General features: G+C 38.9%; 2 protein-coding genes and 1 long non-coding RNA gene across 39 annotated transcripts; 1 reads left to right on the top strand and 2 right to left on the bottom strand.

Moving 5' to 3' along the window:
• Window positions 1–102,806: 102,806 nt before the first annotated feature.
• Window positions 102,807–200,214, bottom strand: ZC3H13 (zinc finger CCCH-type containing 13). 34 transcript variants are annotated; one of them, XM_063595938.1, is made up of 21 exons: window positions 199,812–200,188; window positions 199,321–199,382; window positions 193,103–193,225; window positions 192,668–192,777; window positions 189,878–189,989; window positions 168,480–168,588; window positions 159,437–159,576; window positions 158,358–158,515; window positions 151,094–151,291; window positions 136,771–137,081; window positions 133,281–133,745; window positions 128,159–128,350; window positions 124,524–124,607; window positions 123,624–124,179; window positions 118,707–118,810; window positions 117,096–118,316; window positions 115,851–116,375; window positions 113,622–113,774; window positions 112,184–112,384; window positions 107,826–107,989; window positions 102,807–105,639 (listed from the first exon to the last, which is right to left on the bottom strand). In XM_063595938.1, the coding sequence occupies exons 3-21, from the start codon at window positions 193,217–193,219 to the stop codon at window positions 105,469–105,471; spliced, it is 5,091 nt and encodes a 1,696-aa protein (XP_063452008.1). In that variant the 5' UTR covers window positions 193,220–193,225; window positions 199,321–199,382; window positions 199,812–200,188; the 3' UTR covers window positions 102,807–105,468. The 34 variants fall into 34 exon arrangements, with proteins under 34 accessions (XP_063452008.1, XP_063452009.1, XP_034792570.1 ...); XM_063595939.1 differs by having other exon boundaries at window positions 200,109–200,184; XM_034936679.3 differs by having other exon boundaries at window positions 199,325–199,382; window positions 199,812–200,181.
• A 28-nt stretch (window positions 200,215–200,242) lies between these two features.
• Window positions 200,243–248,946, top strand: LOC129393618 (uncharacterized). Of its 3 annotated transcripts, none has more exons than XR_008620611.2 (4): window positions 200,243–200,376; window positions 242,196–242,345; window positions 244,454–244,743; window positions 245,742–248,946. It is a non-coding gene; the product is annotated as an uncharacterized LOC129393618 (long non-coding RNA). The 3 variants fall into 3 exon arrangements; XR_008620612.2 differs by having other exon boundaries at window positions 244,097–244,743; XR_008620610.2 differs by having other exon boundaries at window positions 243,623–244,743.
• Window positions 200,393–254,193, bottom strand: CPB2 (carboxypeptidase B2). Of its 2 annotated transcripts, XM_063595952.1 has the most exons (11): window positions 252,283–254,193; window positions 235,085–235,160; window positions 231,566–231,690; window positions 229,781–229,889; window positions 226,144–226,245; window positions 221,228–221,332; window positions 214,660–214,770; window positions 212,011–212,104; window positions 205,559–205,761; window positions 203,141–203,228; window positions 200,393–201,178 (listed from the first exon to the last, which is right to left on the bottom strand). In XM_063595952.1, exons 1-11 carry the CDS (start codon window positions 252,354–252,356, stop codon window positions 200,994–200,996), a joined length of 1,272 nt encoding a protein of 423 aa, XP_063452022.1. In that variant the 5' UTR covers window positions 252,357–254,193; the 3' UTR covers window positions 200,393–200,993. The 2 variants fall into 2 exon arrangements, with proteins under 2 accessions (XP_063452022.1, XP_054952706.1); XM_055096731.2 differs by lacking the exon at window positions 214,660–214,770.
• Window positions 254,194–271,029: the final 16,836 nt, after the last annotated feature.

The raw sequence follows: 271,029 nt of genomic DNA, 5'->3' as shown, positions 1-271,029 counted from the left end.
TCTGATTCCAGATAAGGACTTGGCAGCAGCAAAAATGTGTATCTTTCAATCTTGCGTTCTGATTTTCTGCAATTTGGATTACAGCCCCTTGATAAATCTTACTCTCCACTCTTTATCAAAGAAAAGAATCCCTGACAAATGCATTTGGAGTTGAGGGGTAGAGGGAAGCACATACATATATATTACTATATATATATATATATATATATATATATATATTCTTTTTTTCAAAATACTGTGATTACTGAAGTCTGAAAGTATTAAAGGATAAAAATGCAGAGTATGCTTCAAAAAATAATGAAATCCCTGATGCATGAATGCACACACACAGAAAAACCTACACTGAGAGGAAAGAGGCTTGTAAATCAGCAAAATAATTATAGATGCCGAGAACCTTTGCTTGTCATTCATTTGCATATTGGTGGGCAGCAAATTGCTAATTAACCACTAGATTGTTGGAGACATTAAAATAGAGATTAAGGATGCACATACCACATCATTTACTTGCTTCTGCAAATGCTAGCAGCACATTTCTGTGCTGGCACAGGCAGAGGGCATTCCAGTCCTCAGACTGCAAACCTGTCCTTGCTCCCCAGAACAGGGCTGGTGGGTGGGCGGGAGGCCGCTGGTTCTTGAAGAAAGATTCCTAAACAGTACTTGAAGGGTTTTGGGTTTTTCGGGACTAGCTCTGATGGTTTAATCTTTGCAGCTGAAGCAGGGGAGTTCAGTGTATTGTGTTTTCCCTCTTCCCTGGTTTCTCTCTTGAGAAGTCAGGCCAGATCCAGTGCTGCCTGGAGCAGGATCAGCCCCCACTGTGAATTGTACCCTGTGAGTGTGAGCCCCCTCCCGCATGGCTCTTGTTCTGCTCTGGCTACAATGCTTGGGTTGTAATGTATGCAAAACATATGCACACGTGGAACACCTAGTTCTGTGACCTGGTCAGGCAGTTAAACTAACAACAGAATAACATACGGGATAAAAATAATGCACAAGTTTATTGATGCCAGGACAGAGCCCAGGCTGTTCATTTTAACTTGCATTTAAAACCAAACCAATGTTTTAAGAGACAAGCTGAACACCAATTAAACATGGAAACTTTGCACTTTTAAAATAACGACACTGGCACCAAACTAGAAGATGACAACATTTGAACTGATTAGAACCTCATCAATGTGATATTTTTATAGGACATGAGTCCCTGGAGCCACTTGTTACATGGCATATAATAAAGGTTGCTGGCCCACAAAACCAGAATCTGCTTTCTAAAGTTTGAATTGTCCAGAAAATAAGCTTACAGCAGTTCATTGGGAAAACATTTAATGTCCTTTCATTGGCTTACTTGTTTTAAAAACTAAAAGTGTGCAGATACTCTTATAGATTCCTTAAAGATATATTCGTAATTTAGAAAGGTTCAAATTATTTTTACATCTTTGGCTCTAGTGGAACGATTGTGTTGATTTTTTGTTCTGTTTTGTTTCATTTTTCTTTACTTTTTAAAGATGTATTGTTTCCGTCATCCTGCTAGAAGTAAGTTCCATGAGAATGGGGATTTCTGCTGGTTTTTTTTTTTTTTTTGAAAAGGTATTTTTAAAATAAAATGATTGTACACAAAATGAGGATGCCATCAAATAGGTCAAAGATCTATAACTTTGTGTTGATAATCTCATGCTTGTGCTTAAGATATAAAAATCAATGCTCCTTTAATTTTATCTTGATTTTTAAGAAATTAAAGACCTAATGTTTTTAGAGTAGTTTTAGGTTCACAGCAAAATTGAGAGAAAAGTACAGAAATATCTCATTTTGCCCCTACCCCCACACCTGCACCACCTCCCCTATTATCAACACCCCCACTATAGGGGTGCATTTGTTACAATTAATGAACCCACATTGACACATCACCATCATCCAGAGTTCATAGTTTATACTAGGGTTCACTCTTGGTGTTGTACATTCTACGGGTTTGAACAAATGTCAAATGACCCAAATCCATTGTTAGAGTAACATACAGAGTATTTTTACTGCTCTAAATATCCTCTGTGCTCTGCTTATTCATCTCATCCCACCAACCTCCCCCAGCTCTTGGCAACCACTGATTTTTATGCTGTCTATGCCATAGTTTTGCCTTTTTCAAAATGTCACGTAATTGGAGCCATATAGTATGTAGTCTTTTTGAATTGGCTTCTTTCACTTAGTAACATGCATTTAATATCCATGTCTATTCATGACTTGATAGCTCATATGTTTTTAACACTGAATAGTATCCCATTGGGTGACCACAGTTTATTTATCTGTTCATCTATGGAAGGATATCTTGGTTACTTTCAAGTTAATTTTTGTGAATTGTGTAAGATCTGTGTCTAGATTCCTTTTTAAAATCTGCATACAGATGGTCCAGTTTCAGCACCATTTGTTGAAAAATTGTTAGATTTACAACTATGTCTTCTTGGGTGCTAATGTAAATAGTATTGTGTTTTTAATTTCAAATTCTACTTGGTCATTGTTTACTTACAGGAAATCAATTGACTTTTTTGTGTTAACCTTGTATTCTACACCTTTGCTATGATCATTTATTAGTTTGAAGTATTTTTGTTGATTCTTCTGAATTTTCTACATAATCATGTCATCTGTAAACAAAGGTAGTTTTATTTCTTTTTTCTCAATCTGTATATCTTTTATTTCCTTTTCTTGTCTTATTGCATTAGCTAGAACTTCCAGTGCAATATTGAAAAGAAATGGTGAGAGAGGACATCCTTGCCTTGTTCCTGATCTTAGTGGGAAAGCTTCTATTTTCTCACCATTAAATATGATGTTGGCTGTAGGTTTATTGTAGTTATTATTTATCAAGTTGAAGAAATTCCCTTCTACTCCTACTTTACTGAGAGTTTTTATTATGAATGGGTGTTGGATTTTGTCAAATGCTTTTTCTACATCTTTTAATATGATCAGGTGATTTTATTTCCTTAGCCTGTTGATGTAATTAATTACATTAATTGACTTTTAAATGTTGAACCAGCCTTGTGTACCTGGAGCAAACCCATTAGTATATAGCTTTTTTCCTTTACTATAACCTCAGCCAGTTATCTCAACCTCACCAAGGCTCAATTCCCACAACTATGACATGGGAATAATAGACAATTATTTCTATTATAATAGAAATAAACTTTTTATAAGTGCAATATACTTAGAAGGGTAAATGTTCCTGATATTACCCAGAGACCAGGACTGGGAAGGTGAAGCCTGAAGGGCTGCAGAGTGCCGATCCATATCAGCCATGAGACTAGCAGCACACACCTGCTACTACAGATTCTTTCCCTGGCTTCAGACTTGAGACCTAGCTCTAACTCTATACCCAAAAACTGGCTTCTGTCACTCTATTTTACAATATGAAGTATATCAATCTGTTCCTAGAGACAATCTTAAAAATAATCATTCGATGGGCAATGTTTGGAACTTACCCTAATAATAAATGTTGATGATTAATGTCCCAAAATAGGGTGACACAAACCAGCCTTGAGGTGGAGATTTGGAGCTATGTTCACTTCTTATTACCTAGTTGGCTCCTTTGCAAGAGACAAACCAATCCCCTCATGTTACCCATGAAGCCTAGAACATCCCCTTCTTTTTTATGGCAACCAAATTTACATATTATCTGTACTAGAAAGTGTCTGGGATTAAAAATCAGACAAATCTGGATTCAAACCCTGAATTGTTAGTTACTGTTATTTTGGGCAAATTACTTAACCTCATTTATGCTTAGTTTTGTTGTCTGTAAAATAAGCTATTAGTTTCATTAAAGCATAGTTTAAAAGATTAAATAAGTAACTAGAGATAAAATGACCAGCCAAATGCCTAGTTTTTGTGATAAATGTAGCAATGAGAAGCTATCATCATCATCATCATCATTACCTTCTTCTTATCAAAAACATATTTGTGTAAATAACACAAAGTACCAGTGAGGTTGTGGAACACCAAAACTCTCATATATCGTTAGAAGCCACTTTGGAAAACCATTAGGTATCATCTACTAACACTAAACATGTATATATTCTATGACCCAGAAATTCTACTCCCCATACACAAACAACAGAGATGTGAGCATGTCCTCACCAAAAGATATGCACTAGGATTTTCATAGCAACATATTCATAAGAGCTAAAAACTGGAAATAACCTGAATGTCTATCAGCAATAACATGAATACATTACATTATTTTCCCTCTGTTAAATACTACATAGAAATGAAAAAGAATGAACTATTGTTACCTGCAACAATGCAATAACACAAATGGATCTCACAGATATAAGTTTCAGGTAGAAAAGCCAGATGCAAAAGAATATGTATGTGTGATTCCATTTATGGGAAGTTCAAGGACAAAGTGATCTATAGTGTGAGAAATCAGGAGACTGGTAACCTAGGCAAGGAGGGATAGCTGAAGGGCAGGTGAAGTGGGCTTGTAGAAAGATGGCACAATTCTGTCTTGATCTGTGTTCTAGTTTCATTAATGTTATGGATTGAATTGTTTCTCCCCAAAAATTCTTGCTGAAGCCCTAACCCCCAGCACCTCAGAATGTGACTTTATATGAAAATAAAGTCTTTACAGAGATCATCAAATTGAGATGAGGTCATTAGGGTGGGACAAAATCCAATATGACTGGTGTCTTTATAAAAAGGAAAAATGTGGGCAGAGGCATATAAGGGCATATAAGAGAGCACGGCCTGTGAACATGAAGGCACAGATTGGGGCAACACATCCACAAGCCAAAGAAGGCCAGCGATGACCAGCAAACGACTATCAGGTGGGAGAGAGGCATGAAAAGGACCCTTGCAACCCTCAGAAGAAACTAACCTTCCTGACAGCTTGATCTTGGACTTCTGGCCTCCAGAACCGTGAAACAATAAATTTCTGTTACCCAAGCCCCACAGTTTGTGGCACTTTGTTATGGAAGCCTTAGCAAACTGATACAATGAGTATGTCCATTTCATGGAAATTCATCAGGCTGTGAACGTATGATCAGTGCACTTTTCTGTACATAAGATCTACGCCCTCAATAACACTAAAATAACCTGTGAATGAGCAAATAATTGAATTTTGAAATAGTGAAGTACTTCATAAAGATTTTTAAAAATCTATTGAAGTAATCACAAAGGGAAATACTTGATTACATAAAATATTAAACTCTGTATGTCAAAATAATGTCTAACAAACAAAATGGAAAAGTAAACAAAATATTGAGGATATAGCTGCAGCTAGTATGAGAAATGATTTACATTTCTAATGAAGAACTCTTGTACATGCATTTTAAAGAACTAAAATCATATAGAAAAAATAGACAAAGAATATAAACAGAGTACACAGAAGAAGTAATAAAAAGATGAGTAAGTAGGGAGTGATGAGGTCAACAAGATGGTAAAATAGGGGGTCCCCACCCTCCATCCCCCACCAACTGAACCACCGTCCACAGAAAAAAATAGCTTTAGGAGAGCTCCAGAATCCAGCTGTACACATTAAATATGTACAGATTTTTGTATCTCAATCATACCTTAGTAAAGTGGTCTTAAAAATAAAAATTAATATGAAAATAAAAAAGTTCACCCGAACAAGAAATCAAAGAAATGAAAATTAAAACAAAATAACATTCTTTTACCTTTTAAATCAGCACTTTATATTTTTACTATTACTAAATATTATGTAACAACATATTTGAATAATAAAAGTATTAAAATGATATAATTATTTAAAATATTGTATTATATATAATATATATGTAACATATATTGTATTATATATAATATATATGTAACATATATTATATTATATATCCAAGGGCGGGTCTATAGCGGTTATCTTATGATCATGCTACCATTGTATTAAGTGTATGTTGGAGGAGCATATATATATATGTCCAGTGCTGATGAATCTGCTACGAGGCTGACATTCTCTTCTGCTAGTGGCAAGAATAATAAAAACAAACATTTAAATACTTGCCATATGTCAAGAACTATACTAAATACTTGGCCTATGTATTCAGGTACATATGTAGTCAAATATCTTATTTTTTTCTTTACCGCAAAGCCATAAGTAATGTTTGTCTCATTTCCAGACGAGGAAGCTATGGCTCAGAAAAATTAAATAACTTGCCCAGGGTCACACAACTAGTAATTTGTAAAGGTAGGATTTGAGCCCAGACCTCTCTGATGAGAGATACTGAGATTTATTACCTCTGAGAATATAAGCTTACTGCACCTTTTCCTTGAAAACAATTTGACAGTATACACCAACAGCCTAAAATGGTTCCTAATTTTTTTTTTTTTTTTGAGACAGTCTCACTCTGGTACCCAGGCTGGAGTGCAGTGGTGTGATCTTGGTTCACCACAGCCTCTGCCTCCTGGGTTCAAGTGATTCTCCTGCCTCAGCCTCCTGAGTAGCTGAGACTATAGGTGTGTGCCACTACGGCCGGCTAAGTTTCGGCCGTAAGGATTTCACCATGTTGGTCAGGCTGGTCTAAAACTCCTGACCTCAAGTGATCCGCCCACCTCAGCCTCCCAAAGTGCTGGGATTACAGACTTGAGCCACTGTGCCTGGCTGGTTCATAAACTTTGACCTACTAACTAAATTTCTAGAAATCTGTTCTCATGATATAATCAGAAATTTCAACAAAGATTTAAGTACAAGGATGTTCACTGTTGTATCATGTATACTACTGGGAAAAAAAAAAACAGAAAGAGACTATATGTCCACAATAGAAGTGGACTTAAAGTATTTAAGGTGTATCTATCCATAATACAGAAAAAATTATAGCTATAAAAATGTTTCTGTAAAAAATGTAGAAAGATATATGCATAACACTATTCACTGAAACACTATTTATAATGATAAAAGACTAGGAACCTCCAGAATATCCCTCCATAGGGGACTGGTTGAATAACTATATACAACTCCACAATGATGACCATTAGCCGTAGAGAAACAGTTATCTCCAAATACTACTATGGAATTAATTCAGGTTACACTGGTAGATAAAGAAAGAAATATGAAGAACAGCATGCATAATGTGCAAATGTTTATCTTCGAATGAGGAATACATGTTTATTTGAATAGCTACTTATGTTTTTTAAAAAGAAGAATAAATAAAAAGCTGAAAACAAAGTTAATATACAGGAGGGAAAGGAAGAGGGCAGAGGATGCAGAAATGAAGCCAGACTTCTCTGAATATACCTTGTTCTATAGTTTGACATTGAAACCTTGAAATTATTTTATAAAATTACAAAACAAGAAATTCTTCAAAATTGCTTTAGACAAAAGCTTGTCAAAAGCAAAATAAATCAACTATTTTTCAAGTTGGTGGCATATGCACATAGAGAGAACAATTTTAATTGAATTTAGACATAGTAATTTGACTAGAAGTCCTTAGTAAGATACCATCAAAGGACAAAAACAAATGTGAACATTTTAACTACTTTTAGTAATTTTATTGTTGGTAGTAGTGTTTGGGTAGTTTAAAAATATATCTTCACCTTCAAAAGGTAAAACCAAATTCCCCTTCCCTTGAAACTGGGCCAGAAATAGGGACTTCCTTCTAATAAAAAGTCTGAAAATGATGTTTGACTTCTGAGCCTAGATTGTCAAAGGAATTGCGGTCTCCCTGTTGTTCTCCTGGATGGCTTGCTCTGGGACCAGCCCTCGTGCCATGAGGACATTCCATTAACCCTTTGGAGAGGCCTGTTTGGAAAGGAACTAATATCTCCCTACCAACAGCCAGTACCAACTTGCCAGCCATGTAATGAGACACCTTGGAAACAGACCCCAAAGTCTTGGTCAAGCCTTAAATAACTGTAGTCCTGGCCAAATCTTTTAGTGCAACTTTATGAGAGCTGCCCAGCTGAGCTGCTCTCAAATTTCTAACGTACAGAAACTGTGACAGAATAAATGTTTAGTGCTTTAAACCACTAAGTTTTAGGGTAACTTTTCTCCAAGCATAATTTGTCAAGCATCAATAGATAACTAATACAGAGTTTGCACCCGGAATAGAGTTTCCATCACTAAACCCTAAGATTTAGTAGTGGCTTTGGAATTGGGTAGTGGATAGGAGTTGGGAATATTAACGAAAACATAAAGGATCTTGAAAAGGCTTTTAGTGGAAGCCCAAGGTTGAGAAGAGTTTATTTTGGAGAGGTTTGTGTGTTTGTTTAATCTGAGCAAGCTACAATAAGAATCACAGGAAATCTGCAGCCTTGCAGGGACATGGAAACTATAATTCTCAGCATACTAACACAGGAACAAAAAACCAAACACCACGTGTTCTCACTCATAAGTGGGAGTCGAGCAATGAGAACACGTGGACACAGGGAGGGGAACATCACACACCAGGGCCTGTCGAGTGGTGGGGGGCAAGGGGAGGGAGAGCATTAGGACAAATACCTAATATATGTGTGGCTTAAAATCTAGATGACGGGTTGATAGGTGCAGCAAACCACCATGGCACATGTATACCTGTGTAACAAACCTGCACATTCTGCACATGTATCCCAGAACTTAAAGTAAAATTAAAAAAAAATTTTAAAGGAAAATAAAGACCTCAAAAAAAAAATAATCACAGGAGATCCATGAAGTTTTTAAGAGAAGTAAATGGGCAGAAATATCAGGAACTTGGACTGAAAGCTTGCAGAATCCATATGAAATCGAAAGAGGCCTTTGGACCCTCAAGCTTCTACCAGCAAGAAGCAAGATCAAGATCAGAAAACTATTCAGCAGAGAACATAGGCTACCTTTCATGGAAAAGAATGAATGACCTAATGGGTAGAACCAAGGGCTCAGGTATGGGAGCTGGGAGCTATTGGAAACTCATTGTCAGGTCTTGTGTTCTAATCAAGGAACTTCCAACATTTGCCCTGATGGATTTCAGAATTGCTATGGGTCAGGGACTCCTGCAGCCTCTGTCTCCTGGGTTCAAGTGATTCTCCTGCCACCTGTGTCTCCTGGTTTCTCCTGTTTTGAAAGGGGTAGGTCTATAGCAGTTATCCTGTGTTTGTCCTACCATTGTATTAAGTGTATGTTGGAGAGCAGGTGGCAGGCAACTTTCCTCTTTAGATCACAGGTCCTCAGATTGTGAGAAACTGTACTCAAGGAGCTGAACTCAAGGAACCCCAGCTAAGGAGTCTCTGTCACTCCTGGATCTGACTTAGGTAACAAGATCCTGGACTGTGAGCTGATGCTGTAAAGGAATAAGACTTTTGGGATCTTTGGAAGTGGTGTGTGTATATTGCATGTGGGAGAAATGTAAGAAAGTTGCAGCCAGAGGGTAGGAAGAAATAGATCTGCAAATTCTTTAACATTCCCCTTTCAACAGGAAGAGATGAATTCCTTCCCTTTGAAAGTAAGCCAGAAATAATGACTCACTTATAACAACAGAATGTGATAGACCCAAAAATGTGTATTTCTGAAGCTAGACAATCAAAGGCATTGCCATTTACATCTTGCTCCCTAGAATCACTCACTCTGGAGGAAGCCAGACATCATGCTATAAGGACCCTTTTGCAGCTGTGTAAGAGACCATGTGAAGGGCAGCCGAGGTCTTCTGTCAATGCCAGCATCAACTCAGCATCAACTCGCCAGCCATGTGAGTATGCCCTGGTGGGAGCAGATCTCCCAGCACCAGTCAAGCTTTCAGATGACTGCAGCTCTGGCCAATAATTTATCTGCAGTCTTATGAGAGACCTTGCTCCAGAGTCATGTAACCATGCTGCTTATGACTTGCAGATCTATGGAAACTGTAATATAATTAGTGTTTGTCCTTGTGGCAAGCCACCAAGTTTTGGAGTAATTTGATGTGTGTGTATTGTTGATGAAGCAAATGAGAAATTATGTTGGTGTCTTTGAAAGAAAGAAGTTACAGGTATAAGATGCATGAAGTGAAAAATACATATATTGTAGTCCTGAATTTGAATTGCAATGATTGCAGTGGTGTATTTTATGTGGAGTAGGTGGAGCAGAGGTAAAGGAGATGGAGGAGAAGGAGAAGAGAAAGAGGGAGAGAAAGGGGAAGGAAAAGGGGAAGGAGGAGAAGAAGAAGGTATGTTACTTAGTTCTGTCTACTGAAAAGACCTTTAAAAATGAGTACTGTAGGTCCAGGTGTGGTGGCTCACACCTGTAACCCCAGCTCACACCTGTAATCTGGGAGGCTGAGGTGGGGTGGATCCTTGAGCTCAGGAGTTTGAGACCAGCCTAGGCAGCATGACGAAACCCCATCTCTACCAAAAATAAAGAAAATTAGTCGGGCATGGTAGTGTACGCCTGTAGTCCCAGGTACTCAGGAGGCTGAGTTGGGAGGATTGCTTGAGCCTGGGAGGTGGAGGTTGCAGTGAGTGGAGACCATGTCATTGCACACTGCACTCATACCTGGGTGACAGAGTGAGAACCTGTCTCAAAAAAAAAAAAAAGAACACAGATTGTGGTTTCCACATAAACTTTCCCAACAACAAACAAACTAGTTATCTTTGAAGAAGTGGCTAGTTCTAGGTCTGAAGCCGAAAATGTATTAGATGAGCCTGGAGCATCCCATCACCACAGAAAGTAAGGAAGCAATTTAAAAAGACAAGGAAAAAAATACTAGGGTCTTGTTAAAGACTCAGAAGTGATCATGAAGAGGTTCTTACTTGCTGAAGATGGGACAATTGGAGCATCGTTAAAATGACAGCTGCAATGGATTAAAACACATCAAACATGTTTAAGTCCTTGCATTCATAATGATACTTAAAACCTAGCTTGCTTTGGATTATGTCTGGCACTTAATTCATTCATGTTTTGATAACTGGCAAACAAAGGGAATAAATTGAGCATTTATCCTGCCTTTCTTGTATGAACTGCACCTTAGTATAATCAAATGGTCAGTGAGAAGTTTTTTCTTGCAGAAGTATTCCAGTTAATAAAGGAAGAAATAATGGTCAGATGAGAATATTACCTTTTTGAGATTCCTAATGAAATAATGGTTCTGGGCAGTGACTCTCAATGGCTGCTGACCACACAAAGACAGACAACCAGGTACCGTGTCTCTCCCGGGAAGCTTATCATCCCACTTATGAAGTATGCTTGCCAAAGTATCAAACGTGAATCTGATCAAACCTCTGCATTTAGCTACCATTTTTTAGCAAGTATAGGGGACAGAGGAACATTAGCAATGACAGCATGAAAATCCAGCTAGCAAAATCCAGATTCTAGGGAACCCTACAGGAAAACTGACCCACGTCTTTCACAAATAAGGAACACATTGCAAAGAGAGAGAGATGGGGAGGGGAGAGAAAGAGAAAGAAATCATGTTTACATGATCTTTATAATGTGCAAAAAAGTCCAACACATATGAAGTTAGGAAAATTTGGATATAAAATTGTTTTTATAAAAAGAAGTATGCTGTAGAGTATGAAAGAAAAAAATACAAAAATAGTAACAGTCATTGTCTTCAGGTAGCAGGGTTGTTGGCAATTTTTAAAAAATTATTTTTAAAATCTGTTTTAAGAACAAATATTATTTTTATAATCACTGTATTATACCCCTTTTAGAATAAGGAGAAATAGATAACTCAGTTTTAAAAATCAGTAAAAATCATATAGTTTTAAAACACTTTTTTTTCACATGATGGCTGTATGCTTTCATCCATTGAGATTCTATTTTCTACAAGAAAATTGACTAATCCCATTGGATTGTAATGTGTTGATGGGTCCCGTCTCCCTGGTAACAGGCATGTATTTTACCAGGGGTCTTGTGGGAAAGACTGAATCCGAGGGAATGAATCAGGGCTCACCTTCCGGCTCTGAGATGGGAATGAGAAGTTCAGTTAGCCCTCGTAGAACTGTTCAGGATGGTCAGTAGCTGAACTATGAAGTCTGATTTTTGGTAGATAACAAGCAAAGGAGGCAAACAGCCTCCACACAGCCCGGTTGGGTACAGATGGTCCACGAGCAACAAGTTTATTCTGCAACGTTGCCAAGGCAACAGCAGCTGCTTCTGGCAACAAGGAGGGTGGTGGGAGGGGGAAACTGTGGGAATAAAGAGGCAGATGATTCTGTAAATTTTTCCTAGGGAAATGGGAAATAATATGATAAAACAGCAAACACTTTCTGGGTGAGCCTACTCCCCAGCACTTGATATGTCAACAATGAAAGGCAAATGGTGTTTTTCATATTATAATCCTCCTAGAACCCAATGGGAGCCTAGTAGCTCTTGTCATGTTGTCATTTTCCCTTCCGCGTCTCCAAACAGTGGTGGACAGGCTTTCTCACAGTTTTACCCCCTTGAGTGCTAACACACATTGATGTTTTTCTGTGACAGTTGCCGCGGCATCTATTCACATGGTTGAAAGATGCTTATTATGCTTTTACTTTGCCCGGACTTGAGAGGGAAGAAGAGAGGAAAGAAATAGCATTGGTCCTCCTCCTCCTTCTCCTCCTCCTCCTTCTCTCTTCCCCTTAGCTCTTGCCTACAGATCTTTCTACCTGCAAAGGAAGAGGATGAAGGCAGAAGAATGCGGCAGCAAGGAGGGAGCGAGAGATTATGAGAGGGTGCTAAAGAAATTTCATCGAAAGGAGAGAGTGGCCAACAGGATCCCCTCCAGAAGGCAGCCCTGAGACGGCCACTGGGAACCTGTGAAGAGCTGGGTCAGGGGCTCTCTAGGCAGGGCAGAGGCCAGTTCTACCTGTAACAGGCCCTAGAGAAGGATCCAAGCTGGGCATGAAGAGAGAGACATGGGAACAATCAGTGCGGAGAGGCTGAGCATCTAAATATTCCTACACTGGAGAAACAGAGTCCTAACACAGACATGTCGGTTGCTTGCAGCTTTTCACAATTAAAAGAATACTCTAATGAGTGTCCTTGTATATACATTTGCTTTCTTGTCTGTAATTTTTTAAGACAAATTTCTTAGAGTAGAATTGCTATGTACATACACATTTTTGAAGCTATATATTTTCAAAGTGTATTCCAGGACTATTGTTCTGAGTCTCCCTCAGAACCTCATCTAATGTGTTCAGAACCTGAAAGAGTCTTTGGGTGGTTTTCACTCACTCACAAGTAAGAGCATTTAGAGTCCTGCTGGTGCCCAGTTGGGACTGAATATGTTTTCAAATGCCAAACCACTTTACAACAAGGCAGGATGGCATAGAGAACAAAACCTGAGCTTGGGAATCAGGCAGGTCAGGGGAAACTGGATCTGAACCCCGGGTTCAGAGCTGTTCATAGTCACACATATGAGGCTAGAGGCAGGGAGCCCACCCTCTGGGTCCTTTGCTTCCTCTTCTATACACAGGGGAGCTGAGGCCACCCTCCTGGTGCTGGGGAGTGACTTCGGTGTGGTACCTGGGATATTGCTAGGATTATCATTCTCACTGGAGCATGGGAAGGAATGGAATTCACCTGTGCTTGCTTCCTGGACTTACAAGTAAGATTAGGTGAGGTAGAAACCCTGACCAGGAAGCTCTGTTACAAATTGGCACTGGGCCTGCATTAGGGATCTCCAGAGAAACAGAACCAACAAATAGATAGATGGATAGAGAAGGGTTTGGGGGAGAAAGAGAGAGTGTGTTAAGGAATTGGCTCATGCAATTGTGGAGGCTGGCAAGTGCAAAATCTGCAGAGGAGGCTGGCAGGCTGGAGACCTAGGGAACAGCCAATTAGGTGGTTCAAGTCCGAAGGCTGTCTGCAGGCCGAATTCCCTCTTCTTCAAGGGAGATTAGTCTTTTTCTACTAGGGCCTTCAACTGACTGGATGAGACCCATCCATATTAAAGAGGGTAATCTGCTTTACTCAAAGTCTACTGATGTTAATCTCATAAAGAAAAATACTTTCACAGAAACATCTAGACTGGTGTTTGACCAAATATCTGGGTAGTGGCCAGGTTGACACTTAAAAATAACCATCAAGGGGCCCCATAGAGCACTGTCTAAACATCAGCAATTCTCATCCCATAAACCCTCTGTGAAGTCAGTAACCATGACCCTAATAAGTCACTCACACAATGAATAGGGTCCTATTGATGTCGTTAATGGCATAGAGTAGCTGGGACCAGACCTTAGATTTTCTTTATTTGTGCTTCCTTAGGAGGAAATAAAACAAAGGACAACAAAAGTTTGATACCAAGAATAATGTCAAAAAGGCAACTTGTTCCACAGATTTGGCAATTAATAGATATTTATGCCAATATCTTACATATTAAATTAAAAAGGAAAATATCTAAAGAGAGCACCGCACTCGGGACCAGAGTCTCCCCCTCCACCCTGCCATTAGGCCAGCCGTAGTGAAGTAGATCATCAGACCTACACTGAATACAGTCGCGGGAAGATTTGCTTCAGTCATCTACATAAAAGTGCGTGAGTTTTTATTGTACTTGAATCTGGAGAAGGATTGAAAGCCAAGACCTTGCTGGGGTGATTTAATTTTTTCAGAAGGGTGATGCTCTATAAACTCAAGATATGGCTTCCTTTTAAAATAGACACAAAGAAAACAGAACTGAGCCATGTATCTCTGAGGATGACACCTTGCTCTTTTCTCTCTTTCTTTCTCTGGAGCAAAATTTCACCAGGTTCTGACAGCCCATCTCAGTTATTCCCCCAGTTTATGGCTGCTTGCCCGTCTTTTTTTTGTTTGGTACACATGAGAGGTGCAGAGCACTTTCTGTAACCTGCTGTCAGAAAAGCAGCATGTCCTGGTTGGAAGTCCAAGGGCAAAGATGATACCCAGGATTTTAAAAGTGCCTCTCGTGGGTCTAGGGAAAGAGGTTCTCTTAGATTCTGTTGCTAAAAGTGTAAATGAGAACAATATTCCTGGAATACACTTTGAAAATATATAGCAAGTGCTTCAAAAATGTGTATGTACCTAGCAATTCTACTCTAAGAAATTTATCCTAAAAAAAATGATGGACAAGAAAGCAAAATGTATATACAAGGATATTCATTAGGGTATTCTTTTAATTGTGAAAAGCTGCAAGCAACCTAAATGTCCAACAATATTCAGGATTGAATAAATGAATTACAATTCATCTTGAGAATAGAATATTATATAAACATTAAAAATGATAAAATGATGATATAAAAGTGTGTGTCTGTTTGCAGGCAGAATTCCTGCAGATAGGACTATAATGAATATATGTATATATACGTTAAATCAAGTTTAGCCTAAAGCTGCCTCTTTACATATTTTAAATTCAGCCTAAAGGTTTTTCTCTACATAGTGAACTATAACCTATATGGGGTTGTAAACAGACTGCAACTTACTTTTGTGTCGATCACCAAGTTTTGGCCAATCAATAAAGGGGGCCAACTGTTCAAACCATGTTCAAATAAGGCAAACATCAAGCTGTAACCAATCCGGCTGTTTCTGTACCTCACTTCAATTTTCTGTCCATCGCTTTTCTTTTTCTGTCCATAAATCTTCTACCATGGGGCTGCACTGGAGTCTCCCTGAGCTCACTCTGGCTCAGGAGGCTGCCCAATTCATGAATTGTTCTGTGCTCAATTAAACTCTGTTAAATTTAATTTGACTACGGTTTTTCTGTTAACATTTATATGCAAAGATATTTATGACATATTAAAAAGGAAATTAGGTCATAAAATATTATATATAAAAATAATTCCATTAAAACCCACACACAAGTTTTGATTGATATACACCAAAATATTTAGAGTGACTTTCTCTGGCTAGTAGAATTTTGTTTTATCTTTTTACTTATCTGTATTTTAAATTTTTCTCCATTAAATTTATGCTTACTTGTATGTTTAAAAAAAATAGGGGAAAATGCTTTTCTTTTCTTTTTTTTTGAGACAGAGTCTCGCTCAGTTGCCCAGGCTGGAGTGCAGTGGCATGATCTTGGCTCACTGCAACCTCTGCCTCCTGGGTTCAAGCAATTCTCCTGCCTCAGCCTCCTCAGTAGCTGGGACTACAGGTGTGTGCCACCACACCCAGATAATTTTTGTATTTTTAGTAGAGACAGGGTTTCACCATGTTGGTCAGGCTGGTCTCGAACTCCTGACCTCATGATCCACCCGCCTCGGCCTCCCAAAGTGAAAGTGCTTTTCTTAGGTATTAATTGCTTGCTGTCCTATGACCTCCTTCTCTGGTTAGAAGGGCAGACCATAGGTTTCCTTGAGGCCCATGAGGGCATCCAGGGAGGAAAATTGTTCTCAGCATTATCTGTTATTTTTCACCCTCCACTGGCATTTTAGCATCAATGTTGATGGTAACCTCTTAGATTGGATTTCCTTCTATTTTGTAAAAAAGAAAATGCTCACAGACACCAATACCAGACAGTTCCTTGTAAAGAGTCTGGATCATGTACTATAGTGAGTGAAGGCAGCCGGTTAATTCTAGGAGAGGCCCTGCTACCATGTTGTCATAAAAACAGCATCTCTTTGAGATTTGCTAACCTAAATTCATCAAGAAGGTTCTGGGGCTAATGACAAAAAAACAGAAGTCAGTAATATAAACAAAGGTAGTACTGAGAAACCGTGTGTGGGTATGTGTATGTGCATGCGTGCGCACGGGGGCGTGTGTGTGTGTGTGTTTCAGTGAAGACAGTTGATTTCTTTTCCTCCTCTTTGCAGACCCTGAGACCTGATATTTTTAGTGTATGTAATGGCAGGGCTTGAAATGATGCTATTTCTTGATAATGCTGGGACATTTCACCTTGAGTGCTCATAGAATAGATAACCTAGAAAACAGCCAGCACTTTTCAGATTGGACACTACAGAAATGTCAGCATACAATCGTGTTACCCTGTTCCTTTCTTGGACTGCTGACTTGTAATCAGAGATTTAGTCTCCTGACTGCACAAATGCTAAGAGCACTTGAAGTAGTCTCAGACTTTTAGAACCTGAAACACAAAGCAGAGGGCCAAAAGTCACTGTTTCTTAAAGAGGCAGCAAAGAGTGTGTCCAGGTGGGGGCAGGAGGGGGTTGAGGTGGGAAAGCAACACATTGGCTGTACACCTGCAGTGTCAGATCAAGCTTCAGGACCTGATGATCAGCATTCTCATGGGCCCCTTCCTTCTCCTGTCCTCACACAACAATGGAGATGGCAGGTTTCTTCTCTCGCCACATCTCTATCACCTTGGGGCACCTGCTAGCTTTCCCAAGCAGCTCTCTCAGGGCATTTACCTTATCCTGCCTTAAGCTGTAGTGATATATAAATACTTTTAAGACTTACTAGATTGAAAGTTCCCTGAGGGCACCAACAATTTCTAAATTGGCTTGGCATGAATGATGTACAGCACCTAGCAGATATCTGGTTAAACAGATAATCATTGCATGAATGAATGAACAGCAGGCGCTCAAAATCCACTCACTTCAATCAACAGAGAGAACAAGAAGTTGGACCTCTCTAAGAGAAACAAAAGCTAACTTTTCAAGCTCCTAATGGTTCAGTGGTAGTGTGTGATTCTCCTTTGTTAAGGAAGGCATTGCCTCTGACATCACAGCTTTGATGCTTTCTTACTCTTCCCCTCACAGCAGAAAAGATGGACTTAGCAATGGAATCAAAAAAGCTCAGTATTCAAGGACCGGATCTCCATCTGGGATCCTGCCTAATCATTTTCTCTTTGCACACCACTGCTAACAAGCTGCCTCGTGGTGGAGCAGGCTTAGTTTTTCCACTCACATACCCTTAAATAGATTCATAAAATCAGTTAATAGGTATTTATTATTCAATGATTATAGGCTCAACACCGAGAGGTGAAATACTAGTATTTATAGAATTTGGGACTGACATGAAAGTAAAGTAGTTTGTCACAGGCTATAAGGAATGGTATAGATCATTTAATTTACCCCTTTCTGCAGAAAAGACTACACCAACCATTCCAAGGCCTCAACACCAAACTCTCCTCCTCCCTCTGCTTCTCCTCTTTCTCTACCTCCTTTTCTCCCTCAGTTCTTCTTGATCCTTTTCTCCTTTTCTTTCTTCTTCTCCTTCTCCTCCTCCCCTCCTCCCCCTCATTTTCTCCCCCTCCCTTTCTCCTTCAGTCGTCAGCCACAACCTTTGCCAACGGCCCTGTGTACAGGGTACTATGCTAAGTGTGTAAAATGAATACAGAGAACTGTTAGATTAATTTATGTGTGACCTTGGAACTGTTTTACACTGTGGACTGAAATAGAGACTGTGTCTTCCATTTCTAAACGACACTCTAGTACCTTGTTGCTACTCTGAAGGTCATGCTAACAACAGTAATAGAACGCACCACAATTTACTGGCCCCAAGCCCCTTTTCCTCTCCCAGGGCCAAAAGGAACACGGCCAAAGGCCAGCTCTGGGTGTTTCTATTAAAAGTGGCCACGGCATTCCTGGTAGAGGCTCCTGGGAGAGGGACTACTCCTCTAACTAGATAGTGCCTCCTCCTTGCATTCCTTCAAGAAGGGTGAGCTCTGCAAGTTCTCACATGCCTCTGCTGTTCCTCTCTACTCACCGTTGCCCCATAGTTCTTTCTTCAGTGAAGGAGCTCCATCCTCCCTGCTTCAGATTTAAATGCAGCCTCCTACATTGTCCAAAATCACTGGGCCAAACCCTCTAGGAGACATAAAGAAGAAAAAACATGCTTCAAGGAATGAGTTATACATGGCAATGGATTCATACACTTTATGTAGCTCCTAGTTGCCTTCCATTACGTTAATTCTTCCCACTCAATAACCTAATTCCCTTCCCCACCCACCACACACATTTTCTTTTTTTCCTAGTGAAGAAGCTGATTGATGCTGAAGTCAGAATTCACCCAATTTTGCCATGATCTAAGTATTCAAGGCGATTGGCCTGAAGCTGCCAGGGACTATCTTAGGCCCACGTGAAAACAACCACCAGTTTCAGTAGACTCTATCAGGACTCCAAGGAGGCTGGCGGTGATGTGCTAGTTATGTATTTAGGAGTTTTCTTGTGGCTGCACATCCTGGACAAATGCCAAGGTCAGGAAATCTATAATGGGTGATCCTAATATTTCCTCTTTGATCTGTCTCTGTAGCAGGACCAGCAGCAGACAAAACCTCTCAGACACCAAGTTGTAGAAGGAAGGGCTTTATTCAGCTGGGAGCATCAGCAAGCTACTGCCTTAAAATCCGAGCTCCCCTAGTGAGCAATTCCTGTCCCTTTTAAGGGCTCACAACTCTAAGGCTTTCACATGAAAGGGTCGTGATTGATTTGAGCAAGCAAGAGGTACTTGACAGGGGCTGCATGCACTGGTGGTCAGAGAGAAACAGAACAGGGCAGGGAGTTGCATGATGTTCTTCTATACAATGTCTGGAATCTATGAATAGCATCGGTTTCTAAGTTATGAGTTGATTTTCAACTACTGGGTTTAGGCCAGGCAGGCCCAGGCCTGGTTTTGGGCCTGGCGCCAGGCTGCCTGTCTTTGATTTCACTTCTTTGTTTTTTTTCTTAAAACAGGTACTGAGTATAAAACAATATAAAACAATATGAGAGGGTCTCTCTCTTCCCTCATCTCAACCTGCCTTTGCCCTGCCCCGGGGAGGTGTTGCCTCAGCCTGTTGGTATTACTCTCTCACAGTGTGTCCTGATTGCATGCTTATTTATTATTCATTTATTAGAGTTATTGGATGTGCTCATGGCTATTACCCTCGGGTGCATTTACAGGTAGGACAGGAGAAAGCCACAGCAGCTGCATCTCCATGTTTATCAAGATGTATGCACCTACTATGAAACACTGTCTTTGTTTAATGAAGCTTTGATGGCATACTTCTCAAACTTGGGTTTTCCTTTTAGGGGCTACCTAAAATGTGTATTTGAGCCCTCTCTATCCAGTAGGTTAGAAACAGGCATTACTATTCAGGAGACTGGGCTAAGTAAGAGCCAAGAGCCACGGCTGTTGGGGAGAAGGCCTCGTGAGCTAAAAGCCCCACACTGAAAAGTAATATCTGGTTCCTGATTGGGCCAACATTTGTGTTTCCTTTAGTTTCTGGTCTTTCTCTCTGAAGCTTGTTCTTTCTCTAAGTTATGAAAAAACATGCGCGCGTGCGCGCGCGCACGCACACACACACACACACACACACACACACAGCTGCAATATTGCAGTCCTATCCACAACACAAAGAAAGCATTAAACAGTTTTCCGGGGTGAAGGGAATGCGTCTTGTGTCATCTCAGCAGATCCTCCTTCGTGGACACTTTTGGAGGACAGAATGCTCCTAATTTTCTGCATTACTTGTACCCTGATGCAAAACTAAGGCTATGAGTATATTCATGCCAACTGCCCCTGAGGACTGTCTTCTCCTCTACATAAAAGGTGACAAAAGATTTGTAGTTTTAACTAGGTTACCCCTGTAAGAAATTTTTTGTTTACTTTGAAAAGATTTGTAGAGAGCCAATAATGTTGCAGAATGCTCCTTCCTACTTAGGAAGAGAAATACTGCAGTGAAAGGAATTTGAGAGTCCAGATTTTATGACTCCGGCTAGAAATTTTCAGCGACTATGGAGAAAATAGGGGAACATGAGAGTGCTGTCATTTCTTCTGCCTCATTTTCTCCCACTGCTGCCCTTGTCCTACCAAAACCCACCCATACAATTAGGCCCGACTCTGGCAGCCCTGCCCTCCCTGCAGAGACCATCTGGAGCCCAGATGATCTCCTTGCCTTCTGGCAGCCCACATTAAAGGTTCTGACCCTCTCCACCAGCTGGGATTTGTCAGAATGACACTTGGTACTCTACCTCCTTCTGGTTGAGTGTGGGAACTGAGTGGCAGTTAACTCTGACCCTTCCTGGAGGGTAACACGTGGATGTTCCATCTGCTTACCTTCTCAAAGCTTGAATAGAGTGTGTCCCAAAGTACTCAGAAGCAGCCAGAGCCTCCCCTCCTTCAGTCACACCCTGACCATCTGATATAGCCCATATGGGGCTTTGCTAGATGAGCAGGGGGACCTGGAAACAGCACCCCACAGGCTCTCAGCCTGGCCTAGCTGGGTTCTGGAGGCTGTTTGGAATTCATCATTTGCCGAACTTGCCCCTTCACCCCAGAAAACTGTTAATGCCTCTTTGCTTCTATTGTCCTATTGAATAGGACTTATATTCAGTTCTGAACTTGGGAGTGTCTAGGAAAGTCAGAAGGCAGCAAGGCTTTTACTCCAGGGATCCTGAAAGGCATGAGACCATCCAAGCAGGTACCTGGTCTTTCTGTTGTGGCTGGCTTGTTCTACCTGGGATCATTCTCAACCTTAAAAGCAATGCTAGGCCAGGCTCAGTGGCTCTTGCCTGTAATCCTAACACTTTGGGAGGCCGAGGCAGGAGAATCTCTTGAGGCCAAGAGTTCAAGACCAGCCTGGGCAAAAAATTGAGACTCCATAACTGACAAAAAAAAAAAAGCCCATAAGCCAAGCACGGTGGCACATGCCTATAGTCCCAACTACTTGGAAGGTTGGGGCAGGAAGATTCTTGATCCCAGGAGGTCGAGGTTGTCGTGAACCAAGATCATGCCACTGCATTCCAGCCTGGGCAACAGAGCAAGACATTGCTTTTAAAAAAAAAAAAAGCTAAAGCTGAATCACTGGAGAGGAATGTTCTGAGTAATCTAGGCACTGAAGGATTGTCTATTGTTCCCCCGTTGTCTATTTCTATTGCCACCCTGTTATCCGGCCAGCAAGCAGCTCTTCCATCCACAAGCCATACCTTGGACATATTTTGCCAACCACAACAGGACAGCACTGAACAAAGTTCTCTTCATGGGATGCGCTATCCCAGCTCCATTTTCATCTCAGCATTCCTTGTCTTTTGGGTGTGCCTGCTATAGTTCTTACTCCTGCTGCCTCTGCAAATAGTTTCTGTTGCTTATTTCCTGATGATATACTTTGTCTCTTGGCAATGCTGTTATTCCACCCCAGAAACACAGCCCCTAAACTGTTGCATAGGGTCTTTTTTTCTTCTTCTTCTTCTTCAACTGTTTGAAAAAGATGATAAGAGCATCTGAATCTGCAATACAATAACCAGCAACCACTTACTGGACGAGCTTCCCAGGGGAAAAGCTCTGCTGTTGAAATGCAAATGTCGGATCAAAAGAGGTGAATCCCTTCTGAGAATAAGGGCTGCCCTTGCTACAATGGGCTTTACCAAATATTTCAAATCGCCTTTCTGAGCTAAGCAAGGAGGAATAGTGGTATTTATCATTAGTCTAAAGCAGTGTTCTTAAATTATACGTCGTAATCCATTAGTGGATTCTGAAATCAGCTTAGTAGTTTACAACTGGCATTTAAAAATGGGAACAAATAGAATAGGATTAAAATATGAGTGTACTTCTCGTAATAAAGATACATTTCTTTGTGAAATTTTTGTTTTAGTGTATCCACATACACACAGATATATGAATGTGTGTATTAGAGTAAGACATACTATATATTTATGTTTATTTTTTAACCTTCTTGTTTTTTTTTTTGTTTGTTTGTTTGTTTTTTGAGACAGAACCTGTTCTGTCACCCAGTCTGGAGTGCAGTGGTGCAGTCTCAGCTCACTGCAACCTCCCACTCCTGGGTTCAAGTGATTCTCGTGCCTCAACCTCCTGAGTAGCTGGGAGCAGAGTCGCACACCACAACGCCCAGCTAATTTTTGTATTTTTAGTAGAGACAGGGTTTCACCTTATTGGCCAGGCTGGTCTCAAACTCTTGACTTTAAGTGATCCTCCTGCCTCAGCCTCCCAAAGTGCTGGGATTGCAGGCATGAGCCACCGCACCCAGCCTAACCTTCATGTTTATTGTGAAATAAACATCCAGCAGCATATATACAATTTATCTGTTTTAGAGTCTAAAGAAGCAGGAACCTGAATTCCTACTGCTATGATTGAGAACCAGAACAGAGCTGGTGCCTTAGAAGCCATCTCTGGACTCTCCTTCCCTCCCTTGCCTCCATCCCCTCAGAGGCAGCCATCATCCTAACTTTTATGATAATTCCCTGCTTTTCTTTATGATTTTACCACCCATGTATACATCAGGAAAAAGAGAGTTTTGTTTGGCCTGTCTTTGAGGTCTATGTAACTTGTTCTGAGATTTGCTTCTTCCGCTCATGGTAGTTTGTGAGATCTATCTCTGTTGATGTGTGCAGCTGGAGTTTATTCATTTTCACTGCGGCACAGCGTTCCTTCCCATAATTGCACCACGATGTCTGTGTCACTCCATGGGTGATGGACATGGAGTGTGCTCCAGACTGGGGGTTTACAAACAGTGCTGCTATGAACATTCTCCCTCATTTCCTTGGCCTGCCTTTGAAGGATTTTCTCTGGTTATACATGAGACATGTTGGGTTTGTGGACATACACCATCCACACTTGTAACTCTCTGATTTGTCACTGGGTTGCTTAATTTCCACGTACTTATACAAATACAAAGTTCCTCCTGCTATTGATTTCTAGTTTTATTCTAGTGTGGTCAGAAAAGATACTTGAGATGATTTTTATTTTTTAAAATTTGTTAAGACTTGGTTTGTGGTCTAACCTATTACTATTCTGGAGACTGTTCTATGTGCTATTGAGAAGAACGTGTATTCTGAAGCTATTGGATGGAATGTTCTGTCAACAAGAACAACAGACAACGACTAGTACTTATATCAGAAGAGAGAAATGTTTTGAGTCCTTATTTCGATGTGTCTAACTTCTCTGAGAGATCTAAGGTGGCTACATGTAGCCAAGGTACTATTTCCCTTCATTTAAAACAAAATCCGAGATGGAGGGGAAGCCAGTTATAAATAAAGTTTCGGTGCCACAAAAGAAATAGCACTCGAATATAAAATTTTCTTTTTAATTCTCAGCAAGGCAAGTTACTTCTATAGAAGGGTGTGCCCTTACTGATGGAGCAATGGTGAGTGCACACCTGGACAAGGGAGGGAAAGGGGTTCTTATCCCTGACGCACGTGGCCCTTGCTGCTGTGTCGTTCCCCTATTGGCTAGGGTTAGACCGCACAGGTTAAACTAATTCCAATTGGCTAATTTAAAGAGAGTGACAGGTGTGAGTGGTTTGGCAGGAAAGAAATGGTTATGCAGGGTGGAGAATGAGTCAGGATGGAGAATGAGTCAGGGCGGAGCAGGTAATTGGGAGTGGAGCAGGTAATCGGAATGAGTCAGGGTGGAGCAGGTGATTGGAATGAGTCAGGGTACAGCAGTTAATCAAAAAAGGTTGCTTTATGAGGAAGTCAAGTTTAAAAGTAGAAGGAAAAGAATTGAACATACTGACATATTGATTCTTTGAAAAGAAATTTGAACTCATATCTAACACAGTGAAAGAACATTCATTTATTCATTCATCAAACATTTAATGATCACTTAATTCTAATTTTTTGAGTTCTTATTTCGATGTGTCTAACACAGAGGTTTTCTTCTGGTGTGAGCCATTCTCCTGGCCATGAAAAGAACAGTCATGGGGAAGATGTTTCTTTACCAAGGTATTCTTAAAATGTTCTTAGAGTGTTCTAAAAGCTTTAGCAGTTCATGCAGTAATTAATATATTCAGATGGATTAGTCACTTACCAGCAAAACACTTGATTTCTTTAGCATTGCTAGAGGCAAAAAATCCCCAATGTTTAGCAGACTTAATCAGCAGCCCAGAGTCACAGTTGAGATCATTTATAAGGCCAATGGACAAGATCAAGTGGCAAGGAGCACTGACCACCAAAGACTGAGAAAATGTGTTATCTAATGAAATAAAACGAGTTTCCATTTTACCAAAAGGGGCTCACTTTCAAAAGGCCAGTCCCTATTGAATAAAATGTATATTCAATGAGCTACTCTCACTGACATTCCCACCACTTTCTCTTCAACCCGGCTCCACTCATGGAGCATGCCCTGACTCCCCAGATCTGGTGCCCACAGCCTCTGGGCAGCATGACCTACAGAGCCCCAGGTGAGAGGCCAGAAGAAAGGCGTGCATGGCGCTGCCCTCTCGAGCTCTGTAACCTCTGAGAGTCACCAAGTCATTTTGACATACTGAACCTGTTTCCTCAACTGGAAAAAAGGGGTAATACATTTCCCCTTCTTCCCTCACAGGGTTCTTTAAAGAGAAAACTAAGATAATTACCAAGTGTATCAGTCACGGTTCTCTAGAGAAAATCCAACTATGTATGTTCAACTACACAACTAATATGATATAGATATTCTATTAGATATATACCATATATATTTAAAATATACCTATAAAGTATGTATCACATATAAAATATACATATGATAGACATAAAGAGATTTGATTTAAAGAATGAGGTTCTGGCTGGGCACGGTGGCTCACGCTTGTAATCCCAGCACTTTGGGAGGCCGAGGCAGGTGGATCACGAGGTCAGGAGTTTGAGACCAGCCTGGCCAACATGGGGAAACCCTGTCTCTACTAAAAATACAAAAATTAGCTGGGCGTGGTGGTGAGTGCCTGTAATCCCAGCTCCTCGGGAGGCTGAGGCAGAATTGCTTGAACCCAAGAGGCAGAGGTTACAGTAAGCCAAAGTCGTGCCACTGCACTCCAGCCTGGGCAACAGAGCAAGACTCCATCTCAAAAAACAAACAAACAAAAAGAGCGAGGTTCACATGATCATGGAGGCTGGTAAGTCTAAACTTTGTAAGACAGGCTGGGAACTCAGGCAGGATTTCAATGTTTCAGTCTTGAGGCAGAATTCCTTCCTTAGGAAACCTGTTTTTGCTCTTAAGACCTTCAGCTTATTGGATGAGGCTGGTATGGACTGAAATGTGTCTTCCCAAAATTCATGTGTTAAAGCCCTCACCTCCAAAGTGATTGCATTTGGAGACAGGGCTTTTTTTTTTTTTTTTTTTTTTTTTTTTTTTTTTGGCAGAGTCTCACTCTGTCGCCCAGGCTGGAGTGCAGTGTCACAGTCTCAGCTCACTGCAACCTCTACTTCCTGGGTTCAAGCGATTCTCCTGCCTCAGCCTTCCAAGTAGCCAGGACTACAGGTGTGCGCCACCATGCCTGGCTAATTTTTCTATTTTTAGTAGAGATGGGGTTTCACCATATTGGCCAGGCTGGTCTCGAACTCCTGACCTCACGATCCGCCTGCCTCGGACTCCCAAAGTGCTGGGATTACAGGCTTGAGCCACTGCACCCAGCAGAGACAGGGATTTTAAAGAGGTGAAGAAGGTTAAATGAGGTGACAGGGTGGGGTAGTGGGAAGAAACACCAGAGAACAGGCCATGTGAGGATGCAGGGAGAAAGCAGCCATCTGCAAGCCAAGGAGAGGCCTCAGGAGAAACCAACCCTGCCACCATCTTGATTTTGGACTTCCAGCCTCCAGAACTGTGAGAAAGGCATTTTTGTTGTTTAAGCCACCCAGTCTGTGTTACTTGTTTACGGTAGCCCTAGCAAACCAACACAGGAGTCCACCCGCAAGTTAACCATTATCTCCTTTACTTAAAGTCAACTGATTTTAGATGTCAATCACACCTTCAGAATGCCTTCACAACTTCTAAACTAGTATTTGATGAAACAGCTGGGCACCGCAGCCTAACTCCCCATTAGCAAATGCATGAACACTTCAGCAGCAAAATGTGTCCTCACACTAAGTAAAATAAAGCCTATCATTAGCCTTCCTGACTTTGGGTCAGGTTTGGCACCAAATGAGTTACAAAATAATCATTGGTCTTTGAAGCTTGGGAGATGAGAATTAGAGATGGAAGATCAAAGATTAATTTTACTTACTTCATAGTTGTGACTCTAGTCAGACCTGCCTGCCCAGGTATATTGAAAGAGCAAAGTACTTTTATCCATTTCAAATAGTTATATAATGGCTGCCATTCATAAATATGTAATACTCTGCTACATATTAAATAAACTTTTTCTCAGATATCTTTCAGAACAATCCTGTGAGGTGCATGTTATGATGCCCATTTTATAGAAGAGGAACCTAAGCACAGAGAGGGAAAGTAATTTGCCCTAAATTACACAGCTATAAAGAGGCAGAGCGGGGTAGTGCATATGACCAGCTCACTATGCTGCCTCCTCCCATGAGATGATGTGTACAGAAAGAAAGTCTCACTGTTCAGAAAACATAGTCCACGCTCTGGAGCCTACATCATCACCACGTGTTCTTGGTGTCTCTTCCTAGTGCCCCCACTCTTGTCTGACACTCATAAAGCCCTTTCATTTTGGTTTGTCCTCAGATAGCTGCGGGAAGAGATGCCCTAAAGATCTGGTGTGGACGCTGCCTTCCTCACAGCTCCTCAGTGGCTCCCCATTAATTACTCCACACAGGCAGTAAGCCTCATCATAGCACTCAAAGCCCCTAGGACTTGGCCTTAACTGGTTGGTCGGTTTATCAGCACCATATTTTATTGCTGCTTTCCAACTTTCATGTGTTCCACTAAACTGGAAAAATCTCCTCTCCCAATAGCTGCTGCGGCTTCTCCTCTGAGGTTGCTGAATGAAGCTTTGTGGTGTGGCAGAAGCAGGGAGGATTTCAGAGTCCTACTGGCCCCCTGTTTCACCATCTGTGTTAACTTCAGGGAGTTATTTTCTCATTCTGAGCCGTTTTCCACTTGGAGGAGATGGGCAGAGTTGTACCTACTGCACAGGGTTGGTGTGAGGACTCAGAAGGATACAGAACATAAAGCACCAATTGTCCCGTGTTAATATAAGAAGGTTGAGAAATACTATTCTTACTCCCTGACAGGGAGCCTGTGAGCCAGGCAGGAACAGGCTCATCCGTGTCACGCAGGGTCAGTGTTTAGTGCCTCTGTCTTTGGCCGATGAGTGGACTCACACCTCTGGCACATGGCCTCATTCACTCCCAGAATAGCAGAAGCCACCTGGTGGTTGCTGGCGCTGGTCCTCACGCCTTGAATCAGAGCTCTCCTGGAAAGGTCTTCCTTCAGCTCCTTTCAGTTACATGATTGACATGCTTTTTTCTGGCAGTAAAGCTGGGAATGGAACTCCACAGACTTGAAAAACATTGAACGGTGTCTTGCTGAAATTGCTTTTTTTTTTTTTCATTTTTAATTCAAAGAAAACAAAAGCCCAAACCTTGCAGTGGAAAAGTCATTAAATAATTTACTGCATTTGCCGTTTTAAGTGGTAATTTAATACAACCATCCTTGAAGCCTCCTTTAGGACAAAAATTTTGAGATAGAAACAAAAAAGGGCACAGTAGCTATACTTATATCAGATAAAATAGACTTCAAGCCAAAATCTGTAAAAAGAGACAAGGCCATCCTATAGTAACAAAGAGGTCAATACAGCAAGAGGATATAACAATTGAAAAAAATATCTATATTCAACATTGAAACACCTAAGTATGTAAAGCAAACATTGAACAGATCTAAAGGGGGAGATAGACTGCAATACACTTGTAGTAGTGTACTTTAACACCCCATTTTCAGCAACGGACAGATCATCCAGACAGAAAATCAACAAAGAAGCATCAGAATTAAACTGGACTCTAGACCAAATGGACCTAACAGATATTTACAGAAAATTCCATCCAATAGTTTCAGAATACACATTCTTCTCAACAGCACACAGAACATTCTCCAGGATAGATTATAAGTTAGCCCACAAAACAAATCTTAACAAATTTTCAAAAGTCAAAATCAGAATTATATCAAGTATCTTTTCTGACCACACTGGAATAAAACTAGCAATCAATAACAGGAGGAACTTTGGAGAGTGTATAATTACATGGAAATTAAACAACATGCTCCTAAACAACCAATGGGTCAACAAGGAAATTTAAAAGGAAATTAAAAAATTTATTAAGACAAATGAAAATGGAAACACAACTTACTAAACCTATACAACAAAAGCAGTTCTAGGAGGGCAGTTCACAGCGATAGATGCTTACATCGAAGAAGGAGAAAGATCTCAAACAACCTAATGTTGCTCCTCAAGGAACTAGAAAAACAAGAACAAATTAAACCCAAGATTAGTATAAGGAAAGAAATAATAAAGATCAGAGCAGAAATGAGCAAAGTAGAGACTAAATAAACATTATAAGAGATCAATAAAATGAAGAATTGGTGTTTTGAAAAGATAAAATAGACAAACTGTAAGCTAGACTAACAAAGAAAAAAGAGACGACTCAAATAAAATCAGAGATGAAAAAGGAGACATTACAACTGATACCACAGAAATACAAAGGATCATAAAAGACTAGTATGAACAACTATATGCTAACAAATTGGAAAGCCTGGAAGAAATTAATAAATTCCTGGACACATACAACCTACCAAGATTGAATCATGAAGAAATAGAAAACCTGAACAGACCAATAACGAGTAATAAGGTTGAATCAGTAATATTTAAAAAGTTTCCTATCAAAGAGAAGCCCAGGACCTGGTGCCTCACTAGGGCCCATCCCATAAATGAGAAGTAGCCTTCCTCCAGGAGAAGGCCATGTTTTCTGGAATCGGGAATCTGGGTAGTATGAGAAGCCAGAAGCTCTCACATATTTTCTGGCAAAACGCAGTTGTCTAATGGCTTTGCAATTCACGCAGTTGTCTAATGACTTTGCAATTCCATGGAGATTAATTTACCTTCAGGGGTAAAATATGGAGACATTTAGAGAGAAAACCAAATGCCGATGTTTTAAAGGTAGCCTGAAGCTTTATCAGTGTTGTGTGTGCATAAGATCCTGGTTCAAGGAGATTTGAAAAGACATTTGTGATCTGTGGGATTTGATGATTTTTCATTCTCTCATTGGCTTTTCAAAATGTACAGCAACTTTTTTCTTTGCAGAGCACCAGTGAAGCATGTGGCTGTTGTTATTAATGAAAAACCTAAATGGATTTATTTCTTAGTTTAATGCATTAATTTCATTCTACATTATTATTATTCCATCTGGTATAAAATCCTCAAGAAACCACTTGTGATCTTTTTCAAAAGAATTGCAGTAAATACTTTTAACATGAAATGTACCATCTTAACCATTTTAAAGTATACAGTTCACTGGCATTAAGTACATTAGTATTGTGCTATTTGTTACAATTTTGCCCTTCCTCCTACCCCCACCCTCATCAGTCTGGACTCACATAATGGTCACAGAAGACTCTGTTGACTAATTGATATTTCTACTCGTGCCATTCTAACTCTATTGGAGGATATCACACCTTTGTCCTGTGAGGGTCTCTCCTCCATTTGAACAGTAATACCACCAAACACTTTAATTTCAGCCAACCTCCCACAGCACTATGGTGAATAATATGTTTATCTCTAATTTATAGTCATTCTTCTTTACACGAAGACTACAGAAGAAAAGTTGTAAGAGGGGAAGGAGCCAGTGTTTATTGGATAGCACTGTGCTTGCTCCTTTTATGCTAAGCGATTTACAGATCTCATCTATTTACTGTTTTCAGGTATCCTTTACCATAAGTGGTATTATCTCCTTTTAACAGATGAGAAAATTGTGGCCCAGAGAGATTAGGTAACAAGGTCACACAACTGGGATTGAACTCCATGTTCAAATGAATCCAAAATCCAACATGGTACGTGGGCTAAGAGAAAAAGAACTCAGAAAGACAGGAAGATTCTAGGAGGGAGATGGGAACAGCGAATGAGTGAGGAAGTGAGTAAAAGAAAGAGAATGCTGGTCTCCCTTTCTAAAATCAACATCATTAACTCTGCTCTTAACAGCGCTAACAGGGTCTTTAGCTGACTGGGCTGCTTTCTTAAGAAGAGTCCTCACTGAAAGGGCTTTGGGCCCTCCTCTCCCCTACTGGGAATCTGGTTACAGACATCACAGGTTACTTTGATCACTGGCATTCTTCTGCTCAAAGGATCACTCAGAGCTGCAGGCAGAGTTTCTGACTCTGCCCCAAATTAAAACACCAACTATTTGTCAAGATAGACTTTTCTTAACCAACCACCTCCAAGTATTGGAATGTCTCTGTCTAGTTGAAAATGCCCCCCAGGGAGTTACCATGGCAACCCCTGTCTGCAGAACGGCAGGATCAAATCCTTAAAAGAGACTTCCAAATTGGTGTGGCCACTTGCAGCCAGAGGCCCACACTGGGTTTTGCTGTGGGTATCTATCTGATGACCCTAGTCTAAGGCATGACAATCCAGGAGTCAAACTCAAAGTTACTGAAGACATGTGAAGCATCTCCCCCAGCCTCAGGAGTGGGTTTGCAGGGTCTTTATCAGGCTGTGCTTATTTTCCTCTGTCTTTGCCCCATCTTCCAAATTCAAAGTCAAACACTTAAAAGATTTATCTGTTATAGAAATGGACTGGCATGCAAGCTAGTGAAGAGGTAGCTTGCTCAATGAAGGTAGATAAAAGAAGATAAAAACATTTGAAGATTTGAAAATTGGAATTTGTTTTTGATAAAGAAAGATAATTTTCAAGAGATCTCAATAATTGTGCCTGTGGGTTTTTTTTGTTTTTATTTTAAAAAATGGAATAGAAATGTAAACAGCAAAGAGGTTTGAAATGCATAGTTTGACACAGGCAAGTTTCAAAATTATACACCCTCCAGCAAGTCAGTCTTATGCTAGGTTTTGATAAGTGCTGTGATCCATCTAAAGAGGACAAACAACATACCTTAGCATTTAAAAGATGTACAAGGTCAGTTACATGTGCGTGTAGGGTTTGTAGATGTGTGTAGAAAGATCTGTAAATGTTACAGAAGCATTAGGCTTTCCAATCCTCTTTTTGTAATATCTTGTTGCATTGTTATTTTCCTTGGCTCCAATCATCCAGGAAGATTCCACAAAAGTCCATTCATCTCTTTCTTCCATCCCCTCTGCCTGATCTCTCTGGCCATCATAGTCTGACGCCACAGCAGGAACAATGTAGACCCCAGCTGTAAGGGACTTGGGAGCCCCAGACTCTTGGAAAATTCAGAAGAATGAAATACTTTTGTCATAGGATGGTGTATTAGTTTCCCAGGGTGGCTTAAAAAAACCAAGAATATATTCTTTCATAGTTCTCAAAGCCAGAAGTCCAAAATCCAGATGTCAGCAGGATTGGCTCCTTCCGGAGGTTTGAGGGACATTCCTTCCTGTACATCTCTCCTAGCTTCCGGTGGCGTCTGGCACTCATTGGTGTTCTTTGTCTTGCAGATGGGTCATCCCAATCTCTGCCTCCATCTTCATGCAGTGTTCTCCCTGTGTGTGTCTGTGTCTCTTCTCTTCTTCTTATATGGACTCCAGTCATATGGGATTAGGGTCTCCCCTAATCCAGGATGACCTCATCTTAACTTGATTGGTTACATTTGCAAAGAGCTTATTTCCAAATAAGGCAACATGCACAAGTAGGGGGTGAGGTTAGGATTCCAACGTATCTTTATGTGAGACACAATTCAAACTACAGCAGTTGGATTCCTCCTAAAATGGACCCTGAGACAAACATTTGAATGCAAATAGCTTATTGGTGAGGAGGTCTCAGGAAGCACTGGGAAGTAAGTGGGGAAATGAGAAAGGGAAGAGGAGGAAGCCAACCAGTACTGAGTGGAATAACAAGTATCTGAGCACACAACAAGATACCCAGCACCAGAGCACAGGGGCAGAGTCACAGGAGTCCTGTTGGCAGTAGACAGTCATCATATCTGGGGCTAGTGAGGGCCGTGGACTACCAAGAACATCCACTCCAACTTCAGGTGCTCAAAAGAGAATTCTTTTTTGTTGAGAATAAGGAATTTTTATTGTAAATCACCTCAATTCTTTTTTAAATGTTGGCAGGTAACATTGTTTAATAAATTACAAGTAAGATATTTTACTCCAAAATCATTTTCTTTGAATATTGCCCAGCTATAGAGCATCACAAATAATTTAAAATTAATAATTGCGTTATCTGCAGTTTAAAATAACCTTGTCCCTATGTCATATCTTTCCATCTTCACTGAGTTTGATTTTCAGTCCTATGCCTTCCTCTCCTCAGTCCTTGCCCATCCAGGTAAATTTCTATTCTGTCTTCAAGACCAAATTGTATCTCACCATTGACCATGAGCTCCACTCAGTCATCCATACTACAGATCCTTGTACATAGTAATTACTCTATAAGTGTTTGATGAATGAATGAATAAGTGAATCAATGTGGGATCACTGATTGTTTCAAGCTCTCCATCCCTCACAACTTTAGAGTGGCACTCTAACAACATAACTGTGCAATTCATTATACTTCAAAATGTGTCATAAACTAGGATATACTTTATATTTACATGAATACCTTGAAAATACTTACTAACAATTTGTTCAGGTGTCACTGAAAAGGCCATTACATGACTGATTTTTCTTCCTACAATGCGATTTGCTTTGATATGCCACCGCGTGGCTCTTTCCTCACGGTCTGTCAGTATTCTGTTCACAGCTTCTTCTCTTTGACTCCAGGTCCACTTGCTGCCTTTCCTCCAAAGAGGAAAGCCTGTCACCTGTCATCTCTCAGTAGGCTGGAATCTTGGTGATTCCAGAGCCCAGCGTGCAGCAGCCCTGCTCTGCGTGCTGCAATTCTAATGCTCCCTTATGCAGAAGTGGGGATGATGTGAAGCTCTTTTCCAATATCATAATTCTTGTTTGGATTCTAATCCACACAAGATTAACCTTTTCTGGATTTCTGCAGGAGCTGAAGAACATCTAAAACACGAGCCATTTGTCTTTAAATTATCCAATTTTATGATCATAAATTCACCTATGATTCTATGAAATGCAATGCTACTACCAGAACCAATTCTAGAAGAAACATCATTCTTGGTTTCTCCTTCATTATTATTGCCTATATTATCAACACTGTCAACACCAATAACATTTGTCAAGCACCAAAACAGTGTGAGCTGTTTTCCTTGGGGCTAGAGGAGAAGAGGCAACATCACCTTTTAAACTTGGAGCTTAAAATCTATTGCACTGGCATTTTTTACAGGCATTTTTTGAGCATCCACCCAACTATTTAATAAATAGTGATTGCAGGCCTACTGCCATAAGACTGCAATGGTGAACAAGACCCAGCTCCCCATGAATGTCCATAATGACAGTATTCATCATAGCCAAAAGCTGGAAACAATCCAAGTGGCCATCAGCAAATGAATCATTAAACAAAATGTGGTGTGTGCGGGTGCACACACCCACACACACACACACCAGAATATTACTCAGCTATAAAAAAGGATGATGTCCTGATACACATTACAACATGAATGAAGCTTGAAAACATATGCTAAATGAAGGAAGTCAATCACAAAAGATCACTATCTTAGTCTGTTTTGTGTTGCTATAACATAATACCTGAGACTGGGTAATTCATAAAGAAAAGAGGTTTAGACTGGGCACCTGTAATCCCAGTACTTTGGGTGGATCACTTGAGGCCAAGAGTTCAAGACCAACCTAGCCCACATGGCAAAACCCCATTGCTACTAACAAATACAAAAATTAGCCAGGCGTGGTGGCATGCACCTGTAATCTCAGCTACTCGGGAGGCTGAGGCAGGAGAATCGCTTGAACCCAGGAGGAGGAGGTTGCCGTGAGCTGAGATCATGCCACTGTACTCCAGCCTGGGTGATGGAGTGAGACTCTCTCAAAAAAAAAAAAAAAAAAGAAAGAGAAAAGGTTTCATTTAGCTCATGGTTCTGCAAACTGGGAAGTTCCCAGGCATGGTGCTGGCATCTGCTGAGGGCTTCTGTGCTGTCATAACGTGGTGGAGAAGGTTAAAGGGAAGCAGACACATGCAAAGAGGCACAAAACGGGAGGAGGAATCTCACTTTATAACAATCCACTCTTGCAGGACGAATTCATTCCCAGAGAATAAATCCAGTCTCTTGAGAATGAGAACTAAGTACTGCGAGAATGGCACCAAGCCATTCCTGAGGGATCCACCCCCATGACCCAAACACCTCCCACTAGGACCTACTTCCCAACACTGTCACATTGGGGATCAAATTTCAACATGAGTTTTGGTGGAAACAAACCATATCCAAACCAAAGCAGTCACATATTAAAGATTCCCTTTATATCCAAAATAGGTAAATCTGTAGAGACAGAACACAGGGGCTGGGAGGAGGGCAGTATAGATAATGACTGCTTAATAGGTATGGAATTTCTTCTTGGCGCAATGAAAATGTTTTGGAGCTGGCTAGAGGTGGTGGTTGCACAGCAGTGTGAAGGTACTAAGTGCCACTGAATTGTGTAATTTAAAACTGTTAATTTTATGTTGTGTGAATTTCACCAAAATAAACACAAATTTTTTAAGATCTAATTTTTATTCCTCACAGTGCATTATTTTCAGTTTTATGTCTGGAGTTGTATGGGCATTCAAAGAATCTATAATGTAATGGAGGAGACAGACAACAATCTAGAAATGGAGGCAATAATTTCAATATCATTGAGAGCTTTAAAGCAGAAAAGTACATGAAAACTATTCATGGATAAAAGCTGGACGAGGAATAATAGAGAATTTAGGCACCGTGGTGTTCATGCCTCATGGCCTTGGCCCCTTAATTAACAGAGGGTTTTCTTTGTTTTTGGGGGGGGGGGCGCGGGGTGGGGGTTTAGCAGCCACCAACCAAGTTGATGGAGGAAGAGAGAAATAAAATGATGATGGAGGCACAGATTCTGCCTGCCCTCAATCCCACCTGCTGTCCACTGACATTCTAATGAGGGACAGAGACCTGCCCACAGGCAACTGGAAAATGAGGTAAAATAGTCAATGCTCTGGGAGGAAGGAGACATCAAGCTCCGTGCAAGCCCAGGAGGAAGGGAAGTCATCTCCATCCAAGAGAAGGAATCACTGTCTACTCATGCAGGGCTGATGGTACATGCCAGGGCTCTGTGCCCCAAAGGCTGTTCTGAAAAGAAATTCATCCCATCAGTAAAGGAGGCCAGTTATGCGTGTGGCAAATTATTTTCTAGTTAGATCAGCAGCCTGCTGAGAATTTAGGACATGCTCAAAGTGCCAGCTGATTCTGGTCTCCTTCTTAGTTTTCTCTCCCCAAGAGTTGCCCATCTGACTTCCCATATTCTTTGGGGTTGGGTGTTGAAGGTGGGCAGCATCAAGGACAAGGAAACCCTATTTCTGGGTTTTGCTCTCAGCCGGGACAGGTGCTCAATGCTTCATTTACAGTATCTCTCACAGTCATCCTTTGAAATAGGGATTATGACCATCCCTCTTTTGCAGATGAGGCCTGGAAAAGTTCAGTGATTTGCTCAAATTCCACAGTCAAAAGGTAATGAAATCACGATTGGAACCAAGGCCTGTCTGATAGTCCAGGCTCTGCTCTGTGTACCTCACCCTACAGCCTCCCAGTTTGGCTAAGAATCAACACTATCGGGCATAAACCTTAATTAGGAGAAGTTTCCAGTTGAAAACATGAAAGGAAAAATTAGTGTGAAGCTGGAAATGTTAAGGACCAGTAGTTTAAAACATCATGCACAGCAGACATCGTAATTCCCTGGGTGACTGAGGCTGACTCCATTGAGACCTCGGCTCTCCTTCCTATGATAGGGTCCAACTTGACATTAGGGTCAGGTTGCAGTGGATCAGAAGCCAGGAGCCTGGGGGAGGGGAGGGAGAGTCAATTCAGCCCTCAGCTAGATCATGTCTGACCTTTTAATGTTTTTGTTTTGTTTTTTTGTTCTGTTTTGTTTTGAGACAATGTTTCACTCCCATCACCCAGGCTGGAGTGCGGTGGCCGGATCACGGCTCACTGCAGCCTTGACTTCCTGGGCTCAGGTGATTCTCCTGCCTCAGCCTCCTGAGTAGCTGGGACTACAGGAGCATGCCACCACACCTGGCTAATTTTTTGTATTTTTAGTAGAGACGGGGTTTCACCATGTTGCCCAGGTTAGTCTTGAACTGCTGGGCTAAAGCAATTAGCCTGCCTTGGCCTCCGTGCTGGGATTACAGGCATGAGCCATTGCACCTGGCCTTATTTTTTTCTTCAAAAATTTTTTTAGCATTTTTGAACTTGAACCCAGTGTTAACAATTCAGGAGATTTTACATAAAATACTGATTTCTGCCTCCTTTTGACAAACGACATTGGACCTATGCTCCTAAGCATTCCGCAGGAGTTGGGCAGCAGTGCTTCAGTTGGGTGGGCTCCCTTCCCCGCAGGACCTGCCTAGCTCCCTGTGCATCTGTGACCTTGGTTGCCACCTGAACTCATGCCCTCAGCCCAGAGCCGAGGCCTCAGGGGAGGCGTCTGATGAAGAAGGAGCAAATTGTATGCAGACCTGAGTTCACTCTGCTGTAATGAAAAGGCCAGAATTGACATTTTTAAAATTCAGTATCGTCTAATAATAAAACTCTGTATTTACTGAGAGCTCTGCTTCTGAGAGCACCAGGCTCTGTACAAACATCACTCTGGAATGACAACAGAGGCTTGGGGAAGTGAGAAGGTGACTTGGACTAGGATCTCCATAGTTAAAAGAAACAGGCATAAAGGAAAAGTGGCCTGCTCCAAGCAGGATATAGAGAGGCCAAAGCATCATGACGTGAATTCAAAGAACAAATGTTTGCTGAGCACAGACATGTAACAGGCACTGCAGCAGGCAACGAACAAGACAGTCTCTGCCCTGCAGTGCCTCTGCTTCCCAGGTCTTGCGCTCAGTTCTCTACTCCTTGACCACAAAAGAGATGGGGGAGGAAGGCCGCCTCTGTCCCTTCCCACAGGTCCACACTCCTCTCATGCTCACCCTCTTTATCTCAGGCTCTTGCATCTGTGATCTTTGGTGCACCCTAATCCTCCTGAAACTTGTCCAGCAGCTGGGGCCCTGCTCATCCTCTGGCCTTAGTCCAGACACCACCTGCTCTGTAAAGCAATGATTGTATTGTTTTATATAAATCTTTTTCTCTCTTCCCGCTGGGCTGTTCCCTCCATGGGAGGAGGGAGCATATTTGATAGGGAGGCATCTCTATTTTCCTGGCTGTGTTTCCAGGTGGAAGGGCTTCGGCCAGAACATTCCTGCCAACCCTACCCTGCCCCCAACATTAACTCCTTCTTTGCAGAAGAGTAACTGACGTATCTAGCTGATGAGCTGAAATGCCTGGTACACTGGGCTCTGCCCTTTCTCTCTGTCTCTAATCTGGCTGCCCGTGGAGGAGGCAGCATATGCCCATCAGCCCTCAGCCTCACAGCAAGCTCCCTGGACACACTCAGCCCTTTTGGGGAGGACACTCAAGTGGTCTGGCTCTGCAGTAATGGATTGGACAAGCTTGTGAAGTAACGGGAGGTGGAACATCTAAGCCACATCCTTCAATCCATTTTTACCAGTAATAAAGCTGGTATTTTAATCTTCCTCCTTCAGACTCCTGAATATCTCTCCACTGGTTTCAAACTCAGAGGATGACGACAGGAGTGTGATTTCTTTCTCCCTTAGAACTCTACTAGGGTCTCCTTATCGCTTCTATCCTCATGACTAACTAGTGCGGGGCCTGGTACATAATATAGGCGCTCGCAATCTGTTGGATAATAAATTAGTCCAAGATTCTGGGATGGGAGGCCCCTACTTTCCTTCCGCACTGTAGGAAAAGTGCAAAGCACACCCACTGTCATGCAACACTGGGTACACGGGATTTCCAGGCAGGGGTAGGGCAAGGGTGGGGCAGGAGACGCCTCCCAGGCTGAAGTATGAGGGTCTTCTAGCTTTGATAAGATTATGTATGAAATGGAATTGTTCCAGCCCAGGGCAAAGACCAGTAAGGAACTTTCTGTTGGAAGAATAAAATCTACGTGAATTTGATGAAGTTTAATTCTTTTTTTTTTTTTTTTTTTTTTTTTTTTTTTTTTTTTGAGATGGAATCTCGCTCTCTCGCCCAGGCTGGAGTGCAGTGGCGCCGTCTCGGCTCACTGCAAGCTCCGCCTCCTGGGTTCACGCCATTCTCCTGCCTCAGCCTCCCGAGTAGCTGGGACTACAGGCGCCCGCCACCACGCCCGGCTAATTTTTTGTATTTTTAGTAGAGACGGGGTTTCACCGTGTTAGCCAGGATGGTCTCGATCTCCTGACCTCGTGATCCGCCCGCCTCGGCCTCCCAAAGTGCTGGGATTACACGCCCAGCCGAAGTTTAATTCTTTTGAGGGAAATGGAAATAACGGTTCAAGTTTTTCTTTAAAAAGCACTCATCTGTCTAACTCAAAAGCAGCAAATGTTGAACACAGGATGCAACCAGATTTCAAAAGATAAGTCCCCTCACGTTTGTCTTCCTCCCTCCATCAACAGTCAGAACAAGAGAAGCCCTGGCTGTAAGGAGATGAGAAACTTCATGGGAGATGCCAGTGGCCAGAAGTCAGGTGTAAATTTTAATGTGGCCCAGGCAGAGGAGATCACTGAAGCTGGGAGAGTTTGCATAACCCCCAGGCAATGACAAAAGTAAAAAAAAAAAGTTTGTTTGCTTGTTTGTTTGTTTAAAGCATGAAAATAACAAGGGAACATAATAGAGATCTGAAGACCTCCACCCACAGCACAGAGGAGCAGAATGTGGAATTTTCGCCAGGAAAGTAAACAGAAAATAATGTGAAATTTAAAATGAATTGACAAAATAAGTAGCCCATAATCATCATATATTTCTGTTGTCTTGGTGCTAGAGCGGCATTGACTCCTAGATCTAAATCTTCTGTGGGGCAGGGGCTGCAAAGGTTAGGGAGCAGGAGGTGGCAGGGCTGCTGGATGGAAAAAAGCCCACGCAGACAGGGACCCACTGATGAAACTCAGGTCTCTTCCAGATACGTTCCCACAGCTTTCTGCTCTTTTGGTTGTGGCAACTCCGTGTGGTAAGAGGTGGGGTTGCTGCCAATTCATGCCCAGTTATAAATGTTGGCTTTGCCACTCACCCAGTTGTGATGTTTAGCAAGTCCCTCAGTTTCCCCATTTGTAAAATGAGGATAATTGCATCTATTATCTCAGAAATTGTTATGCAAATTATGTAACCTAAACTAATACTATGTGCCACAACCTAAGAACATTTTATCACCTTGTGGATCCAGAAATTCCATCTTGTCAAAAAAAGATTCCCTCTTGTCAAAGACTTGTAGTTCTCTTAGGAAGGGTAAATTCAGGAAGTCCTAATAATCAACAGTACAGATTGCTTCCTCTCTCTCTCTCTGTCTACCTTGTGTATGTTTTCAGTTTTTATTTCCCGGCTGTCTTAGTCCATTCAGGAAGCAAAACCTTTCAGGGATGGGCCACAGCGTAGCCCTAAAGTGAATTACGATAACGTGATAGTAATGCTTTCATTAATTAGCCGTTCATCTGTTTCAGGCATGAGATAACCCTCTCAACAGTGAGAGAGACGCTGTTATCATTCTCCTTTTGCACATGAGGAAACTGAGGCCCAGAGAGGTTCTGTAGCTCGCTTCAGATCTCATACCTAGTAAGTTCTGTCAAGTCCAGCCCTGCTGGGCGTATGCCCTGCCTTCATCTCCCTGTGCCCTCCTTCCTATCTCCCTCAACTGCATTCCTAGCTGGGACTGGGAGGAGAGCATAAAAGATAAAAAGAGAAGCCAGTGGAAAGACCCAGGAACACTGGGGTGGCCTCCCTGGGTCTCATCCTCTCTGCTTCATGGTCCCCTCTGCATAACAGAGATATGGGCCTCCTAGGACTGTCATGAGAATTAAATGAGGTAATTACAGAATGTGCTTGCCAGGGTGCATGGCATGTATTCAGCATTCAATAGATGTTGGCTGTTATGATCATTATTGGCTTTGTCCTCTCAACCAGAGCATGCCTAGAGGGAGAAAGAGAGAAAGAAGCAACAGGAGGAAGGAGGAGGGGGAATAGGAGGAAAGGGGAGTAGGGGAGGGAGGAGGGAGGAGGCAGAGGAGGGCACTACCCTTGATCATTAGCACCCTGTACTCAGATCTTAGCAGACTCTTGTCTCAGAGATACATGGGGGTGATTGCTTGAATCTGCTAAAAGAAATAACTAGTGCTTGTGGTCACCAGATTAAACAGCTAATCATGGCTCTGCATCTGTGATTATAAAGGAGTGAAAGCTGCTCAGAATGGAGAGCTTGTTAGGTAAGAATTGAATGAGCGTTAGTCACTTCTAGAGGCAAAACTTGCAATGAACATCAGAAGCTGTTGTGTCTTATGCATGAATCAAGCAATGTCTTATGAGGGTTTATTCTTTTTAAGTATCCAAGGCCAAACCTCAAATGTCTTAAAAATGAGGACCCAGGATAAAAAATGAATCTGAAACATAACAGGTTATTATTCGGTTCAAAAGACTGGCCTCTGGCTTCAGCTACTAATTAAAGTGTTTAAAATACTTTTTTCCTCTCTCTTTCTCTCCCTTATGTATATTTTTAGTTTTTGTTTTGCAACTGCCCTAGTCGATTCAGGCTGCTATAATAAAATACCTTAAACTGGGTAATTTATAAACAATGAAATTTACTTCTCATAGTTTCAGAGGCTGGGAAGTTCAAGATCAAGGCGCCAGTGGGTTCAGTGTCTGGTGAGAGCCTATTCCTCGTAGATGGCAACTTCGATGTGTCCTCACATGGTGGAAGGGGCAAAAAGACTTCCTCAAGCCTCTTTTGTAAGGTCACTAATCCCATCCAGAAGGGCTGCACTCTCATGACCTAGTCCACCTCCCAAAAGCCCCATCTCTTACTACAAATACATTGGGGATTAGATTTCAACATATGAATTTGGGAGCTACACCAGTAGCAGATCATAGCACCAGTAACTCTGGGCTCACCTGTAGTCATTTCATTTCTCCCCAGGTCTCATCTGCAGTGTGTCAGAGCTTTGACATCTGAGGAAATGAGCTGCCATATCTTCTGATCACCAGGTTTCTCTTGCTGCTCTGACTAGGGAGCAGAGTGTCTTTCTTCCTCAGCCTTCCCTAGTTGCAAGGTCATGGCAGAGGGGGGCATTGATACTATTGGACATGTCCGCTGTGGTGCCTGCCTGACCAAGCTCCCACTGCTCACACCCATGGTGCACACCTGCCCCTGCTTCCTGGTCTCTGCTCACTGATTCAAAGGAAGGTACCTGTCCCAAGGGCTGTGATCATCTGGCTTACAGAGATGGGCAGGACCCATCCCAATTTTTTTTTTTTCTCAGAAAGTCTAACCAAGAAAGATACAGTGCATGTGCCCACTGGTTGCAGGAATTATAGCCAAAAGGTCATGCAGCAGAGTCAGGGATAAGGAGACCTTATCTAGGTGAAGAGCCCTGCTGGTGGCTCCATAGAAAAAAAAAACAGATGTGAAGTGTGTGGCTGCGTCCAGTCAAGGTGGAACAGCAGAATAAAGTTTCAACCCAGTGGCAGAGTCCTGTGGACCTAGAAAGAAACTAAGGCATGGCTTAGGCAACAATGAATGTATGTGAGCCAAATTTGAGTGACCACAGCCCAGGAAACATTTCGAAGTTACTTTGGGAAGTGCTCCTGAGAACAAAAATGAAGTTCAAGCTTTTAAAGAAAAAAGGCCAAACTAGTGGGGCAATTTCAAGAGTTGTTTTTCAAATATTACAATTGGTGTGATTGTATCTAAAGCAGCCTTGGAGTCAAGGGGTTGGTTGTAACAGTCTAAAAGGGCGCCTGTGGTCAGGGACTGCCCAGCTCAGCAGGAAATAATGAAGGTAACAGCAGGTGTTTTGGCAGTTTCTCAAGCAGGAGCTGTGATCTCCAGGGTCTGGTGTTCTCTACTTAAGATGTGCCTGAGGCTCAAGCCAAAATGGCCTCCTGGCTTCATTTTAGGCCCTTGACTAAACTTTTGCCATCTTCCGCCATCTTCCTCTGTCAGTCCCCAGATCCGGGTGAGTCCCCCAGGGGCTTGGCCTGATTACAGCACCATAGGGGTCCTCGGGGCCAAATAAGATTCTCTTTCTTGCAGCCAAGTGAACCCAATCCTGGTACTGGGTACAGAGAAAAAGGATGCCACTATTCCTGTGGCTAGAATACTCCTCTAGAAATGGGGAGGATTTCGTTCTGATGCCACTCTTCTCTTGTCTGCCCAAATTGCTTCTACAAGACGTCATTGAGTGCAGATCCCTGGCCTCAGAGCAAATCAGCCTGGCGTGGCTCTGGGCATGGAGCAGGCTGATCTGTGGGAGCTTGAGGCCATGGGGCAGACTCAAGTGATCGCCCGTCTGCTTTCGGGTAGGGTGTGCGAGTAGCTGCAACAGTGGAAACAGCCTCTAAAACAAGGGCTTTAGCCCCACTTACAGATAAGTGGCAAATGTTTCTTATTTCTGAACTTGCTTATTGGTGCCAGCATACACATAGCCATTCAACAGGTACTTTCTGAGTCCTCTGATATTCGAGTCACTGGGCTAGGTGGTAAGTGTGATTCAAAGATAAAATATTCAGGCAACTGTTGCTCTAGACTTATAATTTGGAAAACAAAGGGCATGTATTACAGACATCAAGATGAAACGTGTTAATTGTCATAAGAAGTACAAATAAAATGCAATAGGCATTCACAGTGGGGCTCAACTACTTCCTTCTGAAAGCATTAAGGGAAATATGGGGGCTGAGCTGACATTTTGTTTAGCTTCGACCATGGGGTAGGATTTGAAGGCTGGTGCAGGAGGCATGAAGAGGAAGCACTTCATGTTTAGCTGGAGAGTAAAAAGCAAGAGAAGGAAAGAACTTCATCAAGTGGTAGGGGCAGATTGAGGGAAAATCCTAGGTGATGAAAAATACCACAATGTGGAATTTGATCTTTATTTTGAAGACAAATTTTCTCATGGAAGGTTTTTGAGCAGAACAATGGAAGGCAGAGCCAGCCCTTAAAAAAATTACCAAAAATTGTAGGAAGGAGAGAGGCTCCAGAAGAGCATGAGGAATTTTCCATGTCTCACTGAGTTGAGGGGAGGGTTGGCACAATTCCCCACCCTCGGGCGCTTCCATCTCTCTTCCCCGTGCTGGAGTCTAAGCCACCTGACCATGTGCGCTTTCCTTCCATGACAAATGCCTTTTCTCTTCCTGACGGACCCCCGCCTGGCCTCCCTCCACTGTAAAACATTGCGAAATGGATTTAATTCAAATTCTGTGTAATAAAAACATAAAGTAAGGCAAAATAAATGGGAATGTTTTAAGTAACATGCTCTGGCATCTCATAAAAGCCTCTTAAATTGATTACAAAGAGAGCATGGTGTAGACTACAGAAAAAGGAGGGTTTTATGGGAACTCTGGCAGAGCCCCAAAGTGGAGCTGCACTGTGGTTGCTGCAATCATAATTCTTCCTCATATCAGGTTTTGTGCTTGAAATGCAGGGCTCTGCACAACGAGTTTTCCTTCCATAACCAGGGCATATATTTAAAAACAAAACCCCACAGTGGTTAGCAATTCCAGACAGCTCTGACCAGGCGCATATCGGGCATCTAGGCTGCTGAAATCTTGAGGTCTGTTTTCTAACGATTGGGAAAACCAGGAGTGTAAAAGCATTATCCCAGTAGTTGGGGAAGATCTGTTTTTGCACCAGTCTGGCAGCCCTGGTGAGGCTGATTTTGCATGGTGCTTAGCCTTAAGCCTGGTGTTCAGTACAGAGCAAAATGATGGCACTATGCCTGCCACTGGAAAGCTCCTCCAGAGATTGAAAAGATCCCCACTCTGGAATCTTCTCTTGTCTGCCCGATCCTATTCAGCAAGATGCCAGTCCTGTGCAGACCCTTGACATCAGAGCAAATCAGCCTGGCCATGGCTCTGGGCTTGGGGCGGGACTGACAAATGGAGGCATGAGGAGGAACCCTGTGTTCTGCAGTGACATACGGACCACCTGATGGCCACATGATTGCTCTGAGAATGGGGATACTTGGCGAGGCTTCCACTTACAGAAGCAGAAACTGGGTGTCAGACGACCAGAGAAGGTGATGTACTGCAGGTCAAACTGAAGAGGCCGATTGAGGTGTTTTCTATGGATGGTTCAGATTGGCCCTTACCCAATAACTAGAAGAAGAGGAACAACTCCCATGGCTGGACTGTGCCCACACACTCAGCAGATACCAGTACACTTTTCTAAGTGTATCTATCTTCTGGTTTCTATCTTCTTGGGAGATACATCTGGTCCTTATAGCTAAACCAGGGGACATCTTTTCACAAAACTCCCTGTATTTGCAGTATTTTTCCCCCAGAGTGTAAGATTCTTCCAGTAAGTCTAGAACTCCTCTACCTTCTCTGTCTTTCTCTCTCTCTCTTTCTCATTTGCTCTCACTCTCTCTTGCTTCCTTCCTCCTTCCTTCCTTTCTTTCCCCTCCCTCCTCCTTCCCTCCCTCCCTCCCTCCCTCCCTCCCTCCCTTCCTCCCTCCCTTCCTTCCTTCCTTCCTTTTTCTCTTTCTTTCTTCTTTCCACATCACCTGGGAGTCTACTAAGTGCCACTCTGCTAAGGGCAGGGGGGACAAAAATGAACAAGGTCCAGTCCTGGCCTGCCCAGAACTCCCAGTTCCATGTGATGATTCTCAACCAGATGTGCACTTGGTCAAAGTCACCTCCAACACTTAAGAAAAAAAAAAAAGATTCCTGAGCTCTACCCCAGTCCAGTCCTACTACATTGGAATCTTTAGGATTGCAGCCTAAGAACAGGTATTTTGAAAAAGTCTTCCTGTGTGTCTTTGTTATGTAACCATGGAAAGAACTACTAGCCTGTTGGAGAAAAGTAGTTACAATATTATATGATAAGTTCTGGAATAGAGATATGAACACAGAGATGTGTCAGCAAGGAGGGGACTATTAATTCAGTTAGGAGAGGGATGTGGTCAGGGAAAACTTCAGAGGTAATGCTCGAACTGGGTCTCACGGGATGAATAGGAGTTTGCTAAGGGGTTATAAGGGCAGAGAAGGGAGAGTTCTTTAGATGCACACACAAAGAAGAGAAAACTGATTCATTGCAGGAGCTCCATGCAGTGGAATGAGCAAATGGGGAATGCTTTGGGGCATGGCCAGATGGGTGGCTTGGGGCCAACTGATGCTAGTTTTAGAGGTCTTGCCAACTCATTTGTATTTTTCCCCTATAAACCATAGGACAACTTTGAAGAGTTTTAAAGAGGGCATAATTGAATCACATTTACATTTGGAAAGGATAAACTAGGGGCAGTGTGATGAGGCTGAAGTAGGCAAGATCAACTAGGAAATTCTTTTTTTTTTTTTTTTTTTTTTTGAGATGGAGTCTTGCTCTGTCACCCAGCCTGGAGTGCAGTGGCACTATCTCGGCTCACTGCAAGCTCTGCCTCCCGGGTTCTCGCCATTCTCCTGCCTCAGCCTCCCAAGTAGTTGGGGAGGCGCCCGCCACCACACCCAGCTATTTTTTTTTTTTTTTTTTTTTTTTTTTGTATTTTTAGTAGAGACAGGGTTTCACCGTGTTAGCCAGGATGGTCTTGATCTCCAGACCTTGTGATCCACCCGCCTCGGCCTCCCAGAAATTCTTAACATGAATCCAAAAGACAAATTCGGCATCTCATATGACCCAAAACCATAAGGACAAGATGGATTCATCAGAACCTTTACAAATGTGTCCAGGTTCTTCAGTTTTCACTTATTCTCATGAAAATTTAATTAACAGTCAATTTTCTATCTCCCCATTACTCCATCAACTACACACACTTGGTGGGAGAAAAGGGTTTACAAGCCTCAACCAATACAGTCACTGCTCTTCCAGTCCTGGGTCCTCAAGATTGCAGCAAAGATAATGCTGCTGTTCCTGAGCCAGTCAGCCACTTTACTTCCTGCTCAGTATTCACCGAGTGTTTGTTGATCAACTATGGCAGGTAATAGCCAGTCAGCCACTTTACTTCCTGCTCAGTATTCACCGAGTGTTTGTTGATCAACTATGGCAGGTAATAGCCAGTCAGCCACTTTACTTCCTGCTCAGTATTCACCGAGTGTTTGTTGATCAACTATGGCAGGTAATCGCCATAGAAATAATCAATGCCTTCATTTTGTGCAAAAGATGTTTTCAACAAAGTACAAGCTTTCATTTCATGGTTAAATCAAGAACAGCTTGTTACATTTATTGTCTTGTGAACCCATCCCCTATTTTATGTTTTTTTTAACTCAAAATATACAGAATTGATAAAGAAAATGCCAGTGAATGAAAAACTCAGAAGAATTCCCATAGAGCACACAATATTCATAAGAAGTTATTAAACAGCTCAAAGATCACTTTTAAATCAAATGCTTATCTAGATCCAAGAAGTTTGCTTGAGTGTGCTTCAAAAAGCTGTATGACCTAAAATTAAAGCAAATATAAAAAGAACAAGTTAAAAACTTCAAATGAATGAGGTTAAAACCATCTCTAAGAAGAAAATTTTAAATGGAAGAGCAGATTTGTTTATGGGCCAACTACTGAATAAAACAACTAAAAATCTAAGGATTACACATTGTGACTGAATGTTACAAAAGAATTCTTTAGAGATGGCAATAGATACAGTGATGTTTATAATATATGCCAGGTTTGTTAATTGGGGTCTATTATTTTGTACCCAGGTTGCTTATAAAATGGCTTTTTCTATGGTGAAGAACATGAAAAAGCAGCAAAAATGGACTGAAAATTGCCTGGAGACTTAAATTAGGCTCATCAGTCTAAATTGTGATTTTTATATGCCTAAACAATGACGAGATCATCAGAGGTCAAAGCAAGCTGCAAAGCCCTAGAGAAGCTATTAACAATTTAGCATTTTCAGATCATGTGGAAATTTTAATTCCGTTTACCAAAGATACGTGCAGAAATGGTTTTCATGATGATTAAGACCTGTAACTGTAAAATATGTGAAATTTATAGCATCATAAAATGGTTTGTATAAAATGCAAATATCCCAGCTGGGTGGGTTGGCTGTGGAGGTCGCAGTTGGGTTCCTGACTGAGCTCATTACCATTCCAAGTTCAGCATGGGGATTGTTTGTTTTTTATTTTTAAAAAGGGCATGTTATTCTCAAGTAGCTTCTTTGATTATCTTTTGAGCATTGTGATGACCTCTTCAAATGGTGAACAGCTGTGCAAAGCAAACACATAAGCAAAAAGTATGTTAATTCAGGGGGTAAATTAGGGCATTTTCATATATTCTTGTGATTATAAAGTAGTATGTTCAAGTTTTAGTAAATTAATATTACGTTATCAGGTATGCAAGAGGAGTGAGAACCACTAAGGTCACATGTTTATGGACATAAAACATTGAAGGGGGTATAGAAAAATGCAAAATGAGGGAAAGTGGAAACAGAGAAAATGAAAGATAGGGTTAAGGTTGGGATTCAGAGGAAAAGAGAAGGGAAAATAGATGACTTGGAGGTATTGGTTCCAAAAGTGTGACAAGAGACAGCACAGAAACAGGGCCTCCTGAGCAAACATGACTATTATTGCTGTAGGACCTTCTCCTTAGTCCGGCTAAAAACAGGGTCATTGTCACACAACCATGAGAGATTAGGCTTGCAGACACTTTGAAGGGTGAGAAAAATGGAATTTTTTGGGCAAAAGGGGCAAAAAGGGAAACAGGAGGTCTCAGCAAAGCGAAAAGTCCTGCTAGCTAGCTGGCTTCCCACCTCACAGATGGAATCCCAGGTGCTACACTGGAACAGGAGAGGCCAGGCTCCCCCCAGCCCCCTCCGCAAACCTCATAAATTTCAATAGGTACTAGTGAGCACTCCTCCCAGTGTGCAGGCCAGTTGGAGGTTCTCCAGTAACCCCTTTATACTTGGCAGTCTCATTATCCCTTAGCTTCCATTGGCCTCATCCTTTAGTCAATCAACAATTAATACATATTTATAGGCACTTACCAAAAGCTAGATGTCCAGGAGCAAAGAGGGAAAAAATTGGTTAATTATCTGGGAATAACTGCCTGGTCACAGACCCCTTTCTGGGAATAATCCCTCTCTCAGCTCCTGTGGAAGGGGCAGGACTTGGCAGCCTTCCAGTCATGGCTGAGTGGACCAGGGTCCAATTTAATGGTTGCAGGATGACCAATCAGTTTCTCTCTGGAAAATTTGAACTGAAGACACTGAAACTCTGTTGAAAGCAGATGCTGTACCCATCTTATCACAGAGTTGGGGTCATTTGGAAAGGCATTGAGGTAATTCAGTTTGTTACAATGAACAAGTGGGGAGATGTCACTGGCATTCATTGGGGGATGCAAAATATACACCAACACATCAGACAATCAACTCAACAAAGAATTGTCCCACCTGAGCTGCCAATGGCACTTCCATTGGAAAAACACAAAGTCAAAGAAAGATGGTTTTTTTGTTTGTTTTTGTTTTATGGGAGCACAGGCATGAAGAGAAAGTGGGCTCAGAGAAAGGAGACAGAGGGACACAAAGATGAGGGAGACCACACGGCTCTGAAGGGTGGTGAGACGGCTCTGTTCCAGGCACTGTTCCTGTTGTCTGCAGGTCAGCTACTCTTCCTGCTCTCCATTCTGTGGTGGTGTGAGATGTTACTATAACCTTCCAATAAGGCATTAAAAAAAAAAAAAACTTGACCTAATTTGAATTGAATTAGTTTTTTGCAACTAAATGAGTCTAGACTTAGAAAAAAAGATATGCCACAATCCCTTCCCCAAAAAGCTTAGAACTCAGTGGACAGACAGGACAGCATAGGTGACCATCACATAGCCTTACATAGCACCTTCAGTAATGAGGCTGGTGTGTCCCAGTGACAGGATTCATTGTCAGTCTTTGCTTCACTGAAGGTGGCATAATAAGGGTGTCTCTCCCACAATGTATGGTTAAATACTCATGAAAAAATGTCAAATGTTTCCTCACTCCTGCAAAAAAAAAGATAGATAGAATAATATGTATATATACTTGGGTTGTGTGACAGAAAGGAGGAAAAGTAGATTTTAGGGAAGGAGTTGCTTGTTTTGTTGTTTTGGTTTGGTTTTCATTTTGAGAAAGAGGTCCAAGCCCTGTTAGGGCAAGAAGCAGAGGGGAGAAGACCCAGCCAAACCCAAACTCCGAAACGCTGCAGGGTCCTGCTACCCACCACCTCTAACCCCCAACCCCCAAGTTCTTGCACTTGCTGTTTCCTCTGCTTAGCACTCGGATAGGCAACACTGTCTGCATAAAAGCCAATTCTGGAAAAATAAATATGTTTGCATTTCCCCCTTTCCAATGAAAGTAGCAATACTGCGTACCATAAAAACAAAAATTCAAATGTACAACCTAGATGATCTCACTTTATGTCATAAAGGTATGTCAGGGGGAAAATTTGCACTATTTTGCCACACACATATTTAAATCTGACTTTATATCAGAAGAACTAACATGGAAGCAACTTTCAGATCCATCCTCCAGGAACTGGACTGTAGACTCTAAAATAACTCAGTGGGTCCTGTAAATAACGGTATAGTTGCTTGAAATGGTCCCCATTTGTACCTGCTGTGGAACTATTAATAATTCCTCACCACCACCCACCCCAGCAATCTCAAAGGTGTCCCAATCCAGATGATATGGTCACACTGGCCATGAGGCCTGCAAGACTCAGACCAAGGAGACACGCTGAAAACCCAGGGAAGGAAGCGTCTTTGGGCTCCGGAAGCAGCCAGGTATATCTTAATCTGAGTTGTTGTTGTTTTTTGTTTGTTTGTTTGTTTGTTTGTTTGTTTTTTTAGGTGGAGACTCACTCTGTTGCCAAGGCTGCAGTGCGGTGATGTGATCTTGGTTCACTGCAACCTCCACTTCCTGGGTTCAAGAGATTCTCCTGCCTCAGCCTCCCGAGTAGCTGGGATTACAGGCGTATGCCACCACACCCAGCTAATTTTCATAGTTTTAGTAGAGACGGGGTTTCACCATGTTGGCCAGGCTGGTCTCAGACTCCTGATCTCAAGTGATCTGCCCACCTCGGCCTCCCAAAGTGCTGGGATTACTGGTGTGAGCCACCGCACCCAGCTCCATCTGAGTATTAAGAAAGACTTGTTCTGCACTTAGAAAGCCTCTGACTGTGCTGGGGGCTGGAGAAACATCAGAAGTATCCCGCCCTTGAAGAGCTCTAATCTGTAATTCTTGGGACAAAGACCCCTCCTCCTGTGGGCTTAAATTCTAGCAGGAGGAGACGGAGTGAACCACATGCACAATAAATATGTAGTATACAATATGTGAGAAGATGATAAATATCATGAAAAAAGAAAAAATAGAGCAGAGAAAGCAGATTACAAGGGTGGTGAGGTAGGGAGATTCAGGTTGCAGGAGCAGATAAAGTAGTCAGGGTAGGTAAGCCTTTTTGAGATTTTATATCATTCAGCAATTAGCTCATTTGATGGTTGGTCCTATATTGCCAACAGGATGATCATGATTTCCATAGTGCTTCTCAAATTGTAATGGCCATACAAATCTTTTGGGGATGTGGCTAAACTGGAGATTCTGATTTAGTAGGTCTGGGACGGGGTCAGAGAGCCTGCATTTCTAACAAGCTCCCAGGGGATGCTGAGGCTGCAGGCTGTGAGACCACACGTGGGGCCGTGAGCAGCTACAGGGCAGGACTGTGCCTTCTATCTCTGTTGTGTTTTTCTAAGCACCCCGTTCCCTGCGTGGTTGGAACAGGTGCTCCATAAATATGCGTCGACTAAATGAACTGAGAAGAGTGACGTAGCATCGATGTCAAGTAATATTAATGAATAGCAAAACTATGATGATTGACTCTGTTAATGGATTCCTTTTCAGAAGCAGGGCCTCATCACAATTATGTTCGTTTGCACTTCACTATAATATCATTTAAACCATATAGAATTAATTTAGCTTTAAATGGGGATGTCATTAGTGCTCCTGAAAGATTTCTTGTCCTGGAATTTTAAATGAATTCATCATGAATTTAAATGTGTTCTCTCTACAGCCTCAGGGCTGGCCCTGTGCTTAGAAAATGACCCATCTAGTATAATTTGATGAGTGCTGGAATAGGCCATCTGCACAAAAATACTTCCTCCTCTAACTCCAGAAAATCCAACATCCTGTTTCACTTAATAAATCACAAATAATTTGATTGATAATCAGGTCAGTAAATATTTACACAATACCACTTGCCAAGAACCATGGGTTGTAGAAAGATGAATAAGACAGCTCCTGCCTGCGAGGATCTCTCAGCCTGATGTGAAGAAAAGAAATAGCTGTTTAAAGATGTGTGCATGATACAAAGCTATTTGTTAGAAACCCTAAACTTCTATGCAAAGGAATAACTTTCTAGTTCCCTAGGCGTGGCAATCAATCACCAGGAAGTTTCTTGAAGAAGGAGATAGAGGGATGACATAGTCTGCCCCCATGGGGACTTTGGAGTTAGCTATGGGTGCTAATTATGTGCAAATTGGGTACATTCCAGGGAACTATTTTCCTCTCTAAGCCTGTTTCCTCATCTGCAAAAGAGTAATAATAACCTTTGCCTCCCTGTGTTATCTGAGACTTATTGCAATAGCATATTCAAAGCACTTAGGATACTACACTTTGTACAATGCCTGAGTAGACATAAGACAAATGTTGGTTCCTTCCCCCCATCATTTCCTTGAATGGAATAAGCTGTGCGCATCACTCCTTCCTTCATCAAAACTCACCAAGCATTCCCTGAGTCCCAGATATCAGATCCGATGTTAAGGTTAAGATGACAGATAAAAGCGTGGCCCCATCTTCACACCATCTTATGGGGTATCCAGAGAAGTAAAGGCACATGGCACAGGCTGCTCAGTGCCGGGACAAACATCAGGGAAGGATCCTCTGGACAGGTTGGAGCTGAGTGGGAGAGTCAGAGAGGCCTCCTTGGGAGGGGACACTGGAGCTGAGTCTGCAGGATGACCAAGAATTGGCCCAGAGAAGGTAGTGGGGAGATTTTAAGAGCAGGTAACAGCACAGCCAAAGAACCCCAAGCCAGGGAAAGCAAACACAATGTGGGTGGGGGCAGCGGGGGCAGCTGCAGGCAGAGGTCAAAGGGCAGGGACTTTGGTCATCTCTTGGAGACGTTAGGATCTGAGGCTAACAGTGGGAGTTAGAATAGGAAGAAAAAGATGGGCACAGGAGACACCCAAAGAAGAGTAGACAGGATCCTTGAGGAAGGCATCAAAGATGGCTCTGTTTTGCAGCCCTGCACCTGCAGATGAGAGCCTCTAGCAGAAGAGGACCTGGGAGGGCAGCTGGTTTGGGCAGCAGCGATGGCCCCAGCTTCAGACCTTCTTCCCTCCCAGACCAGCCTCTCCTGGTTGCTTAGCTGACTGCGTGAGAACCACTTGAAGTCAGGGCCATTCTCGTGAATGACTGCCCTCCTTTTGAGTCTTCAGTTTCACCCTCTCTATTGCATTCTCCTCTGCCTAAAAGGATGGTCTATAGCATCCTATCTTCAAAAATAAGCCCAAGCTGAACTGGGCATGGTGGTGCACACCTGTAATCCCAGCACTTTTGGAGGCCAAGGCTGGAGAGGATTTGACATCAAGAGTTCAAGACCAGGCTGGGCAACATAGCAAGACCCCATCTCTAAAAAATAAAATAAAATAACCCCAAGCCAAGCCTTCGCAAACCAGCTACCACTTGAGTTACTGTTTTCTTTTTTCTTGTCACTTCACTGCAGGACTTTTTACGAGACAATCTTCATTCCTTGCTTCTACCTTCACCACAGGCTCATTTCATTTTAAGAACAACTTTTTCTGTTTCCCTGTTTATAGGCATGACTCATAACTACAACAGAAATTTGGAAAATACAGAAAAATATAAAGGAGCAAGTAAAAGTCACTCATAAGCCACAGTACAGACATAACCACTGACTACTAATGTGTAGGTTTCCTCTTTAGTCTTTTTCTCTATGGAGCTAGAGAAATAGATGGTAGGTGGATAGATTGACAGACAGACAGATAGACTTTTTGCCAATTTTTTATTTTACAGATTTCTGAATATAGTGTTTTATACCCTGTAGTTTGGTTTAACATAATAATGTAATCCTAGGTGATTCAATACTTATAGTAATGGTAACAGTTAACTGATACTTCATCTTTGATATTCAAGTTGGATACTTGGGCAGTTTTCATTTCCTCATCATTATAAATAGAGCTGGGGTAACTAACCTGATGCCTCCATCTTTGTCTATATGCTATGCCTAGAAATAAAATGTTGAGCCAAAGGATATGAGTTTTTTTGTTTGTTTGTTTGTTTTGTTTTGTTTTGTTTAGACAGGGTCTTCCTCTGTTACCCAGGCTGGAGTGCAGTGGTCCGATCTCAGCTCACTGTAGCCTTGACCTCCTGGACTCAAGCAATCCTCCCACCTCAGCCTCCCAAGTAACTGGGACTACAGGAGTGTGCCAACACACCCACGCCTGGCTACGTTTGTTCTTTTTTTTTTTTTTTTTTGTATAGACGAGGTCTGACTATGTTACCGAGGCTGGTCTCAAACTCCTGGACTTGGTGTCCCAAAGTGCTGGGACTACAGATATGAACCACCATGTTCAGCTGTGGACACGAGTATTTCTGAAGGTCTCAATACATGGGCACATCAGGTATATTCTGTGAGCTATTTGAAGGGACATCTTACCAGCCCAGGTAACCATCCTTCATTCACTTGTTAACTCTTCCATCTAGCTTTTTCCTTTGTGATGGTGACAAAATTGCCACCTTTCCAAGTTCTCTGGTGATTTTCTAATTCTTGAATCCCAAAACCTCTTTTGGTGCCTTCTCCCTCTCTCAATCTCTCTTGCTGTGTCTCTGTAGGACTCCACAGCCTTATCTTCCCCTTGAAGTCCTCTCCTCCCTCAGCACCCATGACTCTCCACTGCTCTGCATCCCCACAATCTCTCTGGTTGCTTCTCTCTGCCCTTGCCTCCTAGGCTACAGCTCCTCATGGGTACCCCTAGCCTCCGCCCCCCCTTTTCTTTTTGAGATGGAGTCTCACTTCCTCGCCCAGGCTTGAGTGCAGTGGCGCAATCTCAGCTCACTGCAACCTCCGCCTCCTGGGTTCAAGCAATTCTCCTGTCTCAGCCTCCCGAGTATTTGGGACTACAGGTGCCTGCCACCACACCCAGGTAATTTTTGTATTTTTAGTAGAGATGGGGTTTCACCTTGTTGGTCAGGCTGGTCTTGAACTCCTGACCTTAGGTGATCTACCCGCCTTGGCCTCCCAACATTTTTTTGCATTAAATACATGAACGGCCCATGAAGAAGCAGATGCTGCCCTCAAAGAAGTCAGGCCCATCATAAATACACATGAGGTCAGTGGAGTCACAGCAGGTACAGCGACCTAAGTCAGGTGGAAAGAATCATTCACAGGAGCTGGCCACGTGGAGGAAGGAGTATGGCTTGATGAGGAGGAGGAGGGAAGAGACACAGCAGACTGAGAAAGGAGATGTGACATTACTCCCTGGTGCCCCAGGGCTGTCCCCATCCCGGCAGTCACCCGGGCAGGACCACCGAGAGGCCACACCCTGGACGACTCCCTCTGGGCTGGGTCGCTTGCTCTGCTTCTTCCCTTCCAATCCCACCGCCACTGCAGGGAACATGGACAGCTTAGCCTGGCCAGGGACAGGAGGCTCAGCCTCGGCAGAGCCACAGCAACTAAGAGAGAGGCCAGGACAGAGGCCTGTGAGGATGGGAAGGGGAGGCAGAGGGGAGCAGTAAGCCACAAGCAGAAATCCCCAGGTCCCGGGCAAGTTGTGTGGCTTGTGGTGGTCTCACCTCCCCGCCCCCCAGTTAGCTCTAGTTCAGGCTCAGGACAAAGTCTCACCGTGCTCTGTTCAGTGTTCAATCAGAAATAAAAATAGTAAAAGCACATCTGCCATTCCTGGCAATTCTGCCACGATCCATGATGAGTCCTATTAAAACATCAGGAGCAGAAACAGCACCATCGATTGAATGCAGAGATGGGGTGAGAGGCCACGTCCTTTTCTCTCCTCCCTTCCTTCCCATTACCTACAGCATTTTTATGCCAGAAGAAACCATTACTTAGAAAACCGTTTCTGTCATCCTTAGAACAGCCAAAAGGCTTCAACATCTTAATGGAAAGAAAATTATCGGTGTGATCATAATCAAAGACCTCAGCTCCCTGGGGGAACGTTAACCCTTCCGTATACAGCCCAGCCTGCAGAGCAGCAGAGGTCTGGAATTCGCGGAGTTAACATTGAGCTTTAGACTCATTGCAAGGACGGAGGAGCTGCCGTCAGTCACTTAACGAGCATCTCAGAGTGGCTTTGTCTGTCTTTAAAAAACTGGCTGTTCATTTTTAGGGAGAAGATTTTATGCTTGGGAGAATTGTGAAGGTCTCAGTGTATCTCTCTTGCAAACGTTAGAGCTGTGTATACATTTTAGTGAGGCATTCATATTTCATTCATTTATGTAAAACTACTCTAGTGCTTACAGCCTGCCAGGCACAGTCCCAGAGGCTGGGGGTGGGCCCGAGTAAGGCAGATAAGGTACCAGTTCCCCTAACTTACATCTATGTGCGGATACAGAGAAAAAAAAAGGAGATAAATAGTAAGATAATTTTAGACTGTAGCGCACAGAAAACAAAACAAGGCTAGCGAGTGATTAAGGGTGGGAGGACTACATTAGACGGGGTAGCCAGGGTCTCTGAGGAGGTGACATTTGGATTGAGGCCTGGGCAGATAAGAAGCCAGCCAGAGTTGTGTAGCATCTTCACCTCTCTGAGCTCCCATCTTCTCATTCTGTAAAGTGAGGGCATTGGGTGCCAGGTCCTCACAGGGTCCCCTGCAGTGCTAGCTTTCCACCTATAGAGGTGAGGAGGTTAGTTAAGCCTCTTCCGACACTGACTTTGAGCCGTAAGTCCCTTGGCAAAGGCCTGCCTCAAGTCCTTCCTGGAAGATACTGGTGAGGTTTTCAGGAGATCCTTGTTTCTGGTGAACAATTCCTAGGTGAGTGATCAGATTCAATGTCTGTGGGAAACAATATGACAACTCCTCAAAAAAAGAAAAAAATAACCATAGAATTACCCTATGCTCTGGCAATTCCGCTTCTGGGTATATGCCCAAGAGAACTGAAAGCAGGGACTACGCCTTGCACCTCAAGGTTCATATCAGCATTTTTCACAACAGCACACAGATGGAAACAATGGAAGTGTCCACCAGCTGGTCATCTATGAATGAAATGTGGTGTGCCTGTCTGCAATAGAATATTAATCACCCTTCAAATGAATGAAACTATGACACGTGCTACAATATGCAAGGACCTTGAAGACATGCTAAGTGAAATTAAGTCTGGGGGTGGGGAGAATGGAGCATTATTGTTCAATGGGTACTGAGTTTCTATCTGGGGCATAGAAGTTTTGGAGATGGATGGTGGTGATGGTTGCACAGCAATGTGAATATGCTGAATACCACTGAGTTTTGCACTTAAAAAATCATTGGAATGGGTGAAAGGACGAGTTTTGTGTTATATGTATTTTATCATTGGAAAAAAAAAAAGCCAGTGGAAGATAGATCAAGCAGAAGCAGTGACAAGCTCACTCTTAGATGTTAACTAAGATGTTAGAGGTTTAAAATAGATTGAGTGGTATGTGGAGACCAAGGATCACGCCAGGTTTCTGAGGCACCTGCCAGCCCTCTAATTCCACATGCCTCGCTGTCACCTCCAGGGCAGACCTAGCAGACACTGTCAGAGGAGGAAAGGGCTGGAACCTCTGAGTTGGGCAGGGCTGGGTGGGAGATAAAACCTGTGCCGAGTCCCTGCTGCTCCAGCATACCAGCCACACAGGCTGGGAAAAGAACCACTTGCCCCTGCTGTCACTTCTAGGGGCTGGTGTGGCTCTCAGGGAGAGGAGGTCAGCCAGGCCACTGAGCCTAGAAAGTATGGTGAGGGTGGCAGGATCCCTGGCTGCAGAAGTGGATCCTCCAAGGTAAGGTAGATGTGCAGATCGATGTGAGGTAGGCGTGGTCCTCTGGGAATGTATTAAAAATGCCAATTCTCAGGTCCCGCCCCAGACCTTCTGATGCAAAACCCCAGGCCAGGAGCCCAATAATGTGTGTTTTAGCAAGTTTTCCAGCAGAAGGTTCTGGTGTTGGCCCTAACATTGGAGAGCCATGGCTCTTAACCAATGCAGAAAAAATGCCTGGGCACTCTTCCAGGCATCTGCCAATGTGTTCAGTGGGCTTGTCCTGAAAGCAGAGCCCCAGCCTGTCTGCAACAGGGAGGCACAATGCAGCTGTCTCAGGGAACACCCATTCCCATGTGGTTCTAGGACCCTGGGCAGCAGGGCCCCTGAGCGGCTGTGAGCTCAAGTCTGGGGCATGGGGCCCCACCCCTCCTGGAGACGGATCCTCTGGGGTGGGCACATTCCGCATGGTCTACCAGGGCCCCTTCCTCGTGAGTGCTGTGGTGCCATCTGTATACATAAAGCCAGTGTTTTCCTCCACTCACTACCCCCCAGTCAGGCTACGGGGATGAGCCTGGTACCCCTGCTGCATAAAGGATCCCTTCACAACATCTAGGCCAGGTCCCATGACTTTCAGGTCACTTTCTGATTATCAAGCTCATTCCATCCCAGTTTGAAGCTTCCCGTGCCAGAGACATTTCGTAGCTCATCTTGTCCTTTCCCAAAAGTGTCAGGACCCACCATGGGAATGGTGGCAGGGCCTGCCTGAGGATGTCTCCTTCATCTCTTTCCTTGGGAGCTGGAAGAAATGACTGGGGAGAGGAGAGGTGGGGCCAAGCTCCTCTCTGCTGGGCCTCAGCTGCAGTTCCCTTCTTGGCAGGCCTCATACCCACTTCCTTGGATGCCCTCAGTGTGTCAGCTCCTATGGCGGCCCTCAGGAAGCACCAGAGACTTTGAGTCCTTGAAGAGCCCTGCAGGCCCTTTCTATGTCTCAGTTCCCAGGTGTGGAAGAGCTTGCTAAGCCCCATGCGGTGCCCTTTTCCACTTCAGCCTCCACCGTCAGAACAGGCCCCAAGTCTCTTGCTGCCAGGGTCCCTTGACACAAGGACAGGTTTCTTTGGTCAAGGTATGAACAAGATGATTTTGCTGCCAGTTTTCCTTCATGGGGTCTTCTGGACCAGGGGAATCCCACATGTCCTTACCACTTCAAACAGAGTGGGAGGACTGGGTGCCCCAGCGCCTCCCTCGCTTTGCCCTGACATCTTTCTCCTGTTGATGCGGGCACAGGATAGAATGTCTGCGGTCTGAGCAGCATCTGAAGAGAGAAAGGACTGCCAGCAGGACTGGCCACTCCGTTTGCAGGGCCCAGCCCAGAATTGTTTAACAGTTATTAAAAATGTCAAGATGGTGACAGAAGAGCAGTAAACCAAGTGTGGGGCCATTCTGTGCGAGTGCACAGCTCACCTGCCTGCGAAGCTGGCCCTGAATCCAGGCTCCCTCCTTCCCAGCCCGCCATGCTATAGGGTTTTTCTGGGGCCTTCCTTCTCCTTGGCCAGAGGGAAGGAAAGCCTCTCTTTCCCACCCTTGACTCGTCTCACTCCACAGGAGCTCTACCACCCAGGGACTGTCCCTCCCCTCACTCCAGTCATCTCCTTGAATGGGCTGAGGATCCCACCAGGCATGGTGACTGGGGGCTGTAGGGCCACTTGAGCAGTCTCTTGAGTGCACTCTCAGGGTGGCTGTGTTTACAATGTGGGTGGACTAACACCTCATACTCTTTAGTGGAACTGCACTCACAAATCTAGGGCAACAAGAAAAGTCTCCTCAATGTCCTTAGCGTCAGAGTGCTGGGACTTCCCAGGCCTAGCCACCATCAATTCATCCAGGGCAGGGCACCTGGGCAGGCAGGGTCAAAGGAGCCCCTCAGTGGGATTCTGAAATTTGAATCCAAGAGAGTTGTCTGCCTCTTTCTCGTGGCTGAAACTGAGGCTATCATGCTTGGTTGCTGGTGGCTGGGTATTACCCACTCCAGGCTGAAGTCGGAAGGAGGCCAGTCTGCAGAAAAAGGGAGAGACAGAGAGAGGGAGAGACAGAGAGAGAGGGTGAGAGAAGGAGAGAGACAGAGACGGGAAGACAGGAGTGGGAGAGAAAGCGGGAGAAGGCAGCTGGTGACCTGCTTCCAGCTGAGCTGCCCTAGTTTTATCCCATCCAGGGTCCTGTACTCCAGTACTTTTGTGATTAGTTCCCCTTTAAGCTTCGGGAAGTTCAGTTTCCATCATTTTCCCTAAAGGTCCAGACTAACACGACTCCACACTGACGAGTGGTGGTTGCCCATCACTCACTAAGAGTCTGACCTGCTTGGCCATGATTTCCTTGTAACTGGAGGAAATAAAAGAAGAGGAACCCAGAAGAAGACAGGGCCTGTGTGGGAAAGAGAGTGGCCTCAAGGTTAGGGGTGCTGGAAACCCTCTAGGGTTCTGTAGGCCATCAGGACTTAAGAAGTTACCATGGCTTACTGATACCTCAAATTATTTCACTTGTAAAATGGAGACACTCTGCTCAGTTTGGTAGTTCTGTGTTTTTAGCTAAACTGCAGTCTGCCTTTGCCAGTCTGGCTCAGATGTCAACCCTCTGTTTGGGCTGATTTGCTTATGCTGGCCAGAGTCACATATACCCTGCCCCACCTTGTCTTCAAAGGATTTAGTGCAGCTTTTGAATTTATTCTTTCAACAGTACCAAGAGCTCTGGTAGCAGGCATGGTGCTGGGCTCCGTAGATATTACGGTGAATAAGAGAGGCGCATTTCCTACCCTTATGGAGCTTACGGCTCGGCAAATGAATCAGACTCTAAGCAACTCATCACACAAACAATATATTAATGAGCACGGTAATAACTGCTGAAAAGGAGTTATTCCAGGGATATGAGGTTCTATAATAGGAATCCTAACCAACTGGATTTTCTTTTTTTGCTTTCTCCAAATTCCAAAGCCCTCCATCTTTTCTGTGAGGTCTCCAGACAGTTACTACTGCTATCATCACCATTATTCCAGAGACATAGACATTCTCATTCACTCTACCAACTGCTATCCCCAGAGGCCCAGTTTGCACCATCTTCAAGCTGTGCTTCCAGTACTAGCCACGTGTATAGATCACATGAAATATAGCTGGTTCAACTGAGGATCTGACGTTTTAATACAATTTAATTTAACATAAATTTTAAAATAGAGGCAGTAGAACATATTTTTCCATTAAACACACTTTATTATTTTGTTAGGGCCACAATTTCACTTTATCTGTTGAATTTAGTGTTGACCTGCACTAGTATGTTTATTGCAGCACTATCCATAGTAGCAAAGACATGAAATCAACCCAGATACCCAACAACAGTGGATTGTATAGAGAAAATGTGGTACATATACACCATGGAATATGATGCAGCCATAAAAAAGGACAAAATTATATCCCTTGCAGCAACATGAATGCAGCTGGAGGCTATTATCCTAAGCAAACTAAGGCAGGAACAGAAAACCAAATACCACATGTTTTCACTTATAAGTTGGAGCTTAAGCATTGGGTATACACAGACACAAAGATGGGAACAATAAACACTGGAGATTCCAAGAGGTGGGACCAGAGGCAGGGAAGGGTTGAAAAACTACCTGTGGGGCACTGTGTTCACTGTTTGGGCTATGGAATCATTAGAAGCCCAAACCTCAGCATCATGTAATATACCCATATAACAAACCCGCACATGAGTATATTAAAAATACTAAAATTAAAAATATAAATTTAGAATACTAATGATAATTCTAACTAATAAAATAAGAAAAATAACAATGAGCATCTTTAATATATTTATTTGCCATTCATGTAACTTCTTTGATGTCTATTAAAATATTTTGTCCATTTCTTAATTGGGTTGTTTAGTTTCTTACTATAGATTGTAACAGTTCTCTGCATATTTGGTCACAAGTAGTTTATCAATGAGGTGTTTGGAAAATATTTTCTTCCAGTCTGTAGTTTATCTTTTCATTATTTTATTTTACTTTTGAGACAGAGTCTGCTCTGTCACCCAAGCTGGAGTGCAGTGGTGTGATCTCGGCTCACTGCAACCTCCACCTCCTTGGAGTGATTCTCGTGCCTCAGCCTCCTGAGTAGCTGGGATTACTGGCATGCGCCAGCATGCCTGGCTAATTTTTGAATTTTTAATAGAGACAGGGTTGCACTATGTTGCCCAGGCTCGTCTCGAACACCTGGCCCTCCAGGTGATCCTCCCACCTCGGCCTCCAAAGTGCTGGGATTACAGGCATGCGCCACTACACCCGGCCTCTTTTCATCATTTTAACATTGTATTTCACAGAGCAGATAATTCTTTTTTTTGTATTAAATTTTTTATTTTTATTAAACGTCTTTATATATTCACTAGTATTTATAACAGTTTTGTGAGGTAGGCATTAATATTCCAGTTTTACAGATGAAGAAACCCAAATCACGTATAGAATATGTGGTAGAACTGAAATTAGAAGACAGGTTATAACCTCTAGTCTAGTGCTGCTTCCACTAAACTTCAGCTGTTTCTAGAGATATCACACATTCATTTGGAAGAGCAATATCATCATCTCAGGGTAAAATAACACAATACAAATTTATATATGAGAGAAATACATGAGCAAATTATAAGAAGATATTGGTATCGCCATCATCATTCTATTAAAATGAAATAGGAGTTAAAAACCAAATTTACCTATTTGAATTTAAGTCACATTCCCTGACTTAATTGACTTGTATTTTGAATGTAAATAAGAAGTACTAGCAATGATAGTGTGAGGAGATGGCTGTAGAAAAGGTAGGAAGAAAAATATAAGTCATATTTGAATGCCTACTTAATATATATTACATAGATGATACATATATTTAAATACATTTTTATTATAGTCATTGTAAGAGGACATAATTTAATCTAACTGGTTTTAAAATCTAGACTGTGGTGCTCACGACTAAATCTGACAATAAATGAAGAACGGGCATGCACCTATGTAATAACCATGGCAAAATTTCACTCCATCTCTCCTCTAAAACTGTTCTTATTCCTTTCATTTCTAGGCAATTGGGATCCAAATTTAGCAATTGCTTCTATGTCTAATTCTTATTTACTACCTGCTTTTTAAATTGTTGTCTGTAAGGCCATCCTAACGGGCATTTTTGATAGGCAATTTTTTTTCTTTTTTTAAGCAAAACTATACTGAGTATATCCTCTATTTAAGTTTCACTGGTAGTTGTAGAGGGTTTATAAAAAGATATGCAAGTGCCCTCAAATGTGTAGCTTTTTTTTTTCTAACTGAGATGGGAGGTTCAATTTTTGTATGTGAAATATATAGGACATAAACATGTATAGCATCATATCATGTATAGCTTATTATATACGAAACAGAAGACGCAAAATAAGTACTTTATAAATTCAAATCAGGTATTGATGGCAGCGGCGGCCTGTCTGGCATGGCCACTATCATGATGCCGGCTGCAGTGGGGGAGGCGCTGCTGGGGCTGTCACTTCACGGAGCCTATGGGGGCCAGAAGCAGGCAGGAGCCCCAACTTCCCGGGCATAGCTGCAGCCGCCCAAGTTGGTGCTGCAGACCCAGGCCTCCCCGTGCTCTTGGGAGCTGGAAGCAGGCAGAAGCCCTGCTCTCCCGGGTGCAGCTGTAGGCTCAGAAATGTCTGCTCCCACTGCCTGGCCTCTCCCTGCTCCCTGTACCCACTCTGATCTTGGAGTGAGGTTAAGGCCAAGCCCAGGTGATGTTGGAGCCCAACTGGGTGTGTACACACTCGGGGCAGCACTGACACCCCAGCCCTCTGCCGCCTTGACCCCCTCACAGAGCAGATAATTCTAATTTTAATAGAGTCTAGCTTATGAAATAAAGACAGGAAAGAAAATTTAGTGTGCAGACCAAGATATGCTGTAATGTAAAGACACACTGGATTTCAAACACTTACTATGAAAAAACTGTAAAATATCTTAATCATTTTTATATGGATTATATGCTGATGTGATAATATTTTTAATATGTTGGATTACATCTGTTTTTAAAATTAATTTCTGTTTCTGCCCCTTTTAATTCCATTTATGGCTCCAGTGGTATTTCAATTATATGTTGGACAGGAGACAAGAAAATCTTTTCAACAATATTTGACGCCGGGGTACTGTGGCTTTGTGCTTGCGGTGTGGTAGGAATGGGGTGGGGGGATCTTCAGCCTCCAAGTTGCTGTAGAAAGGTCAGATGTTTATTTCTCTCCTTCCTCTTCTTCCTGTTCCCCAAACACCATGCTCATAGTCCTTTGTGACGGTGTTGGGCCCTTGCCAGATGGAAGATTTGAAACCACCCATCCTAAAGAGCATCCACTCCCTCCATTGCCAAGTGGCTGCAAGTTCTCTTCCTAGAATAAAGAAAGGGGTTTCTTCGCTGCCACCAAGACTAGCCTGAGGCTGGCCTCCCAGGTCCAGGCATAAGAAGGAGCCTCTCTGTCTCCCTATCCTTCCTACAAAGGGCGTTGGTGACACCACTTGAGATCTCAAATCAGGTTCGGGCTAGGATATCCTGATGGCTGAGGTGATCCCTTTGATACATTAAGCTACTTTAGTCCCATCTTTATCTGAAACCTGCAGACAGATTGTTTCAGTAGATATATCTAGACTTAAGAACCTCATGAAATCCTAGCCTGCTGGGGTGGGAGGTAGCTATTGCTCATGGGCCTGGATTTTGTAATGTGAGCTGGCTCTGAGATAAAAACAAGAGAACCGTAACTGAAGGAAGACACCAGGGTCTGGGAAGATCAGGCTTTGGGAGACTCAAAGCTTAAACAATTTGAAGGATCTGCTTTAAGAAAATAACACACAAGTGTCTTTTATATATATATATATTTTTTTATTTTTATATATAATATAAATAGTATATGTTATATATATATTATCTTGCTCTGTAGCCCAGACTGAAGTGCATTGGCACCACCATAGCTCACCGTAACCTCAAACTCCTGGGCTCAAGTGATCCTCCTGCCTCAGCCTCCCCAGTAGCTAGGACTAGAGGTTCGCATCACCACACCTAGCTAATTTTTTGTTTTTGTAGAGACAAGGCCTCGCTATGTTGCCCAGGCTGATCTTGAACTCCTGGCCTCAAACAATCCACTCTGCTCGGCCTCCCAAAGCACTGGGTTACCATGCTCTGTCTATATTTTTTAATTTTACAAAAATATCTGATCAAATGAACACATTTTTAGCTTGCCTCTGATACTATGGAAGGAGCCTGTGCAAGGGAGGGGCTGATTAGCTTCACCACAGGGCACAGGGCTCCCCAGGCCAGCAGCAGCAGCAGCAGCTGAACTTGTTAGAAATGGCAGTTCTTAGGCCCCACGCTCCAGACCTATTTAATCAGAAACTCTAGAAGCCCAGAAATCTGAGTTTTCACAAGTTTTCCAGGTGGTTTCAATATCACTCAAGTTTGTGAACCAGTGACATAGTGGTTAAATGTGTGGACTCTGGAATAAGGCTACCTGAGCTGGAAGCCTCATTTTGCTTTTTATTATATGGGTGACTTTGGCAAGTTAATCAACTGCTGTAAGCCTCAGTTTCACCATCTGTAGAATGGGGCAATAATAGCATTGATCTTAAAAGGTGGTTATATGGATTAAGTAAGATAATGTGTGTAGTGCTAAGCCTAGTGCCTGCCATATTGTATGTGCTTAATAAATTATATACAAATTGAGTATTCCCTTATCTGAAAAGCTTGGAACCAGAAGTGTTTTGGATTTCAGGTTTTTAAAGATTTTGCAATATTTACAAATATATGATGAGATATCTTGGGGATGGGACCCAAGTCTAAACATGAAATTTGGCCAGCCGTTGTGGCTCAAGCCTGTAATGCCAGCACTTTGGAAGGCCAAGGTGGGCAGATCACTTGAGGTCAGGGGTTTGAGACCAGCTTGGCCAACATGGTGAAACCCCTTCTCTACAAAAAATACAAAAATTAGCTGGGTGTGGTGGTGCACACCTGTAATAATCCCAGCTACTCGGGAGGCTGAGGCAGAAGAATCTCTTGAACCTGGGAGACGGAGGCTGCAGTGAGCTGAGATTGCACCACTGTACTCCAGCCTGGGCAACGAGGCGAGACTACGTCTAAAACAAAAAATAAATAAACATGAAATTCATTTATATTTCATATGCACCTCATACATGTAGCCTAGAGGTAATTTTACATAATATTTAAAATAATTTTGTGCTCAAAAGAGTTTGTATACATTGAGCCATCAGAAAGTAAAGGTGTCACTATCTCAGTCACCCATGTGGACAATCTGGTTGTTTGGCATCACCATCATTCCTGACTCTGAATTTATGTTACCAATAAGCAATCATTTTCTTACACTTATTCACACATAGGTACTTAACAGTGAAAAGAATGACACACCATTAACACGGTGAATGCGTAATGCGTTCAGGGTAACTCAGCCACACAGTAGCATTACCAGAACACCTGTATCAACTGTTACACGACAGCAACAGCAAGTAGCAGGCTTTTGGTCTCCACCTATGATGCTGTATTTTGATTAAAAGGCAACTGCAAACTCTATTTTTTTTTCAGGTGAGAAGAAACATCAGAAGCAGTTGAGGGACCAGAAAGTGGGTCCTCTAGGGTTGACAAGGCATTCTGCTGGATGGCTTCTTTAAATGTCGCCTCCAGAATCATCGGCCTCATTAACAATAATTTTTGTCTTAAAAGTGTCTCTTTGATTTTATAAACTGACACGATTTTCTGTTCTGTTATAAATGCATGCTGCTCTAGTCCTGCAATAAGCTCATTGCACATTTTCACCCTGCTGTCGGTCGGCACTTTTTGTGTAGTACTAACAACTTCATCTTCATCATCACTATTGTCATGATCTCCTTGATTCAGAACCATTTAGGCTATTTCACCAATGGTGAATGAATGAACAACTGGACCCCGATGACAGAGGTTAAAAACTTCTTCAATATTCACTTCCTCCAGCTTACTGATGGATTCTAAAGGAAACTTTTTCGCATGCATAAGGAAGGCAGACATCATTTTTCTCTCACATGACATATGGAATCCTTCAAAGTCACCACCTTATTCATCACCATCACTGAACACAGTCGCAGGTCTGAGACTGTGACTCAGGTACACACCACTGTGTCTTGAGTCACTGTGTTCCAAGCACTGGTAACAGGATATAGGCATCTTTCATGCTAAACTCTTTCTGAAAAACTTCCACACCCATACCTCTGTTCACTGCTGCTAGCATGCTGTTCAAGAAAGGGTTCTTATGTTTACTCTTCATAGATCTAAGGTTACCCTGGTCACATGGCTGAATTAATGAAGTCGGATTTAGTGGAAAGTACATGGCATCAACATTATTTTTGATGAGAATTTTCAGCTGGAGGATGAGCAGAACAGTTGTCAAGGAATAACAAAATCTTGCCATTGTCATCTAATCTAGCTTCCCTGTAGTTGAGCATGAGCCACTGGTACAAAATGTTTGTGAAATTAACCAAAAAAGATGTCCCTGGTGATGCAGGTCTTTTTTATTAGCATTATATTAGACTGGCAAGAAATTCAGTCCATGAAAACAGTGAGGATGCAAGCTTGCCTACCACAGCAAGATGACACTTAATGTGTGCCTGCTGCATTAGCACATCCCAGCTCAGTTATTCTGTCCTTGGCATCTGAATTCCTATAGGGACTGTCTCATCAGCTGTAGTCAGTGTCTTTTGGGGGCTGTAATGCCAAAACAGTGATATTTCATCAGCATTGGAGAGTTGTTCTGGCGTCGAGTTTTCATGAGCAATGACCTTGGCAACCTTGGCAATGAGTTTCTCCGCTGCTTTGTGATCAGTAGATGCTTTAGCACCACGAATCCTTAAAAACTTAATGCTGTATCTTTTCTCAAATTTCTGCAACCAGCCTGTTAAATACTCAAAGTCCCCTTCAACTTTTAGTTTATTGTGATAGATCTTTGCTTGTTTCACAATCGGCGTACCATCATGGTACACGTGTTCACTGCAACACTGATGAATGCGTTCCTTTAATACATGATCAAGATCTCCATTTTCAGCTTTATGCATTATTTCTCTGTTTTAATTAACATCTGTTCATCACTTTCAGCATAGAACTTCGTTTATCCTTCTGTTTCATCATGGTCATTCCAACACCATAATCTTCTCTGTAAGATGTTTTACACTTACACTGCTGTCCAATTTCTCCAACAGCTTGACTTTCTGTGCTATAGATAAACATAGATGCATCCTTTTTTTTTTATCTGCATTCCCCATAAGGATATATGCAGGCCTTTTTAACATTTTCAACAATATCTTTATACCACAGAGCAGAGAATAAGCAAAACAGCACAGTGCGTAATGCACGTAGATCTTTGCCCCATGTAGGGCATCATGGGCTGCATGCTATTGTTGCATCTGGCCTGCACACATGCCATTTTATGACACTTTGTGGGTGTGCTTGCATGGGGAATCTGAGCATGCGTGGAAAAGATACATCCAGACTAAAAGGAGCTGGGGTGTCTTTTTCCCCTTGGGGATGCTGAATAAACTGTGTGTTGTGCGCCTGTGTTTTGACTGTGACCTGTCACATGAGGTCAGGTGTGGACTTTCCCACTTGTGGCATCGTGTTGGTGTTCAAAAAGTTTCAGATTTTGAAGCATTTAGGGTTTCAGATATTCAGATTAGAGCTGCTTATCCTGCATTATTATTCTGCAGAGAGTGTATACGTAGTGTTGGAGGGAGGATGAAAAGGAGGGCAGATGTGGAAGTAAGAGGGGATCTTGGGGCATGATCAAAAAGTGGCTCAAACGTGATCAAGGTCTGCCGTGAAGCCCTCCAAACTCCCTCTTTTTTAGGGTCCTGGGCCAGCCTTCTAAACTGACAACATTAGTACAGCTAATTTAATGAAACTTACACAGTGGGAACTCATGGACCCCCTTGAAAATACAGTGAAAATTAGGGACGCCCCTCTAGAGGCATATATGCATATAACACACACACTAAATGACAGGCCACATCATGGAAGCACTGCAGCCCCAGTCTGGAGCCCCTGGTTAAGAAGTCTGAGGTAGGCCGGTCACGGTGGCTCACGCCTGTAATCCCAGCACTTTGGGAGGCTGAGGCGGGTGGATCACGAGGTCACGAGATCGAGATCATCCTGGCTAACACAATGAAATCCTGTCTGTACTAAAAATACAAAAAATTAGCCAGGCATGGTGGTGGGTGCCTGTAGTCCCAGCTACTAGGGAGGCTGAGGCAGGAGAATGGTGTGAACCCGGGAGGCGGAGCTTGCAGTGAGCCGAGATTGCGCCACTGCACTCCAGCCTGGGCAACAGAGCGAGACTCCATCTCAGAAAAAAAAAAAAAAAAGAAGTCTGAGGTAGTACATGGTGGTCACTTATAATATTGAAGAAGGAAGAATGGGAAAGATAGATGGAGGGAGAGTTGTTTGCTAACTGTTCAACCTGTCGCCTCTTTGGGGTAATGTATCTGATATTAGCAGACGCCCTCTGAACTCAAATGTTGCAATCCAAATAAGTGCCTTTGACTGGGGGAATGTTAGGCATGGTGGCAAGGAATAAGATTTGGGACAGGGGTGTATTTTAGCATCTTTCAAATCACATCCCAAAGCATTTTCCAGCTCTTCTTATCTGTAAGGGAAACTGCAGAAATGTTCATTTTAAAGACATGCAAAATCCCAAAAAGACCATTTAGTGGCTGGAGATTATCTAGTGCTGATAAAAGCATAAATGTGGTTAAATCAGACAAACAGACAAGCCAGGATATGTGTATGACATATTAATTTTCAGCCTGTTTCTGTCACTCTCCCTGAGCTTATGAGGTCTGTGACACATTTGTGTTGTATTTAGCTGTCACCCAGCTGCAATTTCCACCTTTCCTTGGAGTCACACTCTGGGTTGACTGGTTCAGAAAGAAATTCACCGTGACAGCTTTTGTGGCTGTGGGCATTTCAAATCCCTCTGATGATGTTACTTGGTTTGAAATCAGATTGGCAAGTAAACAACACCTTTCCCTGAACAGAAAGAGAGATAATTAGAACATACCGGATGGCAGGTATCCATGAACACAACTTTCAAAGGGCTTTCTCTGATATTCTGAACGTTTATCCCCTCTAAGGGTACCAAGCAAAAGAGGTGGTAGGAGAGTGTGCCCGGGAACAGGGCAGCCCAGCCTGTCTGACCTCCAGCCTGTTGTGCACCAGGGCTGCCCTCAGGCTAGTTCACGGGAGGAAGGGTCAAATGTCAGGTGGTCACTGGTCTAAGCAATGACAAAACAGGGAGAGAGGAGACAAATGAAGATGAGAACCATCACCTCCCTGCCCCTTACACGCACTAGGCAGGCTTCCACGGCCCAATGATAACCTGAAATCGTCACTCCAGCCTCCCTGACCCTGCAGCTGCCACCCTCCCCGACCCTTCATCTTTCCTGACACTGACAGTGAGCCTCAGCCCCACTGCCTTTGCTCATATGTGCACTAAGTGCTCTCAGGTTAGCCCTGCATCTGTTCCTTCAGCACTTTGTGAGCAGAGACCTCCCACTCCAGACCGTGCACACAGCTGGGTGTGGTGGGTCACACCTGTAATCCCAACACTTTGGGAGGCTGGGGCAGGAGGATCCTTTGAGGCCAGGAGTTTGAGACCAACCTGGGCAGCATAGTGAGACTCCATCTCTACCAAAAATTCTTTTTAAAAACTTAGCCGGGCATGGTGGCATGCACCTGTAGTCCTAGGTACTCATGAGTTTGAGGCAGGAAGAATCACTTAAACTTAGGAGTCCGAGGTTACAGTGAGCTATGAACACACCACTGCGCTCCAGTCTAGGCAACAGAGTGAGACCCTGGCTCTAAAAATAAAAGTAAGCAATAAATAATTTTAAAAAGGTAATGGCGAGGCATAGTGGCTGACACCTGTAATCTCAACACTTTGGGAGGCCAAGGCAGGAAGATTGTTTGAGCTCAGGAGTTTGAGCTCAGGGTAACATAGTGAGATCGCATCTGTACAAAAAAATCAAAAAATTAGCCAGTTATGATGGTGAACGCATGTGGTGCCCGTTATTCGGGAGTTAGGTGGGAGGATGGCTTAAGCCCGGGAGGTCGAGGCTGCAGTGAGTCATGATCACACCACTGCACTCCAGCTTGGTCAACAAAGCAAGACACTGTCTCAAAAAGAAAGAAAAATTTTAAAAATGAAAAGGTGTGAACTGGATCCATGTAGATCTATAGTTAATACTGACAGATTATAATGTCGAACCAAAAATAAATAAGTAAATAAAAAATAAAGCAGCAAGGCGCGGTGGCTTACGCCTGTAATCCCAGCACTTTGGGAGGCCAAGATGGGCAGATCACTTGAGGTCAGGAGTTCGAGACCAGTCTGGCCAACATGGAGAAACCCCGTCTCTACTAAAAAAAATACAAAAATTAGCCAGGTATGGCAGTGCACACCTGTAATCCCAGCTACTTGGGAGACTGAGGCAGGAGAATCACTTGAGAATCAGTTGAACCCAGGAGGAGGAGGTTGCAATGAGCAGAGATCGCACCACTACACTCCAGTCTGGGTGACAGAATGAGACTTCATCTCAAAAACAAAAACAAAAACAAAAAAGCAAGTTGCAGATCAAGCACAGAGACAGGAGACCACCCTGTACTTCTTTTCTTAGCCTTTTTTTGAAATGCTGGAGCAGCAGCTAGCTTGCAAAGTCCTAAGACTGTCTCTGATGGAGAGGGACTCCTTCAGCTATCCTCTGCCCGGGCCCCTTTCCCAGGAATAGCACTGACCATTGAGTCTAACACCAGCTTCTAGAAGAAAATGAAAGGGAAGGGGAATCAAGCTGAGGTGCTGGCCAGCCATGCTGGTAAGGTGCCCGGATGGAGCTGCTGCATTGGAGCCACAGGTACCTTCGCTTCCTGACCATAAGCTAAGCCACTCGACTTTCAGAACCTCTGGTTTCATCATCCATAAGGTCTAACTCATAGGACTGTTGAGAGGACCAAATGAGATAGCACATGTGGCAGCGCCTAGCAGATAAAACGTGCCATTGCCCACCACCTCCATTTTCCTCATATTCTCCCAGGCGGTGGGAATGCAGACACTCAACTGCCAGTGGGCAGTTTGCGAGTGGGCCATGGGATGACAGCCAGGGCAGCCCACAGCTCCCCATGCAGACACAAGCCTGAGGGGTCCCTGGCCACCGCCTGGCCCTGCCTGTCTGCCCACTTTCCCCTCCACTTGTTTCGCTGCTCCCTGTTCACCCTCTTTATCCTTCCCCATCTTTCAATGAGGAGGGGAGAAAGGAATGTGTTACTTACTACATACTATGGATTGTGCTCTGTGAGTTTCATTAACTAATTTAGTCTCAGTAAAATCACCATTTTATAGATGATGAAAAGGGTGTGGAGTTTGAGTAACTTGCTCCAAGCCACAGGGATAGCAGAGGTGGGACCAGGCTTTACACTCTGGCAGGCTGACTCCAAATTCTCTGCTGTTAAACTTACTATTCTATCATTCAGTAGTTCTCAGAGTGTGGTCCCGGGACTAACAGTATCAGCATGACCTAGGAAATTTTTAGAAATGCAAATTCCTGGGCCCGGCCCCCAGACTTACAGAAACTGAAGCTTGGGGTGCGGCCCAGCCATCAGTGTGTCCCCAAACCCTCCAGGGGACTCTGAGCACACTGAAGTTTGAGAACCTCTCTCCACTGTGTCTCCCAGCAAACCCGGTGTCCCATTGTTTTCTAAGTTGAAAAACTTAAAAAATGAAATCGGCTACAGCTGATAACATCTTGTTTTTAAGGGTATTGGTTGCAATTTGATGGAAAATATTGATGTGGAGGTAAAGAGTGAGGCTGGCTGGGAAAATACAGGCCTGTCTCCAGGTACTTGTTGAGAGGGGAAAAGAACCATAGGTGCCAGGGAGAAACCTGGGTCTCAAATGGGTCTCTTTCTCATTCCACACCTTTGACCTGCTCACGCAAATATTTTCTTAAACCCTCTCTTAGATTGCTGTCTCCCAGGCAAGGCCTTGATCATTAATAATGCAGTTCAGCACAAAAAGCCTGGAGATGCTCATTTTATTTTATGTTTATTCTGCTTCTTTCATTCCTCTTGACACAAAGGCCCACGCATATATATATATATACATACACTTATTACCCTTGATTCAACCTTATGTTTACAAAATCCATTTCTAAAAGTTTTTGAGCATTGGTGTTTCTCAGAGCTGTCATGTATGGATGCACAGGCTGTGCACTGCACAACTAGGAGGAGCCATTTACAGATGCAACCATGCACCTGGCCCCTGGAGTTGTGTGATGCTGCGGCTCTGCTGCTAGTGCTGTTGCCTCTCACCACCCTGACAGCTGACTTTCACTGGCAGTCTTCTGCCTTCCTTCTTGGCCTCACCTTCTCATCTAAGCCTTGCCTTCTTTTTCTCTTCCAAGCCTCTCCTGCTTCAAATTCTTGCCTCAGGACTGAGGGCTACCTGGCCCCTGCCCCACCCCCTGTCCCCAGGGGCCTCTCAGTCTATACAATGTTGAACTTGCCTGCTCAGGGCTCCACAGGCTCTGGATTTCCAAGATAGAGCAAAGTCTCCTGCGGGCTCTCTGGCTCTTCACCATTCTAAACTCTCCGGGGCAAGTAGGAAAAGTGAGACTGTCCCAGATAAAGCCACCAGGAGGTGATGTCTGGCTGCTACTAAATATTGTTAGTAAATGACGAGTTCCATTTATGTATGTATTTATTTATTTAGAGCCTGGAGTGCAGTGGCATGGTTATGGCTCACTCTACCCTCAACCTCCTGTGTTCAAGCGATCCTCCCACCTCAGCCTCCAAAGTATCTGGGACCACAGGCATGCACCACCATGCCTGGCTAATTTTCTTATTTTTTTGTAGAGCTGGGGTCTCACTATGTTGCCCTGGTTGGTTTTGAACTCCTGGGCTCAAGCCATCCTCTTGTCTTGGCCTCCCGAAGTGTTGGGATTACAGGTGTGGGCCACCACGCCTGGCCAGAGTTCTTATGAGAAGCAAAAGCCTCCATGCGTCTGTATTATAAACATGAATGGACACCTGAGCAGCCCATGAGAAGCATATCTGGTCCTAGACAGTGTGAGGAAATGACAGTCGTGCCTACGGTGCCTTTGCTAATCCCATTCTGTGTGTGTGGTAAGGGGCTGGGCAGGAGAGGGGAGATGATCTTATATGAGAACAGCTGCTGCCTCTTAGAAGTTTGCTTCCTTGGCTTCACCTGGGAGCTCACGGCTCCCTTACGCGTCTGTTTCACATTTATTTCTTGCGTACCTAGGGGTTGTCCGAGTGTTTGCTTTTGGAATTAGAGGAGAGAAAGTAAATAAAATATCAACTCTGGATATTATAGATCCTTTTGATTGGCATTTAAAACCCTTCAGCCACGTGTTCAGGGCTGATTCCCTCCATCCAGGGGCTGAGAAGTGCTGGCCATCCACCATGTTTTAAAAAGCAGGAACCAGCCAGGCACAGTGGCTCATGCCTGTAATCCCAGCACTTTGGGAGGCGAGAGGATCACTTGAGGCCAGGAGTTTGAGACCAGCCTGGGCAACATAACCAGACCGCATCTCTACAAAAAAAATGTTGTTAATTAGCCAGATGTGGTGGTGTGCACCTGTGCACCTGTAATTGCAGCTACCCAGGAGGCTGAGGATGGGGGATCTTTTGAGCGTGGGAGGTGGAGCCTATAGTGAGCCATGAACCATTATTATACCACTGTGTTCCAACCTGGGCAGCAGAGGCCTGTCTCTAAAAATAATAATAATGATAAATAAGTAAAGTAAAGTGAAAATCAGAGACTTGCTTCTGTTATTTTCTCCGAGACAAGTTTACTGGTTCTAAAAGGCATTCTCAAAGAACCACCCTCTGGGGCCCCTCCCTATGTTTCTGTCTCTTCAATATAAATTCTTCCATGGACAGAAAAGCATTTGGCTTTCAGTTTGGCTCTACTGACCAGTTCTGCATCCTTAAGAAAACATTTAGGGTCTCTGAGCCGCTTGGTTTCATCCATTTATTTTCCACCTATAACATGGAAATAATGAAAACAATTGCATTTGCCTTGTGGGGTTGTTTAGAGGAAGCCAGCAGACTTTTTCTGCAAGGGGCCAGATAGTAAATATTCTAAGCTTTGCAGGCCATAACAGTCTTTGTAACAACTACTCAACTATGCCATATTAGGGAAAGCCACCACAGACAATGAATCAAAGAATAGAGTCGGTTGTGTTCCAATAACAAAAACACGCAGCAAGCAGAAATTGGCCCACTGGTGGTAGCTAAATCAAGCAGATGACGCAAGAAATGTGTATGAAAGTAAACTGTAAAGTGCCATCTAAAAGTGAGGGTGATGAGGTAAAGAGGCCACACAACAGGCTCAGTGATACAGACTTGGTACAGACTGGACCTGTTAGCAGAAGCCTTGGTCTTTGTGCATACCCACCTCTCTTGAGAGCCTGGGAGAGGCGCAGTTGGGCCCAGGGCAGCTGGACATGCTGGTCAGCAGGGGGATCTTCTTGCCCAGTGGTTTCCTTGTTCATGGAATAAGCATAAGAATGAACTTGAAGCTCAGGGCAAAAAGTGTCTACATGAAGGCACCAAATGATCTATCTGAGCTTTGGCACCAGCTGTTTACAGCCATGGTTGGGAAAGGCAGTGCCCACATCTGCAGACCTTGGGGGAGGTTGGATCGGTCCATCCTGCTGTGGAAAGAGGAGCTTCTAGTACCAGCCAGCTCAGGGGAGGCAACCAGGGAAGAGTCCCCAGGCCCTTTCCAGACAACACTGCTAATTTCCACAGAAGATGACAGGACAATTTCATTACCCCCAAAGGAGGCAACATGAAGTCATGGAAAGATTAGGAGCTGTGGGGTGAGGTGGGCTCAGATCCCAGCCCCATTCCCAATCACCATACCATAAAGGTACAATCTTCAATGGCAGGTAACCACTGAGTAAAGCAGATTGCTTTTATGATAGGAATAGGCCTAGTCTAATCTGTTGAAGGCCTAAAGAGACCAAAAGGTGGAGAAAGAGAATTTGCTCTCTCTGCTTGACTGTCTTTGAGCTGGGACATCAATCTTCTCCTGCCTTTAGACTTGAACTCAGACTAAGACTTATACCACTGGCTCTCCTGCTTCTCAGGCGTTTGGGCTTGGACTGAAATTTACACCACCGGCTCTCCTGGGCCTTCATCTTGCTGACTGCAGATCCTGGGACTTGCAAGCCTCCAAAGCCATGCAAGCCAATGCCTTACGATAAATCCCTTGGTATAAAGGCTCCATCGCCTGTTGTTTCTGTTTCTCTGGAGAACCCAGACTGATATAAGCAGCTAACATTCCTTGAGCTCTGATTTGCCAGACACTGTGGTAAATGCTTGCCAAGCAATTCTCAGGTAACCCCTACCTCCACCAGATGAGAGAAGCACCATTGTTCTTCCCTCAGAGATGGTAATGACCTTTCCTAAAATCACCAAGGTAGTGAATAGTAGAACTGGAATTCAACACTAAATCTGCCTGACTCCAAAGTACATTATTCCATACCACTCTGGGCTCTCCATTTTACCAAAGCCCAAGGCACTGATCTCCCTTGAAACTGTCAGCCACCTCTACCCAGCTGCTGGCCCACAGTCCCACCTGCCCTTACAGCACTCTGTAATTCATTGACTCACCAAGTGCTGAGCATGGACTAGTGTGCTCCACCACGTGCAGGGCACTGGGTGTGTAGTAATGAGCAGTTGTACATAGCTCCTGCTCTCTCAGAGCCCACAAGAAGGAGTCCTTCCTTCAAGGGAAGAAGATGTTAGTTGCACAGGCAATTGCTGCCCATATGATAAGGGATGGAGTGATGTGTAAGTACAGAGCATAGGAAGCACAGAGCTATCTGGAGGAAGAACAGCTGCAGCGGAAACCTAAAGAATGAGAAGGTGTTTAAGAGGCGAAGAATAGACTCTTTGGAGTCAAGAGGTGTATGAATGTGTTCAAGTGATGGTTTGTAATTCTATTAGCTACAACATGCCCTTCTCTGTGATATATATATGTATTTGTAGTTGATGCTGCTATGTAAAAATATTTTGTTAAGGCTCCTTTTCAGTAGTATAATTGACCTATATACATAATTTTTAAAAACCAGTATAAAATCCCAATTGTAATATAAAGGGGAAACAAAAGGAAAGTAGTTTCAATAAAATAATCTGCATCTCCATATGCAATCGCTCAAGCACAACCACACTAGTGTAGTGAAGTAGACAGAAGTTAGCACCTCTCAGTGGAATTATAGTGAATGTGATGGTCACGTGTTATGTTGGCAACTCAAATACCATGAGCAGCATTGCCAACATTGCTGTGAATTTCATAATGATTAACAACCTTGGTAATCATCCAAATAAAACAAACTATAAATCTTTCTTTGATTTACAGAGTTGTTGCATCCCTGGAAATCTTAGCTTGTGCAAAAAAACCAAAAACCAAAAAGCTTTGTGTTTATATGTCCAATGGGGTTTGCACCCCTGTTTTACAGCCACCTGGGGCCCAGACAGGGACTGTGAGACTCAGATTATTATAACTAATTTTTCACCTATCTAATGTCTGTTGGGACATTCAAAATGATGCAGGTCATGGGATAATTCTTTTGTTGTGCTGGACTTCTTTGCTCTGGCCAATGTGGGACTTCCACGTTCTTCATGCCCAACGCACTCTATGTGGCAGCACCTCCTCCAATCAATGTGGCAAAGAGTCCCTCAGATTTTCCAGAGGGTCTTTTACCTCCAATCAATGTGGCAAAGAGTCCCTCAGATTTTCCAGAGGGTCTTTTAGGAGTGGTAACTGCCCCTCTTAGAGAAACACCAAGCTAAGGAAGCTCTGGAGCAAAGGTATCTAAAAAAGATATAAAATAAAATAAATGAAACCATTGAAATTAACTTTAATAATATAATTTATGTAACCCCATATATCCAAAATTCTTTCATTTCATCCACATAATCAATATAAAACATCATTAAAGATATTTTACATTTGTTGTACTGTCTTTGAAATCCAATGTCTATTTTTTGTGGGGGGAGGGGTCAGGGTCTCACTCTGTTGCCCAGGCTGGAGTGCAGTGGTGCCATCATAGTTCACTGCAGCCTCGACCTCCTGGGCTCAAGAAATCCTCCCACCTCAGCCTCCTGAGTAGCTGGGACTACAGGCACATCCCACACTATACTGGCTAATTTTTTATCTTTTGTAGAAACAGAATGTCGTTATATTGTCCAGGCTGGCCTCAAATTCCTGGCCTCAAACTCCTGGCCTCAAGCAATTCTCCCACCTTGGCCTCCCAAAGTGCTGGAATTACAGGTGTGAGCCATCTCAACTGGCTTCAATATGTGTGACTGTACATGTGTGGCACATCTCAGAGGAACCTGTTTCAGATGCTCAGCAGGTGCTGGAGGCCGTCATATTGGATAGTGCCACTCTAGAAAGTATCTGGTCCCTTTCTTCAGCACAGGGCTTCTTTTTGAACACTCAGTTTCGCAGAACTTTTATACTTAGGAAAATACAGACTCAGGTTTTCTAGACAGGTACTTGGAAACCAACCCCCACAGACTGTGATCCCAAGATGCAGCGGACACACTGTTCACAGCCAGCCACAAAGCAGCGAATGCAGGGCTACATCACACTGCCAGCTCCCTGCTCCTAGTCACAGAGCTGTGCCGAGTCACAATTAACTGCTGATAACCACACACGGCTGAGTGCTGGCTGCAAATTGAAGGCCCCCTTGAAAATGCTGGAAACAGATGTTCTGTAGACTCTGACCTCTCATCATTAATTTTAGAATTTAAATGCCTGTTAATTTCCCCCCTTTTATTGCTGAGCTCCACACAGCGGCATGCTCAATGTCAATGGGAGCATCCGTTGGGGACATTCCATCTATCAAATCTGAAGGTCACTGGAAATCTGGGAGCTCAGAGGAGGAAAGAAGGACCAGGAGCAAGGAGAGGGGGCCCTTGGGCACACAGGGTGAGGCTGAGAAGAGGCTCCTCTGGCTGCAACTGAAGCCTGAGCAGAGGAGATGAGCACCCACCTACCTGCCCTTGTCCAGTGCATAGAGAAAAGAAGGGGTTTGGGGAGGAAACATAGGTGAGTGTGAGAAAAATCAAAAGCAGTGATCTGAGGGAGTCTCACTCACTCCCCACATCTGACATCTTCCTTTTGCCATCTGATGACCTAAAGTGGTTTATCGGGAGCTAGTACCCAGCGAGAGACAACACACAGACTTTGGAGTCAGAAAGACCCGGTTCAAGTTCTGTTCCTCTTACTTTCTAGCTGAGAGACGTTGGGCATGCACATACACTGAGCCTCTGGTGGCTTGGGTCAGGAATGGGGATAAGGTCGCTCATTCAGCTTTATGAGAAGGTCACAGTATGATAGATATAGCGCCTATATCTATCTATAGATAGATAGATATAGCGCCTATATCTATCTATAGATAGATAGATATAGCGCCTATATCTATCTATCGATAGATAGATATAGCGCCTATATCTATCTATCGATAGATAGATATAGCGCCTATATCTATCTATCGATAGATAGATATAGCGCCTATATCTATCTATCGATAGATAGATATAGCTTGGTACACAGCAGGGACTTAATAAATACCCATTCATTCTCCCTTTATCGCCTATTCTCAATGCCATAGTTGATGAGGATGATGGAATTTACAGTGGCTGGTGATGATGACTTTAGGGGTCTCCCAGAACCATACTCCAGGAAATGGAAGATGTTTTGAGCCCAAAACTTTTAGGGGAAGAATCAAAGCAACCTCCTTATTAGACCAGAGACTGACTCCAGCACTCCATCATGGGGCCTAGCCTGCTGGCCGGCTCAGGAACATTTCATGCCGGCCCCTGCTAGGTGGCCCTGAGGGAGATGGGTTCTTGATCATTCAGTCCCCCCAAGCCCCCCAGCCACAAGATCACCCCTTCCCACAATGAAATCACTTCTCATTTCAGGCCTCCAGGGCTTTCTTTTCTTTAAATGGTTTGCTAAAGTGCCCTAGATTGGGGTTGAGATTTCAGCCAATTTTTGTGAAGAAACATGATTACGCTTTGTCAGTACTTCGGAGAAAACAGTTTCCTTCACAAAAGGAGGACCTCTAGGGCTTTTAACTTTACTTCTATAAGAAAGAAAAAAATCTCTCAGGAGCCTATGGAGTCTCAGGCAAAGCTCCAGAGAGCACCTCAACTTTACATTGTCATTTTTACCCTTGGAATTTGACCCACTTCCTGGGGAGGACAATCACTGCATCAGAGAGAACACCGAATCCCAGTCAGCCCTGATAGCTGCTCCCCAGCCCGGGTGGGGAGGGCCTGCCAGTGCTGTTGGCAAGATGACCTGACTGCATGGACCTTGGGTCACCTTTCCTGCCTTCTCCATTATGGATGAGGTCATTTTCCTCTATGGAACTGAAGCCAGAGTAATAGCAGTTGTTAGAACCCATGGCCTCTACCCTTGCCCTGCAACTGTGGTCCTGCTTTTAGTGTTTGCACCCCTGTTTACAGCCATCTTTGGCCCAGACAGGGACATGAGGCCAGCATCTCCAGGATTTGTAGGAAATGATCTGCTTTCCTCCACTGCCAAATACTAAGTCTCCTCAGATTCCTTACTGGCCAGGAGGCTGATAGGCAGACGGATAGGAACCCAGTCTTTTTCCTCTCTGTTTGCTGAGATCTGTTTTAAGATTGACAACCCATTCAAAAATATCTCATCACTGCTCTGTGTCCTGATTAGTACTCTACACACACACGTGCACGTTCACTCCCACACACATGCACACACACACATGCATACATGCATTCCCACACGCATGCACACACATGCATACATGCATTCCCACACGCATGCACACACATGCATACGTGCATTCCCACACGCATGCACACACATGCATACGTGCATTCCCACACGCATGCACACACATGCATACGTGCATTCCCACACGCATGCACACACATGCATACGTGCATTCCCACACGCATGCACACACATGCATACGTGCATTCCCACACTCATGCACACACATGCATACGTGCATTCCCACACACGCACACACATGCATACGTGCATTCCCACACGCATGCACACACATGCATACGTGCATTCCCACACACATGCACACACATGCATACGTGCATTCCCACACACATGCACACAGGCACATGCATATGCACATGTATACATACATATTAAAATCAGTAAAAGTTGAATAAGAGCTATAGTTTAATCATTAGTATTGTACCAATGTCAGTTTCTTGGTTTTGAAAAAGCTGGGTGAAGGGTACATGGAAACCCTTTATACTTTTCTGCAACTTCTCAAATTATTTCAAAATAAAAAGTCTCTCCCAGAAGTTCCCTCAGGTCCTTACAGAAATTAAGCAACTTAGCCTAGGGTCCCGTTCCGACAGCCGGAGTTCCCTCTATGGAGCTGCATGTCCCTTTTGAGCATTTACTAAGAGGCATTTTCCTCCCTGGGCACCAGACAGTGTCCATACTCATTGTGACTTTGGTTCTTGGCTTTGTGCCCTGTTTCTTTACCTATTTGGGGAAGTGTTCATTACAAAATTGTTTTTATAACTGCTTCTCCTTTTTTTGCCATTGACAAGGAAGCATTGGGGGAAACAGGATCCCCAACGCACTTTGCCATAGCTACTTGGTTTCCCTGAGTTTCACACTTTCACACACCAGCTTGTGACAGCAAATTGTCCCCTCCTCACACCATCCTGAGATCACTCAGCTTCTTCCCTTTGCTCTCCCTATGGCTGTAGCCGCTGCCTGGCATGGGGCAAGCACTCAAGAAATGCTTTTTGAAAGATGAGCCCTAAATAGAATCAGGTAGGAATCAGAGATGCTGGGGAAATAACTTAAATCAGACAGTTTCTTCTTCCTTTTGGCCATTCAATGACAATTGTGCCCTGCATGTGATTTGTGAACTTCAGGGGAGAGGTTTGTTTTCTTTGGGGAAGGCTAACTTCAGTATGAGCCCAGGGATTCTGAAGGCAGCCCTCCTGCCACTGGGAAGAGGCTACTCGCAGAATGAAGACAGAGAAAAGCAAGATAACAGATAGCCAGGGCTGGGGTGGGAAGATGGAGAGAGAGAAAGAGAGACAGAGAGAGAGAGAGAGAGAGAGAGAGAGAACTCTGAGGGCACTGCCCGAGCTGCTAGCTCCAGCTGTGCCTGAACTTTCCAAGTCATATAAGCAGAGCTGCCACCTCTTCCTCTAGCAGATGCACCCAGAGCAGCTCCTGCTTCCACGACAGCCTGCGCAGCGCTGCCACTCTACAAGATCCCTCTTCGAACTGATCAGAATGTGTATCGTCACCCAGTGCACCGGCTCTCCACGCTGCATTGCTCATCCTCACACATTGAAACTAAACATGTCGAAAATGTCACAGATGCTCCAACAGCAAAGGAAATTGGCATCTAAAAAATCGAGCGGGGGAAGTGATCATAGAAAGCTTCGTGGATACGCCACATTTTAAAGACTAAGCATCGTCGGGGAAGTGGTGCCAGGCCAAGGGTGGTGTGTGGGGAAGTATACAGAGCTGTGAGAGAGGCAGAGCGAGGCATGTGGGGGATGAGCAGAGGAAGAGCTGGAGGAAAGGCATATTGAGGAGTGTAAGGAGGACGAGAGCCAGGACTTGAGGGCTGATGATGTGAAGTCCTGAGAGCTGCGGGGAGCTGCTGGGGAGTGTTAGACAGGACACAGTGTCATCAGAAAGTGTTATTCTGGCAGCCGGGCGGGGGTTGTTTGGGAAAACTGTAGGCAAGGACATCACCTTGCAATTCTGGCAGCCAGGTGGGGGTTGTTTGGGAAAATTGTAGGCAAGGACCTCACCATGCAATTCTGGGCAAACAGAGATGATGCCTGTGTCAGATGCTGGTAGGGAGAGCTTTCCTAGAGCTCCTCTTTTCTCAATAAAATGGGAGACAAGCTCATCAGCTGAGCGTAAGATGTAGGAGGTGTGGAAGGTTTGAGGAGAGGGGAGGTGGGGTAACTGAACCGTGCCAGACTCCTGAGAAGCCACGAAGGGATGGAATTCAAGTCACAGGTGGGAGGCTGCAAGTAGATGGCTGAAGGGCCTCCTGTCCTGGCACAGAAGGGTGCAGGAGGGCAGGTGCAAAGAGAGGCTGGTGTGTGTAGATGGAGTGGGGGACACTCCGTCTCTGGGGTCTTGGGTCCTGTCCTCACTAGTGTCTTGAGGGTTGCACAATGTCAAGGCACCCCCTTGGCGGGGCAATGCTGATGGCCACAGAGCATGGCCTGCACTGCTTGGTTTTATGCCAGAAGGTTTTCCCAACTTCCAGTATCAGGAAGAGGAGGCTGGAGATTCTGTTCCTGGGCTCCCAGGAGGCCCTGGGTTTTCTTCTGCAGGTTCCTCATCAACCCCAACCCAGAGGTCTGCGTACCAAGAAAGGCCATCTCTACAATAGAAAACAAAACAACAACAATTAAAACCTCGAAGCTTCTATTGCACTCTTTAGGCTTATGAAGGGAAGCAACTAAGGTGATTCTTCACACAGGTAACCTGCTACCTCCACCTCCAGATATAAAGAGGTTGGTTTAACTGCATATTCCACCCCAGCAGGCTCTCAGCTGAGACTTTGGCAGAAGCTTGGGCTGAAGGGCCTCTCCTGACACTGACCTAGAGGTGGAGTCTGGATTCCAGCATCCCTTGCACAGAGTTTCTATTATGTTTTAATATAGTAAATGACAATTTTTTTGCTTCTTTTGTACCCTAAAATGGAATTCAATGGCCTTGCTGATTTGAATCCATCAGCTTGCCTTGCTTTCCAAAGCCCCATTCTCTCCCGTCTCTCCCCATCCCACAGGTAGTGTGTCTCCTCCTTCCCAGCACTCTTCACTTTTGGCTCTTTGTTACTTTACCTTCATTTCCTATCCAGTCTGTTCAGCTTCCTCCTCTCTTCCCAGTTCCCCAACTCCCAACCAAGGCCCCCTGCTCACCCCATTCTCTTCTCTCATTTTTTTACTTGAAAAAGACAGAGGTCCAAGCACACAAGATTTTCATGATGTATTTCGTGAAAATACAATAAAAAATGAAAGGCCAGCTCACCTGTGTCTTAGTCAGCTCGTGCTGCTGCAGGGAAATACCATAGACTGGGTGGCTTGGGCAAATGTTTACTTCTCATGGTTCTGGAAGCTGGAAGTCTGAGATCAGGGTGCCAGCATGGTTGGGTTCTGGTAGTAATGTGAGGCCATGTGAGGCCATTATCTCTTCCTGTCCTTCTTTGGTGCGTGCACTCAGAAAGGCCTCTGTCTCCTCCTCATTTTGTATGGGCATTAATCCCATCACGAGGCTCTGCCCTTGAATGCAACCTAATTACTTCCGAAAGGCCCCATCTCCAAATAGTATCACATTGGAGATTAGAGTTTCAGCATCTGAATTTTGGGGAGACACAAACATTCTGCCCATAGCATCCTAATTCTGGAGATGTTGTCTGGAGGCAGTGGGGTTGGGAGAAGGGCCGGTCCTGGAAAGTGGGTCTGCAGCCCAGACCCACCAACCCACAACTGCCACAGTCAGGGGTAGGGTTTTTGTTTTGATGACATTGACAGTATTCAGAAATGCCCAAAATATCAGTCAGGCCCTGGCATGAGAATTGATAAAGAATCCCATAAAGGATTAGGCAAAAGCTGGAGGTGAGAGAAAATGCCAAAATCACATTTCTCAGCCTTCCGGGAAGTGAAGGAACTGGAGTCTCATTTGGGGGGAAGTGTGAGGCTGAAGGGTGTTGTGTCCACAGGTTCATTCCATTCATGAAAAAGAGATCCCTTGCTGGGGCATCTTAATGTCAGAAGCTTCATTTGACAAGCAAAGAAAACACATACAGGACGTCTCTGTAACCTGTAAATGTGCGTATAAAACACAGGGCAATGGCTGTTTGAAGAGGGATCAGAAAGCCCATTGTGGCTCTTTGGATAACTGAAGAAACAAGTGTGCCAAAGTTTCTTTCACCAAAACCAGGACCATCCCCGCAAATGTGAGGCTCACATATGGGCTGTGGCAAGTATGTGAATTTATTTATGAATGACTGCAGGCATAAGTATATAAAAAAGGCAATTGACACAATCTTTCTGCAACGATGTGCCAAGTCAGTGTTCTGCTTGTTTGAAAGGTTAGTCTCAGTGAGAACTTTAAAAAGGTTATTTGGAGAAACAAAGAAAAATGGGGTGGTGGGAGGGGCTGCCAACATCCATCAGAGATTAAGCAATTTCTCTCCTTTTCTGGCATTGGCCTCAGAAAAGCCAGCGTTGGTCATCAGACTACTTCGTGCAGAATCTGAGGCTATGTTGAGCTGTTAGTGCTGCTAATCGGATCCTAGGATGTGTTTTTTCTTTTCTATGCCGGGTAAACCATACATGCCAGCAACACACTTTGAGATTATTCTTGCTCTGAATTGTAGAAATGCATGCTTAGGGTACATCCAGCAGAGTGCTTTGATTAGAAATTTAGATAACTGGTAAGAAATCACTGGAGGGAGATAGAATCTGGCAAACAAATTTCTTCTGGATGTTGAGTCACTCCTTATGCTAACACGGTATCTTCATTAGTTAATGGGTCTGTTCAAAGAACTGATAAAGCTGGTTAAATATTGATCATTTGATCAGCTTTATTTAAAGAACTCAAGGGACTGGGCTAATTGAAATGTCTTTTCTGAATGTGGAGGACAGCCATGCCAAAAAAAAAAAAAAAAGTGTAGTAAAAACAAGGACCATAAAAAAACAAGGAGGTTTGCCATTTTTCTTCAAATTTAAACTAGATGCTTTTTGAAATTGCTTCTAGTCACAAAATCGTTTTATAAAGTTATTGAAATGTGAGTCACTAATGCTGATTTTTATTTTTCTGTGGCTCCTAAAACTTCAGACTTAATTGTTTTCTCTCTACAGAAAAATAAATACTATTGCAAAACAATCTGTTGTTATAGCTGGATTCATTAGAAAACAGGAGTTCTTTAGAAACATTACCTATCCCAAGCCTTGCAATGATCTTGTTTGATATTTGTATCTTTTCACAGCTGAGGCATGAAAGGGTTAGTTTGCCCCACACATAGCTCTAATCCAAATAAACAAGGATGTAACCCCAGTCTCTCAAGCTTGCCCAGGCAGAGTGTTATTTCTAAAATTATACACTGACCAGAGGCTGGCAACCAAGTCCCTTTTAAAGGAAATAACATTAAGACTAATATCGGACTTTTGAATGTCAATGTTTTATGCCAGACGGTTAGGGGTAGCAAATTTAAAACACCCAAGGAAAGAAAATGTGGGCCAAAGACTATGAATTTAGACAAACTGATCTTCAAGTATAAAGGCCACAGACAAACTGTTATGAACATATTAGAATTTAGGGAATATTGTACCCCCGATCCTTTCCTAAGGAATTGACTTGAGAACATGCTTGGACCAACCAAAATGACTGGTGAGACATACTTGCCTATAAAGCTAATATTAAATGGGAGAATATGGGAGACGGTATAGTAGTAATTGCACACTCTGATAATGTCTCTGCAGCCCAACCATTAAACTGTGGAGAGAGAAGGTGGAGAGTGCCTGTATATGGAAAGAAGAAAAGCTAACTTCATGGCTTTCTTGTATTAACTGTGAGTAAAATAATATTATAGTACTTCAAATTAGATGCTAGAGAACAGGGAAGAGAGGGGAAAGAAAAGATGACTTGCTATGATCAGATTACTCAAAGGAGGGAACTGATAAGATCCAAAAAGAGGGACTGAGAGTGTTACATAAAAGCAGTCATATAGGTTGGGTGCAGTGGCTCACACCTGTAATCTTAGCACTTTGGGAGGCCGAGGCGGGCAGATCACCTGAGGTCAGGAGTTCGAGCCCAGCCTGGCCAACATGATGAAACCCCATTTCTACTAAAACTATAAAAATTAGCTGGGTGTGGTGATGGGCACCTGTAATCTCAGCTACCCCAGAGGCTAAGGCAGGGAGAATTGCTTGAACCTGAGAGGCAGAGGTTGCAGTGAGCCAGGATGGTGCCAGTGCACCAGCCTGGGCAACAGAGCAAGCGAGACTCCATCTCAGAAAAAAAAAAAAGCAGTCATATAAAGGTCAATTTTGGACTAAAACACAAACCCTCCTGTTGTCCCTGCCTGAATCTCATGTTAAAATGTAATCCCTCATGTTGGAGGTGGGGCCTGGTGGGAGGTGGTTGGATGATAGGGAGCAGATTTCTCATGAATGGTTTAGCTCCATCCTCTTGGTGCTGTCCTCGTGATGGTGAATGAGTTCTTGTGAGATCTGGTCGTTTAGACGTGTGTGGCACCGCCCCCTCCCCTTTCTCTTTCTTGCCCTTGTTTCACCACGTGATGCACCTGCTTCCCCTTCACCTTCTGCCACAATTGTAAGCTTCCTGAGGCTTCCCCAGAAGCCAAGCTGATGTCAGCAACAGGCTTCCTGTACACCATGCAGAACCATGAGCCAATTCAAACTCCTTTTTCTAAATAGCCCACTCTCAGGTATTTCTTTATAGCAACACAAGATTGGACTAACATATTCCCTAAACCTGAAAGATGTATCAGAAAGAATAAATAAAACAGGAGGCCACATAATAAAAAAATACGAAGTGAACTATATCAATCATATCAGTGCAACTAAAGAGACTTAGCTATGAAAACAGTTTCAGATTGGCTAACAAAGTCAAAAAGAAAATTATGCTGTATTTAAGAAGATCATCTGAAACAAAGAGATTCACATAGGTTAAGAAATAAAAGGCTGACCACTGGAAAAAAAAATCAAATCATTTTTAGTAATCATATTGTTGGCAGCAGTGAGTGTTGCTATCACGATTCTGAGGTTGTTATGTGAGTTGCTGCAAGGTAAAGGAAATGAGCAGTTACAGTGATGCTGCTGGGAAGCATAATTTTTTTTTTTTTTTTTTTTGAGATGGAGTCTCACTCTGTTGCCCAGGCTACAGTGGAGTGGTGCGATCTCTACTCACTGAAACCTCTGCCTCCCGGGTTCAAGCTATTCTTGTGCCTCAGCCTCCCAAGTAGCTGGGATAACAGACATGCACCACCACACCTGGCTAATTTTTGTATTTTTAGTAGAGTTGGGGTTTCACCATGTTGCCCAGATTGGTCTCGAACTCCTGACCTCAAGTGATTTGCCTGCCTCGGCCTGCCAAAATGCTGGGATTACAGGCATAAGCCACCGCACCTGGCTGGAAGCAGAATTTTTAATGTGAAAGAAGGAAGGTATTGGTGTAAGATAGAAGATTTGAAGTAAAAACCTTATTGCTCTGAATTGCATTATACCAGTTGTATGGGTATTAGTGAAGACTCTCTTCTGACCAAGCCTCTAGTCAGGCTCTGAGTTCTTTCTGACTAGGCCTGACCTTGGGTTTCCCTCTCTGCCCTTGTAGAAACTGGTTTGAGCAAAAATCCTGCTGAGTCTGTGTACAAAAATCCCTCACCCTTGGTATCTGAGCCCCCTCGATACCTAATCATCCTGGCTTGGCTTCAGGAAGAATCCTATGGAGACAGTTGGACCAGAAGCCCCTTTTCCTTTATGTTTGCTCTTCTTTTCCATCCACTGAGCCCCGCTCTGCTCCTTGGTTAAATCCCACTTGTTCGTGTTGGAGTCAGAGTTGAGTCCAATCTGAAGACTGTTGCAGTTGTCCTTCTACCTGTCACCGTGGCCCCCTGGAATGAAGTCTTTATCCATCTTTAGCAAGTGTCAGGAATGAATTTTTTCTTTAGCAGAATTCGTGGTGTATTTTATTTGTCCAGAGAAGTTATTATGTATTTTGTAGTTCAGTTCATTGAATGGGCCCACAAATAAGACTGTGGTCTCTAAATACCATTCTCCACTAAAAGAAACAAGGATCTTTGAGGAAATGGCTAATTCCACGTCTTAGGCAAGAAATGTACAAAATGATTCTGAAACGTCTTCTAATACTAGGAAATAGGGAAGCTGTTTTTTTTTAAAGCTGGATTGTGTCAATATGTTTAGGAGTCCATTTGAAAAGGTTCCTATTGGCCAGAGATGATATAACTGGGGCATCTGTATGAATAATAATGGCAGCAGATTGAAGCAAATCAAAAATGTGTAAATCCGCGAGTTTTTAATTACACAGATTTTAAAAACTCAGCTAACTTCAGGGGTGACTGGTAAGTAGAGGGAAAGGATAAGTGTTTATCTCCCCTTTCCTGTATGAACTGCATCTCACAACAACCAAGCTATCGATGAGGAAAGTTTCTCTTTCTAGGACGCTTCCAGTTTATAAATGGAGAAAAAATGATGGAACCAGATCATTATCATTTTGCAACAGCTAATAAAATAGTGGGCACAGACAACAACAGTTAATGGCTACTGACATCACAAAGAGACTATCAGACATTATAGGCTTCCTTTTGGAATATACAACACCAGCACGAAATATTTCTGCCAAATAATCTAACCTCATTGTATTCAAGTCTCTGCTCCTTACAGAAGCTCTCTCTTTATCTAAATTGGGAGGCAGCTGGGAATTTGGATTGAAGAGGAGAGCTGGGAGGGCGAGAGAGGGGTGAGAGAGGAAACAAGATTAACTTCAGAATTTGAAGGACGATTTCACAAAATAAATGCTTTAAAAATCTGGATTCCTCTTTGTGACATTGGTTTTGCTTTGATGAGAGCATGTTGATGCATGAAGACTTCATGTCATCTTGGTTGAAAGTGCGCTTTAAAGTTCAATAGTCATAGCCGTTTGACCTTGAGCAAATCACGTATTGTTGTGAACCGCTGTTTCTTCATGAGAAAATGAAGGCTGATAATATCTTCCTTACAGGTTTATGAGAAGTTGATGAGATACAGAATGGGAAAGTGCTTGGCACGTAGTCACTCAACCAATAGCTCCTGTGCCCATTCCTCAAGTGGCTGAGGGTGGTATCCCTTGACAATGTTGCCACATTCAATTTGCAGAGCACTTCAGAGTGAAATTGCCATTAGTAAACTTGAATTTTGTTGTGAATATTTGTTCTTCTTTCAGTTAAGCATCTTTGAACATCCTTCCTATGCTTCAGGGGATTCTCCACCTAGTGAATCTGTGCTTCCCCAGATTCAAGGAAGAAACTCACCTTCCCAGCCTCCCTCTGCAGCTGGGGCCATGTGATCAGGCTCCACCAATCAGAGCTGCTACAAAGGACTTTCAATTCAGCAGCCAGAGAAGGAAAAGGCAGCTGCCACAGTCTCCATTCTGCTGAGGGAGGCAGCAGTGCCAGGGCTCCTCGTGGGACCATCTGGGCTCTGTATATAAAGGGTAATATGCAGAACCCATGCCCAGAGGCATAGTGGTGCCCACCACATGGGAGTGATCCTGCAGTGGGGTTTGGGCCCTACTCCTGGTTGCATAAATTCAAGCCTGGTTCTCCAGCCCTCTAATGTCCTTTCATAGTTTTTTTTCAACTTAAACCAGGAAGAATTAGTTTTGCTGACCCTTCTTTATTTCTTTATATATGGCCCCTCTTTATTAGCAAGGATAGGTGTACTGCCGTAAAAACCCCACATCTCAGTGATTTAATTTAACACACCAATCAGGTGGCTCTCCTCTGAGCAGTGATTTGAGATTCAACCCCTTCCAGCTTGTGAAGCCACTGCTCTGGAAAGTCTTGGGGTTTTCTGCTGGATTCTTGGTTGGGTCTAGACAGTTTATGAACAAAGAGAAAAAGTGTGAAGGCTTTCATGGGAGTCAGTAGGTGCTGGACTGGAAAATTGCACCCATCTTTCCACAAGGCAAGTGGGTGAAAGGTGTAGGCTAGCTGTGTGCCCGAGAAGAAGAAGTGGCCAGCCCCATCACTGTGGCCTTGGATAAGTCCATCCAAGCACTACTTTCCTTGTATCAGGAAGTTCTCCCTCATGGTTCACTCCAGTTCATAATAAGGATTAAAATCTGATAATGTGGGCACAAGGGCTTTGTGAAGTGTAAAGTTCTACATTGATATAAGAGATACCACACAAACGTGGATATCACTTGCAGACATGCTACATCTTACAGCAAATGTTGGTCAAAGTCTCTGGATAATCATCACCTGAATTCTATTTTTAAACCCTAAACCATGTCAATTAAAACAAATCCAGGCCTAGGTAAGGGGAGACTTTTTTCAAAAAGAGGAGATTTTTGCTATAAGGGAAGGAACTGTTGCAATAGGAAGAACACTCTGACCATATGACCTGAAGCATCAGAAGTCAAGCAAAGAGGGCTTTTCTTTCACAAGCAAGAGAGGACAGATGTGAGGACTTAGAATGGATGGTGTGATGGGACATAGAATGGATGGTGTGATGGCACAGCTGGTTAGGAAGTATCTTGTCTTGTAATCAGCTGATTCTCAGGAGGGGAAGTCAAGGAGGGGTTGTTCCTTGTTCTTTAAGCTCATGGGTGGGTCAAGATCCAGGAGCTTGTGGGGAGTGGGGAGACTTGATTAAAATTTTATCACATCAAGTCAATGGGTATTTAATCCATATTGGTCAGTGGGGACAAACAGTTCAGCAAATCATTTGTGAGAAAAAAGAGCATTCCATGGTTTGATTTTGACCCCCCAAAGTTCATGTGTTGGAAACTTAATCTTCAATGCAACAGTGTTGAGAGGTGGGACCTGTAAGAAGTGATTAGATCATAACGGCTTAGCCCTCGTAAACGGATTAATGCTGTTATTGAGAGAATAGGTCATTGAAGGAGTGAATTCTTGAAGAAAAAAAAGGGATGACTTTAGTCCTTTTCCTCTTTTGCTCACTCTTATGCTCTTTTGCCCTTCCACCTTCTGCCATGGGATGACACAGCATGAAGATCCTTGCTAGATGTTGGCACCATGCTCCTGGACTTCCCGGCTTCCAGAACTTGGAGTCAAATACATTTCTGTTCATTATAAATTACCCAGTCTGTATTAACTTTGTTATAGCAACATAAAGTGGACTAAGACACAATGGGAATTTGGAGGATCCAGGTCTGGCCTTATCACAGATAAACAAAGTCGTTAAGTCCACATGTCTTATCTAAGTCATATGGGGAAGGCTGGTTCTTTGCAGTAAGCCACTTTTGCAACACAAAAGTGTGAGACTCAGGGAAAGTTCAATATCATTAGCTGAATACTGATAATTATATAATGACTATAAAAATAGGAATGTAAAACAGAATGACATCCCTAGCTAGCCAACTGATACCAGTAGTTAATTTTCATTTACCCAATCTATTTTAATATACCACAGTGCTAAGTATTAGACAGGGTATGCCTCTAAGACAAACTGCATCATGTATAGGACAATAATATCTGAGCTATGAAATAAAGTAATGAATTACATTTCAGTGTTATGAAAAAAACCCTGGGCATTTGGGATTTTCATTCAAATAAAATATTATTTCAGCCTACTTATGGATAAGATTAGGTTGAAGTCTTTTTGATTCAATATAGATGTTTTTAGTTCACAATTTTCAATGTTTAAAACTGTGTGCAACTGAATAAGTCTTAAAGCAGCTCATCTACCATGTAAATTTGTATGTACTTAGATTTCAGAGAGTTCATTATTTAAACTTATATCTTAATGTGTTTTATGAACCTGTTGTTAAAGTCATTAAAGTCAGTTATTACTTATACTCAGCAGGTTCATTTCAATTCGTAGTATTTAAGCTGTTCTCACAGTTAAAATACCAAAAAGGCTTACTCAACATTATGCACCAACAGCAGGAAAAAAACATTTTCATAACTGAAGTAACTTTCAATTTATGCATACAAAACACATTCAAGATCAAGAAAATGCCTCCTACTCATCCTGTATATCATAAACAAAGGAATTTTTTCTTCCCACACAGAGAGATAAAGAGGAAAGAAAGAAATTTCCACACAGTTTTTGGAGTGGGTGTCAGGGAGACAGAAGAACGGTATCCATGGCTCGTAGTTATCAGTCACTCTGAAAACAGGCATCTCTGCCTAACCTGGGCTTAAGTAATGGAAGGAAGCCCAGACTCAGTTTCTCAAAGAGCAGGAAAATCCACTCTTCCTTTTCACCAAGTGAACCATAAAGTTTCCTTGCTTGCATGTACCCTCACCCAAGCAACAGAGTCCCTCCATGTTTTTGTAAATATTTGGTCTGTCTGACATTTCACCAGGAAAGGAAGATGGTAAAGAGACCCTGGGACATATGCTAGGGATCAGCTAGTTACCAGTATCCACGGAATGCCAGTGCAAGCCATAATCAACGGAGGTCTGGGTTATAGTCTCTCCCTGAATGCCACATGATAGGCCACTGCAAAGTAAACAGAACTTCCCTAACTTTAAACACACACATGCAACTCCCCCATCCAACACGATCTTCCTCTGGTTTAATTACATTGCATTTTGGATGAATGTATTTATTTATTTTAGAGACAAGGTCTTGTTCTGTCACTTAGGCTGGAGTGCAGCGGCACCATCATAGCTCATTGTAGCCTCAAATTCCTGGGCTCAAGTGATTCTCCCACCTCAGCCTTCCAAATAGCTGGGACTACAGGCATGCACAACCATGCCCAGCCCGTATATGGAATGTTTTTTAACATAATGGATTTTTGACTGAATGATGATGCTATTGGTGTCTGCTATTTCCCATCCCCTCCAAAGTCTGCTTGTGAAAGATAAGTGCCACAAGTTTAATTTATGCTGCACCCTGAGGAGTCTTGATCGAAAATAAAAGCCGGTATCTATTTAAGAAATGTAACATAAAATTCTTTCCCAAAAGAACTGGCAAAGAGCTTCAGGAGATATGGTAATAATATGTCACATGTAGCCACTAGAAATGTCATGAAGTTATTTTGAAATTATCAGCTACCCTTTTAAACTTCAAAATGACTAAAAGAGCTTCTTGGTTGGATGGTTCATTTTAATAGGAAACCTGTCTATATTTGCCCTTTAGGGAATTCACATTCTTTGTGAACAATCAAATTCAGGGATGAACCCATTTAACATCGTCATTAGCGCAAAACACAGATTAATTAAGCAATCATCCCTCTAACAGTGCTTATCAGTGGTTGATAACAGGTTTGCAAGTTAACTTTCTGAAGGTGAACCTGTGATGGTGAATGTCCCAGGCAGCTGGTTAACCATAGTAAAAATTTTGACAAAGCTGATTGCTGCCTTCAATCGGCCTTGATTTGTAACAGTTATAATAAATTCATAAATATTGTGCTGGAGACAGCAGTGCAGAGGAAAGCAATCGGTGTGTGTCCGTGGAGGATATGAAACAGCAAGAAAGAAGCTAACAGTCGAGCTGCAATCACAGCCGCAGATGTAAAAACTGTATTACAGTTTTAATTTAAAAATAATTTTTTTTGCTTTTAATTATTTTGTTCCTTTTTTTCCCCATCACTACAGATGAAACTTAATTGTCATGGAAAAATGATGCAGAGAACTGAAGTCTAGGCATAAGAAAGTAAAAATTAATGAGGGCTGGGAAATTTTTAATACCTATATTTACATCTTAATATGAAAAAATAGCTATCCTGAAAGAATGAAAGCTTGAAGTGGATTCAGCTAGAACCTGATCAATTTTATTAATTCCATCACAAACTTCCTCTGCCCTTAGTTAAAGGAATAAATCCAAAGGAAGAAATATGCCGTAAATTTTATGACATAGTAGACAAATTTTACTTCAACTTGATTTAGGGAACATTTGAGCGTTCCCCGTTTTCAAGTGAAAAAGCTGTTCACTGGAGCAGCGTAGGAGTGGGGACTAAAAAGATCAATTAGAAATGGCTCCTGAATTCATGTGGATTATCCTGTTCAAATTACTACATGGGAGGCTGTTAGACTAAGGCGGCTCCAGTGCCCTGGGTTGCTAAGTGAGCAAACTGAAACCTAACTCAGAATTTTTTTGTGTGTGTGTGTGAGAGAGTTTTTGTTCTGTTGCCCAGGCTGGAGTGCAATGGCACAATCTCGGCTCACTACAACCTCCCCTTCCTGGGTTCAAGCAATTCTCCTGCCTCAGTCTCTCGAGTAGCTGGGATTACAGGCACCTGCCACCACGCCCGGCTAATTTTGTGTATTTTTAGTAGAGACGGGGTTTAGCCATGTTGGCCAGGCTGGTCTTGAACTCTTGACCTCAGGTGATCCACTCACCTTGGCCTCCCAAAGTGCTGAGATTGCAGGCATAAGCCACCACGCCCAGCCTCTAACTCAGAATTTAAAAGGAAATGAAATATAGGTTCAGCCAATCACAGGCAGCTAACTGGCATTTAGTTACATTGTCTTGAGCTTCCCACTGGGATAGTTCCAATAAGGTAATTGCTCAAACTTAACCAATCAAAACATGTCTTTGTTCAGTGTCTGCACTGGCCCTCTATAAGCTTTCAATGCAACCACCTCAGGTGGTGCCCCAACCACTTCTGGTTTGGAACTGCCTGATTCAGGAATCACCGTTTGCTTAAATAAACTCTAAATTTTAATATGCCAATGCTTATCTTTTACCAATAATATGGAAAATAGGCTGACACCTATACAACCAACTAGAGTCCTAATTTAGGAGATGTGATATCGTAGAGACTGTAATAGTCCAATGTACTGTAGAGGCATGTTATAACAGACAAAAACAAAGTGTGGAGAGAACAGTTAATTTGGAATGGGAAGAGAAAGGTTTCATTGAAAAAGTGCGAAGAATGTATCGGAAGGATAAACACAAACTTACTAGGTGAAGGAGGTATTGGAGGGATGGTCAGCAGGGGTCAGTCAGTATTCAAGGGGGAGGAAGAAACAGCCAACATTTTTAAAGAAACATTTTTAAAGAAACTACTGGTATGCCGGGCAGCGTGCCCTACACTGGACAGGAAGGTGCATAAGATGCAATACCTAAGATACTCAGAGTCTCACAGAAGACAAGCACACGGAGCCGTGAAGGTCTATTGGGTGTAGGAAGCAGATAAGTCATCCTGGGAGGAAGATGTGGTTAGAAGGTCCATTTTGGGGTGAGATTGTGAAGAGTGGTGTGTTTGGACTTTGTTCCATGGAAAACATGAAACATCCAGACTGTTAAGCAGAGGAGTGACAAAGAAAGTCATGGAAACTTAAGGTACAACCCAATCGCCTTAATTTATAAATTGGGAAAGTGACACTCACAGAGGTTGATTGCCTTAAATGTATATAACTTGACAGTGGCAAGGCCACAGCCAGAAACCAGGTTGATCATATCTGTATTTTCGGATAATTTAGAGATATTATTCTGGGTGCAGGGTAGAGGACAGATTAGGAAGAAGGGGGCTGAAGGTGTCCAGGTAGTAAGCAACAGCTAAGAGGCTGCTGAATGGTCCAAATGAAGAAATGATGAGCTCTATCTATCTATCTATCATCTATCTATCATCAATCATCTACCAATAATCTATCCATCTATATCTTCAATATTAACTGATGTTTTTGCATCATTTTGATGCCTTTTATTAGTTTCCAAACTCAATGTACTTTACAATCAGAATTATTATTCATATTCGTTTCATACAATTCTGATGCTTTTTATCACACTTTAGGGATCAGAAATAAGATGTAATTCCCTGCTTCCTGCCTGCATGTGCAAAGGAGGTATCCTGTAAAAATGGAAGGCGTTTTGCCCTAACTCATTTGTCATGCAAGAATGAACTACCGTTGGGTTAAATTAATTGTAGATAGATTGTGGCCATATAGTTAAAGGCAACTGAATGCAATTTATAATGCTTAATAAAAATCTCATTTTGGGAGTGTTTAAAAGAAAATGATGCAAACCTATACTTGAACTGTGGCTGTGGGAATATACAAATTGGAGAAGTGGTAGCACTGGAAGCAGACTGTATTAATTTGCTAGAGCTTCCCTAACAAGATACCACAGACCAGGTGGCTTAAACAACAGAAATTTATTTTCTCACAGTTCTGGAGGCTAGAAGTCCGAGATCAAGGTCTCAGCAGGGTTGGTTTCTTCTGAGGCCTCTCTCCTTGGCTTGCATGTAGCAGCCCTCTTGCTGCTGCTTCTTCATGTGCTCATCCCTCGGTGCACAGCATGCCCCTCATATCTCTTCCTTTTCTTATTAGGACACCAGTCACATTCTTTAGGGTCCACCCTAATGGGCTCATTTTAACTTAGTCACTTCTTCAAAGACTTTGTCTCCAAATACAGTTAACTTCTGAGATAAGGGTTAGGACTTTAACAAATGAATTTTGGGGGCACAATTCAGCCCATACTACTTCTCTACAAAGAACTGGTAAGATGGAAATGACGGCCACAGATATCTTGCATTATATAGTACTTCACAGTTTATACAGCAATTTTCATGTTTATCTCATTTAATTTGAGTAGACTTTTGTTATTTGACTCAGTTTTCTTGGATATAGAATTCTGCTGCCAGTTAAGAGTTTATATAGGATGCACAATGGGAAATGCTCAAGTTATAGTCCAGGAGTCTTCAGGTCCCAGCTATCCTTCAGATTCAGTTTATTTTAAAGCGTTTACATAAACAGACAAACGTTTAAAAAAAAGTGTGATTTAAATGTCATATCCCGGCTGGGTGCAGTGGCTCACGCCTGTAATCCCAGCACTTTGAGAGGCCGAAGCGGACGGATCATCTGAGGTCAGGAGTTTGAGACCAGCCTGGCCAACATGGTGAAACCCCATCTCTACTAAAAATACAAAAATTAGCTGGGCATGGTGGTGGGCACCTGTAGTCCTGGCTACTTGGGAGGCTGAGGTGGGAGAATCACTTGAACCCAGGAGGCAGAGATTGCAGTGAGCCGAGATAGCGTCGCTGCACTCCAGCCTGGGCAACAGAGCAAGATTCCGTCTCAAAAAAAAAAAAAAAAAAAAAAAAAAAGTCATATTCCTTACCTTTTCCGATAAAGGAACAAATCCAGTTAAAAAAAAAAAAAAAAAGAACAAAAAACTAAGCTAAAGAAGGCCTAACTAGGGCTGGAGGATCCAAGACAGCCAATTCACACGACTGGTGGCAGGAGGCCTTGGCCTCTCACTACATGAACTCCTCAGGGTGGCTTGAAATGTTTTCATGACTTAGCATCTGAGCATTCCCCAGAATGAAGTCCAAGAAACAAGCCACCACGTAGACTCTCAAGCCACATACTTTCGCCTTTACCATATTCCACTCATTAGAAGTTGGTCAAGTTCAGTCCACATTCAAGGAGAGGGGCCCATAATTTTATACACACACATATACACTCTGTGTTAGTATCAGGAGAAAATCCTGACCTAGAAATCCTACCCTGCATTAAAATTTGTCTGTGATACATTAGGGTTTGAGAAGCATTGGAGGATTTCCTTAGTCGAAATACTGTCCTATTCCTCTTGCTACTAAACAATGAGACATTTTCCTACCCTATACTCTAAATGATGCTCTCAGCTCCTGACAAGGAAACGAACACACATTTGACATGTCTCTGAGCTATCGTATGTCAGCTTTCTGTTTAAATCCTAGGATTCTCTACCACCTGCTTACTTCATAGATGAGGAAGCCAAAGTACAATAGCTTGCTCAGGGTCATTCTGCCAGTTTGTGGCAGAGTTAGAATCAGAACTTGTTCTGGGTTCTGGACTATTTAGTTTTATGAAGTTGGCATCAACAGGCCTTAACGGGTACCATTATTTCTCCTTACTTATGTTTCTCCTGAAGTTATGGAAAACACTATTGGTTGGTTGGCAAAGCTAACACCTATAACCCAACCCTCATCCTTTCTGGTCATTTCTAGTAAGGGGGCTAGAAAAGTGAAATGCTCAATTTGCCAGCCTCCTTTGCTTTTAGAGGTAGCCATGTGATATATTTATTGTAAAGGAAACATGACTAAAGAGAGAATATGATTCCTACCTACCAGGATAACATCAAATAACCTTTATTTTGTAAATCACATTTATGTGTTTGGTTTATATTGATACCATAATCCCAAGTATTAATCCATTATAGGTGTTCACCTAAGAATGCATCCTGATGGAACTATCCAAGCTGAGGATTAACGTGACCTTTGGATTGAATTTTAGCTTGGAAAGAAATTTAGTAGGAACATGCTGCATAAATCTGTTTTTCTTCTATAAATTGTATAAAAGCAACAAAAAGGCTGTAAAAATCTCCATAAAGTTTATTTCCAGTGAATCTAGGAGATAAGATATAATCTTCAGATGTCAAAATAGACGTAAGGGCTGCCAAAACAGCTGAGATTTAGCAGAAGTAGTGTCAGGAGACAGTGAAAGGAGGAAGTGCAGTAAGAGTTGAGAGGGACCAGGTAGTAGCAAATCTCAGCAAAAAATACCGCTTTTGAATGTGAGGGTTCCCCTTGAAAGGCAAAAGCTATGTCCCTTGTTTGGAACAATCAATTAGGAGCGGAGAAGAGCGAGATTGGCTGTGAAGGTCCTCCTGGACCTGGTTTGGTTCAGGGGAGGAGAGGAGGAAGGGCCACCTACACAAGCAATCACAAGGAGCCCTATTTACATGAGCCAGCATGCTTCTATGACATCAGCAGAAAAGATGAAGCATGTGTGTGACGTCTGGAAGGCTACCATGGCTGATTTCCTGCAAACAATGGTATATTACAAGTCATTCAGTATTAAGAAAAAGGAACTGCCGTAAGACTGATACAAAGATACTATATTAAAAAAACTAGAGAAATTAGCAAAAATTAACAGATAATATTCACCATCTGAAAAATTTTGCAGAACAGATGGATATCATTCTGCAACATTTCACCATGAATAGGCTGGGCATGGTGGCTCACACCTGTAATCCTAACATTTTGGGAGGACGAGTCAAGGATTGCTTGAGGTCAGGAGTTTGAGACCAGCCTGGGCAACATAGGGAGACCTTGTTGGCACAAAAGAGTTAAAATAAAAAATTAGCTGGGTGTGGTGGCATGTGCCTGTGTTCCCAGCTACCTGGAAGGCTGAAGTGGGAAGACTCCTGAACCTGGGAGGTGGAGGTTGTAGTGAATCATGACTATGCCACTGCACTCCAGCCTGGGCAACAGAGACATCATCTCAAGAAAAAAAAAATTCAACATGAATATTAAAATCTAGAGATTCAATTGCCTCCATGAAGAAAGTCCACAAAACAAGAAACAAGAAGGAAGAGATGATGAAATCACAGAAAGAAAAAATATGAGCTTAGGAAAGGGGTTATACAAAAAGAAAAATACACAGTGTGGGAAACCAAATGAGTACAGGTAATAAAATGGAGAAATGCAATGAAATGGAAGTAAAGAAAAAAATTAAACTGTTCTGGTAATGGGAGACAAGGTAATTCAGAACAACTTCACACTAAGAACTGGAGAAGCTGGACAAAACATTTATTTTAAAAATTCCGCTTGAATACTGAAAAGCCAGTAAGATGATGAAAAAACCTTGGGCCAAAATTCAGGACATAGATATGCAGGGGTGAACCTGACATTTGGGGTCAATTTTGCCCAGGTGCCATTTAAAAATCTGGAAAACAGACTGAGGAACCGATCCTAAGTTATGAAGTCCTCTTGGGGAAGGCAGAAAACACTGACACATGGGATCCACCAAGAATGGAGGCTCTTATGAACCCCTGTACTTTGGATCTAGACCTCAAAGTCTGAACCCTGGGAATGACAGTGAGCTACAAGTGCCCATGCATAAACTGCAGCCAAGACGCGAGTCATCTGGGGATTCAGATCATCTTAGTTCCTAAAACAGGATTAAGATGTTTTCAGTCTGACAGTGACCCCAGAAGCAAACAAAACTTGTGTCTGGACAACATCATCTTAGACCTCCACTTTTTTTCTACAAACAACTTTGCAAACACGATTTCTTCATATAGTGAAAGATAACCAGACCTAAGAGTAGGGAAGAAAACATGAAAAAGAGCCAACAGAAACAACACACAATAGAAACAGATTCTGAATTGGCATTAAATATTGGAATTGTCACACATACACACAGAAGTTAATTAACAAGTCTAAAACTTCGATATTTTGAGCAATAATGAGTTATAACCCATGAAATAAAATAGGAATCTATGAGTTTATACTGACATAAATAAGTGAATAAAGGAGAAATAAATGGATAAGGGAATTCCAGTAAGTGTAGAAAAAACAGTGGAATTAGGAAACCGGCATTTGGCAAGCATTACAGCAATACATATGAAATACATAGGGATAACTGATTAACATTAACATCGTTTTCTCTTGATGTTTACATGGTGTCTTTTTTCTATCCTTTTACTTTTAAAGCTCCCTATGTTTTAGGTCAGTCTCATAAGCAACATGTAGTTGTTTTTCTGCGGTTTGATAATCTTTGTCTTTTAATTGGATACTGAATGTTTTCATTTAACATAATTTGTGAATACATTTGGGCTTACATCCACGTGTTTTCTATTTGTCTCACCTGTTCCAAATTGCTTTTTCTCTTCTGCTTGCCTGTTTTGACGTGATTGAATGCCTTTTATCCTTTTATTATTCCTTATTACGTTTGCTTTCAAATGAAATTCCAACTTCATACATAGCCTACATATTCTAAACTTCAATTATCTGAGTACCAGTAATTTCTGTCCTATTTCCACACTGACTACTTAATTTTAGTTATTAACATTTATTCCAAAAAGAAATGTTATATCGCCACAGTAAACTAAAACAATCAGTACCACTTGCCATGCAAAGTAACTAGAACATACAGAACTTGTTTTATACTCTACTGTGGGAAACACTTCCATATTCCACAAGGCTTTGCCAAGATATATACCTACACCACCCCAAATGGTAGCCACTAGCCACATACAGCTATTTAAAAGTAATGACAAAATTTTAAAACTCAGTTTCTCAGTCACACTGGCTATATTTCAAGTGTTTAATACAAGCCACATGAAGCTTGTATTGGCCATTTTTTTTGGGGCAGCATTTACAGAACACTTCCATCATTGTAGAATATTCTGTTGAACAGCACTGTTCTAGACCTTCTCTCTAGCAACCCCCATCCCCTCCACCCAGTGGTGAGCCATAGTAGTATTTTCGTCTTGGAATTCACCAAAGCTCTTTTCCTAGGCCTTTGCATATCCCCATCCCTCTGCCTGAAATACTCCTTCCCCTTTTGCTCTTTGCTAGCTTCTTTTCATTTTTTAGGACTCATCTCATACGTAAGACCTTCTTGATAATCTGAAGTAGTACCCAACTCCCAATCACTACACTTATTTCTCATCTCAGCCATTTGGTTTTTTCTTTAATTGCAATCACTGCAATTTACATTTTATTCATGTCTATTTACTTCCCATCTTTACCTAAGCTACTCCAATTGTACTTCTATCACAGTATAACCAGGTGGTGGCTATCGGCTGTAATCCGAACACTTTGGGAGACTGAGATGGAAGGACTGCCTGAAGCTGGGAGTTTGAGATCATCTGGGCAACATAGTAAGATCCCCCTTTTTTTTTTTTTTTAACTTGAGACAGGGTATCATTCTGTTGCCTAGGCTAGAATGGAGTGGCGCCATCACAGCTCGCTGCAGCCTCAACCTCTTGGGCTCAAGCAATCCTCCTGCCTCAGCCTCCCCGAGTAGCTAAGACTACAGGCACGTGCCACCACACTTGGCTAATTTTTGTATTTTTTGCAGAGACGGTGTCCCACTTTGTTGCCCAGGCTGGTTTTGAACTCTTGGGCTCAAGCAATCCTCCTGCCTTGGCCTACCAAAGTGTTTTTTTAATTTTTCTTTTTAAAATTAGCCAGTTATGATGATGCACACCTGTAGTCCCAGCTACTTGGGAGGCTGAGGTGGGAGGATCCCTTGAGCCCTAGAGTTGGAGGCTGCAGTGAGCTATGATCCTGCCACTGCACTCCAGCCTGGGGGTCAGAGAAAGACCCTGCCTCTGAAAAAAAAAAAAGAAGGGCTGGGCATGGTGGCTCATGCCTGTAATCCCAGCACTTTGGGAGGCCAAGGCGGGAGGATGGCTTTGAAGCCAGGAGTTTGAGACCAGCCCAGGCAAGACCCCATCTCTATAAAAATAATTTTAAAAAGAAAAAAAAATATGAAAGAAACAGCTCAATAAAATTGAGAAAGTATGTTTACAGATGCATGTAGAAAGTTATTTAATAAAAATATTTCACCATTTAAACTTGGATTCCCCAGAGTGTCATTCAAAATACTGAAATGGAAAGATCAACAAAATTAATGAATAAAGAAAGTTTATTGGAGATTATTAAAGAAAAATGATAAAATAAGGCAAGTCCTAGATCAGATTTAAATACAATATTTAGAAAGATGGCTATATAATTTTAGCTAGGAAAATCAGTAAAAGGGAATATCCTTAAAAGTGGGAGGGGTTCATATAACCTTTTAAAATAGCAAGTTGAGGTGTAAAAGCATCATCAACAATAGTATGTACCTTAATCTTTACACAATTGGACAGTGAGGAGCAAAGTGGGAGATTCTACCAATGCCACTTACAGAACAGATTTTCAAGTTAATAAGTCATAAAATCCTAATGTAGTCATGGGCTAGGATGGTGACGACAATCTGCAATTACTGGTCAGAGTGAAGCGAAGTGACAGGTCAGATTTTTCAGCATATCAAGTTACTACTTAGGTATGCTTACAAAACTTTGTTAAATAAAGTTGGGTGTTGTTAGTATACCCTTTACTAAATGGTGAGGATAGCTGCCAAAATAATCAAAAGGCTAATTATGTGTTAACTCTCATTTATTTTGGATTGCAGACATACTCTTGGCCCTTTATCTATCTACACAATTCCTTATTACCAGCAGCTGGAATCCAGTTGTGCAATTATGGCAACTGGACAGACCTGAGCCGTCAGTTATGAGATAGATGACCTTTTAATTGTACTAGCAAACAATTTATAGACTGGAAGATTGTTTTTCGGGAATACCAGTTTAACTGAGACTTTAATTATGGTCCAAGAGCTTTTATGAGAAATTCAATCAAAAATTTTGCTTTAGAAAAATTTTATAGGTATATGTTACTAATACTGAGAATGGTTGAATTAAAAGAAATTGAGACTGAATAGTACATTTCCACTGGAAACATAAAGCTCTGAATGCTGTGACTGAGTGAACAAAGGAATAGTTCTAAATTTTCTTTTGCAACATACATAACAAAAAGATTTCAAACTGAAAGACAACAGGTTTAACTGAATGACAGATTTAACTACATAGTTTTCATTATATAAATAAATAACTTGTGAAATATCCCTGAAGTCAGTGGACAAATGGGGAAACCATTATTTTTGTCATATTCTACAATTCTGAGAACTAGGATTAGAAATTCTAGGACTTTAAATCTTTGTGCTACAGAGAACAATATTATCCACTAAAATCAGGAAGTGGCTTCCTGAAGGGTATTCATTCTCTGAGGTCATACATTTTTTTTTTCTTTATTCAAAACACTTAGTAAAGGAAAAGGACACAAGGAAATTCTGATTAAAGTCTTCTCCTGCTCTGTCTGCAATTATACATGCTTTCAAAGTCATTTGAAAGTAAGACCATTTCCTTTGGCAGGTATCTTGTATAAATTAACTTTACAACATATGTTTCTTGAACAGAAACTTTACACCACTGTCATTATGTTACCTATAGAGACAAAACTACTAACACAAGTAATATGGGCTTACAATTATAACACAAACCTGTGAGAGGGCATGATAAAATTAAATTTTGATTGCCTTCTTTTATATTATCACTACTACTGTCTGCTCACAAATTCTGTGGCCAGAGTCCATTTCAAATCCTTCTAAGAGTCCACTTCATGAGTTAAACATATACATATAGAACAAAGCAGGTATACTGTAATTTTTAAAAGTAAATCTGTTTTACATAGTACAGCTGGAGGCAGTTTAATATAATCAAAAGTTATAGCTCTAAAAAATATGATAGTAGAATATTAAACCTCAGGTTACGTTAGGTTTGTTAACTCTTGATTTGCTTTGAGTAATTTTTTTCTTCAAAAGCCACATTCCAAGAAGATGCCTTAAGTATCAATGAGCTATATTTGAAGTACATCAACTCTGTTTAAAGCTGTCCAACAATAAGGACACAAGCAGTAAAATATCTGAAGCATGAAACATGTAATGTTGATGACTAATGTTCTAGAACATCAGGAATAAGATTAACGAAGAGCAAAGTAAATCTAAAACAAGGAAAGGGAAGATACATTTATTAAAAATAAAAATAGTACACAATCTCTGATAACAAAAAAAGCATTTAGGGTCAAAAGACATCCAACATACATTGTAACAATGCACACATATTAATTTAAAAAAAGACCCATGAAATAATTTTTAAAAAACTTTCAAAAGGAAAAAACTATTTTGGCTTCCTTCTGCTGAGATTCGCCTATAAACATACCACGCCAGCTAGACCAGCATTCCCTTTCACATGGTCTGTACAACACAGTACTGCACAATGTGAGCAATTACTTTGATGAACACATTGTTTTTGAATAAAATTGTTGGTTCTGTATGGATGATCCAGACATAAATTCATGGTTCCATTTCACAAAAATATTCATAGGCTGGAAGAGCAGTGACAACCATTTTCCAAAATCTTCAGTTTTAACAAAAGGCGCAGAATAAACTACTAAATCTAGATGTTTTCACATTATTTTGCATGAGTGTCAAATACTATGTAAAAATTAACGTAAAATCTTAAGTTGGCCAAAACTAGTGTCTCTAAAGATCAAAATTCTTCACTCTTTTAGCACGGCTGATAAATCTTTTCTGCCTTTGTCACTAATGCTTGTCAAACCAAAGAACTTTGCAAAAGAATATGCACTGCTGAAGGAAGACAGTACCAAAAATACCATATTGAACTTCGGTCTTAAGACACACACAGTTCCTGTTGGATACTGGACTGTGAAAGTTTATTATCTTCAGTCTTTTCATGTCCTGGAGCATGGCAAGTAGTCTTCCGCTTAAATAACCGAAGACTCAATCGAAGTAATTCATTGTCTACCATTGGAGCACTCGTGTAAGCTTGTTTTATGGTGCCCTATTTGAAGAAAACAAAAACAAACTTTAAAAAAGATGTACATTATTAGTAGGAAAGATGGGCAGGTTAACCTCTACTCAAAATATCAAAGTTATAAGAGTATTTCATTTTGGATATTAAATTAGCTTTATTGGATTTCAAAGCAAAATTAGAAAATGTGTTTGGGCTCAATGAATCTTTGAAAAGAAACTTTTAGAGGGCACCTAGTTTAACCTCTTGCTTAAAGTAGGAATCCTCTCAACAATTTCTGACAGGTAATCAACCAGTTTTTACTTTATCATTTCCAATGACAAAACAAACAAAAAACACACTGCACATTCTGTTGTTGAATGGCACTATTTCTTCCATGTGATGGAATAAAAGCTCTTCTATGGTGCTACACTGTAATTCAATCTTACCTTTACTTGACAATCCTTCAGTTCTATGAAGGTAAGTGCCATGAGTTCCTTCCTCACATAGTTTTTCCTTCTGTAAGCCAAACATTCTATTCTATACTCCTTACCAATCTTTCAATGTCCCATAAAAAGTGAGCTCGAAAACTGAATAAATCCTTTAGAAGACAGCTAATCATGCAGTATGCTGAAGAACTACTACCTCCCTTATACTAAAATATGTATCTATATTATTGTGACTTAAAGTTACATTAGCATTTTTTGGAAAGTTATTGTCATAGAGAAGGGACCAGGGAATGTTACAAAATACAAAACAAAGAAAAGTGCATACTGAAATCAGGGAGCAAAGGAGAATGACTGTAGTGATTCTGTCAAAAGTAATCTTGAACCAGACTTTTAAGTGAGGAAAACTTGATTATACAGTCAAGACATGTTTTAAAAATCTCCTGTTCCTCGTATTTGTTTCCATTTTAATCTTTGGAGATAAACTCATTCTTCTGTTTTTTAAAAATTGAATCCCCCCTACCCACTACCCTAAATCTGAGTATTTTTCTTTAACGAAGTAATCTTTTCTTTAGCAATGTTATATAGTCAAAGATAATTCTGTTTTCCTAACTGCCTCAAGTAAAAAGCTAGTGAAGTTAACCATTTTATCATTACTCTAAACTTTCTAAGCAAAGAATCACACCAACTCTCTTTTGTCATCCAGGTTGAGTAGTCCTCAACTGAAATGCTTTGGACCAGAAATGTTTCAGATTTGGAAATTTTTTTGGATTCTGGAATATTTGCATTACATTTACTTACCCAGTTGAGCATCCCTATCTAAGAATCCAAAATCTGAAATTCTCCAAAGAGCATTTCCTTTGAGAGTCATGTCGATGCTCAAAAGCTTCGGATTAGGAATACTCAGTCTGTTCTACCTGTACCCACCCACTCACCACCCCAAATAAAAATCCCAGTTTCTTTTTTTTTTTTTTTTTTTTTGAGACGGAGTCTTGCTCTGTCGCCCAGGCTGGAGTGCAGTGGCACGATCTCTGCTCACTGCAAGCTCCGCCTCCTGGGTTTACGCCATTCTCCTGCCTCAGCCTCCCAAGTAGCTGGGACTACAGATGCCCGCCACCATGCCTGGCTAATTTTTTGTATTTTTAGTAGAGACAGGGTTTCATTGTATTAGCCAGGATGGTCTCGATCTCCTGACCTTGTGATTCACCTGCCTTGGCCTCCCAAAGTGCTGGGATTACAGGCATGAGCCACCGCGCCCGGCCAAAAATCCCAGTTTCTTAACTTTAAAGAGTCTAAAATGTTTTCATCTTGGGTTTACCAGATTTCATTAACAGATCTCTTCCAAATCTAATTTCTATTCCTCTTACTTCTCAATCTCTTTATTCCTCTCAAATGCTTATATAGAGTCGCTTTATTTCCCTTTCTTCCAACTTTGTATATTCTCATAAATACTACTCTCATAAATATCCTCATCACTCTAAGAAATTTTTTTCCTTGAGTTTCAATTTAAATAAATTTTTGTAATACGTTTGCTTGTTGAAAGCTTTTCACAAAAAATGTTTAACAGAAATGGAATATTTTAAACTTTATTAAAACAAAATTCATTAATACTGTTGAAGTAAAATAAAGCATATTATACATTTTAATGGCATTCTTCTTTTTACATGTATAAAAGATTAGGAAACCAAACTCATAAAAACATAAGATTGCAATCTCAATTTAAAACAACCAAATGAAAAATAGGCCATTCACACTATTCACTTTGTATTTTTTCCAAGGAAATAACAGTACCTTCTCATTTTTAACAAGCTGCTTTCGAATTGCAGAATCCCGTCTGAAGCACAACGCCTTACAACATGGGCCAAGATTACTAAGAAGACTTGCTCTTTCCTCTTTTCGTAGTAATGCAGCCATATTGAGAGCCCCCAATTCATGTTCAAAGAGATTGTCTGCATCTTTCAAAAAAAAGTAAACATGCATCAAGTTTTACTAAAATAGAAAAGGGTTACCAACTACTTAACTGAATATTCTACAAATTCTATACTTTATTAAAGTTAGCAACATTGGTGAAAATTATTTCACATTAAAGGCAATATATTCTCTGTGAAGCACCTTCAACACGTAGTTATGTTGGTAGTCTCAAACAAGAATAAATATTCTGATAGCCACTTTAAATTTACTTAAAATATAAGAAAAGCAGACTGTATGTAGATCTCAAGGTAGAGCCCAGGGAATTTTTTTTTTAATTTTAAAAAATTTATTTATTTATTTATTTTTTGAGATAAAGTATCTCTCTGTTGCCCAGGCTGGAGTGCAATGGCACGATCTCGGCTCACTGAAACCTCCACCTCCTGGATTCAAGCGATTCTCCTGCCTCAGCTTCCCGAGTAGCTGGGATTACAGGCGTACACCACCACACCTGGCTAATTTTTTTTTTTTGTATTTTTAGTAGAGATGGGGTTTCACCATGTTGGCCAGGCTAGTCTTGAACTCCTGACCTCAAGTGATCTGCCTGCCTCGGCCTCCCAAAGTGCTGGGATTACAGGCATGAGTCACCGACCCCAGCCCCAGGGAATTTATTTAAAGAACGTTTTTAAAGGATGTTTTAAAGAAACGTTCAAGTTAAGAATCATTGAACTCTAATTCAGTATACTGCTTACCATCAACTACTATTTAGAGTTTTAGATTTCAAGACTTTATTATAGCAAGATTCAAATGTTATAACAATATTCAAGTCTGTGACCTCTAAAAAAATTAGTTAAGAAAGTGATTGTTAGATAACCTGCAAACTTTGTCCTAGATTTGGTCACCATAAAAACCTGGGACAGTGTATTAAATTTAAATCACTTAGTTTTAAGTCACAACATGCAAGGTAGGGGAGAAAACACTGAACATACAAAAAAAACCCAGAAGAATTAAGGAAAGATAGAATAAAATATAAAGAGGTTAGGTTAAAAATAGACACAAAGGAAGTCAAAATAACAGAACAGGACCAGTCAGTAATCCAAATAAATAAGAGTCAGTCAAGAGTACGAAAGACAGCAGGTACTGCCTCTATTCATACAACACGCTCAAGCAGGTTACTTTTACAACCCACAAAGAAAAGCAGTAAACGCCTGGGTAAAAATAAAAGACACATTTTACTGAGAACAAAATGGAGCTGCAATACATAGCCGATTTCAATTTTCTGGGCTGCAAAGTGTAAGTATTGAGATTAGATAATTAACAAGAAACCAGTCTTAAATAACACACCTAGTCAATAGATGTGTAACATAAGAAAGGTATAAATATATAGAAAAGCCCGAAACTAGTTCTCAAACACTGGAGTCTATCAGGATCAGCTGAGGAGCTTTTTAAAAAACATTCCCTGGGCTCTATCACCAGATTTGCAGAATGAGAATCACCACAGTTGGACAAGAATACCTTAAGGGAAAAAAGGGGCAGTTTTTTCAGATGATTCAGATATACCAATGTTTGTACCAACCAATGATATAGTCATATATGCACATGATTAAAAACAAAAACGAAAACATTAACTACCATTCCACTACAGATATAATATAAAAGAAATGCATTGAGCCTACACCCTTCCTTGAAAATTGTTCATTACCACACATTTCTGTTTATTGGGATCCTTATTTTTGGCTTTCAAAATAGTAGATTACAAAACACATACCTGCAAACCTCCTCAGGGGGTATATAACATGACTAAATTTCCAGTCTCTTTAAAGTTTTGAACTGAGCAGCACCAAATTACTCAAGAAACAGACTAAATGCATTCTTAAAAGTTTAGCTCAAAAGAACTTAACCAACAGAGAGTAGAATGATGGTTAGTAGAGGCTGGGAAGGGTAGTGGGGGTGGGGAGTTGGGGGGATGGTTAATGGGTACAAAAAAAAAGAATGAATAAGACTTAGTATTTGATAATACAACAGGGTGACTATAACACCCTGTTGTAGAAACTGTTATTGTTAATAACAATTTAATTATACATTTAAAAATAACTAAAAGAGTAATTGGCTTGTAATACAGAGGATAAATGCTTGAGGGGATGAATACTCTATTTTCCATACATGATTATTAACACATTGCATGACTGTATCAAAGTATCTCATGTACCCCACAAATATATACACCCACTAAGTACCCATGAAAATTAAAAATTAAAAATTAAAAATTAAAAAAAATGAACTTAACCTTAGTGCAATTAGAAAACAGACAAAAGCAATTTCAATTTCAGTACACTTACAAATTTTCTGTTTTAAGCTTTAGTTGTTTCTTTTAAAAATTATATATGAAATATGATTATGTTTTCTTTCACGTTGGTACACTTGAATAGACCAAATGGAAAAGAAAAATCAGTATCAATTATTTCATAAATATTTACTGAAAACCTACTATGTATGTCAGGCACTTTTCTGGGCAATAGCAGAAAATATAGATAGATAATTAGACCTTGGATATGGCAGTAAACAAGACAAAGTCTTTATTCAAGATAATACATCAGTTCTCTAATACAACCACCATAGCAGCAAAAATAGAAGAAGTCTGATTGTTAAGCCACATCACCCCACCCTTTACAGTGCATATTTTCACTGTTTAGGTTAAGTCATCAATAAGTAAGGGCCGAACTGTATTTCATGGGTAGCAAAATCAAACCAGATTTTAACTTGAAATGCTACTAGCAAAAGGTCACAGAAACAAATATCTTTAGAGGTGGGTAAGATTTTAGGGGTTTTATTCCATCACTTTACAAATAAAATTGAGGCTCACAGGAGTTATTTGCTTAAGGTCACAGAACCAACCAAACAAGGCAGATACAGTAAGGCAAGAACTAAGTCTTGGGTCATTTTTCGGTTAATACACGTTCACAATTATATGTATTTTGTACATGTATACTCTAGGTTTATTGGGCTATATTAAAATAAAAAATTTACTGCTTATGCTAATAGAGTAAAGGAAGGACATGAATTCATAAAACTCATAAAACAATATTTTTTGATTTTGTATTAGTAAAAAATTTAATACTAACTAAACTTTTACGTCCAGGGACATGACGTAAAATTGTTAATTAATGTTGTTCCCTTCACCTTTTACCTCCTTTTCCTTCTTTTTTTTTTTTTTTTTTTTTTTTTTTTTTTACCATCTACTCATCCCTCCCCATTAATAAAGTATTAGTAAGTTGCAAAATAAACTAAGGTAGGTACTAGATGAGACAGAGACAGTGAAAACCAAAACCAAACAACCCCTACCACCAGAATCCATAAGCTAGATAATCTGGAATAACTGAAAATTGCTGCAGTGAGGTCAAAAATCAGCGTGATAGGATATTTTCAAAGTAGCAGTTAATATTTATTGGGTATTACTATATGCCAGGAACTGTTCTAAGTGTTTTGCCTGTAATAACTCATTTGCTCCTAATTACCATAGGAAGTTGGTGGTATGATTATTCCTGACTTACAGATGATGACACTAACACACAGATTAAGTAATAGCCAGTAAGTGGTGTGCCTACTGAAATCCAGATCATCCGGCCTTACAGACCAAGCTCTTAATCACTTTGTTAAAGACTCAACCTACACACCTGCATTTGGGTAGATGTCTAGGGGAAAGGGCTGCCAAAATACCCAATTTCTTTAGACATGAAAAATATGTAGTCTGTTTTTCCTGGCTCTGCTTCATTTAGCCAAGGGCAAACCACTGAGCACTTTGATATTAGAACTTATTGGTTAATTTGTTTTTTTTTTTTGAGACAGGGTCTTGCTCTGTCACCTAGGTTGGAGTGTGGTGGCTCAATCATGGCTCACTGCAGCCTCAATTTCCTGGGCTCCAGCAATTTTGCTGCCTCAACCTCCCTGAGTAGCTGTGACTACAGACATGCAACACCACGCCTGGCCTGTTAATAAGTAATTTTCATACAAAAAGGTCATTGTACTCTTTTCCCAACTTTTCTGTGGGATAACTCTTCTTCTCAAAATAAATTTTAAAGAGAAACTTTGACCATGAGGGTTAAATAATGACTATAAAATGATTTCTCAAAAAATAGTTTCTACACAGTGTTAAGTGCTACATAAGAACAGATCAGAATCCCCTTCAGATGGCATCTTAAATGGTTAACAGACATTATATAGTTAAAGTAAAATGAAACTACCTTTGGGTTTTTCTAAAAGTCTCTGACATGTTTCTTTGACTTTGGCAAAGAGTTCAGAACCTGCCAACTTTTTAGAAATCCCAACTCTTAGCATAACAGCTCCAGGTGTGAATTTTAAGAGTGCAGCCCCAGGCTCTCGTGGTTCTTTTGGATGCTTTGGCATAAGACCAGACCAATCCACATCTATCACATCTAAGGGATCTGTAAAAAGTTAAAAAGTAAGATTTGTTTTACACCAAGAAATAGCAGTCTTGTTATCTACATAGACATTTACATAAATCAAGGAGAAAACAGAAAAAATGAAAAGTACTTTAAACCAAAAATGTCCTATTCTTAAAATAAAAGCCTTCCCATATAATATTCAGAATCTAAGGACTCTGACAAATAAAAAACCTTTCCACCAAAAGAAAACAGGTAACCCAACCCACCCATACAAATAACTCATTTTAACTCAATGGGAGATCCCCAATGAAAGAACTCTATTGATTTCACTCAGATTGGGTCTGATCTTTTGAAACTTGGTACCAGAATCCTTTTAAGGGTTAAATCTAGGAGTACATGTGTTTGCAGTGTGTGCACACATACATTTTAATTTTTAAAAACAACTATTTCATTATGAAATCCCTTTAAGAGTCAGAGAGTGACAATTATTAACATTGAGAGCAAATAATCCATCCACTGCGAAGGAACAGTTGAAGAAATAATGTTCTACTTAGAAATACCTGATACCAGAAAATAACAAAGATAACAATCATACATACCTTCTACATCAGTAGAAAAAATTGCAAAATATAAGAGCAAATTAAAATAAAAATTTCATATTTTATATAATCAAAGAAAAGATCCTCACTGTGATTTTAAAAAGTTGTTAGTAACAATCAGACACTAATTGGAATGATTCAAGAGGAATATTAAGGGGTGTTGCTTCATGGTATAATCACTGGAATGAGTTCCAGCAACACGCAAAGTACTGTAAGTCAAAATAATTACCAAATTTAGAAAATTGATAGAGGTATATAGTGTTCAAATATAATTTCAACTACTGTAAATTTTTGATAGGTTGTTTAAAAAGTTGGCTTGTGTCACCACAGTTGTGAAGCTTTGTACCATATAACTACCATGTAGAAAGAACATTGCTAGACAATCAGTATTTGTTTAGATTCCAAGTCATATAATATGATTCTTAAATTCTGGAAAATAAACTTTAGAATGTTGCTATTTTAAATGAGGCCCTTTCTAATTCATAGACAATGCCTACTTAAAAAGGAGTAGGCATATAGGCTATAATTTTCATTTTATTGGCCTTTCAACCTTAAGTAAAATGTAAAACGAAAAATTCTAAGTGTCTTAGGTCAATTTTTACAGAGTAGAAGGTAATAATACTTTAATATCATATAACAGATAATTTCCATGTTTAACCACCTCTGCAAATAGTTACCTGGCATCTTCTCCTCATCCTGTTGGTCCTCCCTCTTTTCTGCATCACCTGCCAGAATTTCATCTAGTTCGTCATCACTGATTGGCTCGTATCCTTCTCCAGCACCAGAGCCTAATGAATGTGCATCATCTAACTTGGACTCGTCATCTCCTGCTAAATAGACAAATTAATTTCAGATCAAAGACAACATTAAAGGGAGAGGATGACTAAGTCAAACCAAAAGGTAGAGGGTACACACATTATAACAATGTGAAAAACATCTTTTCATCAGAAAACTGTATCTCTTAATTATTCAAATACTTGATAATATCAAAAGAAAACAAAAATAAAATTTAATTAGTTAAATTAAACTTTAACAGCAAGAATACAATCTGGACAGCAATTATGAGAACAGCTTATAAGATCACAATAAAAATATGACAAATAAAAACTACTACTAACATACTAATGTTGATTGTGTATTATTTTTGATAATTTAAAACTTTAAAACTCAGACAAATCTAACTTCAAAAGATTTTGAAGTTATATTTTCAAATTTTCACAATTTATCTAAATAAAGTAATTTAAAAACTTGCAAACATTTAAAAAATTTACTCGAAGCTTAAATCTTAGTTCATATTATTTAGCTCATTATATAAACTTTACAACAGTGAGGTAAAAATACAAGAAGTGTCTAATTCTCTCTCAACATCTCAATTCCTCCTCCCTATCTCAATGATCTTCTTTCATTGATGAACACAATTTTTAGAAAAATGCTTTAATACAATTAAAAATAACTTTGTTAGTTCCACTAGTGTATGTTCTATTTTTTTATTTTACCAACTTTTTTCAACCACCTATGCTAAACTTTGTCTCTTGGTGAGTTAGTTGTGAACTTAATCCTAAAATTACAGAATACACTTAACGTTTACAATCACTAGCTAACCATACATTTCACTGAATCTACAATACTATGTTTCAAAATGTAACCATATGCTTTATGGGTATGAATTTGCAGCAAATAAAATATAAGAAGTTATGAGATGTTTCTAGTCATTCTAGTGGTTTTCCATTTTATTAAATTCTATAATAATCTCCCCATATCCTCACTAAGTCACTTCTAACGTAACCAATTTTAGTAACTTTGTCATATAAACATACATCTAAACATAAATGCACATAATAGGATTTTCAACTTTTCAAGTTGATCCAACTCATTTTCCTACTTTGAGTAAAAACTTTACATCACATAGCAAGTGATTCACCTATACATTTCTATTCTATATTATCTGTGATCATAACCAGCAAATTATATATTTTAGAGATGAGGGATACTGACTCCAATCATAAGAGAGCTATTATAATGATCAATTCAATTATATTCAATTATATCCCAGGGTTGTACCTCCATCAGAACCATGCTTTATGATTTGATGCTATTTATACTCAAAATTGAGATGAAAATGTAATGTGAAGAGATGAATTTGAAACAGTAAGTGCCTCGAGCAGAGAAGGCTTCATCGAGAAAATAATGTATAAATTGGGACTTGAATTTTGAGTAAGAAAGATGAGATAAAAGAAAAAGGTCTATCAGGAAATGGTATGAGTGGGTACAAAGAAGGGCAGAGAATGGAAAGGCATGAGTCAGCTTGTCTAGTAAATGGGGGCTGAAGGGTAAAGAACAGAAGCATGGAGAGTGAGGTTTCACATAGCTGAGGCTGGCTCTGAGTTGATGCGGACTTAGCATTCCTATTCTAGGACTAGGGAGTACCAGTGGGATTCTAGTCAATCCTACATTAAATACAGTTTTAGGTAGTGTTATTGTTTCATATATTTGTTCTCAACTGCCCTAGAAAATAGGGATTCACTAATAATTATTTGAATCCCTCTCTGAACTAAGAAGTCATTTCAATTTTTGTAATCTTATTTTTTTTAACATCTAAGAAAAGGATGTGATGGTTATTCTTCAACATCTATACACATTGCATCTAAACAATCTTTTATTTCATTTAGGTTTATGTGAACCAAATCTGCCTTAATGGTACTGCTAAGGGGACCACATTAAAAATATATATATATATCTCTCTATCTTACAGGCCTTTTCCTTCTGAAATCTACTTCCTCTATAGAAGAATGGAGAATGGAGTCAATTTGCCCATTAGTGGGTGCCCTTTCAAAAGAAAATAGTTGTTTCCCACGAAATCTGAAAAGAAATAAAGCAGTATCACAGACAACAGAGGTAGCACTCACCTTCCAGACTCTCAGTTCTCTCGGATTTATTTGTATCTTCAAATCCCTGCACAGATCCCAGATCTTTATCCATTCTCTCTTTATCCAAGGCTACAGAGTCTCGGGAAGTGCTTTCTAGATCCCTTTCATGTTCACCTTCCAGTTTTGCTTCACAGCGTTTCACAGACTCTATTTGAGAACTCTCAAAAGTTCTGTCTCTGTCTCTGTCCCTGTCCCTTTCAACAGAATCAGAAATTAGTCTCTCTCTTTCCCTATCCAAGTCTCTCCTTTTGTCTCGTTCTCTCTCTCGTTCTCGTTCTCGCAATCTATCTCGATCCCTGTTGCGTGGCCAATCTTTATCAGCATCTCGGTCCCATTCTCTCTGCCTCGTATCTCTCCTCTCTCTCTCGCGCTCTCTGTCGTGTTCATATCGATCTCGTTCTTGAAGCCTATCTCTGCTATCAAATGACCCAGATCTTGAATGGACCTGTCGATCTGACTCTGGAGAACTTCTTCTTGAACTATGGCTTCTTGAATCCTGGCGATCTAAAATAAATATACCATATACGAAGAGTTATTAGCACACGATAAAATAGAAACAAAATGCTTCATTTCAAGGTCCTTTAAAACATAATTTACCTTTTTCCATATTCTATGTAACTTTCTATGTTCCATATTGTCTCTATATGTTCTATATATTTCTATATTCTACATATACATTTCTCTCTATAAATATCCAAATATATAAATCATTTTAAGAATAATTCCTCTCTCAAAGTTCTAATAAATAAAAAAAAAAAGTTTCCTTGTCTATTTCCACTATAACCATAAAATATCTTCCAAGAAGTACATAAAATGATTAGGCATTAATAGAACTAATCACTCCATTATTTGATCTCCTCCTACTCCCCTATCTTATTTTCTGTGGTCAAAAGAGGCAGCCTTGACTGCATGAAGAATAGCAGGAAGGTTAAAATCATAGGCACCAATAAGGGACTTGAACACATAAACCCTTCCACCAAGACATACTACTAAAATCCTGATATTAAACTGATTAACACTACTGTATGTATTTCTATTATAATGTTGGTATTAATGTGATAACAGGTAACATTTTGATAGGGCAGCTAAACTTTTCTTTAAAAAGTTGCATAAAATTTAAGGCAGCATGTAAAGTAACCAATTTAGCATTACTTTAGAATTAAAATGTGTATAAAATATACTAACCTAGGAAACAGTGACTAGATCACAATTCAATTTTATTACCTGAAGAAGTACTTCGACTGGGTTCTCCACGCTTTAACTGATCAATCCTAGATTTTCTCTCTCCTGTGATTTCCAGGCTTTTTGTTTTTTCTCTATCTCTTGAGCCACTGTGCAGTACTCTCTTTCGACCACTTTGGTCATCTCCACTTCGATGGGCTGAATCATTGGATGGGGAGCGAAGACGACCAGACGTATGACTACGGTTACTCCGATTGCTCCCGAGGCTGCTGCTCCTCTTTTGATCCATAGGCTTGCGATGCTGTGCATCTTCTATAGTCACGTGAGGCGTCTCTACTTTTTCTACTCGTGTTCTATGGCATTTTCTGTGTGAGTCTTCATTGGCAAAAGTATTATTGGTGGTATTGGTGGGGGTGGCAGAGGTGGAAATAGTGATGGCAGATGTGCTGAAAGAGGTGGCGGCAGCAGCAGTAGTGGCAGCAAGAGTTGCAGGCACAGTTGTAGCAGTGGCAGTAGCCACAGGCGGTGGAGGAGGAAGAAGAGAAGATGGAGAAGGGGTACTACCAGGAGTCGTGGCAGTGGCAGTATGCTCTGCTTCTGTCACCTCTGTACGGTCAGGGACATCCTCATCAGACCAGTCACTGAATGCTGTATCTTCTTTTTTCTGGGAGTCCTCTAGAATACCATTCTTACCATTGCACATTTCAACCAATTCCTCTTTAGTTGTTATAGGGGGAGTCCGTGGGCCTCTTTTCTTCTTACTTTGCTGGGCTGCTTCTTCATCAGAAATATCAGAATCACCTTTGGATTTTTTACGTTTTTTTTCAATGCTTTTCTTTTTCTGTCCTTTTTTTGGTGAAAATACTTGACCATCTTCAGATGTTGTCTCTATGTTACCCCTCTCTATTCCAACATCATCCTCTTTCTTTTTCTTAATTGGTTTCTTTTGAATTTTTGCTTTCTTCTTGTTTTCATCATGAGCTCGATCAGATGTCTCTCGATCTTCAGACTGGTGGTGTCCTATAATGTCCTGTGCACGCATTCTTGAGCTTTCCAGGATTTCTGTCTGTTCTCTCTGTTTATCTACAGAAGAAACTTTCTCCTTGAGTTCCTGTTCTTCGTAGCGCCTTGAACTCTCTTTCCTTTCTGGTTTACGATCCTCCTCTTTCCATCTACCCTGTCTGTCTTCTGTGAGGTGCGAGGGACTAAGAGAACGAGATTCTTGAGGTCGTACAACTTGGCTCAAGAGTCTGTGTTTTTCATCTATATAAAAGATAAAAGCAATCACACTCTCACCAGGTTAGTAACCACTGCATGGTACATATAGATTATAATAATTTCTCCTCACACCTGTAATCCCAGGACTTTGGGAGGCCGAGGCAGGTGGATCATGAGATCAAGAGATCAAGATCATTTAAAAACTTTTAAAATGACAATAATTTTAGTAAAAATAAAAATATGGCTTTACTATAAATAGTAGAAAATGACAGTACTCTAACACTTACTTTAGTCACAAAAGGAGATATTTAGAGGCAGCAAAGCAAGACAACTTTTTAAAAATCTTAATTCATCAGTTCCTACTAGTATGAAAGGATGGTTTCATGGTTACAAATGAATATGAATATAGAGAGACAGAAAACAGAGTCTGCTTACTTTTATCATCTCCACTGTTGTAGGCATCACTGTCCGGAGAATGTTCACGCCGGCGCTTCGGGGACTGTCTAGGGCTGGGACTCCCTTCATTTCTATAGCGCTTCCTAAATTGGACAAGCAAACACAATTTATAAAATTCTAGGGGGCAAAAAAAGAGATTTTTTTGTTTTTACTAGTATCTCTTTACTATAACTGGAACATATAATTGTAGGAAAGCAATATTGCCAGAGTGTATCATACAAAGGATATTCAGTGTCTTTAATACAAATTCTTTACTTCATTTGCTAAGAATTGTGAACTTAAAATACACAACATTTCTTCTTCTTCTTCATTATACATGTAGAATAACTCAAGTGAAAATTGCCAGATTTAAATACTGTAAGGTGGTAACATGCAGCACAGAAACCAATATATTAATGTACCCTCTGATATAAACATTCAGCAATTTTGCATTCTTATGATATAAAAATGCCTTATGCTGCAGAGCTGAATGAGAAAACCTAATATTGGCTTTGAAGTAAAAAAGCTATGAGTTCAACTTATAACTACATTAGTTATTATGCAGCCTTAAGTAAGTTCCTTGAAGTCACTGAACCTTAGTTTCTCATCTGAAAATGGTGGGTGGGGCTGGATGGGTGGGAAATGAGAGTCCATTTCATAAAATTGCAGTAAGGAATAAATTAGTTATGTCATAAACCCAGTGCCAGATATGTTGTGGGTACACCATAAAATTAGTTCCTTTCCCCTTCATGGAAATCACTTTCTTGCTGACAAATTAATAAAATAATTCATATGTTCATTATATTTTTTGTTCCTTAGTTGAGCTTTAAATGAGTAGCGTTTTATATCTCTTGGGTACTTAAATTATTCTAGTGTTTTCCCCCATTTTCATTAAAATTTGACTACCTGTTTTTTCACTAACATTGTTTGTTTATAAATACTATGGTCAAAAGTTAAGAAACATATTGTATACATGGACCAATGGAACAGAATAGAAAACCCAGAAATAAAGCCAAATGATCTTCAACAAAAGCATACAAAACATAACTGGGGAAAGGACACCCTATTTACTAAATGGTGGTGGGAAAATTGGCAAGTCACATGTAAAAGAATGAAACCGGATCCATCTCAGCTCAAACAAAAATCAGCTCAAGAAGGATCAAAGACTTAAATCTAAAACCTGAAACCATTAAAATTCTAGAAATTAACACTGGGAAAACTCTTTTGGACACTGGCCTAGGCAAAGACTTCATGACCAAGACTCTAAAAGCAAACGCAACAAAACCAAAAATAAATAAATGGAACCTAATTAAACTAAAAAGCTTCTGCACAGCAAAATAAATAACAAAGACAACCCATAGAATGGGAGAAAATGTTTGCAAACTATGTATCCAACAAAGGACTAGTATCCAGAATCTATAAGAAACTCAAATAAATCAGCAAGAAAAACATAAATAATCCCATCAAAAAGTGGACAAAGGACATGAATAGACATTTCTCAAAAGAAGACAAACAGCCAACAAACGTATGAAAAAATGCTCAAAATCACTAATCATCAGGGAAATACAAATTAAAAACCACAATGAGATGCCACCTTACTCCTACAAAAATGGCCATTAAAAAGTAAAAAAAACAGTAGATGTTAGCATAGACATGGTGAAAAGGGAATGCTTATTCACTGCTGGTGGGAATGTAAATAAGTAAAACCTCTATGAAAAACAGTATGGAGAGTCCTTAAAGAACTAAAAGGAGATGTTTGATCCAGCAATCCCACTACTGGGTATCTACCCAAAGGAAAAGAAGTCATTATATGAAAAAAACACATGCACATATATGTTTATAGCAGCAAAATTCACAACTGTAAAGATATAGAACCAACCTAAGTGCCCATTGGCCAATGGGTGGATAAAGAAAATGTGGTATATATACACCATGAAACCATGGACTACTACTCAGCCATAAAAAGGAAAAAATTAATGTCTTTTGCAGCAACTTGTTCTCACCTGTAAGTGAGAGCTAAGCTATGAGTATGCAAAGGCATACAGAGTGATATAATGGGCTTTGGAGACTCAGAAGGGGGAGGGTGGAAGGGGAGTGAGGGATAAAAACGTACGTGTTTGGTACAATGTGGACTACTCAGGTGACAAATGCACTAAAATCTCTGAATTCATCCAGGTAACCAAAAACCTCTTGTACCCTAAAAGCTATTGAAATAAAAATAAAACAAAAACATACCAGCACATGTATATCATAGACAGCTCCTTTATATAGATGAACAACCATGTGGAGAAGGCCCCAGGTGTAATATGACAACTCACAGGCCCAAGCTTGTGTACTACTTTATCCAAAGCTCCTCTCCCATCAATAACTGGCCTATTTCCCCATTTTTCATATCTAATGACTTGCTATGACAAGAGAATGTGGTGAAAGTGACACTGTGCAAATGTGAAGAGGATTCAGGAGGCCTTGCCGCTTCAGCTTCTGCCCTCTTGTTGTTTCTACCATTACATGCAAAGCAGAGTTTAGACTACTGAAGGCCAGGGGCTCAAGTGGAGGAGAAACAAGATGCCCTAATTGCCAGACACATGAATGAGACAATCCTGGGCCTCCAGGCCCAGCTGCATTGTCAGATGGAATGTTGATAGAGGAGTTACTCCAAGTGAGACCAACAGAGCAACCACTCTATTGAGCCCAGGCAAAACTGCCAATCCACAGAATCATGAGCAAATAAATGGTTGTTGTTTTAAGCTACTAACTTATGTGGTGATGTGTTATATATCAAGAGATAACTGACAGACTGGAATAAAGTGAAAATTTAAAACATGAGAAAAAGTTATTTCAAGGAAATACCTAAATAAACACAATTAGAGTAAAATAAATACAGCAATTAGGCAAACCTTCTACATAAGAGCAGTTAAAAAAAGTGCTGGATAAATTGAACTACTGAGATGACAATACAGTTAATGAAAGATTAAGATATTAATCTCATGTAATTAGTTTCTGTTATAGAGTTATTCAACTTCTAAATTTCTGGGGTCATTGTCAACTCTTAGATTGTCTAACCATGAAAAACCAGAGAAACTTTTGCTATTATAAGCAGATATCAGAAGCATGAAAAAAATACAGGTTGTGTATCCCTTATCCATGAAATGCTTTAGGTTTTGAATATTTGCATTGTACTTACTGGTTGTGCATCCTTCATGTGAAAATCTGAAATGTTCCAATGAGCATTTCCTCTGAGTGCCATGTCAGTGTTTAAAAAGCATCAGATTTTGGAGCATTTCAAATTCTGAATTTTTGGATTTGGGATGCTCAATCTGTACTAATGAAAGCAGAGGACTGAATAAAAGATAAATAACAAATATTTCAGAATTTTAATCTTAGAAAATAAAGAGGTCAGAAAAGTGGCGGGTGGGGAGGGTGGGAATATGTACCTGTGCCTCCATGTGTTAAAAAAGGTATCTCTGAAGTTTATGTTCAGGTAAGATTTTTCAAAATGTAAGGAGAGGGAAGCAGGAAAGTAATCCAAGGAGTGTACTACAGAAAACCATGGCTGTAGATTAAAGAACAGCCAAGACTTAAGGGAAGAAAGTTCTACTTCCGTGCTGTGTTGTTTGGCCCTAACCATAATCCACAATAGTGAGGATGAAAAAAGCCTAAAGCAGGGACCCTGTATTCGCCCTGTGGCAAATGAGCTGGAGGTAAGAGCAAGAAAATTGAAGATATATAAATTATTTTCTCAGTATGTTTTGGCAAGGTAAACCACAGTGTTTATCCCAGTTGGAGGCAAAAAAGCAGTTAACTCTAGTAAGTTTGGTTTTGTGCCCACAGAACTTCAAAATTGACCAATCTGAGTCTAGAATTCTCATGAACACTGTGATCAGCTTAGTCAATAACTGTCTCCTCACCAACTAATGAGAGCCCCAACTCAGAGAGGACTGCTAAGCTGACAGGGACAACTGTGGGGCCATCTTAGCCATCATATGGAGAAAACCTTTCTGAGACTGAAATTAATACAGAGGGAAACTGGAGAGATGGAAACTGCTAATGCTTTGTTTGAGAATCTGGATATAGCCACATCAGAACAAGCAAAAGCTAATCTCCAACTTCCTAGATATTTGAGCAAGTAAGTTCTTTTTTGGTTAAAAGGAGGTGAGGTGGGGGAATGCCCTTAGGTATATGAGATGCCAAGAACACATTTTTTGACCCCAAAGAACTACTCCACAGCACAAGAGAAGACACTTCCTTTTCTCTCATCTTCAAACCATGCAGTGATTACAAGGATTCCCTCAGTTCTAAGACATTGTGAATGCTTCCTGTAAGCCTGGGGGTAGTGACTCCATAATTACAAGCACATAAAAGTCACGAAGGATCATCAGAATGGCACAGGTGATATCCCTTGGTGACTAGTCTAGGGGATGTGATGGGATACAAGTTCACTGATTCCTGTCTTAATTTAAAAATTATTTTTTCTAGACAACTGAAAAAACTTTTTTTTTTTTTTCTGAGACAAGGCCTCCACCCAGGCTGGAGTGCAATGACATAATCTTGGCTCACTGCAACCTCTGCCTCTCAGGTTCAAACAATCCTCCCATCTCAGCCTCCCAAGTAGCTGGGATACAGGCACGTGCCACCATGTCCAGCTAATTTTTGTATTTTCTGTAGAGATGGAGTTTTGCCATGTTGCCCAGGCTGGTCTCAAACTCCTGGCCTGAAGGAATCTGCCTGCCTCGGCCTCCCACAGTGCTGGGTAAAAAAACTTTAAACACCGATACATATACTAAATTTGAAAAACAGGAAAATATACAGAGAAAAAAAATTAACAGGAAATTAAGAGTACATTGAAAAGCATTAAATGAAACTTTGAATTCTTTCCTGAAATGTAAAATGTTATTAATAACTGATAATTATTCTTACTTTGATTTTCTTTCATCATGTCCATCTCTTGGATTCCTATCTTCTCGGATCTCTTCTCGCTTTTCTCTGCGGTCATCTCGTCCTTTGTCTTTGTCTTCCCAATCCCTTTGGCGTTCTCGTTCTTTATCCCTTTCTCTCGCTCTTTCTCGTTCCCGTTCTCGCTCTCGCTCTCTCTCCCGTTCTCGCTCTCTCTCCCTCTCTCTTTCTTCTCTTTCTCGTTCCCGTTCTTTTTCCCTGTCTCGCTCCCTCTCTCTTTCCCGCTCTCGATCGTGGTCTCGGTCTCTATCCCTTTCACGATCTCTCTCTTTTTCTCTTTCTCTCTCCCGTTCCCTAGCACGCTCTCTTTCTAGTTCTCTCTCTTTTTCTCTTTCCCGATCCCGTTCACGTTCCCTCTCTCTCTCCCGCTCCCTGTCTCGTTCTCGTTCCCGATCTCTCTCTCTAGCCCTTTCATCTCTCCTATCATCCACTCTGTCTACTCTTCGTTCCTCTCTTCTTTCATCACGCTCAAGCTCGTCATTCCTTCCCTGATGTCGAATTGGTGAGCTTGGTCTTTGATCTACAATGAAAATCAAGTTTTGTCAGTGATTAATTTGACGGATAACCTATTGGTAAGACAGCATGGTAAATCTTAAATTTTATCTGTGTATAGGGTCACACTGGCAACAAATTACAAACCAAGTAGCATATTTAATTTTAACTTAATATCCAAGTAACAATCGCCCCTAGACCTTAAATTTTTTAAAGATAATTTTTATTTGCCCTCTAACTACCATGTTTCCTGCTCCCCGTCAACCCCCTTCCCCCCTCCCACTGATCAATCTTTGATCTTTCTCTGCATGCTCCCTACCCTACCTCCAGCCCACTGCTCCAACCCCACTTTCTGCCATCTCTACCCTTCACCTCTGATCTTCTCTGTCCCCCCAGCAGGACCTGAGAACACTGGTGGCAAAGGATAGGGGCAGCAGGAGGTGTAGAACATAGGAGCTGAAGGAAAAAAAAAATTTCCCTCGTAAGTCACACCTCTAATTTCAGGCCAAAATATATACACATCAAAGTGCAGCTATTATGTGAGGAAAATATAGTAGAACAAAACATATGTCAGAATTTGTTGCTGCAATATAACATGAACTGTAATATTAAGGGTACTGATGTCTAGCAATCTTGAAATAAATGTAAAAATGTTTCATATTAGTGATATATATTTGTAATTAATAACCAATTACTAATAAATTAGAAGCTTTAATTATATAAATGATTACTCAGATGAAGAGCTGTTTTCTTAAAATGTTAACTGATAACCTCATCACATTTTATATAAATTTTTTCCATGTACACACAAATCACATAAACACAGAATAAATGAATGCATGCTGCCCAAATACCCAGTTGAGCAGAAAATTAGTCTGGGATACAAAAACGTTTAAGAGGATGGCATGAACTTTTTCAAAAAAGAGACAGCCATTTTTGAAAGCAACTACTGCGGTCTGATCTAGGATACTGTGATGTTTCCATTTACATACTATATATCTACTGGTTTTTGATAAAGATCATATTATAATAAGGCCAATAGGTTGGTAAGTGGAACATCTAACATCAACTCATTAAGCAGAATAATTTTAGGATGTTTCTAGGAAGGGTTCAATACAGTATTCTGGATTTCCCTTCCTAATCACTGATTAAAAAGACAAGAATTATCTTATCTTTACTATTTTAGAGGTTATAGACCCAGATACAAACGATCATAGCATTTTAAAGCTGAATCAAAATGAAATCCTACACAGTTGCTTCTCCCCCTTTGTATTTAAAAACAGAGATTATGGTCCAGAGTTGTCTTCCCAATGTCACAGAGATGGTAGATGCATTAGAAGTCAGTTTTCTTAAACCTTTTCACTTTTGCTGAAACCAACTTAAAGTGGTTCTTCTGTACCATACTTTGGATTCCTAGAATGCTATCTACCCATCTTTTGTATTGTCTGAATTCCTAGTTTGGAGGAGTCATACCAACATCATAATCATTACAAGATAACCTGAAACAAATTCAATACCATTAACTTATAGCAAATCATACTTTAAATTTCTAATTACAGCAATATCAGCAAATAGACTATTCAGACATGCTTTTATGGGAGATATATTTTCCCAACCAAAATATCAATGCTACTTTCTTCAAAGGAAAATGGAAAGAATATAAGAACATCACTTTAATATGTCTAAATTATCTTCCCCTATCTTTCCCCCAAAATGTGTTATTCAAAGATGTGCTTCTACTTACATATTTCCTTATTTTAATAAATGACATACCAATTCATTAAAGCTGACAATCTCTGGGTTGTCTAAGCCTCATCATATCCAAGTACAATCAACTTCACTTCTAAAATATTTCTTTGTTCCTTTTCCTGTCCCCATAGCTATAGTTATTAACTCAGACCTTGATCAGGTCTTCTTAGATGCCTATGTCATCAATAGTCTAACTAATTGGTATCCTTGTTTTCAATCTTTCCCAACACCCTTAATATGTTTTTGATGAAAATTATTTCTTCCAACTGTTTAAAAGTAGTTATCTTGTAGGCAGTGAAAGGCAATTAAAATCAAATTTTTAGCCTGACTAGGCTAAACTTAGGTCATTTACTACCTGGCCTATAGTCTTTCATCAGTCCTTTTCCCTGGTTTCTTTTCTACCTTGCCAATTATAGCATACTCTGACTCCAATCTTATAATTCCTTACTACTCCAAAGCACATGTTTCTTTCAGTTCTGGTGTCTGTACATGCTGCACCCTCTCCCTGTAAAGTGCTCCTTCTATAGTTTCCTTTTATTCTTCAGGCCCTAATTCAGATGTCACTTCTTTAGGCAGCTTTCTTGGAATTGCTCAGAATTGTGTTTGCTCCTTTGTCTTCTCACAGAACTTTTATATACAGTAGTAGCATTTTATCACACTTTGTTTTTTTGGGTGGGGAGTTCTTCCCTCTCCCCATTAAATTCTACAAGGACAAGAAATTATTGCACCTCAAGTGCCTAGCAAAGTGCCTGACATGGGTACTCAACAAATATTTGTAAAATATTCATTAGACTCCAAAATATATTTTTATTTCAATCATACATCTGATAATTATTGAAGTAGTTACAGTAAAATTAAAATAGAGAACTGAACTTCTGGTCTGAAGACCTGAGTTTGAATTCCAGCTCTGGAACCTACTTCTCTATAATATTGTAATCTTACTACTCTTAGATCTAATCCCCAAAACTGTGAAAACATGAATTATTTTATCATACCTACACTTACAAGGATATTGTAAAGACTAAGTCAGAATATATGTAAAGCAACTATCAAAGTTCTTGGCACCTAGCAGAAGATCAATACATGTGGTTGAACTAACCATAAGATTGAAACCAAATGTTACTATTGAATTCAGGCATGAGATGAGAAAAATCTGAGCAAGGATATGAAAATAGAAAAAAAGGAAAAAAGAGATTTAAAAAAAAGCATCACCAGTTCTAAAAGTCCCAGGGAAGAAAAAATTTCAGATATCAACACAGAACATAGAAACTCCAGCCCTATCTGTAACTAAGGAAATTCTACACATCTTTTAACCAAAATGCATTAGGCTTACCTTATAAACTCAACCCAATCAATTCTCCTACTTCTGATCCTATCTATGCTCCCAAAAGTAGATGATGCCTTAGAAACTTTATTCTTCTCCCACTACTAACCAATCAAGATATAATATTACCTCTTTGATTCAGCCCATAGTAAAGTATCAATATTCAATTCTCTGGGCCATCAAGTTTCATGCTATATTAATCTCAGCATTATAGTGAACCTTACTTCAGCCAAGGTTAGTAAGACCTTCATAAAATGTTTAATGTTTAAAGGCCCTAATAAGTACAGAAATAAAAGCTTGCCAAAGAAAGTATTTACAACCCTTCTTAAGTGCTTCCTAGTAATCTTAATTCAAAATTCATTTAAGAGATCACCTGATAGATGAACAGAAAAAGTTTTAGCTTAAGACATATAAGAATGTAAAATTAGCTAAAGCAAATACCAAAGCTTCTCAGGATAGAATACAAATAAAATATTTCTCTAAACAATCCCCAGCCCTATCATTCAGTTTTTTTTTACTGCTCCTTTCTGGAAGTCCTTATAAAATTCTATTGATCATAGCAAATGAGTGAGTAGACAGGATACTCAGATGTAAAGGTTTAGGTATTTCTTGAATCAGAATTGCCTGGAATAGAACCCAACCATCTACATTCTTTAAAGGTTTGTAAGCTATTTGGTTAAGATGAGAAACACACAGTAAGGCACCCAAGGTTTTGCACTTTGTTGCCAGTAGGTACTGGTCACTAGCTATTGACATAATCCCTCCTAAACCATGTGAACAAAGATTATATGAGTATATATAATAGTTTCAAATGTGTCATCGAGCACAAGCCTTAAAATATATTTTATATTAAAAAGCAAATTGGTAACTGTTTGAAAAAACAATTCGCCCAATTGATATTGTTCACTATTTAATAAAATTCTGTTTGACAAACCTCTCTCTCTGTTGTCACGACGGTCTCGCTCTCCATGTCTTCTCTCAAAGGAAGAATCCCTTGCTTGATCTCTGTTGTCTCTTTCAGGATATCTATCTCTTTCAGGATAGCTACTTCGAGTTTCCCAGCTGTCATGATAGTTGCTATTACTACTGTGACTATCAATTTGAGAACCTCTTGAGCCTCGACTTCCTAAACAAAGGATAGACACACAAATGTTTACCACATACACTTTATTCAACAAATTTCATCAGTCATAATCTTTCCTCCTAAAAATCACTAATATATATATTTAATATTCCAAAGTGTGGTAATCACTCCTGAAAAGAGTATCAAGCAATGAATCAGAACAACCAAGGTGTCCAATGACTGACCTGAGTAGACAAAGTCCCAGTTTTCCCTACCTATATAAAAGTCATATGATAAAATCATAAAATAAGATTCATTAAAATTAACCTGTCCCCCCAAAAAACCAAAAAATAAAAACTATTTCTTCATATTTAATTCACAGATATATAAAAATAATGAAAGAAAAAAATGGGTACATATTATTGCTTAAATACAGTTTACAGTGAAAATATTCCAACATAGAACACCAAGGTTAATGACAACATTAAATTGTATGTGAAAATTTTCATTAACAGATGTGGGAAACAAATGTTCACAGTGGCTTTGTTGATAACAGCCAAAACCTGCAAAGTACACTAATGTCTTTCAATGGATGAACAGTTAAACAAACTGTGGCACATGCATGCCATGGAATACTATTCGGCAATAAAAATAAATGACTGATATATGCAACAACTTGGATGAACCCCAAGAAAAAATTATGCTGAGTGAAAAAGCCAATCTCAACAGGATACATATAGCATTATTCCATTTACGAGACAATTACAGGACAAAGGACACATAAGAGGTTGCCAGGGGTTGGGGCCAGGGGCCAGGAGAGGGTTGTGGCTATAAAGGGGTAATAAAAAGGAATCTTAGGATGTTATAGATGAGTATCTTGACTATGGAAATGGGCTACACATATGATAAAACTGCAAAAAGCTACATACAGACACACACCCAAGTGCATGTATACTGGTGAAATCTGAATAAACTCTATGGATTGTACCAATGTCAATTGTTTGGTTTTGATACTATGCTATAGATAAGATGTTAGATGTTAACACTGGAGAAGTTGGGGTAAGGATAAACAAAGTTTCCCTGTACATTTATTTGCAATCTCCTGTGAATTCCTAATTACTTCAAAACAAAATGAAATTTAAAAAAAAACTTTTTTTGAGCAGCGAGGGTTAGGAGTAGAGAAACAGTACTGGGGCTGTGATAATTTAGGAATATCTGGCAAAAACAAAGACAGAAACTCTGAGGGCCCTGCCCTCAACCTCATAGAATTACCATGGATAAATCTTTGACAAAGATGAGTTCACTCCAAACTTAGAAGAACATATGATGATTTCCAATTCATCCATGTCCGTACAAAGGACATGAACTCATCATTTTTTATGGCTGCATAGTATTCCATGGTGTATATGTACCACATTTTCTTAATCCAGTCTATCATTGTTGGACATTTGGGTTGGTTCCAAGTCTTTGCTATTGTGAATAGTGCCACAATAAACATACGTGTGCATGTGTCTTTATAGTAGCATGATTTATAGTCCTTTGGGTATATACCAGTAATGGGATGGCTGGGTCAAATGGTATTTCTAGTTCTAGATCCCTGAGGAATCGCCACACTGACTTCCACAAGGGTTGAACTAGTTTACAGTCCCACCAACAGTGTAAAAGTGTTCCTATTTCTCCACATCCTCTCCAGCACCTGTTGTTTCCTGACTTTTTAATGATTGCCATTCTGACTGGTGTGAGATGGCATCTCATTGTGGTTTTGATTTGCATTTCTCTGATGGCCAGTGATGCATCATTCTCAGTAAACTATCACAAGAACAAAAAATCAAACACTGCATATTCTCACTCATAGGTGGGAATTGAACAATGAGAACACATGGACACAGGAAGGGGAACATCACACTCTGGGGACTGTTGTGGGGTAGGGGGAGGGGGGAGGGATAGCATTAGGAGATATACCTAATGCTAAATGACGAGTTAATGGGTGCAGCACACCAGCATGACACATGTATACATATGTAACTAACCTGCACATTGTGCACATGTACCCTAAAACTTAAAGTATAATAATAATAATAAATAAATAAATAAAAAAGAAAAAAAAAGAACATATGACAAACTAACCCACCCAAAGACAGAATCAAAAGGCACTTCCCCAAGATTTAAAAAACAAACAAAAACACAAAGAATACAAATGTAACAGGCTTTTGAGACCTAAAAGAATTACAGCATGACTCTACGGGTATTTTAATAATCAAAATAGCTGTGAAAAATATTTTAATAATTAAAGACCAGGAAGAAAAAATTTAAAACATTTTTAAAGACTACAAAAAGGCTACATATAACATCTAGGAAAGAATGGATTAACCATCAGATTAGACGCAGCTAAGAAAAAATTGGTAAACTAGAAGGTAAGCCTGAGAATATGACCTAGAGGCGAAACAGATAAAGAGATGAAAAATTTGAAAGTTAAGAATGAAAGAAGATACAATGAGGAGATTTAATCTGTCTAAAACTATATGTTGTTTAGAGTTACATTTAAAAAAAAATTAAGCCTGAAAGGATGGAAAAAGATATATCAAACAAATACTAACCAAAAGACAGCTGCCAGCAAAACAATCTTCAAGAAAAATACAGGCTGAATGCCCTTTATCTGAAATGCTTGGGACCACAGGTGTTTTGGATTTTGGAATATTTGCATTATATTGGTTCAGCATCCCTAATCTGAAAAATTGGAAATCCAAAATGCTCCAATAAGCATTTCCTCTGAATGTTATGTCAGCTCTCAAAAAGTCTGGATTTTATCAGTTGCTAGTGGCTATAGAAAAAACAAAAAACAAAAAAAATTACATTAAAAAGTTTTAGATTTTGGAGCATTTCAGATTAGGGATGCTCAACCTGAACCTGGCATAAACAGTCATTCTATAATGAATAAAGAAATAAATAACTCAACTTACGTGTACCTAATAGCAAAGCTTCAAATATTCAAATAAAAAAATGATCAAACTATAAGTAGAAATCAACAAATCTACAAATTCCACAATCATAGTGGAAGACTGAACTCACCTCTCTGTAATGACAGAACAAACAGACTAAGAAAAATTACATGTAGATTTGAAAGTGTAGTTAAACAAACTTTATCTTAGAGAAACATTTTGCATTCAACCATTACAAATGCAACTCCTTTGAAAGCATATGCAGAACACTTATAAAAACAGACCACTGAGCCACAAAATAAGAGTTAACAAATACATATCCCAAAGAACTGACTTTCAACAGAGTATTTTCTGACAACTAAAATGGGGGGAGAGAACTTAATCCTTAACACAATAAAAAGTATCTGCAAAAAATCTACAAACACCATACTTAGTAATAAAATGCCAGCAACAATCCTTTAAAATCTGAAACAAAGCAAAGCCCCTTCTACTTATATTTAACACTGTATTGATAAAGATGCTCAGAAGGTTACTGACAGAAAATTAATAATCAGAAAAGAAGAGCCAAATCAGTGTGTTCCTGGGAACATTTGTTAAGAGAATCTAATTAGATCAAGAAAATACAGCAACATCATTTAAATGTAAGATTAATACACAAATGCCAATTACCATTTCCAGGTACCAACAAAGCATTAGAAAATGCAATGTTTTAAAAGACACCATTTAGTGACATATGTACACAGTTATTCACTAAAGCACTGTTTGAAAGAGATAAAGATTGGAAAACCAAAATACCCAGTAATGCAGCACTTGCTGACTTTATGGTACATTCTACAATAGAGAACAAGTACCAAAAGAAGAAAATAGCTGTTTACCACAAAGAAAGACATGAAAGATATTTTTACTAGTTGAAAATAGTAGGATATAAAACAGTACAAAGTTTTTTCCAGTGTTTTTAAAAATTAGTTTTGTAAAACCAGAGGGGAAAACAAATGGATATATATTTGCTTGTGTAAAATGTTTTTTGGGAAGAATACATACAAAGCTGGCAAAAGAGTGGTCAGGGTACAACGGAGGCTTTTCACTATATATCCTTTTATACATTCAAAATTTTGAACCATGTAAATACATAATTTACATCTTACAAAATGTAAAAGTACTATTTAAAATGGCAATAAAAAATAGAGTATACACAGGAAAAAAATGTAAAAAATATTAATGAGAAATATTATAAATTGATTAAGTTGATGCAATGAAATAAAAATCCAACAGTTTTTTTATGAAATTAAAAACTGTTTTCTAAAATTGATATGAAAAAGTAAAAGGTCAAGAAAAGACAAGGCAGCTCAAAGAAGCTAAAGGACCCTCAACACAAATATGAAGCTGTAATACTGACCAAGGATTGACTAACAGACCAATGGAAAGAATAAAAGTGATCAAAGTTCTGCAGCAGTGTTTGGGGAGAGGGGAGAAAAGCAGGTGGAGGTAAAGAGAGGTCATGATAATTAAGTCTCAGCAGTTTGGAAATAGTTACAATATATTTAAGTCATTTGGGTGATGGCAAATACTTTTTATGAAAAGAAAAATGGCTCAAGATAATGACGTGTGGCAGTTTGACAGGGTCTGAAGCAAGTACAAATACTGAAGAATACACAAATCAGTCATTTCTGATGCCAACAATTCTGAAAACCCACCACTTTAATCCTACTTTAATTTAATGAACATTTTATCATATTTATACCTATTTAACAGAAAGCAACTTCCTCGTGATTCTACCTTTTTGTCTGATAGTGATTTTCTTAGTGTTCCACATTAATCAAGATGATAGGCATGACTGGATATACTTAGTGGGGGTCTAGCTCAAGCTCCATTTATCTTTTGCTATTTTAACTAGTAATTCCAATTAGGAATTTATAAGGAAGACTACAAGTTCAATTAATTAAAAATTACTGTGACAAAATGATAACGAATGTAAGAAACAACATATTAGAAATCTTAGGAGATTTTATACTTTCTATATAAGATATAGTTCATAGACAAGTCAAAAACCTTACCCTTTTCAGGTAACTCAGGAACCCTCCCCCTACTTCGGCCCATTCGGTCATTTCTAATTTCACTTCGAGACTCATTTCTGGACTCATTCCTTATTTCCGTACGAGAACTTTCTTCTCTCAAATGGTTTCGGCCATAACTCCGGGATTCTTCTGGATATGTATCCTCCTTTCGATGAGTATCTCGACCTTCACGGTCCCTGTAGTCATGGGCATCACGAGTGGACCGAGAATCTCTGGGATCACGGCTCTCTTTGGTATCTCTGCTATAATCCCTCATCTCCCTTGAGTCCCGCATGTCTCTGGAGTCTCTCAGTTCCCTTCGGTCTCTAGTATCTCTGGCATCTCTCCGATCCCGACCATCTCGAGGTTCTCTGTCATCTCTGTGGTCTCTAGAAGAGCTCTGATCCTGTTCATATTCTCGTTCTTCTCTTGAGTCCTTTTCTCTGTCTCGTTTGCCCCTAGTATCTGTAATGCAATTTTGGAAATTGACTGTAATTGCTTTTACAAAGTTTCAGGAAACTAGAAAACATATTTAATACAGAACTTTAAAAATTTTATTACAATGACAATTCGTGTTCTTTGCAAAAAATAAATAAGAAGCTAAAATTCCAAAGATAATTAACACCTGATAACAATGTTCTTCATTAGATAAACTCCGAACATGAATTTCCTCTGCCCCAACTTACCTATACTGCCCCAACTTACCCCAACTTACCAGATCCTAAACAACTGAAACAAATAAGTTCATCTCCTATCATTGACGGCTTACTTTTCAGAAACCACTTTTAGATACAAAGACACTTCAGTTACTTTAATCTTTTCTATCAACTATTAAGCTAGGCTAAACTAGACCATATGTGACCTCCTCAAATGTACTTAAGCACTTTAGGGTAGCCTATGGTTAGTAAGCTAGCTGGTTGAGTGATACTATTATTCACTCTCTTTTCCTGCACTGTTTAATGGTATAACATTCATGTGTGCAAGTCTTTAAAGCTTTATCTACTTAGAGCATTTTCTAGCTGGGTGACGTGGCATGTACCTACAGTGCCAGCTACTTGGGAGGCTGAGGTAGGAAGATCACTTGAATCCAGGAGTTTGAGTTCAGCCTGGGCAACATAGTAAGATGAGACTTTTTCTCTTTAAAATGAACGAACAAAAAAGCATTTCATACAAAAAAATAAATACTTGCACTTTTTAAAAGCTGAACCACAGTGATTATCTAAACAAACCATGTCATTTTATAATAAAGAAATAGAGGCCCAAAACTTAGATGGCTTAGTCAACCCCATAATTTGCAAAGATGAGAAACCACTCTTTACATATATTTAGAAAGGGCACAAATTGATTATAACAAATCTGATATGAAGCCAAAGAATTAACAAGAGAACCTCAAAGGATAAATTCTGCCCTTTTTATCAGATTCTTCTGCAAGGTGCTCTTATACTCTGGAATTGCCCTAGTCTAAGGCTATTTTGGCAACTCTAGCAGCCTCATGCCCAAAACATTGTAAGTTTACCTCCTTTTCTCTTTGTCCCTAATGGCTAGGCCCACAGACTTTCTCATGGACCCAAACGTCTTGTAACCACAAGGCCCTTAGACCCTCATCAATAACCTATCTCCCCCACCAATTCCTTTGTCCATATATCCATATCCACAAACCCTGTTTAAGGACAAAGGCAAGAGGCAAAGATCTGACATATCTCCATCCCTTTCTGTGAATATCTTTCACTTCTATTCCTCCCCCAATACCAACTGTGCCTGAAAATGTGTTCACTTAGTGCCAGATCTTTTTCTCATGATGCGCCCATCTGTCTTTACAAATACGTCTAGGTACTGTATTTTCTTCTTTACCTACCTCCCTATCCTTCCACCGAAATTATCCTTATTTCAGAAAATGACATCTAAATAGAGAGGAACAATTGCCTGCTAAATCTCCCGTATGGAAAGTTAAACAGACATCTTCCTTACAAAGAACTTAAAACGCCTATGATTTAAGTCCCTTCTTAACGCAAGCATTCCTATGAGACTCAATTGCTTATTATTTTCCCTTCATTAGTATGTTTAATAATGTTAATGGAGTTTTCATTCAATAAGTAGTCATTAAATATGTACTATATTCCTGGTCAACTCTAGTTGTTAAATATCTTATTAAAATTTATAGAAAGGTACAATATAAGAGAATTTTCCCATCTTACCAATGTTTCATAAACACTGCTGTGCTGACCTAGTTCCAAAATCATACATACAAAAAAAAAATTCTATCAAATAGGTGCTTTCTCCAGTCCCTGCCTATTTTCTTGAATATCATTCTCATCCGCCATTTTCTTGAACAAAAGAACCCGACTGATTATTGCTTGCATTGTTGATAGGAAGAGAATACTAAATCCAACATGTTTCATAGGAGACTGCCGTACTCCACTCACCGAGAGGCGCTTAAAGTGCATATTAAATATAAATGTTGTTCCAAGTAAGCATTTCCTGAGTACTTACTATGTTAAAAAATGAACACAGGAGAAGTTAGAAAACAGACTTATTAAGTTGAATCTACGAAGACCAGAAGCTTAGACAAGAAGTAAAGAAAGAGATGAGAGCTATTAAACAGGCTTTATTGCCAGGTAACAATAAAATCTCAGCTTGAATAGGGAGTAGCAAATCCAAAGTTAACTTAATTTTCAGGGATCTAGAAAGGAAAACTGCTTCGCTTACTTCTTTATTATGACCTAGAAATTTGATGACTCGGTTTGCAATGACCTTCTAACAATTCCCCCCAGCCCTCACTCCTTTATCAAAACACTTCTGATGCATTCAAACTACGCTCTCTGATTTGTTGCTTTTCTTCCCTTCACCTCCTTGTTTTCAAAAGACATTAACTCAGTGATTGAAAAGGATGCTCTAAGAATCAGATGGCCAAAAATTTCTAGAACTTGAGAGTACTTACTCAGCAGAACATCTTTTATTATTATTATTGTTATTATTTTTGAGATGGAGTCTTGCACTGTTGCCGAGGCTGGAGTATGGTGGTGCGATCTTGGCTCACTGCAAGCTCCGCCTCCCGGGTTCAAGCAATTCTCCTGCCTCAGCTTCCCGAGTAGCTAGGACTACAGGTGCATGCCACCATGCCTGGCTAATTTTTTGTATTTTTAGTAGAGACGGGGTCTCACCATATTAGCCAGGATGGTCTCAATCTCCTGACCGCATGATCCTCCCACCTCGGCCTCCCAAAGTGTTGAGATTACAGGCGTGAGCCACTGCACCCGGCCAGAACATCTTAACTAAAGAAAGCACCAGCTTAGCATACCTGTAAATACCAACTTGTATACACCTAATAGCTAACATTCCCATGTTGTTAAGCATCTCCTATTGCCCTCAAAAATTCTAGTCTGTGTGTTACAGAAGACTTAACATAGCAAAGTCTTTCTCCATCTCTTAGTACAACAATAAAGCTGGATGTTCAATTTTTCAATTAAAAAAATCAAAGTACAGTACACACCTTCCCTCCTTTCATGACGTCGATCATGAGACTGTGAAGTTCGTTCATGATCATGTCTCCCTTTCTCTCGCATTGGAGAGCGATGTCTTGGAGGACTCTGCTTTCTCTGGGGAGACGACAAAGAATGTGAAGGATAAGGAGAGGCAGAGCGTCGTAAAGGTGGAGTTAGTGTCCGCTGATAAGATGGTGAAGGAGTTCTTTTTCGACGAGGAGAAGGAGAATGTCTTTGAATAGATGATCCTGATTGTGAGGAAGATGAGTGATGTCTAGAAGATATAGGAGAATGATGCTGTCCTGCTGGGGAAGTAGACCTACAAGGGAAAACAATAACAATAAAACATGTATTCAAGAGCTTCATTTCTAGCCAAAGGAAAATCTTTAAAAACAAAAAAGTGAATATGAAAGTATAGACAATAACTTCAGAATAAATTTTAATTCACAATGCTGTAAAATTCTAAGTAAGTCACTTTTTTAACGACGTGACTTAACTTTAAGTCAACTAGAAGCAACAGTTCAAGAAGAGATATGCAGTGCTTTTCTCCCAGGCTTTGGTGCCAAAGTACACTGCATTTTCCAACATACACCATCTACCCTAACTTAAAGTATGGAATTCACTCTGATAATCTCTGACAGTGTGAACAAATACTTAGAGGGAGAAAACCCACAAACTATGGCAAAACATACTACTGAGATCTAGAGAGAAAGTGGCTTTGAGAATGCCTGTAAATTCACGGCTATGGTAAAAAGCGGAGCTAGCATCAGCTAAGGCAAACAAAAAGTCCACGCTGCATGGGTTGACATTTAGGACTACGAAAGAATCCTAGAATTAAGGAAAGGATAACAAAATATATACTGTCTTTTACTTAAGTAATCTGCCTTCACTGTGGGCAGCACAAACTGAGAGTTAGTTCATAGTTCTTGGTTCAACTAAGGCCTCCCCTATTCCCTTCAAATCATTTTCTTTCACTGCTACCAGAGAAACAACACATAACCTCATGAAACAGATGTGATCATTAAGCACATCTGAATCACTCCTAGAGTCTATTATACCTGGGTCCTGTCCAAACTTTTGTGCAATAACTAAGAAGCAGCAGGAAATAATGTTTAAAATATAATATTCTAGACATGCCCAGATAAATATTCCTCAAAGCAATCATCTCAAGAGCTAAAAGCTTATTCAAAAAAATTCTGATTTTTTAAGTCAAAGTATTTCTGTAATTATCTTCAGTGTCTATGATAAATATTTTTTTAGTATGTGCAGTGATGGCACAAATCATTACTAATTCTAAACCAGTTTCTCAACCCTAGCACTACTGACATTTTGTACTGGGTAACTCTTTGGAGGAGGGGGAGTGTCTTGTACATTATATATAGGATGTTTAACAGCATCCCTGGCCTCAACTCACTAGATGCCAGTAGCATCCCTCCCATTCCAAGTTATGACAATAAAAAATTACTCCAGACATTGCCAAATGTCCTCTACCAGGCAAAATCACCCCCAGTTGAGAACCACTACCTTAAACTATGTTGTTTATAAATGATGCCTTAGTAAACCTTTTATCAAAAAAAGGTTTCAATCTATAAACTATGTTACTAAGTCAGGAATGTGATCTAATATATTAGAAAGAATATGCAGAAAAGAATTTAGGCAAATAAAAATACCTCTGGGTGACAGTAAATAAAAAGTCAGCTAACTAGAACACTACACTCAAACATCAAGTTTTCTGTGACTTGATTAAAGCTTTATACTTTTAATAAAATAGTGATTCCTTTCTAACATAAAAAGATAAGCCATAAGCTACTAAAATTTAATTGACTCTAAATAGAAATTTATTAACTTAACAGCTAATATGAGTGGAAATACTCAACGGGTCTTAGCCAAATTTGGAAAACCATTTATGATCAATGCCCATCTAAATGCATCCTACTGAACAGAAAAATCACTGCAAGAGTAAAAATTAGAGTCAGTATTGTCTGGTTGTTTTCAATTTCAATGTCATTAGGTTCCAGTAAATTTTGGGGGAGATGGGCGGGGGGACAAGGTCTCGCTGTCACCCAGGCTACAGTACAGTGGCATGATCATGGCTCACTGCATTCTTGGCTTTCTGGGCTCAAGTGATCCTCCCACCTCAGCCTCCCGAGCAGCTGGGACTACAGGCACATGCCACCACACTCAGCTACTTTGTTTTATTTTTTATAGAGACGAGGTCTCACTATACCCCGGTTGGTCTTGAACTCCTGGGCTCAAGCCATCATCCTGCCTCAGCCTCCTAAAGTGCTGGGATTATAGGCATGAGCCACCATGCTTGATGGTTCTCGTCAATTTAAAAAACTAAAGAATGAATGGTTCTCCATTGAACTGATATTTTGGTTACTTCTGTGTTTATTTCTGGGGTATACTTAAAATTGTTTCAAGAATGTCTACAATAGCCTTGAGTTATTAGTTCATAAAACTTAAAAAAACAAAACAGTTCACATACACTACCTTTAAAAAACACATTAGGGTCCAATCATGTTTCTATTCAACTTGATGGCTATAGCATGGAAGAAAAAACTTCAAACTTAGGATAATCGGGCTATCACATTAAGGTCAGAACACTAATGGGTTGTCAAATAATGGCTTCAACTTTTTAATCATATTTTCTTTTTACTCAACCTTCACCTACGTCCATTCTGCATATATAAAAGGTATGATTCTAAGCAACGAAACTGTCTTGAAATCTGGTGAAAATTAATAGTACTTTGGCTATAGACTATTACAGAGCTATAGTAAAGTACATTTCCACTTAGAATAGAAGTAACTTCAGATTAATTTGTCTTATGCTTTATAATTGGCTGGTTTCTTATCTGAGGGAAAAAATTAGTGAAACTTGAAATTCAAATAAAGAAAAAAGGAAAGTTTATTTAATGAAGAGAAGCTTAATACCTTAAAACAAAAACCTGTATAATGTAATCAAGAGCACTGTGATTTATTTTATCCAGGGAAAGTTGATCTTTGGTCTGACTAGATTCCAATCAAACACTTTTTAGTGCTGCTATAATTAGGATATGATGTGGTGTGGAATGAGAATATTCAGGGTATATTTCATTTTGGGAAAAAATGTGAAAAGTTAAGAAATTTAAAAATAAAAACTCCTCTCATTCAAGATGCAAGTAATTTCACCTGCAAACTAACAGGTTTACCCCAGACTTACTTAAAAATAGTAACACCAATGTTTCTTTCAAAAAATGGTTTCTATTTCTCAAATATGAAAATATGCTTACATAATGCACTAACATTCATATTTTAACCTTTAAAATCATGTAAAATGTATACATTTTTAAAACACAAAGGTAATATGGGCACTACCAAAATCATCTCTGTTTTCAGTGATAAAATACAACATAATACACATTTTGCAAGTAGAAATATTTAGGTTCTATTATTTTACATATGAAGTTTATATTTATTAAATCATTTTAATTCACTCAACAAATATTAAGTGAGCACATACTAAGCTCCAAGCATTATTTTTGGCAATGAGGATACAGAAATGAAGAGAACAAAACCACTAACATAATAATAGTAATGACATTAATAATAGCAAGTAACATATATTGCTACTATGTGTGTGACACTATTTTAAGTGCTTGTCATATATTAACTCACTTAATCTTTATGACAATCTAATAAGGTAATTGAATGTCATGGTTAATTTTATGTGTCAACTTAATCCATTTATGCCTAGTGTTCCATTATTGGAATGCTAAGCTTGTGGGAGTTATTTATATCCTACTGCTCAAGGTCTCATGGCCAAGGTCTGATTTTTCACAAAAAAATTTGCAACTTCTGACATAACTGGGTTAACTGGGTCATGGAATGGCCCAGATATCTGGCTAAACGTTATTTCTGGGCACGTCTGTGAGGGCTTCCTAAAAGAGTCTGGCATTTGAAATCAGTAAACTGAGTAAAGCAGATGGCCCTGACCAATGTGTGTATCATCTGATCTACTGAGGGCCTGAACAGAACAAAAAGGTGAAGGAAGGTTACATTTTCTGTTTGCCTGACTGCTTGAGCTGAACGTTGATCTGCCCTTGCTTCTCAGGTCTTACACTCTGAATGGAGGCAGCTTTCTACCTCTCACGCTTCTGAATTACACCATCAGCTTTCCTGGGTCTCCAGCTTGCAGCCAGATCACAGGGCTTTATAGCCTCCATAATTGCATGAGCCAATTCCTTAAGTAAATCTCATTCTAGACATATCTTCTACTGGTTCAGTTTCTCTGGAAAACCATCGAGGGAGGACTGGAAACCAGTCTATCTAGTAACAGAGTCTATGGTCCAGGGAGCAAACCAACAATGACAAAGCAAGACAATTTCTGCTAATTAATGTAACAACATTTATACAAAAGGACAACAAAATAGAACTGTTAGGTCCAAAAAAACCACAAAAAGTATGTGCTTTTTACTTTTGGAGTTTAAAAACAATCTACATGTGTGTGGCAGGAATACCGGCTATTTGTCTTTTTCTAGCCCTTGATCACAAAACACAAAAAACTATGTCAGGGTGACTACTCTAGGTTGCTTGGTAAGGAAAGGACCTTTACTAGAGGATATATTTGAGCCAAGTGCTGAAGATCTGAGGCAAGAGCTTTAGGATCAATAAGCACAAAGGAGGTAGGAGGGATCTTGATGTATAAGAATAGAAAGAAGCCAAGTGGAACCACAATTTATGAGAGAACAGAGTCTCATGAGGGAATCAGAAAGCAGGCAGAGCCAGATGCGGGCCACAGGTCATGGTAAAAGTCTGGATTTTATTCTAAGCATGAGAGAAAGCACTGGAGAGTGATAGGTGGTTAAGTGCCATTTAAAATATAACAAGATCTTACTCGTCTAAATAAACCTGTAAGATGAAAAAAGAAAATGCTTCTGTGTGATTTGTTTTACACCTAGTAGCTTGCTATTCTTTTGCAGCAGGCTAAATACTCCCTGGAAAGGGAATCATTTCTAACTGAACAATCTTACAGAACTAGGAGGACACTTGTCTGTGGGAATCTTTTAAAAGATCACTCCTCCATAAATATATAATGGTACTTGTAAAACAGATTTGATTAAAAAAAACCCTCATGTAAGTTCTAGAAAATACGAGAAAATATTCACTAAGGTACTAATAATTTTGTTCAGATTTCATTTTTGCATGCACAAACGCAGTATGGTTGACTCTTGAACAACACAGGGTCCACACTTACGTGTGAGTTTACTTCTGCCTCTGCCAGCCTTGAGTCAGCAAGAACAACGCCTCCTTTTTGCACTTCTAGCCTCCTCAAAGGGACAACCTTTATAATGATCCATTTCCACTTAATGAATAGTAAATATATTTTCTCTTCCTTATGATTTTCTTAACATTTTCTTTTCTCTAGCTTACTTTGTAATAACAATACAGTATATAATACAAATAACATACAAAATATGTGTTAATCAAATGTTTATGTTATCAGTAAAGTTTCCAGTTAACAGTGGGCTATTAGTAGCTAAGTTTGGGGGAAGTCAAAAGTTATACAAGGATTTTCAACTGCACAGGGGTTGACCCCCTACCCCTTCATTGTTCAAGGGTCAACTGTAATTTCCAAAGTTTCAATTTCGGAATAAAAAATGTTAAAGACAACCCTTAAATTAACCCATCCTTTAACGCTATTCAAATCCAGAATAATTTAACAACTAATACTTTTATGAAACGTGGTTCAAGGTAAGAGCCTTACATAGACTTATTCAACAACATGGCTTGAACTAAAAGCTGTACCTACCAATGTGATCAAGGGTTAGAAAAAGACAAATAGCTGGTATTCCTGCTGCACGCATGTGGATTGTTTTTAAGCTCCCAGAGTAAGAGAATCGATATTTAAAATACAATAAAACCCAGAAACAACACACATTGGCATAAGACAACTGGCTCCTTCCGCTTGGTGGAACCAGTTAAAGTTACTACTTTCTGCTGGGGATAGGGTAGGGTGGCAAGAATATGAAGCAGAGGACCAAACCAGGCCAAGAAACAGTAGATAATCCAGTTTTGGAAGAGGAAGGTGCAGAAGTCCCCAATCTGCATTTCCCAGACATAATACCTTCCCAGATCAGGCCACTGGGTGCCAAGCAAGGGAGATTTTTGAAATCCCTGCCAATGGCCTGGAAGTCCCATCTAGTCACAGGAGCCAAAATTCTTCTTACGGTCATTTAACTATCAGTGAAAAAAAAAAAAAAAAAAAAACGCCACCACCTGGCACCAGACCACAGCCAGATTAGGATGGATTTTGACAGTGCAGGTAGAGGCTATTTTATTAATGTCATTATAACACAGCCCTACATTCTTTACAGAATTGACTCTATATTATGCATTTCTGACTGAATCAATTATTGGAATAGGACTAAACTTCCGAACCACCAGCTGCTACTAAAAACCTCTGAAAATACTTGAGAACAGCCTTCCTCAAGTCTCCAATTTTGCAAAGCAAGTTGGACAAAAGCTAAAAGTACAATTATTTAGGGTCATAAACTCTTTCTAGATATGAGTTTCTCTCCTGAATTCAACAAATTTTCCCAACATCACACCTACTAAAGACAGTCCAAGCCTTGGTTAATTTGACTAAATGTGAAAGGCTTCTTTTTTATCCCTTGTGAATGAGTTGTTTTGATGTTTATAACATGATTTCATTCTTAACACAAGCTTTTCATAAGCTTAGTATGCAATATAATCATGTTTGGCTATATTACAAACCCCACATATTTGGAAACACTATTTTACACACATACACCCACACCCCACATTATTCTACTTGTACTAACAAAGCTTTTGGAAATATTTTTGCCCACTGCTGCAATACCAGCTTTAGAACAGGTAATCAAGTAACTGTTGGATGAATAAATGAATTAGCACTTTTACTTCAGCACACCTCCTCCTAGTAAGCTTTCTGAGGCCCCACCAGCAGCAGATGCTGGAGCCATGTTTGTACGGCCTGCAGAACCATGAGCCAATTAAACTTCTTTTCTTTATAAGTTACCTTGTCCCAGGTATTTCTTTATAGCAATACAAGAACAACCTGATCCAACTACTATCAAGTAATAAGCAGATTTCTACACTCAGGTAATTGTGTTGGAATGATTGTGTTTTTAGTTAGCTATGCTCTGAGTACTATTTTTTCATTTGACCACAAAGTCCTACAACCTAGCATTATAATTAAAACATATCACCTGTCAGCAGAATCATACTGAAACCAAAATATCTGGCAGAATGAGCTACATGCAATTGTCAGATAATTTTTCTGATTATTATCCAAGAAGATTTTGTGTTTAAACCCTTGTTCCTAAAATACTACTAATGTATTAGTTTACTTTCCTGATTTAGCATGGGAAACTATAAAGAATATATACTAATATAAGTGAGTACACTGATAAAAGCAAGTATTACAGATCTACCAAAAGATCATTATAAATATTCAATTTAGGATTATCTAGACATAATAGGTTAGGAATATTGACAGAGTATTCCCTTCAAAAATTATCTTTCTGACTAAATACCTAAAATATACTTAATTTCCCTTTGATTTACATCTCTTCTAAACAATTTACAGGAAAAAAATTAGTTTGTTGGGTTCCCACTACAATAGGCCCAGCTTACCTGCTGTTTTGCTTTCCCTGGTCAACCACAGTCCAAATATACTAATGGAAACTTCCAGAAATAAACAATCCATATGTTTTAAATTGCACACAGTTCTAAGTGGCACAGTGAAATCTTTTGTCGTTCCACTCTACCGCAACCTGGACATGAATCATCCCTTTGTCCAGCAACTATACACTGTATGCACTTGCTCACTGATCACTTTGTAGCCATCTCAGTTATCAGATTGACTTGCAGTTTGGCAATAACAGTAATTATGCAGTTCGAGTAACCCTTATTTTACTTAATAATGACCCCAAGTGCAAAGAAGAGTGATGCTGGCAATTTGAATATGTACAAAAAAAAAAAAAAGCCATAAAGTACTTCCTTTGAGTGAAAACATGAAAGTTCTTAAGAAGAAAAACTGTATGCTGAGGTTGCAAAAATCTACAATAAGAAGGAATAGTCTATACATGAAATTATGAATAAAGAAGAAGAAATTCATGCATAGTATATACAAGGTTCAGCACTATCTGCCATTTCTGGCATCTACTGGGGGTCTTGGAATGTATTCCCTGAGGATAAGAGGGGCAGAAATAGTATTTTACTATTCTCTGTAGAGTAGGTCACAGAAAGTTTATTTTAAAAAAATATTATGGGAAATTGCTATATTTTCTGAAAGCACAGTAATAAATCCATAAGGCTTTTTCTCTGCGTAAATGAGTAGTACTCAGGTTTTGATCAACATTGAATAAATAAATCAAAGCTGAGTAAAGTTAAGTTGGAAGACACTGATGACATTCATTTAAGGGCCGAAGTCTCCAAATTATTCAATTAAAAATTAACCACATGATAGAATTTCGTATTAAACTTACAAATACTCTGGGAAGAGTACATTTTTAACAAACTTGATATGCCAATGACAGTTTGGGAGGAAAGTACTCAAATCCTTGACATCAGGTTAGTGTCCTAGGCTTCAAGAATGATTCATGATTCTAACATTTTTTTGGAGAGGGGAAAATCATGAACTTTTCTAGAAGGGTATGGGCGCTCTCCCTCACCAAAACACATACACAGGCAAAGTTATATACATAACTCAAGAAGCTTGTAGACCCCTAAAATCCACCAATGGACTTCGGGTTAGAAGCACCTGATACACAATTATTATCTATTGTGAGTAATGGATAATTCAGTAAGCATTAACTCTTACAATTTATTTTTGAATTTGGACAACTGAGACACAGAGAACAGCTAGAAGGATTTAAAGTCAGAGGATCGTGTAGCATTGTTGCATCTCCTATGCCATGTGTATGCACACCTATGCCATGTAAATGGGTAACTCAATAGAGAGCCATCCTTTAAGAAATGTAAGCAACCGCTTATATCCAGTAAGCCTAGTGGGTCATACTTGAAGGAAAAAAAAAACAAACCCAAAGCCAAAACCCACGTATTTGGAAACACTATTTTACAAACACACACATACACACACACACCCCATCACTATATTACTTCTACCTGTACTAACAAAACTTTTGGAAACACTTTTGCTCATTGCTGCAATACCAGCTTTAGAACAGGTATTTAAGTAACTGTTGGATGAATGAATTAGCAATTTTACTTAAGCACAACACCTACTAGTAAACAAAACACTACTAATACGACCATTATGACATTTAAAGTATTTTTAAAGGGCAATTTTTTCCAAAAGGAATTTAGACATTAACCTTTAATTACATTCCTTATCAATCTGAAGACAGTGACAAAGATACTGTTTAGTTTTAAAATTAATACAGGTACACCTCAGAAACATAGGTTTGGTTCCCACAATAAAGCAAATATCACAGTTAAGTGAGCCACACAAATTTTTTGGTTTCCTAGTACACACACAAGTTATGTTTACACTATACTGCAGTCTTTTAAGTGTACAATAGATTTATATCTAAAAAAGTACAGGCCGGGCGCGGTGGCTCACACCTGTCATCCCAGCACTTTGGGAGGCTGAGATGGGAGGATCACAAGGTAAGGAGATTGACACCATCCTGACTAACACGGTGAAACTCCGTCTCTACTAAAAATACAAAAAAAAAATTAGCCGGGCGTGGTGGTGGGCGCCTGTAGTCCCAGCTACTCGGGAGGCTGAGGCAGGAGAATGGCATGAATCCGGGAGATGGAGCTTGCAATGAGCCAAGATTGTGCCACTGCACTCCAGCCTGGGTGACACAGTGAAACTCCGTCTCAAAAAAAAAAATAAAAGTACATAACTTAATTTTTAAAATACTTTATTGTTAAAGAAATGCTAATACTCATCTAAGCCTTCAGAGAGTTTTAACCATTTTGTGGGTAAGGGTATTATCTTGATGCTGATGGCTGTTGACTGACGAGGATGAAGGCTGCAAAAGGCTGGGGAGGCCGTGGCAATTTCTTAAAAGAAGACAATGATGAAGTTTGTCACACCAATTGACTCTTCCTTTCGCAAAAGATTTATCTGTAGCTTGTGATGCTGTTTGCTAGCATTTTACCCACAGTAGAATTTTCAAAACTGCAGTCGGCTGGGCATGGTGGCTCAAGCCTATAACTACAATGTTTTGGGAGGCCAAGGCAGGATTACTTGAGCCCAGGAGTTCGAGATCAGTCTGGACAACATAGCGAGACCTCATCTCTACAAAAAGATTTTAAAAATTAGCTGAGTGTGGCAACGCAAGCCTGTAAGCCCAGCTACTTGGGAGGGTGAGGTGGGAGGATCACTTCACCACTTGATGGGAGGCGGAGGCTACAATGAGCTGAGATGGCGCCAGTGCACTTAAGCCTGGGTAATAGCGAGACACAGTGAGCTGAGATCACGCCAGTGCACTTAAGCCTGGGTTACAGTGAGAAGAAAAACAAAAAACAGCACACACATACACAAAAAACAAACCTGACTCAATCCTCTCAAACCCTGCTGCTGCTTTGTCAACAAAGTTTATGTGACACTCTGAATTCTTTGGTGTCACTGTCATTTAAAAAAATGTTTCTAGCATCTTCACCAGGAGTAGACTCCATCTCAAGAAACCACTTTCTTTGTTCATCCATATGAAGCAACTCCTTATCCGTTCAAGTCTGATCTGAGATTGCAGCAATTCAGTTACATCTTCAGGATCTACTTTTAATTCTAGTTCTCTTGCTATTTCCACCACATTTGCAGTTACTTCTTTCAATAAAGTCTTGAACTTCTCTAAGTCATCCATGAACGTTGTAATTGACTTCTTTTAACTTCTGTAACTATTAATATTTTGACCTCCTCCTGTGAATGACGAATGTTCTTAATGGCATCTTGAACAGTAAATCCTTTCCATAAAGTTTTCAATTTATTTTGCCCAGATCCATCAGAGGAATCACTATCTATGGCAGTTGTGGCCTTATAAAATGTATTTTTTAAATAAGACTCAAAAGTAAAAATTAGTCTTTGATCCATGGGCTGTAGGGTGCCTTTTGTCTTAGCGGGCATGAAACTATTAATCTCTCCTTACATCTTCATCAGAGCTCCTGCATAAACAGGCACATCATAAACAAACAGTAGTATTTTGAATGGAATCTTTTCTTCTGAGCAATAGGTCTCAATAGTGGGCTTAAAATATTTAGTAAACCATGCTGTAAACAGATGTGATGTCATCCATGCTTGTTTTTCCACTTAAGAGCACAGCCAAAGTACATTTAGCATAATTCTTAAAAATCCTAGGATTTTCAGGATGGTAAATGAGCACTGGCTTCACCTTAAAATCCCCAGCTGCACTGGCCCCTAACGAGAGAGTCAGCCTGTTCTTCGGAGCTTTGAAGCCAAGCATTGACTTCTCCTCTCTGGCTATGGACATCTTGGATGGCATCTTCTTCCAATAAGGCTGTATCAACTACACTGAAAATTTGTTTAGTGTGGCCAACATCAATTATCTTATCTAGATCTTCTGGATAACTTGCCGCTGCTTCTTCATCAGCATGTGCTGCTTCATCTTGCACTTTTGTGCTGCTTCATCTTGCACTTTTGTGCTATGGAGATGGCTTCATTCGTTAAATGTCATGAAGTAACCTCTGCTAACTTCAAACTTTTTTCCTGCAGCTTCCTTACCTCTTTCAGCCTCGAAAGAATTAAAGAGAGTTAGGACCTTGCTCCAGATTAGACTCTGGCTTAAAGGAATGTTGTGGCTGATTTCAACTGTGGCTGCTTTGATCTTTTATCCAGCCCACTCAAACTTTGTCCGCATCAGCAATATGGCTGTTTTGCTTTCTTCTCATTCATGGTGTTCACTGGAGTAGCACTTTAAATTTCCTTCAAGAACTTTTCCTTTGCATTCACAACTTAGCTGACTGGCACAAGAGATCTAGCTTGCCACCTAAGTTTTCAGTATGCCTTCCTCACTAAGCTTAATCACTTCTAGCTTTTGATTTAAAGTAAGAGACTCTTCCTTTCTACTTGAACACTTAGAGGCCACTACACATAGGGTTATTAGTTGGCCTAATTTCAATATTGTTGTGTCTCAAGGAATAGAGAGGCCCAAGGAGATGGTGAGAGACAGGGGACTAGCCAGTCAGTAGGGCAGTCAGAACACACACATTTGCAGATTAAGTTCACTGTTTTATATGGGTGCAGTTCACGACACCCCAGAACAATTACAATGGTAATGCGACAATTACTGATCACAGTCCATCATAACAGATACAATAATGATGAAAAAGCTTGAAATATTTCAAGAATTACAGAGACACAAAGTGAGCACATGTTATTGGAAAAATGGCACTGATAGGCTTGTTTAATGCAGGGATGCCACAAACCTTCCATTTGTAAAAATACACAACATCTGTGAGCTTCAATAAAATTGGTGCGCCTGTAATTTCTTCATTCAGAGTAATGGAGACAAATGAAAATAACGGCCCCACCTAAGAACCTTGGTAATTAACTCTTCCTAAACCAAAATGTCTTTTTCCAATGTCTTGTCACATATGGCTTTAGAACTCCAGTGCGTGCAGATCAGGTATTTATATAATCTTCCAGTATTCCTAGCTCTGTTGTTTCATGTCCTTAGACGAAAAAATAAAAAATAAAAATAAATTTAAAAACCAAGTTCAGATTTGTCTACATACTAAGTAACAGGTGAGTCCTATGCATACCATTTAGGGATAACCAAGGGAGAAAAACTGGAAAATGAAGGATAAGCCTGTGTAATATTCAACTCCTCATAACACAAATGTTTTTACCATTTAAATGATAAACTACCTAGCAACAGGTGTTAAGAACCAACTCTCAGAGACTTCTTAGTCAAAATACCAAAATAAAAGTACAAAGAACCATTAGGGAAAACTAAAGGCTTTACTGATAGAATGTCAATCACCAAAAACATTTACATGTAATTTTCACAAACACACCTGCTGGACTGAGTAAAATATAGAGTATAGTCTAAGAAAACATACTTAAGAACTCTGAAGTCTTCAGTTAACTGTTCTCTTGCATGTCAAGAAGACACAATTAACAGAGTGAAAAAAAAAAGCAACATATGGAATAGGAAAAAATATTTTAAAATCTTATCTCTGTTAAGAGGTTAATATCCAGAATATATAACGAACTCTTAGAACTCAACAGAAAAAAAATCAAATAACTCAATTAAAAAATGGGCAAAGAATTGGAAAGACATTTCTCCAAAGATGATATACAAATGGCCGACAAACACATGAAAGGATGTTCAACATGGCTAATCATCAGAGAAATGCAAATCAAAACCTCAATGGGATAACACCTCACCTCAATGAGATAAACACACCTATTCGAATGGCGACTATAAAACAAACAAACAAACTAAGTGTTGGTGAAGGTACGGAGAAACTGGAACACTTGTGTACTGTTGGTGGGAATGTACAACAGTGCAACTGCATTGGAAAACAGTAGGCAGGTTTCTCAAAAAAATTAAAAATAGAATTATCATATGACCCAGCAATTCTACTTCTGGGTATATATACAAAAGAACTGAAAGCAGGGTCTCAAAAGAGATTATTTACACATTCATGCTCATAGCAGCACTATCAACAATAGCCAGGAGGTGAAAGAACCCAAACATCCATCAAATGGATGAATGGATAAATAAAATGTGGCATATACATACAATCAAATATTATTCAGCCTTAAAAAGGAAGGAAATCCTGTCACATGCCACAGCAAGAAGGAACCCTGAGGACATTCTGCTAAGTGAAATAAGCCTGTCAAAAAAGACAAACACTGTATGATTCCACTTATATAAGGTATCTGAAGCAGTCAAATTCACAGAAACAAAACAGGATGATAGTTACCAGGAGCTGGGAAAAGGTGGAAAGGGGGAGTTATTTTTTGACAGATACAGAGTTTCAGATTTGCAAAATGAAAAAGTTCTGCAGAATTGTTTCACAAGTGTGAAAATACTTAACACTACCAAACTATAAACTTTAAAATGATGAAGATGGTACATTTTATGTTTTTTACCACAATAAAAAATTGAAAAATAAATTGTAAAAGTTAAGGCTTACTGAATTATCCATGACTCATAATAATAATTATTATGGGAATTATTAAAATAAATATACACACTATTGTAAACAAAACTAAAAAACCCAATATGCTAATGCCCAACGGCTTCTGAAAAGTAAATATTCTATATTCTACAGAAGTTAATATTGTTAAAAACATACAATCCTACTTACCTTGGCTTGTCTCTCTTTTCTCTTTGTCGTTCAAAATCTCGTCCTCTGTCCTTTCCATCTCTTGTTTTTTCTTCTATCCTGTCTTTTACTTTATATTTTTCTTTGTATTTTTTCCCCAGAGCGATATCTTCTGGTATAGGAGGGGGTGGACTAGGAGTACGTGGTCCTTTCTTTTTACTTTGGTTGGTTTTTGAATTTCTGAAGGTAACAAAAAGCTATCATTAGAGGTTCAAATATGCCAAAAGGATATTTTTTAAAGCCTTCTTAAAAACAGCAGCGTTCCTTTATATTACTTGCCCTTTATTATTTTGTATACTACTAACCAATATCAAGAAGAAAAAAAACTAACAGAAATGGCTGAAGAATTAATTTACTTGATACTTATTTTGTTAACACTGCTTATTATTATATAACTTTAAAGGGGCACGTTTCTGAGAAAAGATAGAGGTGAAATAGGAAGACCCTTTCAGAAAAGATGTTAATACAATGACTGTTTAAACTGTTTTTTTTAAGACAGAAAAGTAGACAAAGAAAGTAAAAATCACCTATAATTCTACTACTCAGAGAACTATTTTTAACATCTTGAATATTTACATATTTTTGCCATATATCTTACTTTCTCTGTCTATTCATTTAAAACTGGGTATTCACATGCAAAAGAATGAAGCTGGACCTTTACATTGTACCAGATCAAAAATTAACTCAAAATAAAGACCTAAACATAAAAGCAAAAACTATAAAAATCCGAAAAGAAAATATAGAAGAAAAGCTTCATGACACTGGACTTGGCAATGATTTCTTGGCTATGACACCAAAGGCACAGGTAACAACAAAGCAAAAATAGACAAATGAGACTAAATCAAATTTTAAAACTTTTGCATGTCAAAGGACACAATCAACAAAGTGAAAAGGCAACTTATAGAATGGGAGAAAATATGTGCAAATCATATATATATAGTCACAACTATTTTCTCTCATCATTGGAAATGGTAACTCTATGTGTGTGTGTGTGTGTGTGTGTGTGTGTGTGTGTGTGTGTGTGTCACATACATTCATGGGATATCCTATTACAATATTTTGCAAAATTTTAAAATACTGAACATAGACATAGTGTGAGCATCTTTCTGTAACAAAAAGTAGATTTAGGTTGGGCATGGTGTAATCCCATAACTTTGGGAGGCAGAGGAGGGGTAGATCACTTGAGGTCAGGAGTTCGACACCAGCCTGGCCAACATGGTGAAACCCTATCTCTACTAAAAATACAAAAATTAGCCAGGCATGGTGGTGGGCGCCTGTAATCCCAGCTACTCCAGCGGCTGAGGCAGGAGAATCACTTGAACCCGGAAGAAAGAGGTTGCAGTGAGCCAAGATTGCGCCACTGCACTCTAGTCTGGGTGACAGAGTGAGACTCTAACTCAAAATAAAATTTTTTTTAAAAAAAAGCAGATTTAGGTAATCATTTTTATTGACTGTATAGAATTTCCTTGAATAGATGCTCCAAAACTTTCTAAAACAATTTCATAGTTTTTCAGGTGGCTTCCAGGTTTTCATCATTATTCAAAAAACACAATTACATCATCTACAAATGAAATATCAACCACTGTCAGTATATATATATTCATCATAAATTTCTGAATCTTATTTAAGAAATTTTTACCAACTCTGAGGTCACAAAGATGGTCTCCTAAAATTTTGTAATTTTGCCTTTCACATTTGTCTTTAATCTACTTGTAATTGATTTTGGGGTACAGATTTTGTTCTTTAAGTGCCTCTTTTTGGCAATTTAAGTAATTTTAAGTAAATGGTATAACTTTGATCCCATACACATTCAAAACTGGCTGTCTTTGCCTCTTACTTTAACAATAGTTTAATTGAATATAGCATTTTCATGTCAAAATCCTTTTACCTCAGAGCTCTAGTTAAAATATTTTGTAACATTTAACGTTGCAGGTCAGAAGTCCAAAGAAAATCAAATTTTTTACTATTCAGGTAAGCTGGTTTTTCTGTTGGCATGCTTATGAACATTATCCCTTGAAAATTACTCACTGGAAAAAGATTTTCACTAAATTCAGGTATTTTCAAAAAATCTTTTCCAGCACTAAATGGACTGTTTCAATCTGAAACTTCAAACTTTTTACTCAATTTCTTCTATTTTCATTTCATAACTTTTCCTTATGACCCAAGTCTCTGCAGTTCTCTTTATTACACAGTTACTGTATCTCTTGGATCTCTCCTCCATGTTAGATGTCTCTGTCATTTCCATTTTTCCTGCTTTTCCAGGATCTTAAATCTGTCTTTATATTCAGTAATTTTTAAAGTAGTACTCATTTTGCTAATTCTAAATTTGGCAATCTCGTTGTTCTGCTATTTTTTGATTTCTTCTTTTTTTTGGAGACAGTGTCTCGCTCTGTTGCCCAGGCTGGAGTGCAGTGGCACAATCATGGCTCACTGCAGCCTCGACCGCCAGGGCTCCAGTGATCCCCATGCCTCAGCCCTCTGAGTAGCTAGGAGTACAGGTGCATACCACCACACCTGGCTAAATTTCGTATTTTTGTAGAGATAGGGTTTTATCACGTTATCCAGGCTGGTCTCAAACTCTTGGGCTCAAGTGATCTGTCCACCTCAGACCACTGCATCTGTCCTATTCTATGATTTTCCATTTGAACTCTTTTCTCTTTTAAAATATTGTTGTTCAGGCTGGGCGACGTGGCTCATACCTGTAATCCCAGCACTTTGAAAGGCCAAGGTGGGCGGATCGTGAGGCGGTCAGGAGTTCGAGACCAGCCTGACCAACATGGTGAAACCCTGCCTCTACTAAAAATACAAAAATTAGCCAGGTGTGGTGGCGCATGCCTGTAATCCCAGCTACTCAGGAGGCTGAGGCAGAAGAACCGCTTGAACCCAGGAGGCAGATGTTGCAGTGAGCTGACTGCACGCCAGCCTGGGTGACAGAGTGAGACTCTGTCCCAAAAAAAAAAAAAAAAAGTTGTTCAACCTGGCACCAACCAGATCGATAAACTGGCTCATCTGATCTTGTAGCCCCCACCAAGGAACTGACTCAGCACAAGAAGACAGCTTCGACTCCCTCTGATTTCATCTCTGACTTGACCAGTCAGCACTCCCGGCTTACTGGCTTCCCCCAGTCTCCCTGCTGCCCCGCCACCAAGTTGTCCTCTAAAACTCTGATCCCCAAATGCTCAGGGAGATTGATTAATAAAACTCCAGTCTCCTGCAAAAATATAAAATAAAATAAAATAAAAATATAGTTGTTCACAGTTTTTTTCCCATAATCAACTGCTTTTGTCCTCTAAATACAATATCCTCACAAATTGCACTAAACTTATAAATGAATTTATAATTTAAGTTTGTTCCTGTTTACTGTATTAACGTTTCTGTGTAAGCCATCTGCTCAGAGTGTTCAGTCTGGTACTAGGTTTGCAAGTAACCCTTTTCATACATCTGGTGAGTTTTCACTATCTACTAATCTCACTATCTACTGATATTTATAAATGAGGACCTAAGCCTAAAATCCTAGAACTTATTTCCTATCATGCTGAATTCTCAGAATTCTCAAGTCCCAAGAGTTCTTAGCCATATATATATATATATATATATATATATATATATATATATATATATATGAGATACTATCTACCTCAAAATTGCTGGCAATATTTTAAAAGCACTTGACTCATAGCATTGAGAAAATGTAGCTCTCTTAGTCCTCATCCCTATGCCTTATTATCACTCATAGCGTTAACCATGTAAACAAGTAGGAAATTACTAAAATATGACAACTAAATCTAGTTTTCATCCTTGTCTTCTGCCAACAACTATATTAGCCACATATCTCATTGCATATTCATGAGATGACTCAATCTTCTTATGCACCCTAACAGATATGTGATAAATATCTGTATTTCTGGATACTTTTCTACTTTAAAGATAAAAACGGATCAATAATTGGCATCTGTATCAAAATTATCTTTTAAAATTTCATGATTAAACAACAAAGGAATTCTTGACACAAACTATTTTTACATTATCACCTGTGACAGAGACTAGCAGAGGGTTTACCAAACTTTTCTTCTGAGCACAGTGGTAAACCATACTATCTACACTTTCTTGAAATTAAGCATGGCCAAGTGACCAAGACCTGGCCAAAGGAACGTGAGTGGAAATGATGTATACCACCTCCAGGCCCAAATTTCAAAGGGCTCTCATATGCCAGGCAATTGCAAACTATAGAGCTAAATAACTGCAATACTCAATTTCCGTTTTTCTTTGTACATCCCGTTCTTTGGTTTCCTTGAAAACCCAAGAAAGTGGAATCATGGTCAGAAGGATCCTGGGTTACTCAATCTCCATATATAGGACAGCCATCTGTCAATCAGAAACACTCATTTTGACTTTACGTGAGAAATAACCTTCTGTTGTGTTAAACCACCGACATTTTGGGACTTGGCTATAATCACAACCTGGACTATTCTAATATACTTACTAAAGTACAGCATTTCTTCATATTACCATCAAAATTATATGTGGTTAGAAAACACAATTACGTTTCCGACTGAAGAGGCCAAAACTGGTTTTGTGTATTCTGAAATCACCAAGATCTTCAACATTTAAAAAGTCAACTAATTGTTGTTTCAGTGGCACAGAGCCGACTTCAGACTTGTGGCAAAGAGCCCACCTGTTTACTTTTATCAGTTTTTAATCTTTTCTCTCTCTCTTCAAAACTATTGTTTTAGATTAGCTTTTGACATACTTAATATTCTCTGTACAAAGAGCTATAAAGAAAAATTCACCTAATAAAAACTAAGATTAAAAGTGCAGATGGACAGAATAGGTAATATATTTATGATTTTAGATTATACCGTATCTCATATATCAGGACAAATCTTACTATCAGACTATATCTCAAAATAAATGTCAAACAAAGAAAAATGCCAGCTTTCAGGGAAAAGTGTAAGTTTTAATTTGTCAGTAATTATATCTTTCCATTCAATATGATAACCTAGTAAGACCACCAAGAAATTTGTTTACCTGATTATCGCACCTCAGTTGGCTGACACTGGTTAAAATACTCCACTGAGTTTTAACTGAAATTCTAATCCTTACATGTGCTTAGTATGTTCTTAGTTGATAGTATGATCCAGCAATAAAATTAAAAGATGATTACTTGACACACTCTAGGAAATGTAAACTGCATAAATGTTATACTCCAAAAAAAAAAAAAAGAAAAGAAATGCTATACTCAATTAAATGTTTTCTTTGTATTTTTAATATACTGTTTTTCCAGGTCCTTTTGCTTTTATTATTAAATTAACGGTGCATCGTAAAGTCAACAACATAGTAGAATGTAAGAAATATAGTAATTAAACCAGTGTGAATGATTATTCATGACAAATATTTATAATAGGATGAGTTACTAATAAAGAAGCAAAAGAGATTGTATGTAAAAGATGAAACTAACCCTTTGTCTAAATAGTTATCAAAACTTTCTATGAAAAGATTAAGTTTCAAATATTCTATAAACAGAACAGATAAGACAAGGAAGAAAGGGTATTTCTAGTATGCAGTTTATTGGGGAAATGAATAGAATTGAGGGAAAGTTACATAGCTGGTTAGCCAAGAGGATAAGAGCAAGTGAAGTGAAGCGTATCACTCTCTGTTCATTCAACTTCTTCAATATACCTTTGCAATATTTACTCAATTGCATGAACAAAGGATAGGATCAACTCAACTTTACTGAGCGCCTTATTAAAATGCAAAGTTCTATGCCAAGTAGGCAATATGAGGGAGAGGATCAACTCAACTTTACTAAGTGCCTTATCACAATGCAAAGTTCTATGTCAAGTAGGCACTATGAGAAGACAGAACTATGAATAACCAAGATCCCAATCTTCAAGGAGCTTAAATTTAATAAAGATTATAAAACATAAGTCACAGCTGAAATATAATGCAACAGGCAATTATTATCAACATGGAGGTATAAGCAAAATCTGATAGGTACCTAAAGGGAACAGAACTTATGTTCCATAAAGAGAAATGGGAAAACTTAGAATTTGAGCTAGAGATTGAAGAATTGAGATAGAAGGGGGTAGATAGGAGGAAGCTGGACAAAAACTACTGACAAGAAAGAAAAGACCAAAGTGTAAATGTCACTCTAAGGAATCTGAATTTCATTCTACAGAATGAAAAACCACTGAGTTTTTCAATGGTATAATAAATTAATTGGAATTGTCCTTTTAAGATTTCTCTGACAGCATCTACAAAATAAATGGGTTGAGGTAGCTGAATGAAAATGTTCACCTGTGTGGGTGGCGGGTAGAAACTACATAAAGTCAATATAGTTAGTAAGATGATATAATAATCTAGGCAAAAAGTTAAGTAGAGTCTGAAATAGGGTTAGTCTCTAGGAACTAGAAGGAGGGAGATAAATATGAGTTTCATTACAGGTTCAAATAGACAGGGCTTGTTAACTGATTAAATCTTAGGTAGAAGATATTTTTAGTTCATTTTTTATAAGATAAAATTAGGGTATGGACTTTAATTAAAATAAAATATAAATAGTTCAGAGTGACCTTAAATGAAAATGTATCTTCTCCTTATTCTTAGTCCCTGAATATAATCATTTCTATTTTTACTTCTTCAACTGGCTTCTACAGTAATTCTAAGTTATAAAGAATTCAATCTCTTGATAATATATACTGAGAGACAAAAATTTTTTGTGTATAATTTGTAGCAGTTTAAAAATCGGAAACAACATAAATGTTCCATAGAAAAGCAGACCAATTTATAATATAAATACTAAGATGAATGAACTAAGGTTATATGTATCAATATAGATAAACATAAAAAATGTTGAGTGAAAAAGCAATGTACAGAAGGTTATGATATATCCCTATTACAATAGATGAAAGCAATACTATACATTGCAAAATACATATTAGTTAAAGTATAAACACATGCACAAGTATCATAAACACCAGATTTAAGAGAGGAACAGGAAATGTATCTTTTATTTTTATTTCTTAAAAAATAAAAAGCTCTGAAGCATATGTGGATGTTACACAGATGTTTGTTTTATTGTTCTCTATAATTGTCTTTTTAATTGAAACATTTCAAATTTCTTTTTAGAACAAAAAAGCTTACATTAAATATAAAATGTACTAAAAGTACCCTTTTATAACCTACTAATTCTTTTTAGTATCACTTCAGAAAAAGCTATTTTCTCGATACTATTTATCACCCTACTGACCTCTGCTGGTCCAACAGGGGAGAAGATACTGCAGATGTCTTCCTATCTTTCTTGCTAGCTGAAGACGACTTTGGGCTTGATTTTCGCTTCGGAGATTTGCTAGACTTTCTTAGAGAAGGTGACGGGGACAATTTTGATCTAACCACTTCTGGTGAAACCTTTAAAAAAATTCAGTAAGTCAATTCAGAAATTCCTCCACTTATGGTACAACAAGGCTTACAGTATTTTAGAATCACATCAAACTTCAGATTAAAATTAAATATTATTGCTGGGTGCAGTGGTTCACACCTGTAATCCCAGTTTCTCGAGAGGCTGAGGTGAAAGGATTGCTTGAGGTGAGGAGTTTGAGATCAGCCTGGGTAACATAAAAAAAACCCTCTTATACAAAAAAAAAAAAAAAAAAAAAAAAAAAAGCCAGGCATGGAAGGTGCCTATGGTCTCAGCTATTAGGGAGGCTGAGATGGGAGGATCCCTTGAGCCCAGGAGTTCAAGGCTGCAGTGAGTGCCACTGCACTCCAGCCTGGGTAATAGAGAAAGATCTCATCCCTACAAAAAAAGTTTGAAATAAAAATAAAAATAATGAAATTATAATAACCACTATCTGTTGATATTAGTCTGACTCCTGAATCCATGATTTTAAGCAATATAACTGTCCTAACATATACCAGTTTCAATAAAGTAAATTAAAATCATAAAATTTCAAAATCTCCTCAGAAAAATCATAAATTATATTTAAATTAACTGTATCTTCACTTTTTAGAAAAGAAACAAGGCATTCTAGAAATAGCATGGGCCTGAAACAGACATAGGTAGATTCAAACCCCATGTTACATTAGCTGGTGACTCTAGGCAACAAACTCTTAGCTTTGCTCACCTATTCAATAACATAAATATTTGCTACTTATCTAATAGAATAATGTGAAAATTAAATGAATATATATGGAGTAGTACATATACAGTGGGTTGATCAATATATCAGTATACTAATATAATTTAAGATGTAGCAAGAAGCTGAGTTATCTGATCAATACAAATGCTGCTATTAAGTACTAACATATTTATTGCAATAAATAGCATACCTCCTTTTTAATGATAATTTCTTCTCTCTTCTCCATGTTTTCTTGTTCCAGCTTCATTAATTCCCTCTGTATCTTCTGACGCTTCATTTCCAATGACAATTCATGAACATAATCATAATTAATATCTCCATTGTCAGAATCTTTAAAATAAAATTGCATTACTGTTAGAAACTAGCATAATTATCTATGCCAAAAATCATACAGACTTTTTTCAACTAATTTCTTACACAAATCTAAATAGCAGAGTCTTTCATCAGGATCACATACTTCTAAAAGATAAAAGAAATAGACACCATTTCTATAAAGGATTAAAATCACCAAGGTTGATTTCTTCATGAAAAGCCAAATATTTTGGAAGTTTCTGGGTTTTCTGGAAATAATTTTGGGTTGTTTGGAAGTTGGGTTTTTTGTTAGGAGATGGAATTTTAAAAGACAAAATGCACTCAGCTGAAATTTCTAAGCCTTAAAGATACCAAAGCCTTCAATATTTCATGCTGTATACGATGCGACTCATTATCTCCTTGATTTTCCTAAAGATACGCTACTAAAATACATCATACAAAGTGAGGTTATATTACGTGTGCAACATTGCTTCCATAGGCTTTTCAGTTTTAAAATTTGTGAGACAAATGATTAATATCTAAAACTAATTTTAGTACTAATGTGTAAATAAACTAATTTTTAAAGGATTTATGACATTTTCTTTACAAGTGATTTGTACTATTTCCTTAGATCACAACTGTCCGTCTCAACGGATCTGATGCCATATTTCTATTTCCATTTAATATTTTCTGATGAAAAGCTATGAAGATTGGTTAAAAAATCAAGAGTGGTGTGTAGATCTATTTCATTAAAATACGTAGAAGTTGCTGGCACTAGCACCCAAACCCATCACGCTCATTTGCCATAAATGCCCAGGAGCCTAGAGGTGGGAATTTCATTGACCACGATGGACTTGACTGACCACAAACTGAGGTGCCTTCTCAAGATATACTTCTAGCACTTTAGATCATATCTTAACCTTGGGAAAAGAAATAAAATGAAGAACTAAAAAAACAACAAACATAAGAAGTCCTACTTGACTGCTTAAAACCCAAGAAAATGAACATCACTGTTATATATTGCTCAAATGCATTAGAATGACAACTATCCATTCATGCTTGGGGACTGAGAGGGTAACTATATATATTCACTACCTGTGTGACTAAGCTTGATTACTCATCTTATGTTGGAGTACAATGACAATTTCTCAGTAAATATATGAAATAGGCTAAAGCATGTTTTTCAGTCAGAAAGCAATTACTAAATATTTAATTAAGGGCAAGTAGTTTTCACTAGATAAAATGAAGACACTGAATTTAATTAAGTGAATACTAGCTATCTCCAGTTATTATTTTGTACTCTATTGAGATACTTTACATCAGTGAATAATAGGAGTCAATGTTCTGGTTTGATTATGTTCCTAAATTCAATAAAATTCCATAACCAAATACCCAGGTAAAACAACGGAAAGAGTAGTTAATTGAGAAGAATGATTAACAGTGTTTCTGAAGGTACTGTATTATCAGTAAGGCACTGCCAATCTAAAAATTCGCAACTGGAAATATCACCAATACAGAACACATAAAAGAAAGAAGAAGCTGGCTTTCAGTTCTCAATTTTCAACTATCCAACCAAGGGGGAGAGGCCTGAGCAGTTAAAATATATGTCTAAGTCAGCCAGGCGCAGTGGCTCACGCCTGTAAGCTCAGCACTTTGGGAGGCCGAGGAGGGCGGATCATCAGGTCAAGAAATCGAGACCATCCTGGCCAACATGGTGAAACCCCGTCTCTACTAAAAATACAAAAATTAGCTGGGCGAGGTGGCGCGTGCCTAGAGTCCCAGCTACTCAGGAGTCAGAGGCAGGAGAATTGCTTGAACCTGGGAGACGGAGGTTGCAGTAAGCTGACATCGTGCCACTGCACTCCAGCCTGGCAACAGAGCAAGACATCGTCTCAAAAAAAAAAACAAAATAAATAAAAAGTCTAGTCAATGTAGTAAATATAACTAATATAGTTTGCTCAGAAGAAAAGCTCTCAGGTCTTTATTCTGAAGGTGCTTATTTTACGCATATAATAAAAACTCAGATATTTTCCTAACCTGTAAGAGATGGACTACAAGATAGGCACATTGCAACTGACAGTATTTTGACAACAAAAGAAAAAACAGCAAGTACAAAATACAGGATGGAATTCAAAAACAAGAGTCTGAAGCCAGTTAATAAATTTAGAAAATGTCTCTCATGTAGCTTCAGGTTATCACTACAATTTTGCCTTATAAAAATTGATTCACATAAATGATTGTAAGTCATCAGAAAAATATTAAGTATAATTAGAAAGGTATATTTAACAAGGTAGATATTTTTAAGAATATACAACAGAAAAATATATGCAACACATAAGAAAAGGTTAAGATTCTTTCTATATAAAGAATTCTTACTAATTAACAGAACAGGCAAAGGACATTACAAGGCAATTCACAAAGAGAAAGAAATGAAGAAAGTATATACATATTTTTTCATGTATTCAGGAGCCATTTTTTCTAATTATAATATTAATTGTTGGTAAATGTACAAATAAAGGACATACTCATTCTCTGGCGGTAGCAATACAAACTAGTATATCTATCTTGTAAAATTATTTGTCAATATGGGTAAAAGCCTTAAGAACATCAATACATAACTTTAATTTTAATACAGCAACTTTTTAAAAAATTTATTTATTTTACTTTAAGTTCTGGGATACATGTGCTGAATGTGCAGGTTTGTAACATAGGTATACATGTGCCATGGTGGTTTGTACCTATAGGTACAGGTTGATGTACCTATCAACCTGTCATCTAGGTTTTAAGCCCTGCATGCATTAGGTACTTGTCCTAATGCTCTCCCTCCCCTCACCCCCCATCCCCACAACAGGCCCTGGTGTGTGATGTTCCCCTCCCTGTGTTGATCAGCAACTTCCAGTAATTTATTGTATAAAAATAATCATAGAAATATAAAAGGTTTATGTATAAGGATTAAAAACTATAAATACTTGTGAATTGCCTTGTTACATCATGCTAATTATATTTAACCTTTTTCCAATGAGTTAGTATCATTTATGTGTATCAGTTTTTAACCTCAAGCTGTCTGAGACGTTTTCTAAATTCATTAACTGATTTCAGACACTTGTTTTTGAATTCCATTCTATATTTTGTACTTTGCCTTTATGATACATTCTCATTGCTAAAGTCTTAAATAATTCTGAATACACAGAGTAAAATATGAAATTTCCCTTATATTCCTCCTACAGCCATCCTTACTCCAGTGATAACACTGCTAACAGTTTAGTGTCATATGCATGAAAATAATGCTTTACATTTTTCCCTTTAACATTCAACACTGCCCTATAAACAAGATCTTTCCAAGTCATAGAGTTCAACTATCTTCATTTTAACGTCTGCAAAGCATTTCATTAATATGATCATACTTTATCATAGCTTACTTAAAAGAGTTTCCTTCTTAAAGACAGATGAACTGTTTCCAGTATTTTTTGCTGTTAAAAACAAGACTTATATGAACATTTTGATATATACTTTGGTTCAAGTGCAAGTATTTTTCTATGACATTATTTCTCAGACTACATTGCTAGACTGAAAATAAGTATAATTTCTATTTCTAATAACACCAAACTGTACTCCAAAACTCCTTTACCAATGTAAACCCCCACTTGAAAACATTAATGTTCTTCATTTCTGCCAAATGAATGGGTGAATAATCATATCTCTTTATTTTCATCAGTATTTCCCTGCAGTAAGATTGAGCATTTATTGGCCATTTCTATTTCTCCTGTGAGTTACCTATCTGATACATACATATTTTTACTCATTTTTTAACTAGGCCGTCTTTTTCTTATGTATTTGTAGAAACTCATTATATGTCTATACAGTATCTTTACTAATGCTTATACATGTTACACATGTCAAGTATTTTCTTTTACCATTTCATCTGTTTTTAACTTCTGCATTTAGTTACACAGAAACTCTTAGTTTTATGTAATCAAATGTTTGTGGCTTCTGGGTTTTATGCCCTATTTAAGGAGGATGTACTAACCTCCAAGATTACCAAAATATTTTCACACATTCTACTGCAATGATACTTTTGCTTTTTATGTTACTTCATTGGTCCTTAAGAACACATGATGAACAAATACAAGAAGTTTAAGGAACCAAATAAAAACCACAGACTTCGGAGTGGGGCCTGGAAATACAAAGAGTAACCAGATAATCAAAAGTTTTATAGGCGTAGTTAGAATTTGTACTTGCTCCTGAAGGCAATGGGAAATTAGGGAATTTGAAACAGGAAAATAAAATGAACATTCAATTTATTCTTTTAAAAGACTGTTCTGCAACTCATAGAGTGGGAGAAAACACTAACAATATATTTATATATCTGATAAAAATCTCATATCCAGAAAACATAAAGAATTCCTCTAATTAACAAGAAAAAAAAAACAGGTAACACAATAGCAGAACGGCAGACATTTGGAATAGACACTTCACAAAATAGGGTGTACGATGGTCAGTGAACATGTGAAAAAGTTTTCAACTTCATTAGGAGAATGCAAACTAAAACCACAGTAAGATACTACTACAAAATTTTAGAATAGCTACGATGAAAAAGGCAAAAATACCGTATGGTTAACTGGAACAACCATTTTTTATCTGAAATTATCTACTAAAGAGGAACACATTCACACTCCACAGCCCAGCAATTCCACTTCGAACCATAAACTCAAGAGAAATTGGTATGTGTCTGTACATGTTTACCAAAAAATATGTTTAAGAATAGTAATAGCACCTTATTATGCATAATAGCACCAAACTGGGAATTACTTGAATGTTCATCAACAGTAGACTAAATTATGGCATATTCATACAATAAAACACTATATAGCAATAAGAATGATGCAATAACAATTAATGAATGATATGTGAAATAAAGTACAATCTCAGATAATACTGTTAACAAAAGAAGCTAGGCACAAAAAGAGTACATGCTGTCAATTCCATTTATATGGAGCTCAAACACACAAAACTAATCAATGGTGCTAGAAATCAGGACAGTAGTTACCTTTGAGGGGTGAGGGTAGGGAGGAGTGACTAGAAGAAAACACAAGGGGACTATGAGAAACTAGTAATGTCCTACTTACTGATTTGAGTGGTTTTACAAATGTGTTCAGTTTGTGAACATCCAATGGGTTGGACACATGTATTGTGCATTCCTCTGAATGTATAGTATACTTCAGTAGAAAAACTTTGTAAGAAAGATTATTCTTGCTTTAAAGTGGGGGATAAATTAGGAGACAAGACTATAAGCAAGGGATGGGATTAGGAGGTTATTTTGGTAAAATCTATTTATAGGCAATAAATAAATACCTTAAGAACTAGAATATTAGTAGTATATCAAGAGAAACAGATGGTTTTCAATGGTATTGGGTACATAAAAATATCTGGTAATGCCTGGGTGGAGGGAAAGAAGTGTCAGTGATGACTCTCAGGACTGTTGGTATCTGGTAGGAAAAGTGATGCCCTTAAGATACATAACTCAGATGGAGATGCCCAGTTGGTCAATGCTAAATTGAGAGCTCCAGATTTTGGAGTCACTACATGTATGACGTTAATGAAGCACTGGGTGCATGATTTCATCTAGAAGGAAAAATTGAAAGTGAGAAAAGAAGATGGCTAGGAAATAGGAAAACAACCAAGTTTTAAAAGCTGTTCTTACAGACAAGTGATTCTCAGAGAGTGGTCTGAGGATACCTAGGAGGTCCCTGAGACAATTTCAGGAGTTCTACAAAATCAGACTATTTCTATAACACTACATTGTTTGCCTGGTGTACTCATTCTCCCATGAGTAGATAGTGGAGTTTCCCAGAATATGTGATGTGGTTAACAGGTGGAATGTAGAAGCAGGTAAGAAAATCTACCTATCAACTATTAAGCCAGATATTAAAACAATTTGCAAAATGATGCAAAACACTGCCACCTCCTCACAATTATTATTTTTTGCTTTGCAAAATAGTTATTTTTCATAAAAGCATACATTGGATTTTTATATGTCATTGTTAAATGAATGAATACATAAATATTTAAAAGTTTTCTCAGGTTCATAATATGGCAGTTATGGAAACATAAAATACACAAGGATAAAAGTTATTTGGGGGTTCTGAAAAAGCATATAAAAGTGGCCTAAAAACCAGAAAGTTTATAAATATACCAATTTTTTCTGAATCCAGCTAAAATTGTTATTCCAGATAGAATAACAATGCAGAAGGTAAGTCTATGAAACCAGTTTAGTCTCACTATCCAGGGACTGGGGCATTTAACTCAATGCTTCAATATTCCCTCAACAGATACTTTCAAATCACAGAGATACACAATGGTCAAAACCTGTGCGTTTCAATCAAGGAAAAGCATAAGAAATTCTTATTAAAGACATTTACACTCACCTTTTAAAAGAATTTCCTATATAAAAGGCTCTTGAAATAAAATCACTTTAGATTTTTTAAAAGAATATAGTTAAGTGCAAATCCTTGGGAATCAACATTTAAGGGGCACACAGAATACAAGGAGCCTCCGTGTAAGACCGAAGGGCTTGAACAGGAAGATACAAAACTGAAGAGTGATAAATAGAAGCCAAAAGAAGAGTCTTTTTCAAGAAAACAGGAGCTCTTGATGTGTCAAATGCTGCAGAAGGGCCATTTAGGATAGTAACAAGTACATCTCCATTTATTCTGCAATGAGGAGGTCATTAGTGACTTTGAAAAGCAGTTTTAGTGGAGAGTTGGGTCAGAAGACTGAATAATAAGTATCAGGTGAAACAGTATCAAGTAGAAACAGTAAGGCACAGAACTGTTTTAAGAATTTAGTTGTTAAGTGGAGATAAGCAGGATAGTGACTAACAGTAATATAGGGAGGAGAGAAAATGGATGTTAAAGATATAGAAGAGAGTGTATCACAAATGAACAAGATTGCTGAGGCGGGAGGAAATCAGATCTACAATACAAGGGAATTATTCATCAACCTTATACAGCAGGAAGGAGGCCTCTTACACAGAATAAGAGGCAAGTAAAAAAGTTTAGGCACAAATAAAAACTTAGTTTGAAGGTGTGGTAGGAGGAAGTTGAGGGAATTCCTAAAGATTTCCATTGTCTCTGCTTAGTAGATAGCAAAAAAGAGAAATGAAAGCATAGATTTATGGAGAAGGTTTGACATACCTACTAGGAAGAAAAAGAACAGACTTGGGCTTTTCTGAACCTTTTATATTTTCAACAACTACTAATTATTGTAATGACAACTGAAAATATTTTAAAGATAAGAAGTATCAAATACATTTTAAAATGTTTTTTATGCAAAAAAATTAAAATGAAAAGAAAGGATGCTTGGGTGTGTTAAAAGGTAATCCCTTAGTATTTAGGAAAAGTTAGCTCTCCAAACTTGAACAGTTATGGTTTATAATATTTTATTTAAATATACTAATTAGTCAACTAAAATGGGAGAGTATAGCTGCCTTTATTGCTATTTTGTAGAAGCGGTATTAGGTTGGATTATGAAATCCTGAGTAACCATAAACAAGTTTCCTATTTGTTCTTAGAAGCAATTTTTTAACAGCACTGTCCAAAGATGGAACAGGTTTCCTTTAAGTACTGATGTAACAATTACTGGAAAGATGTATTTACAATACTTTACAACTGTTAGTCTATTAAGTCTTCAGAGATAATTCTGAAATATAGTAGTTAATATTGTAGTCTTGTAGCTTCTCAGTTCTCTGTCATAAAGACTCGACTTGGCCACTGTAGCTCAAAAGCAGCCACAGACAATATGTAACCAAGTGGATGGACATGGCTGTGTTCCAATAAAACTTTTTTTTGCAAAAACCAGTGACTGGCCCACACACTCTGGTTTTCTAATCCCTGGTCTAAGTTTTCAGCTTCTCACTGAAAAAGTTGCTTAAATTTTTAAGATCTTTAGTTTTGTCATCTGTAAGTAGAGTAACAAAGCTATTGAAATAATAAGACAATTATATAAATTACATTAAATTGTCCACCCCCACTCAATGCATTTAACAAATACAAGTTCTCTTTCTCTGTGTTTGGTAATATGACATTACAGTGCCCATCTTTCAGAACATCAAAGAGGTGGGGAAAACATTCAAGGGGTGGAAAATAAATGCTTATTTGTTAAGATGATGACTCAAAAATGATTTTGCTCCCACCTCAGCTTCCCAAGTAGCTGGGATCACAGGCATGCACCACCATGTCAGGCTAATTTCTTCGTTTTTTTGTAGAGATGGGGTCTTACTTTGTTGCCCACACTGGTCTCAAACTCCTGGGCTAAAGTGGTACTCCAGCCTTAGCCTCCCAAAGTGCTGAGATAACAGGCAGGAGGATTGCTTGACTTCAAGAGGCTAAGCTGCAGTGAGCCATGATTGTACCACTGTCCTCCAGCCTGGGTGACACAGTGAGAGCATGTCTCAAGAAAAAAAATTTTTTTGCTAATTTTTTATTAATAAATCCAGGTCTCTATCTTAATCTGATTTTGATTTCTTCTGAAAGATAAAAGTCAAACATTTCTTGGAAATAACTTTCCCAAGTCCTTAAGATTTAAAAATCTCATTTATAATATTTTATGTAAAACAAATATAGATTTCATTTTAAGCTTAGCGTTAGGAATTTTTAAATTTACATATGCAATACAATCCTGAAGGGCTGTAATGCTGCACAATAAAGTTCTAGAGGGAAAACTAGGAAGGGAAAATAAAAATATGCAACGCAAACCACTTTCTCTGCCTTTGTACAGCTACTATATGCCAGTTTTTGCCTTATAATTCAGTAAGATAGAAATATGTCAATAAGATGATTCTGAAACGAGAGGGATCACAGTCGAAAGGTGTTCTGAAGCCCACGAAAACTCTAGAAAGTAAATAATCAAGAATTCGCCCTTTAAACCAAGATTCTGAAACTCACCATCTCTATTAGTTTCCCATTCTACATTTTCTTCTTCACTTTCTGGAGTTCTTTCCTTAGTGATTTTTATGTCTTCCTTTTCCCTATGTCTCCCTCTTGAAGATTCTTTCTAAAAAAGTACATACATACATTCAGATTACTACATTTTTAAAAATTATGAGGTAGTTTATTGTAATAAGAGAACATTTTAATTTCATTCATCTCTGTTTCATCAAAGAATCAGTTTTGTAAATAGTCACTTATCCACTAAGTAGAGAAAGTGACAAATTCTAGTTTAGCACCACAATGAAAAGACTACACTCCATTTTACTAAAGAACAAAAACTACTAAACAACAAAAACTAAAAGAGATGTAGACTATACTACATCTATTTTACTAAAGAACAAAAACTTTAAATATTAAAGAGTAGCTAAGATGTAAAAATATACAATGCAAATCTAATACTTTAACAAACTTGTGACATTCAGCTACACAGTAAGTTTCCATGTGAAAACCACTGGGGAAAAGACAGTTTAAAATGAATAAAATACAATGGAAGGATTTGTAAGTGATTATATTTTAAAATGTCAAAAAAGGGCTAAACCATTCACCACAGACTTCTAAAAATAACTGATCTAGGACTTGTCATATATTCAAGTAATTGTCATTTTCCTAGACACCCAAGGATAAATCCAAACTCATTTAATAGTATTATAAAGGTTTACAAAAAGATATTTTACCCATTTTGATGAAACCAAATGGTACCTAAAATAGTAAATTAGTCCTCACTACTGCTGCTAAAAAACAGGTTTTACATTTTATTCCAGGTATAAAAGCAGCTTACACACAAAAAAGGACAAAATTAATTCAGATTATAAAAGTCAATTAAATGTCCTATTACATAAGAACTCCAAATCATATTTTACTAGGTGGTAAGAAAATAAAAGTAACCAGTGTTATATAATTGTTATCTTCCACCACAGCAGAAGTCTTACTTTTACTAACATTGTAAATACTATGAAAGACACTTACACACAAGGATATTAAGTGCTCAAATTTCTTTCTGAGCATTACTAATCATAAAATTTGGCTGCTTAAAACACAAATTAATTTCTCTTTGTAGTTTTCTTCTTAAAGAACTCTAGTATATATAACTGCCCCTAAATTCTACACATTTAGGCATGAAGTCATACTGTAAATATTACTGACAAAATTTGGATTTGATTGCTGGTAAGACAACAGAGGCTGACGAAAATAATTTGTAAGTTATATGAGAATAAAACCTGCCATGAAAAAAATGGTGAAGAGTCAAGAAAACAGAAACGGGCCTCCACTTGAACAGAAGACAAAAGGAAGAAATATAATTTACTTTTACTCTTAAAACATATTATGTGGAACATCAATGAAGAACTATCCTACATCCCAAACAATTTTTGAATATTCTGTGGATTAAACCCACTATAAATATACATTACTGAATAACTATACCAAAAATATTTAATAGGAGGTTATCTCCAAATTATTAAATAACATATTCTGTGCTTTCTGTCCACTTAAAAGCATGTAAAATCCAATTGCAAGTCTAGTTAAAAAGGGTGTCAGAGCAGTAGTGCTGGTGCTGCAAAATCAATCTATAAATTTGTAACATTTTTTATCAGATTTAGAGCCAGAAATGTTGTATCAATAAATGTCATTAATAATGATGTCTGTAAATATTTCATATTTACCCTAAATATTAAAATTATAATTTTTGAATTGTCCATGTTTTCCAATATGACTCTGATGCTACTCCCAGAGATCATATATAACTTCTATTATTAGGTACTAGAGACTGAATGCAGGCTTAAATAGGTGATGGAATTTCAAGTTCTTACCTCAAATCATAATATAGGAAATTCTTTTGGTAACATTTATTAAGAAGGTCTAGCTAATTTAAAAAATACCTTATTTCCTAATTTTCCCCACTTCAACAATGTGTAACTTGTTTAGGTATGTTATGCCTTTTATCAAACAAAGTTATTCCCCCTTTTCTCTTATATTCAAATAAACAGGGTATGGTATTACTCGTCCAATGTAGTGTAGCACGGTCTACTATTCCACCTTGCTGTATTTCTTGAACAGAATGGCTTCTCATCTTCTCTTAAATCCAAACATATTAATTAAAAGTATAACCTACTGATTACTATGTGTTGTAAATTAGTCATCCTGGAACATCTAAGTCTTGAAATACTTGAAGAACCACAGTATTTTAGCCAAAACCCTTGGGATCAGATATTTTAAGAGTTTAGAATTTTTTTTTTTTTTTTTGCATTTCAAAGCATATTAAGTAGTACTACTGTTCCAGTGGAGTCTGGAACAGTAGCCTGTGACCAAACATACTAACATTTTTGCAGCAAAACACAGAAATTCACCACTTGTATAAAAACTGTAATTAAATTTATTTCAATTAAGACCAGGTTTTGCTCCCAAATGTCTGTGTCTTAGGAAAAATGTTTGAAGTTTTTTGAATTTCAGAAATGTAATACGTGATTTTAGATGTTTATATTACTTTCATTTCCACTCTCATATGCACATTTATTTCTTGAACATTATATGTGTGGGCAGATTATGTTCATCATTAATTTTAGATAAAAAGCAAGCATTACAAAGAATATGAAATAGGAAGTGTCAAGGCTAAGAGAGTTGAGAACCATTATTAGTAACTAGAGTTTAAAAATGGTTAGGAGGCTGTGTAAGTAATATAATCCAACCTCCTACCCTATGCAGAACAATTTTCCATAATATTTGTATAGCTATGGAAGCCCTCTATTAGAAGACTCCTGGGGGCAAAAATCTTAGCTCTGTGCTGTTGCACCCTTTCTTCCCATTTCCAGACAGTTCTAATTATTAGAAAATTATTTCTTATGCCCATTGCATCTTTCTTAACCTCTCTAGAGGTTCTACCTCCCTACAATTTCTACTGATTGGGAATAGTTCTAACCTCTGGAATTATGCAAAACAAATCTAATACTTCTTTCACGTGCTAGCCCTTTCTTCATCATTCTGTCATCTTCTCTGGGCATATTAATCGGCTAGTGTGCTTCAATGAAACATGATACCCCAAATTAATCTAGTCTTGTCAGAACAGCATAAAGCATACAGCTTCCAACTCCCCTGACTTAGAATTGAAATTATACTTGTATTAATGAAGTCTAACTTGTTTTAGCAGAGAAAAATGGAGCTTCAACTAAGAAACTATAATCTCCTAAACTATACAAATTTGAACTATTATTTCACATAAAATGAAGTCTATATATAGGGTAAACTTCAGGCCTAAGTGACTTAGTAACAGTGAAATCATCAAAGACCAAATATTCACTCTCGTTTTCATTTATCACAGCTCCGCTATGCCTAATGTTGACTTCACATTAAAGCTTATCTCTTACCATAGTAAGAAGCAATCTGGGTCTCCTCAGTGTATCTCTCCCACAAGCACAAATAAGAATTCCTTCCTTCAGAGTGACTAGGCCAACTTCAGTCACATGGCCACCTATGAATGAATAACTATCAAGGTAATAGCCATGGGATAAATGGCTTAGGCCTGCTTCCTGAATCAATTGAATTAGCAAGGAGAATGGGATTATTCTAACTGGATTCGACTAATCAAGGCCCAGCCATGAAAGTGGGATCAATTCCCCAAATCACAATGCTGATACAAAATGAAAAAGTGGTGGAACGGGTTCTGGGGAATCCAAAGTGATCTGCCTGGCACTTCATAGTACACTTCACTTCCTCACGGTACAATGCTACACTTTTGATAACTTCAAAGGCTATAACAAGACAGAATTTCCAACTTAATAAAAATTTCTCCTTTACTATTCACATTTCCAACCCTTCTTCTAAGGTCTTTTTCCATCTTCCTGATGTATATCCTTTTAAATATTCTCTATTTAGTGAAGATCTGTTGGTAGTAAACACTCAATTTTATTTGAAAAGGTCTTTATTTTATTCTCATTTCTGAAAACCAGACTTTGGTACATACTTTGGGTTGATAGGTTTATCTCAGTACTTCGAAAATATTATTTCAGTGCCTTTTAGCTTCCATTGTTTGTTACTGATGTCATCCTGTTGCTTCTTTGCATGGGGATTTGTCTTTCTGTATCTAGAGGTTTCTAGGATTTTCTCTATGTCTCTGATGCTTTGCAGTTTCATTATAATATTCTATCTCTCATGTACTGCACATCTTGTATCTGTAGATTTGTGGTTCATCAATTATGGAAAATTCTCAGCTACTATTTCTTAAAATGTTGCTTCTCCAACATTCTTTTTTTTTTCTTCTGGGTTTCCAATTAGATGCATATTGAATTTTCTAAGTATTTCCCCCATGTTTTTAAACCTTGTCAATACTTTCCATAACTTCTCTTTATGTGATGAATTCTGGAGAAATTCTTCAGCTGGCAACTATTGTCAGGTCAAGTCACCCTATTCTACACCAGTGCAATTAACTTTCTATGCCTAAAATCAACTCCATGTTTATCCCTAACAGTTTCTGAGCTTCCTATATAATCACACCTCTTATATTGGATTTACTTACATCTTTCCACAATTACTTGGAGAAATTTCCTTTGAAGTTAATATACAAAAAATATCTCAGAACATTTAGTCAAAGAATGACTCAATTATTTGTATGTCAATAACATTCTCACCTGCTACTAATATTCACTTATAAACATCTACACAAATCTATCCACTACTAAAGTTATCATTCAAGTAATAATTCCCTATTTATTATATTGACATCAGAGGATTTTAAACATTCAATGTTTTACGCAAAACTTTGTTTTCTTCTCCTATCATCCATCTATCTACCTATCTTATTGATCTTATCTATCTATCCCATCTATCGATCTATCTACTTGAGACAGGGTCTTGTTCTATGATCCAGGCTGAAGAGCAGTGACGCAATCATAGCTCACTGTAGTCTTGACCTCTTGGGCTCAAGTAATCCTCCTGCCTCAGCCTCCCACAGCTGGAACTATTGGTACATACCACTACGCCCAGCTAATTAAAAAATTTTTTTATTTGTAGAGACAGGGTCTCTCTATGTTGCCCAAGCTGGTCTTGAACTCTTGGACTCAACCAATCCTCCTACCTCAGCCTCCCAAAGTACTGGGATTACAGGCGTGATCCATGATACCAGGTCTAACCTCTCATTTTATTTTAAAAGAATAATGCTATTTCAAATCCTATTGCTCTAAAAATAAACTTAGTTTCATAGAACACTAACATTATCAATCAATTCCTGGATTTTCTTTGAGCAGCTCTAGAATTAATGTTAATACCAATTTTTCTTCTCTGTTATTTACTGTCATGTGGTATCCCAAAATTATTAACAAGTGAAGCAACTATTATTAATTTTAAAAAGATTAGGGTTTTTGACCTTAATGTTTTCAAACCTTTATAATTGGACACATCTGATTAAAGCTAAAAAAAAAAACTTTATTAATCTAGTAAAATGGTTCATTGTTGTGCTTTGGCCTGAACATTAGCCCAACAGCCTGCTCAGTCTATATATAGTTTTAGAATATATATACCTAATATTTTTGAAATTTTGAAATTATTCACAGATCTGCAGTTTCAGATCCTTTCAATATTATAGAAACAAAGAGAGTAATTTAGTCCTACACTTAATGAAACTGTAGTTTATTTTGTTTATACTAAAGAAAAATACCCAAATAGGATTATTGGAGAATCTTTTTATGAAGTGCTCATATAAATTAAATTAGCTCATCTCAGAAAAAACAAGTAAGAAATATACAGATAACCAAAATAACATCATCTCTAAAAAGTACAAAAAGAATTAAAATGAAAAAGAAATAGTTAATACTTCTGTATCTATGTACCTAATAATACAGCAGTGAAGAGCAGAAACTATAGGAGATGGAGTAAAAGAGACAGAAACCTACTACTAAGATACTTTAACATAATGTTCTCAAACCAAAATAGATCAAATAGAGAAGAATCTTAAAAATATAGGATGCCCAAAGAATAGATGTTTTATATATATTTATAGAACCTAAAAACCAAGAACTAGAAAATACACCTTTTTTTTAAAGCATGGGTGGAAAATTGAGAAAAAGTGACTGTCTTAGGCTACAAAGAAAATCTCATCAAATTCAAAAATATGAAGAAAAACATGAAAGTTACTTTTTAAAAATCAAAAGAAAACACACATACACACATAAAAAACAAAAGGCCCTTCAACCCGAAAATTTTAACATTCCATTAAACAATTGTTAGATAATGGGTGGAATCCAAATCTAAAGAGGAGAACTTCCCGAAAATAACTGTCATAGTTTGACATATGAGATCCATGAGATTCAGCTAAAGCAGTTATCTGATGAGAACTTACAGCATTAAAGAACATAAATAAAAATGAAAACAAATGTTCAACAAATTCAACAACAACAAAAAAATAAGCAACCAAAGAAGGAATTTAAAGACCCAGAAATAAATGTTAGAAAGCACAAAGAAGGAACTAATATACAAATGTAAAAGCTGATTCTCTGAAAATAAACCACTGGCTAACCTAAACAAGAAAAAAAGGAGAAAGCACAAATTCAAAATCCTAAATGACAAAGTAAAAGTATCTCTAAGAACAAAGCAAAATGAAAAAATAAAACTATGAGGTGTTTTTTTATTTTTTTTTATTTTTTGAGACAGGGTCTAGCTCTGTTACCCAGGCTGCAGTACAGTGCAGAATCTTGGCTCACTGCAACCTCTGCTTCCTGGGCTCAAGCCATCCTCTCACCTCAGCCTCCCGGGTAGCTGGGACTACAGGCACACACCACTACACCCGGCTAATTTCTGTACGTTTTGTAGAGATGGGAGTTTTGCCATGTTGCCCAGGCTGATCTTGAACTTCTGAGCTCAAGCAATCTGCCTGCCTTGGCCTCCCAAAGTGCGGGATTACAGGCATGAGCCACTGTGCCAGGTGAGATACTGTGTCTGGTGAGATTTCTTTACATAACTCTATGCAAACAAGTTTGAAAACTTAGATGAAAAACGGCTAAAATTTCTAGAAAAATACTATTTGCCAAAACTGACTTTAACAGAACCAAAAGTCTACATCATTTTTCAAAGAAAAAATAAAGCCAGTTAAAGAACTCCTTCATAAAATAGTACCACACCCAGTGGGTTTTGCAAGGGAATTTTACCAATCCTTTAAAGAGCAGAAAATCTAAATGCATTTAAAATATCCCAGAGTAAAGAACTGGGAATATTTTGTTATTATCTGTATTATAGATGAAGTAGTATAGTGCTGTTTCAAAGCAGACCTGAATTAGCTGTAAATGTACATTGTAAACTCTAGGGTAACCACCCAAAAAAGTAGAAAGAAGTATAATTGATATGCTAAAAAAGAATGAACAAAGAATCACATAAATGCTCAATTAAAACCACAAATTTTAAACCAAAAAAGGCACAAAACAAGTGAGAACAAAAACAGGAACAAAGAACAATGGCAATGAAGAGAAAACAGTAACGAATGTTGTAGATATTAATTCAACTACATCAACAATCACTTTAAACATCAATGGTCTAAATACACCAATTAAAACATAGATATTCTCGGAGTGGATGAAAAAACAAGACCCAATGGTATGTTGTCTACAAGAAACCCACATACAAACACATATATTAATAGATTAAAAGTAAAGGAATGAAGAAAGGTATACTGCTAACACTAATCAAAAAAGAGTATGAGTAGGTATATTAATTTCAGACAGAGTAGACTCTAGAGCAAGGTAAGTTATCAGAGACAAAGAGGAGCACTGCATAATGATACAGACGTCCAGTCTGCAAAAATACATAACAATTCTTATGTGTATGACCCTACCATCAAAGCATCAAAATACCTGAGGCAAAAACCGATAAAATTGCAAAGAGAAATTCACTCTTATGGTTGAGGATTTCACACCCTTCCATCATAAATGGAAAGATTCAGCAGGAAGTCAGTAAAAACACAGTTGAACTCAACAGCACCATCAACAAAATTGATATAATTGATTATAGATGGCTTTATCTAACAACAGCAAAATACACATTCTTCTCAAGTTCATACAGATCATTCACCAAGACAGATCACATTCTGGGCCATAAAACACACTTAACAAATGTAAAAGAAATCATACAATGTCTGCTTTCAGCCACAATGAAATTAAACTAGAAATCCGTAACAGAAAGATTAGGAAAATCCCTAAATGCTTAGAAATTAAACAACACAATTTTAATAAACATATTGGTCAAAGAAGAAATTGCAAAAAAAAATTTTAAATATTTTAAACTAAATGAAAATAAAAATATAACTTACGACAATTTGTTGGATGCAGTAAACACTGTACCCAAAGAGATATTTATAGCATTGAATGTATATATTAGAAAAGACAACCAAAAATCATTAATTTAAGCTTCCACCTTAGAAAACAACAAAAAGAACAAATTAAACCCAAAGTAAGCAGAAGAAAATAAACTTAAGAATTAGAATGAAAAAAGTCAATGAAATCGAAAACAGAAATTCAATAGAGAAAAATTAGCAAAACCAAATGCTGTTTTCTTTGAAAAGATCAATAAAATTTATCAGCTTCTAGCCAGGCTAATTAAGAAAAAAAGAGAGAAGACATAAATTACCAATAGGAGAAACAAAGGTAGGGATCTCACTACAAATCCCATGAACATTAAAAATATGATAAAGGTATACTATGAACAACTCATGGATACAAACTTGACAACCTACATGAAATGGGCCAATTCTTGAAAAATACAAGGTGCCAAAACTCACACAAGGAGAAATAAGTAATTTAAATAGGTATATATCTATTTTAAAAATTGAATCAATAATTAATAACCTTTCAAAACAGAAAGCAACAGATGGTTTATAGGTAAAGTCTACCAAATATTTCTGGAAGAAATTATACCAATTCTCTATAATCTCTTCAGAGACAGAAGAGATGGACTACTTCTTAACTCATTCTATGAGGTCAGCATTATCCTAATTCTGAAACCAGACAAAGACATTACAAAAAAACTAAAGACCAATATCTCTCATGAATAATAGCAAAAATCCTTATCAAAAATATTAGCAAATCAAAAAGTAACTATATAAAATGATGGATATGGAAATCTGCTTGACTGAGGGAATCATTTCACTATATATATTTGTATCATAACATGTTATGCAAATTAGATATAATTTTAAAAGTCAAACTTAATAAAAAGCTAGCAAATTAAATCCCACAATGTATATACCACAACCAAGAAGAATTTATCCTAGGTATGCAAGGCTGGTTCAACATTCAAAAATCAATTAATGTAACCCACCACATCAAGAGACTAACAAAGAAAACTCACATGATTATATCAATAGCTATAGGAAAAGCATTTGATAAAGTCCAGCACTCAGACATAATAAAAACTCTTGGTAAATTAGAAACAGCGGCGAATTTCCTCAACTTGATAAAGATCATCTACAAAAAACCCTACGGCTAACGTCATACCTAATGGTGAAAAATGAGAAGTTTTCCTGCTAACATGAGAAACAAGGAAAGGATGTTCCCTCTCACTATTCCTTTCCATCATACTGAAATTTCTATCTAATGCAATAAGACAAGAAAAGGAAATAAAAAGAATACAGATTATTAAGAAGAACAAAAGTGTCTGCAAAAGACATGATTGTCTATGTAGAAATTCTGAAAGAACTAACAGAAGAACTTCAGGAATTAGTTCTTTTTTCAAGATCTTCCTATAAAGTTCAAGAACTTCAAGACTTCCTGTAAAGCTATAGCAATCAAGACTGCGGGTGGGCAAAAGAACTGACAAATAGATTAGTTCAGGTTGCAGAATACAAGGCTAATATACATAAAAGTCAATCACTTTCCTATATACAACAGTAAGTGGAATTTAAAATTAAAACAATACCATTTTCATCAGTATAGAAAAAAATGAAATACTTAAGGATAAATCTAGCAAAATATGCATAAGACATGTATGAGGAAAATTACAAAATTGATTAAAGAAATCAAAGAACTAAATAAATGAAGAGTTATTCCATGCTCTTGGACAGAAGACTACATATCTGTCAAGATGTCAGTTCTTCCCAAATTAATATATTAAATGTAATCCCCACCAAAAAACCCCAGCAAGTTACTTTGTAGATACTGACATACTCATTCTATATGGAGACCCAGAATAGCCAACACAATACTGAAGAACGAAGTCATGAGATTGACACTACCTGACTTCAAGACTTCCTATAAAGCTATAGCAATCAAGACAGTGTGGGACGGGCAAAAGAAATGACAAACAGATCAGTGGAAAATAATAAGAGCCCAGAAATAGGCTCCCACAAACATAGTCAACTAATTTTTAACAAAGAAGCAAAACCAATTCAATGAAAAAAGGATAGTCTTTTCAACAAACCATGCTGAAACAACCGGACAACCAAATGCAAAAAAATAAATAAATAAATAAAAAGAATCTAGACATAGACCTCACAGCCTTCACAAAAATTAACTTAAAATGGATCACAGATCTTAATGTAAGACAAAAAAAATAAAACTCCTAGAAAGTAACATAAGAGAATATCTAGATGACCTTGGGTATGGCAATGACATCTTAGACACATCATCAAACTATAATCCATGAAAGAAATAACTAATAACTGGACTTCATTAAAATTAAAAGCTTCTACTCTATTAAAAAAACCATCAAAATAATAAGACAAGCCATAGACTTGGAAAAATAAGCTCAGAAGACATATGCAATAAGGACTGTTACCAAAAACATACAAGGAACTCTTAAAATTGAATAATAAGAAAACAACCTGTTTTTAAAAATAGGCAAAAGACCTGAACAATCTCACCAAAGATATACAGATGGCAAGTAAGTATATGAAAAGACGCTCAAGAGCTTATCTAATAGGGAAATACAAAGTAAAACCACAAAGAGATACCACTACACACCTATCTGAATAGTCAAAATTCAATTCACTGACAACAATAAATGCTGGCAGGATGTGGAGCAATCGAAACTCACTCATTGCTGGTGGAAATACAAAATGATACAGTCACTTTAGAAGATAGTTGGCAGTTTTTTACAAAACTAAACATATTCTTACCATATGATCCATTAATTATACTCCTATTTACCCAAAGAAGTTGAAAACATATGTCCACACAAAAATCTGCACACAGATGTTTATAGCAGCTGTATTCATAATTGGCAAAACTTGGAAGCAACCAACATGTCCTTTGGTAGGTCAATGGACAAATAAACAGAATAGCCGAACTTGACACTGTGGACTATGAGTAATAATAATGTGTCAGTGTAAGGTCACTGATCGCAACAAATGCACCAATGGTGTGAGACACTGATAGTGGTGCAAGTCCTGCATATGCTGGGGGAGGAAGTGTTATGGGAAATCTCTGTATTTACCATTAACTTCTGCTGTGATCCTAAAACTGTATAAAACATAGTGTTTTTCTAAAACCAGAAAAGTGACAAGTAAAATTATCTGTACTTGATATCTTAAGTAAAATATTTTCCCTAAAATACAGAATTTTTAAAACAGAGAAGAAAAAGACCAAAAAAAAAAAAAAAAAAAAAAAAAAACCAGAGAAAATGGGCAAGGGATACAGTAAATTACCTGTAAATACATGAAGATGCCCAACCTCACTCACAAGAGAAACATAATTAAAACTATGATGAAATAACATTTTTTTCTATGAAATTGGCAAAAAGACAAGTTTGAAAACACATACTAACAAAGCAAAGATAAAGTAATTTGGCTCTGTGTGCTGCTGGCAACAATGCAAATGTCATTATGTAGTAAGATTATGTAGGCATTTACCCTTTGACACAGCAATTCCATTTCTAGAGATTTATATTTCCCTAAGACACAGACACAAAAATGCAAAATAACAATTGCATATATTCCCTGTAGCTCTGCTTTTAGTGGCAAGACTGAAATAACCTAAAATCTCCACTAATAGAAGACTGGTTGAATAATGTACCATACAATCATACAATGAAATACTATGTAACTATAAAAAAGCTTAAGATATAGCTTTGCACACTGCTATAGAATGATCTCTGGTACAGTGTTAAGTTAAAAAAGCAAGGTGAAGAAAAATGTATACAGTAATGCTACCTTTTATCTAAGAAAAAGAAAAAAGGTGATTATATATACACTAATTTGTGTGCATATATATGTAAATATTAAATATATATATGTGTGTATTAAAACAGCAGGATTACCCAAAAACTAATAAATGTGGTTACCTATAGGGAAAAGGGTACAGCAATCATGGGACAGAAGTTAAAGACTTTTCTGAATGTAAAACTGTTTTGTAAATTTAGCTTTGAAATCATGTAAACGTTTTATGTAATTAAAAAATGAAAGAAAAAAGAAATCTAAAAACTTCAAAATTACTTGTAATTATCTGATTATTTCAGTTAACCCAACTAAGTATCAATTTGGTGGTTTAACCATATAGAGAAGACCTGTTTCAAGTAACTTAAAATATACGAATTTGACTATATATTCCTAATAGACAGATTTAACAATATTATCTTAATAGGATATATCTTAAGAACTATATAGAAACCTTAAGTTGAGCTCAGTATAACACTATTAGCAATAATATAGTTGCTGTTCTGAAACTATTAAATGTAATGTAAGGTCAAGCAAATGAATAATGTCAACAGGGACCAAAATTTTCAGCAGAAGAGAAAAATCATACAACTAATAAAATCAAAGTTAAGTAAAAGTCCTGCAGTCCAAATCTGAATTATTTGAATTCATGTTTGTTTGTTTTAAAGAGAAGACCTATACGCATTTCCTAGGTATGCCTAATGAAAAGCCCCAAAGACAATGACTAATCTAGCGGTAAAAGCTTTCAAGTACTCTCAGTAAAAGGAACCAAGTTTTTTGAGGAAAATGGCTGATTCCACATATACAGTATGAAATACACAATGTGCTGGGAATACGTGATCTTCAGAGAAACAAAGAAACTATAGAGGACTACTAAAGTGGTGTCAAAACAACATGATATAACTGGACTTCATTCAAGTTGAAAGACATTTTGAAAGACACCACAAAAAAAAATAAAAAGGCAGGCTGCACACTGGGAAAACGTATTTGCAATACATATATCTCACAAAGGATTGGTATACAGAATATTACCAATTGGTAATAGGACAAAGAGCCTAATTTATGAGCAAAAGATGTTAACAAATAAACAATTAGCCAATACAAGATATACATAAGATCAAAAACAGCCAATAAACATATGAAAAGATGTTCAACATCACTAACCATCAAGAAATGAAAATTAAAACTACTATATACCCACTAGAAGGGCTAACATGAAAAAGACCAACAATGCCAAGTGTTGGTAAGAATACAGAGAGAAAATTATTCAGTGTAGGTGGAGATGCAAAATGGAACAACCACTTCAGAAAACTGTTCAGCAGTTTCTTATAAAGTTAAAAATATACATAAGACACAGTTCTACCCCTAGATATTTACCAAAAGAAAACTTTTCCACACAAAAACATATATACACATGTTGATAGCAGCTTTATTCTTAATAGGTGAAAACTAGAAACAACTCAAATGTCCATCCACTGGAGAATGGCTAAACAAATTTTGATATATCCATCTAATAGAACATGAATCAGCAATAAAAGGAATGAACTACTGACATATGCAACAATGTGGTTGAATCTGGAAAGTACTATGCTGAAAGAATCAAGACATGATAATATATATGATTCCATTACAGTGACAGATCAGAGGTTATCAGGAGTGAGTTTGGGAGGCGACTGATGACAAAAAGGCATGAAGATATGTTTTGGGTTGACAGATATGTTCTGTATCTTGATTGTGGTGGTAGTTATACAGGTGGCACATCTGTCAAGACTCAAACTGTATACTTAAAATGGGTGCATTTCAATGTTTGAAAATTATATTTCAATAAAGTAAATTAAAAAAAAGGCTCAGGATCCAATACAAAGATCACCCACAAGCTAAGGAAGGGACATCTGGGCATAAAAATACTAATAGTGGGAATGGATTACAGTTAGAGAAATCAGTAAAAACTCATGGTTAGCTTAATACAGATAACAGATGGTCACTAGAAATATTTATATATACCAGTTAGTATACACGCATATATTTATTTGCTCTGCTAGCTGAGAGGTCCTAAAAGAAACAATACCCCAGTAGCACAAACACAGCTAACGCCCAGGTTTTGGTTACTAATACCATTCTACAATAAAAGAAACCAGGGCACAAGCACATGCTCATTCCCTTGCTGTGTGTGCCAGTGTGCATGTGTCTCAGAATACTAACCCTTGGAATTCAGTTATCAGGCTGTGAGGAAGCCCAAGCTATCCAAGGGAAGAGACCACATAGAGACAAACAGAGGCCTCTAGCTGACAGCCAGCATCGACTGCCAGACAGGTGAGTAAATAAACCTTCAAGTGATTCCAGCCTACGTGCTTCCAGTAGATTAACTGAGGCCCACAGATCAAGAGAAAAGACATCCCTGCTGTGCCCTTTCTGAATCCCTGACAGAATTTGAGCACATAATAAATGGTTGTTTTACATCAAGGAATAGCAACTGGAACAACTCTTAACGCTATCAAAGAATACATCTGCAGATCATACTAGGCTAAAACTTAAAAGTTTTTTCCATATAAAATGAAAATATATAGCTATGTTGGAAAATCACCATAATTATCTCTGTACTACATATTCATTACCAAATTTCCACCAGGTGGTAGATACACTGTACCTCTACTTATACTCTTATCCTTCTAAGCCTTTTCTTTTGAAATAAACAAACAACACTCATTTGATCTATTTACCCCTACAGTGATCAGCTTCCTAAATTTTTACTTTGGTGACTTTCTACTATTTCTATTTTGCATTTAAACTATGTTTTATTATTTCCAAAGAATTTTATACGTACTTCTTCATTTGGTTCTCACCATAACTTGTGATAAACTGGGGCAGGTACATCTATCCTACAAGTTAAAAGACAAAGTCAAGAGACTTACTCAAGATATAGTTAGTAACAATGTTAAGGCCTTCTAACTTAAAAGTCCTCCACTGCAGGAGTCCTGCTAATTCTAACAGCTACAGTATTATCCCTTCCTTTAGAGTCAGTGCCATTTTTTTTTCTCATCTAGACAGAAATATCAAGATGCAGAAAAAGAACAAGGTAAGGCCAAGTGCAATGGCTCACAACTGTAATCCCAACATTTTTGGAGGCTGAGGCAGGAGGATTGTTTGAGCCTGGGAGGTGGAGGCTGCAGTGAATCATGTTTGCATCATTGCATTTTAGCTCGAGAGGGAGAGCAAGACTCCATGTCAAGAAAAAAAAAAAAAAAGAACAAGATAGGGGATGTCGGGGGGCAGTAAGAGAACTGAGGAGGCAACTGTGAAACAAAACTAATAATTGCATGGGCATTCTAGGAGGTACAATTTCCAGAGACAGTAAACTTCATACTAGAAATACATTTTCAATTCAGTAATAAGACACCTGGAATAGGTTTAAAGTTGGATAATCAACTTGAGATCCACCTATAGACTGAGAATTGAAAAAGTAATTTGAGTGTAGTCATCTTAAATAAATTCAGGATAAATATCAAGTCTAAACAAATGATCTGTTTGAAGGTAAGCAATTAGGTTGGGGTGGGGTAGGAAACATAAACAAATGACAGAAATGGTCCTTTGAAAAAACAGTGGACAAGGGAAAGAGAACAACATTGTGAAGTCTCAAAAGAAAAACCTCGAGGTGGAAAAGAAAAAAAACAAAACCTCTAAAAATTACTTTTTAGGAACCAGAAAAAGTTATTAAAATAACAGGTGAAGAAAAAGTATATAACCAGTTGAAATAATTAACATTTAGAAAATTAACATCAGTTAAAATATTATTCCAATTGTCGTTTTTGTTTTGTTTTGTTTTTTTGAGACAGAGTCTTACTCTGTCGCCCAGGCTAGCATGATCTCAGCTCACTGCAACCTCCGCCTCCCAGGCTCAAGTAATTTTCCTGGCTCAGCCTCCCGAGTAGCTGGGATTATAGGCATGAGCCACCACACCTGGCTAATTTTTGCATTTTTAGTAGAGACGGGGTTTTGCCATGTTGGCCAGTCTGGTCTCAAACTCCTGGCCTCAAGTGATCTGCCCATCTCAGCCTCCCAAAGTGCTAGGATTACAGGCGTGAGCCACCACACTCAGCTATCCCAATTGTTTTAATATTGTATATGAGGACGAATAAACAACAACAAAAAACTAAACACTTTAAAAACAAAGATCATGAAAAAGTTCTGGAAATGAATGGTGGTATCAGTTGCATAACAGTGTAAATGTACTTAATGCCAATAAACTGTGCATCAAAAAATTGTTAAAATAGTAAATTTTATGTGTATTTTACCACAATAAAAAAATGAAAATAAAAACAAAGATCAATAAAGAAAAATAAACTTAGACCACTGCTCTTGCCCATTTGCTCTGACGTAAGACTTAGGTAAGCAATACTCATAGGGCACCTCTAACTCCTAAATTAGGTATCTTCCCACAGTGACAAATTATCTAATTCTTTCTTGAATGCAGCCACAAAGCTTCTACTAAGAGATAAGGATGCCCTACAGCACCTGTATGTCTCTGTCATCAATAAATGCTTGAATATTCTTCCTGACTATATTTAGGGGTCTAATTTTGCTTTCAAAGCTAATTTATCTTTTGTGCTCAAATTCCATAAAATAACAAGTCTCCGCAATACAAAATGAAAATACAATTCCATTTTAATCTGAAAACCTCTACTGATTAAATGCAACTATTTCCTACTGACTACCTCATATAAGCCTCTCACTTTTCAGTTCCACCGTATTAAGTCTGATTCACATCACCTAGACCAGCCCTTTCCAACAGAAACATGATGCAAGCACTTAAGTAATTTTACAATTCCTTGTTGTAACATTAAAAAGAAAAAAAGATAAAGGTAAAATTAAAATACTGATAACATTATTTAACCCAGCATATCCAAAATCATTGTCCTCTCAACATATAATCTACATTTTAAAATTTGAGATATTTTACTTTCTTTTCATACTAAGTCTCTGAAATTCACTATGTATTTTATATTTACAGCACACTTCAATTCAGACTACCCACATTTGACAGCACAGACCTTACTTAGATCAGCAGGGGTTCTCAATCATGGCTGCATATCAGAACCACTTTCCATTAATTCAGTAAGTGAACTTACTAGTTCCAGGGTCTGGAGGTAAACTGGTGAGCAAGACAGATCTCAGCATGTCTCTTTTCTCTATTGCTAAACTGTGAGTTTGGCACACAAGACCACTGATAATCTGGTCCTAATCTACTTCAGCCTTCATCTCACGTCCACATGTTATTTTTATAACCTAGGCACACAGCTTCACAAGTTCCTCAAACACATTAGTCCTTTAAAACTCCTTACAGTTCTTGTGTTGGTTTTCTCTTCTTCCCTCCCCTCTGACACCCCGTCGATCCTTCAACACCAGTCCAAGTGTCATTTTCCCTGAAGAGGTCCCTGGTTCTCCAGGTAATTACTTACTCTCTCCATTGTGCATTTTGCTCATATCTTTCTGACACACTATCACATGCTACAGAATTACAAGTTATCCATTTATGAATTTGATAACCACAAGATCGGGGTTATCAACCTCATAATTCAAACACACTGGAGTTGACATCAGTGACAGAGAAGAGGAGGAATTACAGCTAATTTGCTGAAAATCACACCCATTCTATCTTAGCTATGCCTATGTAATCTATTCCACAGTTGCCCTTACCTAACATAGGCCTGATCTTCCTACAGAAATTCATTACATGAAGATCAACAGTCATGTGTTGCAGCAAGAATGCACCATAAAAATGATCAGTATCTGTTACCTGTCAAATATAACACTAAAAATAATTAATACCTTGCTGGTGGCTCATGCCTGTAATCCCAGGACTTTGGGAGGCTGAGGCAGGTGGATCACAAGGTCAGGAGTTCAAGACCAGCCTGCCCAACATAGTGAAACCCCATTTCTACTGAAGATACAAAAAATTAGCCAGGCGTGGTGGCACGCACCTGTAATCTCAGCTACTTGGGAGGCTGAGGCTGGAGAATCGCTTGAACCTAGGAGGCAGAGGTTGCAGTGAGCAGAGATCATGCCATTCCACTCCAGTCTGGGAGACAGGGTGAGACTCTGTCTCAAAAGAATACTAATAAATAATAATTAATATCCTGGTGTCCCAGGTTATTAACAGTTCTGTTTAAGTTTAGATAGTGTATTACCTAAAACCTGATCACTGTTGAAATTTGTAACTCTATCCCTTAGGTATACACGATGCTCAGTGCCTTTGAGGGCTTTCTCATCTAGGGAAAGCAAGAACCAGGCTTTAAATTTCTTAACAAAATGCCAACTTTACTGTACTAACTTTATTTGATGAACATAAAAACCCTTATGATACACAACACACTTACATTCAGTGAACTGTCAACAACCTAAATCTCCAAGGCTGATGTTCATCTTCTATAAGAGCCTAAAGACAATTTATATTAGAAAAAGCTAAGTGCCATTTCAATACCAGTATATACCATTTATTATGCATGTGTCATCATGGAATAGTAAATCATTTACATGTATATTCTTCACAGCAACATGGACAGCCGGCATTTCCATTTTACGGATAAGGAGACAAGAAGAAGAGTTTAACAATTCCTAAAGTAATATGCTCTAAATATGGATTCCAGATGTTTGCTCCTTATACTAATAACAATTCATCTAGTAGTATGCTAGAGTCAGTCTGTACTGACTCATAAGAGCTGATTTAAATTTTTAGGAATTCTGGAAGCCACTGTTAAACACAGCCATGATTGAACAAATAAACTGTATTAAAAACAAAGATAATAAGTACTCAGAACTCACAGTAAATTTTACTTCTGAGGTTATTTACATTTTGTGTGTCTGTTTATAATATACATAACGGGAACACTGTATACAATGTCACTTAGCATCTCTTCCCAACTATGCATCTGTCAGTGATGTCTTTGAAAGCTTGAAACTGACCATGGTGGGAGTATTTACATAAAAGAAGGGGCAAACCCTAGAAAGCATGGCTTTCTTTTTTTCAGAGTAGCGGTACATTTACTGGCAGACCGCTGAGGCATCTGTTATTCTGAATCAATAGGTTATTTCAAAATGTAATACACATGCTTAGCCCCAACCCAGAAATTCTGATTCAGTAGATTAGGGGTGGAATATTGGCATGTGTATTTTGAAAAAGATCTTCCCTCAAAAGGAATGTTGATAAAAACCTCCAGCTGAGAACTATTTAAGATTTTTAAGACTGTATCACTGTATAACATTAGACATTAGAAAACTAAATACTTAAAACTGTATTGTAAGAAATAAGTTTCACAAATTATAATGCTGTCAGGGCTTTTTTTACCACGGGTCAAAAACAGCTGCAGAAAACTTCTACATAATTTAAGTGATCAAGGAAGTTGTTGCTTCCTTGATTCAGTTACAATTCAGTAACTTTCATAAAAAGACTATAATAGAGGACAACTGGATATCCACATACAAAAGAATAAGGCTGAACCTTTACCACATCATAAATAAAAATTAGCTCAAAATGTATCAAAGGCTTAAATATAAGAGCTAAAACCAGAAAATGCTTCAAAGAAAACATAGACGTAAATCTTTGTGACCCTGGACTAAACAATAGTTTCTTAGATGACACCAAAAGCACAAACAAGCAACAATAATAACAAAAAAAACAAAAACAGGTAAGTCAGATTTCATCAAATTAAAAATGTGTATGCTTTAAAGGACACCATCAAGAATGTGATGATAACACACAGAATGGGAGAAAAGATCTGCAAGTTACATATACGATAAGGGACTTGTATCCAAAATAAAGAGAACACTTGTAACTCAATAATAAAAAGACAACTCGATTTTTAAAATGGGAAAAGAATCTCCAAAGAAAATATACAAATAGCCAATAAGTACACAAGAAGATGCTCAACATCATTAGAATCCAAAATGCAAATCAAAACCACAGTTAGATCATCATTTCACACCCACCAGGATGGCTATAATCAAAAAGTTAGATAACAAAAGTGTTGGTGATGATGTGCAGAAACTAGAACTTTCATATGCTGTCAACAATGTGAAATGATACAGCCACTTAATGAAAGTCTAGCAGTTCATTAAAAGGTTAAACACACAGTTACCGTAGAACTTGTCAATTCCACTCCTCAATATAAACCCAATAGAAATAAAAACATATCCATATACAAACTTGTACATAAATGTTCATAGCAGCATTATACACAGGAGTCAAAAAGTAGAAAAAGCCCAAATATCCATCACTGATGAGTGGATAAACAAAATGTGATATTATCAATACAATGTAATATTATCCGACAAAAATAAGGAATAAAATACTGATGCATCCCATACTCTTTCATGAACCTTGAAAAGGTATGCTAAGTGAAAAAAGCTAGTCACAAAAAATCATGTTTTATTATTCCACTTATATGAAATATACAGGCAAATCTCTAGAGAGAGAAAGAGGATTTAGTGGTTGCCTAGGGCTGGTGGCTAGGAGGGCGACTGCTGAAAAGTTTGGCGTTTCTTTACGTAGCAATGAAAATATTCTAAAATTGACTGTGATGATGGTTTCACAACTCTAATAATACTACAAACCACTGAGGCGTACACTTTTAATGAGTGAACTGTATGGTATGTGAAATATGGTATGATAAATTTCTAGAAAAAAATTAGCTCTGGGAAAGATTTCCATTCCTGACAAACACTTTTCTTTTATTCAATGAACTACATTATAAATTTTATTTCTCTTGGCTTCACTGACAACAAATTCACAGCTAAAATTTGTGGTCATATGTGCTTTCTTTTACCTCAACTTTCTAGTTCAGTTTGTTAACCCCATGTGTTTTGCTTTCATTGTTTTCATTTGTAAGTGTTCTACTGCAAGCCACTTCAATCTTTCTTGGAAGCAGATGTGATGGCTGGCTGAATTCTGAAAACTTAAAGATACTCATGATCCTCGTCAAGGATCCCTACACAAAATCCCTACTAAGTTCAGCTTGAGTTCTGCCAACTAATCCCTTTCATCTTAACTACCATAAAGAACTGAACCAATCACAGTTTTCCCAGGGGACTCTTTCCCTCTAAATTACATTATCCATATAGAACATTATAATGCCGTATTACACATTTACCATATATTTAGCACACAATATTTAAAATGAAACTTAAATTAACAAATCACTACTGAAGTTGAACTTTGTTTTGGGAAATTCAATCCTACCCTAACAGGTGAGGATGACTCCTCTGTATTTCGTTTCTGGGGCTCAGTGTCCACGTCTTGGCGCTTGTTCTTCATTCTTTCTCTAAGATCCCCTGTAGGTCTTTCTGGTGACCTTTGAACCAAAACACAGAAACAAAACAAAAAACGAAACAAAACAACAAAAATCTGTATTTATATATTAATAACATTTTATAAGAATGCATTTACAGAAATAACCTCACAAATCTCAATACACTTTTTCTAACTGACCTTGACTCCTAAATTTCTGAAAAATTTCACCTTAAATATTAATATGCAAAACACGAGCAACACTTACAGTTTTTCTCCCAATAACAATCAAAATGTATATGTTAAATTCCATGAAGTGGCAGGTACTGGTGATGTGAATAAGAAATTATATGTGAACTGAGAAAAAGGAACTAATAGCTTGACTTGTTTTCCTATTAATCACATAAATATATTAGTTACATGTGGGAGCAAAATGTAGTAGTAACACAAAGTTTTAAACTACAAAGTTGCAAAATTAATCTAGAGGTAGCAGCATTATCATTTATACATGAAAGATATAAGAAGATATTACAAGAAATAAGTTTCTTGTATACACATGCCTGTGGTTGGATGCAACATCAATAACTGAGAAAATATTTTATGTACCTTAAGAATCAAAGCAAATATAGGAGCTTTAAAATTTATCTTAAATTTTAAATTATTTCAGAATAAAGATAAAGGATTCAAGGCAATTTTACAACAGTGATTTTCATATTCTGCTGTAAATTTTTTAACTAAAGGAAAAATACATATTTATACTCAACAGTGGTAAGGCTTTATTATTTATACTAGAAATTTGACAGTATATGGCTATGCAATTATTTTCACTATCAGTGGGAAAAAACAAAGGAGAGATGGAAAACAGACTGCCTTTAAAGACTATTTCTACAACACCTTTAAAACAGGGCAAAAGAAGTTAAGGAATGCTCTGTTCCTCTTTGACTACCAAAAAGTACTATATATAAAAAAGATATAAACAAATCACACAAATATTCACATCTATTTCAAGCAGTCATTGAGCAATCAAATCAATTCCTTGATTTTATGAATATAAATCATAAGGTTAGTAAAGAAATAATTTGAGTTAATTCACTTTAAAGGATCTCATTAATGTTTACATGCACATGTAATAGATTTATATTAAATGTTTTAACAGTTAAAGCTAAACTTGAAACTGGAATCTCTTACTAAGAACCAGTACTTAAGTGCTCTGAATTATAATTATGATGTACATGTAAATCCTATGTGCCCTGGTTTCCTTTATATAATAAAACACTTTAGTATGAACTTGTTTCTATCCTAAACAGCACCCAACAGAATGAATGTTTTACACACAGCGAATTCTCAATTAATTATGTAAAAGTCTTGTATATAAACATATAAATAAGCATTCTGTAAAATATATTGCTTTTCTTCTCATCTTTGACTCGCATTATGAACTATGTTTTTCCTCCCGACAAAAAAAATGCACAAATACGAAAGAAGTTATCAGATGGAAAATCATACACAAAATAGCAAAATTATAATAAATATTCTTTATTCTAATTCTAGCAATGACATTATTTTTTCCCATTTTAGACAAATTTCTCTGACCATTTTTCTCAAAATGATTTCTTGAATAAAAATTCTGAGTCAGCTAATAAATTTCAAAGATAAATTTTAAAATGTATCAAAAGTATAGTATTAAAGCAAAACATTAAAATTATTGAAATAGTTTCACCAGGTATGTATCTACGTGTATATATACAAGTAAACACACATATACAATAAACACTAATCTTCCCACATTAACGGAAGTGACAAATGACAATCTAAATACAAATAAAACAGTATTCAGAATCACAAATATACTAAAATGTACAATGTTTACATGAAAAAGAAGTTGGCTAATGTTGAGGGTTTGAATTTTAAATTCTCCTAAACAAAATCTACCCATACACTACCCCAAAAAAAATCATTCAACAACAACAAAAAAAAAAATTCCAATTGTTAATGTTCAGTTTTTATAGTGTTGCTATGCTATAGCCAAAACAATCAGTGTAACCGATTTTGGATCTAGGTAAATTATTTGTTTACCAATCAAGTTAAAACTGTTTTTGTGACAAACTTTATGTATATTACATCTTTAAACACCATAAAATAATCATCATGAGGGAACCAAAAGAAAAATAAAAGGTCTTTATTAAGCAAGTTTAATCTAGCCAAGCCTTTATTAAAGGCAAAACGATGTTCGAAATATGGAGCATATTCATCCACATATAAATACATATTTTCATTAACATACTGTGATAAGGGATTTGGCAAATGCATTTTAACCTATAGAATTTGTACAAAATTTGAATTCAGAACATCTTAAACAGCTAAAATTATACCCTATTTGAATTTTACTATTTTAAGAGTTAAAAATAGCCTCACTAAAAAGAAATTCAGACACCATGGAATTCTGCTGTCTTAAGCAGCAATTTAATACATAATTGGGGGGAAAAGTAAGCCATACACATATTACAAAAAGATCTACTGTCAAAACAAATAAATAATGAACAAATAAGTTAATTTGAAAGCAAACATTTTATTAATCTTGAAAATAACAAAAAGATCCTGTCGATCTTCAATTACTGGTAAGACTACCACCAATATAGAAAATCTGACCAAATATATGGTTGTATTTCAGATTTTTATACTAGATAAATTACAAAAGCCATCTTCTAATAGTACATGAACAATTCAAAGTTCTCAGTTTACCTTCTATAATTGCTGCTATAACCTTTACCACGAGGTGAAGGGCCATGTACGAATCTACATGTGTTTCCATAGAGGCAGTTGCCAGTCTTCAGCCAGTTACGGCACTGTGTCTAAGAGACAGATATAACTATGTAAATTTCATATTTATTTCTGGAAAAAAAAATGCTAGCAGGACAAAATTAAAACAAATGCTACCAAAATTCCAGCTAACCTGTGATATATTACTCCCCAAATAATAAAAACTTCAGGAAAAAAATATGGAAAAACCCATAAACCTTATCACCCTTTTCACTTCTTTTTATAAAACACACTTTAAAAAATTTACTGAACAAACATTCCTACAATAAAACAACCTGTTCACCTTTATGATACAAATAAGCATTTCAATAATAGAATTCTAAGAGAACCCCTGTGACTATACTAGTGACAACTCACCTCTGCTGTACTGCCAGTGCTGGGTCCAAGCCTCTCAAATACACTGGGTCTTCGGGATGTGCTATCAGATATAGTCTTGGTATTTTCCACTGTGACCTTCCTTCTAATTTTTGACATTTTGTACTACTTTAACCAAAAAAGAAAGAGGCAAAACTGTAAAATTCTTCAGTTTTAAATAACTGAGCCCACAGCTTACAAGTAGATAAAACTATAGGTAACAGTGTAAAATTACAGGAGATTTTCCTTGGGAGATTAAAAAAAAAAAAAGCATAGGAGAGGTCACATGTAAACAGAGATAGTATCTTCTAAAACATGCCTTACTGGTGAATTTATAACAGCTGTGAGATCTGTTGGCTAGAATTGTACCTCTTCTGCAGAGTGAACGAATATGATCCTACTCACACAGTGAAGTTTTCATAGTACAATCAACCTCAGAAGATACAGTACAAAATGTTTACTTTATAAAAGTTACTTACAAAAATTGCTTCAAAATTTAGTAACTCAAAGTTGTTAACCATCAACTGGTTAACTGAAAAAGAGTTATGCTAAAGAAAATGGAAAAATAAAATTGGGTGAAAATTTTCATAGCAGAAATTATGTTTCATAAGTTTAAGGGACAACAGCAGTTATGTTCCAAAAATCAGGTTGAGAAAAATGAATGATATTTTAGTATTTTCTTTGCCTGACAGAAGTCAAAACAATCTGATCAAGCATATTTATTTTCCAGTAACACAAAAACAAAACAAAACAAAACTCAATGTTGATAGAAACAACTTTCAAAACAGGATAGACTGTAGAACTAGAAAAAGTCAAGGTGTTTCTATAATCTATACTACACTGACATAAAATTCAAAGGTGTCAAAAGTAATTATCAGACTATTTTACCATTATTAGTAATAAGAAAAAAGACAAATTGTAAAAATATTTTTATTTTATTTTATGTTTAAGCTCTGTTAGATTTGATGTAAACATAAAAATATTTTTTAAGGGCCAGGCACAGTGGCTCGTGCCTGTAATCCCAGCACTTTGGGAGGCCGAGGCAGGCGGATCATGAGGTCAGGAGATCGAGACCATCCTGGCTAACATGGCGAAACTCCGTCTCTACTAAAAATACAAAAAAAAAAAAAATTAGCTGGGCATGGTGGCGGGTGCCTGTAGTCCCAGCTACTCTGGAGGCTGAGGCAGGAGAATAGCATGAACCCACGAGGCAGAGCTTGCAGTGAGCCGAGATCACACCACTGCACTCCAGCCTGGGTGACAAAGCGAGACTTCATCTCAAAAAAAAAAAAAAAAAAAAAAAATATATATATATATATATGTAAATAAAACATTCAAAAACTGAAACTATAGTAAAAATCTAATCCAATGACATAATTGGGTAATTCAACTAGATTTGCAAGTATCAGATAATGACAGTATATTATGACATTAGAAAACAATATTAAATTCTAGACCAAGATACAATCCAGAGCATACACTACTGTGGGAAGAGGGTAGAAACTGCCTCATAAGGGGAAGGAAAAAAAACACCATACTATATCCTGCTTTATACAAACTAAATATTAGTTGAAATCTTATCAATCATCAAAAGTTACTAGAATGAACCACAGCAGCTAAAAAAGTTTCATTTAGTCTCTATAAAGATCACAAATCTTTAATGTGGTTTCAAAGTAAAGACATATCACTTTAAAGGAAATTAAATCGTGGTAGTACCTAATTGAAACAGCAATAAAAAATTATAAACAGTGTTTGGTTCAATGAGGTACTTCAGGTCACACTTTTAAAAGAATCCAAAGACTAAGAACAACATTTGATAAATAAAAGATGGTGCATCAAGGAAGGAAAATATGAAATAATATATGGTGATTTTAAATTGGAAAATCTATATTTTTATCAATATAAAATGTAATAATTCTTTTGATATAATAGCAATTAATTTTTAGTGATTTTAAAAACAGAATTACTTCACAGCAATTATAAATTTAAGAACCAGTGGAGAGCATCACATAAACAATAATTTGCTGCAACACAAAATCACTTAAATATTAATTGTTCTCCAAGTAAGGAACTACACACCAATTCTACACACTGGTGTTAGCATTATAAGATAATCTTTGATTTAATTTTTCTTAGACTCATTCTCAGCTGAAATGTGAACATACGGAGGAGAAGCTGGTAAAATTTCCTATGTCTATTTGATTTACTGAGCACGAAAAAACTGAAAGCTAAGAGAAGTGGAGCTGAGAAAGATCTAGAAAATGTAGAGCTTTGAGAAAAACTTTTTTAACAATATATATCCAAGCATGATTCAATAATAAGTAAATGTATCACACAATGTATAAGAAGTTTGAGAAAAACATAAAGTTTCATTATATATTGCTACATTAATATACAAATATAGAGTAATCCTCAACCATTAATTCAATTTTTAAAACATTTCTTAATAAACAAAATTGAATAGGTTCCAAAATTTCCTTATTTGCTAGTTATGTAGAACTTAGAAAACAGGCACACCATCCCACCACACTGCCTCAAGTGGACTAACACTAATTTTTTATTTTTCCCTCCACTGTCACTGGAAATGAGTTAGTTCTGCCCCCAACATCTCTACTACCCCCAACATGCCTCCACTCCCAGCTCAGTCTCCTTCAAAAAATTCAATGGTAATGGTTTCCAGTTAGGACGACAGGCTATTTATTATCGTACTTATTATACTTAAAACATTGGTCATCTATCATCTCCTTTCTTTTTATTTTTTGAGGGTTCCAGGTATTAACTCTACAGTTTCTTTTTCTGGTCTGTCCTCTGTTGCTTGATTCGCACTACTCTCCTCCCTTGACCTATTGCTTTGTTGGTCTGAGAGCTTCTCTCCAATCCTAGACTCCCTAAGACAAACTTTGAAGATTTCAAGGGTTGGACTTGCTATGAAAGACAATCAAGTGAAGACTAATGATCCACCTCCTCACCTCCCTCACCCTACGCCCATATTCTTTCCACAGAGACAAAATTGCTTTTACCAGTGACATCAAGAACTATTCAAGATTCACCTACATAGTAATTATCCCAGGAATTTCACTTGCAGCTACTACTGTACTGAGTCTCCCAATTTAGGGAAGAAATGAAATTAAGTAAAAATGTGGCCAAGCGCAGTGGCTCACGCCTGTAATCCCTGCACTTTGGGAGGCCAAGGCAGGCGGATCACGAGGTCAAGAGATTGAGACCATCCTGGCCAACAGATCGAGACCATCCTGGCCAACATGGTGAAACCCCATCTCTACTAAAAATACAAAAATTAGCTGGGTGTGGCGGGGCACGCCTGTAATCCCAACTACTCGGGAAGCTGAGGCAGGAGAATCGCTTGAACCCGGGAGGTGGAGGTTGCAGTGAGCCGAGATCGCGCCACTGCACTCCAACCTGGCAACAGAGGGAGACTCCGTCTCAAAAAAAAAAAAAAAAAGATGTACTCTCCTTTTTCTCAGACTCCAAGAGTACCATACTTTGTCCTAAACTAATACAGCATCTGAGTATGCGGTCTGGGTTACAGCAAGGTCCTGGACTGAACATTTAAAACAAGAATAATAACAACAATAATACACACACACACATATTCTTAATAAAATGTTCTTTAATGTGATATATATGTGTGTGTGTGTAAAACGTCTGGTGAAAAAAGAAAAAAGTAGAAACTGAAGATTTCTAACTGAAAAAATTCTTCTGATCATCCATGTAAAAACTTCCACAAGTAGTCAACAATAAAATGTTACTTAAATATTACTAATGAGACATTCATGAATTTGAATAAACAAAATGCTTCATGCTTGTAAAGAACACAATATATAACTTTAAAAATCCCATTTATCTAAAAATATACACACTATCTACAATACAGCAGAAAAACATTTCCTTTTTCATATATTAAAACTAAACGTTACCAACTAATGTGACAATTAGAATTTTCAATCCTATTTAAAACTTTGGGCCCGTAAAGGAAAATGAACACCACAACAGTTAAAATGTAGATTTTCGGGGGGGGGAAACTTTTTCAAATTATGTATGAACAGGCTGAACATGACAAGTAAATGCTTCAAAGTATATGAGAAAAATTAGAAACAAGATAAAAATGTAAATACTAAAGTCTTTCCTATCATAGAGAATAGAAATCAAGGTCATACCAATAACTTACTAATTTACTCTTCTATGAAGGTTTTCCTCCATTTTTGTTTTCAAATTATTATTTGGTTTAAGTTGCCATCACACTTCCACCCACATCATCAAGTCTTTCTCAAACACGAGCATTATCAGACAGAGTGGCACTAGTGAAAGCCTATTTCGTTATTTTCCTATTTCTCCTCTCCATTTGCAGAGCAAATGAATATCTGAAGTCTTTATAATCTCTTTTCAATTAAAAAAGAAAATGGAAAAAGAAAAAGAAAATCCGGGACACAAAGTTTGAGTCTATTAATAAAGACACAACAAAAGAGGGTCTTAAATGGGAACTGCTCCCTTGCCCCGGGAAACTTAGAATAACACTGTACTCAGAAGGTTCACATTATAATTATGGCTGAGAAAGGAGAAGCATACAAAAGGGTCTCTTTTTGAATAATGACTCCAGAAGCTCAATTAATAAAATCTTGTCAATAAACACATATGCGTTCTAGTATCTTCACTTCAATCCATAATTAATTATCTTTTTCAGGTCTCATCTACTGGAAGCATAAGTGAAAGCATAACACTTTAATCCGGATGAGTAGCGGCATAATATTAGGGAAATTTCAAACAATTAGGCAATTAAAACTACATGAATGTACTAACTAGTAGGATAAATCCCTATACTCTGAATTTCTAAGATTAAAAAGGTGATACTAAAAATAAGGTATCTTCACATTTATACTTCATATTTTTAGAAAGAAAAATTAACTTTATTTGATGCATAGTTTGAGAGAATTTTTTAAAAAGAACTTTCTAAAACAAACTTTCAGATTGCTTCCGTGAATTTAATGCTAAAACAATTCCAAACTAAATTCCAAACACAACTGACAGAACTAAGCTGACTACATAGGAATTAGCAAAGCAACACTGCAGTACTATGCAGAAAAAACTATTTGTTAAAAAGACTGTGCACAGAAAACATCCCATGCTGGTAGCTACTCTAAAGTGAAGTAAAAAGAACTGCATCATACAAAAATACAAAAAAAAAGAATAAAAGACTCTTTCTATATCAACAGCAGTTAATGCTTCAACTACTACTAACAGCTGGAGAAATAGCTCCACCTCTATATGAGATGGAGTTGGGAGAGATGAGGAGGTGAGGAAGACTACCATCCACTGAAAACCAACTCTCTAAGTAAATTTAAGTTAAACAATGTGTTTCCTCTATGTAAATGCCAATGCATATTATAAATAAACACTGATGACATTACAATTTTAATAATTTGTAAAGATGTTAAGATACCATCCACTTGCTGGATTTTTAGTATGTTAAATTCATATTACAAATATGAAAATCACATAAGCTTGCAAATCTCAAAATATGCAATGTTCATTTAGAATGACCAGTAATCAGGAAGCCAGTAAGAGGCATACATTTGATAAAACTGAATCCTACCAGATGCACAGAGTGAAAGCCTTAGTTTCAGAGTGCAACTATTTTTAAAGCCGCAATTGTTACAAGCTTGCATCAACTTTGCTAGTCTCTAGTTGAAACTGTCATCTGTTACAATCTAAATAGTTCATTAAGAAATTAGAAATTATTTGAAAATCTATAGATTGTATTCACAAAACGCTCCAATATATTGTACTAAAGCCAGTAATTTCAAATGTTACAGAACTAGACCCCGCTAACTGGCACCATATACCCATAGACTGAACTGCATAAGTATTTATTCTCCAACGGTATCGCGGACTTCGAAAACTTGAGGTGTAAAGATATTTTCCAAATTTTTAAAATACTTTAAAAATCCAAAAATCTTAAGAGACTTCATACTCCCATAATTTTCAAAGTAGTTCGAATTACCTGAAAGCCCCATAGTATATAACCAAATACCTTAAGACTACCCTTCACAAACAACATCTTACCAACATAATTCAAGTATTATCAACTCTAAATAATTTTCAAACCACATAAATTGCGTTAGCCTATTACAGAGAGATAATGCCGCCAAACAGACTCTCTTCTTTCTATTCCACTTTCCCCCGTTTCTGACAGTTGCCAAAACTACCTACCTAAGGCATGTGAAGATAAAGTAGCACTCAATTCCCAGGACCTAAATCGTTATCACTGCTGAGGGAAAAACAAAAACAAAAACAAAAAAAACACAAGACCAATCACAAGTAAGATGTTTTTCTCTAACAGATCTGGAATGAGTATAGAGGAAGATTCTAAATTTAAGCCCAAATTGCTGCACCCTTCCATCGCACACAAATACGAACACCATACAAGGGTTCCCGTGCTTACATCAAATGGTAACGAGGGGTACAGCCCATTGTCTGAGTCTACTTATCGCCCTTAGACAAATGCCAGAATCATAATCAGAGTGAGAAATTATGCCTGAGCACAGGGGGCTATTGCAGAGTTAAGGGTGGGATGCTCAAGGAAAGCTCAAAATCCCAGTGACTCAAGCAAAGATGGGGGGGGGTAACCCGGGCCTCCGCATTCCGGGTCCGCCCAATGCCTTCCCCAGATACCCACACCAATTCACAGAACGCTTACTTCCTCCCCAAGCTCCCTTCGCAAGTGCAGTCCGGAGGCACCACCGCCGCCGCCGCCGCTCCGAGGAGCGGGGGAGGCGACTCTGTCCCCGCGCCTGGACCCAGGAGGACGACGACGAGGAGAAAGCGATGCGCGCGCGGCTCCCGGGAACCGGCTCTTGGCTAGCGAGGAGCCCCCGGGATGGCTGAGAAGCAGAACCAACCCGCCCGCCGCCTCTCCAGGGTCAAGCGAAACTGGGTCGCAGGAAGAAAAATAACGAAGAGATTGTAGATTAAGAAAAGGCAACAAAAACACTACCAGGCCGCTAGGAGGACCGCCTCAAAATGCCGCCGGAAGTCAGAGGTTTGCCCTGTTCCTCTGTAGACCCAGGCAGCTTCCGGCCGTCAGATTCGTCGTCAGTGCGCAGACACCGCCCTTCGTGGACACGCCCTCTAGGCGTAACGTTCCATGCGAGCGGTAAGAGTGCGGCGGGACTTGGAAATCGAATCTGTGCTCTGTGAGAGATCCTAGGAAAGGAAACTGGGAGCCCGGGAGAACTAAAATTCCCAATTAAAAGTGAATTTAAGTGAGTTTTCTCTTTTTATTACATAATTCCTTACCATAAACAGCTGTTGTAAATGCGCAAAATGCGGCATTTGTTGACAGTACCTAGAGCCACTCATTCATTCGTTCAACAGTGTTTATTGAGCAGCTGAGCTGGAATGAGAGGCTATGTTTGTCGTTTTTGACACCCCTCCCCTTTCTGGGCCATCGCCTAATTACCGTGGAGCAAACGGAATGCATGGTTGTATTTCTAAAGGCACAAGCAGAAATTTATTGAAAATTTGGAGCAGAAATCTTTAATGTACTTCTGACCACCCTTCCTTTTGTTGAGTAGGATCCAATGATCAGCATGAGATGATCATTGATTAAACTTGCTTGAGATGGCTAGTCAAACGTCGAAAATCAAAGAAAAAGTAGGTAACTAGACTTTTACAATTTTTTTTAAAAGGTAAAAAGACATGAACCCTAGTCTGCCTTAATGGCAAAGTAGCACTTATTAGGTTCTCTGACAAAACCAAGGAATAGGAAAATCTTTTATCAAAACTACGGATAAAACTTAAAAATAATCTGATACAATGATTTGGTCTTGCTGGAATCAGTAAATTAAAATACGGAAGCAGAATGATAAAATCAGGGGCATTAAACATTCCTAATGACATGCCAAGCTATTTTAGAGACAGCGGCAAAAGCTTCTCTACAGGTGGGTTTGATGTAACGCTCCGGCAGCAAGAATCCGTATGTGCCCGTGTCTCGAAGTTCAATTGTAAACGAATATTTGATGCCCAAATCATAGATCCAATCGTCCCCACCTCCAGGAGCTAGGTCTAAAAGAAGAAGAAAGAAATTGTTGAAATACAGACGTTTCAAATTAATTAACAAACTGGGAATTGTTTGATTTAAATGTTTATTTGTTTGTATACCTTTAGATTTTTTTCAGTTTTTAACTAATATAAACAACTTTACAATGAGTACCCTTGTTTATACATAATTGCTTCTTTGTCTCTTTAGAATATTCTTCTCTAGAATAGATTTGCTAGTCTAAGGCTCTGTACTTTTTACAATTATGGCATGTTCCCAAATGGACGTCAAAAGAACTGAATTAATTTATACTTCCACAAGCAGGGTATGAATTTGCCCATTTCCACTTCCCATACCATCAATAGGAATTATGAATTCTGATAATTTTATGGGCGAAAAATAATATCCAACTGTCTTAATTTATGTTTTTTGATTATCAGTGAGTTGCACATTTGTTTGGCATATTTATTGGCTATCTTTATATTTCCTATCAATTGTCCTTCCTCATTTGTCTACTTGGTTCATTTTATCAATTGCTTATAAAAACGACATTAGTGTTATTAGCTTTGTTTGGCATGTAGACCTTTTTTTCTCCTTTCATTCATTTCTCCTTTCACAAGGAATTTTTTCTCCTTACTGAGATTTCAACTTGGTTTATGCAGGGTTTTCATATGAAAATATATGCTGTACCTGGAATTTACTTTGGTGAAAGACATGTTAATAATCCAATTAATTTTTTTCTAGGTAACTTGTTAGGTTTTCCAACTGCATTAATTGAATAATCTGACTTTTTTTGGGGGGGTGCTAAATTGAGTCCAGGTTTATGGCAAAGTCTGACCCAAAATTTTAATTTATAATTTTAGCATCTATCTAATACAGTTTGGGAAGCATCTCATGAAAGCTACAATTGCCAGAAGACTTGTTACAGTTTAATGCATGTTAACTAAAATGTGTACATATTTTAGTGTTCATGATAAATACAGTTTCGACCTTTTTTGAGATGGAGTCTCACTCTGTCACCCAGGCTAGAGTGCAGTTGCGCAATCTCAGCTCATTGCCACCTCCACCTCCCAGGTTCAAGTAATTCTTATGCATTAGCCAACCAAGTAGCTGGCATTACAGGCACCTGCCACCATGCCCAACTAATTTTTGTATTTTTAGTAGAGACAGGGTTTCACCATGTTGGCCAGTCTGGTCTCGAACTCCTGACCTCAAGTGATCCTCCTGCCTCAGCCTCCCAAAGTGCTGGTATTACAGGCGTGAGCCACAGCACCTGGCCTCTTTTTGTTTTTTTCTAATCATTAAAAAAAAAAAATGGAAAAACCTGGATTTGGCCTTCAGGCTGTAGTTTTCTGATGCCTGGTTACAGGTTTATTTTATGCTCCTCTTTTCCCATCTCCCTTCAAACTTCAAAAGGGCAAAATCAGTCTGTCCTCCCACTGTATGTAGATAGGAGTTACTCACTAAATATCTTTCAGCAAAAATTAATCAAAACTTTTTGTTAAGAGTTTGTCACAAGCTTTTGTGTGTGTAATATATATTAAAGACAATCAACTGTAATGTGTTATGAGCTATACTCTTGGGAACAGGCTAACACTAAAAAACACTTGATGCAAATGGCACGCCCTAGATTAGTGTAGTGTACAACCTGCACAACCTTCCATCGTGGCCCTGGGAATCATGCAAAAGTTTTATGAACTTTTCTGCTTCACTCAACTAGTATGATGCCAATTCTGTAATTCCTACTTGATTGTGATAAATATGATTTCTTAAATAGGATTTTGGCTTCTTTTTAGTAACTCATTTATTAATATAGTTTTGTTCAGCATTGTCATAGCTATTATGCTTCTGTTCCTAATTATTACAATTCAGTTGTATTACATGTGACCCTATTTAATTCAGAAAAATTAAATACACAAAGAAAAACAGATCACACAGATTTCTTTAGTAGCTCAAAGTTCTCTAAGATCATAAGAAGAAATACTTACATAAGGTTTCTGAGCCATGGCCATGTGTATACCTGGTATTTTTACTAGTTTTCTCAATAGCACGAACTGCTTCACTGGCTACTAGAGACTGGAAGCAACAGGATATAGAATTTCAGTTAATGTGCAGCTTTGAAACATGACAAGTAGAAGTTTCTAAAAAATAATCATACATTAATTGAATCAAAGTATACAGGTAGAAAATCTAGATTCATCTAAAAGGCAAATAAATAAGGTAAACAAATTAATTTAAAATATGCGCACTTTATGGCAATCACAATTGGGTGGCTTTAAACATAAACTATTTCAATATATTGAAATAATTTATATAAATAAATATATTAATTTGCAGAAAAAAATTATCACATGCCTTTTTGGGAACTCATTTATTATGGAAAATGAAGTATAACTACATCTCAAAGGCTTAGAGGTACTCCATTTCTGAACAAAATTATCACCAAACTTTAAATCCAACCTTTCTAAACACATACAAACACCTAATGCACGCATGACTCACTTCTTATCCTTCTCACAACTTCTATTTTCTTCTTGTGTAAAATGTCTAATGACTTCCATAGAATCATCAAATCAAAAAAGATTATGCCTCTGGTATGGAGCAGGATAATAACTAAGACCCCCATTTGACTTCATTTTGTCTGTTGATATTCATTTTGTCAAATCTATTCTGAAGTTCTCACTTATCTGGAACTTTTCGGAAATTGGAACTAGCATCATGGTATACACTGTCATCTTCTTGAAAAACTCAAGAGATTTATCAGCGGATATTATTTTATGCCATCTCATTGTTCAAAAAATAAGTTTTAATGTAACCCCATTGTCTACATAATGAAATACAAATTTATCTGACAGTCACACCCCTTCAGAAGCCAACCTAATCTACTTTCTGATGCTATCACCCTCCACTTTTGCATCCTCTTATGGTGAACACCAACTTCTTTGCTTGGAAGGTCCTTCCTTCCCTGTCTGCCTATAGAAATCCTCTTTCAATGCCTGTCTAAAATGTAGCTGATCTTTGACATCAACAGCACTTTATTATTTGTAGTTTTTCCCCCCCTTAATAGATTGTAAATTCCTCAAGGACAGTAACTACTTTATCTCCTCACTTATCTCAGCATTTCCCTCTGAATGCATTAGTGAAGCCATCCCTCGATATTCTAGTTAGAAGTGAGTTGTACTGTCTGTGCCACGTATTTAGTAGTTACTCTATGTCGCCTTAGAGTACAGCTATTTGTAACATTTGCTAATGGTTGAGCTCCCTAACCATAACACATTCTCTTAAAGGGCAGGATTTTACCTAATGCTTCTTTAAACATCCATTGACAAGGTATTTTACACGTAATGGCTCTCAACATATATGTGTGCTGGCAGTGATGCAAAAAAAAAAAGCATAATTAGACTAATTCTACTTCCCAAATCATGATAAATTTCCTTTTATTTCTTCAAAGATAATATTTTTAAAAGGTGCTTTCCTTAACAGTTTTCCCTTGAGAAGAAAAAAGCTCAAGTATCAAGTACATTTATGTTCTAAATGGGCTATTTTCAAAAAATGCAAATAATCTTATATTTGTCATCAGCAATTGCTAGCTCCTGTAATGTGACTATATTTTATTCTGTTAAGAGAGCCAGAAAAAAAAAATGAGTCACTAAGAAACAAGCTACTACCTAAAAATTAGTCCCTTCCCAAGAATGGGGCTGTTGATGTAACACTTCCATTGTCTGGAGAGCATCTGGGATGAGGATTTGTCGAAGCCTAGCTACAATCCTTCAAGAATCCTTGCATCTTTTGCCATGAACCCAAACATACAGTATCTTGGACTAAAAAGTGCTAAGGGAGTATCAAATTGTGTGAGTCCTCTTTGAATTTCCTGTATTGTCTGTTATGTTCCAAAAAACAGACTCTTTCCTCAATGCTAAAATTGGAGGTACTTTAATAGGACCAAAACCCTGAGGGTTAAGGAAGTCAGGGCAGGAACAATTCCTGCTGCTAATACCAAAACAATGAGTGCTGTGTTGAGACTTAATCTGTGGTGTGCTGTTGTAGGAAGCTAGTGACCACAAAGCTGTCGCATGATTCCATACTCATCCTTGCTTATACCGCTTCACATGCAGATCAGGTCAAGTGTAGTAGTAGTTCCTTCCTAACCTTCAAGGAATTTGTCTGACATTTTCTTAGGAAGCCCACGTGCTAGAATAAAGTGTGTGTTGTTAGGGTAAGGCACGTTCTTTATATTCCCTTAGAGAACACTGACCCAGGGTGACTCTCAACAGGATCACACCATGATTTAAAACATCTATCATTTGCCTTCTAGAGGACAAAATTTTTCCCAGTTTTTGATTCTTCAACTAAGTATTATTTTATTTCCAAAATGCTAATAAGAAAAATAATTAAGTAGCACTTACCAGTTCCTCATGGTCTTTGCTTTTACTTCGTGTATAGGAATATGGAAACACTATATGCTGGGAGTATGAATGCATGCTGATGTATGCTTTAATGTGGTTGATATTTCTTCTCAAGAAACTAGCCACTGCCTTCACTTCTGGTTCTGACTCAGGATAAAGTCCACAGTAGGTTTCCGAGCATGAGGAACTGGATGCACCTTCCTCTGTAACGAAATTGTTAAGGTGAAATTATGAGGGGATGCACATAGTACTGTAATTTGTGGTTTCCCAGACAACGTATTCTCCTATCTATGTTGCAACATTTTTAGATGAATGGATTAGGTAGGGCTCTGCAAAGAACATATTTCCACTAAGTGTTATGTTTCTTTTGAAGTCAAATACTTATCTGCTCACATAGCTGACCTTCTAACAGTCATTCCCAGCACCTGTCTCCCTTGCAACCTTGAGAAAGTGGCTAAGAGATCCTCAGAGATGCCAGCCCTGTCTCCAGACTTATGGTTATGGGAGAAAAAATAAACCCCATTTTCCTTAATCCACTGTAAATTTAGTTTTTCTGATATTTGTAGTTTTAAAGCTACCATCAATATAGCCCATAAAAGAAAAGCCTCACTTCTGAGCTCAGAATATGTAAATCTGCCTTCAGTGCTACTTTTAACTTGCTAAAGTGGTTTAGTAAGTTTAGTAAATAAAATGGGATGGTGATATTTGTTGCCAGACCAACGTTCATTCATTCCTTTGATAGATTATAATTTGCATCACTTGAGATGGTAGGCTGCCTTCCAACACTTCTCCCCCTGTCCCTAATTCACAAGGTGAAGCCCCAGCAAGCTGCATCTGACACAAGAGATTATTCCTTCCTGCAAACAGTTGAGGGCTCAGGATTAGGTCTGACTCTTGTGCTTGCCAATCTGAATCCCTTCAAAGATAACTTGAAATCAATACTAAGAGTCTAGTCTCAGTCTAGCTGCTCTCTTGACCAGACAGTAAAAATAGTAATACTACCAGCTGACACCTGTGGAGCACATGCTGTACGTCAGGAACTCTGCTAAGATTTTTGCCACATCTCATGTAATTCTTACAGCAGCCCTATGAAGTAAATACTGTCATTTTAGGAGATGCAATCTGGATATTCTTGGTGGTAACCATTCTTCAGAATAAGAGGCTATACAGCATATTGTTAAGCACCCAATTACTTGATTCTAAATCTTGACTACCATTTATTAGCTATATGGCTTTGGGTAAATTTTTAAAAATCTATCTGTATCTCAATTTCCTTATCTGCAAAATTGAAAAATTATACATTAAATGCTGATTGAATGAGAATTAAATGAGCTAGTTCATACAAAGTGCTTTGCACAGTGCCTGGCATGTAGTATGCATTTCATAACTGTTGCTGTTTATCATCATCATCATCATCATCATCATCATCATCATGTGGACTGAGACCTGAAAGAAGCCAGTGTGCATCACAGAGATGAGAAGGGGAGAGGAAGGATTCACTGAGCCTCTCTAGGGCTCCAGGCCCAGTTCCTTTCTGTTTCTGAGTCCAGCTGCATCTCTGCCTCAGGATTCCATGGCTGAGGCTACTCACTATCCTTACAGAGCCTGCTTTTCTTAATTAAGCTCATTCTGCTTTATTCCTGTTATTATACAAACACAACATTAATGTTTGTTAAAAAATTGTTGCCCTGAGAGGAAATGTGAACATCTAAGGTCTTCCCAAGTATTTCATTTTTAACCAATAAGGTGATTGGATAAACCATTTTTGATAGTTCGGTCACCTTTGAATATTCCTGCCCTTTTATGTGGTATATAATTCTTAGAGAATAGAGATTATATATTGGGTATGGAGGTCGGGGAAGACATAACCACTAAATAGAGATGTGGTGCCCTAATATGAATCCTCAGACCAGGGTTGTTTAATAGAAATATAATGCAAGTCACATATTTACTTTAAATTTTCAAGTTACCACTTTAAGAAAAATAAAAAGAAGGCCAGGCACGGTGGCTCACACCTATAATCCCAGCACTTTGGGAGGCTGAGGCAGGCAGATCACTTGAGATCAGGAGTTCGACACCAGCGAGGCCAACATGGTGAAACCCCGTCTCTACCAAAAATACAAAAATAGCCAGGCATAGTGGTGCACGCCTGTAATCCCAGCTACTTGGGAGGCTGAGGCACGAAACTTGCTTGAACCCAGGAGGCAGAGGTTGCAGTGAGCTGAGATCGTGACACTGCACTCCAGCCTGGATGACAGAACGAGACCCTGCCACACACACACACAAAAAGAAATATGTGAGATTAATTCAATATTGTAATTTATTTAACCAAATATGTACAAAGTATCATTTCAAGTGTAACCAATATAAAAATTATTCTTGAAATATTTTATGTTACTTTTTTCATACTAAGCCTTCAAATTCTGGTGTGTATTTAACACTCAGTGTATGTCTCAATTCAGACAAGCTACATTTTAAGCACTGGATAGCCACATGTGGTTAGTGGCTACTATGCTGGACAGTGAGCCTCAGATTCTCATTCTATGATTGTCATTCTAGAGATTTCAAGCATTTTAGTGGAAAGAGCCCTGAAGAGGCAGGAAACTTGAGGTCGAGACTCTGCTTTACCATTAAGCAGTCATGTTAATTTGGGCAACTACTTCATCGTCTCAGCCTCAGGGGCCTCATCTGTACCAGGAAGGAACTTGGGCCACTGGATCCCTCCAGGCTCAAGCATTCTTTGATCTATAGACATGGAACCAAGCACACTGTGAAATATCTATAATAGGCAAATTCATAGAGACAGAAAGTAGATAAGAAATTACCAAGGGCTGGGGAGAAGGTAGGGATGAGGAGATATTGCCTACTGGTTACAATAAGTAAAAATCTCTCTTTGGGACAATTAAAAAATTTTAGTAATAGATAGTAGTAATTGTGAATGTACTTAATGCCACTGAACTGTACAATTAAAAATTGTTAAAATGGCAAATTTTATATTGCATGTATTTTATCATAATAAAAATAATTTTAAAAAACACTATAGTCTCCTAGAAAAAGAAATAAAGAATTTTCCATTCAAGCCAGTTGCAAAAACTTTGTAGCTGAACTCAGTGTTTTAGAAAATGTGTGGTGCTATCTTAGGAAGTTTGAGACCAAAGGTTCTCATAATGTACTCCTGTTATGAACTGAATTGCATCCTCCCAAATTCCTATGTTGAAGCCCTAAGCCCCAGTGTGACTGTATTTAAACATAAGGCCTTTAAGGAGGCAAAGTGAAATGAAGTCATAGGCATGGGGCTCTAATCCAATGTGACTGGTGCCCTTATAGGAATAAAGAGAGACACCAGGGAGGTTTGTGCAGAAAGAGAAGGCCATGTGAGGGCACAGAGAGAAGGCAGCCATCTACAGGCCAATGAGAGAATCCTCAGGAAGACCTCACTTTGCTGGTACCTTGATTTTGGACTTCCAATCCTCAACTGTGAGAAAATAAATTTCTGTTGTTTAAGCCACCCAACCTATGGTATTTGGTTATAGCAGCCTGAGAAGACAAAGACACCCCTACAACCTACCCTCCACTCTCATCTCCAACACACACACACACAAAATTTTAATACAGAGGAGCATAAAATGAGTAAGTAGGTTTGATATGTCACTTCCTGTTAATAAGTGAGGTGTTTTTGGATCCTTTATATAAAGAATCATAGGGGCACATTCTAGTTGTAGGGATGAGAAAAGATTAAATTCTTCTTTCTCACTGTCTTGCTTACATAGTACAGAATAGATACTGGAACAGTTGGTAATAAGGAGAGTTCCTTACAATTACTTTTTATTTGGGTTTTTTTTTTTTTTTTAGTTAAAAACCCATATGCTTGCTGCTTCTGTTTCTGTTTTTCACTCTTATGATACGTAACAATATAGCACCATGCCCAAGAGGGGACTGAGACATTTCTTGATGACAATAACAGAATATATTTTGACTACTTGGCTATCCAAATTAAATAACACTGACTTCACCAAGAAAAATATTAAGTAAAATCAAGCACCAAAAGAGCTTGAAGATAAAATAAAAAGTTCCAAAAGGGAACTGATAACTTGGGTTTATAGCCCAGCTCTGCCACGTACTTGCACATACTTGCTACGTGCCCTTGAGGAAGGGACTTAACTGTTTTCAGCCCGGGTTTCTCCATCTATGATTCATAGATAATGAAATCTGGAAGATGAACTATGTCAATGGCTCAGCGCTGAGTAACTGTCAGCTCTATTTACTTAGATTCTTTTTACATCGCTGCTGTTCCTGTGAGCCCCTGGCATGTTATTAGTGCCACAGCAAACTTTGGGCCTCTGGGAACACGAGTGGTTTCTTAGGGAGAAACCACTAAATGATTCCCTGGAACCTAAGTCGGGATTAACTGCTTCTTCCTCTGAGTTCCTACCATATCTGTCGCTCTCAGAGCAACTAAATTCATTCATGGACTCATTTAGTTAATATTTTATGAGGACCCTCCTTGTGCCAGGCACAGCACTAGATAATGGGTATTGGTTTCTGTCTGCATGGAGTTTCTAACCTAGACAGGGAAAAAAATAAGGAAATAAGGTAAGTACTTTGTTGTGAGGTTTGGTTTTCTTTTGTTTTGGCAATCAGCTTTCCCAGGCTGAATGTTGTGAGGTTTTAATAGGTATTCTGGGATTTTGATAAAATGTTTAAAATCATGAAATTTTACCTTTTTTAAATGAAATAGGCAAAATTATGTGCATAGGATTGTATAGGGTCCAGGTCTGGGAGGAAGAAGATGTTTCTGTGGATACAATAGCTTCTCTCCCTTATGGGCCCCATGGAGCCCAAAAATATAGATGATGCATACTCCTTGTCAGGTTAGTTTATTTTTGTAGCTGTTTCTGAAATGTAGTACTATGAAAAATAATGTTGAGTGGGTGGGAAGAAAGAGTGAACTAATACCTACCCCCCTAAAAGCAAACTTCTTTGTCTTCAGGTTCAGGGGGTACATGTGCAGGTTTTTTCCATGGATATATTGTGTGATGCTGAGGTTTGGGATTCTATTGAACCCATCACCCAAATGGTGAACACAGTACCACTTAGGTACTTTTTCAACTCTTTCCCCTCTCTCTCCTTCCCTGCCCCTTTTTTGAGTCCCCAGTGTCTATTCCCATCTTTATGTCTGTGTATACTCAGTGTTTAGCTTTTACTTATAAGTGAGACCATACAGTATTTGATTTTCTGTTTCTGTGTTAATTTACTTCGGACAATGCCTTCCAGCTGCATCCATGTTGTTGTAAAGGACATAATTTTGTTCTTTTTTATGGCTGTGTAGTATTCCATGATGTATATGTACCACATTTTCTTTATCCAATCCGCCATTGACAGACACCTAGATTGATTCCATGTCTTTGCTCTTGTGAATAGTGCTGCAATGAACTTATGATTGCATGTGTCTTTTGGGTAGATCGATTCATTTTCCTATGAGTATATACTCAGTGATGAGATTGCTGAGTCAAATAGTAATTCTACTTTTAGTTCTTTGAAAAATCTTCAAACTCCTGAAAGCAGACTGTTCTTGAATGCATAACTCAACATCATCGAATGCCTTAACTCATTCAAATTAAGAAATAATAAATTCCCACTGTGCTGCTTTTTATACTATTTTTAATATTTTTATATTTTCTTTATATTATTTATTAAAGAAATTAAGAAAGTGAATAATGAAAAAAATGTCTTCAAACACTATAGAAGTAAACATTTACTTGTGCAATTAAAAATGAGGGGTCCAGGCCAGGCACAGTGGCTCACTCCTGTGAGCCACTTTGGGAGGCCGAGGTGGGCGGATCACTTAAGGCCAGGAGTTTGAGACCAGCCTGGCCAACATGGTGAAATCCCATCTGTACTAAAAAAAATACAAAAATTAGCCAGGCACGGTGGCATATGCCTGTAGTCCCAGCTACTTGGGAGGCTGAGGCAGGAGAATCCTTGAACCTAGGAGGCAGAGGCTGCAGCGAGCCAAGATTGTGCCACTGCACTCCAGCCTGGTCAACACAGCAAGACTCTGTCTCAAAAAAAAAGAGAGGTCCTCCCCCCATCTCAGGTCTTTGATATTCTAATGATGAATGTTTTTGTTTATTAAAATAGGATCTTTAACTGTCACTTCTTTATTATTCCAAGATAATAGATTTTAGAATTTTGAAGCTAGAAGGGATCTTAAAAAACTGATTCAACTTTCTTATTTTAAAGATAGGGAAACAGGAGAGAGGAGAGGCCAAAGTGATTTGCGGACTCTGGCCAACATTCGCAGCATTACATTTACCTAAGCATTTATCATTTAAATTATTCCCTGATTCAGACAGGCCAGCTCTGTATTTAATTTGAATTCATGGGCCTTTCCCTGTGAGCATCACCCTTTCAGTGAAGAGACATTGCAAGAAATAAAGCCAACAACCTACCACACCAGTGTTTGGAAGCAAAGTTCCTATTCAGGTCTGTTCCGATGCAATGATTGTTCGCATAGAAAGAACGGTTCTTTCTCCACATTCGATTCTACATAAACAAAATACAAACAGACAACCTGGGTAGCCACGTTCAAGGCCTGAGGAAAGACATGCATTTGAAAGTCCATGAAGCCAGAATTGCCTTTCTCTCCTTCAATCCCATACCTTGCATGGCTTCATCACATCACTGTTGTTGCAATATTCCTTTGCACGGTCCCTATTGCTATCCAGGTTTCAATCACATCCACTCAGACTATTTTAGTTGAACCAAACATAATGGTAATATTTGATCAATTTTGACTGATACAAATAAAGATTTCCTTTCATTCCACTAGGCTGCTTATTAGCCTTCTTGTTTAGTCTTGTTTCCTTTACATTAATTTTATGCACAGGGTCATTCTGAGCTCCTTCGAAGAAAAGCAAAATAACTTTGTGTCTCAACTCAACACTGAGTCATAAGTTAAAATGCTCTCTTTAGGTAGAATTCACCACTCCCCTTTCAAAGCTAGAAAAGGTGGAGATGTGAAGACACCTTTAATCTGATGACGTCTTCGATTGTGCTGATTTGACTCTGGTTTTTAAATATAAAGCAAATTCCCTATTGGGTTCTTGGGGTAAACTGGGAAAGTTTGGTCATGTAAAGAGTTGCACAGGCCGGGCGCGGTGGCTCACGCCTGTAATCCCAGCACTTTGGGAGGCCGAGGCGGGCGGATCACGAGGTCAGGAGATCGAGACCATTCTGGCTAACACGGTGAAACCCCATCTCTACTAAAAATACAAAAAAATTAGTCAGGCGTGGTGGCGGGCCCCTGTAGTCCCAGCTACTCGGGAGGCTGAGGCAAGAGAATGGCATGAACCTGGGAGGCGGAGCTTGCAGTGAGCCGAGATCTTGCCACTGCACTCCAGCCTGGGCGACAGAGCAAGACTCCGTCTCAAAAAAAAAAAAAAAAAAAGAGTTGCACATACTTCATTTAAGTTCTGAGTTTGGGATGATGTAGCACCCTTTTCTCCTACTCTCACCAACCCTCCACCAAGCCTTCCAGCCTGTTACCACTCCCAGGCCTGTGGTTCCGTGGCAACAATAGGCCCTGGGGATATCAAGTTCTCAAACTGTGGGAATTAATAATAGGGTAATGATACAAAGAACAGTTGGGAAGCTGGAAATCTAAAGGGTGACTGAATTCCACTGTGATTCAGGTTAAGGTGTAAATATACTTTATTATCAGTTTACAGATATGACCATTCATTGGACACCAAATTTGTGTTAGGCATTATGCTAGGTAATTCTCATTTACTTAGTTTGGCATTTGCCCACCTCCACCTACAAAATTTTCAGTTACAGTATTCCTCTCACCAGAGATGACTTTTTCCTCAATCTCCTGTGCCATTTCCATATCTTCTGCATAAATTACCTCCTACATGAAATAATTCATGTGTAATTCCATATGTTTCCAATCACACCAACTAATCTTATTCCTCTTAGTATTTATATGTGCTACTCAAGTAGGTTTTTCTAAATTTATATATACCTAGTTATGTTTCTATGTGCCCCTCTTTAAATTAGAAAGCAGAGTATTTCATATTGCTTGAGTAATTTTACATGAATCACAATGTTGAGTAACCAGAAAATACAGACAGAAGAGCATGTTGAACTACAAGATGGTAATGCAATTAGCAAATCCTTATAATGGGAAACTCTTTTCTTTGACAAATAAATTGCAAGGAAAAAAAGAAGGGAGAGAAAGAGCAAAAGATGGAATGTGAGTTCATGGATTAAAATAGAATTAAAAGACATATAAACCAATCATAATGTAAGAGCCTTCTTTGGATCCAGAATCAAAGAAACATACTTTTTAAAAAGTTAGGAGGCCGGGCGAGGTGGCTCATGCCTGTAATCTCAGCACCTTGGGAGGCCGAGGCAGGTGCATCACAAGGGCAGGAGTTTGAGACCAGCCTGGCCAATATGGTGAAACCCTGTCTCTACTAAAAATACAAAAAGCTTAGCCGGGCATGGTGGCAGGCACCCGTAGTCCCAGCAGCTCAGGAGGCTGAGGCAGAAAAATCTCTTGAACCCGGGAGGTGGAGGTTGCAGTGAGCCGAGATCGTGCCACTGCACTCCAGCCTGGGCGACAGAGCGAGACACCATCTCAAAAAAAAAAAGAAAAGTTATTATACAATTGAAAATACTGGCAATATTTTATGGTATTCAGAAACAGCTAGTTTTTAAGGTAAAATTATACTATAATTATTTTTTTCAGAGTTTTTTTTTTAGAAATGCATACTGAAATATTTATTGATGAAGTGATATGGTACCTAGGATTTACTTCAAAATAAAATGAGTAAGGTAGAAGTGGGTAGAGAGAATACAGATGAAACAAGACTGGTCATGAGTTAATTATTGTTGAAGCTCTGTGATGGGTAGATAGAAGTTTACTACACAATTATGTGCACTTATATATATATTTGACATTTTCCACAATAAAAGTTAAAAAAAATTAATAATAAAGCCACTGTGCCTAGATCCAGAATTCTATGAATAATTCAACCTGTATATCCTATATCCCCAAGGAGAACATGATTTGTCTTCTTTGCCTTTTCTCCTACCTTTTTCCATGAGTAGTCATAACCATCCACATTAACCACCGGCATAACATAGAAATCCACAAGCCTCAGGAGATTGGTATATTGCCCTATTATCCCATAGAATTGAGTTATCTGCAAATTAAACCAAGTATATTTAATTAGATGTTTTAAGTTCTTCTAAACTTAGTGTGTTTCTTTTTCTTTTTTTTAATTTGTCATTTGGCATGTTTAGATTTGCAGATTTAACTTTCAGAAAGAGTGCTAATTCCTCAAAAGAACTGAACTTAGGGTGCTACGAAGTGGTGATAAATGCCTTACACGTGGTCCAGTCTTCCTAGTTAATGAAGGCAGACAGTCGAACCATAAACTTTCTAAATTTTCCTTAAAAAATAAAATTAATTCTTTATTAAAGCCATAGAGCCCACTAAGAAGATTTAAGGAAACAAAAACCTAGATTTATTTTAGCTCCTTTTTCTGTAATTCATGTTCATCAGAGCTTAAACTACCTACCATGTTTTATCCCCAGATGTGATTACATGATATTGGCTACATTGTCCTTAGAACTTGTGAAGCTCAAGTTTTGCTAGAATTGAGTGTGTTTCCCAAGGCTTTGATCATCTAGCTGTAGAATTAGGGTAGCTTTTCCTAGGTACTGGCTATGAATTCCTAACAGACATCATCTCAAACTTGTTCCTCTCTACTTTAGAGTCATCCAGCTTAGTGGCACATACTGCAATGTGATCCAATGGCATCCAAATTTGGTGACTGAGAAGTTTACCCCAAAATGACAAAATGTACAGGCAGGAGAACTATAAAGACAAATTTTAGCTGGTCAAATCATTTCATCTAGGACAAAGCTTTTGGTTCAAAATCTTAATTTGTGGCAACATTGCTATATTTTAATTTAATTCACATTTAATTACATTAAATATTTAATTTAGTTTATAATTGTTTGTTGCCTTAAAGTATACTCATGACATTGTTAAGAAATGTCTTTTTCATTATTGACAAAATAAAAACAAGCCTTTTATAAACTTTACTATTTTCCCTTTAAATGTTTAAAATATTATATTCATATTTCCCTAGAACAATCACAAGAGTCATATTAAAAATCTTTGCCATGAATAAATACTTATGAAATCGGAGAGAAAGAAAAGAAAAAAGTTATTTTAAAATCTACTGTAGGTCAGAAATAAAAGGTTAATGAAAAGGAAGCAAAATTTGTAGAATGAAGGAAGCCATGTTTTGTTTTTTTGTTTGTTTGTTTTTTATTATACTTTAAGTTCTGGGATACATGTGCAGAACATGCAGGTTTGTTACATAGTTATACACGTGCCATGGTGGTTTGCTGCACCCATCAACCCGTCATCTACATTAGGTATTTCTCCTAATGCTCTCCCTCCCCTAGCCCCCCACCCCCGACAGGCCCCGGTGTGTGATGTTCCCCTCCCTGTGTCCATGTGTTCTCATTGTTCAGCTCCCACTTATGAGTGAGAACATGTGGTGTTTGGTTTTCTGCTCTTGTGTTAGTTTGCTGGGAATGATGGTTTCCAGGGAAGCCATGTTTTAAATAGTCGAGCAACCAGTTAAATACATTTTTATGCTACGAATTTATAAATTTATGTTAGCATCACTTTTCAGTAATAATGTAGCTTTCATTATTAGAAAAATATTAGGAGAGCCTGTTCCTTTTAAAATAATAAAGCAAATAATAAAGCATTTCTCATTTTCATTTCTACAACATGGGCCAAACTTTTAATAGATGCAGCATATGAATTTCTTTTTCTGCTTCACTTTTTAAATTTCCTTCCTACCTTTACCTCTGGTTGGACGGGAATCTTTCTACAAAAAGTTATGCTCTGAGAGATGACCGATGTTAGGCCCAGAACAATGTTACCTATTTCTTTATCTAATAGGTAGGACTCCAGACAGAAGGAGTGAGTGAGGGCTGAGATACAGTCTGTGCTGTGTGCCAAACCACACCTTCAAGTGTGGCTATAGCTACAATCCCGAAGGAAGGGGTGCCCATTTTTTCTTTAACAGCTTATTGAGATATAATTTACATTCCAGAAATTCACCATTTTAAAGTGTGAAATTCAGCGGTTTTTGGTGTATTCATAGAGTTTTGCAACCATCACTAATATCTGATTTTTGGAACATTTCATCATAAAAAATCCCCATGCCTATGCCCATTATAACTCACTCCCCTTTCCCTCCTGCCATTTCCCCAAGCCTCTGACAATCACTAATGAACTTTCTGTCTCTGTGGATTTGCCCATTCTGGACATTTCATATAAATGGAATAATATATGTGGCATTTTGTATCTGGTTTCTTTTACTTAGCATAGTATTTTCAAGATTCATCTATGTTGTAGCATGAATCAGTACTTCATTCCTTTTGATTGCTGATTGATGTTTCATTGCATGAATATGCTGCATTTTGTTTTTCTGCTCATAAGTTGATGGAAATTTGAGTTGTTTCCACTTTTTGACTATTATGAATAATATTGCTATAATCATTTGTCAACATATGTGTTCACTTGTCTTGGGTATACACCTAGGAGTAGAACTGCTGGGTCATATGGTAACTCTATACTTAATCTTTTGAGGAACTTCCACATTGTTTTTCAAAGTGGCTGAAGAAATTTTGCCTGACGACAAATAAATATTTGTTGAAGGTATGATTTACCAACATGGCAAGTAACACAATTGAAATCCTGTCCTACTAGAGATGGTCTGCAATATACAATGATTTCACTTATGATTTTTTGACTTTACAATAGCGCAAAAGCAATGCATATTCAGTAGAAACCATACCCATGCCACCATTCCATTTTTCAGTTTTAGTGCAGTATTTAATAAGTGATATGGATATTCAGCAATTTATTATAAATTAGGCTCTGTGTTAGAAGATTTTGCCCTACTGTAGGCTAACGTAAGTGTTCTAAGCACATTTAAGGAAGTTTAGGCTATGATATTCAGTATTCGGTAGATTAGGTATATTAAATGCATTTTTTACTTAGAATATTTTCAGTTGTGATTGTTTATTGGGTATATTGAGACATAACCCCACCATAAATTGAGAAGCCTCTGTATAAAAGAAAAAGAAGATGAGAATAGAGGGGAATGGAGAAGAGTGTAAGACTGAGTGAGTGATGAGAGGGTGGGATTGATTCCCATCAGCTGGCCTGTGGTCAATGATTACTCAGCTCTTCCTCTCACTTTGCCTGGGGTGCACTCAAGCTTTGCCTTTAATGTGGCCCTAAACAACAACAACAACAACAATTCCTGCCTAGGAATTAACCAATGACCATTTGAGAGATAATAAATTAGTACATAACGACATATAGGTCAGTTAATGGGGTTGCTAAAAAAAAATATAAGACACATGAAGGGAAAATTTTAAAACAAAATGTTATTTTCATTACCATTACAAATATATCAGAGAGCTATCCGTCTCAGTTTTTACTCCAATCTCTATATATGTATGTATAGTTTGAACTGTAGCCAATGACAATAAAGTATTTATCCCAACAGTAGGTACTGTTTAGATACTCTCTGCAACCCAAAATTGTATGTCAGCCTAAACCTGCAACATTAATTTAAATTTCAAATTCCACAAGGGGATATTGAGCACCAATTATGTTGACCAAACAATATACCAGGTTATGGGGAACAAAAAAATTACTTTAGACCTGGTCTCTGCCTTCAGAAAGCTAATGGAAGTGATAAGTTGGAAAGGGAAAAGCAGCAGTTCAATGCTATTAATATAAGTATGATAATAAACAATGGCAAGATGTACAAGGTGGCTTAGAAAAAGGATGGTTAATTCTGTGGAGTGTTTGGGGTTGGAACTCCAGAAGAGCAGGTCAAGGGAGCAAGAAATTGAGGATTCGGATGAATTTGTGATGGGACCAATTAGTGAAGAAAGTGTTCCTGGAAAGGGACTGATAAATTAAAATGATGTAGATCTGTGTAGGAACTAGAAATATGCTAAGGTTGAAAAAAAAAGCAGTCATAGTAGGGGTGAGAAATGAGAGAAGATAGGAAATTAAGAAGTTACATTGCTAGATGGCTTCTTCTAACATTCCTTGTTGCTGTCCATGGCCACATTCTGGGTCTAAGGATCAGCAAAACATTACTTCTGAGATCCAGAGGATGGCTACAGGAGAAATCTGCTAAAGAGGAGTTGAGATGAGGTTTAGTAGAACAGAGAACAAGGAACTGTGAAGATACGTTGTTAGGTGACTCTCACACATGGACTTTGAATTCACTCAGAATGATGGCAAGAGTTGGAGGGGAATAAAGAATCATGAACCGGGTACCAGGAAATTATCTGAAGGTCAGTGCGCGATAGCAATAAAATAAGAGTGCAACCAGTTTGTGTAAGTTTCTGAGAAGAGAAGGATCATTGGTAGTATCAGGAGAAGAGAATGCTGATCCACTCCACCAGGCCTCTCAGCACATGGTGATGTGAAAGAAGGAGCAGCCCCTCTACTTGAAGGAGCCACCAGGGAGCAGTGTCCTTAGGTCATGTGTCAGCTGTGGTGAGGAGGGGCAGAGATAATTCTGTGAAGGCCCTGAGGTTGTAGAGCTCTAACTTTGTGTGCAATTAGATGAGAGTTTTCTAGGGCAGAGGTTTGGCAGGAGGTTAGCAGTGAGAAAAGCTATTTGGCAGAAAAAGTACTTGGCAAGTTGTGATGGTTAACATATATTCACTGGGTCCTATGATGTGCCAGCCCTGTGCCGGATTTTGGCTTGGTGATGCAGTCATGCACAAATTGGTCTCAGCTCTGCCTTTGCAGAAAGAGAAGGATCTAAATTTGCCTCCCGAGAGTACATGAATGAGAAGCTTAGAAAGAAATGACTGGCTTCAAGCTTCTCAAAGTGTAGTGTAGTGGATTTCCACTGAGACTAGATTATAAGATTTTTGAAATCCTTACTGAGTTGTAGAAAAGAGTGAGAGACTTAAAATCTAAGATTTTAATTTGCCTTTGGGTGGTTTAGTTTTTGAATATAAAACCTACCTTCACAATTGTTGAAAGGTAAATATTTTATTTTACTTTCCCTCCTCCAGTGCTTTGAAGCACTAAGAGAGTCAGATGATCTGAATTAGTTTTAGGCAGGCAAGAATGGAGTTTAAATGTCGATTTAAAAAGACCTTATTGATTATGTTTCTTTGGGCTACACAAATCAGGTTCACATTGTTGGAGCAAAATACTCAGCTATAAGATCCTTGGGCTATATTTTGTTCATCCTTGTATTTCCAGGATCTGAAACATCATAGGCAATTTATAAATATTTGTGGATTAAATAATTTAATCTTACAAAGATTCAGCAAGCAGTTTGGGTAGAGGGTAGGATGTCTAATAGGAGGGCAGAGGTGTCAGGGTGAGAAGGGCAGTCATTAGGGACAACCTCACCGATATAAATTAGAGTCAATATGAATGGAGGTTTCTTCTTGGCCCTTCTCATGTTCAGTGATAGAATGGAAAATAAATGTTCTTACTCTCCTACTTTGGACCTTTCTCTATTAACTGCTGCTCCCTTCACTACCTAAAATAACCAAACTACTCAACTTGGGGAAGGTTCCAGATCATGATGTGACTGGGATATGTTAGGGGTCTGATCAGTTGGAATCATCCTCATTTGGCCAAGGTAGTACCAATGGTGTTTGGGAATTTCCAGTAGACTCAGGGAGGTTGCAGCTCCCATCCATGGAGAATGGAGGATAGAAGATTCACAGTGAATGAAGGCAAATAGGGATGTTGCATTTGTCAAGGTCAAGCAAAGACAGAAACAGTTTTATCTTGATGTACTTAATAAGTGCCAATATCTTAATTTCCTAACTCATTTATTCTGTTACTATGTATCTGTGAATGCAAAGACTGCAAAAATCATTATCAGAAAGACACATATTTTGAGTTATTTTTCCAGTGGCTATGATTCTTTGTAGAAATCAGTGTAGAGAACATATATGCCCATTTTATAGGATTTGAAGCATAATTTTTACTGTTTTCATTCATCAGGGAGGTTAATAGTCATTATATCTTTTACTTTTCCAACATACAGTTTGTCTTATATATGGCTTTTTTGATGCAAAACCCTTCTTCAGGAACAAAATTCCCTATTATGACATATGAGAAAACATATTCTGTTTCACCTCTGTAATGTTGTGCTTTATGTTCAATTTCCAAGGGCAAAGGTGGCAAAAGATGTCTGGATAATTAAAACCAAAAGAGAAATAAATTAATTGGGCCCCAACTTAGATAATTCCTTCAGTCCTTTCCTCTACTTAGTAAACATATTATAATCAATGTACTATTTCTTAATCATTTTCCACTGTTTAGCTCCAGGCAGAAATGTAGAAAAGACCAAAAATATTTTGGGTGATTTAAATGCTTGAAGTCATGTTCTTCAACTTACTAATGCATAAAAGTCACCTGGGAAGCTTGTGAAAATTGTAGATTCCCAAGCTTCATGATGTGACCTAGGAAAATGCATTTTAATAAATAGCCCAGTTGAGTCTGACACAGGTGATCTTGGGCACCATTTTGAGAAATAGGGTTAAGAGAATGTGAATACTTACATGGCCTATGAACCACAAGCAGAAAGCAGGAGAGATCCATTCTCTGGCATGGATTCCACAGTCAATCCATATGGCATTTTTGGCTGTTTGTTCTTTTCCAGAAACCTGCTCAAAGAAACCCCAAAAGTAGCAAAAACAGTAACAATAAGCTTCAGGATAATAACTTTCATTTATATAGTGCTTATATTTAATAGTTTCAGCAAATCTCTGAGATATGCATTGTTCTGCATTTCTTTGAAAATTCTCAAGGGAAATTTAAACACTGGTGATACTAAGTGACATTAGTTAAGGTAGTAAAGCTGGTGTGAATTGAAACTGAAGTTTGAAGCCAGGACTCTTTGATTTAAAACTGTTTTTATCCTCCCACAATTATGCAGTCATGTCAGAGCTGCATGTGGAAGTTTCAAAGAAGAGACCAGAGAACTAATGATTTGGGCTGTATCTTCCTGCTTCATTTAGAGGTAAATGGGTGTGAGTTGGATGGCAATCTTCCCCAGGAGGTGTGGAGACACACCCGGAGCAGAAACTCCCTCAAGATTTTCCTGAGTGCATATTTTTTTTATGTGGATTATTTCTTTATTTCACACAAAAAGAAGCACACATCTAACCTCTCACGAACTTACCAGCAAATCCAGGGAGAGAGGTTTTTTCCCAGTATGGTGGGCTAACACAAGCTGCTAACTCTGGAATAAGAATCATCAACCTTTTCTCAATAATAGCCTTTGATGTCTTTAGAAGAATTATCAAGAACACCTCCAAAATTAATCATAATGTATTTGCCTTTAAAAGTCAGCTACAACACAGTTTAGGGTATAGAGCAGTGGTCCCCAACCTTTTTGGCACCAGGGACCAGTTTCATGGAAGACAATTTTTCCATGGATGGGGCAGAGGTGGGGTGGAATCAGTGGTGGGGATGGTTTGGGGATAAAACTGTTCCACCTCAGATCATCAGGCATTAGATTCTCATAAGGAGCATGCAACCTAAATCCTTTGCATGCGCGGTTCACAGTGGGGTTTGTGCTCCTATGAGAATCTAACGCTGCCACTGATCTGACAGGAAGCATTGCTCAGGCAGTAATGCTTGCTCGCTGGCTATTCATCTCCAGTTGTGTGGCCTCGTTCCTAACAGGCCGTGTACTGGTACCTGTCTGCAGCCCAGGGGTTGAGGACCACTGGTATAGAGGGAAGGGAGAAGACTGTTGCAAAATCAAATATGTAGACTTGCAATTCCAAAATAAGAAAAAGAAAGAGTTAGATATTTAGACTGTCATTTGAACCACTCCAGGAGGTTTTTTCCTAACTTGGAGCTAGCAATATTTAACAGGATAGTAAGTGAGAAAGCCCAATGGCGTTGGCCACTAATCGTCAAATTGTATAGTCAAAGAGAACTACCCAGCTTAATCTACTCAATGCAAAGAAAATCTTAAGTTGTCTGGATTAGTTACTTTACTTGACCTTTCTAAGTCCTGGGCCAATTTTCTTGGCACTGGTTCTGACACCGAAAAGTTGGCAAAATCCCAGAGACTCACATTATCTGCACATCCTTGATCAAGTAAGAGTAGGACCAAACCATCCAGAATGCATGATTTTTCAACGTGTACAGGTTCCAGATAAGTATGTTCCAAGGACTACACACAACATGGCTGAAAGCAAATGTCATGGGTGGATATGCCATGATACATGGATCCAATCTGATTGACCAACTCAATGACCAAGGGGACCCAACATTTCATATGTCTGCCTTGAGTCTGCACTGTAAGTTCTTGTAAACGACAGATTAAAATTGAGAAGTCCTAACCCAAAGTCTTATCTTTGAATGACTGAAGAGGCTCACCTATCACAATTTAGATAATATTGGGATACTGTGCATAAATTATATGTTACTAAATTAAATGTACATTTTTAGTGACTACATTATTTTCCAGAGCTTTAAAAAAAATTTTTTTAAGAGAGAGAGGTAGAAAACAGAACTATAGAGTTGTTTCCTAGTTCTGAAAACAATTGGCTGTGGCTATTTTCACTGACCTTTACTAAGGTCAATTTATTCAAGAGAGAAGACATCCAATCCAAGTTAGGTTAATCAATTTCTCTTGCATAATATTTTGCAATTGAAAATAAATAACCAAATGGGTGGCAATTGGAGTAGAAACCATCATAAGAACCCTACTGCAAAGGACTTCAGCCTTGTCCGGCTGTTTGTCCCTCGCTGGGATTTGTTGTCCTGGTCTTACTTTAGTTTCAAAAGCTGTACCAGGAAGTACTAACCAGAGCAAACAGGTAAGAGAAAGAAATAAAAGGCATCTAAATTGGAAGGGAAAAATCAAATTATCCTTGATTTTAGATGACACGATCTTATATTTAGAAAAACCTAGCCTCCACCAAAAAACTGTGTTAGAACTGATAAATTCAGTAAATTGCAGGTTATAAAATTAGCACACAAAATCAGTAGCATTTATATACAACAATAGCAGACAACCTAAAAGAAAAATCAAGAAAGAAATACCATTTACAATGACCAAAAAAAAAACCTGTAATAAATCTAACCAAAGAAGTGAAAGACCTACAATTAAGATCATAGAACACTGATGAAAGAAACTGAAGAGAATACACAAAAAAATGAAAAGATACCTCATGCTCACGGGCTTAAGAATTAATATTGTTAAAATGTCCATACTACCCAATGGAATCTACAGATTCAATGCAATCCCTGTCAATATCAATATACTCTTCATAGAAAGAGAAAAAAAATTCTAAAATTCATATGGAGCCATAAGAGATCTTGAAAATCCAAAGCAATGCTGAACAGAATGAGCAAAGCTGGAGTACTAAAACAGCATGGTACTGGCATAAAAACAGACACATGGACCAATGGATTAGAATAGAGAACCCAGAAATAAATCCACAGATCTACAGTTAACTCATTTTCAACAAAGGCACCAAGAACATACATTGGGAAAAGGACAGTCTTGTCAATAAATGGTATTGGGAAAAATTTTATTCATAAAATTCAAACTAAATGCCTATCTCTCACCTTATATATAAAATCAACTAAAAACAGATTAGACTTAAATGTAAGACCTAAAACTATAAAACTACTAGAAGAAAACATTGGGAAAACAATTCAGGACTTTGGTCTCAGCAAAGATTTTTTGGGTAAGATCTCAAAAGCACAGTCAACAGAAGCAAAAATAGATAAAGGGGATTACATTAAACTGAAAATTTGCTTCTGCACAGCAAAGGAAATAACAGCGTGAAAAGAAAAAATGGGAGAAAATATGTGCAAGCTATCCATCCAACAGGGACTTAATAACCAGAATATATAAGGAACACAAACAATTCAAAAGGAAAAAAACAAATAATCCAATTTTAAAAGTGAGAAAGGAATCTGAACAGACATTTCTCAAAAGAAGACACACAAATGGGCAACAGGTATATGAAAAAATCCTCAACATCACTAATCATCAGGGAAATGTGAATTAAAACCACAATGCAATGTCATCTCATCCCAGTTAAAATGGCTTTTATCCAAAAGACAGGCAATTACGAATGCTAGAGAGGATGTGGAGAAAGGGGAACCCTTGTACACTGTTGGTAGGAATGTAAATTAGTACAGCCACTATGAAAAACAATGTGGAGGTTCCTCAAAAAACTAAAAATGGAACTACCATATAAGCCAGCAGTCCTATTATTGGGTATGTATCCAAAAGAAAGGAAATCAGTATATCAAAAAGATACCTGCACTCCCATGTTTATTACAACACCATTCACAATAGTCAAGATATAGAATCAACCTAAGTGTTCTTCAACAGATGAATGGATAAAGAAAATGTGGATGTGGATAAAGAAAATGTGGATATCCATGTGGAAAATGTGGATAACAAATGGAATATTACTCAGGCATTAAAAGGAATAAAATCCTATCATTTGCAGCAACATGCCCTGAAATAAGCTATGTAGGGAAAGACAAATACTACATGTTCTCACTGATATGGGGAGTGGAAAATGTTGATCTCATAGAGGTAGAGAGTAGAATGGTGATTACCAGAGGCTGGGAAAGGAGGATAAAGACAGATTAATTAGTGGGTACAAAATAGATAGAAGGAATAAGTTCTAGTGTGTAGTAGCGCAGTAGGGTGACGAGAATCAACAATATTTCAAAATAGCTAGAAGATGAACTTAAAATGTTCCCAACACAAAGAAATGATAAATGTTTGAAGTGATGGATATCCCAAATACCCTGATTTACACATTGTATGCATGTATCAAAACATCACATGTGAGGAGGGAGGGAGAAAAAAAATCACATGTACCCCAGAAACATGTACAATTATTATGTATCAATTTTTAAAAATTAACATCAAAAAGCTGCACCACTTTTTTTAATTTTTAATTTTATTTTTTCAAGTCCCTGTTTTATTTTCTGTTAGTGTTTGTCCACTAACAGAAATAGTGTTTGTCCACTAACGAAAATAAAACAAAGACTTGAAAAAAATAAACACCACTTCCTTCATTTTATGGAAATGTTAAATGGCTTATCTAATGTCACATAAACAGAAACAGAGTTAATTCTAGAACTAGGATTCATCTAGAACTGAAGCCTTAACCCCCTAGAGATTGTATTTGGAGATAGGGCCTTTAAAGAGGTGATTAAGTTAACATGAGGCCCTTAGGGTGGGTACTAATCCAGACTGACTGGTGTCCTTGTGGGAGGAGATTAGGACATACAGACCAGGACAAGACTGTATTATTAATGGGAAAAATAACCAACCCCTAAACAGCCAGGTATTAAAGTTGAACACTTGTAATGCAAATATTTTCAGATCTCAAAGGAAACAAACTCAAGTTTTAACAAACACGACTGGAGAATTAATCCCTCCCCTCACACTGAAAGATCAACAACTTTCCCCACAACATACCTTTAAAACATAGAGTGGGTTCTTCTCAAATGAGGATCCAATGTGGATTTTTGTAAGCATATCAGGATGCCTCTCAGTTATAAATTCTATCCAAGAATAGATCTAGCAAAATGGAAACCAGAGGTTAGTCACGAAGCCAAGTTCAAAGCATTTCCCTGACCAAAGGAAGCAGACAACTTCTTCAGAGAAAGGAAAACCTCTGTATGTGGAATGCACGAGGACCTAAAGCACTTAGGGCAGGGTGTTTCTTCTGCTGTTTAGGGAAATTAATAAAATTAAAGTTTTGATAAGTGTCAAGGTTTTGAGAAAGAGTGAAAAAGTGCTAAGATACTTATAATGAGGTAGGAAAAGTTAATCTATAAACTATGGCCCCTGAAAGTTATTTTTAAAGTCATCACATTGAGTCACTGCCCCTGTGTATGAAATTCTTGTTCTCATTCATTCAAAAGTTCACTTTTATATGAGACTTTTTAAAAAATGCACTTTTCAAGATGAAGGGAGCCCTGAGCACTGTCTTCATGCAGGATAAATGGAAGCATCATTGTTTCCCACTAAAGACCTGTGCAAGCACAGTGAGATTGGCACAATGATGAGAGGCAAAGGTGGGGACAATCTGGAGGAAAAACAAACAAACTCAATTATCCCCCCAAGAACTAGTTTGATTCTGGACCTCTCTCTTGGGTGGAAGTCCAGTTGTATTTGACGTTCTGTCAAGATAATAGGGGAAGGAAAAAGCAAAAAAAAAAAAAGAAAAGAAAAGAAAAAAAAATTCTGACTTTAGGCTAGCACCCACTTCAAAGCAAGCATTGAATTATTGTCTGGTTTGGGATTGCTGGGATTGAACTGGGTTATGTTTTAATTTGGACCAACTTTCCAGGGTCCATTCTTAAACTCTGATGCCTTCTGAAACAGAAGCAATCAAACCCTGGCTTTATCTCTGGGAACTTTTCTAGAGTGATTTCAAATAGCAATCCTAGCTGGTAAAAACTGGAGCACCATTTATCCTTGGGTTCTCTGAGATCACATAACCAGCATGAGTGGTAGGTGTGAGTGGTTGTCCCCATGCTGAGAATTAAGGGTTCCTGCCCACCTGCCACCAAGTACTGACCCTGTCAGTGTCTGGGGTGTCAGAAATGTAACCGTCAGCAATTTCCTAATTGAATCTCCATTTCCTGTGTTACTCTTCTAGGCATAAATACATCTGAGAAAGCTACCACAAAAAAATAATTTATGCATTGATACTTCAGTAGATTTCCTCTAACAGGAGAGGCTGTATAATATGAAGGCAGTTTAACTGACAGACTTTATTCATTTCTCAAACTAAGCTGGGGTAATAATGTAACATCCTTTGAAGAACTCTTTTCTCTCACCATTTCTTCTAAGAAGTAATTTTTGGCCATTTGTTTCTTTCTCCCTACACTGGATCATTTAAGATCTCCTGGTGTGAGTCAATGACAAAATAACCTCTGCTGCCCACCAGGCCATCTTGTAGGGAGGGCTGATCAAGAGACCACTGATCAAAGGGAAAGGAGCACTTAGAGGAATATTCTGAGAGCAAAATGGTTATGGTTCCTATGAACCTCTTAGAAAATAATAGGGGCGGGGGTGCAGAGAGAAGCACAAGACATTTTCTAGAATGTCATAGTTAAGGAGTAGATGTTGTACCCCTTTCTCCAATTCATATGTTGAATCCCTAACTCCCAGTAGGTTAGAAAGTGACTGTATTTGGAGATAGGGCCTTTAAAGAGATGATCAAGTCAACATGAGGCCCTTAGAGTGGGCACGAATCCAATCTGACTGGTGTCCTTATATGAAGAGGAGATTAAGATATACAGAGAGAGACCAGGGATGCATGTGCACAAACAAAAGGTCATATGAGGCTGGGCGTGGTGGCTCACGCCTGTAATCCTAGAACTTTGGGAGGCCAAGGCGAGCAGATCACTTGAGCTCAGGAATTCAAGACCAGCCTGTCCAACATGGTGAAATCCCATCTCTACTAAAAATACAAAAAATTAGCTGGGCGTGGTGGTATGCACCTCTAGTCCCAGCTACTCTGGAGGCTGGGGCAGGAGAATTGCTTGAACCCAAGAGGCGCAGGTTGCAGTGAGCCAAAATCATGCTATCGCACTCCAGCCTGGGTGACAGAGAGAAACTCTGTCTCAAAAAAAAAAAAAAAAAAAGGAAAGAAAAGGCATATGAGGAAGAACACTGTGAGATGGCAACTACCTACAAGCTGAGGAAAGACGCCTCAGTAGAAACCAAACCTACTGACACCTTGATCTTCTAGCCTCTAGAATCATGAGAAAACAAATTTCTGTGATTTCAGCTACACAGTCTGTGGTATTTTATTACCGCAGCCCTAGAAAACTAATAGAGCCATGTGCTTATTTTTTCCTCCTGTGTCATTCCAACTCTTTCCTGAAGATATGGTAAGAAAACATAACTTTTTTGAACAAAATAATTAAAATATCTTTTAACAAATATTTAAAAATACTTCTGTTTATGGCATTCCCCTCTCCCCACCAAACTTATCACAGCAGTGACAGTTTCACCTTCTGTATTTTGCAAATCCCACCTATGAAGCCTCTCTGCATCAAGTTTGCTCATGCAGTCGTGCTGATGGATGCTGGAGAGTGGTGGTCTAAGTTGGATAGATGTAGGAGAGATTAAAAAAGGGGGGGTGCAATTGTAAGGCCCCCTCAATCAACCAGGCACACATTCTAGAAGCATACTGACTCTGGCTTAATTAACTGGGAAGGAACAGATGCTTTTAAAGATTATATACATAAAACTGATTCTCATTACCTAAGTCTTAGATGTCTTAAAAATATGGATATGGTCCCTAATAGTTTCTGGGCACTTAGTCAAAGATGACAAAAATAGTTATATTAGGCAATATAGCTGCATACTCATAAAAAGGCATCAAGGTATTTTTACTACTTGGAGAATATCATATAAAAAAGAAAGTCCTCCTGCAAATTTATTCTTTCAACTAACAAATACAGGGAATGGCTTTTAGTGGATTATGTGAAAGCTTGCTGAGGTCTCACCTGCACATCAACATCTTACTCAAGTTCTCTCTAGAAGGAGTGGAACCTGTAAGTACTGATAGAAAAAAAAATCCAATTTCTTAAAGATTAAAACAAAGGCATTATTATTATTATTAGTTTAAATAGCTTCCTTCTAAGGAATAAAATGCAATTAGTTATAGTGTATTAAATATAAGTGAATATATTCCTTTAATTCAGTGAGCTAATCTGGTAATTAGTAATAGTAAAATTAGGGTAATGGTCCAAAGAGACATGATTAATTGGACTGGTAATTTTTTGGTGGCAGTTTTAATTAAAAGCCCCTATTCTTTAATTTTTGTTGTTCCATAGCATAAAGTGTTACTCCCAGCAGTTAGAGATATTCTTAGCTGTACACAAACATCCTGCAGTTTACCAAATATGATGCAGTCTTCTCAGGGAAGATATCTACCAAAAAATGAATGACCACCATTTAATTAACCTAAGTGTGTATGTGTTTTATTTTTTACCATCTTCCACCAATTATGATTCTTGAATATTCCCCTGGTTGAAATGGCAATGCTGGTTAAATGAAAATAGTAGCTTTGAAGAGCTGTGTGATGGCTTACTTCATTTAGTGAGTGATACTGTTCATAGTACGATGCGGAGGCTCGGGGGCTGACTGTGTCGTTGGAAATCTGCTGTTGAATAAGATCTTCCACATCTGCCAGCAAGACACTAGGTGATGAAACAGAGAGTGAGCTAGTTTCCAAGCAGAGGGTAGATCTTCCCACATGGCCCATTGCAGGCACAGCAGGTGAGCATGAAGAAAAAAAATCACTAAGAAACTTCATAAGCATTTCATCAAGGTAAAAGTAAGACATCTCGCATTGTGATAAACTGATTGACAAGCCCTTTCAGTAGAGCCTACATGGGCACTAGAGAAAAAGTAGCTCCTATTACGTATATTTTCAGGACCTCCATAAAAACCACCCTTTCCCACCATTACCAACATTACTCAATGGTGATTCTTCAGTGTCTTTTATATGAATATATGGATTAATGTACCTTTGTTCAATCCAGACTAACACTGTATTATGCTGTTTTCAGTTAAAGAGGAAGAAGAAGGAGAAAAGCCTTTTCTTTCTTTTTTTTTTCTTATTTTTCCCCCCTTTGACCTGCATCAGATGTTCTGCAGAGCCAAAGAAATAGAACAGGAAAAGGGAAGTACAGTAAAGGCATCTCATTTCTCTTCAGAGCACCACATTTGTTAACCAGGCAAATATTTTAACTGAATTCAGGCATTCTATCGCCTGAGATGGACAAGTTGAAAGTTAGCTATCATACTAATAAAGGGTTCTTTACTTTTATTTAGGCCAATAAATAAAAGCCGCAGTGTTGACAACAGAAAGGTCTAAGTTCGACTCCTAACTCTGCCATGTTCTTTCTGATTTACCCTGAAAAATTCCTTTATAAGTAAGGATATTTTTTCATCTATATAATGGGGTTGCTTGCATCTACTTCACGGGGTTAAATAAAGATTAATAGACATAATGTCAATTAATAGAAAGGTTCAGCACAGTTCCTGGAAAACAGTACACACCTATAATATACTCTATAATATATTACTAATAATTAACATAGCATATTATCCAGGGGGCACCCATTGATACACAGAAGAGAGCATGGTCTCAAGGGGCCAGGCCACCAGGAAGGTACTGGCAGTTGGGCAGTGGATATGGAGGGGAGATATTAGACAGGAGACTCCATAAGAAGAAGGCTAGACTGTGAGCAGAAATTGTACCTGATACACTTTTTAAGAAAAGGAAATCATTTCTAATCCACATGGTAGGTGCTGTTTTTACCCTTAATATACAAAACTTGGGAGCAGAGAGGTGAATAATTCCCCCAGGGTCATATAGGTGGTAAGGGGCAGTGCCAGACTAACCCGAGATCTCTGCAGAGTCTTTCTCGGTTTTACCTGTTACACTTTTTAAAGCCAGACATTCAGAAATGGTCACTGTCTTTGTGAAGACGAATTAGCAGAAGCTAAATCCCCTCCCGCAGCTGCTTTTTCAGGAGATATCAAAAAGCCTACCAAGGCAAATGACAGTTTTGCTCCCTGAGTCTGGGTACAGAGTCAGAGAAAAAGGAACTATGAGAGGCTTTACCAATCACTGAGTCTAACCTGCATTTTAGATAAGGGACGGAGGTCATGAGGGGTTGAACCATTTATCCAAGATCACAGAGCTGGACCTTAGGCTTTATCACCAGTCCATTTGGTCCAGTCAGAGACTTCTATGTTGCCATGGTTAATACATTTTATTTTTCCAGGAAGCAATTTTACCATACCCTAGTCAAGTGCATAGTAGGTGTTTATAATAACTACTCAATATGTATTGAACGGTGCCTACCTGCATGGAATTCCGCTCACATTTAAATGGGCTTTCACATTGTCGACATCAGATGCATTTACAAAAAAATGGACTTGTTTTTTCTTCACAATAAGGTCAGCTGTTACCGGCTGCCAGAGAACAATCTACAGTTGAAGGGGCAAAATTGATAAAATTAAAAAAGAGTTGTTCACATCATTCTCATCTGTAGCTAGAGCCATGACAGTTTTATCTATAAGGAGTATGAAAAGGACACTCCCTGGCGCTGGTCCCCATCCACACACATGGTAATATAAACATTTATTTTGCAGTGAGTTTTTAAAAATTCCTTTCTATAACTCTAGTTGCTAAAAAAAAAAATAAAAGGGCCTGGAATATACAAGATAATCCATAAATATTTGATGAGACAATGATGAATGAATGACTATATTCATGGCTTAACTGTAAAATTGCATGTGTACATCAGATATTTGAAAGGAAACAAAATTTTTTCTAGAAAGAAAGTTGATTAAACATTGATTTTATTTAATAAAAATTTCATGTTCTTGTAATTATCATCATGTCATTGTTCCTTTTTTTAAAAAGGCTTCCAATAAGATTTACATTTTTCTCTCTTAATGTGCTTTTTATTTATTTTTTTATTTTTTATTTATTTTTTTTTTTTTTGAGACGGAGTCTGGCTGTCTCCCAGGCTGGAGTGCAGTGGCGTGATCTTGGCTCACTGCAAGCTCTGCCTCCCGAGTTCTCGCCATTCTCCTGCCTCAGCCTCCTGGGTAGCTGGGACTACAGGCGCCCGCCACCACGCCTGGCTAATTTTTTGTATTTTTAGTAGAAACGGGGTTTCACCGTGTTAGCCAGGATGGTCTCGATCTCCTGACCTCGTGATCCGCCCACCTCGGCCCTCCAAAGTGCTGGGATTACAGGCATGAGCCACCGCACCTACTTTTTCAAAGCACTTTCACACTCATTTCCTTTGATAATTATAACGTTCTGATATAGACTAGGCAGGTGTTATTATTTGCATTGTTCAGGTGAAGAAATTAAGGTTCATACCTGACATCTAAAATCATACACCTATAAGTGACAGAACAAGAACTAGAATTCTAAATCTCAGATGCTTCCTCTTGTAGTATTTCCTCTTTACCATGATGTGGTGGTCGTGAATATGCACCATTTAGCTCTTCGGTTGAGAGAAATACAGTTGGCTGGTGTTTTCAGTGGCTGCCCTGGTGACCCACTAGAAGCTGAGGCCATGTGGTCTCAGGGTTGCAGCCAGCCAGTAACTGAGCCCTGTGGAAGTGTTAATGCAGGCCCATTCTTGCCAGACTGAGACTGACCTAGCCCAGCCTTCTTTGGACCTGCCCTATAGTCTGAGATTCTCCAAACAAAATTCCCCTTTCTGCAGAGGTGTCAGAGCTATGACATGGTCTGATGATGCTCCCTGCCTTCTCCAGCTCCCGCCTCTATCCTCCAACAGCATTCCCCTCATCGCTTGCTCCTCCAGTCTAGTCTTGACCTCTGCTTCTTGGAAAACACTAACAAACAAGGAGCCATCAATTTTGTACCATGATATTGTTACGGGATCCCTGGGGTCGCTTCACCAGCAGAAACCTCTGTGGTCAGTGGCGCGTTTGCCTAAGTTTTGCTCAGGCCCGCTGAGCCCACTCGGCCTGGCAGGCTGCACTCATCTCGTGCTACTAGCTTGGGTCTCATTTGTGCCAAGGGCGAGCTGAGCGGTGAGGGGTGTGTGAGTGAGCAGGTGTGGGGTCCAGCTACTACACACAGCGAGGCATGCTGGCTGCGGCAGGGTGGGCATCTTTCGGCTCCCTGCAAGGCTGTGGCTGGACCAGGTGTCCCTCAAGCAGCTTCCATGGCTGGCACCGGGGAAGGTGGTGGCACCCAGAAGTTTGGAGACGTCAGGAACCACAGAGCCCTAAAGAGGGTGTCATAGTCCTGCCTCGGGGAGCTCTTAGGTCTGAGCTCCCCAAAAGGCTGCAGCTCTTCTCTCCTTCTTGTCACCCACAACGTGGCAAGCAAGGGGCGTGTTTCAGCCCTGTTTGTGTTAGAGCTCTTTCAGCTCCACCATTTGGCAGGTTCAGCGCCCAGGAACAATGAGGTACGTGGACAAGCGGAGGGTGAGCAAGGTGAAGAGGAGCTTTACTGAGTAATAGAACACCTCAGAGGAGACTCGCGGTGGGTAGCTCCTCTCTGCAGCCAGGGTGTCCTGATGAGTGTTAGTTCTCAGCAGAGAGGAGACCCTGGAGTGGGTGGCTCCTCTCTACAGCTGGTCCTCCCCATGTCTCTCCAGAAGAGTCTGGCTGAATCCGGGGGTTTCTATGGGCTTCAGATGGGAGGAAGTGAGTGCTGATTGGTTCATGGGTGGCCATGGGCGGGTGCGGAAAAATCACCGTCAGTTCCCACTGCGGTCCACGGGACTGGCAGCCTTCCTGGGCTTGAAGGTGGGGCTTCACCAGGGACCCGCCCTTTCCTGCCTAGGATCCTGTCTGCCTCCTACGGCTATTTATGGCACCCAGGCTTTTCCAGCTGAGGGGGCCTGCAGGCCAGTGCTGAGATGCCCTCAGCCACCTCCTTGGCTTCCCTCCTGTGCTCGTCAGTACCCAAAGTCCAGAGGGGGCTGAGGCAGCAGGGTGCTAGCATGTCAGTACTGCTCTGATCATGCACACAGCCAGCCAGGTTGTGACAGCACCTAGGCTCAGCCTCAATTTTGCTCCAAGATTGGAGTGAGCACCAGGAACTCGGAGAGACCAGACAGTGGGAGCAGGCACTTCTGATCCTGTAGGGGAATGGGGGGCCTTCTCAGAACACTGAGAGTGCAGAAATGCCTGGGTCTGCAACCCCAGCTGGGCAGCTGCAGCTGCGCCCAGGAGGGCAGGGCTCCTGCCTGCTCCTGGCCCCCAAGAGCACAGGGATGTCCAGGTCTGTAGCTGCAGCGGGCAGCTGCAGCTGCGCCTGGGGAGCATGAGGCTGCCGCCCTGCCATCACAGAAGGGGGCAGGACTTTTACCTCTTCCTGGCTTCTGCTGGCTCCGTGGAGCACACAGCCCCAGCCGTGCCTCCCGCATGGCAGCAGCCGCTCTAGATGGGCCGCCACTGCCATTAATATTCAGTAATTCTTGTCAGTTTTCTACATCTTAGACATTATGTCGAGATGGGTGCCTGGGTGAGAATTTTAATAAATGTACTCTGTCTTTTTTGGTGCATCCTTGGTTAAGAACCATTGTTTCATGAGTAAGGTTTTATTTATAAATATTTTAATTTCTGTTACTGTAGCCTCTTTGTAAGTGCACACTTTATATCCCAAGGTACTATTATGAAATTGGCTGGAAAGCCAATAGCACAAGTGAAGAAGTGTTGATTTGGGGAACCAACAAAATCATGTGATTATGAGAAGGGAGAGAAGACTATGAGAAGAAGAGTTCATACCAGATACATGTAAGCCAGACAACATACAGGAGGGAACTCAACACCCAGTGCTTATACAAAGTGAAACCAATATAAACATAAATTAGGGAGAAATTACCTCATATGTTGTAGTAAGATTCTGTAGAACTTGAACTTGCCTAGAGGTTCTAGGAAGAGCAGCTAGAACTTGGCCACTGGGGAAAAAAATAAAAGAGGATTTTGATATTAAATAAAGAGTAAAGATGGAATATATTATACTGTGAGGAGCTTTTAGGTAATTGCAAAAGGGAAACAAAATTTAAAATGTTATTAGGACAGAGGATCTCACTACAGACTCAGTGTAATAAGAGAACATATACTCTCAGTCTTTATGCTCCTAGCAATTGCAAAATCAACAGCTCTCTTGACTGGGGGTCAGTTTACAGAGTATTTACTTCTTTCCTTTTTCTTGTGCGTGCATGTGTGTTTTAATTTTAAAAATTAAATATTTGATGCATAAGGGAATATTTATGCTGATCCTAGTTAATTATACAATAAAATGAATGCCTGTGAACCCATCACCCCACTTAAAAAGTCCAGCTTCCTTGACATCCTGAAGATCCTTGTGTGCTCCTCTCTGTCCTACCCCCTTGCCACATCACCAGAGGTATCCTCTACCTTAAATTTTGACTTTTGCTCATTCCCTTGTTTTTCTTTATAGCATGGATTTTTAAACACATGTATGTGTGAATTCTGAAACAATACCCTTAGATTTGCCTGATTCAACTTTATAAAAATGGTATACTATATGTATTCTTCTGAATCTTGTTTTTCTTTTGTTCAGTATTGTATTCTCAAGATTATCATCTGTGTTGAAGTAGCTAGCCATAGTTCACACGTGAAAGCATTTTCTTACAAGTGGAATTGCCATTTCATGGGATATGCACAGTTTTAATTTCATAGGATAGTGTCATATCAGTCCTCAAGTTTTTTGTATCAATTTATATTGTCAGTAGCAGTGGAAAAGATTTCCTGTTGTTCTTCCTCCTTGCCAATACCTGATGCTCTCTGACTTTTCAACTTTTGCAATCAAATTTTTATGAAATGAAATTTTCTCGTGATTTTGATTTTCACTTTCTGACTTATTAATGAAGTACAGTTGTTTATATTTGATTATTGGCCATTCATATTTTTGCTTATATGTTATGTTTATTCAGATCACCTGCCCATTTTTTTCTAATTTACTTGTATTTTTGTAGTAGTTAATTTGTATAATTTCTTTATATATTCTAAATACTAATTTCTTGTCAGTTATATGTATTGCGAATATCTTCTAGCAGTTTGTAATTTGTCTTTTCTCTTTCTTGATGATGTGCTTTTTTTTTTTAATCATTTCCTTCCAGGTTTGTGTGGTTTAAGATGTCTTTCTAGATATCTGGGATATAAAGATATTCTCATATACTTCTTCTGTCCTTCTTATTTAAATTTTAAATTCAATTGAAAATTATTTGGTTGGGTGCAGTGTAAAGAAGAAATAGACTTCTTTTTTTTTCTTCTTAGCATCGTTTATTATTATGATTTTTTACATCATCGATATTTTTCCCAGGGATCCACTATGTCAATTTTGTCATATATCAAGTTTCCATACTGTTTGGCAGAGAAAATGTTGGTTCATCAACACCACTGCCTCTTCCTGCATAGACAGAAAAACTTCATTACCCAGCCTTCCGTGTGGTTGTGTTGAGACCCAGTACCTGAGCTTTGCCAATGGGAATGCGTAGGAGTGTTATAGGTGCCTAAGAGTAGGTGTGTCTTCATGTGCACGTGCCCCCTCTCATCCTGCGGCCAGAAGCAAAGAGCCTCAAATGTGGAGTTGCATAATGGAAGCAGCCAAGATCTCCAAGTTGGAGGAGAGCACCAGGGAGAGTTCTATGACCTTCATCAATTAGTATTATGAGTGAGAAATTGCTCTGATCTGAATGTTTGTGTCCCCCCAAAATTCCTATGTTGAAATCCTAACCTCCAAGGTATTAGGAGGTGAGGGTTTTGGGAGGTGATTAGGTCATAAGGGGAGAGGCTTCATGAATGGGATTAGTGACCTTAAAAAAGAGATCCCCTCCCCCTTCCACCATGTGAATATATAGCGGGAAGGTGCTGTCTATGCGGAAGACAGTCCCTCCCCAAACACAAGAATTAGCTGGTGCTTTGTCATGAACTTCCCAGCCTCCAGAACCGTGAGCAATAAATTTCTGTTGTTTATAAGCTACACCACTTAAGGTATTTTTTGTTATAACTGCCCAAACGTACTAAGACAGAATTAACCCTATACTGTATTAAGTAAAGCTGTTTCAGGTTTTATTAGTGATTGTAGCATAATCAAGGATTACCCTTGCTAATATAATGTGCTCTATTTCTTAGTTCTCTATTATGTTCTATTGATATATTTGTCTACCCTTGAGCCAATACTACTCATCTTAGTGATGGTAGCTTCATATTACATCCTAATATCTTAGAGAACAAACTCTTGCTTCCCCTCTGCCCTGCCCAATTCTTTTTTTTTACAAGCCTCTTGTCTTGATCCTTTGCTTTTTCACATAATTTTTAAAAATCACCTTGTTATGTTTCATGAAAAAAATGAAATTTTCATTAGAATTATATTGGATCAATAGATTAATAATTTGGAAAGAACAGATATACTCATGATTCTGAGTGTCATTATTAGTAAATACAGTGAATTTGTCTATTTGTCTATTTTTTTTTTTTTTTTTTGGAGACGGAGTCTCACTCTGTCACCCAGGCAGGAGTGCAATGGAGCAATCTTGGCTCAGTGCAACCTCCGCCTCCCAGGTTCAAGCAATTCTCCTGACTCGGCCTCCTGAGTAGCTGGGATTACAGGTGCACACCACCATGGCTGGCTAATTTTTGTATTTTTTAGTAGAGACGTGGTTTCACCATGTTAGTCAGGCTGGTCTCGAACTCCTGACCCCGTGATCCACCCGCCTCAGCCTCCCAAAGTGCTGGGATTACAGGTGTGAGCCACTGCACACAGCCCATTTATCTATTCTTTAATGCCTTTCCAAAAGTTTTACAATTTTATCCATAAAGATGTTGCACTTTCTTTTTTTTTTTTTTTTTTTTTTGAGACGGAGTCTCGCTCTTTTGCCCAGACTGGACTGCAGTGGCGCCATCTCGGCTCACTGCAACCTCCACGTCCCTGGTTCAAGCGATTTTCCTGCCTCAAGCCTCCTGAGTAGCTGGGATTACAGGTGCACACCAACACACCTGGCTAATTTTTTGTATTTTTAGTAGAGACGGGGTTTCACCATGTTGGTCAGGCTGGTCTCGAACTCCTGACCTCGTGATCCGCCTGCCTCAGCCTCCCAAAGTGCTGGGATTACGGGCGTGAGCCACCGTGCCCGGCTGCACATTTTTAAATTATGTTTTCTTCTAACAAATTTGCCTTTTCGTTAGTAAATGATAACTTTTAACATGCCACCTCTAAGCTCTTTTTTGCTAAGATATAGAAATAAAAATGATTTTTGGTGTTGATTTTCTATTCAGCTCTCTTGGTAGTTTTGATAATTTTGGTATAGATATTTGGGGGGATATTTCTGTTTGCAAGTAATCATTACATCTGCACACACTATTAGTTTGGTGCAAAAGTAATTGCGGTTTTTGCCGTTACTTTTAATGTACTTAATGTACTTTTAATACGTTCTGCTTCTTTAATTTCAATGCTTATAGAGCCCCTTTTCCCCTTCCTTTTTGTCTTGCTGTGTTGCCTGGGACTTCAGTACAACATTGAATAGAAGTGGAGATAAAATGCATGATTCCTAATTTTTAAGAAAAACCTTAAAATATTTTACCATTAGAATGCTTGTTGTAGATTTTTGGTAGATGTCTTTTATCAGTTTTAAAAAACTCCTTGCTCTTTGTTAAGAGTTTTTATGATGAATAAGTGTGGATTTTAAATGCTTTCTATAAGATGAGCATATGGGTTTTCTGGCTTAATATCTTAATGTGGTGAATTATATCAATAGATTGTTTAAAAAGCAGACACTTGGTTTTCTCACCTTTGCTTTGTTGTATTTCTATTTTGCAACTGTTGCTAAGGTTGTGAGAATTCTTGGTGATTCTTACACAGCCAAGGCAATAGATTAATGTGACTCAACATGAATTTACTTTATTTTCACATACCGCTTAGAAAAGAAAGAATTTCTTAGCAAATGTCCTCATTTCTGCAGCTCTCCATCCAGTTTTATAGGTAAGTGATAAGGAGAGAAAGGAAGCAGTGAGGTGAGGGATTGTGGACTCTGTTAACGGCAATGGCATTCTCAGGTTTCCAGTATACCACTGAGTAACCTCACAAGAACTATTTTATTTAAATTAAAATTAAGCATGTTGGTGGCATTTGCCAGCTCGGAGCCCCCCCTTTTTTTTAACTGAACGAGATTTTTCTTTTATTTTCAAACAAATATTGCCCTTGAAATATGACGATAGATATATTTTAAATTAGAAAAAATGCTTCCTCTTGCTTTATTTAAAACTAATCTTAGACTTTGCTTCCAGTTATACCCTCCTTTATGAAATAACTAAAAACCTGGACAAAATGTATGCAACAACAGCACTCAAGACATTAGACAACAGCAACATTATGACTAAATGCAACATGGTGTTCTGGATTAGATCTCGGAACAGAAAAAGAGCTTTAGTGGGAAAACTGGTGAAATCCAAAAAAGTCTGGAGTTTAGTTAATAGTAATATAACAATGTTGATTTCTCAGTTTTTACTAATACATCATGATAGTATAAAATGTTAACATTAGGGTATATTGGGTGAGGGGTATACAGTTGTATTACAATTGGCAACTTTTCTGTAAATCTAAAAATATTCCAAATAAATCACCTTATTTAAGAAAACCATGTACCAAGAGCTCTCAAAGCACAAAAGAGGTTATGATAACTTCTGTTTGTCATTATTAGCAAAGGCTTCATAGAAGGGATGTCTGGGTGTGTAAGAATGTCTAAGAGTGGGTAAAGAAAGGCACAATAGCAAGAGATAAAGGGCATTTTTGGAAAAATGGCTCTTGTTCATTGTTGCCAAGTATAGGATACAGGTGTTTAAAGCAAGAGAAGAATGGGAGCTAAACAGAAATGAGTGTGGGAAGTTATGTTCATCCTCCTCTAGAGAAGGTCTTGAATGCATGCTGAGAAATTTGGACTTTATCTTATAGGCAATTAGAAGTTAGAAAGGTAACATTTGAGCTGTGACTTATAGGGATAATTTTATTTGTTTTCCTTTGTTTGTTTTTGTTTGTTTGTTTGTTTTTGAGATGGAGTCTCGCTCTGTCACCCAGGCTGGAGTGCAATGGCATGATCTTGGCTCACTGCAACCTCCACCTTCTGGGTTCAAGCGATTCTCCTGCCTTAGCCTCCTGAGTAGCTGGGATTACAGGCGTGCACCACCATGCCCGGCTAATTTTTGTATTTTTAGTAGAGATGGGGTTTCACCATGTTGGTCAGGCTGGTCTTGAACTCCTGACCTCAGACAATCCACCGGCCTCAGCCTCCCAAAATGCTGGGATTACAGGCGTGAGCCACCGCGCCCACCAAGGATAACTTTAACAAGGGTGGAGGGTGGCTTTATTTTGGAAATCCTGAGTAAAATATTCTGAATTCTGGAAATAAGTCTATGGAGAGACTTGCTTATTAGAAGAGGGGAAAAGTAGCTAGACTGAGAAATTTTATGTCAATCTCTGGTACAAGTTTAGCATAAACTATTAAACCACTGATTAAAGATACATGTTCAAGGATGTGTATTACGGCATTATTCATAGTAACAAAACCTAAAAACCATGTGAATGCTCAGCAGTAACAGAATTGTCGAATGTTGGTAGTGTCTCCACATTCTAGAATGCTTTTCAGTCATTATAAAAAATGAGTTTGATTTATAACAGTTAACTTGGGGGCTTTAAATGGCATATTAAGGGAGAAAAGCAAGATATGGAGAACTTTATGAAATATGATCCTATTTTTGGAAAAAAAGTTAGAAAGATAAAGAAAAATTATATGTGTTAAAATCAGGAGAAAATTATACATAAATAAACAACACATTGTTAGCTTTGATTTGGAGGGTGGGAAATGGCAATTGAAGCCTTGGGTAAGTGGCAGGGGAAGAACAAATGAGATTCTTTTTAAAAGAAAGGTTTCTATAGTACCAATAGGAGATACAACATTGAACTAGTATACAATTATACACAGGGAGGTATAACTATGTGTAGAAATGTATGAAAGGATGATCACAAACATGTTCATATTTTCCCAGGATGGTGAAATTTTAGTATTTTCTCCCTAATTTTATGCTTTTCTGTATTATTTACTTTTTAAACCCAAAAGAACTCTTATTCTTGTATTTATTCAAGAAAATTAAATTTAAAGAAAAATCTCCTTTGACTGTGAAAAAGCCACTAACAAGCTTCTCAGTGATGCTGGTAACCCTCTCATCTCACCAGCACATTCCTTATTATTTTCATAAACAGAATGTTCTCTGGGCCCTTGGAGTAGCATAGTCACCCAGTGGGTTTTCTAGCCTTACATAGCATTTTTATTCTAGTGTGCTCTATCTCTTTTTTCACCATCTGCCACATTCGCTCTGACATTTCTAGCTCAGATGGTGCAGGCCATGCTTTCTCCAAGCTTCCAAAAACCACCCTAACAGCATGTTTGTACCACCTCTCAAGGAACTAACTAGAATGTTAAATTCCGTAGCATGGGTGAGTGCACCTCCTTTGGGGTATAGTCCCTTTCCTTTGTTAACATGCCCAGCACTTCCACAGCCAGCTTATGTTGTGACTACCCTAGGTTATTGGCTTGAAGGCCAGGAGGGGAGGTGGGAATAGATCCTGAGAGCTAACTACAGGACATGCCATTACAGAACTGAGCTCTCTGATACCAGTGGAGATGTTAAGATCCCTGTATAGAGAAGCCAGGCGGGAGGGCTTAACCACCAGTAACAAGTTGGGCACAGTTATTACAATGAGCAGTAAGGTCGGAGTGGCAGCCAGAGGACCATGACCCTTAGAAAATTGTGGAGTCAGTTAGGAGAACACAGAGTTCTTAGGGGCAAGATAGAGAAGCAGCCAACAAAAGGATTGCTCGATCTTTACAATAAAAATAAATCAAGGCTGGATAATGAGAGAGGCTGAGGACAGCTATCCTAATCAGAAGTCATAATCCATTGCCCTTTTCCAGATCTGAGCTGTTCTTAGACCCAGAATTTCTTGCCTGAAGGAGGAGTCAGGTCCCCACAAGGAAAGACCCTGCAACTGTATAAAAAAAGAATCTAAAAAGATCATGACTCCTTCAGTCCTTTCCCAAAGAGACCTATGGAAATTTCCTCAGGTAAGTCTGCACCCTGGGGAAAGGGTAATACTCAAATATTTTCAGGTGTGTTGGATGCAGGGTCACTATCCAAGTTGATTTTGAAACTTGGGTATCTGGAGCCCTAGCCTAAGACTAGCTCATAGCGGGTGCACCATGTTAATGGATTCCCCCATCATTATTTCCCTGGTCACCAAATGTATAATTGACATGAACATACTAGGTAGTTGGCAGAACCTCCACATTGTTTCCTTGACTGTAAGACCAGAGCTATCATAGTGGGAAAAGCCAAAAGGAAACCTCTGAAATTGCCCAACCTCCCAGCCAAGATATCAAAATTTAAAAAAAAAAATTCATCCTTGAGGGGAAATGACAAATATCAGTACCACCCTTAAAGACCTAAAAGATGCAGGGATGATAGATCCCATCAAATCCACATTTAATTTGCCATCTGGATCCCACAAAAACCAGATGGATCCTGGAAAACGACAGCAAACAATCAAACTCAACCAAGCAACAATCTCAATTGCAGCCATAGTGCTTGATGTGGCATCTTTGCCGGGGTAGAGTCTCAGGCATATGGTATTCAGCTATTGCGCTGGATATGCCAGTCGGAAAAAGCATCAGAACAGTTAACATCCACTTGGGACAGACACCAGTGCATATTTACAGTCTTGCCTCAGCTTTAATTAACTTTCTCACTCTCCAGCTGCAAGATGTGTACTTGATATAAGCCCCCAGCTACCGTGCTCTGAAATCTGTCCCTGTGTTAGTGCTAATACCACATTTCCTACTGGCTGCTTGCAGCTAATAACTGAGTATGGTGGGGATACTAAGGGAGGCTCTTTCTACAAAACTGGAAACTCTTCTGATGCGTGACTCTGGCTATAGGACTTTTTTTTTTTTTTTTTTTTTTTTTTGAGACAGAGTTTTGCTCTTGTCACCCAGGCTGGAGTGCAATGGAGCAATCTTGGCTCACTACAATTCTGCCTCGTGGGTTCAAGTGATTCTCCTGCCTCAGCCTCTCGAGTAACTGGGATTACAGGCACGCACCACCACACCTGGCTAATTTTTGTATTTTTAGTAAAAACGGGGATTCACCATATTGGTAAGGCTGGTCTCGAACTCCTGACCTCAGGTAATCCACCCACCTCGGCCTCTCAAAGTGCTGGGATTACAGGTGTGAGCCACTGTGCCTGGCCAGGACTCTTGGTTGGTTTTGCCAAAACTTTCTTAGAACTGCACTACGACCTGAGATGTTCCCTACCTGCTTCCTTCCTTTCCTCTCTCCTCCACAGGGGTTAAGCTTGCATTGCAGTCTCATGGCTCTCCCAGCCTCCTCCAGCCCTCTCCCCATTTCTTGCACCCAAGCATTTTCCTCAACACACCTCTTGCACAGCTAATCCCATCTTGGTGTCTTCTTCTCAGAGGATCATAACTGACACAAGTAGGAAGAGGAAGTCTGATACATGGACAGTCAAGTTGATAGTGCATGGGTACAAGTAAAAAATGAAGTGGGCTGGGCACAGTGGCTCACGCTTGTAATCCCAGCACTTTGGGAGGCCGAGGTGGGTGGATCACCTGAGGTCAGGAGTTCGAGACCAGCCTGGCCAATATGGTGAAATCCCATCTCTACTAAAAATACAAAAAATTAGCTGGGCATGGTGGCGGGCACCTGTAATGCCAGCTACTTGGGAGGCTGAGGCAGGAGAATTGCTTGAACCCAGGAGGCAGAGGTTGTAGTGAGCTAATATCGCACCACTGCACTCTAGCCTGGGCGACAGAGGGAGACTCCATCTCAAAAAAGAAAAAAAAAAGTGAAGTGGTGCTGCATTATGGACTCACTCGGGTGACCGAAAGAGAGCAGAGAGGGAAATCGTCCCAAATAGGCAGAGCTTCAGTGTTGCATCTCATCATACACCTTGGGTGGAAAAGGTGTTTCCAGTGTTAGAATATGCAGGAATTCATGGAGAGTGGCAAGTGACATGACTGGAAAACCCCCCAAGAACCTGGAAGAAGAAATCTTGACAGATTGGAGACAAAGAGATTGGAGAAGGGGATGTGAATGGAACTATGAGAGTGGGCAGAAAGTGTGAAGATCTTTGTATCATTTATTAATGCCTAACCAGGAGCACCCACAACAGAATAGACATTAAACAGCTGCATAAACAAATGACTCAGCCAGTTGATGTCAGTCAGCCTGTGTCAACAGCCACCCCAATGCTGGCACAAAGGGCACTAGAACAGAATAGCCTGATGGCAGAGATGAAGTGTGCATGGCTCCAGCAGCACGGACTCCTCTCATTAAGGCTGATCTAGCTACTGTTGCTGCCCCATGTCTAACTTGCCAGCAACGGAGACCAAAGTTGAACCCCGGAATCAGCACCATTCCTCATAGAGACCAGCTAGTCACTTGGTGGTAAGTTGACTACATCTGTCCTCTTCCACTCTGGGTATGGGTTTATCTCGCCTGCCTGTAGGGCCTCAGGCAAGCATCACCATACAAGGGCTTACGGAGTGTTTGACCACTGATAAAACATCTCACATAACATCCTATCAGATCATGGGCTCCAATTTGCAACAAGGGAATTGCAGAAATGGGTCCATTACCATGGAATCCACTTAGCCTCTCACATACCAGAATACCTAGTTGCTGCTATCCTGTTACTGAAATAAAAATGGTTTGTTGAAGGATCAATTGAGGTGCTAACTTGGAAGGCAACATCCTCCAGTGCACACTTTAAATCAATACTCATGTGGTGCTGTGTCCCTACTAGGTAGTATACATGGTTCCAGGAACCAAGTTGGAGTGTTTCCATATACCGTCACTCCAAGTAACCCACTCGGAGAATTAGTACTTTAAATCTACAAATATGGACTCTGTACTTATAAAAATTCCGGTTTCCAGAGAGCATAGGAAGAGTTCCTTTAAACTGAAAGCTGTTGTTACTGTCCAGTCATTTCAGTTTCCTCATGCTGATTGATTATCAGGAAGGCGAGGAGTTACCATGGGTTTTCTAGCCATGCAGGAAGGGTAATTGACTCCAATAATCAGAAGGACATTGAGGGCTGCACTTACATACTGAATGTGGCAGGGAAGAATATGTTTGGAATCCAGCTTAGGCGTTCTGTAATATTCCCTTGTCCAAATTTGATGTATACAGACAATTGCAGCAGCCATGGCCCAAGAGGGCCCAGTGATTATGACTCAGATCCTTGAGGATTGAGGGTCTGGGTTGTCTCACCAGGTAAACCACCTAGATTAGAAGAGGTGCTAGCAAAGGGCACCTCTTTGGGGAAAACAGAATAGGTAGGGGAGAAGAGGAATGACAAGTATTGGTTATGGCCTCAAGACTAGCTGTAGCTGTGAAGGTTGTAGTTTATTTCACTAACGTTCCTCTTGTATATTTCCTTTAGGAAGAGGGACCAAGCAAAACCCCAGAAGAGTTGATCTCAAAGCTTATTTTATGAAGAAAATTGACCTGAGTGACACAAAGGGTTGGACTGTAGTAGATGTCACGTTTTGCTGCCTAGATCTCCATCCAGGGATGAACTCTTACTTCCTCAGCTTCTTTGTCTCCTCAGCTTCTGGGAGGGTTGGCAGCTGATATTCTCACCTGAGTCCCTTTCTAGGACTTGCCCTTGCCTGAAGAGAGCTGTGCTGCCCAACATGATGCCTCCTCCAAGGTACAATCCACACCCAGTGACTAATAAACAGGGGTTACAAAGGCATGCCTGCTTGCCCCAGTTTGGGACAACTTTACTAGGCCAACCCAGCCTCAAGGCTCTCCGCAGGAACAGGTGAGGCCATAGTTGTGATTACATCACAAGTCAGTTTCTCCTCTGCCCAAGCCTTCTTCCTTCATTCCTCCACAGATGCTGATCCTGAGATTCCTTTCCAGTAAACTTCCTCCATGTAATCTTCATCTCAGAGTCTGTTTCCTGGGGAAACTAACCTGCAACTGATACAAATGCCTATTCTGTGAGATAAAACACTAAAAGTACAATGCGAGTGGTATAAATATTCTGCTACAGGAATACAAAGTCAGGTATCATTTTTGACTTAGGTAGTCAGAGAATGGAGATATTCTGAGTTGGACTTCTGAGATACTAGGATTCAATAGGTGAAGGGAAGATGAGATGGTATAAGACTAACATAGGCAGAATTTTGCTAAACGAATTGGAGATGAAACATCATAAGTGCAGGTGCACACGTAGAAAAGTAAAATCAGAGCTCAAGGAAGGGGAAGTGATCCAGCTGGGCAGAAATATGGGGCCTATATAGAGATATACCAGGAAATAAAGCCAGGACGAATGGCAGGGTAGGACCTGATTGTTAAGGGTCTTAAATGCTGGGGTCAAGATTGCGGCCCTTACTTAAAAGTTGGTTGGGCATGATTTTGGGAGTTGTAGCAAAAGATGTGGCAAACTCAAAGCTTCCTTTTCATGTAAAGTATAGAGAAGTGGAGGTTCATATCATTAAATCACTGTAATTTCAGTGTGAACTTCTAACAATTTGAGCTAACCATGAGATAGGACACCTTATCAAGCAATGAGCTCTTCATTATCTAAAGAGATGCTGAATTTCAAGTCCATGTAGAGGAAGTCTTGTGTTGACTAGAACATAATATGTTTGGGGGGACTTTTCTTCTTTTTTACTGATATTTAGTAACTTGGATATTGTGCTAAGTGCTTTACAGGTATTCTTATTTAATCCTCACAAGGCAGTATGGTAGATAATCTATTATATTGAAAATAATGGGCCGGGCACAGTGGCTCACGCCTGTAATCCCAGCACTTTGGGAGGCCGAGGCGGGTGGATCACCTGAGGTCAGGAGTTCAAGACCAGCCTGACCAACATGGTGAAACCCTGTCTTTACTAAAAATACAAAAATAAGCGTGGCGTAGTAGCTCACACCTGTAGTCCCAGCTACTCAGAAGGCTGAAGCACGAGAATCACTTGAACCCACGAGGTGGAGGTTACAGTGAGCCAAAATCACACCACTGGACCCCAGCCTGGGTAAGAGAGCATGACTAGGTCTCAAAAGAAAGAAAGAAAATAATGAACAAAAAATGTTGAGTGGGCAGTATTAAATTTTAAAAAAACCTAATGTATTAAAGAAGGAGAAAAGTATAAAAATTAGTCAACAAGCAGAGAAACAAAGAAAATATAAAGGTAAAAATGTATGTTATCCAAATGAGACCTCTTAAGAAGAAAAAATAAAGGAAATTCAAAAAATAAGTTAGGAAATAGTGAGTAAAATTATGAAGTTAAAAATTCACCAAAAATGTATTGATATGTCCAAGTTCAGCTTGTAGTGAACAGACTCTTCTTATGCAGAATTTGAGCAAAGTGCTAACACAACAGAGTTAGGTAATGGGATGAGGGTCAGTCAGATCACTCTATTTTTGGAAACTGGTTTCATGACTGCTTCCCCTTACTTAGTCATAAACAGGCTATATAAAAAGCTGTCAGAGTGGAAAGAGGGAGAGGATTTGTGAATTTTTTTTTTTAGCATGTTTTTATGGTTCTGTAAGTCACCACCCTCCCAAAGGGATGAAGTTTCGGGGTGCACTCCCCTTACCTCAGCCTAGTAGGGGGACTTCCAGGAGATAATGAGAGAGTTGGATGTTTCCTCAAATTTATAGACACAAAGACTGGTGCCTGGCTTCTCCTGATAAAGCTAAACCTGCATGTGGCTGGTCTCTAGTTGGCTAGATAGTAGTAGTTAAAATGAAAAGAAACACTTAATGTTAGATGCCATCCAATAGGGCCACCTAAAGGGATGGAAGGTTCTCAGCAGCAAGAGCCCAGAGGTAGAAGCAAGACTCTTAGCGGGGAAGGATGGAGTCGCAAGTGAAAACCTAGACAAAGAAGCATCTGGCCTGGTCCAGAGGCTTCCCCAATAAAGATGTCTCACACAACTCTAAGAAGTTAGAACTCGAGAAAAAGACTAACAAGAAAAAGAGTAAGGTGTGTTTGTGGAAGAGGTGAGGCAGTTGTTTTCCTATAAATAATGTTAAATTAAACTAAATTTGGTCTGAGGATGCCTCGTAACTTGAGTCGCTACATAACAAACTGCAACCTAACTTAGGAGTATTTTTTTTTTTTTGTACTAACGAGGTGAGTCTCAGCCAATCACAGCAGCCAAGCTACAGCCAATCCCATGTGGCCAACTGATCAGCCTATGCCCAGTAAGACAACTGCTCACCTGTAACTACTCAAGCTGCTTCTGGACCTCATTTCCATTTGCTGTTTATAAGTGCTGCCTGCCCACTTTGCTGAGCAGAACTCTCTGAACTTCTTTCGTTTTTGAGGGTTACTTGATTAGAAAATTGTTCTTTGTTCAATTAAATTTTGCTAAATATAATTCTTTTAAAGATTTTCTTTTAACAACAAAGATGGGGATATTTGAACAATACCTTGGTTGGAGGTGACATTCTAATTTCTAAATTGAGGCTATTTGTATTTTTAGCAGGACCCAAGGACTGTCACTTAAAAGCAGGCTAAAAAGCCTTGAAATTTTCTAACTTTCCATGCGAGAGCAGTGATAGATAACCCCACTACGCAAAATGTCATGGGGCCATGGGAGACAAAAAATAAAGCTGTGTTTCAACTGCGTCTCTGAATGATACGATTATAGCACTTACACAATAACCACTTGAGAAAAAAGAACAGCCTTGCACCAAAAATAGAATGAGAAGTACAAGCACAGTGAAGTAACAGGTCACTTTACACAAAAAGTAAAGGCTGAAAGGGGACGAGCAAATTGCCCAAGCCTGCATGGGTGATAAGTAGCAGATCTGGGGCTCGAATCCAGATCCTGAGCTTTTAATACCTATGCAACACTTCCTCTGTTCCTTCCCTTCTGAGAATGTGATTATGTTCATTGGGGTGTATCCCCTGCTATGGTTTACAGGGGAGGGTTCACACTTTCATCATTCTGAAAGATTATTTTGAATTTAAAAAGCTGGCAAGATGTCTCTGAACAATGGAACATAGCCCAAGGCTGCAATTTTGTTGCACACATTACAGTGTTTTAAGGCCACTGGTGGCCTGTTCTTTGAGATGAAAACAATACATCAGTAGGAACAAAGTGAAAGAGAGTAAACTTGTCTCCAGGTACCCAAACAGTATGTGAAGTCAACAGAGGAACACTTCCTGTGGTCTATTAATAATTCAGAAGCCGTTTATCCTCAACCCTCCTCCACTCTCTAATTCCTAAGTCTTCTTCCTAGTGTCTCTTACTTCCTCTTTCCAAATAGTCTGGGCTGGCAGGCTGCATTTAGGTAATCACTGCACAATACAATTACTGATTCTGTTTACAAGATTCTTGCTAGTATTTTATTTTTACCCTTTATAGTGTTTGGCTTTTAAAAGCAAATGAATATGGAGTCATGATTTTTTGGCTGCCTTTCCCTTTGGCATATGATACTTATGCCTTTAAAACTTGTTGTTGGTTGTTCCAGGGCATTTCGCTGATGAAATTTATCAAAATGAACCTACAAATCAGCCACTAAGAGACTGCATGAATAAAAACTGTTAGTAGGAAAATGATTATGACCAAAAAAAAAAAAAAACAAAGAACAGCTTTAAGAAAAAGCCAGACTGTTAGCTTTTTTTTTTTTTTTTGAAGGGTTGATATTCTGAACCCCAGCAGCAATTTATCAAAGTCTGTCGCCCTGAATGAAATTAGATTTCCTTTTTAGCTTCAGGAATAGGCCATTCCTGGAAAAGTGGAGCACAGAAACATTTGGTAAAAAAATTTATTTTTACTCACAGAAAGAGTAGTTTGCAATGTTATTTCTAGTGAAGGGATGGGAACCAGGATTCAGATATTCATCTGTCTACAATACTGAGGTCCTCCTACCTCCTCTCCTCTGCAAAGGGACCCTCGCAGTATACAAAAGTATTAAATATTTTTAATGTGATATTCTTTGGTTAAAATATAGTCACATTCTCATTCCTTTTTTCAAGCATAAGTATCAGTCAGATTTCAGAGTATAAGCTGAAGCAACAAATGGTAAGAAAGCCCATGCATGAAGATATGTTCTCACTCATTTTTTTACTATTTTATTGTTGGCTACTTCTTTTATTTGCGTTATATTCAGTGTCACTAAGCTGCTATACACGTACTCATTTGAAGAGATGTGCTAAAGCTTTTAGTGTGTTTTGCTATTGATTATCCTATCCAAGAGTTTGGGTTACTCTACGATCAAGATGGCGGTCTGCAGTGAGCCCACCTGCCCGCCAACCTCTGCAACAACCAGCTGAGGATAATTGCACTGGGCTAACGCCAAGGCCATGATTAGATCTGCTAGTGGGTGAGAACCATGAGACTGAACCTCTAATCCCGAACCTCTCTTCCAAGCTACTTTCCAAACCAACTGCTGCCTGCAACTCCCTTTGACTAAATCTGACCTTCTTTCACACTGGCTCTTTTCCTAATTTCCAGATTTTATGGAGGCAATGCTGTGCAGTGCATGGAGTTGAAATGAGGCTAAAGTGGGTTTGAATCCAAGCTCTGCATTTACTGTTTGATCTTGGGTCAATTATTTATTCTTCCTGAGGCTCAGTTTCCTCCTTTGTAAAATGTCAGTAAAGATTCCTAGCATGTAGGATTTTATGCATTTAAAGAGATAACATTTCTAAGTGACTAGTTCAGTGCCTGGCACAAACACAGGCCCTAAATAAGCAGAGGTTTCCTCCCTTTCCCCTAACTGTCAATGGTACTGCCACTGTGTACAGTAGCCAAGTTGGACATGTTGATACCAATTTTTCTCTTCTCCCCCTTTCCCTTAACTGAAGCCAATTATCAAGTTATGGAATATTAGAACTAGCAAGAACCTTAGAAATCCTGACCATATGATTCACCGATAAAATACAGAGAAAGACATAAGTCACTGATCATTGCAGCAATCTTGACCCCCACGTCAATTAAATAACAAAAATAATATCATTTTATGATAGAATTTGTTGCTCGACATTCGACAATCATGTTGAACAAAAGAAGATCAATCAACTATAATCAGTTCAGTGATCATGTACAAACACAGCTTCAGGCTCACAAGTCAAGATCTATTTTCCAAACCATTGTCCTAGGGTTATTTATGACCGTGAACATTTTTTTGGTGGTAGAATGTTCCTTGTCACTGGTATATTCCTTTGCCCTATGTCTCTTCTTTCTTTGTCATTTACTAACATGAGGAGAGGGATCTGTCTCAAAGATAATTGGAGGAGAAAGCGATCATAGAACCAAAACAAAGGGGAAAAAATAAGATAATTCCAAAGGAAATAATATCAATGTTTTAAAGCCTAAAAATTGACTACTTAATAAATTACATTACATGTACCCTGGAACTATTTTCTCCATGCATTGCATGTGCTATAGCATGAGTTCATTTGTGTTCTTCTAGATAGTTTATCCTAAGGGAATCTATTAAGCAAAATAAGAATCAGGTAATAGTTCTTTATCACACAACTCTTCTTCCTTTCATATTCCATGCTAAATAATCATGCATGATCCAAACCTCCTATTTAACACTTCACCCTCTTCTTCCTCCTATGTTCCATGTACAAGGGGAAAATAAATGATCCATAGTTAACTTTTTTTATGTGAAGACAGGAAGAATATGAATCATACATCAAGTTAGAGTATAAATAGTTACGTTTATAAAATATTTAATTTCTTGAGTCTCCATAGTCACTGGATATGCGTATCATCCAAGGTTCTCCCAATAATAAAACCAGAGCCAGGAAAGAAAAAAGACCCTGTCTTTAGTGATAGCCCATTGTGCTAAAGTCTACTTATTTGTCAGGGCAACTTGGAAAGTTCTGAAAGACCTGGCCTTCAAAGTTTACCATTTTGTCCACCAGCTCAGTGCACTGACTTGACATGACATGAGGCAAACAAGTGAGGAGAGTGGCCCACCACAGTCTAAGATTCTATTGGGTTACCTCTGAAACGCGAAGACATGCTGCTCACAGAAGAGAACAATGGGTACAAGGACTGCAAGGCTGCAAAGCTTCATCCCAACAGCAATTTTCTGTACAACAAATTTCTCTGAAAAGAAAAACCCAGATCATTGATTGCATAACAGCCTTCTTTACACACTGGTTAAAATATAACGGCACGTTCCCTCTTGTTCCTGTGGGTCAATCAACTTAGCTTCCATTTCCACTCCCAAAAAGAGAAATACTATTGGCTTAGTTAGGCTGTTGCTTGATAATTAAACACTCAAAAAGAGTATGATGAGAGTTGTTCTTAATTTAGACTATCGAGAAAATGTGTAACTCCTTGGGGAAGATAGGGCCAAGAATAAAAGGGTAGTAATACAGTAGGATCTTGTCTGGTTTGTTGCAGAACAATAGCTATAGAATATTGACTAATGGATATATAGCCCATGTTGAGGGAGATCTACCGTGAGGTACTATAAATGTCTTCCCTTGCCTCTGACTTTTTCAACATTTTAAATTTATGAAGATGTAAAAAGTGAGTTCCTCAAATCTGGCTAATCCAATCCAATGTTGAAGTGCAGTTTGTAAGGATGATTACAGGATCTCTGTTCAAAAAGATGTTTCCTTGACCATATGGAATGATGGGTCCACCCCCGATAGGAATACTATTTCATGGAAGCTGGTTCTAGCAGTAAAGACATCAGGTTACTTTGAATCTCATTTATTTAAAGGTCACCATAATAGCCATCAATTAAATCCAGGCCCATCCCCTATCATCTTGAAAGTAGCATCGAATAACATTTTGTCCAGTGTGAGGCCATATCCTACCCTCTGTAAGTGGGTGGAGCCCTCTTCCCCTACATTCCCATTGGTTAATGCACTTGAATGTTCTTGAAGTCAGAATTGGCAAATTTGCAAAATAAATCAGCCTGCCCACAATTAACTTCTGAGAAGAAAATGATTTTTTTTTCTTTTTTCTTTTTTCTTTTTTTTTTTTGAGACAGAGTCTCACTCTGTAGCCCAAGCTGGAGTGCAGAGGCGTGATCTTGGCTCACTGCAACCTTCACCTCTGGGGCTCAAGCAATTCTCCTGCCTCAGCCTCCCAAGTAGCTGGGACTAGAGGTGTGCCCCACCACACCCGGTTAATTTTTTTGTATTTTTAGTAGAGACAGGGTTGCACCATGTTGCCCTGGATGGTCTCAAACTCCTGAGCTCAGGAGATCCACCCGCCTCTGCCTTCCAAAGTGCTGGGATTACAGGCGTGAGCCATCGTGCCTGGCCAGAAGATAAATGATTGAGATTTCAAACTTTTCCTTTTGAGATTCAAAGCTATTGAATGATATTTAATGAATTAAGGTGACCTCCACTGTAACCACTTGTTGTATAAGAAAGAAGAAGAAATAAGAAAATATGTGTGTGTCTGCTCATTTGTGGAGAAAGAAACATAAGAAGGATAGATTAGAAATCAATGAGACTGGTTATCCACGGGAGGTGAGTGGAAACACACTGGAAAAGACAGGGTAGAAGAGACGGGGAGGGATGCTTCTTTGGGTGAAGAGTTTTGAATAGTTCTGAACTTTAGAACTACTCTGAATTTTCGAACCATGTTCTTTTCACATATGTACTTAAAACAAGCAAACAAATAAATTTTAAAAAATAATACAAACAAAAACAAACCTGTGTTTCAAATGAATAACATAATCACACTGAAGGAGAGAGAGAAAAACTAACCCAAGTAACTTTTACCTTATCTTTTTAACATAAAAGTTAACTTTAAAATAAACAGTCAAAATAGTTAAAATATGCTAATAAATTCTATCAGTTTTTGTGCTACTTATTTTGTATCTGTGTTTCTTCTTTATTTTATGTCCTGTTTCCTCTCTGGGGAAACAGAAACAGGATACAAAAGAAACAGAGTGCATAAAAAACAATAAATTTTAAATTACATTTCTTATTGCTGAAGCAATCTTTTAAAAGTTCCTATAGCAAAAGTCTACAGGTGATAAAATCTTTTATGCTCTGTATCTTTAACGATAACTTTCTTTTGCCTTCACCTTCAAGTACTAGTTTAGCTGAATGTAATATTTGAGTGTGACGGATGCGTCATTGTTGTTTGACATTTCCTGTTGCATGGTAGGAATCTGCTGCCCAGGTAATTGTTGTTCCCTTGCAGTTTAGCTGTCCTTTCTCCTTGATAACTTTTAAGGGATTATCTTTATCCTTGGTGCTTCTCAGATCCATTACTCTGGTCTAGATGTGGATTTAGTTTTTATTATCTTGCTCAATACACAGGATGTACTTTTGATCTGAGGATTTAGACATTTCTTCAGTCTTGGAAAATCATTTTATTATTTCTTCAGCTATCGTATCTCTGCTAGTGCCCTGTAGGGGCTCCTGTTGGAGCTTCTTGATCTATCTTTCATGTCTTGTAACTGTCCTTTCATGTTTTAAAAACTCATCATCTTTGTCTCTGTATGCTGTATTCTGGGTGAGTTTCTCAGCACTATCTTCAAATCCACTAATTTATTCTTTGAGTCTAATTTAGACTACATAGTCCAGTTGAGGTGTTTTAAATAATTACCTCGATGACCATATAAATCATTTACAGCTGGTTCTTTTGCGTGTTTACTGATTTTGTTTTTATACCAGTATTTTAAAATATCATTTAAGATTTTTTTCAATTTTTTAGTGGATATGATTCCTGTAGATCTCTCATTGAGAATCCTCAGGATACTTATTTTAAAGTCAGTGTTGCACTGCTTTATGAGGTTAATTATGTTTGGGTGAATTCATGTTCTGAGTATTGATTTTGTTAGCTGCCTTTATTGGTATTTGAATTCTTCTGTGATTTGGAACTCTGGTCTGCAGGCTCATTTTGAGCAGGAAGTCTTCCTTCAAGTAGGAAGTCTTTCATTTCTTTCTCTCTTCCCCTGTGCTCACTTCTCTCTGCTTGGCACGTGCCTCCAAGAAGTCCCTGCGCTTCCGTTCCGGAGCCCTGTCTTACACTGGTTTTTGGAGCACATTTCAAAGATCCAGTCACCAAACAGCCATGACTTGACTTAATTATTGGCTTAGTTACTCCTGGTGTAGTTATTCTGTCTCATACTGACTAGCAGCTACTTATAAACCAGTCCTAGGTAAAAGTGAGCAGCATTTTTTTCCTTTGTATTAAGGTACATGCAGTGAAATGCACAGATCGTAAGTGTACAGTTAGATTTTATATATATATATATATATAGAAGTGTTTGTTCAGATCATTTGCCTGGTTGTTAGTTGGGATAGTTTGTCTTATTACTGATTTGTAGGAGTTACTCACATTTTCTACACATCAGTCCTTTGTCAGATATATGTATTGTAAATATATCTTCCTTTGAGAAGTGTCTATCAAATTCTTTTGACCATTTTGGAAAATTTAGTTGTCATTTTATTATTAACTTGTGAGAGTTATTTATATATTCAGGATACAACTCCTTTGTCAGACATATACATTGTCAATATTTTCTGACACTTTGTGGCTCTCCCATTTTTTATTGATGTCTTTTGCAGAGCAAAAGTTTTTAATTTTGCTGAGTTCAATTTATCAATTTTTCTTTAGTGGTTAGTGCCTTCTGGGTCTTGTCTAAGGAGCTTTGTCTAACTCAAGATCATGCAGATATTCTTGAAGCTTTATAGTTTTGACTTTTACTTTTAGGTTTATGATCCATCTCAAATTAATTTTTGTGTATGTTTTGAGGGAGGGATTGACGTTCTTTAATTTTCCATATAAGTATTCAATTGTTTTAGCATCATTTCCTGAAAACACTTTTCTGTCTCCCATGGGATTGCTTTGCCATCTTTGGGAAAAATCCATTGGCTCTGTACGTATGAGTCTACATCCATAAGTTTGCAGTAATTTCTTTCCTCACAACAATAATAACTAGAGTGTGTCTGTTTTATTTCTTATCTCTTTTTTCTCCTTATGCTTCAATTTGGATATTTTCTGTTGATCTGGCTTCAAGTTCACTTGTTCTTTTCCCAGCAGTTCCAGTTTGCTGATAAGTCCATTGAAAGAAGTCTTTATTTCTGATATATTTTTCATTTCTGACACTTCTATTTGAATTTTTTTTTAGAGTTTACTTTTCACTGCTGCATTTCCCATTTTTTCATACATGTATGAACAAAGATTGTCTTTGAGCAATCTCTGCATCTGGTTCTTTTGACCATTTTCTCTTTTGAAGATGGGTCACTTTTTATGCTTTTTCATATACTTGTAATTTTTTATTGAATCACAGATGTTATGTACAAAAGGATAGGACAGACTAAAGTAACTAGCAGATAAGCCCAGAATAGTTCCCATATCTTCTTCTCTCATGCCACCGGTGTGAAGGATTGAGCCAATCTAGGCTGCAGTTGAGCTGAGTCTAGGCTTTGCTGTTATTTTTGTTAACTTTTATTTGTTATATTATTATAGCAAGATCAAATTATTTCCTCTAGCCAGGATTGAGATCTGAGTGCCTGGAGGGTTTGTCTTAGTTCTCCTGCCCTGCCTGCACCCATCGTCAGGCCCAGTGCTCCTGCGCCATAGGAGGGGTCTCAGCTCTCCTGCTCTCCTCTTCCCTACCAGTAGCCACAGGCAGCTACTGTCTCCTATTCAGCATAAGGCTGGGTTCATTGTGGGTTTTCTCTCTGTTTTCCTGCCCTGACCTCAAACGTCAGCAGGCTCTGAGCTTCAAAGAGGGTCAGCAGGCTCTGAGCTTCAAAGAGTTCATCTCTCTCTGATCTCTTGACTCTTCCCCAGTACAGATGACCACTGTCTTGTTCTCAGCCTGGGGCTCAGAGTCCTTTGAGATTTGTGATGGTTAATTGTATGCATCAATTTGACTGGGCCATGGGATGCCCAGATATTGGTTAAGCATTATTTCTGAATGTGTCTGTGAGAGTGTTTCTAGATGATATTAGCATTTGAATCAGTTGATTATAAAACAGGCCCAAAGAAGGTACACTTCATCTAATCCACTGAAAGCCTGAATAGGAAAATGGGCTGAGTAAGAAAGATTTCTTTCTCTCTGCCTGGCTGACTTTGAGCTGGGATATCAGTCTTATGCCTTCAGACTTATATTCAAACTGGAACTTAGACCATCTGCTTTTCTGGGTCTCCAACTTGTCACCTGCTGTTTCTGGGCATTCTCAGCTTCATAACCATGTGAGCAAACTACTTATAATAAATCTCTTTATATACATATATATATACACACACACACAAACACACATATATTTATACATACATATATCTCCTATTGGTTCTCTTTCTCTGGATAACCTAGACTAATACAGAATTGCTTCCAATTTTCCTGCTCTGCTCTCAGACTTTGGCAGACCAGCATGTCTGTGCCTCAGACAGGACCTTTTCTGCTCTCCTGTCCCTCCCTCAATTTTGGTTCATTAGTTTCCTTTGCAGCATCAGCTCTCTGATGAGCTGCAAAAATTATGATTTTGGAGGTTGTCCAGCTTGTTCTTACTAAGGTAGGAACAACATTTGTCTGCAACTTTCTGTATCCTAATGGAAGCAAAAGTCTGGCACAACTTTTATTGCTTTTTTGTTTTGTTTTGTTTTTTGAGACGGAGTTTCGCTCTTGTTGCGCAGGCTGGAGTACAATGGCACGATCTCGGCTCACCACAACATCCTCCTCCTGGGTTCAAGTGATTCTCCTGCCTCAGCCTCCCGAATAGCTGGGATTACAAGCATGTGCCACCATGCCTGCCTAATTTTGTGTTTTTAGTAGAGACAGGATTTCTCCATGTTGGTCAGGCTGGTATCGAACTCCCGACCTCAGGTGAGTAATCCCAAATTGCTGGGATTACAGGCATGAGCCACTGCACCCAGCCTATTGATCTTTGATTCCACAAGCTGGGAAGAATGTACTTGGTCCCTGGCCCTGAGCAGTCAGCTTACCCGTAGCACCCTAGTATGTCTCCATGACGTACAGTGGCCACCACTGCCTGTCTCATGCCATCAACACCTGCCACCACTCTGCATTTATGTTCCATTTCTTGTATCTGAGATTGTCTCTCATTTGCTGTCTTTGGGGTTTTGTCCTTTTATATCTTTTCCTCCAATTTTGTGTGACTGGGGAGAGGTGCAGAAAGTCTCATTAAACCATAATCTCTTTGAGTTGTCTTGACGTGGAAATCTCCCTCCCTGCATTTGTCTATGGATCTCTTCATTACAGTAAATAGGATATTTCTTTTCTTCTCTATTTTTATTTGTATTCCTGTAGTTTGTTTTTCTCTGTGTCCATCTTCAATTGCTTTTACTTTCTAGTGCTTTGTGTTTCTCTCTCTTTTCCTACTTTATTTCTACCTTTGCCTTTTTATATTAATCTTAATATAAAATAATATTAAATCTTAATATTTAATACATTAAATTAATCATTTATATTAATATATAATATAAAATCAATTTGTTCAATTATACTTTGGAGGCAATGAAATAATTTTGGTGGTGATTGGAAGAGGTGGGGCTAGCATTTGAGCTCCTTCTCCAAAATGTCCCTCCAGAGAACAAGACAAAGAGATTGCATTGGTGTAAATCTGACAAGATTTCCAATCCACTTCCCAAGTCATTCACCTGTCTAAGTGATCTTCATTACTCGCCTTCATTTTGGGTCTGAGTTTTGCTCTCTCGTTGCTTTTGCTATCCTCTATCTGTCTCTCCTCTCTCTTGCTCTGCTCATTCTAGTGGTTGTTTCTTGGCCCCAAGCCTCACCTCTGGTGCTTCACTTTCCAAAGAGAAAGACTAGACACAATACATAAGACAAGAATATGTACAAGGAAAAAAATATGAACCCTTCCAGTAAAAGTCAAACTCTCAAATAACTTTTTACTCCACTCTATGCTTTTTATGACTTATACACCTAAAATAAAATGATCCACAGAAGTTAAAAATAGAAGATATGTAGAAGGAGATATCAATGAAACAGAAACAAATGCTGGGGTAAAGAAATAAAAAGAAATGAGCTATCAAGCCAGAGAAAGACCTGGAGGAAACTTAAATGCACGTGGCTAAGTGAAAGAAGCCCATCTGAAAAGGCTACATATAATATGATTTTAATTATATGACATTCTCAAAAAGGGATTCAGGTGGGAGGGAGGGAGGGAGGAATCAGTAGGTGGAGCACAGAGGATTTTTAAAGCAGTGAAACTACTCTGTATGACATAGTAATAATGAACACATGTCATTATACATTTGTCAAAACCCGAAGAATGTACAACACAAGAGTGAACCCTGGCCAGGCATGGCGGTGTATGCCTGTAGTCCCAGATACTTGGGAGACTGAGATGGGAGGATCTCTGGAGTCCGGGAGTTGGAGACCAGCCTGGGCGATATAGGGAGGCCCCATCTCAAAAAGAAACAAAAAAAAAACAGTGAACCCTAGTCAAACTATGGACTTTGGTTAATCATAATGTGTCAATATTGGTTTAGCAAGAATTATAAATGTATCGCACTAATACAAGATGTGAATAATAGGAGAAACTATGTGTGTGTTGGGGGGTGGGTGAGTGTAGGGGAGTGAGGGGACATGTGGGAATTCTATCTTCCAATCAATTTTTCTGTAAATCTAAAGCTGCTGTAGAAAAGTCTATTAATGAAACAACACAAACAAAAACATGGCACTATTTAAATCAGACAAAGCAAAATTAAGCTATGCAATGCAAAAAGTGTGACAAAGATCAATTGGAATTGACAACAGATTTAATTAATACACAACAGTCATTAAACTTTATGAGTTGAAAAATACCTCAGCACCGTAAGACAGTGAAAAAAAAAGAAAAAAAGAAAAAGAAATACCATTATAATATAAAGCAAAACATGATAGAAATATCAAGAAGAAATAAATAAAAACACAAGAGAAGACTGCAGCACACTCCCATTTGTCTAGGATGGCTTAGATAGACAAAATAAGACATTGGGAATATATAGCTCACGTCTCAATGGGAAACAGATGCCTCTTTCTGCATAAAAGTTTGACCTTCACTTATCTTCCTTACTCTGTTCCTCTAATAACTTGATAAAGGTAAAATGTCAACTATGTCTCTAGGCAACATTACTTTTGGTAGAAATAACTCCTACTGGATAAATTGCATCTGGACTCAGGATAACCATAAACGATTGGGACAATCATTTGGGACATCATATCTGATTGGGACAACATAGCTTTCAGTTCCCCTGAGTGTGCTGACTCCTGTAACTCCATATGCCTCCATAGGGACCCTGAAAGCTGTGTCTATGAAGTTATTACAAGATATTGGCTACTGTGGTGCATGGAGCTTCTAGGCCAGTGTGATTCTCACACCTGCCTGATGTGGATCTTGTTGCTTCACACCTGAAACATCATTTGAGAAGCCTGGGAAGCGGCGTGGCTGCTGCATGGCTGCTCCAAGAACTACTCCCATGGGAGAGGAGCTCCCAACAGTGCCTTGCCATCAAGCTTTGATTTCTACCTTACATACCTCTGAATAAACTGTTGCCAATGAGGCTGTTGGAAGTCTTGTGAGTTTGAATGCCAGGTTGAACTTAAGAGGATTCCCTGATGAGCATTGCAAGATGGTATACTCAATGTTATTAATTTGTGGGGAGTTTAATAAAAGTATTGTTTATATTGATGTGGGAAGGGTATAGGGAAATTACAAGGTATGGTGCAGTGTCCCAAGAATAGTAACATGGGGCACTGAAAAGATAGGGAAAGGAAAAGAATGAGTGACCAGAACCTGGTGACAGAGCCACAGGGGAGGGCTGCCTGGCTGGAGCTGTGACTTACCATTGAAGGACTCAGGCAGTTCTTTTTTTTCTTTAGACAGGGTCTCGCTCCGTCATCTAGGCTGTCATGCAGTGGTGTGATCATGACTCACTGCACCCTCAGCACACACCACCATACCGGGCTAATTTTTGTATTTTTATAGACAGGTTCTCACCAGGTTGCCCAGTCTGATCTCAAAATCCTGGGCTCAAGCAATCTTCCTGCCTTGGCCTCCCAAAGTGCTGGGATTATAGGCATAAGCCACTGCACCCAGCCCTCAGGCAGTTTTTATTAATTCTGCAGGAAGGGAGCTGGGAGAATAAAAATCCCGACCTCATTTTCTTTCCTTCTTTTGTTCTCTTGCTTGAGCTTCCCATGGACGAACTCGAAGAATTCAGAAATTGAATGATATAAATAACAAAGTTAAATTAATAGACATGTATTGAACTTAGTTTTTAGAGTCTGTATAATTTCCCCAATTTTCTGTGGAATTATTGCAAAATTTGATCACAAACTATAAAGCTACAATTTAAAAATATAACAAATTCCTAACTGTAAAAATTTTCTAGGTTAAATTCTTTGATCACAAAGCAGGCAAGAAATGAATGGTGGAACAAACTAAAATACTAGCTCCATGAATGAAAAGACCTACATGGATATGAGAGTAATTAAGAAGGAGTTAGCAGCGATGGGACTTTGTGATCGACTGGATATAGACAATGAGGAATATAGTGAAGGAAAGATGATTTCCTGATTTCTGGCATGGGCAGCTGAGTAGATGGTTATGCTATAAACTAAGAAAGGAGAGAAGGATAGGAAGAGATGGGCCTGGAAGAGTATGGAGTTTGAGATGAGAAGAGAAAATGGAAACTCTGAGGAGCACAGAAAAGTAAGGCCCAAGTGAAGAAAGATGAGCTTGCAGGGAAGACTGGGTGATGACAAGCGGTGTAGGAGAGAATCCGGTTACTCTGTTTTGCTGAAATGAGAAAGACGGACATACAGATGCATATAAAGGCATATAGAGGCAGATATGTTTATATTTGAGGAAGTCTGGACATTGAGTAAGTTAGTGCTGATAACTTCCAGTTTCTTAGTTAAGAAAGAGATGAGGTTATCTATACGGAGTAAGGAGGAACGTGGTGGTGCCGTTGCTACTACGGTGTAATACGTCACTACTATTACTATTAATTATGGTGTAATACCTAAAACGTAGTGGCTTGAAATAACAATAATTATCCTTTATCTCTCACAGTTTCTCTGGGTCAGAAATTTGAGGATAAGGTGGTGAATGATTCTGGCTCAAGGTCTCCCATATTGTTGTGATCGGTGGCTGGAGCCAGAACAGCAGAGGGCTTAGAGAATCTAGGGATTGGTCAGATGTCGCTTTCGTTTTATCTGGCTTTGAGACCTCTCCATGTGAGCTAATTTAGGCTTCCTCATAGCGTGGTAACCTCAAGGTATGTGAACCGTGTAGCGGTTGACGCTTCCAAGAACAAGTATTCTGGCAGGCAAGGTTCATCTTTTATGCTCTAGGCAAGGAAATTACATAGCCTCACTTTCCCTAAAATGAGAAAGGATATAGCATGTTTGGACAGTACGAACCAGTATCACCTAATTGACATTAATAAACCATCCTATCCAGCAATGGCAGAATACATACTTTTTCAAGTGTAGATGGAACATTCACCAAGGCAGATCATATTCTGGGACATGTACAAAAAAAACCGAGAAATTTAAGAGGATTAAAATTACAGAAAGCATGCTCTCTGACCACAGTGGAATTAAGCTAGAAATAGAAAACAAAAAATTATATAGAAAATCCCCAAATATTTGGAAATTTTTTATTTTTGATTTTTTAAAATTGTGTTTTTTAACCAATGAAAAATAATTGTATTATTTGTGGAGTACATAGTGTTGTTTCAATACATATAATGTATAGTGATCAGATCATGGTAATTAGCATATCAATCATTCCAGACATCTATCATTTTTTGTGTAGGGAACCTTCAATATTATCTTCTAGCTATTTGAAACTACATAATGTATTATGGTTAATTACAGTTTTTCTATCGTGGTATAGAAATTAGATAATATACTCTTTTAAAGTCCATGGGACACAATGAAAAATAATTAGAAAAATTAGAACATACTTTGAACTGATTGAAAATTAAAACACAACATATCAAAATTTGTGAGATGCAGCTAAAGCAGTGCCTACTGAAAAATGTATGGGATTAGATACGTAAAAAGTAGATGTTAAACCAATGTCCTAAGCTTCTGCCTCAAGAAACTTAAAAAAAGAGCAAGCAAAGTAAATCCAAAACAAGTAAGGGAACAATAAAGATAAGATTAGAAATCAATATAGTAGAAAAAAGGGAATTATAGATACAACCAAAGAAACAAAAAAACTGGTGATTTGAAAATAGCAATAATATTGATATAGGCCTCTGATCAGACTCATCAAGAACAAAAGAAATAATATACACACTACCAACATCAGGAATGAATTTGTAGGAACATTCCTACAAATCCTACAGACACTAAAATACAATAAGAAAATGTTATAAACAATTTATGCTTATAAATTTGATTACCTAGGTGAAAAGTACAAATTTTTTCAATGATTCAAACTGTCAAAGGTCACTCAAGATGAAATAGATAACCTGAATAGCCCTGTATCTATTAGAGTAATTGCATTCATAGTTTAAGATCTCCTTTCAAATAAATTCCAGACTAGATGGCTTCTCTGGTGAATTTTACCAGACATTTAATAAAGAAACAATGTGGCCGGGCCCAGTGGCTCACATCACAATCCCAGCATTTTGGGAGGCTGAGGCGGATGGATCGCCTGAGGTCAGGAGCTCGAGACCAGCCTGGCCAACAAGATGAAACCCTATCTCTACTAAAAATACAAAAATTAGCCGGGCCTGGTGGCAGGCTCCTGTAATCCCAGCTACTCAGGAAGCTGAGGCAGGAGAATTGCTTGAACCCGGGAGGTGGAGGTTGCAGTGAGCTGAGATCATGCCACTGCACTCCAGCCTGGGCGACAGAATAAGACTCTGTCAAAAAAGAGAGAGAAAGAAAGGAAGGAAGGAAGGAAGGAAGGAAGGAAGGAAGGAAGGAAGGAAGGAAGGAAGGAAGGAAGGAAAGAAGGAAGGAAGGAAGGAAAGAAATTCCACACAAAATCTTCTCAAAAAGTGAAAGAAGAGGAAATATTTCTCAACTCATTTCATGAGGTCTACATTACCCTGGCACGACACCAAAGCTTGATAAAGACATTTAAATAAGGAAACTATAAACTAATGTCCCTCATATATATAGATGCAAAAATGCTTAACAACATTTTAACAAATTTAATTTAGTAATATAGCAAAAGAATAATACATTATGGTCAAGTAAGATTTTTCACAAGAATGCAATGTTTGTTTAATATTCAAAAACCAATTAATGCAATTCACCATGTTAGCAGATTAAATTTAAAAGCCCATCTGAATTAAAAGCATTTAACAAAATTCAATATTCATTTACAATAAAACCCCTCAGCGAGTCAGAAATAGTCGGGAAATTCCTCAATCTGAAAGGAAGCATCTATGAAAAGCTTACAGCCATCATCAAACTTAATGGAGAGAGGCTAAATGCTTTTTCTGAAAGGTCACTAACAAAGCAAATGTGCCCACTCTCACTACTTCTATTCAACATTAAATTGAAGATCTTAGCCAGTGCACAATGGCAAGAAAAAAAAAAGGCATCTAGACTGGAAAGAAATAAGTAAACCTGTCTTTTAATCACAAATGACAGTATCACTTACACAGAAAATCTCAAGGAATATCCCAAAAAAGTTACTAGGATTGAACTAATGAGTTTAGCAAATTTGCAGGAGACAAGATCAGTATGCAAAAATCAGTTGATTGGTTGTATTGTCATATAATAACAATAATCAATTGAAAATAAAGATTCAAATGCCATCAAAAGTGTGAACTTTGTAGGGGAAATAGTTTTAAAAGTACAGGAGAAAAACTGGCTGAGAGAAATTAAGATCTAAGTAAAAGAAGAAATACACCATTTTCATGGATCAGAAGACAATTTTGTTAGGATGACAATTCTCCCCACATTGATCTATAGACTCAACATAATCCTAGTCAAAATTCAAGTGAGCATTTTTATAGAAATTTGAAAGCTTATTCTAAATTTTTGTTGGGAAACCGTCCTCCATGTGTCTCTTGTACTGCTTGCTACACATCTTACTTAGAAGGCTAAGAAACCAAGCCCTGATCATTTCTTATCACGTTTGTTTCTTACAGTTGTGTTTGCAGAGAGCAACTTTGAGGTATGAGATAATGTTTCACTCTGGGACAAAGAACAGGCTTTCTTACAGCTTGATATAAAACAGATGAATTCCCCAAGTCCAGTGTACCTCTTCTGCAATGCAACCAATTGCATGTACAGGCATCCATCTGGGCCCATGTCACATCACCCTATGGGTCTTGGGGATGGGGAGCAAGGGAAACTGATGTGGATGATAATGCTCATAATGCTTACCATGCCGTGGGTAATAGAGTTCTTTGCCATAGACCTAGGACTCTTGAGGGTTTTTGTTTTTTTTTTTCCAGCTTCCATGAAACAGTAGTATAGGCTAACTTGTTAGCTTCCAAGTAGAGTAAAATCAAATCCCTGACACAACAGTTAATTCAAAGTTCCTAAAGTAGCTAAAAATATTTCTTTTAAGTTGAGGCACTTGAATATTCTGGTTATGAAGCTATAATAATTAAGACAATATGGCATTGGCATGCGAATAGAGTCCAGAAATAGTAATCAATGGAACAGAATAGAGAGTCCAGAAATAGACCCATACAAACAAAATTAACTGATTTTCAACAATGTTAACAGGATAATTCAATGGGGGAAAGGATATTTTTAGCAAATGGTGCTGAAAACATATGATATCCATGTGCAAAAGAAATCATCTGGAGCCATACTTTAAACCTTATAAATAACTCAAGATGGATCTCAGACCCAATGGTAAGAGCTAAAACAATAAAATTTCTAGAAGAAAACGGAAAATTTTTGTGACCTTGAGTTAGGCAAAGAATTTTTAGGTAGGACACAAAAAGCACAAATCACAGGTGAAAAATTGAAAACTTGGAATTTACCATTAAAAGCATCTTGTTCTTTAAAAGACACTGTTAAGAAAATAAGTATATAAGCCATGGGATGGGAGAAAATAATTGCAAAACACATATCAGGTAAGGGACTTGTATCCAAAATATGTAAAGAACACCTATAAATTAAGAATAGGAAGACAACCCAATATAAAGTGTGCAGAAGATTATACAGATACTTTACCAAATATGCAAATGGCCAGTAAGCACATGTTCAACATCATTAGCTGTTAGGGAAAATGCAAATTAAAACCACAATTTGCTACTGCACATTCCTGGAATAACTAAAATGAAAAAGTCTGAGAATACGAAGTGATGGTGAGAATGTGGAGCAACTCGAATGCCCATATATTGCTTGTGGGGTTGCAAAATGGTACAACCACTTTGAAAAACAGTCTGGCAATTTCTCATGAAGTTAAACATGTACTTACCATATATCCCAGTAATTCTATTTCTGGATATTTGCCTAATATAAAAACATTTGTCTACAGAAAGACCTGAGTGTCATAGCAGCTGAATGCTCAATAAGCTGAATGTTTATGGCAACTTTATTCATAACAATAAAAAAATACTTGAAACAATCCAAATGTCCATCAATTGGGGAGTGGATAAACAAATTGTGGGGCATTCATACAATGACATGCTACTCAAGAGTGAAAAGGACAAGACCATGGATACAAGCAACAAGGTGGAAAAAACTCAAAAGCATGATGCCAATAAAACTAGCTAGTGCTAAAAGATGTATATTGTATGGCTCCATCTATATGGCACCCTACAAAAGGCAAAACTACAGAGACAGAAAGTAGGTTGGTTTTTGCCAGAGGGTAGAGCTGGTGAAAGAGGATTAACCTTTGAAAAGGTACAGCAGAATTGTTTTGGAGTGGTGGAAGTATTCTATATTTTGATTGTGGTGGTAGGTACACAACTGTATCCTGCTAAAATTCCTCAGATTTAACACTTAAAAGTTGAATTTTATTGTATGTACAAATAGAGAATGGAAGAACAAAAGAATGAGGAAAGGAAGCAAGAAAGGAAGAAAGAAAGGGTGGGAGGGAGGAAGAAAGGAAGGGAGGGAAAGACAAATTTCTTCTCATTCTTTATCCCTCTTTGAGATGCCTCTCTGTGGATCCTGTCACCTCTACTGGGGAGCAAAAAGAACACAGAAGTTGGAGCCGACGGATCCCATGCCTAGCTGGGTAATCAGGCAAATCTCAGCCTCTGGAAATGCAGCTTCTTCTGTAACCTACCTCAGAGGGCTGTTGTGAGGATTGAATGGGGTAACATTTAAACTAACTGGCAAAAGCAGGTGCTCAATATATTAAAATTCACATGAGAAAGATAAACCAGGAAGGGAGTTGGCAGGAAGCCAGGAAGCCTCCTGTGTTCTCTGCAGGAGGCTTATCTAGTTCATCAGGATCTTGGGAACAGCTAGTCTTCCTCTGCTGCATTCTGAGAGCTAGGTGATGAGTCACCACCTCAAGAGGCCATCTAGTTCTGGCCGATCTATCTGACTGGATCGTGGACCCTAGGACCCAGCTAACTTGTTCTCTAGCCAATTTAGAAGAATGAGGAGCAAAAATAATATGGCAAGTATTTCTTGAAGTGCCCTAACCCTCTGTCCTTATTAGTGTACCCTGTGAGGAGTGGCCTTCCTTGACTTTCTGTCAAACTGGAGCAGCCTGAGACTAAGGGCAAATGCCCTCTTGGCCTTGGCCGGCCACAACTTGGATATGCAGGTCAGGCTTATTGTTAGGGAAGCTCTGAGAGTCAATTAATTTGATGCCTTTTTATTATGAGTTCAGGTGCAGCTCCATTTACAAGTTTTTCTTTCAAAATCATTCAGCCATTAAAGCTGCATAATCTTGGAAGGTTTTGAAGACGCATGATTGGTAAATGTTTTTCCCCTTCACACATTATCTCTCATGTTTATTCATGAAAAGTGAACCAGTCTTATAATTTAAACAGTGTCTTGGGGTATCTGGCCTCCTGTATTTCTAAGGGGGAGGAAAGATGGGGCTATCCCAGAAGCCATTTCAAAAGGGGATTTGAGGCCTGAATGCAGAGAACTCAATCCCAGGTACTAATGACCTTGCTTTGGCTTGCAAGACTAAGCCTGAGGCCTGTGGCACTTAAGAGGGTTACTGGGTACCCAGACAGGCAAATGCCTGTTGATTGGATGGCTAAATTGTGAAGAAAGCAAAGCTTACCTGTGCAATGTGTCCATGCCTTCATTCCTACTTTCTGAATCAACAGTGCCTGTTATTGTTCTGCCCAACTGTTAAGATGTTCCACCTGTGCCTGCTGTTTGGCTCAGTACTCCAGGCTATAGACCAACATTTCTCAAACCTGGCTGCACATTAGAGTCATCTGGGGATCTTTTAAAAACCCAGCTGCCTTGGCTGCACATCTGATCATTACGTCAGACTCTTGTAGGGAGGAGTATAGACATCAGCATTGATTAAAGCTCCTGAGATAATTCCAATGTGCAGTCAGGATTGAGAACAGCTGGTCTATACCTGTTCCTCTTTAAGTATGGTCTGTAAGTCACAGGCTGCAGAATCTCCTTGGATGTTTGTGGAAAATGCAAATTGCTGGGTTCACCAGCCCTATAGGCACTGAGTCTCAAGGTGAGATCTGGAAAATGTGTTTTAATAAGCTCCCCAGGTGATTCCTAAGCTTTTTGCAAGTACCCCTGCTTCTTATGATATGGCCGTTCTTGCTTCCCATCAGTTATCCTAGTCTTTCAGTTCCTCAAAGATACCAAGTTTCATTCATCCTCAGGACCACTGCATACGATAGTCACTCTACTTGGAAGACATTTTCCTCTTTCTCCTTGTTATTAGGCATTTGGCAGACTTAACAATGATGCTATTGTAACCCCAGAAAGTCATTGCAAAGTGCATGCTTTGGGGGTTAAGAGTAGACACTGCAGGGCCTTGGAATTGTAATGGTTTACTATTTAATGAGTTCCCTGTCACTGGAAGTCATAGAGAGATTGCTCCAGGGATGGTGGGAGAAAAGCCAGTTTGACAGGCGGTGGAGGAATAAGAGGGAAGACTTGAGTGACGTGGCACAAACTGGGTCAGATCTATTAAAGAGGCAGCCCTAGGCAGCTGGCAAGAGATCATGTCAAGAGACACCATGGAGGTGCCAGCAGGACCAGAAGATCAGCTTCTTAGAGCGAGTGCCACCTGGAAGGGGGAAACCAAGGGAAGGGGCACAGCAAAGGGCAAAGCTGGGTGGTGGAGGAAGAACCCAAACAGAGGGAAGAGACACTCTGGCCACATCAAGTGAATACTGATAATCGGGAAACATTCATGGGAAGTTATTTCACTCTCTCGAGTCCAGTGTAAGTGAGAAAGTGTAATTTAATTTAAAAGAGCCTAATTTAGCCTTCCATCAACTGTAGATCTTTTAACGAGACCTTTATTCTTCTAGGACAGCATTTCTCAAACTTTAATGTGCGTAGGAATCTTATTAAAATGCAGATTCTGATTCAGTATGTCTGGGGTAAGGGCTGAGATTCAGCACTTCTAACTGGCTCCTAGATGCCCCTGGTCTGAGCACTACACTTAGAGCAAGCAGGTTTGAACACTGCGACTTATAACAGTGGACCCATGGTGTAGACAAGTCCAGAAATGACTGCTGAATCAACAGTTTTTATGTTAGCTTCCGTATACCTTCAGAATTCAGTGTTTGTGTGCATTCTAATTCTCTAAATGATGTATATTAGATTTCCATTAACGAAAATATATGTTTAAGTGGAACTCTCCAATTCCAACTTGCCAAATAACATAAAAAATTCCTGTCATTTTACTGACCTGTCTCTGAGTTGTTAATGGTGACATGCTGGGCAATGACTAGGTTACCTGTTTTTGTCCCTGGCCTGAGGTGGGTTATTAAATATATGTAGATGTTAGGCATGAGAAAACATTTACACAGTTTTCTTTTTGTCACTCATTCACAGGCTCAGTTGGTAAACTGTCTTTCAGAAATAGGGAGAAAGCATACTGAGTAAGAGCCCTCTTTGACAGCTTAAAATTTAATTACAGGAATTTTATTAGGAAACTGTCAAAGTGACTAGATTGCATAAGAGGATCGGTCAATGCCTCTAACTTGTTCTGAGCATCAGCTCTGCTTTCTGGATCATGAAATTGGCAGGAACGTACTGGGCAAAACAATGCCAAGTTCACGAAGATAGCACTGCTGGCGTTTACTGCAAGCCCATCTGCACACTGGGTGGAACAAAGAACACAGGTCAGTGACGATAGGCATAGTAAATGTAAGGAAGGTGGGCCCAGGGCTCATCCCAAGGACTGAGAGCACATGGAAATGTCCGGTGCATTAAGCCTCAGTCTGAAATAGGCTGATCTAAGGCAGGCTAAGAGTTTACCCAGTCTTTACAGTGGAGATCACAACTGTGCTCCCAGGGACAGACTAGGGCTGTGTGTGTGTGTGTGTGTGTGTGTGTGTGTGAATGTGAGTCTAGGTGAACAAAATCACTAAGTTGACTGATACTTTAAAAGGTCATTTAATCCAATGCATTGCATCAGACCAACCGTAATGTCATAATTTCCAGACAGGAATCCATTCTATTCTAAATACTCCGCAGGTAGGTCTATTTCACAACTTATCTCACAATTACCTCTTTCTGTTCAGCATTTCCTACATTCAGGAAACATTTGTTTATAACTAATATAAATCAGTTTTTTAAAACTTACGAAACTCTTACTAAAAATCTAGAAATGTCCCTGGTTCTGTAGGGAACAACAGCATGAGTAAGGCCCAGTTCCTGCCCACTTCTCATTCAT

This window comes from Pan paniscus, chromosome 14 (assembly GCF_029289425.2).
Source record: "Pan paniscus chromosome 14, NHGRI_mPanPan1-v2.0_pri, whole genome shotgun sequence".
Taxonomy (NCBI): Eukaryota; Metazoa; Chordata; class Mammalia; order Primates; family Hominidae; genus Pan; species Pan paniscus.
Note: the sequence above shows the minus strand (reverse complement) of the source record. Positions and strands in the feature narration are given on the sequence as shown.

Coding starts and splice junctions, on each gene's coding strand:
- ZC3H13 (XM_034936683.4), bottom strand. CDS start 193,219: ATGTCAAAAATTAGAAGGAAGGTCACAGTGGAAAATACCAAGACTATA. Junction 133,746..136,770: donor ACGTCATGAAAGGAGGGAAG/GTGTGTACTGTA, acceptor ATTGCATTACAG/ATACTAGGGGCAAACGAGAC. Junction 124,608..128,158: donor TCGTGACAACAGAGAGAGAG/GTTTGTCAAACA, acceptor TTTTTCCTTCAG/CTCCTATGTTCTACACCTCC.
- CPB2 (XM_063595952.1), bottom strand. CDS start 252,356: ATGAAGCTTTGCAGCCTTGCAGTCCTTGTACCCATTGTTCTCTTCTGT. Junction 235,161..252,282: donor CATGTCTTCGCGTTTCAGAG/GTAACCCAATAG, acceptor TTTTTTCCCCAG/TGGCCAAGTTCTAGCTGCTC. Junction 201,179..203,140: donor CCATGGCTCAGAAACCTTAT/GTAAGTATTTCT, acceptor TTCTTCTTTTAG/ACCTAGCTCCTGGAGGTGGG.